Source organism: Macrotis lagotis, chromosome X (assembly GCF_037893015.1).
Source record: "Macrotis lagotis isolate mMagLag1 chromosome X, bilby.v1.9.chrom.fasta, whole genome shotgun sequence".
In the NCBI taxonomy this organism is placed as follows: Eukaryota; Metazoa; Chordata; class Mammalia; order Peramelemorphia; family Peramelidae; genus Macrotis; species Macrotis lagotis.
In genome coordinates this window covers 268,245,683-268,455,931 of record NC_133666.1, presented here as the reverse complement: position 1 = coordinate 268,455,931, position 210,249 = coordinate 268,245,683, and the positions used below count along the sequence as shown (strand labels likewise).

At 36.3% G+C, this 210,249-nt stretch overlaps 2 protein-coding genes and 1 pseudogene across 4 annotated transcripts; 1 reads left to right on the top strand and 2 right to left on the bottom strand.

The window, feature by feature from the left end:
• Positions 1 to 16,009: 16,009 nt before the first annotated feature.
• Positions 16,010 to 114,997, bottom strand: SLC38A9 (solute carrier family 38 member 9). Of its 2 annotated transcripts, none has more exons than XM_074205880.1 (15): positions 114,980 to 114,997; positions 108,662 to 108,815; positions 89,107 to 89,239; positions 85,333 to 85,454; positions 84,866 to 84,929; positions 83,584 to 83,677; positions 80,625 to 80,795; positions 76,525 to 76,584; positions 68,156 to 68,353; positions 61,997 to 62,104; positions 57,552 to 57,658; positions 36,233 to 36,346; positions 23,675 to 23,823; positions 21,495 to 21,584; positions 16,010 to 17,865 (listed from the first exon to the last, which is right to left on the bottom strand). In XM_074205880.1, exons 2-15 carry the CDS (start codon positions 108,763 to 108,765, stop codon positions 17,700 to 17,702), a joined length of 1,680 nt encoding a protein of 559 aa, XP_074061981.1. In that variant the 5' UTR covers positions 108,766 to 108,815; positions 114,980 to 114,997; the 3' UTR covers positions 16,010 to 17,699. The 2 variants fall into 2 exon arrangements, with proteins under 2 accessions (XP_074061981.1, XP_074061982.1); XM_074205881.1 differs by lacking the exon at positions 114,980 to 114,997 and adding an exon at positions 114,734 to 114,908.
• A 27,217-nt stretch (positions 114,998 to 142,214) lies between these two features.
• DDX4 (DEAD-box helicase 4) lies at positions 142,215 to 204,018 on the top strand. 2 transcript variants are annotated; one of them, XM_074200470.1, is made up of 22 exons: positions 142,215 to 142,392; positions 142,962 to 143,047; positions 144,063 to 144,120; positions 148,923 to 149,000; positions 149,731 to 149,811; positions 150,909 to 150,959; positions 153,496 to 153,552; positions 170,697 to 170,795; positions 173,308 to 173,391; positions 174,209 to 174,250; positions 175,358 to 175,405; positions 175,527 to 175,571; positions 175,968 to 176,110; positions 176,584 to 176,736; positions 181,004 to 181,158; positions 182,133 to 182,262; positions 183,050 to 183,216; positions 192,240 to 192,385; positions 197,084 to 197,183; positions 197,359 to 197,629; positions 197,808 to 197,921; positions 203,312 to 204,018. In XM_074200470.1, exons 2-22 carry the CDS (start codon positions 142,976 to 142,978, stop codon positions 203,396 to 203,398), a joined length of 2,181 nt encoding a protein of 726 aa, XP_074056571.1. In that variant the 5' UTR covers positions 142,215 to 142,392; positions 142,962 to 142,975; the 3' UTR covers positions 203,399 to 204,018. The 2 variants fall into 2 exon arrangements, with proteins under 2 accessions (XP_074056571.1, XP_074056572.1); XM_074200471.1 differs by lacking the exon at positions 150,909 to 150,959 and having other exon boundaries at positions 142,216 to 142,392.
• On the bottom strand, positions 202,579 to 203,106 carry LOC141500450 (large ribosomal subunit protein eL24-like; annotated as a pseudogene).
• Positions 204,019 to 210,249: the final 6,231 nt, after the last annotated feature.

Sequence of the window (210,249 nt, the reverse complement as noted above, 5' to 3'; positions counted from 1 at the left end):
AAAGACAGACCCTACAGAGCAAGGAGGCCAATTGATTTCTTCTGACTGGAATATGATCTTGCTGCTAGAAGCTACAATCTCACATTGCTTCTGGCACCAGCTCCTCACTGAGTTAGAAAATAAGGCTAAAGGCAATGTCTTCTCCAACTCCTCAGGGATAGGCTTATCCTCTCCTTCCTTTTTCTGGGCTTTCTTCAATCAGCCTTGGCTAATTTACCCAGTTGCTCTGGAGAGAAACAAGAAAGGAAAGACAGAAATATCCACTCTATTCCTCAATGGGAGATATTGATAGGGCCTAGGTTTGATGTCCTGTGAGCAGAGCAGGAACTACCATTAGACAATACTAGATATGGACATCACAGGATTTGAGTTGGGAAGCTGAGGATAGGGAGCAGAGATAGATGGAATGGACAGACCCTAACTTGGCTAGAACTGAGAAAAACAGACATAGATAAATAGAAAGCAACTCCCACAACATCTGAAGAGGCTTTTTGTCAGATAGTACTGAAAAACTGGCTATTAAAGAACAGATGGAATAAATAGCCTGGTGCCATTCTGGCTCTATAGGCATGCAAGATCTGTACCATTATCCTAACCCTAAGTAGAACTGGCACCATCTCCTGGAGAGGAGAAAATCTGAGGCAATATCTATAGGGAGGAAATGCAAATATAATGAAGGAAAGAACCTGATAGAAGAGAGGACAAGGGGGCAGCTAGGTGGTACAGCGGATAGAGCACTGACCTTGGAGTCAGGAGAACCCGAGTTCAAATCCAGCCTCAGACACTTAATAATTATCTAGCTATGTGACCTTGGGCAAGTCATTTAACCCCATTACCTTACAAAAAGAAAAGCAAAACAAAAAAAAAAAAGAAGAGAAGACAAGAGCCCTGACAGTGGGGGAGGACCTGGTGGAAGAAGAGTTGAGAATATATTGCCAGGAGGCACCATGTTGCTAACTAGAAACACCATGAAATGAAGGAGAGTTACCTAGATCAGTGACTTAGGAGGAACAATCCTAATTTTATGTCTTGATGGAAATATGCCCCAAGCAGTAATGTGAGTCACAAGGAGAAGAGGGCAGTCAAAGGGAGGGAAAGGAGGTCGTTTTGTTCTCTATGAGCTCATATTTGAATACTTTATCATGTGGGATTGAATTAAATAAAGTTTATTCTAGGCTTGATGTAAGGACAATTAGGTTGTATAGTAGAGTTTAAATGAGTTTAAATTTGGCCTCTGACACATCATAGCTAGGTGAACACTTAACTCTCTTTGCCTCAATTTTCTGGAGAAGGAAATGGCAAACCACTGCTAGTATTCTAGCCATGAAAATCTCAAATGGGATTATGAAGAATCAGACATGACTGAATAACAACATTAGAGGCATTAAAGCCTCTAACAAGAGCGGGGGCTCCCATTAGACAAAACCAGATATTGTCATACTTGGACTCTTTAAGGATGCCCCTAACCCATTTAAACAAGTTAATGCCTCTAAAAATTGAAAAAATATCACTAGTAAGTGATACAATACAGAAGGCTCTCATTCATGAACACTTGGTTTTAAATCTCATCTCAGACACTTATGAGAGGCATTATCCTTGGCAACACTGTGTTTCAGTTTCCTCATCTGTAAAATGACCTTTATAATCCCAGCTTCATACATGTGATCCTATTACCATTTCTTAGAGTTGGTTTATAAAATGAGGAGGCTTAAATGTTGTAGTCTGCAAAAATCTGACCTTCTTCCAAGAACAAAAATACAGCAAAAGTGGGGAATACTAGTTTGCAGTCAAAGTTCATTTGCAATTCATCATTGGGGATGATTGTAGAAGATTATGAGCAGTATCTTCTCACAAGGAGTGGCTAAGTTGTACAGTGGATAGTGTTGAGCTTGAGTCAGGAAGACCTGAGTCCAAATATAGCCTCAAATACTTAGACCTGTGTCAACCTGAACAAGTCACTTAACCCCAGTTTGCTTCAGTTTTCTCATCTGTCAAATGGGCTGGGGAAGGAACTGGCAAACCACTTCAGTGTCTTTTCCAAGAAAACCCCAATGGGGTCATTGAAAGTCAGACACAACTTAAAAACAACAATCATCTCACAAAACAGAGAAAAATAACCAAGGGGAAAGCAAGCCTGTAGACAGCTTTGATCACCCCCAAAACCTTTGTGGATGGAACTGCAAGGAGGACAATGCAATGACACAGAAAGAAACAGGTAGTCACGTTCTAGATTGCTCAATTCTTTTTTTTTTGCATTGCTCTACTCTCATCTTTAATAATGTTATGGTACGATTTCACTTTCCTACTTCATTACTGAATAGATTGTGAACAGGTAGTCATGGGATTTAGGAAAACAAATGTGGAGGAGGAAAGTCAGAGAAAGACCTGGAGAAATACATCTGAACCTTTGTGTTGTCGGTGACCATTTTAAAGGCACCCAGGGATGGAGTTTTCCTGATACCTAAAAGAGAGCAAGGTCATAAAAGAATGGAGAAGATCATAGATGTCATAAAAAAGACATTTGAGAAGATGGGGGCAACTTGTCTCATTTACTTTCATTCTTAACTCTATTAAAAAATTTTGAGAGAGGGGTGGCTAGGTGTCATAGTGTTTTTTTTGCAAGGCAAACAGGCTTAAGTGGCTTGCCCAAGGCCACACAGCTAGGTAATTATTAAGTGTCTGAGACCGGATTTGAACCCAGGTACTCCTGACTCCAGGGCCGGTGCTTTATCCACTATGCCACCTAGCTGCCCAAATTTTTTTTAAAAAATAAAAAATAAGATTAAAAAATGTAAATAAACAAAATCATTTTAAATAAGCAAAAAGGGAATAGGCAGATTTTTAGAGACAATTTTTTACATCTGTCTACACCTTTGGTCCTACCACTGAGGGAGAGTCTTCTGTGTTTATTGTTTACAGATAAAAAAAAATGTTATTTAACTAGAAGACTAAAATATAGCCTTAAAATTTCTCCATGGTATAGAGGACAGAGCACCAACCCTGGAGTCAGGAGTTAATTTTGGCCTCAGACACTCAATACGTACTAGCTGTGTGACCTTGGGCAAGTCATTTAACCCTGATTGCTTCAAATTCAGAATCAGCTCTGGTCTGACCCGTATCTTTCCACTGGACCCAGATGGCTCTGGGAGGAGAAAGTGAAGCTAGTTACTTAACACAGTATCCCCCTTACTCAAATCTAGTTCATGTGCTTGTCATAGTATCACCTCCCTGATGTCAAGCTCTTTTTCAAGAACAAAGGACAAACATCATCATCATCAACCTAGTTATCTCTCACACAAATATTAAAACCATTTGAGATTCCTTTAATCAATCATATAAATATTTATTCAGAGTTAACTGTCCAGCAGACACTCTGTTTGGAGTTTGTGTACCACAGAATGAACTTTTAACAATATACTGCTTATTATCATTGAAAGTGAGAAAATTTAAAAACAAATAAAAAACAACAACCAAACAACACAGGTTGGAAAAAGGTATTCACTAATGTAATTAATAATAATAATAATAATCATAATCATGATGATGATGATGACAGCTAGAATTTATATAGTGCTTTAAAGTTTGCAAAATACTTTTTTTGACTCTCATAATGACCCTATAAGGTAGCTGCTAATATTAGGAAAGGGGGTCAAAGAAGTTAGGTGATTTGCCCAGTCACAGGAGGTGTCTGAGACAGAATTTAATCTTTAGCCTTTTTTTGGAAGTCCAATGCATTATTTGCCTTAGAGGATGTCTTTCTCCTAACCTCTAGTATCCTATCTCCAGCTGCCTATTAGACATTTCAGGTTGTATCCTCATAGATATCTTTGAAATCAAATGTCCAAAACTGAATTTATAAGCATTTCCCATAACTCTTTAACTCTTCCTAACTTCCCTATTACTATCGAGCCTACCACCATCTTCCTACTTACCCAGGCTTACAATCCAGGTGTCCCCTTTGACTCCTCACTCTTACCCCACCCCATCCAATCAGCTGTCAAGTTTTATAATTTCTATGTTACTCACAAATTCATCTTCCTAAAGTACAGAACTCTCCCATCATTCAATAAACTCCTATGGCTCTCTATTATCTTTAGGATCAAATATAAAATGCTCTGTTTGGCTATTAAAGCCCTTCATAACCCAGCCCTTTCCCACCTTTTGTGGGGAAAATATTTTTAATATTTATTAATAGTTCGAGTCTAGAAATTGTTTAACCTAAAGGTAAGGCCAGGCTGACGTCAGAGATACTCCAAGGAAGCTGGGTACCGTCGTTGCTTGGGTACACCCAAGTTTGTGTCTTGGGTTCTCCAATAGCTTGTGGGTTTTTTTGTTTTGTTTTTTTGGATTTTTCAAGGCAATGGGGATAAGTGGCTTGCCCAAGGCCACACAGCTAGGTAATTATTAAGTGTCTGAAGTCAGATTTGAACCGGATTTTGAGGTACTCCTGACTCCAAGGCCAGTGCTCTATCCACTGTGCCACTTAGCAGCCCAATAGCTTGTGTTTTGGCTTAAAATTTTTATTAAATGTTTACACTTGCTTGCTGACATAGGTCTCAAGCGACTTAGCTGGGAGCTACCTCTTTCTGGAAACTGATAAAACTGCTTCAAGCCTGTCAACCAGCTGCTTGTCCTCACTTATATGAACTCTACATAATGTGAAACTTCTAAAGCCTCAAGAGGGAGTCAAACCTTTTTTTAACCAACAACCGTTTTTTCAGGTTTGGGACTGTGGGACATTTTCCAGGTTTTGGAATGTGGGACGTTTTCCAATCATCTTACATGTTATTCCCCTCCAGGTGTTGCTGATCACCCTTTGTTTTCAAAGAGGACCAAAGACATCTCACATTGAAGTGAGGCAGAGCTCAAAGTCATCAACCTCACTGTCTCTTCCAGAGTCACTGGATTTCAGTGGCAAGACACGAGTCAAGATAACAGACTGATAGTCTGGGAAATAGTGGATGACCTTGTATGTATATAAAGTTATCCCTTCCACATTGCAGGGGTTGAGGCAGGATACCTCTGAAATCTGGAACAGTCTTGTAAAATTTTTTGACTCTCTCATCTTACCAGAGAAGACATTTGAAATTTTTTCTTTTATGGGGTATTTACAGTATCACACATAAAGTTTGTGCATTTCTGAGTTTCTAAACTTTCTTTCTGGCTTTGATGTATTATCTGTGGTTTCCTCAAAACTCCCCCCCCCAATTCCCATTTAACTTATGCTGACCTACACAATATATCAAAACTTCTGAACTTTCCCCCAAAGGGAAAGTCATGACATGGAAGGGATAACTAGCTGTTTGTCTGGTTACCTCCCCCATTAAACTATAAACTGCTTGAGGGCAGGAACTATTTTTGCCTTTCTTTGTATCCCAATTGCTTTAGCATGGTGCTAGTTGACAGCCTTATTTTCCCAGTCCCACAGCTAGTAAATGTCTGAAGCAGAGTTTATCTCTGACTTTCCTGACTTCAAGCCCTCTGCTCACTATATAGGGTGCCACAGAGATGATGAAATTCTCTAAGTACTTCTATTTGTAGAATCATACTGATTGCATTGAACCTCAGATTTCTCAGGATATTCTCAATGAGACTGACAGTCACTTGAAAGAGATCCTACTTCTTTCTAATACTTTAAACAGCTAAAGAGATCCTAGGAAGAGGTAAAGATGCTCTGCACACAAAAATATTTTTTTCATACTGGCAAAGATCTGGAAACTAAGGAGTAGAGTGTCCATCAGTTGGGGAATGGCTAAAATAATCATGGTACATGAATGTATTGGAATACTATTGTGCTGTAAGAAATAAAAGAAAAAGAGAATTCAGTGATTTATGTGACTTGTATGAATTGATACAGAATAAAGTGAGCAGAACCAGAGAAATAATCCATACTACAAATTCAATATTTAATTGAAAGACTTAGCAACTCTGATCAATAAAATGATTAATTATGATTCCAGAGAACTGATAAAGAACACTGCCTACCTCATGATAAAGAAATGATGAAGTAATGCTAAGAATGCTTTTAGAGGCAGCTAACGTGGGAAATTGTTTTGCTTGAGTATTTTTACATACTATAAAGATTCTTTTTTTGTTTGTTTTATTTCTTTTCTGTGGGTAGTTGAGGTATGGGAGGGAGAAAAAAAATAAATGATTGATAATTGAAAAATATAGAAATTAGGGTGGCTAGGTGGCGTAGTAGATAAAGCACTGGCCCTGGAGTCAGGAGTACCTGGGTTCAAATCTGATCTCAGACACTTAATAATTACCTAGCTTGTGGCCTTGGGCAAGCCACTTAATCCCATTTGCCTTGTAAAAACCTAATATATATATATATATGAATTGACTTTAAAAAGAAACAAATGAGCTGAGCAAAAACCAAATCGACAAACCAATCATAATACAGATAACATTTTGACTCACAGCAAGAGAAAGGTCATTTCATTTACAAAGCCCCCATTTCCTGCTTCTCTCTTGAAGTATGCTATCTGCACATGGGATAAAAGTGGAGCAGTTAATGTAGGTAAGAACAAATGCTATGCTTAGCTAAAAGGGAGTAGGCACTAGAGACAGAGGACAGACTAAAGAAGCAGGGAGAGAGGCTTATTAGTCCCAAACTATCCAAAATATCATGATCGAGAGCTGAAGCTCTTAATTTATATGAACTAGATTGATCTTCTTGGAGAAAGAGAATTTACAAGCATTCCTGCTTTAGCTTGCACTTCCAACTAGTTTCCCCTGGAAACACTAGAATTTAGTTCATCCCCCCATCAGAGATTCCTGCTGGAACCATCAGTATTTATTTCATGTTTAGGTCTCTATAACAAAAAGAGATCTTAGCTCCCATTCACAAACTCCAGCTAATAAAACATCAACTATAGGACAGGTTCTATTTTCCTCACTCCCACAAATGGACTTGTTGTGGAGCCCAATAAGAGACAACTCTCCTTCCCTTTCCAGTGAGCCCCACTTTCCCAAGGATTTATATCTTCCAGATTTAGAGACTATTTTGGGCCAGCTAGATGGTACAGTGGACAGAGGAGTCAGGAAGATCTGAGTTCAAATCAGACCTCAGACACCTATAAGCTATGTGACCCTGGGCAAATTACTTGACTCCTATTTTCCTCAGCTTCCCATTTGTATTATGGGGATACTGTAGAAGGAAATGGCAAACCATTCCAGTATCTTTGTGAAGAAAACTCCATGAACAAGTCCACAAAGAGCAGGACTATAAACTGGACTATAAAGTGGGAGGAGACTCCTCAAGAAGGAAGAGTGTAGGGGGTCACTAGAAGTTTTACTTCCTTTTCCCTTTTTTTTGACCTTTAAAAAGAATTTATTTTTATTTTATTTTTAAAATTAAATGCAAAAGGGAAAAAATTGCCACACACACACACACACACACACACACACATACATGCACATGCGCAAACACAGCAGAACATACTTGACTTCTTTTTTTTTCTAAGGGCTTGTATAGCTCCAGAAACCTCAAGATCTAAGTCCATGTTTGCTCTTTCATATAGTGCTTGGGAAGCTAGATGACACAGGGATAGAGCTCTGGGTCTGGAGTCAGGAAGACTCTTCTTCCTGAGTACAAATTTGGCTCCATACACTTACTGATTGTGCAGGAGTCAAATCCCTTAACCCTGTTTGCCTTAGTTTCCTCATCTGTAAAATGAGCTGGAAAAGGAAATGGCAAACCACTTTAGTATCTTTGCCAAGAAAACTTCAAGTGGATTTTAAAGAGTTGAACATGACTGGAAAATGACTGAAAACATTAAATGTTTATTGACTAAGAGTTCAAATCTGTCCCTACTAGCTGTGTGATCCTTCTTTTTACTTCAATTTCCTCATCTATAAAATGAGGATCATAACTGCACTTCCTTCCCTGTGTGGTTGTGAGGATAAAATGAAATAATATTTGCAAGGTGCTTTGCAAATATTAAAATTCTCTATAAATGTTAGTTGTTATTATTATGCTATACAGTCTCTAGTCCCTTTTAAAAATCTCAATTTTGACACCCATCTGAATGATCTTGTACAATTCACTTAATTTTTCTGGGTCTGTTTCTTCATCTGTAAAATGAGGGGGACTGGCATCAAAATTCTCTTCCAACTCTTGAACCTTTGCCCATCATCTGAGTTCAAATCCTAGCATCCCTCTCTTATTACCTTTGTGATCTTAGACAAGTCATCACTCTGGACTTTAATTTCCTTATCTGCACAATGAAAGGTTGAACCAAATCACTTTGGAGGTCCATTCCAGATATAAGTTTAGAATCCCATGATCTTTTGGCATTAGTACCAAAGGCAAGTTTATATCTTATCACAAAGCTAACACCATCAAGAGAGCTCCCACCTTTGGAAAGGAGATATGAGCCAGAATCAAATCCTCACAAGGGGAAACCAGTCCAGGGAGACATCCTCAGTTCCAGAATAAAGTATTAGTCACTGAGCTAATGGGAAACCAGGACAATGTCCCGGGTGTGACCACTATGATTTGTCCTCAAAAGATCTCCTTGTGTTCACTTAACAAACCAGAATCATTTCTGTCCCATCTGGTCAGGGCAGCTGCCCTTAGGAGGGTTAAGAGTGTTTCTATTTTTTGATGGAATGACTGGGAGGGTCTCAGGCATGTAAAGAGCTTCTGACCCTTCCCAGCCTCAGCCTGGTCCTCCCCAAACAGCTGAAAGGCTCCTTTTATGGTGACCTTACTAAATCTGCCTAGGGCCTCCTCCAGCCCATTCCTCTGAAAGTCAGTTGAGAACAAGAAAGCTGACAGAAAAGCTGTTCAAAGGGGATAAATCCAACAAAAGGAGAAAACACATAGGGTAATTTCACACCCTGGCTTAACTACAGGATTTATTTAGATCAGGCCCTTGTGTAAACAACAACGGGAAGGAAGTTTCAAAATGTATTAGCCTTAGACCTTATATTTTTAGCAGACTAGGGGTGGGGAACTTCTGGCCCTCAGTTGACCTTGAGCTGATTTTAATTTGAACAGGCAAGTTTTCTACAATTAGATGTTTGTTGCTCTTTTCAGTCCTGCTACCTCCGGTCCATACCCAGAGCTCCTTTCATATGGTTCTTCTTTAAGGGCTTCTACTGTCCGGGTAAACAAGTCATCCTCCCAAGCATACAATTTCTCCTCACCATCACCTCTTTTAAAAAAAAAATTAATGAATTATTTTATGTAATACAACAAGCATTTCTATAACATAGTACAAGAAAAGATGATTATACATGATACTGCAAATCCACTATGGACAATTTGTTACAAAATTGTCATGCAAATTTCCTTTCTCCCACTTCTTTTTCTTCCTCCTCCCCCCAGATAGCTACCATTAGACATGAATAATCACACAGAGGTATATATTTGTATATGTAAAATTATTCTATATGGACTTCTATTTGCCAGTTCTGTCTCTGGATATAGATAGCATCTTTATGTCCTTTATAGTTGGGTATTTGTAAATAGTCAAAATGGCTTAGTCACTCAAAGCTCTTCTTAAAATAATATAGCTCTTTTTTGCACACTTTGTTCTCCTGGTTCTGCTCATTTGGCTCTTCATTAATTCATCCTTCCATGGTTTTCTAAGATCATTGAGCTCCTCATTTCTTGTAGTACTTGTAGTATTCCATCACAATCATATACAATTATTCAGCCATTCCCCAACTGATGACACCCCTACATTACCTTCACTTCTTCAGATCCCAGCCTCATTCTCTGTTCAGCTCATGTGTCATGCCCCCCACCCCAAGAAGCTTTCCTTAACCTCTCTTCATCTTCCTTTTGTTTTAAACTTTAAGACATTTTCATTGATATATTCTGTTTCTTGGGTCAGCAGGACATAGTGCATAGAGACTTGGTCTTAGAGTCAGATTTAAATTCTATCAATGACATTGGCAAATCCTTGTAGGTTCAATACAGTCCACATCTTGTATGGCTCTGGTAGCTTCCATCAGAATGTGAGCTCCTTGAGAGCAGGGAAAGTTTTAGTCTTCCTATGGGTCTTTGTTGGCATCCACTTAATAAATGCTTGTATATTGATCGTCAAACTCTCAGAGTCCCAGGCAATTTCCTAAGACTATAATACTGCCAGGTTTAAGAAGATTTTAAAAGGAAACTTCCATATTGAAGAGTTAATGAAATGAAATCATTTAAGTCCAGGCTCTAACCATGTTTGTTTTTATATCACTTTTAATTTCCATATACACAAACATTCAGTGGCTCAGCAGCTACACCACTGGACCTGGAGCCGGAAACTCATGAGTTCAAATCCAAACTCAGACCATTACCAGCTGTAACCTATGGTTAACCTTCTGTTTGCCTCAGCTTCCTCATCTATAAAATGGGGATAATAAAAATATCTCCCTTTCACGGTTGTTAATAGGAGATATTTGTACTTTACAAGCCTTCGAGCATGGGAGAGAGTACCAGGCCTGAACAACAACAGCTGCAAGCCTTTAGCATGATATAAATGTGAGTTATTATTTTATACATGCCTGCCCTTCTCCTGTGGTTCAGAGATAATGGGTAGAGCACCAAGCCTGGAGTCAAAACCACCTATGTTTGATTCTAGCCTTAGACACTTTCTAGCTGTGTGACCCTGGCAAGTCATTTTAAGCTCTGCTTGCCTCAGTTTCCCCACCTATAATTTATAATTAACAGAACCTATGTTCCAGGGATGTTTTGAGAATCAAATGAATAATATTTGAAAAATACTTAGCATTCCCTTAACTCAGGTTTAGTTGTATTTATGGACTCGAGATTTATATTCCTTGCTTTTAAGAGAGTATGTGGGAAATGTTCTCATTCTCTTTAAAAATTTTTAAATTTGCTTGTGGATTGAGATAAGTATTAATTTTTCCTTTATGACAGTGTCTGCTAGATTACTTCCCTAGCTCCTGGTCTGAGCTAGACTACCTGACAGACAATAGTGGTTAGAAAACTAAATCGGGTGCTGCAGCTCTTCTCTTATTTCATTGTTTAGGCCAAAAAAGAAATAGCTTCTAAGAACAGTAGCCCTCCCCAGGAAAAGGGTTAATTTGGTTAAATCCAGATTTGCTTCTGTCACAACCTAATTTTAGGAAGTGAACCACAAGTCCCTAAAAATAAGTGAAAAACCCAAAGCTCAAAGGGTGCTAGGATGGAGTAAGTTGCTTAGGAGAGGATGGTGTCCTTGCTTTGCCTGTTTACTATGGTAGGGCTATAATGACTGATGGAGGCCAAAGTCTAAAATTTCTAATACTTATCTTAGACTTGCAATGATGATGTCCTTCAATCTTTTTTTTTTTTTTAGGTTTTCCCCAGACAAATGGGGTTAAGTGGCTTGCCTAAGGCCACACAGCTAGGCAATTAAGTGTCTGAGGTAGGATTTGAACTCAGGTACTCCTGACTCCAGGGATGGTGCTCCATCCACTGCACCACCTAGCCAACCCAATGTCCTTCAGTCTTGAAGACCATGACATCAGGGAGGTGACACCATGACAAGCATGTGAATTTGATTTGAATGAGGGGGGTATTGGGCTAAGTCACCAACCTCACTTTCTCCTCCAGAGCAACCTGGGTCCAGTAACTGGATATGGATCAGGACAACCGGATATGGCCCTGGATGTGAGAAAGTCAGGGTTAAGCGACTTGCCAAGGGCCACACAGTTGGTGTTAAGTGTCTGAGGCTGGATTTGAACTCAGATCCTCTTGACTCCAGTCAGTGCTTCATCCACTGAGTTACCTATCTGCTCATGTGATCCTTCCAATAATCCTGGGAAGATGATATTATCTTCATTTTACAGCTGAGGAAACTGAGGTAAACACTGTTGAAGAGACCTAGGGTTACACAGCCAACAAGAGTCTGAGATAAGATATGAACTCAGGTATCCCCGATTCTAGGTCTGAAACACTATGTAAACAAAACTCAATTAAATAATCAAAAGGAAATTCCTTCTTGTTTTCCACCCAGTATGAAGGTCCCCAGCTGATGAGGATACAGTAATGATATTAGGAGGGGCTGGGCAGCAAAGTTTGCTTTCAAATAAAATAGAGTTGCCCCAGCTTCCCTTTGGAGGCACAGGTAAAGGAACCCTCCTACCTTATCTATAGTCCCCATCCTCACTTGCTGAAAACTTGGCCATGCCTGCAGTTCAAAATTAAAGTATTCACCACTCAAGTCTTCTCCAATGCTATTAACTTCTATACAGGTCTTCCCTTCCTAACCAAGCACTGTTGTAGAGTTGTTTTTCAATCATGTCTGACTCTTTATGTCCCCATTTGGGGTTTTCTTGGCAAAGATACTGAAGTAGTTTACCATTTCCATCTGTAGCTCATTTTACAGATGAAGCAAACAGGGTTAAGTGACTCACCCAGGGTCACACAGCTAAGTGTCCAAGACCAGTCTTGAACTCCAGGCCTGGTGTTCAAACTATTGGACCACCTGGGTGCCCACTAGGTACTGTACATAAATACAATCTGCAGCAGAAACCTACTAAATGACATTAATGGGTCAAGGAGTAAGCATGAATTTAGTGACTTTTTAGACAAAATTTCAAATTGTTTTCATGACTTTTCCTCCCTGTTTTAAGAAAGTTTTTCTAAAGAGGAATTTCAATAATATGTACTTACTTCTCTCTCTTTTAGACAGCAAACTTCCAACTTTTGAAGATTTGATTTAGAATTGGCCTCTATCAAGTTGAATTCACTTCCACCTTATAGCTCTCATCCTCATTTGGCCAGACTGAGCACTCTCTTCCTGTCTCTGTCATCTTTAGCTCCTACCCCATTTAAAAAAATAATTTTATTTATTTAAGGCAATGGGGTTAAGTGGCTTGCCCAATGTCACACAGCTAGGTAATTATTAAATATCTGAGGCCAGATCTAAACTCAGGTCCTCCTGACTCCAGGGCCAGTGTTCTATCCACTGTACCACCTAAGTTCCCCCTTCTACCACTATTTTTAGGGTTTAGAATACCCAATCTATCATTAACAAACTCCCCCTCACTCTCTCTCACATTCTTTCCATCTTCTAGCACTCACAAAAATCTACCTCTCTGTAGAACCATGATAATTCACCCCTCTCTCCAGTTCTGGTTTGCTTTTTCTCTCTTGGACACATCTCTCTCCAGATTTATATATACATGTTTATGCACATACACATTCATACACACACCTATATTTTTGCAGCCATATTGTTGAATGCACACAACAGAGCGAGCTACCTGACTTTGACTCCAACTGACCCATGATCATAATAGGTTCCCTGTTGCTGCCCCTGGAGTTCAAGTCCACCATACTATGTCATTCTCCCACCAACCTCTCCCAAACTTCTCTATGGACTTTGGTTGTTGTGCAAAACAACTCATGTATAAGAGTCCTGAAAATCCCTCCCTCTTATTATTTAAGCCCTGCTCCCTCTGTCCCTCTTGTGTACTCTGGGACTTCTATGCTGTGTGGCATCCCAAACAGTAATTCCCTTGCCTTGCTTAAAGATTCTCATTTTTGTTATTCTGATAGTCTTATTTCAGATTGATATATAATGTCAGAAGAGGGACTTGAAGACACCTGTCCAGTTGGTCACCAGTTTCAACCTTGAGCACTGGTACCAATAGAGACCCTTGGTGTCCACTCTCTCCTTTTGTCCCCTTTAGTAGCTCATTCCATCAATCGTGTAATCGTGTTTCTCTATCCATCCCATAGTCTATAAATATACCTGGGGGGCAGCTAGGTAGTGCAGTAGAGAGAGCCCTGGCCTTGGAATCAGGAGGATGGGAGTTCAAATCCAGCCTCTGACACTTACTAGCTGTGTGATCCTGGGCAAGTTACTTAACCCTGATTGTCTTGTGTCCAGGGCCTTCTCCAGTCATCTTGACTCATATTTGGCTATTGAATCCAAAAGGCTCTGGAGGAGCAAGTGAAGTTGGTGACTTAGCACAGCACTCCCTCACTCAAATCCAATTCACTTACTTGTCATAGCATCACTTCCCTGATGTCATGGTCTTCTTTGAGAATGAAGGACAAACATTATCATACAAAAATAATTGGGGAAAAAAATGGAAGAATAAAATTGAATGAATGTTATATTCCTTGGGAATATGAAGAAACTAAAACACTCTGGGGATCTAGATTGTGCTGGAAGATTCATGGACACATACATACCTTTCTCACAGATGATCAGATTTGGCCACACTCCTGGTAAGGGTTAAACTTGCTCTAAAAGGTTAACTAAGTAAAAAACAAGTGCATCTTTATGTTTCACTCTTACAGTTTAGTTCATCAGATGTCTCATATCATCACTGACATGACCCTGGTCTGAGTTAAGGGCATTCGCTAGAGCTGGGGAGTAATGAAGTCACTTGGGATGTTCATTTAGGGAGAAGTAAAGGAGAAGAAATGCTGCCTTGGGCAAGGATGATGAATCCCACAGCTTTGCCATTTCTGACAACAAGAATTCAATAAGTGGGCTAACAAATATGGTTGTTTTCCAGAATTTTTAATTTTTTAATATAAAAAGACAATAAATTACATTTGAGAACTCTTGGTTGTAATGTTCTTACAATGCTAGTCCACAATGTATGATTACATATTATACTATCTGCAATTGGCAGATAACCATTAAGTAGGTGACAACTGGGGCAGTGTGTGTGTGTGTGTGTGTGTGTGTGTGTGTGTGTGTATGTCTATGTGTTACTTTTTCTACAACACAAAAGTAGTGCAACAGGAAATAAATATAGGTATCACCCAGTTGGAAATTAATTTCAACATTAGAAATGAGGTAAAACTTATTAAACAAAAGAGCAATGACAAGATCCTAAAAAATAAGTTTGGATTTAAACATTTAAATGGGGACAGTGTTTTAACAAAAAAAATCCAACCTCTGTATTAATGCTCTTATAAATAAGCTCAGAGGTATGAAGTTAATGGGGTTTTAAAACTAAATAAAAGTTTTTGCAGAATGAAACTTAGCTGAGACTTTTAAAAAAATAAAGTAACATCCACTCTATTACTAATTATTATTTTCCCATAAGAAATTATTCCAAGAATTGTATTAGTGGGTAAAAGAAACAGATATTCAAATATAAAGTTTAAGAAAGTTGATAAAGATGCATATGGTTCTCAAAAAACTTGTCTCTCAGTAAGTGTTAAATAAAATAAAATTGATTCCATTTAAGTTTCATGTATATGTTCCATTTTGGGGTAAGGAGGGACCCAATTATCTAAGTTTTGGGATTGTTCTTAAACAGAGCTGTCCAACTTTACTTTTAAAAGTTTTTATTGAAACAACAGACAATATATTTTGATTTTCCATTTTAGTGAAAGCTCTGCGGTAAGCTTGGTTTCATTTACTAAAGCATTTAGCAAACCTACAGAAGGCCGCTTAAAATCGCACTGCAGGCCGCATTTTGGACAGCCCTGTTCTAAAAGATTAAAATTTTCAAATTCTGCCTGTCAGAGTCACTACTTTTTTATAAATTTGGAGGCTAAAATCCCTCCACCCTGAATCTCCTCCGTGAAACCTTCCCTGAGCATCCAAAGCAATAATTTGCTTCCTTCTTACAATTACTTCAGTACTGTTCTCCTAAATCACTGTTAAAACCTTCTATGCTAACATAGATATTATAGATATCTGCCCCTTACAAAGGAGCTCGAGGGCAGACAATGTTTTATTTATCTCTGGATCTCCTAGAGTACCCAGTATAGCACCATGCTCTCAATAAATACTTTTTAATCCATACATTATGGACAATTTGGTTTTTCAGTCATGGTCTAGACAAAAACAACACAAAGATTTGTCAATACCTTAGTTGCCATTGCATTTTTCAAAACTGTATTTGTAAAATAAACTTGATGCAAGTAAACTGTAAAATTCCCTTTACTGTGAATAGTACTTTTATATATATATATATATATATATATATATATATATATATATCTATATATCTATATCTCTCTCTCTCTCCATATATATATATATATATATATATATATATATATATATATATATATATATATATATCTTCTTTACTCCTTACTCCTAGGTAATTTCTTTGATAATCATGATGGCTATGATAGCTTCTTTTAGCCATCAAATTCAATTGACATCAACCTTAACCCACTTCTGTGAAGCACTTAGATCTTTTTTCCAAAGGCCTTCTAAAGAAGGGTAACAAGTGATGGTTTCATTGAACATCTTGATGCCACTCTAAAAGCTATAAGCAAATGGACTGAAATTAGTTCTCTTTTGTTAGGAAAAGAAATTAAAAAGTAGGCAATAAGTCATGAAAAGAGTAGGCTAAAAATGGAACTCTAAGCAAAGGAAGGGCTGACTACAAATTAATCAGAATGAGGTAACATGTAGAATGTTATTGAATTAAAACAAAAGAGCCAACTCCTTGTGGAAAAAACACCAGGGCAAAGGTGCAAAATTTGTAAAAAAAGGGGAAAAAACCCTCAGGAATGTGACTGACAAGCAAATTCTTCAACCCTGGCCTGGTATAAAGTTCTGACATTCTGAGCCTCCAAATTCTTCTTGTGAAGACATCAAGGAAGGACAAAGTGGTCCCTGATGGCCTTCACAGCAATCTCTGTTAGGACTACTGTACCATAGTAAAGTTCTTTAAATTACTTTCCCAAGGATTGCAAAACACTCAAAGATATTTCTAAAAGAGACTTAATGTCATCTCCTAAGGATTTTATGAACAATTATGGACAATTCTGTTAGAAGAACTTTTTTGGGTCTCCAGAGTTAAGTTATTACTCTTACAAGCTCAAAATACAATTCAAGGACACTCAAGTACTAGGTAGCCACTTGGTCCATTTAAAAAGGTGCTGCTCTGGGAAAGACTCATGGACAGGAATCCGGGGACCTGAGGATGTGGGAGTCTACAGAACAGCAAGGTTTCACAGAGTGAGAGCCTATGAGGTTACTTTTGATATGGGTCAATTTTCCCTTTTGCTTTTCTGTTTCCTTTCAGGTACTTTCCTCACCATCTATTCCCAAGTGGTATCATCAAAAAGTACTTTTTGTTTCTAAAAAAAAAATGGAACTGCATTTATGTGCAACCATGAGCTGGTAACCTAGAAAATTATTTGTGTATAAATATTTATATACATGGGACCACAAGAGAAATAAACTACAAAGACCTTATGTTTGTAATAAGTAGAAGGGTGGGAATGATCTTACTTTTTTTTGCCACCTGGCAAAAACTAGTTATTGGGGTGAAAGCAAGATTTGGGCATGTAGGAGGTACCTGAATGCAATCATCCTACAGGAAGTGTTGCCCACACAGGATGATGCTCCTATAGGCCTGCCTATGGCCTAGGCTTAGAGCATTCAGCTTACCAAAATGTCAAAAGTTAGCTGGGAACTTGAATGTCAGGTCAAATAGTATAAGGCTTAACAAAACTACTTCTTAACAAAAATGGGAAAGTAAAATCTTTTTAACCTGATTTTTGTTAATTTTAGAAGAGATAACCATAACTGAGTGAGTAAAAGGTACAGAGGAGGTAAGAAGACAAGCCTTATTGCCCTTTTGATACACACATACACAAACATCCCAGTCATCAAATCCCTTTTATCCTTGTTTTTCAAATATCCTAGAAGACATTCAAAATTCTATCAATCACAATTAACATTGTAACTCCATTTGAGCTGTTATACAAATTCAAAATACCATGAAATAGGAGCAAACAATTGGGGTTTTCACATAAAGAATTGAGCCACCAGGTTAGCCAGGCCCAAGAGGATGATAAAGGCATGGATTAACAGAGTGGGCCACGTTAGTCGTTCGTCATTGTACAGTGATATGATATGGATGAGAGATGGATATATGAACACAAAGGCCAAACCACACGCTGCTCCAGAATATCTGTAAAAAGAAAAAGCACACTGTGTTAATGTTTTTCTTGAGTATTTCCACTTTTCAAATAAAACTTACAACTTAAATCTTCCTCAATGTGAAAGGGCAAGGAAATCATGGCTGTTGAGAAAAGGAACTAGGGTTTAAAACTTTTAAAATTCCTCATCAAAGTTAATATAAAACATTATTTCCTGTTCATCTTTATCTGTTCAGGAACATCCGCTTGATAAAGAGTTTTTATTTTTTCCCAAACATTCAGCTGTCACTGACTGTAGCCACATCCCCTGATACATCTGGAGATAGACTTCCCAGCTTTGTTCTTATACAAATTAATTATGCATTCTGGCTTTTTAAGGATCTGTTGGCATCTGTTGAAAAATGAAGATGGACATGAAATACCTCAGTAGTGCTCATTGTAACTGTTAAAGATTGTAAAAAAAAAAAACCCCTCCACAATTACCCTTTTCTTCCCCAACAGCTTAAGTTCTCTTGAATAAAGTTTTAATGGGTCCTACAAGTCCTTTCCATGCAATAATAGGACTTTATTTGTGCAGACCCTCCCATTCTCAAATACTCTCATACTGTAAAGGATTAGAGAAATAACTTTCATGGACAAGGACCTTAAGGTCTCTGTCTTCATAGATCTGATTGGGGATACCCCCCTCACATACACAAATACACAAAGAAAGGGAGAGAGAGAGAGTGAAAAATGGTAAGAAACTTTTCCATTTCTTTGGTGTTATGTCCTTTAGAAAAGTATACATAGAAGCCAAGAATCAAATTTTTATTTCTTCAGTATAAACTCCAAAATATGAGTATTAAACTCCAATAATGTTCAACACACAGCATATACTTGGTTAAGTATTTTCCAACAAACCACAGATGGTGAAACCATAGATAAATATTGTAATGTCTTTAATCCCAGAACCCCTCTTCTTCTAAGAACAAGGGAAGCCTGGAAGGACAGAAAGGAAGTAAGCAGAATGAATGTCTTTCGTGGAAGAAAAGACTATATGAAGGGTATGAAATGTCAGTAAACAATGATCCATTTCTTTTATTCTGTCAAGTACCTGAGGCAGGTATATTGCCAACAGGGCCTGAAGAACAGGTCAGAAGGAAAAAAAGATGGGAATCAAAGATGGTGGCCCTGGTGGCATACCTGGTGACCCCAGATAGGCAGGAAGAACCTAAGCTGGGAGGCTCTCTTGAACTACAGAAGGCTAAGCTGGTTGGGACTGTGTTCTAAGTTCAGCATTAATATGTTAAGTTCCCAGGATGAGGGGAGCCATAAAGCTGTCTGAGGAAATGTAAAACTAGCTCAGGTCAAAGACAAAAAAGATAAAGTTGATCAGGGTGGGATGGGGCTAGTTCATAAGTAACTTGTATTTCTAGATTGTGTGAGACAGGAAGATCCAGTCTTTAAAAGACAACATTTGGGGCTGCTAGGTGGCAGCGGATAGAGCACTGATCCTGGAGTCAGGAGGACCTGAGTTCAAATCCGGGCTCAGACACTTAATAATTACCTAACTGTGTGGCCTTGGGTAAGCCACTTAACTCCATTTGCCTTGCAAAAACCTTTAAAAAAAGGACAACTTTGAATTTTGTGGACCTAATTTATGGGCAACTTTTTTTTTTTAGGTTTTTGCGAGGCAAACGGGGTTAAGTAGCTTGCCCAAGGCCACACAGCTAGGTAATCATTAAGTGTCTGAGGCCGTATTTGAACTCAGGTCCTCCTGACTCCAGTGACAGTGCTCCTTCCACTGAGCCACCTAGCTGCCCCTATAAGTAACTTAAAGTCTAGGTAGCAGTGGTGGCATAATGTGGTGAAAAGGCTTCTTGAACCACTCTATATGTTCCCTTCTGGCTCTACTTGATTGGCTAACAATGGGTTTCAGGCTAAGTCCACTTAGCGATTGTTTGAGCCAAGATTAGTTCAGAATGAATTCAAACAGCAATGGTTTATGTTCTGGCTAGAAACCCTGAGGGTCTAACCCACCCAACGATTTATTTTCCTTTCTCCTTTTTTTAAGAAAAGGTCATTTTTTGGTCTCTTTGCTTCCTTTCTCTCTTACCTAACCTTAATGAAAGAATGGGCATCGCTTTGGTCAAACTGTGACCTGGGAAAGAGCTAGCTTTAAAAAGTCAAGTTCTCCCACTGCATCTGGGGCCATTCCCAGTTGTCCCGATCCATATCAGTCCATTGGAACCTGATGCCTCTGGAGGAGAAAGCGAGGCTGGTGACTTTGCACCACCACCAACTCACTTATATCCAACTCACCTGCATGTCATGGCATTACCTCTCAGCTGTCAAGGACAAACAACATTTACTTCCCCTCTCTGTTCTGAGGAGCTGTAGGAAAGGATCTAAAATTCTCCCCAATTTTATCTCTGAATCCCCAGCTAGAGAACAATGCTCTGCACTCCACTGCAAAATTAATAAGTACAGCTAGACTAGCAAATGCCTGTGGTTAACTTCATAAACACAAAGGAAATGCCTAAAACAAGAAAAGGTAAATAGATTTTTCCCAGAGCCCAGAATTTTAAAAAATCCTTCAGAATCACAAGAGTAGTGGGAGAAAAGAGATACAGAATTACCACCTGGGGGCATAAGGTATGGAGAGTTCTGACATCCAGGGGAAGCAACCTTCAATTTTCTCTTTCTATTGTGAAAATATTCCTGAGCCTGGCACGTCTGTTTCCCATGAGTTCTCTACCATACAGATGGAGTGGACACAGAGGAAGCGTGTTTGCCAACAGGAGCCAATCAGGAGGCTACAGGAGCCAGAAGTCTTGCTCATTCCCAGATGCCTTTGCTGGTGTTCGCTGGCTGACCTTGCTGACCGTGTACCTCAAACCAGCTTAAACCAGACTTGTGGTCAACTGCTGCTACAAAACATCCTGCTTCTGGAAAAGACTGTCCTCTCTCTCATAACCCCTCCCCAACCTCCCCTTGTGGTTTTCAAGCATAAATTGCCCCTGCTAATCCCAGCTGGGGCTCCATTACCTGGCTGCCCCACCAAAAATGCCTACCATCTTTCCCTTCTAATAACTAATTTTTGTTCAGACTCAACCAGAAGTCCTCTATACTTGGGGGCTTTCACAGTTTGACAATTATGGATGTAATGCATAAATAGATATCTAAGATAAACATCTTTAAAAGAAGATTTCCACTTTGATTTTTAAAAAGAAAAGTAATAGAAATATGGCAACTGAGGGCAGCTAGGTGGCACAGTGGATAGAGCACTGGCCCAATCAGGAGGACCTGAGTTCAAATCCAGTCTTACACATTTACTAGTGGTATGATCCTGAGCAAGTCACTTAATCTCAATTGTTCCCCACCCATCCCCCCAAAAAAGGAAAAGGAGAAAAAAGAAAAGTAATAGCAATTGGATAAGATGGAAGGATTATTTGGATCTGAGGTAGAAAGAGACTCAGATCTCCCAAAAAGATAACTTGTCTCCAAGAGTACCACTAATCTGAAAGGAGTAGATGAATTCTCTGACTTTTGCCAAAAGTTGTCATTTAGCTATAATTTTAACATATCTGAAGAAACTTCCAAGACACAAGTAAAATTAGACAAGAGAAAGGCTATTTCTTATCAGGAAATGCTAACAAAATAAGGGGTATGTGGTCAATACCTTATGATTCCTCCTATGTTTGGGTAGAAACAGGCCATTGTCACTCCAGCTCCCACGATAAGAAGGTTAAGAACCAGCACATGGAAAATACTAGAAGTCAAGAGGTGGTCATGGAAGAAAGAATAAAACAAAAGCCAAATGAGCATTTAATTACTTTGAAAGAGAACAGCCTTCATTTGTCACTTCTCTAAAATGGCATGGCATAGCTAATGAGCATGCTCACTCTCCTGACTTCAGAATGATCCAGTGACTCAGAGGCAGTGCTTCTACTAGATTTCAAACCCTATAAAAGGTCTGGTGTAATATGACAAATCATTTAAATACAACATGTGATTATTAAGACCTAATGCTTGAGAAACACACCAAGAAAAATGATTCTTAGTAACCAAATTCCCAGATAAAAGCAATCCCTTTTAAAGTTAAAAAATGATCACAGGCTGATGAAGCCCAATGAGTTATACTAGAGAAAATGAAAAGCATGAGGGGAAGGATAATTTAAAACATGCTTAAATAAACAGGTGGTCGGTTACACAATCAGTAGATTTAAAAGCTGTCTAGTCTCCCACCCCCACCCCTCTTGTCTGCCCAAGAACACTCACTGGCTGAGGCTCTGCTCTTTATGCTGGACAAGGACACAACAAATGGGAAGGACTTCCAAATGCCCGTGAGGCTGACCATGTCCTAGGTCATATGGGGGCAGGTGGGAAGGATGGGAGAGGGACCCAAGGGGAGCCCCTTCTGGCACAGGCTGCTTTTCAGGCGGAGACCTTGGCACTCCAAGGGCTGTCCCTTGGCCCCTCCAGAGAGGGAAGAGCACAAAGAACAAAAGAGAACGAGCCAGGAATTTTTTTTGGCTCATCACTGAACTGTATTTATTTGATTTTAGCTGACCATAAATAATGCAAAGTTTGTAAGACACAACCAGAGCTTTGGATTTGATGAAATCCACCTCCCACATATGGAATGCTGAGGCTGCCACAGCTGCTAGCTCAAATCTCTAGAAGGAGAATCAATTGCTCTCAACTTGAAGGTTAGCAAATTTATGATAAAATTATCTTAAATATGAGCTGTTTATTTAATAGATAATAAAAATAGCTAGCATTTATATAGAATCTATTCTGTGTCAGGGAAAAGGTGTGAAGCACTTTACAATTATCTCATTTGAACCTCATACCTACTGCCCTGGGAAGTTCCACTGAGGAAACTGAGGCAGCCAGAAGTTAGGTGATTTGCCCAGTCTAAGGGTCTGGGGCTAAATTTGAATTCAGATCTTCCTACCTCCAGGCTCTGTACTGTGCCATGTGGCTGCCAAGAAATCTTTATTACACTTAATCAAAAATTGAGTCAAAGCAGTTGCAAAAATTTGGTTCCCATAAATGAGACTTAAAAACCAAATTTTTACTTAACATAATAAAAAACCACTTTTCTCCTCAAATATATTAAAGTTAAGTAAGACTTTTTTACAAACATAAACAATGGAATGAAACTTGATTCTTTCAAAATCTTCCCTTACTCACACTGCTCAAATAACTAGTATCAACTGAAATTAAGAGATCAGTGTGCTTCTTACAGCTCTATATTATAAGCATACATGCAATTTCTCGTTCTGTTTTAAAGGGAATAACAGTATTTTCATCAAGGAATGGCACACAAGGTTACAGGTTGTGTAGCTTCAAACTTGGAGGCTGCCTCTCTTAGTCCCAAGGACAGGGGTGAGTCATGTGACTTCAGTCCTTCAGGCAACTCTCCAGGACTCTAGGTCACAGATAAGAATTTTCTCCCTCAAGAGTTTCATATGTCTGACCTTCCTCCCCAATAAGATAATTCAATTAATATCAGAAGTTATTCAGCTCAGGACTGGAGTGTCCTAATACTGGAATGTCCTTAAACCATTCTAGATAACTGGAGTATTACCTTGGGCAAATTACCTTAAAATGTCTCTTGGCCTCAGCTATTTGAAGGTCCCTTCTAGCTTGAAATCTATGATCTTTGACTGCCTTCCCTATTTAAAGCTATCCAGATAAAAAGATTCTTAAAAACTTGTCCTGAGTAACCAATACAGAATTGAAGGAGATTATTATTGTTTAAAATACTCTCTATTTTGAGATGGCTAATCTAACTGTGCTCTTTACATAACCTGACACTCCAGAAATCCTATTGGTATAGAAAAGAGGCCTTACCTGGGGTAAACATTACCAAAGACATATCCCAGGAGTTGGACTCGAGCCAAGTAGCCTAGGAGTGGGTACACAGTCATCATTTGGATCAGCAGAAATATCCTTCCAATGAATGAAAAGATGTCATTGCTCGGGAAGTTGTCTAAAAAATTCTAATACAAGAAGATTAGTAAGAAAATGTCAAAACAATTTTTTAAATTTATATTTTATTCTTTTCCAATTACTTATAAGGCTTATTTTCAACATTCATTTTTGGTAAGATTTTTGAATTCTACATTTTTCTATCCTCTTCCCTTCCCTCCCCCCCTCCCCATGACAGTTTGTAATCTGATAAAGGTTATACCAAAACAATTCTTGACAAATCGATTCCACACACAATACATAGAAGGGCAAGACTTATTTTTCAGCCTAGTTCCTTAGAGTAAAGGTTTTTGTCTACTTGCAATGACTATTTTAATCCAATACTCTCTCATCTGTAGTGACTCTGTGAAGAAGAACAGTGATTTTACCATTCCCTCATGTGATCTATAGAGGCTTCCTGTCTCAGTCAAGTATCAGCACTATCACCAAATGGAAAGGTATGAATTTCCTACTTCCTGTTTCCATTCTTGCCTCCCTCAAATAGCTTGATATCTGGAAAGTCTAGAATTGTTTTTCATTCCTTTCTCTGAAATATAGATGCCATACACATTCCATTTGAGAGAACTAGCTTTAGATTGTATAAAGGGGCCAATTTGCTCCGCCAAAAATTTCCAGTAACTTTTCTTTAAGAACAAGAAGGAAACTACCAAAGCTGTTATCAGATGAGTAATTTTAATTTTTTTCCCAACTGAACCTATGATTTCGTTGGCACAGGAAACACCCAGTGAGAAAACTCCCTCTGCCACCTGTGACTACTGTCAGTGTATACAGCCTGGGTCAATGAGAGGTTAACTGACTTATCTCTAGTGGCACAGTAAGGCTGGGTTAGATGTAGGACTACAGTTCTTACATTTGACTCTTACCTATATTCCTCTCCAATAAATTAACAATGAGGTGATGGTCATCACTTGTTGATCCCTTAGAAGTGGGCTATCATCTCCATTACACTACTAATCCCCAAATCCTCCTTGCCACCAAACTTCTCAAGTCTCACTTTACTATTCTAAAGCATCTCACATCACTTATTGTCCCTTCAAATTCAATTACATAACTATTAAATAACTATTCCTAAGAGCAAAGTGTAGTGCTAGACCTTTGGGGCACAAAGATGGTCTTTGCTTCCAAGGAGATCCTATACTAGTACGAAACTAGGATAAGCCAGGTATAACCAAGCATAATTTCAAGGTAAACTGTAATGGGAGAAAAAGAAAAGGTCCCGAGGAAGTGCTATATGAAAATTTGTCAAAGAAAAAGAGAATGTTTAAGGAAGGGGGAAATTCTCTTATTAATACTCTTCTCCCTGGCCTTCCAGGAAGCTTCTCTCTCCTAGTTCTCTTCTTGTCTAACAGTTCCTTTTCAGTCTCTTTTCATGATTTGCTTTCTTTCTCCTGCTCTCTAAGCATGGAAGTCTGTCCTAAGCCTGCTCTGCTTTTTCCTTTCTCTTGGCAGGTGATCATAGATTTAAAATTGCAAAAGGAGTTGAAGAGATAAACAAATGAGATACTATGGAGTAGGGGGAGTCAGCAAACTTTTTCCTATATAGAACCAGAAAGTAAATATTTTAGGCTTTGTGAACCATGAGGTTAAAATAGAGGATTATGCAGGCATTATTATAATAAGAAAGAAAATAAATGTCTGCTAATCTTTGCTGCTAAAATTCAAAACGATGATGATGATGATGATGATGATGATGATGATGATGATGATATTTTTGCAATACAGGTCTACTAATGAGAAGAAAGGAATGTTTTGGGGGGAATATTTTGTTTCACTGGGATTCAAAGTATGTGTTCTTATCATCAAAACTGATTGTACATGTCTATCTGTTAATGCCAATTGTATTTGAAAATGTCTTTCATAGAGATGTAAAGGTTATTATTCTATTTTACAGATGAAGAAACAGGTAAACAGGTTGAGTGATTTGTGTAAGGTCACATAATCGGAAGCCAAATTTGAATCCTGCTTCCAGGTCTATGGCTCCAGTTCTCTATATTGTTCCAATGAGATGCTTCCGGCACAGCACTGGGATATGATAAACTACAAATTCTATTAGTCATTAAAGGTCTTTTACAAACTGGCTGCCAAGCTATCTTGTTAATTCCTCTTCACACTGTGTCCCTTAGGTAATATCAATTAGGTAACTACCAGCTGGGCTATTGGCCATTTTCCTTCCTGAAACCTGAATTCTCTCACCTTCCCGAAGGCACATTCTAATCTGAACTGCACACCTTCCTGTTGGCAGAAATTCTCTTTCTCCAAATCTCAACTTAGGTTTCATCTCTTCCCTGATGCCTTTCTATAGCACCTTCCCTTCTTCAGCCCCAAATTAAAAGGGAATTTACCCTCTCCAATTTTTCTTACAGAGCTTTGAACAGATCTTTTCACATTCTTCTTTGAATCAAATGACTGTAATTTGTGGTTTTTAATTTGTTTTACAGGTTCAAATCTTTATTGTTTTAAAATTCTACATATCTTTTACAATACAATAATTTGTTACTTAAATGACTTTTATATGGTTAATGTACAATGAGTGTTTTTTTCCTGAAACTCAACCATGAATTACAATTTCATCAATATGATTTTTCTAAATAGATTAATACAAGACTTCTGTTATTGGGAAAATTTATGTGCTTACATTTAAAACTGCAGTGACTATAATTAGTGAACACACTGTGTACCCCATCAAGTTCCTTCATGGCAGAGACTGGTGACCTAGTACCCTCATATACAGAAAAGTCTTAAAAGCATCAATAAGTACAGCTGGAGAAATCCAAACTTTTTGGAATTCTTTTATAATAAAACTCAGTGGATTTCACAATATACCAATGGAGGATTCCTTTCTGAAATTTAATAAGCTGTCATTTGTGAAATTCAATTTGCCCCCAAACAACTTCGAATTCATTTAAATGTGTGACAGAGGCAAAATAATTCCTAGGACATTTTGGACAACATCAGACATTTGGAAATCATTTTAAGATTTACTAAATGCTTTCCTTAAAGGTAAGTAATTCCTACTTCATAGTTGAAGAAACTAAGCTGAGAGGTATAATTACTTGTTCATTGCCAGATATCTAGTGCCAGAACTGGAATTTTAACCCAGATTTCCTGACTCAAAAATCTAGAACTCAAATCTACTATACTAAGCTTCCTCTCAAGAGAATTATGAAACATATTAAAACCTATTTTAGTTCAGCTGAAAATATTATGAAATAAATATTTCTGCAGTCTAACATCCTTTCCAGATTTAGCTAAAGGAAGGAGACTTTATCAGTACTTAGTCAAACTTCTCAGGAAACAATGTCCTCAGCCAAAATTATTTTCTACTAAAATCCCCTCATACTGACCCTTCCCACTTTTTTTTTTAAAAGGAAAGTGTATAAAAGATCAAGGAGGAAAGTTAAGGTCTCAGAAACTAGGTTAAAGATGCTAATTAGTTTTAGTAAAAAATATCTCAATACAGATTAAGATCTTTGACCTCTTTCCCTGAAGGAATTGATGGGAGGAAGAGGGTCTTTTGTGATCAGCTTTGTCCTACCTATTTTGAGGGGGGGAAGGGGAGGGGTCAGGAAGAAATCTCTAAAAAAGAAAGACTCTTAAAGGGATCACATGATTTTGGGAAATAATTTTTCCAAGGTTATTGTTTTGGACTGTTGAAGTAAATTAATACCTCATCCTGAGTGTATATGATCTTTTCCATATTGGGAAATTTTCCTACTTCAGGATTACTATCCTCGGTAACAAATGTATATTAAGCACTTACTATGTGCCAAAAGTAGCAGTTAGGTGTATATGGCGCCAGACCTGGAGGCAGCAAAACTTGTCTTCCTGGGTTCAAGTCTGGTGTCATACACTTCCTAGTTGTGTGACCTGGGCAATTTACTCAACCTTGTTTGCATCAGTTTTCTCAACTGTAAAAGGAGCTGAAACTACTCTGGTATCTTGGTCATGAAAACTCAAATAGGGTCAAAAAGCTGACTGAAAAGATTTTTACAATAATAGTAAGGCCTTTTATAATAACAGAATAAGCAGGTAGAGGGGAGGGTTTGGGAAGAAAGCTATTAATTACATTTGGATATATAATGAGTTTGAATCAGTTGTGGACATCGGAATGTATGTCAGGAGAGAGAGATTAGATTTGGATAATTATCTGCAGAGAGTTAACTGACACGCAATAATATAGAATATGGTGAACAAACTTTTTCCTACAAATTATCAGATAGTAATTATCTGTAGGTTTATGAAGATACTTTTATTACAAGATAAAAACAAATTTCCACTAATTTTTCTTCCAAAATTCAAACCCTAATAATGATAATGCACAATTTTTTCTAATACAATTCTGATGGGAAGAAAGGAATTTTTTTTTTGGGGGGGGAGAATAACATTTCATTTCATTGGGATGCAAAGTTAGTGTTCCCTAGCATTAAAATTAATTATACATGTTCATCTGTTAATGCTGATCATGTTTCATTATTTGAAAATGTCTTCTCAGTTACTATGAAATTATAAGAATATAATTTTTAAAATACATTTTTATTGATGTCTTTTTTTTTATATCACAGTTTCCCCCTGTAGCTTTCCCCCTTCTAGAGAGCTATCCCTCACAACAAAGAGTATTTTCTTTTTTAGTTTTTTTTTTTTGCAAGACAAATGGAGTTAAGTGGCTTGCCCAAGGCCACACGGCTAGGTAATCATTAAGTGTCTGAGGCCGGATTTGAACCCAGGTACTCCTGACTCCAGGGCCGGTGCTCTATCCACTGGGCTACCTAGCTGCCCCAAAGAGTATTTTTAAAAGAAAAAAAAAGTAGAGGAAAAAGATGAGCACAACCTATAAGTACAATGAAAAATTTAAAAAACATGGGCAATAGGGGCAGCTAGGTGGCGCAGTGGATAAAGTACTGGCCCTGGAGTCAGGAGTACCTGGGTTCAAATCCAGTCTCAGACACTTAATGATTACCTAGCCGTGTGGCCTTGGGCAAGCCACTTAACCCCACTTGCCTTGCAAAAAAAAAAAAAAAAAAAGGAAGAAAGAAAAAAGAAATCTTGCCCAGATGAGATATCCTATTTTTACATTTTGTAATTTTTTTCTGCTGCTATCCTGTGAGCTGGAAATACTGAGATAAATGTTGAGTCTCCTAATATATTCTGTATTCTTTTAGCACAACTATATTGTCACTGTATAATTAATCTCAAGGCTTATAATGTTATCTAATTCAAGAACAAAATAATTCACACTCCACTGTGTTTCAAAACCATGACAATCAAAGTTTACTTTTTTTTTATTTGACATGCTAAAAGATGCACTGGAGATTGTGAATTTCACATAATTTTTGCAAGCCACAAAACAGTATTCTTTTTTAACTTTTTTTTCAACCATTAAAAAAATGTAAAAGTCATTTTAAGATCATGGGCCATGAGAGAGAAGGCCAGGACAGAGACTTGGTGGATCCCCACAGTGAGTGAATATGACTTGGAGGAAGATTCAACAAAGAAAGGTGAGGAGAGATTAGATAGACAGACAGGAGGACAGAAAGGAAAAAGCCATGTTACAAAAACCTAGAAAAAGAGGGAGAGAGAAAGAGGGGTACTAGCAATGTCAAAGGTTGCAGACAAGACAAGGATGATACCTAAAAAAAGGCCATTAGGGTTGGTGATTAAGAGAACATTAAAAACTTTGATGGGAGCAATTTCAGTTGAATAATCAAGCCTGAAGTCTTACAAACTTTTTTAGAAGTTTTGGAAGAGAGTAAAAGGAAAGGACTTAGAGGTACCAAAAATATACCACTCTTTCAAATTTAGTCATGAAAGGCAAAAGATATAATGGGGATGAATGTATCAAAGCGTTTAAGTATGGGGGAGACTAGGGCATGTTTGTAAACAATTAGGAAGGAAAAAATTGAAGCTTAGTGAAAGAATATGGATGATAAAAGGGGCAATGTGCCGGACAAAAGGGGATGGAAAGGGATTAATCAGTGACCTAGTAGGGTTTGCCTTGGGTGGAAGAAGGTCCACTTTTCTGTGTAGGACAACAGGGAAGAAGGAGAAAGTGTGGGAGACATCTAAGTGACATGAAATGAGAAGGGGAAAAAGGGAGTGATTGGTGAATGGTCTCGATTATTTTGTTGAAACAAGAAGGTGGGGCTACAAGTTGCTATAGGAGGTTTGAATAGGAAAGACAAGGACTGGAGTAGTTACTATGGTGAGTAGGTTAGGAAGTCCATTAGGGAACAAGATAGGTAGAGAAGTAAAAGTAAGTAAAAAAAAGAAATAAAAGTAAAAGAAGTAAAAGAACTGCCCTGATGCAGTAAGGGACCTTTGAGATCATATAACACACATTTTTAGTGGACCCACCAGCTCTGTTCAATAATACATGAATAGGAATGAAAGATACAGATAGGAGGAATAATCTAATTAGGCTTGACAAAGCATAATTGACTGCAAGTTAAGGGGACAAGGGATTCAAGCAGAAAAGAAAGGATAATGATGAATTTATCTGGTCCACCAAGAAGCCAAGACAGGTATTAATGGAGAGTATAGTTAGTACAGGGGTAATGGTCAGGGAAGGAACTGATACAGGGAGGAAGGACTAAAGGTCATGGTGAAGAAAGAGAAAGATTTAGGGGCTATAAGGCAAAGGGAAGGAGGGAATGATTAATGATTATGATCAGATAAAGGAGCTTCAGAGTTCATGAAAATGGAAGTAGAACACTTTCTTCTGCAGCAAGATCACCACTGGATCATGTCCTGGAAACTGACAAATTAGGGTATTTCGGGGAGAGTCTTAAGATATATGTTGAAGGCTCCTATAAGCCTTGTTATTTCAAAAATATCATGAGCAAGAGAGGTGTCCAAGGGCCTGAGCAGACTCTTATTTTGGACATCCTTCCATAAAACAAAACAAATGCTTGAATTTAATGATAAATTAATGAAAACTTTCTGACAGACTTATGGTTGAGATGCAGAGCACCATATAATATTTTTCCTTTTGCAGTTAAATGGTGCCTTCTGACTCAGATTTCAATGCATAATAGGCTAAGTCATCAAAAGACTTCCACTGCCAAATAATAAAGATAAGAAGATGTTTTTAAACCCGTACAGGAAGTATTCTGGATCAGAGCTACCTGGTTTGGCAGACTCCCCTTTTAAGCTCATGTCATCTGATCACCTGAGAGGAAGGTCCAGTCTGCCAGACTCACTGAGGGATGTCTCTGAACACCATCCACCCCTGTGTTTACAGCCACCTTCGATGTCCCAAGTCTGGAGCTACACCAGTGTAGGCTCTTCTTTTTACAGCTCTAAATCACCTCTGGATCTGGGACTAAGCCAATTTCAGCCATGGATCGAAAAGCACCTTGGGTCCTCTCCTTGTGAGGTCAAATGCTCAAGAGAGTAATAAGCCCTAACTTGAGAAAGGCAAGGTCAAACTATTAACTTTGACTAAGCTCTAAGCTTCCCAGCACCTGCTGCAGCAGCTTTCATCGCTCCTGGAACAGTTTTCATCTACCCCTTCAGACATTTAATAAACGCTTACTGACTGATACTTAGAGGACCATCATCTTTGCATAGTATTAGTAGCTGTTGTCTCAGTAGACTTTCATTAACTTTCTTCTATGTGCCAGGCACTATGCCAAGAAATGAGGATGCAAAGAGAGACAAAAGACCCTATCTTTAAGGAACTTACAATTAAACAAAGATAAAAACAATATATATGCAGGATTACTAGGAAACACTTAACAGAGAGAAGGAACCCAACTATAGAGGGTGAGGAAAGGCTTCCAGTGGAAGGGAGGATTCAAACTGGGCTTAAGTGAAGCAGAGAGGTTGGCAGCATGACAGATGGACAAAAAGGATGTCTGGGGCAGAGAGATGGAGGGTCTTGTTGGTGGAGCAGTTTGGAGCCCACAATCATTGCATCAAAAAGTCTACATTGGGATTAACCTTGATGGACTCACTCATTCCATCAGTGTAACAATCGGGGACAATTTGGGGCTGTCTGCAATGGAGAATACCATCTGTATCCAGAGAAACAACTGGAGTTTGAACAAAGACCAAGGACTATTACCTTAAATTTAGAAGGAAAAAAACTGACATCTTATTATCTGATCTTGCTATCTCTTATACTTTATGTTTCTGCCTTAAGGATATGATATCTCTCTCATCTCTCAATTTGGATCAATGTATACCATGGAAACAATGTAAAGACTGGCAAATTGCCTTCTGTGGGGGGGTGGGGAAGGGAAGTAAGATTAGGGGGGAAATTTGTAAAACTCAAAATAGGTGGGAGGGGTCAGGTTAGAAAGGACTATCTTGGGGCAGGTAGGTGGTGCAGTGGATAGAGTACCAGCCCTGCAGTCAGGAGTACGTGAGTTCAAATCTGACCTCAGACATTTAATAATGGCCTAGCTGTGTGACCTTCGACAAGTCATTTAACCCCCATTGCCTTAAATAAATAAAATGAAGGAAAAAAAAGAAAGGACCATCTTATATTTGATGTTGGAGGGAAGAGGAAGCTACTGGAGTTTACTGAGTGGGAAGGGACAAGATCAGATCTGTGTTTTTGGGGACATCACTTTAGTAGCTGAACAGATTGGACTGGGGTAAGATTTGAGGCAGCAGACCCACCAATAGGCATGAGATGATAACAGTGTGCACTAGGGTGGTATGAGAGACAGAAGAAAGATGCTGTAAAGTAAAAGTTTTGAATGTTTTAATAATTAATATAAATTCTCAAATTGGCTTACAGTTTCACATGTAGAACTACTTTAATAGTTGAAAAGAAACTTTTATATCAGGGTTTCCCCTATTAGGGGAACTGTTAAACAATATCAAGTGAGAGAAGCACCCACTTTATAGATCAGGTCATCAAGGATACTAGTACATATCACCCATAATACTTAGGCAAGGTAAAAAGAGCAATGGTGTATGAAAATTGAAACTCTCAAAATTTTCAGATGAGTTATAAGCATCCCAGTCTAATGGTCTTCCTATAGCTCTGTTGATTAAAAAGTTCAATCCCATTAGGTTTCTATCATGTGAAATAATTATTTGAAGACTAATGTGATTAGATTTGCCAAACCCTATTAAATTATACTAACTTTTACCAGAAGCAGGTTTTAGCAATAGTCCCTAGGAAACTACTAGAGAGGGCATTACTTGACCTGGGATCTGGCAAGTGAATCTATGGCCCTAGAAGTGAGGTGGAAGGACCATTTCATGTACTCTTAATAACTGACACTGCAATGAACAACTCTGAGGTCATGTGCATGTGTCCCTCAGCATGAAGTGGGTTAAGCCAGACAATCTGTGGACTCTGTTCTAAGGACAGATCCCTTTGACTCAGAATCTTCAGGAAAAAATGTTTTCTAGAACAGATAACTTCATGTGATATACTGCTAAATTCAAGAAGATGGAAAGAGATCCTGGCTCTCTACATGGACATTTTGGTTTAGTCAGATTATTCAGTTACACTTAAATGCCCATTGACTTTTAGAATGTCCTGATACTTGAATGCAAGATTTAAGATAAAATTAGAAGTCTAAAATTATTGATCACAGTGTATTTGTTTGTGGTAAGGAGCAACCTGGGTTACTGTTATGCTATTATTATGTGAAATGATATTTAAAAAAGAAAGATTTGTGATTTGTACTCTCAAGCAGTCAGTTAACAGAAAAAAGAATAGGTACAAAAGACAGTAGGATTGTTTACAATGATATATTAGAGGCTTTATGTTCAGATAAAAGACAATGAGAAAAGGATAAACATATTCCTCAAAGTAAAAACTTTTAAAAACAATTTCTGGTTCATAGAATAGAAATTTCTTTAAGCAGGGACCAAAACAAGGTGTCCTTTTTTGGCTGGAATTTTGGCCAACTTAAAAAAAAGGCAGAAAAACAATAAGACCCGGTTGGTTCTAGGTGGAAATGAATATTTAAGGAAGTTTTTTTTTAGGCTTCATTGAAAAAAAAGAAGAGAATAGTTGGAATAGCTAAGGTTATTATGCCGTGGAGTTGAGAATTACCCTTGGAGAAATACAAGTTTCCTCCCTCAGAGGGTTGGCTAGTTTTGAGATTTCTCATGATTTCCAAACAATTTCATATATACTAGTATTCTGATGGATTTGGAAACGTATCTGTAATTATGTAGCAATATTCAGAATTGAGCAATTTTTTAAATTTTTAAAAATTTAAAAAAAAGATTTTTACCGAGTCTGATAAATTCGGGGTAATTGTGTTCTTGATAGTTATTGCTAATGTCACATCTTGAAGCTAAGATTAAAAGTGATAACTATTCTATAATGATAACTGAAATGCAATGAGCATAAAACACTGAATGTAGAACCCAGATATATGTAATGTTTTTTTCACACATGTGATTTGAAATACAATTAACTGGATTAATGTATTTATCAATTTGCTTTGTTTTTCTCTTTTATATATTAAGTTAATGAGGTTACTTTATATTATTGCTTATGTTTTTAAGTTTCTTGCATTTTAATTTTGGAAAATATATCTAAGTAATTTAAAATATGGGGATTATCTAGAGCTTGATGCATTTGTAATGATGAAAGATGAGATCTTTTTTTATCTGAGTTCTGATTGATTATGAATGAGAAGAATTACATATTAATGACATTTGTCTAGGAGACAGCATTCTTTTATGGACTGTCTTGGGTATTCAAATGGGCATGCTCTGGTTTATTTTGGGTTTGGCAAATATTTTGGCAGATTTCGGGAATAGGAAATGATATCAGCATAATTTGAAAGCATTTCATGAAGAAGAGCCTGAATATGTAGAACAGGGCTGTCCAAAATTCAATACAACTGGATTTTATGCAGTCCCCTGAGTGTTTACTAAATGCTTTAGTAAACAAAGCAGAGCTCTCACTAAAATGGCAAATCAAGATATATTGTCTATTGTTTCAATAAAAACTTAAAAAAAATAAGATTGGATAGTCCTGATGTAGAATATAAATCAAATAAGAAATACTGTCTATACTGTATTTAAATAATACATTTTTCAGTTTGTAGAAAACTATACTGTTATACCTTATTCAAATGACTTTCATCTTTTCTTTGGTATTGTTAAATTTTCATCAGCTGATGTTTTTAACAGGTTCTTTCAAAGTCCCAGTGAATTTTCTGAAGGACCCTCTCTTAGTGAATAGGAAGCTGGTTTTATAACAGAAAAAAAAAATCAATAAAAAAACTTGGGCACCTTTGTTTTTATAGACTATGAAGTTTGTGTAAAGGGATTTTTTTCAGAAGTGCAATCCAAGGACGTTCTGGAATATGCCAGGCAATTTAGTAAATGGAGGTTGAAGCTTTAACCCTTCAGAATAATTATTATTTTAATCTTTTTTTTCCCCCAGTTTCAATTAGTCATTCTGGAAGAGCATTTCCTTGCTCTTCCACAAGACTAGTCTATTTGAGCCTAAAGTATTTCTTCATTATTTTGCTCCTGTACCTGGCATAATATAGGTATACAAAAAGCAAAGGGGAGAATTGGTGCTATTTCTTTTGCTGCAGTTCAAAAAATAATAAAAGTATTTTTAGTTCAAGTGAGAATTTTACATATGTATTTATATATATGTACACACATATGGAATTTCATAAATCTATATATCAATGTAGATATACATAAAATTCTCATTTGAACTAAAAAAAAAGTTTTAATATGATCCCACAAGAACAAACATGAATGATGGTGGTGGTTGAAGGCCCAGTTTGGAGACAGGTAGGACATCTACAAATATTCATTTTTTTCAGCTTATTGATGTATATTAATAGTCAGACATTTCTAAGTCTGAGAGTGATTTCTTCTCCCACCCTCTCTTACCCTCCATGGTGGTGGTGGGGGGCAGGAGAGAGGGAGGAGACAGAAGATCCCCTCTGGTCATGCTTTAGACTCAAACTATTTTTTTTCCTTCTTGAATATCCCACCCCCTCATTTGCATTTAATAAAATCTTACCCTCATATTAAGGGAAAAGGCAAATGCCATCTTCATGAAGCCTGCTCTGAATTCCTTGGTTGGTAACATCTTTTTCTTTGCTGGGCTATCACAAAGTACTCAGTTTTATACCTCTCATGAAATATCCATGTATTATTCTGTATTATAATTATTTGTGCATGTGTTCTTATTTAGGAAGTTGTGACTTCCATGAGGGGAAGACTTACTATCATTTAATCTTTCTATCTCCCTTATTGTTTAGTCCAATCATCTGCACATAGTAAGAATTAAATAAATATTTTCAGTCTACACCACTCCCTACCTTCAATAGTCATACTGATGGCTACTAGGTTTATTCTTTAGGAAAGAGTAGACAAGGGGGTGAAATTTATTTTCTCTGTAAGTGTTGCAGAATTTGTGTAGATCTTTTGGAAAAGAAACATCCCACAACATATATTGGGCAAATTCCTTACCTGTTCAATGCATTCTTTGGATAATGGTGGAGAGGGAAATGAAGCAAAAACTAGGATACCGACGTAAAGATATGTTAACATCACCAGCAAATAAGCAATGGACAGATCTCTTACCTGCAAACACAAGATCATGTAAATTTATACTATTAAAATAAGGCTAAAGTTACTTTGAATAGATAAAAATAACATTATAAATAAATACAAAATGAGTCTCCCTCATTTTTCTTCTTTTAACAATCCACACTCAAGTTAACAAATGCACAATCAATTATAGGTACATAAAACAGATGACATTAAGAGTAAATTAAAGTGATCGTGCATATGTTGGTGCATTACTTTACCTTGAAAGAACATCAACAAAATTAAAATTCTCTACTATTGCCCTATATATACACATATGTTCATTTTTCAGTCCTAAAATTCTAAGATTTCTCTAATGAGAAAACTATGAGGAAATGTCTCTCTTCCTGACCACTATTCCCCTAATGTATGTATTCTCATCCACTACAATATAAACTCTTTGAGGTCAGAGGCTATCTTTGTTTTTGAGTATGTAATTCACATATTCAGTAAAATGCTTAACACTTAATGACATACTAAAGTAACTTTTTTTATTCACTTAGGAAATTAATGTTGAATTCTATAGAAGCTCTGAATTATTTTTTCAATAAATAAGAAAACCAATGGAGACTACATTAAGAATAAACTGAATCAATAATTACACAAGTAAATTAACTCATTCTATAAATCCTCAAAGCCGTCCCAAAGGACTGGGATATGTTATAGTTAATAAAGAAGGGAGATTAGCCAAAATATTAGACAGTAAGTATTAAAGACATGTTTATTAAACCTAAACAACAAACAAAATGAAATCAAGAGACAGCTGTTCAAACAGATGTGCAATGTTATTGTTGGATTCAGTAAATATATACAGAACATTAAATAAAGGGGATTGCTTCCATCTGTTGCTGCCTTCACCCTCTTGGCCCCATGCAAGTAAAAAGCTTCAAGATGTTTAATACAGCCATCTGTTAGAGCCAAACTGCAGAGTCTCTACTTTGGAAGAATCTGCAATCTATCAGCACTAAAAATTACAGCCAAACACTTCAGCACAACTAAATTATGGCAACGATCCCATTCTCTCTAAACATAAATAACTTTGAAAACTAAATCAGATTAAAGTACCAATATGTATATTATCACTTTAATTTCCTTTCCTTCAATCTACTTCATACAGCCCTAGTTGACAATGCAACAAGAAATCTGTCCTGAAATCTGTAGGGTTGGGAAGACTTTGAGGACATTGATGAGGGGGAGGGAGACATGGCAGAGAGAGATGGCAATACAAGGAACATTCTCATACCAAGATCAGATTATACAAAGCACCAATGGTGCTTTGATAGAGGAGGGAGTGGCTGCGCTCCCAGACCTGAGGGTGTCAGATCATATGGGCACCCAGACACTTTCAACCCCTGTAGGAAACATTCGGGTCATAGGGACACTTCCTCTCACAAAATGAGGACCAAGTCTTTGTAAAGCTGAGTCTTTCAATACATCTGGTAGTGACTACAGAAGTGTTAGGAAAATATGGGTTGTGGCAATGACTGGAGGAACTGGCAGACTTTGAGGGGCTCAATCATAACATTCTTCTGTGTGGAGAAAGGCAGGCTAGTCTACCCATACTTCTGCTTCTGGGAGGAGTGAGCCTCAAGCTACACTGGCTCTCCCAAGTCAACACTGTTACTAGTGGAATCACAGGGGAATGCTTTGGAAGGACCAACACAGCCAGTCTATCACAGCTGCACTGGATAAGCAGCTTACCCTAGGTAGATTCACTGTAGATATAGCCAAAACTTCCCAAAATCAACAAAATGCAAAGTCTAAAACAAAACTTGGCTCAGAGTCCTAAAGAAGGAGACCTAAATTTCTATGATACCCTTGCCTTGTCTGAGTTGGTGGATCCAGTAGCTTGAAATATAAAACCACTATAAGATATCAAGTGTTTCTGTGAGCTACTTGAAGAAAACCCTTCGACTTCCAAGAGGTGGTTACTTCCAGTGAAGCAGGAGTGGCCCTCCAGGCAGCCTGTTCCAGATGAAGGGCTTTTATAAAAGCCCCTTTGGCTGGGGCTATGAGGAGTTCTGGGGAGGACTCCCCAAGACTGTAGGACAGTGGATAGGTTCTATTGCATCAGAAACACCAGCAGGTCTTCAATCTATTCAGTGAACAAACTTCAAGGGCTCATTGTGTTATCAGGGGTCTTGAAGGCTCCTTGGCTTCATCTGGCTCCAAACTGACTAAATGCAAAGTTCAAAAGAACTGTAGCTTGATGGGATTTTTGCTTTTGCTTCATAGCAGAATGAGAGATGCAGCTGTTGATGACTGGGGACAATAAACAAGACCTAGAAGTAGGGGATTACTCTATTTTTTTTGAAGGATTTTTTTTAGGTTTTTTTTGCAAGACAAATGGGGTTAAGCGGCTTGCCCAAGGCCACACAGCTAGGTAATTATTAAGTCTCTGAGACCGGATTTGAACCCAGGTACTTCTGACTCCAGGGCAGGTGAGTAGGGGATTACTCTTAAGGGGAAATGGTATGATCCAAGCTGAACTCCTTTTAAAGAAAAAGGAATCTTTTGTTTCAATCAGTAAAAATGTTTTCTCACACTCCCTTCTCTCCAACTGAGAATGAAAGAAAAGCAAAACCCAGTACCAATACAGTAAAAAAAATTTTCATATTGACCATGTCTAAAAAATATTTTCTGCATTCTGAATCCTTTACTTTTCTATCAGGAGGTAGATAGCAGGTTTCCTCATTAGTCCTCTGGATTTATGCTTAGTCATTACAATGCTAAGAATTTCCAATTTCCCCCAAATTTGTTTGTCTTTATCAAACTGTTGTCATTGTATAAATTATTCTCTTGATTCTGTTCATCCGTATCAGTTCATTCAAGACTTCATAGTTTTCTCTGAAACCTTTTCCTTCTTCATGTAAGAGTAATCTATTACATATACATACTTATATTTATACTTGTTAATCATTTCTTCAATTTGTGGGTATTCCCTCAGATTCCCATTATTTGGCAGGTCAAAAATATTTTTGGACATCCTTAAAGTTTGTTTGGTTTAGGACTAACTTAAATTCTCCTTCAACCTAACCTTTCTCTAATTCTCCTTTCTCTTCCTCCCCTTTCCCCTCTTTCTTTCATTCTTTCCATTTACATTGTTGTATAATATGTATACACACACATACAGGCTTTGCTTTATTCATTCTACACCAATTTCTATGTCTACCCACATTTTCCTGAATTCTTCATATTCATAAATTTTTTTACAGTGAACATTCTTTTAAAAATTAATTAATTTTCAGTCAGCAAAAATCTAATTTCTCTCCCTCCTATCCCCTACTCTCCAGAAAGATATAACACCAGTTACAAATATATATAAAATCAAGCAAAGCATATTTCCATATTGCCTATATTAAAAACAAAAAATAAAGCCCAAACTCTCATTCTGCACCATGAGTCTTTCACTTCTCTGTCAAGTGGTATGTTTTATTATTAGTCCTTTGAAATCATGGTTGATTATTATGCTGATTTGTGTTTCTAATTCTTTCAGAGCTGTTTGTCTCTTCCATTTTGATGTCACTGTACAAACTATTTTCCTAGTTCTGTTCACTATACTCCATCATTCCAAAGAAATCTTGACAAATTTCTTTGGAACCATCCCCTTTATCATTTCTTACAGCAAAATATATTCTATCAAAACTATATAGCATAACTTTATTCTACCATTCCCTAATTCAACCTCCACAAATTCCCATTCTTTTTTCACCTCATAAGGGGTGTAAAAGTGAAAATCAATTTAAAATCTACTTTTAAGAGTTAATCAATTTGGTATGGGTTTAATACTCTCCCACTTCACCCCCATTCTGGACTCAATTCTATTATGAAATTAATCTCCACCCTTGTATTGTCTTTGTAACCTCCACCACCACTCATTTAACTCAAATTCAATTAAAGTACTGCAGACTTCACACAATCCTATCACCTGAGACATTTTCCTAATTCTCTCTGGGGAAGTAATAAGGTGGTGACTCTGACCTTACCTCCGCATTAAAATTTCTACCAATTGAGAATATTATGATGTAATGTCAGGCCAATCAGAAGATACCCTGATTGATTTTGCTCTTATTATTTATACAAGTTCTTGTCAACCCTCAGAATCTTTGGTCATTGACCTAATTTATTGCTTACCACCAATCTGACTGATCTGTTTGGAACCTTGTTCCTCAGTGTACTTTAATTTCAACTGTGACAGGGGCTATAAATATTTTTGAACATCCTTAACTTGTTTAACCTTCTCTCCCTGATTCTCCTTTCATTCCTTCCTTTTCCCCCCTCTTTCCCTATTGAGTGAAATGTTTCCACTCTCAACAAGGTGTATTCTTCTCTTCTTTGACCAGTTTAGAGAGTGAGGTTTGTGTCAACTACTCCTCCCTGTTTATATAGATGTCTACTTGTACACCCAGATGAAGTGAGGTAATGTTTCCAAACCTTTTTTTCCTTCTCCCCTTCCTCTATATTTCTTTTTCCCCCTATCTTTTTTTAAACTATCATCAAGACAACAAAATCAGACCATTATCTAATTTCTCAATGAGCCCAGATGCTATCAAAAGGGACAAGTGTCATCTCCCCATAGTTGAATGTAGTTTATCTTTTGTCATTTACATTTAAATTTTTATGTTTCTCTCCACTCCTGTTTGAACTTCAAGGTTTCTTTATTATTTTGTTTTTTTTAAATCAGGAATGCTTGCAGTCCTCTATTTCACCAAGGATTCAAACCCCACCCCCTATTCCACAGCATTATATTCAAATTTCGCTTAGTTATTCTTGGCCATGAGTAAATTTTTTAAATTTATTTTAAAAATAATGTTACTTCATTGAAATTTATAAATATGAAGAATTCAGAGAAACATTGGCAGACAAGGAACTAATGAAGTGCAAATAAAGCCAAGGATATGCTTACAGTGCACACTCTCTCCATACACACACACACACACACACACACAAACTTGCCCAATAAAACTCAAAAAATGTGAGTGTATGTGTGTGTGTGTGTGTATATATATATATATATATATATATCTGTATATGTATATGTATATGTATATGTATATGTATATGTATATGTATATGTATATGTATATGTATAGAGAGATACCTATCATCTATCCATCCACTATCTATCTATCTCCTTTGCTCTTTACTGTGTTTTTTGTTTGCTCATTCTTCCAACCTACTTTCCTGATTTTTGGATTTAATGTTTAGATTGGAGTATATTGCACTTCTGGAGGGAAAGCTGAACTTGTTCCTTTCTTGGGATATTGACTGTTATGATAGTTCAGGATCTCAGGAACAGGTTGGGGACCTGATCTGAGTTGGCGAGTTTTTTACCTGAATTTCAGTCAGAGTAACAGTAGATTGCTACTGGATTTAGTCCCTATAAGCTGGAAAATTCTGCTGCTTCTGAGTGAAAGAATTGTATGTTCTCTTTTGGTCTGACAATCCTGCCCTGATTATTCTCCCACTAGGCTAGAAGTTGGAACTGAGACCCAGTTCTGCTCTGGGAGTCTAAGCTACACAACTGCCTCTTGCTTCTGAAAGTTTTTCTTTCTTCATATATTCCTTGCCTCCAACCCTTCAACCTCCACCCCAAGGCAGAACACCAACCCTTGGGTCCAACATCCTTTCTCTGTCTGTTCTAGATCTGTGACCCAGAACTGGAGAGTAGGCCATAAAGCTACCAGCTGGACCAGGTTCCCATTGTGGTTTCTTAGTTTTAGTCTGGTGATACCCAAGTATAAGTACTTTTACCCTGGTGTTCAGTCCCTCCTTGGGCACTAAAGTGGTCCAGATGCAGCAGTGTGTTTCTAGTTGTACCTTCCCCAGTGTCTGCAGAATTTCCTGTCACCCTATGTCAAGCTGGGCTGGACAAATGACTCACTGTGATTTTTTTTAGATTTGTTTGGAGGAGTTATGTGGAGGGGAGCTCGGCTATATTGCTTCTATTACCCTATCTTGGTTCCACCACAAGCTAGACTTCTCTGAATTTCAAGAATCCTATTCTTCTGTCAAAACTAAGTAGAAGGTGAACTAACTCTACAAGAAAATTTAAAGTTGCATGGATCAAGATCAGGGAAATACTATGGTTAGAGAAGTATTTTTGATAACAGAGTTTGTTTCATACAAGATAGAAAATGCTCAATAAGTGTAACTTTCAACTTGTAGGAGAGGTGAGTGTGACTGGAACTGGATCATTATAAAGGGAGGTTGTATAGGGTGGATATTTGTGTGAGGTAAATCATCATTACCTTGACAAGGCAGTGAGTGCCACCTTGTTCTTGTTTCACTCTGTGTGCATCCCCTTAACTTCTGACTTTGGCATCATATGATTATGGCAGCAAAGACAGCCATTATAATATTTGACTGCCTTAAGAAACTGAGGCCATTTGTTGAGAATTCCTTTATCTCCTCTTCCATTACACATTCTCTCCTTTACCTATCTCATGTGGAGAAGTGGTCCCTCTTGCCATTCAAAAATGAGCCTATTCCATTCTGTCTCCTCCAATAGACTGCCTCCTCTATACTGCTCCTTTTTAGTCTCCTTTACTGGGCTGGAACTTTATCTGGCTAGTGTCCACTAACTCCAAGGCTCAATCAATGATCATTCTTTCCTTCCATCCCATCAAATTTGGTGATCTCATCAGTTCCCATGGATTTAATTACCTCTTTTCAACCCAAAATTTATTGCTAATTCTATGCTGTGGTTTGAATTTTGTTAAGGAATACAATTTACCAAAAGAGGTTTCGAGATTTGTTTCTTAGTGACAAAAGTACTGTCAACAATTAGTTCTGTGTGCAAACACTTGGATTTTATCACAGAATTTAATGCAATCACAAGTTTTTCAAAGTTTAGAGAGAAAGAAAAGATCAATTTGTTAAGAGTCAATCACTTCTACAACAGTCAAATGACAAAGGTGCTTCTTTAGACACTGTTAACTTGTGAACTAATTTTTCCAACCCTGTGGTTGGGATGACCCAAGATTTATTTATTTCACAGAATAAATCAAAGAGTCAATATATCTTTGGGCTAAACTTCACTTCTTTTCCCATAGCCCTCTTCCTCTCAGCTTCCAATATGACAACTGCAGTTCTAGCAATTCATTTTGCTTATGGATAATTCTACTCATTTAAGTTTTTCTCCCATGAAACCTAAATCTACCTTCTCATACCCACCTAAACCTGAGCTTTCTCTTCCAGGCAGAACACTGCCAGATCAGTTGTCATATGGCTTGAGCTTTGGGCCCTTCACCATCCTGGTTGCCCTTCTCTGGTTGCTCTCCAGTTAACTGATGTCATTCCTAAAGCATGTAGAGCCAATATGCCTCCGATTCCTTGAACTGAGTGTACCTTCCTGCCCCCACATGCTCTACCTCCTTGCTCTTTCCATAAATGGTCTTAAATCTCTTAGTATTTAATTTCTGAAAAATTTCCCCCAGTTACTTATTTCATCAAGTTAATGACTTTTTCTATCCCTGAACTGTATTAAAAGTCATAGAGAAGTCCACAGGCAACAGAAAAGGAAACCACCAGCAATGTCAGTTCCATTGTGGGAAGTTAAGCCGGCAGACTCCTGGGGGGATCAGAAACCATTAAGAGGAAAATGTAGCCTGAAAAAGTTCATATCTAGAAGGAGTTAAAGTAGAAGGTTTCCTTAATAAAGTCACAGGGGGAGCTGACACCAATAGCAGGGTTTTTGAAGGATTCAGAAGAGGTGAAAACTCATGTAGGCATATTAGCACAAAGACTGGGACACCCCAGGGCCTTAGTACAGTGTCCTAGAACACAACTGAGGGCCCCAAAAGCTAGTGGTCTGAGCCTCAAAGATCCAGATAGATTCAATCATGGGAAATAATGGGCAACATGGAAACCCAAGTTATCTAGGTCAAGAAAGAAAAGTTGCAGAAGGCACTTTGGATAGACCTGACATTGTCACAAAGTTCCAAATCAAAAACTAAGGCTCCAAAGATAATTCAGCCAAAGAAGACACCAACCAATATAAAGAACTTAGATCCAGGGACATGGAGAAATGAAGTCTCAAAAGAAAATGCAGGGGCAGCTAGGTGGCACAGTGAATAGAGCACTGGCCCTGGAGTCAGGAGTACCTGAGTTCAAATCCAGCCTCAGACACTTAATAATTACCTAGCTGTGTGGCCTGGGGCAAGCCACTTAACTCCATTTGCCTTACAAAAAAAAAAAGCAAACAAACCTAAAAAAAAAAAAGAGAACATAAATAAATCACTATAAGCAGTTAAAAATATTAACTTTCCTTGCAGAATACATGAATACATAGCAGAAATGAAGCGAGAGATATAATATGGAATAAGTTCTGGAAGAAAGCACTAGAAGGTGAGTAAATAAATTGGAAGACAAAAAAGATAAATCTTACCTAAATAAGCAACTCCTGGAAAACAAGATACATCAGATACAAATCAGTGATTCCATGAAAGAGCAAGTGATATTAGAACAAATGCCATAGGTATCTGAAATGAGAACAACTGATCTTTGGGAAAAAAGTCAAGGAGAGGAAATTTAAGAATTGGTGGTTTTTCTGAAGACCATGCTTCCAAAAAACCCTGGATACTATATTTCAGGACATCATTAAGGAAAACTCAATCTCAGGAATATTAAAGCTAAAACTAAGATTCCTTATTAAAAAAAAATACTGCAAGCATCCATAAAGAAGTATTTCAAGTGACAAGGAGCCAGAGGAAGGATCACACAATACTTGGCAACTTCTATTCTAAATGAGAAATATTAGAATACAACATTCCAATAAATGTTTACAAGTAAGAATGCCCTGCCCTGCAAAGAATATAATCCTACAAGGGAAAAAAATGGATTTTTAATAAAATAGAGGAATTTCAAGCATTTCTGATGATTTAAAAAAACTGAGTAAGAATTCTGAAATATAAACACAAAAGTTGATAGAACCTAGGAAGGTAAATTTATTTGAGCTAATGGAAGAACTATAGGATGATATAATATTAACATCCTAATGAGGTCGAGAAGAAAGATGTGACCTTAAGAATCTTAATGACTATAAAAGATATTTAGAGGGTAATAAGAGAAAAATCCTGAGGTAGAGTGATTTTATTTCAGTGATTTGAGAAGAAAAAAGAACAAAGAGGAGGGGGGGGCAGGAAGGTAGGGCTTGTTATAGCTCACAACTGGAATGTGTGAGAAAAGCATTTATAAAGGCAGGGGGGATAGACATCAAATAAACATTTTTTTTCTGAACTGGACAAAGGAGAGATGAACATAACAGTTTGGTAAAGAAATACATCAAACGGAGCAGGATTTGGAGGACAGGAAGGAAAATAACACTTCAGAGGGAAGCAATGCAAGCAAAATAAATTTCCTGATCCAAAAGGTGATGTTAAAAAGGAAAAGAATTGGAATATAAGGGGGTGTCTATCAATGGGAAAATGACTTAACAACTTTTGATACATTATTATGCCAGAAGCTATGACTTATATGATTTCAGTAATCCTGAGATGTATAAATTGATGGAGAGTGAAACAAAGAGAACCAGGAGGAACATACTCTGAAGGAAAGAAAAACAGTTCTAAAGAAATGAATGCTGAGCAAAACAATGCTCAACTATATCTCCAAAGGACCCAAAATACAAGACATATATTTTTGGATATGGCTTCTATGGGGATTCATTTTGGTTGACGGTGCTGATTTGTTCAAGGGCTTTTCTCTGTTTTAAATTGGAAGTTGGCAGGGGGTGGGACTGGGGTAGAGAAAGTATTGGAGAGGAACAGGTGTTTACAAATACACAGAAAAGAAGAAAGTTCAGAAGCAGCAGAGCAATTTTGCAAGTAATGTGGAATTTATTAGAGACCTAAAAATGAAAGCAGAATGAAAAACAGATTTATAGTTTAATTTACAACCCCCTTTTTGTGCTCTGAAATGTATATGGAAATAGCTGGGTTTTTTTTGTCATTTAACCTCAGATAAAAAAAAGTAAAAAAAATCCCTAGCTTTTTTCAAGCTTCTTAGCTTAAATATCACTTCCTCTATGGGGAATTTCTGGATCTTCCCATTGTTAGTATTTTCTGACTTGCTGACAAATTGTTTTAAAGTAACATATTTTGTATTTACTTATCTGTGTATTATGTATTTTGGTTGACTAAAGAATATAATCTTTTTGAGAGCAGGGACATTTTAGTCTCTGCACAAAGTGCTACATTGAAAAGAGCATTGGAGTTGAGGTCAGAATACCTGTTTATGACCCAGACTCTACCATGTAGGAACTTTAGAACCATGGGCAAGTTACTTATTAGCCTTTTTTTTCAAGTATGGGTTTTCTCATCTGTAAAATAGAGTTAATACAACTTGATGACAGTTGTGGAAAAAGTATTGTGTATAAATCTTAGAGTGTTTTCTAAGTTCTTTTTATTTTAATTTATGGAAAATTTCAAATTGATGAGGGGGACCATGACAGACATGAAATGATCATTTTCATACCCTAGGATACAATAAGCAGCTCTTAACAGTGAGTTGTACTGATCATAATAGAATCTTTTTTGGGAGGAGGGCTGATATGGAAGGGATTTAGTACTTAAAAGTGGTCATCATCATGAATAACACATCACTCTAAGGGACTGTAGACTTAAAACATTGTATAAAATATACATAGGCCATAGTGGAATATTTTAGAAGCTGAAATTTTATTATGTTTCTGATAAAATCTTGTTTCCACATCATTTTAACTCTCTCTTCAAAGCTGAATACAGAAAAAAAAGAGTTGTTTGGATTCCTGATAAGATTAGAGGTAACAATACTTTGCAATTTGACTTGGTTTTTACCACAATCACTTTGAGTAAATTTCTGCTTAAACTTTATTTTGGAAATATGTATTATTTTCTTTTTTCTTTTTACAACGTAACAGGGTTAAGTGGCTTGTCCAAGATCACACAGCTAGGCAATTATTAAGTGTCTGAGGTCAAATTTGAACTCAGGTCCTCCTGACTCCAGGGCTGGTGCTCTATCCACTGCACCACCTGGCTGCCCCAATATCTATTATTTTCAAGGACTTTGGAAGCTTCCTCTTTTTAAAAAAAAAATTGAGAAATATCTGATTTCTATGTTTGGTCTCATCCTACTTGGCTGTGAAGTTTAGTGGCATTAAATTAGGATAATACAATCATAAACTTAGAGCTGGAAGATAACTTACTATTGTTCATACCCTTGAAATTTTCAGATAAGACAAGTAGTGATTTACATAAGGTCATATAGAAAATAACTAGCAGAAGGGGCAGATAGGTGGCATGATGGATAGAGCCCTAGCCCTGGAGTCAGGAGTACCCGAATTCAGAACTAGCCTCAGATACTTGATACTTATTAGCTGTGTGATCTTGGACAAGTCACTTAATCCCATGGTCCCTAAGGGAAAAGAAAGACAATAAATGGCAGAGTTGAGATTCAAACTCAGGTCCACATGATTCCACAACTAGTACTCTTCTTTATATCACATTACAGGACTCAGTTTTGTTCATTCCATGTACTTTAAAGACATAAAATATGGCCAAAGTAACTATCTAAATGAGTTGGTATGAAGTCCCAAAGTACAAATGGCCCAAGTATTTACTTGGGAACTGTCCTAGAGCCTAGAAACTTGATGGATATTTCTTGTGTACTACTCTGAAGACAGACAGGTTAATGGAACTAATAAAGATCAGGGCCAGGCTCACCTCTTTTTTATTATTTGCATTGCTCTAACAAGCTTAATTTAAAAATTTTTTTTAATTTAAGGCAATGGGATTAAGTGACTTGCCCAAGATCACACAGCTAGGGAATTGTTAAGTATCTGAGGCCTGATTTGAACTCAGGTCCTCCTGATTCCAAGGCCAGTGCTCTATCCACTGCACCACCTAATTGTCCCTGACAAGTATAATTTTATTTATTTTTTTATTTAATATTTATTCTCATTTTGTAGAAATGTTTTTTTACATTAATACAATATTCTTGTTTAAGAGTAAATGAAATAACCCCTCCCCCCATAAAATATAGACTTGCTTGAGAGATAAAGTAAAGGGGAGAGAAAAAAATTAAAATAAAAAAATAATAGTAATAATTGTAGGTATGGCCAGGTGGCTCAATGGACGGAGCACCAACCCTGGAGCCAGGAGCACCCGAGCCCATATCCAGCCTCGTAAACCCAACAATCACCCAGCCACGTGACATGCAAGCCACCTGAGCCCCACTGCCCTGTAAAAACCAAAAAAAAAAAAAGAAGAAAAAAAAAGAAAAAGAAAAAAGAAAAAAAACAACCCAAAATAAAATAGTAATAATAGTAGGGGTGGCTGGGTGGCGGACAGAGCACTGGCCCTTGAGCCAGGAGCACCCAGGTCCAAATCTGGCCTCAGACACCCAACGATCACCCTGCTATGCGGCCCCAGGCAGGCTCCCCAGCCCCATCTACCCTGCACCCCCCCCCCAAAATAATAAAAAATGTGCTTGAGTCTTTGTTCCAACACCAACAACTCTGTCGCAGGTGGATCACATTCTTTATGATAAGTCCATGGCAAAAGTTACTTCCACATTTTTCCACTGTTGCCATTGCTGATCACAACTCCCTCTTTTGGTATTTCTCCACTACCATGTACTATATTTTCTCTCTCCTTTCACTCTGACTCTGCTGTAGGGTAGCTGAGTGGCACAGGAGACAGATCCCCGGCTCTGGGGCCAAGAGGTCCCGAGCCCCAGTACCACCCTTAGGCTCAGCTTCCACCTGGCCCTATGGTCCAGGACAGGCCATCCAATCCCAGCCCCTTGCAAAAAGTGAAAAAGAAAATGTGTTATATCTGACCACTCTCCCCCCATGGTCCATCCTCTCCTCCATCACTCACATCCCCCCCCTTCCCCCTCTTCTTACTCCAGATGTCTATACCCCATTGAGTATATATATGCTGTTTCCTCTCCTAGCCATCTCTGATGAGAGCAAAGATTCCCATATTCCCCCCTTGCCTTCCCCCCTTCCATATCACTGCAATAGCTCATTGTAAGAAAGAAAAATCTTATTTTATGAAATATCTTGGCCTATTCCCCCCTCTCCTTTTTCCTTCTCCCATTACATTTCCCTTTTTTTCTACTGACTCCATTTTTACACCATATTTTATCTTCAAATTCAGCTTTCTCCTGTGCTTCAACTATAAAAGCTCCCTCTACCTGCTCTATTAAGTATTATTATTATGAGTATTATCAGTGTCATTTTTCTATACAGGAATACATGCAGTTCATCATCATTAAGTCCTTCATATTTTCCCCTTCTCCAATCTCTATGCTTCACCTGAGTCCTGTATCTGAAGATCAAACCTTCTGTTCAGCTCTGGCCATTCCAACAGGAACATTTGAAAGTCCATCTTTTTCCCCTAGAAGAGGACATTCATTTTTGCTGGGTAGTTGATTCTTGGCTGCATTCCAAGCTCTTTTGCCTTCCAGTATATTATATTCCAAGCCCTACGAGCTTACAATGTAGCTGCTGCTAAATCCTGTGTGATCCTGACTGCAGCTCCACGATATCTGAACTGTGTCCTTCTGGCTGCTTGTAATATTTCTCTTTGACTTGGGAGTTCTGGAATTTGGCTATAATATTGCTAGAGGTTGGATTTTTGGGATCTCTTTCTCGGGGGGATTGGTGGATTCTCTCCATTTCTATTTTGCCCTCTGCTTCTAGAATATCAGGGCAATTTTCCTGTAGTAATTCTTTGAAAATGATGTCAAGGCTCTTTTCCTGATCATGACTTTCAGGTATTGCAATAACTTTTAAATTATCTTTCCTAAGTCTGTTTTCCACATCAGTTGTTTTTTTCAATGAGATATTTCACATTTTCTTCTAATTTTTCATTTTTTTTTTGGTTTTGAAGTATTGATTCTTGATTTCTGGTAAATTCATCAATCTCCCTGAAATCTATTCTTTGTGTGAAGGATTTGTTCTCCTCAGAGTTTTCTTATCTCTTTTTCCATCTGGCCAATTTTGCTTTTTAAAGCATTCTTCTCCTCAATAACTTTTTGAACTGTTTTATCCATTTGACCTAAGTTGGTTTTTAGCATGCTATTTTCTTCAACATTTTTTTTGGATTTCCTTGACTAGGCTGCTGACTTCATTTTCATGTTTTTCCTGCATCTCTCTCATTTCTTTTCCCAGTTTTTCTTCTAACTCCCTAATTTGATTTTCAAAGTCCTTTTTGAGCTCTGTCATAGCCTGAGCCCAATTTCTGTTTTTCTTGTAGTCTTTAGATGCAGGAGCTTGTGCTTCCTCATCTTCAGACTGAGTAGTTTGATCCTTCTTGGGCTCATATGTAAAATATTTCTCAATGGTGTTCCTCTTTTTTCTCTACTTGCTCATTTTCCCAGCCTGGTTTTGGGGTGTTTCCTGAGCTTTTTGGGACACTCCCACAAGGGTCTCAGTGTGTGAGACTCTGTCCTCTCTCCTGGTCTGGGAATGACCATATGCGCCCCTCTCTGCCACAGGGCTGAGGTGGGGGCAGCCCTGCTGTTCTATTGCGGGGAGGGGCTCGACTGAGATCAGGATCTGAATGTGGTCAGAACCCCAGAGTCCTGTTCCAGGGACTGAGCTAGGCAGTCTCTCTCTCTCCACTCCCCTCCCTAGGTTCAATGGGCTCATGCCCTGGGGGCTCCTGCTTACTGGCTCTGCCTGCTTCTGTTCCTGGATCTGAGCTGCTGCTGGCTGTGTGCCCTGAGGGCTAGACTTCATGTGCTGTGCTCACTCTGGCAGAGGTCTCCTGCTGTTCCCCCAATTTGTGCCTGGTGCTCCCCAGGGGCATAGCTCAGGAAACTCCCCTGCTGCTGTGAGCAGCAGCTCCCAGTGCCCTGGGGCTGCCTCTGGAGGGTGAAGTTCTTACACTCTGGCTGGCCACCGCTCTGGTGGGCCACCCCCCTGGTGGGCCACCCCCTCCTACCCTGGGGAGCAGAGCCTTTCTGCTCTTTTCTAGGTTACCTTGAGTAGAACTGCCTCATTGGGTCCCTCTGTGGGTTCTGTCTCTCGAAAATTTAGTTAGAGTCCTTAGCTTATGAGTTTTATGAGAGAGCGCCTAAGACACGATCCTTTCTTGTCACCATCCTGGCTCTGCCCCTCGACAAGCATAATTTTAAACAGAGTTCTTAAATACTTCTCAAAAATCTAAAAAAGGAAGCAACGTTAACTTCCCATAAATCTCTAAGGCACCCACACTTACATGATAAAAACCGATCCAGTCTAGTTCTAGAGAACAAAGCAAATCTAATTCAAAAATTTAAGTTTTATCATGGTTTTGTAGAATAATCAAATATAGGCATTATTTTACTTGTTGGACACTACTGCATGAAAGGTAGGCTGGAGAAATGCAAATTTAAGCACCTCACACTTCTCAGACTGGCCAATATGACCAGAAAGGTCAATGATGAATGTTGGAAGGGATGTGGGAAATCTAGGAAATTAATACATTGTTGGTGGAGCTGCGAGCTCATCCAACTTTTCTGGAGAACAATTTGGAATTGCGCCCAAAGGACAACAAAAATGTACATACCCTGAAGAGATTATGAAAAAGGGTAAAAATATCACTTGTACAAAAATATTCATAGCAGCCCTATTTGTGGTGGCAAAGAATTGGAAATTAAGTGAATGTCCTTCAATTGGGGACTGGCTTAACAAACTGTGGTATATGTATGTGATGGAACACTATTGTTCTATTAGAAACCAGGAGGGATGGGAATTCAGGGAAGCCTGAAAGGATTTGCATGAACTGATTTGAGTGAGATGAGCAGAACCAGAAGAACACTGTACACCCTAACAGCAACATGGGGGTGATGACCAACCTTGATGGACTTGCTCATTCCATCAGTGCAACAATCAGGCACAATTCTGGGCTACCTGTATCCAGAGAAAGAATTGTGAAGTTTAAACAAAGACCAAAGACTATTACCTTTAAATTAAAAAACAAACAAACCATTATATTATTATGTAATTTTGCTATCTCTTATACTTTATTTTTCTTCCTTAAGGATAAGATTTCTGAGGCAGAGCCAAGATGGCAACAGGGGAAGAGCCTCTCCTAGGTGCTCTCTCCAAAATATTTCAAAAATCTTAAAATTATCACTCTAACTAAATTTTTGAGAGATAGAACCCACAGAAAGATCCAGTGATGCAATTCTCCAGCCCAAGGTTACCTGGAAAATAATGGAAAAACTTGGTTTTACAGGGTTAGAGGGGCAGTCCTGCCAGAGTGAAGAAACTCCAGCCTCCCAGGAGCAGCCCCCATGGCACCTGAGAGTGCTAGTTCCCATCAGCAGAAGCAGTTTCTTGACCTGCATCCCAGGGAGAACCAAGCACAACTTGGAAGATTTAACAGGGAGACTTCTGCCAAAATGCACATGAAGCCCAGGCCCTGAGCATGGCCGCAGCACTCAGTGCGGCCACGGCATTCAGCTCAGCTGGCAAGCAGAAGCCTCTAGGCAGCTGCACCCTGAGTGCTCAGGGAGACTTCTGAGGTCAGCCCTCGGGGGTTCTGACCACATTCAGATGCTGATTGCAGTCTAGGCCCCCCCCCAATAGAACAGGGACTCACCCCCTCAGCCTCATGGCTGGGCTGTGTGTGTGTGTGTCTGTGTGTGTGCTTGTTGTCATTGACAGACCAGGAGAGCAGTCAGAGCCTCACACACTGAGGTCCTTGTGGGTGGTAACCCAATAAAACTCAAAAGCTCAGAAAGCACCCCATACATAACCAGGCACAGGCTGGGGAAATGAGTAATTAGGGGAAAAAAAAGGAATTTGACCATTAACAAATACTTTGTCTATGATCCCAAATAGGATCAAAATACCCAATCTGAAGATGAGGAAATACAAGCTCCTGCATCTAAAGACTCCAAGAAAAATAGAAGTTGGGCTCAGGCTATGACAGAGCTCAAAAAAGATTTTGAAAATCAAGTAAGGGAGATAGAAGAAAAATTGGGAAAAGAAATGAGAGAGATGCAGGAAAAACATGAAAAAGAAGTCAGTAGCTTAGTCAAGGAGATCCAAAAATATGCTGAAGAAAATAACATGCTAAAAAACAGCATAGGTCAAATGAATAAAACAATTCAAAAAGTTATTAAGCAGACAAATGCTTTAAAAAGCAGAGTTGGCCAGATGGAAAAAGAGTTAAGAAAGCTCTCTGAGGAAAGCAAATCCTTCAGATCTAGAATGGAGCTAAGGAAGCTGCTAACTTTACGAAAAGTCAAGACACAATACTTCAAAACCAAAAGAATGAAAAATTAGAAGAAAATGTGAAACATCTCACTGAAAAAATAACTGATCTGGAAAACAGATTCAGAAAAGATAATTTAAAAATTATTGGGATACCTGCAAGTCATGATCAGGAAAAGACTTTGACCTCATCTTGAAAGAATTCCTACAGGAAAATTGCCCAGATATCCTAGAAGCAGAGGGCAAAACAGAAATGGAGAGAATCCACTGAACTCCCCTGGAAAGAGATAAAAATCCCTAGGAATATTACAGCCAAATTCCAGAAGTCAAAGAGAAAATTTTGCAAGCAGCCAGAAAGGCACAATTCAAATATCGTGAAGCTGCAGTCAGGACCACACAGAACTTTGCAGCAATGACATTAAGGGTTTTTAGGGCTTGGAATATAATATTCTGGAAGGTAAAAGAGCTTGGAATGCAACCGAGAATCAACCACCCAACAAAACTGAACATTCTCTTCCAGGGGAAATGATGGAATTTCAATGAAATGGGAATTTCAAATGTTCTTGTTGAAACAACCAGAGCTGAACAGAAAGTTTAACCTTCAAGTAGAGGACTGAGGTAAAACATAGAGAGCGAGGGAGAAGGGTAAAATATGAAGGATTTAATGATGATGAACTGCATGTATTCCTATATAGAAAAATGTTACTGATAATACTCATATGAACCTTCTCATTTAATAGAGCAGGTAGAAGGAGTTTTAATAGATGAAGCATAGGAAAGAGTTGAATTTGAAGATAGACTATCATATAAAATGGAGTCAATGGCTAAAAGGGAAATGTACTGGGAGTAAGAGAAAGGAGAGGTGAAATAGGCTAAGATATTTCATATAAAAGATTTTTTTTTGCTATGAGCTTTTACAATGATATGAAAGGGGGGGAGGTGAGGGGGAATGAGGGAACCTTCACTCTCATCAGAAATAGCTCAGAGAGGAAACAGCATACACACTCAATAGGGTATAGACATCTACAGTAAAAAGGAGAGAAGGGGAAGGGGGGATGTGGGTAATAGAGGAGAGGGTAAATCACAGGAGAGAATAATCAGATATAACACATTTTCTTTTTTTAAATTTTGCAAGGTGCTGGGATTGGGTGGCCTGTCTGGGACCACAAAGCTGGGTGGTTACTGGGTCTCTGAGGGGATATGTGGGCTTGGGGCCTCTTAGCCCCAAGACTAGTGCTCTGTCCAGTGCACCACTCAGTTGCCCTATAGTACATTTTAAAAGAGGGACAGAGTGGAAAGAGAGAGAAAATATATGGTAGTGGGGAGAAATGGATGGAGGGAATTACAATCAGCAACAGCAACTGTGGAAAAATATGGAAGTAACTTCTGTGATGAACTTATGATAAAGAATGTGATTTACCCAAGACAGAACTGATGGTATCAGAACACAGACTGAAACACATTTTTTTTCTCTTTCTTTTACTTTATTTCTCATGAGGGTCTATTTTTTTTTTTTGCGTGGGTGAGGTGGTATTATGTTTACTCTTAAAAAAGAATATTTCAATAATGTATAAAGTCATATTAAACAAAAAAAATGAAAGAAAGAAAATAAATCAGGAGGGATGGGAATTCAGGGAAGCATGGAAGGATTTATATAAACTTGTGCTGAGTGAGATGAGCAGAATCAGAAAAACATTGTATACCCTAATAGCAACATGGGGGTGATCATCATCCTTGATGGACTTGCTCATTCCATCAGTGCAACAATCAGGGACAATTTTGGGGTATCTGTGATGGAGAATATCATCTGTATCCAGAGAAAGAATTATGGAGTTTGAACAAAGACTAAAGACTATTACCTTCAATTTAGGAAAAAAACCTGTTATCTTATTAGATAATTTTGCTATCTCTTATACTTTTTTTTTTTCTTCCTTAAGGATTCAACTTAGATTGATACATACCATGGAAACAGTGTAGGGACTAACAGACTGCCTTCTGTGGGGGATGGAGGGAAGGGAAGCAAGAATAAGAGTAAATTTGTAAAACTCAAAATAAATAAAACCTTTCATTGGAAAGAGAAAAAAATATGATTTCTCTCTCATCACATTCAACTTAGATAAATGTATACCATGGAAACAACATAAAAATCAACAGATTACCTTCTGTGGGGGCAGGGAAGCAAGATTGGGGGGAAATTATAAAATTCAAAATTAATAAAATCTCTCTTTTATTAAAAAAAAAGGTAGGCTGGAAAGACCTAGGTTCTAGTCTCATCTCTGCTAGTATAATTGTATGACCTTGAACATATCATTTAAAGTTTCCTGCCCTCAGTTTCCTCCTCCTCCTCTATAAAATGAAGAAGTTGGACCACCAAATGATCTAAGAAAAACCATGTGAATTAAAATTGTTTTCTAGGAGTATTTTAATAAGAATGTTTTAATTTAGTCATATATTTTAGTATCTTCTCAATAAGTAATGAAAATTTCACACATTATGTAGAAATAACTAATGGACACAATGTATTCTCCATTGGTATTCTGATAAGGTTAAGAGAACTAAAATAACACCCCAAATATATTGGTTGAAACCTCTGCAGCAAATTTATGGTGTAAATCATGTACATGGTTAGAACCATAAAGAATCAGTTGGTACAGGTGGATCCAAGTTGTATCATATTGGAAGGAATGTACAAATTTAAGAGATCACAGCTCTATATAATAAGTTGATTCCCTTCCTGGCCCTGTTCCCAACATTTTGAACTTCAACATCTTGCCTCTGCTGCTGTTCCATCCTGGAATGCATCAGGATGTTAGGTTTCCTAATCCTGGTTCATCCTACCACACTTGTGGCTTACTGAATATCTGCTAGCAAGACCCATCCCCCTTTCCCATTATTGAATACCTCCTGGAGGCTCCATTTTTGTGAAAGGGCCCATCCTCCCAATACTGCTCCTAACTTTCTGGGTTTCAAAATCATCTTCACTATCATTCCTCTACATCTACTCTTCAGTTCCTTTTTTTGTGAGTTGTCTTTCTGCATTAGAATATGAATTCTGTGCTTTTTAACCATTTTGGAAAACAATTTGGAATTATGCAAACAAACTAACATGTTCAATCAGACTCCCTTACTACACTTATATGGAACCAACAATAAGTTCTATGAAACACCAAAAATATTATAACAACATTTTTTGGTGATAGAAAAGAACTGGAAACAAATAGACTCTCATCAATTGGGGAATGGCTAAATAAACTGTGGTACATGAATGTAATGGATATTATTATGCTAGTAGTAAGAAATAAAAAATGTGATGACTACAGAGAAGTATGGAAAGATGTGAATTGATGCAGAATGAAATAAACAGAGCCCAGAAAATAATAAACACAGTAACTACAACAATATAAATGGAAAGAAAGTCACATACACAAACACAAACAGAGAAAATAAGAAGTGAACATAGTAAAATTATACAGATCAAGCACGACTTAAATGAATAGATGATAGGACACCCTCAACCCACCTCTTTGTTGAGCTGAGAGGCCGACAAATGTTGCACATTATACTTTTCAGACTTTTTCAATGTATTGATTGGCTGTGCTGATTTTTTCCTCTTCTTTTTCTTTTTTTTGTCATTAAAAATACTATTATATGGCAAAGCTCGAGGAGGAGATGGAATACTAAGGAAAACTGGGATAACGTAAGAAACAATTTACTCACAAAAAGAAAACTAACAAAAAAGGACTATCAGTTCCTTGAGAGCAGGGACTGTCATTCTTTTTGCTTTTTCAGCATTTACATAGCACCTATCACATAGTAAGTGATTAATAAATGCTTATTTTCTTCCCTCATCAGAGTTCCAGTTATTTAACAATATTAGTAACTTTTCAAATGAAAGTAAAGAGACAAAAATGCATCTTTCTATTCCAATTATAAAATGATTCACACAACAAATGAAAAGTCTAAATATAGGATAAAATGAAGTCACTCTCTCACATAAATACTTACATTGTTCTCTTGGTTCTTGTTGTTCTTTAGGAGTGTAATAACACAGTTATGAATAAAGAATGCAAGAGTGAGTACTCCAGTCAACTGTGGAAAATGAAGTCTGATCTCTAGGAGGAAAGGAGAGAAATCATCAAGATTTACATCTAGGAGACACACATTAGCTGTCAAAGATGTGATCAAGAACCATATGACAAAAATCAGTAGCTTCTGCTCTAGGTGTGCACATTTTAAAAAAGTTTCATGTTGTTGCTCTTGATCACTATTACAGGGAGAAGGCTTGAATTTGCTAAGAAAATATTCCACAAAAACTATCATGGAGGGAAGCAAAGTTTGCATGATTTTCCTCAACAACTAAAATGCATTGCTGATATTTGCATTAGGACCTCTCTCTCTAGTCAATTTCAAAAGTGGGAAAAACAGACTTTAAGGGACACACTGAACTTTCTGAGATTTCTGTGGGGGAGAAGGGGAGAATAATGTAAGTAAATATAAAAGATAATAGAAAGTGGGAAGACTTTTCTGAACATGGATGTGCTATATTTTGACTATTCTGCTTGCATGGAATCCTATTTTTTTGCTGTTGTTCAGTCATATCTGTGTCTGATTCTTCATGTTCAACTTGGGGGTTTCTTACAGGAGTGGTTTGCCATGTCCTGCTCCAGTAAATTTTATAGATGAGGAAATCAAGTCAAAAAGGCATAAGTGATTTGCCCAGGGTCAAACAGCTATCAAATGCCTGAGTTTATATTTGACCTCAGGATGATGAATCTACCTGACTCCAGGTCCAGTGCACCATCCTTTGTAACACCTAGATGCTCCTAGAATCTGTTAGTAGCATTCAATCCCCACCAATAATAATATAAACAGGAAGAAAAATATAGATATGATTATCACAAGTATTTTTATCTGACTAATTAATCACTGGAGAAAATTTTTTCTTGGCTTGACTCAGAATTTGTTAGCAAAGGTTAACTGGGTTACTGTCTTCTTTCAACAACAATGAAAAGTAGTTATATTTACACTAAATATATTGGGACTGAGAACCTTCCATTTTATATGCTACAAGGTGAACAGCATTTGTTGAACAACTACAATTACATTTACTTTCTAACTACAAAGGTGATGATCCACTAATTTGGATTAGTTAAGCTGCTCAAATAAAATGGATAATGTGCCAAACAAAGCAAAAACTTGCTTCATATCATCCTTTTACAAGCATTTCTCTTCTTAGAATAAGAATAATAGAGGAAGCACTGAGCAGAAGACAAACAAGACTATGAATATCTTTACTTCAAAACCTCATCTAAACTAGGCCCTCTGTTAAATTGCTTGTTAAGAGAGCTCTATGTTGGGTCTCTTATGGGCAATTCATCAATTATTTTTAGAGTTCTCAAAGGAGGATAAATGAAAATAAATCTAAATTGGCTCATCCTCCAAAACTGGACAGTTAGGTGTTCAGAATGTTAACAACAATGCTATAGAACACTGGTTCATCCTCATTACATTTAAAATGTTGACATAACATAATCTATATTTGGAAGTCCTAAAATAACATTCTTTGAGAAAAAAGAGGGATTTCTCAGTGACTAATAATCTATCATCCAAATAATGTCCACTTTTTTATTATTTCCATACTAAGATAGAAGTATATCATCTCTGGAAGGAAGAAAATTCTACTTCAAAGGACTACATTCCTAAAAGAAGATAATTTCTTCTCTGCAACCTGTATTGTACACAAATTATTCCTTTCCACTTGGATTCAGTATCTCAGAGGGATTTCCCCCCATATGTCTTAATGAGATGCCTGGGGGGGGGGGGGAATCTATAACCATACAATTACAGGGTTAAGTTGGATCTGATGGCATTTTCTGGGACTAATTTTTCAGGGGCATTTAAATTTATGATCATATATTATTCTGATTATGTGGGTATTTAGTCATTGATTCCTTGTTTTTTTTGCAAGGCAATGGAGTTAAGTGACTTGCCCAAGGACACACAGCTAGGTAATTATTAACTGTCTGAGGCTGGATTAGAACTCAGGTCCTCAGGGCAGCTAGGTGGCGTAGTGGATAAAGCACTGGCCCTGGAGTCAGGAGTACCCGGGTCCAAATCCAGTCTCAGACACTTCATAATTACCTAGCTGTGTGGCCTTGGGCAAGCCACTTAACCCCATTTGCCTTGCAAAAACCTAAAAAAAGAGAGAGAGAGAGAGAGAGAGAGAGAACGCGGGTCCTCCTGACTCCCCCATTGTTTTCTTATTAACTGTGAATTGATTAGCAATAAGACAGAATATGAGATATGAAAGTTTGATAAACTGCATTTTCTATATTTAATGGATATATTCAAAATCTCCAGATTTGTTTTTTATTCTAATTTTCATTATTCCTAATTCCCCTCTCCCTAATCCTCCCCAAAACAAAAATGAAAAACAATTATGTAATAATTATAATTGAAGATGGAGTAATGAAAGAAGTATAGAAGAACTCTCTCTCACCCCTATAGTTCCTCCCTACAGAAAAAGAAAATACACCAGATTGAATGAATCCTGATTGGGAAACCAAAGGAAAAAAATCACAGCGGGACATTTTCCTTATCTAGATCAGCACAGGAAGATAGATAGAGAGGTTTGCAAAGCCAGGGAGATGGGGTCTGGCTAGGAAGAGATGTACAGAGCAGTCCAGTACAGGAAGAGACTATGTACCAAGGCAAGAAAAGGTCCCAAATCTAGCATAAAATTTCTGCAAGGTGAAGGACAGGTGCAAACATGCCCATATTCTGTGTGGCCCTTTTCTCTTCCCTCTGCTTTCTCACTTAGGGATTCATCCATCAGATCCCATGGATTCAATGATCTTTTCCAGGCTAAAGACATCCAGATCTATCTATTCAGTCCTACTCTTTCTTCCAGGATATGATTTGTATCACCAACTGTCTAATGGGTATTTTGCACTGAAGATCCTGTAGATTTTTGCATTCACTGTTTACTCAACATCTACTTCCCCTTCAAACTTCCTAGTTTTGAGACCATCAGCATCTTTCCAATTAGGTTTCAAATGAGGTATCATTTTTGACTTCTCAATTTCACTAAGCCCTATAGTCAATCAATTGCCAAATCATTCTTTTCTTCCACAGTATCTCTCATGTATCCTCTTCTTTCTACTCAAATGGTAACTACCCAAGTTCAAGCCCTACTAATTTCTCACTTAGGCTACTGCACTAATTTTCTAACAGGGCTCTGCAACTGGGAATTTCTCCTCACTTAAAACTATCCTCCATTTAGCCATCAAAATGATTTTCCCAACGTTCTTAACTGGTCATACCATTTAATCAATAAACTCTACTTTTGGGATAAAATATAAACTCTCCTAGTATTTAAAGCACTTCATAATCTGATTTCACTACTTTTTCAGTTTTACTAAGCATTTCTTCCCATCCACACAGTATAATATAGTCACATGTTACTGTTCTTCACTTATGATCCTCCGTTTCTGGTCCCTATGACTTTTGTCTCAGTTGTCCTCAACATCTGTAATGCTTTTCCTACTCACCCATTCTTGGTTTCCTTCAAGACTTAGCTCAAGTATGATCTACTTCATGAGGTCTTTTCTGGTGATCCTAGATGCAAATGTCTTCAAGGATAATTTGTATGTATTTTGTAAAGTTCTACTATATGTGCATGCTGTTTCACCCTTTAAGTGTGTAAATTCCTAGAGGACCGACACAGCTTTACTTGTCTTTATAACCATTCTCTGGCCCAAAGAAGATGTTTAATAAGTACTTAGTGTTTCACTGAAAGTCCTCATTACGTATTTCTCTCCCCACTTAGAAAAGTCATGTTTCTTGTATGTGAGTCAAATTCAACCTACTACAAAAACCTTTTGGCCATTATTACAACCTAAGAGCATGGGAAGATAATCCAATCTTGAAATAATTTTTCTTTCCTGTCCTTTTAATAGTCACTGATACTTTTTCCCATCAATTCCTTTATCTTCAGACCTCCTTTCTAATCTTTCCTCAGCAGCATCTTGCTGTTTTGGGGGTCCACTTTTAGAAAACACTGAAGAATATCACAGTGCCTTATATGGAGAGGAAGTATTTTGAATCTGTCATCTTTATCAATGTATCCAAAAGAAAATAGAGCAGAGGATGTTACCTTGTCTACCTTTTAAAAAGTCAGTCTCAAGATAAACTCAGTTTGGGGTGTCCACTATTTTGTTGCACTTTAGAAAATCAAGGATGGTATACAATGGCTCTAAGGGTAATGGTAAAATTAATTATGAAACTACAAGTTACTACTGAGCCAATCTTCATAAAAACCAAAGAACATGGTAACTGAAGAAACAAAGGTAGGAAAAAACCCAGGTTATTTCTATAATACTAAAGATCAAGGTTGTAAATTTAGAGATAATACTGATTTTATAATTCTAAATTTGGCTCAAATAACTTACCTGGAACAAAAAAGTCTGTTGATGTAAACCAGTGAAATTCCAAATGAAAACCCAACTGAATAGTCTTCAAGGTAACAAAGAAAACCAGATAGAGAACCGATAAAGTGCCTATGAGGAAGAAAGCATCAGAAAATATTCATTATTTAAATGTATCTTACAAAAGGATTTAAAAAGTACTTTATTTTCTTAAATATTTATTCATTTATTCATTTTGAATTTTACAATTTTTCCCCTATTCTTGCTTCCTTCCCCCTACCTCCCACAGAAGGCAGTCTGCTAGTCTTTACAATGTTTCCTTTGGTATACATTGATCTAAGTTGAATGTGATGAGAGAGAAATCATATCCTTAAGGAAGAAAAATAAAGTATAAGAGATAGCAAAATTACATATTTTTTTAAATTAAAGACAATAGTCTTTGTTCAAATTCCACATTTCTTTCTTTGGGTATAGATGGTATTCTCTATCGCAGATACCCCAAAATTGTGCCTGATTGTTGCACTGACAGAATGAGCAAGTTCACTGAGGTTGATCATCACCCCCATGTTGTTGATAAGGTGTACAATGTTCTTCTGGTTATATTCATCTCACTTAGCATTAGTTCATGCAAATCTTTCTAGGCTTCCTTAAATTCCCATCCCTCCTGGTTTCTAATAGAACAATAGTGCTCCATCACATCCATATACTATGGTTTATTAAGCCATTCCCCAAATGATGGATATTCACTCATTTCCAATTCTTTGCCACCACAAACAAGGCTGCTATGGATATTTTTGTAAAAGTGATATTTTTACCCTTCTTCATAATCTCTTCAGGGTAAAGACCCAGTAGTAGTAGTATTGCTGGATCAAAGGGTATGCACATTTTTGTTGCCCTTTAGGTGTAATTCCAAATTGCTCTCCAGAAAGGGTAGATGAGTTCACAGCTTCACCAACAATGTATTAATGTCCCAAATTTCCCACATACCTTCCAACATTGATTATTGTCCTTTCTGGTCATACTAGCCAGTCTGAGAGGTGTGAGGTGGTACCTCAGAGTGATTTAGAGCAATTTTTCATATGACTATGGATCACTTTGATTTCCACATCTGTAAATTATCTATGCATATCCTTTAACCATTTGTCAACTGGGGAATGGCTTGTTTTTTTCTATTTGACTCAGTTCTTTGTATATTTTAGAAATGAGTCTTTTGTCAGAAACACTAGTTATAAAAATTGTTTCCCAATTTACTACATTTGTTTTGATATTGGTTACAGTGGTTTTGTCTGTGCAAAAACTTTTTAATTTAATGTAATTGAAATTATCTAGTTTGTTTTTAATAATGTTCTCTCCATCTCTTCCTTGGTCATAAGATGATTCCTTTTCCATAGGTAAACTATTCCTTAATCTCCTAGTTTGTTTATAATATTGTTTTTTATGTCTAAATCCTGTATCCATTTTGATCTTATCTCGGTATAAGGTATGAGGTGTCGGTCTAATCCAAGTTTCTTCCATACTAACTTCCAATTTTTCCAACAGTTAAAAGTACTTTAAACAGAATGGAGGAAACAATACTTCTATACCCAAGAGCAATTCTCATGAGATCCAATTTGGAGGTGAAATACAGAAAGATGGCTCAATCTATGTGAATGGAAGTAAGAACATCAGGGAAAAAAGTCATGGAGTCCTTGGAGAATGTCAATAATGAAAAGTAATTCTTTCTGATGTTTGTAATATTCAACTTATTCTAGGCCTCTGGTTCATATTTTCTAAATTTTTTTTTTTTTTAGTTTTTTAGCTCTGGTTTATATTTTCAATTAGTCTCTAGGCTCATGATTAAGGTTCATTCACATAAACTGAGACTCAGTAAGCTAAAAAAATTCTAGAATTATTTCAACATGGACTTTCAAGGTAGCAATAATTTAAGGAAGAAAAGGTTAGGATACAATTGAGAGAGTTACTTAGAAAGTAGAAACTGTTCATAGCTCTATTGAGACCCTTCCTAAATGAAATCCTGGTTGGGTATTATTACACGTTATCAGCAGAAATTGTAGGATTCTCTCTGCCTAGGAAGATGTGAAGCATGCAGAGAGCTAGAGCAGATAGGAGGAGGGAGGGATAAGAACACTCTGGAGGATTTTATATCTCATTCAAGAGGAAAATCACTGGAATTTGACAGCAAGATGCAACAGCTGCAGTTTAATGGCCAGGTTTGGGGTTTAGCCAATGCCCTTTTAGGACATGATGAAAAATAGCTTTGTAGCCTTTAAAAAACAGTTGTGTTATGTTTTTTAAATGGTCTTTATTTTTACCCAATCTTTATTCTGCTCTTAATAAATTTCAGAAGAAACAATTGTGTAATCTCTCTTGGCAATAGGTTCAAATTAAGTCTTACATAGTTAGGAAGACTGTCCTAACATTTAACTTTATATTCCATCTGCTTAGACTCATTCCCTCTTGTATAGTCTTAGAAGAATATGAAGAGTTATTTAATAGGAAGAAAAAAACATGCTTAAGCCCCCCAAAACACTATTTAAATCCAGGAACAGTGAAGGGCTGGAATGAAGCTTTCCATTTTTCCCTATGAGTACAGGGGAAGAGAAAAATAAATTAGAAGAATAGGATAGCAAATGAGAGAGCAATCAATCATAGTTGAGAGACGACCTTGATGTTGGGTTTTATTTCTTCAGTAGCCAACAACAAACACTTAATAAGCATTTAATAAGGGTATTTTCTTTGGCATTAAAAAAGTTAAAGTTTTTTAGATAAAACATAGCCCCAAGGAGTTTGCAGATTATTATGGAGGGGGAAAAAGTATCAATAACATATAACATTATTTGCAGGTATATTACAGACTTAGAAAAAAAGTGCTTTGTGAATTTTAGGAAGCAAGTTGTCAGAGGGGTCAAAGTTTAGAAAGGCTTTCAGGAGAAAGTGGTATCAGTTAGGCTTGAAAGTCTGAAAAGGAACTTTAGAGAAGAGAGTGAAAGGATAGGGAAAAGTGTAAGAAAACACAGAAGAACACAATATATGTGTTCAGTGGGGCAGAGCCCATGAATTACATAAGAAGAACTGGAAGAGATATAGTATAAAGGAAGAGACTACTACAATTGTCCAGGCTGGCAGTAATAAGGGCCTGAACCAAAACAGTATTGGCAGAAATAAAAATGAAGGGACAGATGCAAGAGATATGATGGTACTTGAGTTAATATTACATGGTCACTGAATGGCTATGAGAATAGAGAGGGAAGAGTCAGTCTAGTTATCACCAGGCTACAATCACAAGAGACTGTGTAACCAAGGATACCAGAGACAATTATAACAAGAGAGGGTTAAAAGATAATGAGCTCCTAAATCATTATTGATTAGAGAAATACAAATTAAAGCATCTCTGAGGTACCACCTCACACCTTTCAGATTGGCCAATATGGCTCAAAAGGATAATGATCAACATTGGAGGGGTTGTGGGAAAACTGGAACACTAATGCATTGTTTGTGGAGATCCAAAAAAGGTTGATCCAATCTTTCTGGAGAACAATTTGGAATTATATCCAAAGGGTAATAAAAATGTGCATACCCCTTGATCCAGAAATACTACTTACCACTTACTGGGTATGTATCTTGAAGAGATCATGAAAGAAAGGTAAAACTCCCACATGTACAAAAATATTCATATGGCTCTTTTTGTAGCGGCAAAGAATTGGAAATTTGGGGGATGCTCAACAATTGGGGAATGGCTGAACAAATAGTGGTATATGTATGTGATAAAACATTATTGTTCTATAAGAAATCATGAGGGACTTCAGAAAAGCCTAGAAAGGTTTGCATGAATTTATGCTGAGTGAGATGAATCGAGTGATGATCCACTATGACAGACTTGTCCATTTCAGCAGCACAATAATCAAAGATAATTTTAAGGGACTTGTGATGGAAAAATACCATCCACATCCAGAGAAGGAACAGTGGAGTTTAAATGAAGACCAAAGTTGATTATCTTCAATTTCTAAAAGTTGTCTTCTATATTATTTCATTTTGCTATTTCTAATATTTTCTTTTTTCCTTTTGGATCTGATTCTTCTCTCTGTAAAGCCTATATTAGATTGCTGCCTGGGGGCAGGGAGGAGGGGGAGGGAAGGGAGAGAAATAACAAAACTCAAAACCTTGCAAAAAAAAAGATTAGGAAAAACTACCATTGTATATAGTTGGAAAAACAAATAAAATACATACATACATACATACATATATATATATATATATATATATATATATATAGATAGATAATGAGCTCATTTTCAAACAGACTAAGTTCATGCTATAGTGGGAGATCCCTTAGAAGTGGTACAGACAATTGGAAATGTGGTTCTGGAGCTCATAAGAGAGATCAGGTTTAGACATAGATATTTGGGAATTACATATAATCCCAAGGTAGTTGATAGTATGGCACTGAATAAATTTTAAGTACAAACTAAGAATAGAAGAAAGTCAAGGACATACCCTTAAAGAATAACTAAATTAAAAAACAAGGAAGAAGATGAAGAGGAAATAAGATAAAAAGAAGTAGGAAAACCAAGAGTGTGAAGTTCCTGAAGCTGGGGAACAGAAACTATTTTGATAGAAATTAGAATCAACAACAGTATGAAAAGCTAGAAAGAAGTCAAAGGAGAAAGCCTGAGTAAAAGACATCAGATTAAAATTTATAAGGTCATTGCTGAAATCAGTTTCTAATCAAAGTAGTTCTACTGAAGTATTGTGAGCAGAAGGTTGATTGTAGGAGTTTGGAGAGAAAATGGCTACTGAGAAATGAAAGCATTCAATTTCTACACTTTTAAGAAAGTTGAGAAGAGAAGAGGAAGAAAGAAATGGTTAACAGTTGGAAGGGAAGAGCTGAAGTGAAGGATTTTCTTCAGATTGAAAATGCCTGAATATGTTTATGGAAAGATGAGAAAAAGCTACTGGTGAAAGAGACTGAAACTGTATGAGGAAAAAAAAGAGGTTGTGATAGAATAAGATTCTCTGAGGAGATAATAGTTCAATAATCCATGTAGAGGAATGAGAGGGATGAGATGAAATGAGAGAGAAGCAGCAGAAATGGAAGACTGGTAGGAAGTCATTTTTTATATTTCAACATTCTTAGTGAAACAGGCTATGTGCTACATTTGGAGGGATGGAGTAAGGAGTGAATATAGCTGGGAATGAGAATAATTTGAAAAGACTGGAAAAACTGACTTGAGGAAGGAGATAAGGAGTTAATAAGAGTAAAGTAAAAAGAACTGTTAACCAGGAAAGGCATAACCAAGATTCTATAGCATTATTTTGTTATAGGCATCAATTTTGAGACTTTCTAGTAAGACTCAGTAGCCTTTGTGCAAGAAAAAAGAAACAAATGGTAGGGGTTACCCAGGGATGAAAATGAGCAGACCATGAGGAAAAGCCTAAAGAAACATTGGCCTTTGGTCAACCTTTGGCATGGAGAGAACTGAAACCAAAAGATAGTTTAGGAGAATAAAGCTACTTAAGCATCTTTTAGGGGGTTCAATAATAAAACAATTTCAAGAGCCGAGGTCTAAACATGAACATGATATTATGTGACTGAAGTGGTTTACTGAAATGCAGTCAAGTTGAACAGGGTAAAGTTGTTAGAGGGCTTGTCAGCACAAGTATTGAACACCCTAAGAATGACAACGGGAGATGGGGCACATTCACAGAAAAAACAAAGTAACCAAAGGTTACTAAATTCACTGAAAAAAAATCTAAGACTTAATTATCATTAGAAGGTAGAAACAAAGAGGAAGAGGATGGAATAATGTATTACATATTCCTTGAAAAAAGGAAAGATAATCTGGGATATCTGGGATGGAAGAATGGCTCTTCAAGTGAAGTGGAGACAATCCCTACTCTTGGCATGGGGAATTGGGGAAAACTGATAGGTAAAGGTGACTGCAAGAGATATGTGTCCTCAATGGAAAAAACAGATTTCAATTCAAGTCAGTGGATGAAAGAAATGCTGACTAAAAAAGTAAAATGAACTATGTAAATGAATGGACTAAGTAAATGAATGGCCTGTGATAGAAACTGATGGGGAGAACAGGAGTTGTTAGACTAGGAATTTAGAAGACAATTAGTATGGGCATCTAAGGAAGTGAGACTGAGTAACAGGTACCACAAAGAAGTACTTGGGCTTACCTAGCATGTTAAATTTCGCAAAAAAAGATGGAGACTTGAAGTTGAGCAGTGGTAAGAGTAATGCTACCAGGTAAAAAGGCACTGTCCTGGATTTATTCCACCACTTTTCAAACTGCTGGAAGTTAGTGCTGTTGGCAGAGAACACTTCAATAGTGTAGTTGTCAGGTTGGCCTCCACCTCCAGCCTCTGGGCAAATCACTGCAATAGGAAAATCAACAGGTTAAGAATGAAAGGCTATGAAAATACTGTCAGGAGAAATTATAGTTTCTTTACTATAGGGCCCATAAAATTCCTTTCTTTAACCCCTGAGTGATCTCTTATGAGAGCTCTCTAGAGTCTAAGTATTCACACTCTTAAAATAATGCTCTGAGTCCTCCACACCCCACTTTCCTTCCTTTTTTTCTTTTATGAGACAATATGGAAATATAGAACAAAATTTTCCTAAAAGTACTAAGTATAATTCTCCAATTTGACAAGTAATTATAAAATGATCTTGGTTGAAGTACTTGATAATATATATATTTTGAAAAGAGATAAAAATGAAGATAAAATGTTTGGCCATTTTCTCGATAATGTAAGAAGTGTTTTTAAAAAGGGGTTGAAAGATAGTTCTGAAAAACTGTAAGAGTCAAGAATACAAATTTAAGTTTTGCTTTTTCTCCTAAAAAATAATTATGTGAATAGAAAAATTCAGAAACAAAAACTAAACAGGTCATAAACCTCAAAGTCCAAATAGAATTTTATGCTAATTCCATCAAACATTTAAACTATGTTTTAAGAACATTAACCCTTCCTAAATTTGTTTACAAAAAAGGAGAGAAAAAAATATCATATCAACTTCCCTCTATGAGACAAACATGGTCTTAACCCAACAAGAGAAAGAAAACTATACATCTAAATGACTAATGAATAATTATAGAATGTGAAAATTCTGGGACACTAACAAACTAATAATGTTGGTGGAGCTCTGAAGTAATTCAACCATACTGGAAGACAATTTGGAAAAAAAAAAGCCAATAAACACTATATACCTTCAACCCAGTGATTCCACTACTAGGTATAGACCCCAGGAGATCAAAGACAAAGAGAATGGGCTAACATATACAAAAAAAAAAAATTAGTAATGGTGACTATCTTTTTTTTCCCTAGCAATGAATTGAAAATATAATGGATTATTACTATACCATAAAAATATGAAGAATTCAGACACTTAGTAAGACTTGCATGAATTGACAGAGTGAAATAACATTCAGAGTTTTAACACTTCTGGTACTATTCCTCCATGTCCATGTCATTCTTTTGTGTCCATTCTGTTAACATTTGCTTACTTTAAGCATATATTTTAAGTAATCTAACCTGACTGATTAGTTTTCAATGCATATGTATTGGTCTTTAAATAGAGATCTTTTTCTTCCTCCTAATTTTTAATTGTTTTAGGTATGTATGGTTATCCCTCTTGCTCTAACTTAGCCTATAGAAACTTAATCTATGGGATCCTAGTCATTCTCTGAACTTCTAAGAACTGCTATAATCTTATACAGGACACTTTATTAAACTAAGCCTAGCTTTTCTTTCTTTATGTTAAAAATTCATGGTATGGTTACTCCACAATACCCCCTCTCACAATTTCCTTTTATTATCAATGAATGAATGAATGAATGAATGAATTAAACAAACATTTATTAAGCAATTCTGATTACAGTGGTAAGTAATGAGAATACAAAGACAAAACCAAAAGAGTTTGTTTATGTTTTAATGGGGAACACAGTACACAGACACAGACACAGACACACACACACACACAGACACAAAACATATGCAAGGTAGATATAAGGCAACTTTGGAGGAAAAGAGATGAGCAGCAGGGGGAGGTGAGAAAGGAGAACATTCCAGACACATGGGAAAGTTCAGCATAAAGGCAAGGACATGAGGAACAGCAAGAAAGTCATTGTCCTTGTAAGTGGAAAGACAGTTGGAAAGAAAGGATGGAGTCAAACAAAGAAGACTTTGAAAAGCCAAACAGAGAAGCTAATATTTCATCTTAGAGGTGAGAGAGTATCTGGGTGGAGGGAAACAAGAAAAAATGTGGAAGAGATGTCACGGAAATGAAGATTTGAAAACTTCTGTTTAGATGTTCTAGGAGAAGTTAACATCATTGAGGTGAAAAGTCTGGGTGACTGGAAGGATGGCAAGTCCCTGACAAATAGGAAAGTTTGAAAGAGACTAGGAAGACTTAAGAGGAAACAATAATTCTGTTTTAGACATTTTGAATTAGAGATACCTAGATACCTAAACAGGTCATATAGAAATGTCCAACTGACAATGAGAGATGTGGAATAGGAGCTCAGAAGAGAAACGGGGGCCGAATCTACAGAGCTGAGTCATTATTTTAGAAATTACACTTGATTCCATGGGAGCTAATGAGATCATCAAGACTGTGAAGACAGAGATAACAAGAAAACCAAGAACAGGCATGTCTCCAGCTAAAGGGCAAGACACTAATAAGGATTTAGAAAAGGGGGGCTAAAAGGAGGACCAAATGAAACAAGGGTCATGAAAAACCAGGGAGGAGAAGGTTCAGGAAGAGAGATCAATGTTTATATCCTATGGAGAGGTGGAGAAGAATGATAATTGAGGAAAAGTTGTTAGGTTTGACAAAAGATCAATAGTAATTTTGGAGAGCAGTTTCATTTGATCAGAATCAGGTCCAGTATAAAAGTTATTTCCTCTGCATTTAAAAGAATGAGATATCATTAAAGCAAGGCAATAGGGACAGCTAGGTAGCCCTGGAGTCAGGAGTACCTGAGTTCAAATCCGGCCTCAGATATTTAATAATTACCTAGCTGTGTGGCCTTAGGCAAGTCACTTAACTCCATTGCCTAGCAAAAACTAAAAAAAAAAAAAAAAAAAGCAAGGCAATAATTAGCTGCTTTATTTTTTTTGGCAAAGAGTTCTAGTACACTCCTAGGTCTCTAAAATCTTCCATTATTATTGTGACATGTTATATGTTTAAAAAAATTTTCTCATCTATATCCCCTCTGAAACTGCCAGAGTATGTTTTTTGCTGTTTTACCATCCATTGCATTTTTTTTTGCTCTGCTTCCTAGATTTCTTTGGTGAATATATTTATTAAATATCTTCCTAATATGCAATGCTACTTTGTAATCCTCCTTCCTCAAACATAATCATCCATTTTTATCATTTTTGAATAGGCTATGTATTTAAAGTCATGGATCCTGAGCACTAAGTGTCAGTGATATTTATTGCTTCTTCCACCAGAACTCTGGTTTACACTGTTTATTTAAAACATCATGTATAGGTACCACAGGAATAATTTCTATTTCTGAATCCGACCTTAAGAGTTTGCTTCCTAGGAAATACTGGGTATCTCTTGTTCTTCCTTGATTGAAGCATTAACTTCAGTATTATCTAGCTTGATAGATAAACAACTAGTGTTCTCTCTACTGCTCCCTTTTTACTTGAAGAAAATGAAAAGGGGTGAAAAGACAAGACCACATAGCTAGCAAGCAATATGGGTCAGAATCAAAACTTAGGTCTTTCTGAGTTCTTAGTAACTACTTAAATATAGCTAATAAGCAGTTAGTAACTGGAACTAGTGGTATTTACAAATAAAACATCCTGGGGGCCACTTCCCACACTCATTCACAATGCATCCCTAATCAAAGCAGCAGACTATAATACACTAGTATCTTATTTGAAACCACAATCATCATGAAAGCCAAGGACTCAGAAATCTGGAACCAACAACTTATGAGTTTCTTCTGTGTATGCCTCATTCCTCATCCATTATGTTGGAATTAATTTATAGAGCCAGAGTCCAGTGTGAGTTCAGTTCATTTCTGAGGGACCTAATCAATGTACCAACCCACATACCCTGCTAAAAACCCCTGTTTCCTTTTCCCCTAGCTTCATGGGTCTTTGCCATAACATGCTGTATAAATTGACAATCACCCCTGGGATGACTAAGCATTTGGTCGGCATAGGAATCTTGAGGTTAAATTGTCCTTGCATTCTATGTTTGACAAAACTTACCTCTAAGTTTTCAGTTTTACATGTTCACTCATTGTAAACTTTCTAACTCAAAAACCCTTGGTGGCTCCATATTGCTTCTAGGATAAACTACAAACTCCTCAGGATAGCATTTAAGGCCCTTCATAACTTGGCTCCAAAATACCTTATTTCTTTTCTTCCTTTAAAAAAAAACTTATTTTTAACATTCTTTTCAGTTTTTAAAAAAAATGTTTCTTATGTCTCATGGAATCATTATCTTCCACTTCTCCAATTCTAATTTTTAAGAAATGATTTTTTTAAAGTTAGCTTTTGTATCTTTTTTTTTTTCCATTTGGCCTGTTCTGCTTTTTTCAAGAGTTCTTTTCTTCAATAAATTTTGCACTTCTTTTACCAATAGGCCAATTCTGTTTTTTAAGGTGTTCTTTTCTTCACTATTTTCTGTGCCTCTTTTAACAAGCTTTTTTTTCATAATTTTCATAATTCATAATTTTCTTTTATCACTCATTTCTTTTCCCAATTTTTTCCTCTAGCACTCTTGTCACTCCCAAAAATTCTTTTGGGGCTTTTGTCCAATTACCATTTTTCTTTGAGAATTTGCTTGTAGCTGTTTTATACTGTTGTCCTCTACTGAGTTTGTATTTCATTCCCTGCCATCCTAGTAGCTTCTTCTAGTTGTTATTTTACTTTTTGCTCATTTTCTCCAGCCTAATTCTTGACTTTGAACTTTATGTTGATGTTGGGCTGTTTACCCAGGGTGGGGAGGCAATATTCCAAGTTTGCTCATGTTGCTGTTTCAGAGCTAGTTCTTGTGGTTTGCAAGTTTTTGAGGTTTCCAAGGTGGTATGTTCCTGGGAGAAATGTGGTCACTATACTCCTAGTTCTTTGATCTTCTACCAAGGGTCCCTGTTTCCTTGCAGCCAAAAGGGCTCACTCCTCTTCCCTTTGGAATTGCACCTAAGGCCCTTTGCTTCCTTGTGACTGACCCCTAGTGATCCTCTTTGCCCTGGAGCTGTGATCCAAAACTGTGTGTGGACAAGAGTTGCTAATTAGGGCCAACTATACCAAGTGCCAGCAATAGCATCTCCTTTGTCTCTTTTTGACCACTTGGTACAATCTCCTTACTCTCTCTGGGCTAAAAGTTTCTGAAGTTATTGCTGCCACAGCTATCTCTAAGGTCTACCAATGGTGCCACCACCATGCATGCCTTGGGTTGGTTCTCCTGATAACTTCCTGAAAAAAATGTCTGAGCCTTGACCCTGCTACTCCAGAATGTGAGTTGAGGCAATATTTTAAAGTTGTTTGGAGGGGAATGATGAGACAGTTCATTTGGGTTGCTGCCTGTACTCCACCATCCTGGTTCTGCCCCTGCTTTTCCAGTTATATACAATAGTGATATATGCCCATCATTTTTTGCAAGACTGAATTCTACAATTTCCCCCCCTTCCCCCCCACAGAAGGCTGATAGTCTCTACATTGTTTCCATGCCATACATTGATGTAAATAGAATGTGTTAAAAGAGTAAACATAACCCCCCGAGAGAGAGAGAGAGAGAGAGAGAGAGAGAGAGAGAACAATTGTATTTCACTCTGTGTTCAGATTTCAATGGCTCTGTCTCTGGGGTGAGTTGCTTTCTTTATCATAAGCTCACCAGAGAAGTAGTTTCAATATTTTCCCCCACAGTTGCTATTACTAGCTGTACCTCCACTCTATTTCTTCCCACTCTCATTTATTCTATTTTCTCTCTCCTTTCATCCTGTCTGCCCCTGCTTTTTAGACTTAAGACTATTCCTTTTCATTCCAAATTCTCACCAAATCATTCCCCAAAATATAATTTCTATCTCTTGCTTCTAAGTTTTTATATAGACTGTCTTTTGTGACTGGAATGTCCTCCTTCACCTATATCTCTGAGAATTCTTACCTTTTATCAAGGTTCAACTCAGTTTTATCTTCTTGTGAAGTCTCCCCTGGTTTTTCCTGAACTCAACTTCTTATCCTATCTTCTTCCTCAAGTTACACTGTACTTATTTACCTGGAAATATATAGTATCTCTACCCAATGTCTCCACTTAGTAGAATACAAGCTTCCTATGAGCAAACAAGATACTTTTTTTGTCTATGTTTCTCTAGTACTTAGGACATGTAAGAAATGCTTAATAAATGTTTAGTTGAATTGGAAAGGCAAGTCAAAAAAGGAGTAATGGACTGGAAGATTCATTGGTTTTTATATAAAGCATAAAAATGCCATATCCATGAATGCACAGATTTGAAGACAACCTAAAGTTTATTTATTCCATCAACAAGCCATATAATATAATTACTGACTATTACATTACACCATAGCTACACTATTCAGTTCATATATAAATACAGATGAATGTGTGTGCGCACATACACACAGACAGACATACATGCACCCCTACAGAAATATTTAGCTATATAGATATATCTTTAGTTATCTACTTGTATCTATTAAAAAACCTATGTGCTGATCTCTACATAGGAAATAATAACAATGAGGACATGCATAATTTTTTTTTTTGTTTTTGCAAGGCAAATGGAGTCACACAGTTAGGTAATTAGGAAGTGTCTGAGGTTGGATTTGAACTCAGGTCCTCCTGACTCCAGGGCTGATGCTCTATCCACTGTGCCACCTAGCCACCTCATACATAAGAATTTAAGGGAACTATCTAGTTAAGGTTCAATACATGAGATCCCATAATTGTCTATGAGCCTGGATGACAGCTAGAGAATGTGACAGTCAATGTAATGAAACTTTCCTGGAACTGATTAGCAAATGATAATTTTTCCCTATATTATGGGAAGAAATTCAAACAAGTTTCTTTATGAATAATATTTTCAGTATTTGCTATTAAGTTGTTCTATATAAAGAAACACCTGGGCAAAATGTAGATGTAACCCATCTAAAGAATTCATTTACCCAGGTCAAATGATTAAGTTTCACATTTTGTCAAATATAAAAATAGCTTGTCCATCTCTAATAATAGTTTCTAACTTTGCGTTTCTTCTCTCCAAGATATAAAATGCCACACATAAATGCAAGTAGTTAAGTAGATAAGAGATTACTACTTTCTTGCTTAGCATTGGTTGTTTTTTTAAAGCTCCTAAGCTACAGTATAAAGAGGGTTAAATTCGATTTTTTTTAATAATACCAATCACTCAGAAATATAATGCAATCTGGCTTTTAAATAATTTAGACTGGCTCTTGTCACAGGTGATTACATGATGGTACAAGTGAGGAATCAGATTACAATGACGTAAGCAAAAGATAAGATGGAAGGAATATGGACTTCACCTATAATCTGATTTCAATCTGACACTTAACTGTTGAAACATATGATGAAAAAATTTAATGAATAAAATCCTTCCTAGACAGCAATATACTAATAATATCATCAATTGTTATCAGGGTAATTCTGATGGTGGCATTTTCTTTTAAGTCAATCAAGGTTTGGTTTGCTTCCTACAAAGGTTTTTGTGGGGAAGGTGGGCATAAGGTAGAGATTTCAGGATAGTTAGCAAAATCGCTAGATTGGGAAGAAAGGAGAAATGATCACAAGTGGTAAAAGTTGTTAATTCTTTCATTTCCTAGGTATAACTAATAGACAAAACTGATTGTGAATGCTTATCTTATTAACATGTATCTCCATAAACTTTCAGAAGTTATTTAAGCCCTCTGAATCTTAATTTATTTGGACTTTAGGTTTTGTTATTGTGATACTCAGAAAATACCTCTGAACTTAGTCCAAAAAACTTAGGTTCAAGTTCTATTTCTTGGTAGCTTTGTGAGCGTGGCCTAGTCCCTGAACCTCTATGGGCTGCAAATATCTCTCCTATGAGAATACTTGTCTGAGGCTTTGAAAATGTGAAAATACTACTACACAAATGAGCAATTACAGCAATACCAGTCCTCTAATAATATAGAAAAGGAAGTCTTGATACTGAAGATGCTAATTTACTTACTCAAAATTTTACTAACTTTTATCAGTTCATACTTGCTATCCTCAAAATTTTTATTATTTTGATCTAATGATTCTTTTCTAAGAGTAGCCAAGATTTTTCTCAAAACTCCAACTTTCTTTTTAATGCTTACTGACCTCTATTTACTGTCAGCAAATTCCTTTTGATTTGTTGAATAACAATTCTGTACCCTATGAACTTTGGAGAGGGGAGAATAATAAAGCACAATGACTTCCAGATTAAACAGTGAAATATTTATTTTAAGTTCAAAGAATTCCTCCAACTATTAAAGTAAAAATTATAGGCTTTGGTTCTACAATTCTTACTTATTACTTAAAAAACTACTATAGAACAACTTACCTGGATTGGTATCATTAGTACTAAGGATATCGTCTGTGATGTTGACATGATGAACAAAATCTGAAATGTGAAAATAAAAACCATTTATATGATCAAAATACTGAAACCTTCACTAAAACAACTGTTAGGCAATAATGACTAGTGCACCAGTCTTAGAAATCCTGATTTCTTGTCTGTGAGTGACTTGGCTTCTTTTTGTCATAGATATCTGATAACTGTGTGTTACCTATTGCCCTAAAAGACACGAGAAGTTCAGTGAAATAATACATTCATGCAAATTAACCTGATCCCAGAGGAAGTATTTCAACTCAGATTTTAACTTAACTATAAGACTGAGGTATATGACATTTTTAGGCTCCGAAGGAATTGTAGTGTTCTGAATTAAAACAAATACATTTATCCCCCCCCCCCCCAAAGAGGAAGAAGAATGAAGTGGTTAAATTATTCTGATTTCATAATTTGTCCCTCTGAAACCTTCCTTGAGATAACTGTTTATAAAGTATTACATAATCCCCAAATGAAAAATATTATATTACTTTATTAATTGCTATTATTGAGACAGCAAGAACCAGATCAGCTTCACTGATTAAAGCCATTTGTCAATTCTCTTAGAGTGCCTTTCTCCACTTCTCCAAATTTCTCAACATTATCATTTACTCTTTCCTCTTTTTTGCCCCTTTCAGAAAAGATAGACTCATTCCATACTACATCTGCATACATTCCCCTGCCCTTTATTCTTTCCAGCTTTTATGACTTTGCTCCAAAAATTAGTCATTCTTCTCACACACATCCTTCAATCTCCCTCCCTCCCTACTGATTCCTTCCTACTCATTTAGAAAATCCTCAGGTCTCACTAGGTCTCACTAAAACAGTTTTCCACTTTTGACCCCACTGCCTGATGTAGCAACTATTTTAGATTCATCTGTAGTAGACCTCATGGTCTACACAACTATTCTTTCTAGGCAGTCTCTCCTCCCTAGGTTTTTATGCCATTGTTTTGTTATGGTTCTCTTCTTATCTGCTGTCTCTTCTATAGGACTATCATCCATTTCTTACCCCTAGATGTGGCTGAACCTCAGAGCTCCATCCTGAGCCTTTTCCCTTGGGAACCTGATTGGCTCACATGAATACACTGTGGGCAATGTGTACCTAACCCCACTTCTGACATTTACTACTTGTGTGACCTTTGGGGCAGGGACTCAACTTCTCTGGACCTCAGTTACCTCATCTGTAACATAGTAAGACTAGATGGCTTCTGAGGTTCCAACTATCTCTAAAGTTATGATCTATGAAGATGACTCTCAAAATCTACACAACTATCCCTCATTTCTCTTCTGAGTTCCATCCCCTTATTTCTAATTGCCAGATACTTCCATCTTTGGGTCTTATATACAACTCAAACTCAGTCTGTCCAAAGCAGAAAAGGTATCTTTTCTCCTAACTTTGCTCCTCCTTTCAAGTCCTTACTTCTATTTAAGGCACTGCTATTCTTCCATCTACTGAGATTAGTCACCTACAAGTCAACTTCAATCCTTCTAACCAGCTGTCAATGTCCCCCTTCTCTCCCCAAACTCAGTCACCACTCTGGTTCAGGCCCTCACCACCCTCTCATCTCTTCCTAATTCATTCCCCTGCCTCCAAAAATCTCACAATCCATCTTTCACATTCCTGCCAAATGATAAATTCTTAAACTATAGACCTGACAGTTTCCTTCCTCTTGTTTAAGAAGTATTGCTGGTGCTTCATTCCTAAAGGATAAAATATAAATTCTTTTGATCAGCATATAAAGCCTTGTGCAGTTTGGTTCTGACCTCTCTTTCTAGGTTGATTACATATGACTATCCCTTGCACATTCTATGTTTCAGCCAAATCATCCTACTTGGTAATTTCTGGATGTGACAGTCTGACTTCTGCCTCTGGATAAAATGCATAAGCTGTCTGTCCCCCATTTCCACCTTCTAGACTCCTTGACTCTCCTTGCTTCAAGGCTCAGATCAATTGCTGCCTCTTAAAGACCTTTCCTAATGAGTTGTTATGATCCTACACTCCCCAATCACCATGTACAAATTCTGCACATAGCCTGTGCTTATTTAGCTGTGAATATATTGCATCCTGTCAAAAAATATGAAAGTTTCTTGAAGGCAGGGATTATATCATGGTTATATTTATATCTCTAGAGCCTAGTTCATATAGCCACATAATAAAAGTTTAAATGACTCATCCACTAAAGATCTCAATTTTTATCTAGCAGAGTTGATTCATTAATCTTTGCTCCATAATCTAACATTTTCTTGACCTATTTATTTCTCATCTTTTTTTTTTAAGGGTTTTTTTTTTTTTGCAAGGCAATGGGGTTAAGTGGCTTTCCCAAGGCCACACAGCTAGGTAATTATTAAGTGTCTGAGGCCGGATTTGAACTCAGGTACTCCTGATTCCAGGGCCGGTGCTCTATCCACTGCGCCACCTAGCTGCCCCTATTTCTCATCTTAATACAAAAATAGTTCACTTAAAATATCCCACAGTCTTGGTGGTTTCCTGATTTCCATACTATGTTGCTTTGAAAGGGAAAGTATTAGGTAGGAGGAAAGGAGAGAATTTTGAACTCAAAAGTTTTGGAAGTGAATGTTGAAACTTGTTTTTGCATGTAACCAGAGGAAAAATAAAACAATATAAAATAAAGACCCCCAAAAAGGGAATACACTGAAAATCAACTCTTACAGTAGAGCTACAAATCCAAATTCTGTAGCAACCAACCCCCACCCAAAAAACCCACCCAAAGTGATTTCCAAATTATCTTATTATTTAAGATAATGTTACATTGCTTGAAATCAGCAAGGCATAAGTTAGAGTTCAGAAATACATTGTTTTAAGAGCTATTTATATAGGGAGTCATTAAAATCAATGTACAATTCAGTAAAATCAATTATTGTATCACACAAGCATTTAATTTCATATGCTTTCCCCAGAAAAAATTCCTTTGGTCAATGGTGTGTTCCCATGAAGCAAAGTTAAGTGCAACGTCCTAGAACCCAGCCTGCCAGTCAAAAGCTGCAGGGTTTTTTATGCCTTATTTCCCCTAACATTTCTTTTTTGTAATCTTTTCCCTCAGTATTGCATGCTGACACTCCTGCATTACTTTGTGGAAGTACAGCTTGTAGAAAAAAGAATATTGTGGGTGCCTCCTGTTACTGAAGCCTCAGCTTTTAGGATTTGGAAAAAAGTCGAGCCTGCTAAACCAGGTCCTCCTTACAGCTTAGGGAGCCAGTCCAGTCTTTTGCCTCCTTCCCTAGAGCAGACAGATCTGGGCTTTTGTTTATTCTACACAAAAGTATCAGAAGCAAAGTCTTTTCCCTAGTTTGACTTGTTCAGCTGTTATCTCCCTCACCGAATTAAAGGGGAGAAACTTTTCTCTAAATTCACATTTCATCCGAATAAGAAAGTAATGGCATTTTAGCTAAATAAAAGTAGGCTTTAGTGAAGCCAGAAGAAGCAATATACTATGGCTAGACCACATGAACTTTCACTATGCATCTATTTATGACAAGTGAGAAGCCCGAGCACCTCCACACTGCTCCAAGTTAACAACACAGAGGATCCACCAGGTCTGAAGAGGAATCTAAAACCAGACACTTCCAGGGAATCTCAAAGTTACGTGTGACTATCCGTTTTACTTGATGGCTTTAAGGATATGATTCAATGAAAAGTTAAAATGTTTTCAAAGATCACAGTCCCATGATAACAATGTGAAATAGGCTTTTTTTTTCAGTTTGGTAAAAAGCAGATATTATTCTACATTCCCTCTCTTCTTGAGGTGAGAACAGTAGCTGACATGTATACAGTGCTATAAGATTCACAAACCTGACAACAAACTTATGAGGTGCATTATCATTCCTGTAGATAGTATTGAGTTCATTTTACAAATGAGAACTCAGGGATTAGAAAGGCTCAGCAATTTGCCCAACAACACGCAGTTAGTAAAAGTCAGAGTGGAATTTGAACTCATCTCAGAATCCAAGCACAGCATTTTAACATTATACAGTACTATATGTAATACTATAGTACTAATAGGAGAAAAAATAAGAGTAAAAGATATTACTTACTGAAAATGAATTGTCCAGTGTTGAAAAGAAAATTGGACATAAGCACCCAATAAACTATCATAGCTCCAATGAGAGATACCAAGGAGAATAGTAGACCAGACCAATGTCCAAAGGAGCCAAAATAATGTTTCAAAACATCTGGAAATTCCCAGTTAGTGGTATCTAATGATGCTGGACAAAGGAAAAAAGTAAGATGGGACAGATTAAGGCAAATATTTCATTTCAATATAGTTTTTTTATTAGGTTTTTGCAAGGCAAATGGGGTTAAGTAGCTTACCCAAGGCCACATAGCCAGGTAATTATTAAGTTTCTGAGGCCAGATTTGAACTCATGTCCTCCTGACTCCAGGGCCAGTGCTCTATCCACTGCGCCACCTAGCTGCCCCCATTTCAACATAGTTCTAAAGAATCTTAAAATGCTTATCAAAAGGTTGAGTTACTTCACATTGCAAAGGTTTATTTCAGTGGACCTTCTTTAAAGGACAATTTCTTAAATATAAATAAAGTATATACATTCTGGCCACCCTTTCCCCTTTGAAAGGTATATAGAGTACTTAATAAACTGACATACATAACATGCCCTGGAATTAGTTCACTTATTAAAATTTTGCTATTTCTGTAGAGGAAATATAGCAGCTCTTCAACAGATGCTTAACAAAGCTATGCAGATCAATGTTGTGGGAACAGAAACTAGCAATGAAACCTATAAAGTTTAAAAATTGGAAAAGTTCGTTAAGAATACTCCTTGAAAAGGGACCTGAAACAGTTGTTCATAATCAAATCAACAATTTAATAAGAAGTTTCAGTTCTAAGTAAATATTACTCTTAAAACCAAGGGGCAAGGGGCAGCTAGGTGGCAAAGTGGATAGAGCACCGGCCCTGAAGGCAGGAGGACCCGAGTTCAAATCCGACCTCAGACATTTAATAATGACCTAGCTGTGTGACCTTGGGCAAGTCACTTAGCCCCACTGCTTTGCAAAAAGAAAAAAGAAAACAAAGGGCAGCATCTAGAGGGTTAAAATAATGGAAGAACTTGGGTATCTCTAAGTAGTTTCTTGTATGCCAGGTACTGATACCTGTACTTAACTCTTATAAATAAGTCTTTATTAGGTAGAGGAGAGAGGAAAGAAGGAAGGAGGAATTTGGAACTCAAAATTTTAAATAAAAATGTTAAGAAATTTAAAAAAAATTAGAAATAATTAGAAATAATTCTGTCCTTGAAATAACACCCAGAGGCAAAGAAATTAGCAAATGTATTCAATTATTTATATGCTATAAAAATGATCTATTTAAATCCACCTCACATTTTAAGCTGAAAGGAAAAAAGTAAATTCAACATGTTTATAAATATTTGTGATAATTCTATAATTGGAGAGGAAAATTAAAAATTAACTGGCATTCAGTCTTACCCACAAAATGTAGGCAAAATGTGAAACCAATAACCTTTTAGCATTTGTTTATAGCTTTCCTACAACTCTGATAGGAGTCCCTGATTAGCTAGGAAATCACTCGGTGATCAAGAGAGACAATGTCTATGAAGTGTTAACATAAACCTAAAAGTGTGCTAGGTGAGCTAGTATTATTATAATCCTCATTAGAATGGTTGCATTGAATTTTTCAGATGTTATTTGGCAAGGTCAGGTGTCCATCAGAGTCTGTTGGGAAGGCTGAACTCTAACTTCACAAAAAGGCACAGCCTTCGACCCCTCAATTTTCTGAATGTGTTTAAACTACCTCCAAGCCCAATCCAAATCTGATACAGAGACACCAAAATTAAAAATAACTCCTCTTCCTATTAAAGGGATTCTCAATATTTTATTTTAAAAATATCTCAAGACTGAGAATGGACCTCAAGAAGTCGGAGGAAAGCTTACTTACAGAAGGGCTAGAATTAAATAAACTAGTTCCAGACTTCTAGTTTATCCCGGTAGGATACAGGAAATAATATATTTTGAACTGAGATCCTCCTGATTCCAGGGTCAGTGTCCTATCCGCTGCCCCAGGAAATAATATATTTTGGCCTAAACATTTTGGGAGAAAGGGAAAAAAAGTCTGAAAAATCCAAAAAGAAGGAATATCAAACTTGGATGAAATTTAAAGAAATATTTTTATTGCATTTTCCCAATATTTTTCTAAAAATTTTCCAATGTTTTTCCAAAATTGTTATTTCTACTTTTAAGAGAAGTGCCTCCAAATTTATATGAAGCATTTATGGAAGTTAAAAAACTCACCCTCAACGGACAAAAATATAAGTCCTATAAAAATACTTCAAGTAAAGTTCTCATTTAAAATATATGGGGCGGCTAGGTAGCACAGTGGATAAAGCAACAGCCCTGGAGTCAGGAGTACCTGGGTTCAAATCTGGTCTCGGACACTTAATATATACCTAGCTGTGTGGCCTTGGGCAAGCCACTTAACCCCATTTGCCTTGCAAAAACCTAATAAATAAACAAACAAACAAACAAATAAATAAATAAATAGAATACATCGCATGTCTCCCCTAACTTTAAGATTCTCTTGAATGGCAAATTGCATCAAAAATGAGTGAATTTCTCAATCACAAACTTTCTTGGATTCAAAGGCAGATACCATCTTGAATATTTCCATCTAACAAAAGTCATATCTTCTTGGTGTGGTAGTGATATATTTTGGGTTCTTAATGTTGTCTATACTGTCAGATATGATCCCAGTGTCAGCTGGTTTTGATTGTTTTTTTGTAGCTGTTATACGGAAAGGTCTCTAGGGGCACAGTTATAGGGAAGAAATTGTGTTATAAAAAGCATCAATTAAATATTTAAAAAAGTAAAATGTGGGTGACCTAAAATTTTAAAAAAATAAAGATTAGTGATTGTAGAATGAGAGGTAAGAGAACTTTAAGGACATGGTAAGGACATCAATAAATGCTCAATGACTGATTAATACCCACATTAGTCATCTATTTCAATGGGTCAGATTCTTACATATCATTGTCCGTGATTTTACTACTCTGTAGCAGCAATAAAGAGTTAAAAGACCCATCAGAATGATGATAGAGATTCCAGTGGTAAATCCAGCCTGTGAAAAATAAAAATGTTTTTACTTGTAAAATACAGTGCTAAAAACATTGTCAGATGAACATAAAACTATTTATATAATTATAAAAGAAAATACAAAGCTATAAATCTCCAAGAAATAGCACATGGGCCATGATTATATAACCCCAAAGTCTTTAGAAATATCCAGGATCTGCAATTTGGCAAAGATTCAGAAAGAATTGGAGAGGCTATGGGAAAATGGGCATACTATTGTATTGTTGATGAAATGAAATAGAACAATAATTTTGGGAAGCTATTTGGAATTATGTAAATAAAATGATTAAAATGTCCATATCTTTTGATCCAGAGATTTCATTACTAGGTTTACACTCCAAGAGGTGACTGATAAGATAGTCTCCACATCCAAATATTAATAACACTTTTTTGTGACAGCAAAGATTAGGAAATAAAGTGGATGCCTATCAATTGGGAAATGGCTAAACTAACTGTGATATATGAATGCAATGGAATATTACTGTGACGTAAGAAATGAAGATATGAATAGAGAAACAAGGAAAGAGCAACATGAATTACTACAGAGCAAAGGAGGGCCATGAAAACAATACATACAATGAGGACAATATTAAAACTGATTAAAACCTCAAAATCAAAAGTAAAAGTTGTGTAGCTGTACATATAACACATTCTATTACTTGCTGTCAAGGGGAAGGGAGAGGAAAAAGAAGGAGGGAGAAATCTTTGTGGAACTCAAAATCTTACAAAGAAAGTATGTTGAAAGTTATCTTTATATGTGGTTAGAAAAAAAAATTTAAAAAGTGAATGTTGTAAAGTTACAAAGATTAAGCATGGTTCCAGGAGAAATAAGAACATAACCTATCCTATACTTGAAGAAGTGAGATCTCGTACCTTACACATATTTTCAGATTTTTTTTAATGTACATCATTTTTTTTTTGCCAATTTCTTCTCTTTTTTCCTTTAAAAATATAATTTGTTAGGGAATATCTGAAGATATTTTAAAAAACCACACCAAAAGATATCAATAAATTTTTTTTTTCTAAATGCTCAGGAATCTTAGAAGAATGGGATTCTGATTAATCAGCTATTTTGTTAAAATAATTTAGCAGCAAAGTTAATAAAATTTCTACTATAACATCTTAAGATAAAAGAAAAAATTATTTTTAGGGAAAAAAGTGACAGAAAAATTACCTGTTTTATTGCCCATGGAATACTTAGAATAGATGTTCCCATCATAGTATTCCAAATCATGAAACTGAAAAAAAAAAGCAAAGAAATGCTAGTGTGAAATTGAAACTTGTTAGTTAAAAGTAATTTAAATATGATATTAATGAACAGAAGCATGGTTTTGGTATCAGGAAGATCTAAGTTCAAATGCTCCTTTCTCTCTCTCTCTCTCTCTCTCTCTCTCTCTCTCTCTCTCTCCACAACTTCTAGTTGTGATAGTCACAGGTAGTGTCCTCTTATTAGTAGAACTTTCTGGGACCCTCAAATCAAAGCACAGCATAGCACATACATATACAGTCCTCCACTCCTGTCATCTCCTTACTGGGAGCTCCTGATAATATTGAAATAATAGATATCCACAAAACAAACACACCATGTCACTTTCATTCCCACACAACTTAAGTAATTTGTCAGAAAGCGGCTGTACATACATTGTGACCAAACTGGTGTTTTTACCATAACCATCAGCACAGCATTCCACTTTAAAGGCAGAACCCAGTGGACTATATACATAGAGATCTTCAGGAGCTGGAAGCACATGATCAGGTGCAATCTGGCAAAAAGACCAACAAAATAAAATAAACGTAAGCTGACTAGCCACGTTGTCATGAGATTTATTTATTTTGCAGTAGAATACCAAACACTGTCCAGGATAGTATTCACAAATAAATGACACATAGTCCTGACCAACTAAAAATATTATTTTTCAAGTTAAATGAGAGAACCTGGTTTAAAGAGAAACATAGTGCCACAGAAATCAAAGAATCACATGGAATTCAACTCCCTGGAACATTCAACTTGCTATGTATTTTTTCCTTCACTTTTATGAAGAAGAAACTAACCACAATAAGGGATTAATTTAAAAAAAATTATAAAGGCTTCTAAGGTCAGCAGTATTTTTATCTTTATCTACAGCAATATACAATGACAACCAAAAGTCATAATAATACTGTGGCAATGCAAGATTCTGAGCTGCCTTTAGAACCACTGAAAAGGAAAATTGCATTTAGTACAGTTTTGGTCTTTGGTCTATTTCAGTTTGCTTTCTAACACTCTGAAAAGTTGTTTAGCTACCTATGTATAATACTAACTAGATATTTCTCTCACTATAAAACCATTCTGTAGATATATAGGTGTGTTTAACATATGTATATATGTGCCTACTATTTATTTATACATACATGCATAAATATATAATAATAATGTTTGTCCATTATTCTTGAAGACCATGACATCAGGTGCTGTCACAACTTCACCTTCTCCTCAGGAGCCATCTGGGTCCAGTGGTCAGATATGAATCAGAACTACTGGAGATGGCCCTGGACGTGAAGCAATGAGGGCTGAGTGACTTGGCCAAGGTCACACAACTAGTAAGTGTCTGAGACTGATTGGAACTCTTGTCCTCCTGACTCCAAGGCCAGTGTTCTATCCACTGTGCCATCTAGCTGCCCCCACCCCAACACAATTTCCCAGTTAAAGAAACAAATTAGCCAGAATAACCTATTTAGAGCAGAGGTTTACTAGCTCACCCTATAATGATATAGTTATTTGAATGAGGTTATTTTTCTCATCAATCTCCTTGATGAAAAGGATATATATATTTTCCTTGCTATCCTCTATTCTATTTTGAAGTAATATATGTAAAATGCTACATGATTTTTTTTTAAAAACTGAACAGGTACACAACAGGGGAAGCAAAGGCTAGAAAATCATTCATGTGAAAAGAGACTGGAAGGGCAGGGGAGGTAAGTTAACATGTCCACAGAGACACAACACTTCAAGAAGCTGATGTGAACTTGGACTGGATTAACAGAACATATTACCTCTGGAGGGAAGAAATAGCACTAATATATATATATATATATTTATTCATTCTCCTCTTGTTAAAACCCATCCAGAACATGATGCCCAGTTCTGGATGCAGCATTCAGAGAAGGGAAAAAAAAAATCTGACAAACTGGACTACATACAGAGAATATTTATTAGGGTAGTGAAGAAAAGTGGGAAAATGTCATATATTGGTTGAAGGAACAGAAAAAATATTTAGCTTAGAGAAGAGAGGTTTAGGAGACTTGATAGCTGTCAGATACTTGGGAGGGTTGTCATAGAAAAAATATTTGATTTGTTTCTTCAACTTTAGGGGGGGCAAATTAGTAAAAATCAGTGAAGTTACTTTGGAGATTAATTTCCCCATAAATTAGTGCTCTACAAATATGTAATCTAACACTTCAGGAAGAAGTAAGCTCTTGGTCTGTGGAGAGCTTCAAACAGGTCACATGATTGCTTGTGAGGGAATGCTATAAAGATTCCTGTAGCTTTGAAGGAAAAATTGGAATGTCTTCTCAAGTTCCTTCTAATCTTAAGATTATATGATTCTTTTTAAAAATGTCATTCCTACACCCAAAGGGCAACAAAAATGGGCATACTCTTTGATCCAGCAATACCACTACTGGGTCTATACCCTGAAGTGATGATAAAAAAGGATAAAAACATCACTTGTACAAAAATATTCATAGCAGCCCTATTTGTGGTCGCAAAGAATTGGAAATCAAGTAAATGTCCTTTAATTGGGGAATGGCTTAGCAAACTGTGGTATATGTACGTCATGGAACACTATTGTTCTATTAGAAACCGGGAGGGACGGGAATTCAGGGAAGCCTGTAAGGATTTGCATGAACTGATGCTGAGAAAGATGAGCAGAACCAGTAAAAAACATTGTACACCCTAACAGCAACATGGGGGTGATGATCAACCTTAATGGACTTGCTCATTCCATCAGTGCAACAATCGGGGACAATGCTGAGCTATCTGCAATGAAGAATACCATCTGTATCCAGAGAAAGAATTGTGGAGTTTGAAACAAAGACTATTACCTTCAATTTAGAAAAAAAAAAAAACCATTATCTTATTGTGTAATTTTGCTATCTCTTATACTTTATTTTTCTTCCTTAAGGATATGATTTCTCTCTCATCATCCAGCTACTACTTTTTACAGGTACTAAAAGTTCTTCAAAGATCTCAGCAAGGTAGAAGGGTGGCTCTTCCTGTACACCTATAAACTTTCACTGCATTAAAAGTGGTCTGATGTAGATAGAAGTCCCCTTGAGAAATTTAGTCACATAAGTGGAGAAAGTTCATAAAAGCAGGCACACCACAATGTTCATTTCTTTGCTTCCTGGTAGAGCAGCCCGAGTAGACAATATGGTTAACACAGCTCGATGAATTTAAGTCAAATAGCTTACTCACCCTTCTTAATGTCTAAGGCTAATTTATTTGAAGCTAAATCTTAATGTTTAACATGTATGAAAAAATTAGAACCTGTTTCTAATAACAGTACCACCCAGAAGGGTCATATTGGTCCTTGACAGAAGAAATTAGTTCCATCCTGTCTCACAAGGTTCAGGGTCATTTTAGAGTCAGATCAAATTAACATAGGGTTCCCACCTCAACTAGCAACATGAAGGTCTAGAAAAATAAAGAAAAAAATGCAGGTTCTTTCTTCTCTAAATAATTATTTTGGGCTCCTCTCCATTCTAGCTTAATCTCCACTCCCCCCCAAAAAAATTTGTTGGCCAATTTTTTTCTTTTTAATTCTCAGCTTTTCATGTTACTTAGCATACTTAATGTGATTATTCTGTATGAAAGTCACATTATACCTTCAGGCTTCTAAACAAGAAAAATGACTTTAAATATGTGAAAACGAACTAAAAGAAAAAAATACAGTATATTTTGAAATTTTTCCTTGAGTTTTATCTCTTTCTATCCCTTGCCCTACCAAAACAATATCCCCTCAATAAAAACAAAAACGTCTGCCACAAAGTATGAATGACTCCCTCTAGCTTTACAATAAAAAAAAAGTTAAAATTTTAATCAAAATTGTAGTCCATCAAAGACCCAAAGTATTATTGGGGTTTAAAAATGGTCCTATTTTCCCAGATCTCTGGGTTTGGGAATGACTTGGATTTAGCTGGGTGTCTCCATTGTTGCTCCTTTTAGGAGCATAGGCCAGAGCAGTTTTTAGACAAAGTGACTAGCAAAGCTGCTAAGAGTTGCTAACATCAGCCTTCTCTACTGCTGTCCTTGGCATCAAGGCCAGCTCAAGGTTAGACCAAAATGGTAAGCATGTGGGAGCTGCGTGGTTGATACTGTGGCAGATTTACATTTACTTCAATATATTATCAGAAACTTGGGCTTTGCCCCCTCACCAGTGCCCTGTTGGAGGGAGATGTGAGTCGGTTGTAGTAATGAATTCGCTTGTTCATGGCAGAGGCATGGTCACTGATCCTCGGATGATCATTAGTTACATTGACAATGTTTGTGGGCTCCACATAAAAGGGTCTGAAAAAGAAAATACACACAAGGAAAAAATAATAGTTTGCCAGGGTTCCCACACAGGCCAGAAATTCTGGAAATCAAACATTTCAGAAAAGAACTTGTCTTCCCTTTATGAGGCACTGCCAGGCACCAGAAAACAGCATTCCCTTCTCACTACTGGTACAAAGGAAATTACTACAAAGATGCATTATCAAATTTACTGAATATAACTTTCCTATTATAATATTTTACTATGTTATTTGATTTAATGCTGGGGAATGGGGTGATTGAAGGGACATATAGAAATGTCCCTTGTAGCAGTTATTAGGAAGAAATATGACCACAGTCAGTCTCTATCATGAAGTTTGGACATAGTTTTGAATATTTTCTCAAGAAGATTTTGGCATGGAATCAGAGAAATGAAATGAAGGAAAGTCCCTTTATTGCAGATCATCTCCTTCTAAATGATAGGCCAAGACTACTTACTATGATAAATAGAAATCATATTTCTTGGCTTGGATATATGGCAGGGGACAGGCCTCTCAACTATTTCCCTTATAAGGCTCTCTCACAATAGCAAGAAATTCAACTTCAGAATACTACAGATATTTTGCTTCATTTTTCCATTTCTTAATTTTATCACCTTAATGAGTATCTTCCTTGTCACCATTACTATGGTAAATTTCCTTTCTAAGTATCCAGAAACATGGTGACCTCTTTCTAAGGTCCTGTTCAACACTAAAAATCCATGATTCAGTGACCCCTATCAGGTTCTTATTCTACAAAAGGACTGAGTTTTTCTGCTGAAGAATGATCAACTTCCAGGGAAATTCAAATCATATTGTCTACTTGGGCTGCTCTACCAGGAAACATGTCTAATTTTCCATTTATAATTATTCATAGAGCTGAGCAATAAAACCCCTGAAAATAAAAGCAAGGTTTCCTATTAACTTTATCCAACTCTGTTATTCTTAGGATTCTGAAGGAAATATATAATATTTCAAGTGTTTCAACCATTATTGAAGGCAGTGATGATGTGGCTGATGACCATATGTTGAAAGTTGCAGAAAAGATTTTTATTCAGGTGCAGAGCAGAGGAGATGATCGTTGAGGTTGCTTCCAATCCAGAGATCCTATGATTAAATCTGGTCTGCTCCTCAGAGCCAGGAGAACCTTGTTCACAGTAATAGCAACATTATGTGGTGATCAACTATGAATAACTAAGTTCTTCTCAGTAATACAATGATCTAAGACAATTCCAAAAGGTTCAAGCTATCCACATGCAGAGAAAGAACTGACAAGATCAAAGCATATTTTTTCACTTTCTTTTTGTTCTGTTTCTTCTTTCACAACATGATTAATATGGAAATATGTTTTACATGAATTTCATATGTATAACCTGTATCAAATTGTTTACTGTCTTAAGGAGAAGGGAGAAGGAAGAAAAATCTGGAACTCAAATACTATGAAAAATGAATGTTAAAAATTGTCTTTATACATAATTGGAAAAAAAGAAAATACAATTTTTAAAAGTACTTATGTTCCTCTTGCTGTGTATCCCTGTTAATCTCTATGATATTCTTATGCAGTTTAAAATATTCTTCCTGTATTTGTTCTCTAGATATCTTGATCTTAATCAGAGTCTGAACTTCTTCTATACATTCCTTTTTGTACCCTAATTAATTAATTTGTTAGGAGTTAAAAGCTCAGTATAAGTTAAATGAATGCAATGGACCTAACAACCTTAAAAAGACGCCTTGAGAATGAATGCCAGTAAGGTAAATCTAAAGTAATTATCCTGGGAAGTCTATTTTAAGGTTGTTATATCTCTAAATATCTTTTATCTCCATTATATATCTCCATATATCAATATAGATATGTATCTATATATAAAATTCTTTCTCCACTGTACTTGTGACACCTGTGGTCAGAAAGAACAAATGCAAACACATTTATGTTCAGTAGTTTCCTTGCTCCAAGCCATCTGATATCCAGTGACTTGTTGTTCTCAACCTCATTTTTCTAGACTTTTTTACAACATCAAACAGTGCTGATCATGCCCCCTCCTGAACATTCTGTCCTCTTAGGACTTGTGTCATAGTTGTCTACAGAGAAAAAAAAAAAAATCTGATTACACCACTATTCTGCTCAAGGAACTTCAGTGGTTCCTTCCTGTCTGTAGGTTATAATTAAGAACCTTTCAGTTTGTCATTTAAAGTTCTTCACACCCTGGATTCCAATCTACCTTTCCAAGTTTATTGTACTTTATTCCTCTTAATATACTCAATATTTCAACAAAATTGGCCTATTTGATGCTCCCCAGACTCGGCACATTTCTCCCCTCCATGCCTTTCACTGGCTGCCCCTCATGTCTGGAATGTGCTTCTTCTGCACCTCTGCATCTAAGAACCTTTAGCCTTAAGGATAAGGTCATGTACCATCACTTACAGGAAGTCTTTCCTAATCCCTCTCATTATTTAGGCTCTCTTCCTTCTCGTGTTACTATGAAAAAATCCAGTCTCCTTACAAACTTCCCTGTTTTCTAGCAAGGATATTCCTGTCCTTCCAGTCTCTCAAGTTTATCATTTCAGCATTGGCCTCCACTCACCTCACAAATTCAATCAGCTGCCTAATCTTACCGTGCCTACCTCTCTGACCTCTTCTCACTATTCATACAACCACTACCTGTGCTTGGGCCTTCATCATCTTTTTCCCAAATTACTGCAGTAGTCTCTTAGTTTAACATTATCAAGTCTTTCCTCACTCCAACCTAAAGTGATTTTCTTCAGCCTCATGCCACTCATCTACTCACACTCCAGTAACTGGAATACAATATAAACTGCTGCTTGGTTTTTAAAGCCCTCCCCAACCTGTATTTTCCACCTCTCCCTACATCATCCCCCTTCTCTCTGCTCCCTGCACCTGATGCTCTACCTTCCTTCTCTGTTCCTATGTGATAGCCATCCCAGGCCAAGGGTATGCTTCTTCCGTTCTTTTCCTGATCCCCTCAATTGTCAGTGACTCCTTTGCATCTAACAATCTTGCATTTATTTTGTATATATTTTTATATGTACATGTTCTCCACTCCCATCCTCACTCTCAATTATAAACTCCTTGGGAACACTGATTATTTAATGCTTTATCTTTTATGCCCAGATTCTAGCATGCTTTTTGGCATATTATAATTGATGTTTAATAAATACTTCATGATCATATGCTTGTATGTTGCACCTGTTTTTCCTTCACCTCAAGAATATAAGCTTAAGGGAAGGGATTATTTTTCACTTATTTCTGTCTTCTCATTACCAGCACAGTGCTTTGCTCACTGAAATAGCCTTCTGCAAATAAATCTCAACATGAACTATCCTACTAGATTGGTTTCTATCATAGCCTTAGTTATTATTCTGCCACTATAAAACATGTTATTAGTAGCTAACCATTTAAATGTGAGAGAAGCACAGATACCCAAATTCCTCTCTAATCTACTCATTTTGAAAAGTCTATGGCATAACTATCATCCATTCAGTTGGTTTCAAGCTGCTAAAAAAGCACCCCAGGAAGAGCTAAGTTTATTGGCTCATGACTTTTCACAGAGATGTTGTCACAAGTTCAGCTGGTTTGGAGATACTGAAAACAAAATGTAGCTCAGGAAGTTTTCCTTTTCAAAAGAGTTCTGATGGAGACACTACATGTCTGTATGAGATACATATTTTGAAATCCCTTCAAAATGAACTTTCTTTTAAAAATATATAATCCAACATACTATAAGTATATTATTAGAAACAAATATTTAGATCCACATTAGGAAGAAAAGTGATCTAAACCTAGTTCTAAACTAAGCTAATTTTGAATTGAAAAGAATAAATAATTATCATTTTACTAATTAATAAATTAGAATTATAAGACACTTAAAACAAGACCCTAAATTTTATTTGCTCATATTTTTATAAAAAATGTAAAAACAATTATTTCTTTTTAGTATGACAATATTCTCCAAACTGATGTATAAAAGGTATCAGACTGAGTCCTGATTAGGAAATATAAGGGAAAAAAATCACTGTAAGTCAGCCCAATTTGGCATAGGGACAGAGATGACTGAGGATCCTGGGGTTGGAGGATGGTCAGGAGTATATGTATGGATTGGCTTATATTCTTATAAATTTGACTCAGTTCTCTATATATTTGAGAAATGAGGCCTTTATCAGAGAAACTTACTGTAAAAATTATTTTCCAGGTTTCTGCTTTCCTTCTGATCTTGGTTGCATTGGTTGTTGTTTTTATTTGATTTAAAATTATTCATTTTACATCTCATAATGATCACTCTCCCTTGTATGGTCATAAATTCTTTCCTCCCCATAGATATGACAGGTAAACTATTCCTGCTCAAGGAGGGATTAGCCTTAAGCAAAAAAAGTTCTAAGGATGTACAAAATTAATATTCAGCAACTTTTTGTGGTGGTAAAGAACTGGAAACCGAGAGCATACCCATTAATTGGAAAATGACCAAACAAGTTATGGTATATAAATGTGATGGGTGTGCTGTAAGAAATGATCAAAAGTACATCTATGTATGATCTATATTAGACTGCCATATTAGATCTATATTAGATTGCTCACTGTCAAGGGGAGGAGGGAAAGAAAGAGGGAGGGAGAAAAATGTGGAACTCAAAGCCTTATAAAAAAATTAATGTTGAAAACTATCTTTGCATGTTGTTAGAAAAATAAATATTTTTTTCTAAAAGAAAGAAATAATGAAGAGGATGACTCCAGAGAAACCTGGGAAGATGTGTACAAACTGATGCATGGTGAAATGAGTGGAACCAAAAGAACACTTTATACAACAACAATATGGTAAAGATAAACAACCTTGAAAAGCTTAGGAACCCTAATCAATGTAATGACCAACCATGTTTCTACAAGACTCATGATGAAATATGCTACCCACTTCCTGATTGAATGCAGAATGAGACATTATTATTATTGTTATTATTATTGTTGGTGTTTTAGGTTTTTACAAGGCAATGGGGTTAAGTGGCTTGCCCAAGGCTACACAGCTAGGAAATTATTGTGTCTGAGGCCGGATTTGAACTCAGGTACTCCTGACTCCAGGGCTGGTGCTCTATTCACTGCGCCACCTAGCCACCTGAGATCTTTTTGTTTAAACTTGGCCATTGCAGCAATTTGTTTTGTTTTATAACATGTTTGTAACAGGGATTTTGTTTTTCTTCCTTTCTTTACTGTGAAGAAGAAAACAGAAGGGAGAGGAATATTTTTAAATAATTTTAAAAATTTGCCTAGGGCACTAAGAAGTAATTTGTTCATGACCACACAGCTAAAATGGGTCAGAAGATTCAAAGGCCTACCTTGTCTACTATATTATACTGCCTCTACTACTGTGCATAGTAGTATTTAATAAATGTTCATGGAATAAATTCATCAATTTATCTATGCTAAAAAAATTACAGTGTGGCTGGCTTAAAGACATTTTCAACATTAACTAGAAGAAACTGTGTTTTTACTAACTTACATAATTCATTATTGGCATGCCAAGGCTAAAAGGAACACAGGAAATATGTTTTCAGGAAGCAATAAAATTTCAAAAATGCTTTAAAAGCAGAATCTAAAATCTTACTTTTTCATTTAGTATACTTGTAAATATGAAAGTCTTTTTTTTAAATCACCATTTTCTCTCTATGCTCATTCTTTAAATAACTCCAAAATTTTAGCCTTTTCCCCCTTCTACCATAAAGTATTTTAAATTTCAAGTGTCATAATAATTTCACACCTATTAGGCACTTAAATACTTGTTAACTGATGACAACTTTAAAAAAAACACTTCCTTATATTCTTAAATGCTGAAAACTACCTGCCAGAGTGTAATCCTGGAAATGAACATTAAAAATGACAGATTGTCCCTGTGTACCTTTTTCTACCTGCATCTGACTACCAAACACCATTTTAATAAGGAAAGAAAACAAAATAGATGGTGCCTGGAAATTGTGATCCCTTGTGAAAATATCTTGCCGATCCTTTGCATGCTGACCTGCTTCTCACTTTCTACACAGCTTTTGGTAACTGTGCCCCATCCTCTTTCACACTCTCCGCTTCTTAGGGTTCCCAGTGATTGAATTTATCAAAAAACGACTAGTTCTTGTGGTCCTAGTTTAGCTCTCAACTTTCTAGAGGCAAAGTAAATTTCTTAGTAATCTGACATCAGATACTCTAAGCTTAGTAGTCACCTGATCCATGCTTAGGGCTTGTCCTTCCTTATAAAGGCCAGCTCTGTCCAAGACTCTTCATCCTCTGGGAGTCACTAGAGCTCCTGACAGCTGCTATGCTAAAGAGGTTATTGTAGTCACATCTTTATGGGGGTCAGAGGGGTTTCCCCTATTTGTCTTTAAACATACTCAGTAAGAGGGCAATCTAAATGCAAACTTATTGGCATTTTATTGTCACTCTCTAGAGAGAAGGTTCTTGCTGATGTTTCAACTTAGTGAGGGCAAGTACACAAATACACACACACAAACACACACACTCTTAACCTCTTAGTTACTAAGCTACTGAAACTTAAAACTGCACTAAGACTTTTAGTACATTTATTTTTCATTTTCAACTGAGATTTCCATGATTAAAATGTATCATTATCATTAAAATGTAGCTAAAAGATCCAGACTGAACATATTAATTGGAAGGAGTCATTCCATGGATACCCATTGTATACTGCTATCTTGGGACAATATTGGATCTTTTTTTTTTAATCTTAATCATTGTCATATGATACCTAAATTACTGAACTGTTTCCTTAAGTCATGGATTTCAGATACTTCTTTGGTTCTTCTCTTCCAAACCTTTCTTAGCTCAGTCATCCTGCTATATTAAAGAATTTCCTTTCTGGTAAGAGAAGATAAAGAAAAACAATTGCTAATAATGTCTGGTTAGATTTCAAGGGGCATATAAAGAGAGTTCCCATCATGAAATTCCATTAGACACTCCATTGCAAATAAACATTTTCAAACATGAACAAATGGATATAACTTTTTAAAAAAAATTTTCAGGCCAAGTCACCACATTTATTAGATGTAAATTTTACTTGAAAAATTTTACAAAATGTTTAAAAATGACTGTACTAAGGGATAAACATCTCTTAAGGCTATAAGGTAGTCTGTAATGTGAAGGCAAAAGTATCTAGGCATTAATTTTGGAACAATTCACAAATTATATCATGAGGAAATTGAAATTTTTCAAGTTAGGTGCTAAGAGTACTTATTATTAACTCTCTTAAAAATGTTTCATTCAAGGAATTAGAATTAGGAAGGAAGAAGACAAAACTCTCACTCTTTGCAGATGACATGATGGTTTACCTAGAGAATCCCAAGAAATCACCCAAAAAACTAATGGAAACAATTAGCAGTTTTAGCAAAGTTACAGGATATAAAATAAACCCTCATAAATCCTCAACCTTTCTATATATATCTAGCAAGATACAACAGGAAGAGCTAGAAAGAGAAATCCCATTCAAAGTAACCTCAGACAATATGAAATACCTGGGAGTCTATTTGCCAAGACAGACTCAGAAACTTTGAAAACAATTATAAAACACTTCTTACACAAATTAAATCAGATTTAAATAACTGGGAAAATATCAACTGCTCATGGATAGGTAGAGCTAATATAATAAAAATAACAATTCTACCAAAACTAAACTACTTGTTTAGTGCTCTACCAATCAAAATTCCAAAAAATTACTTTAGTGAGTTAGAAAAAGTTTTAAGTAAATTCATATAGAGAAATAAAGAGTCAAGAATTTCCAAGGATTTAATGAAAAAAAAAGTGCAAAAGAAGGGGGCTTAGCCCTACCTGATCTAAAAGCATCAGTCATCAAAACTAGGGGTGGCTAGGTGGCACAGTGAATAGTGCTGGCCTTAGAGTCAGGAGCACCTGGGTTCAAATCTGACCTCAGACACTTAATAATTACCTAGCCATGTGACCTTGGCCAAGCCACTTAACCCCATTGCCTTGAAAAATCTAAAAAAAAAACTGTCTGGTATTGGCTAAGAAATAGAGTGGTGGACCAGTGAAATAGACTAGGTGCAATAGCAGGAAACGATTATAGTAATCTGTTATTTGATAAACCCAAAGAGTCCAGGTATTGGGATAAAAACTCTCTCTTTGATAAAAACTGCTGGGAAAATTGGAAGTTAGTATGGAAGAAACTTAGATTAGACCAACACCTCACACCCTTTACCAAGATAAGATCCAAATGGATACAGGATTTAGACATAAAAAAAAACATACTATAAGCAAATTAGAAAATGAAGGACTAGTTTACCTGTCAGATCTATGGAAAGGGGAGCAGTTTATGACTAAGGAAGAGATGGAGAACATCACCAAAAACAAACTAGATGATTTCAATTACATTAAATTAAAAAGCTTTTGCACAGATAAAACCACTGTAACCAAGATCAAAAGAAATGTAATAAACTGGGAAACAATCTTTACAACTAATGATTCTGACAAAGGACTCATTTCTAAAATATACAGAGAACTGAGTCATAGTTAAAAAAAGCCATTCCCCAATTGACAAATGGTCAAAGGATATGCAAAGGCAATTTACAGATGAGGAGATCAAAGCAATCCATAGTCACATGAAAAATTGCTCTAAATCATTAATTATTAGAGAAATGCAAATTAAGGCTTCTCTGAGGTACCACCTCACACCTCTCAGATTGGCCAATATGACCAGAAAGGATAATGATCATTGTTGGAAGGGTTGTGGGAAATCTGGGACACTATTACACTGCTGGCGGAGCTGTGAACTCATCCAACCTTTCTGGAGAGAAATTTGGAATTACGCCCAAAGGGCAACAAAAATGTGCATACCCTTTGATCCAGAAATACCACTACTGGGTCTATACCCTAAAGAGATGATGAAAAAGGGTAAAAACATCATTTGTACAAAAATATTCATAGCAGCCGTGTTTGTGGTGGCAGAGTTGGAAATCAAGTAAATGTCCTTCAATTGGGGAATGGCTTAGCAACTGTGGTATATGTATGTCATGGAACACTATTATTCTATCAGAACCAGGAGGTACGGGAATTCAGGGAAGTCTGGAGGAATTTGCATGAACTGATGCTGAGTGACATGAACAGAACCAGAAGAACACTGTACACTGTAACAGCAACATGGGGGTGATGATCAACCTTGATGGACTTGCTCATTCCATCAGTGCTGTCTGCAATGGAGAGTACCATCTGTATCCAGAGAAAGAACCATGGAGTTTGAACAAAGTTCAAGGACTATTCCCTCTGATGTTGCTATCTCATACAATTTGTTTCTTCCTTAAGGATATGATTTCTCTCTCATCACACTCAGTTTGGATCAATGTACAATATGGAAACAAAGTAAAGACTGACAAATTGCTTTCTATTGGGGGGGGAGGGAAGTAAGACTGGGGGAAAAATTATAAAACTCAAAATAAATAAAATCTTTAAAAAAAATGTTTCATTCATAACTCATTTCATATATGCCATACACAGTAATGTATTTTAGAAGGCGATTTCAAAGGGGATTCCAATATCAAACAACCATTCAAGAGGCTTGGGAATATGGGCTAATTCCCAAGAGAATGGGGCATTCTAAAAGGACCCCATTTCAAGAACTGAATGAATATGCTGATGTTAACCACAATCAAAGTGTCTCAAATTATTTGTAGCAATAAATCAAGGAGAATATAGTTATTTTAATATTCTCATATTGTTTGATCAAAGTATAAATTAAGGAAAGGTTTTAGTCTATAGAATTGTTATCATCTTTTATTCTCTTTCACAATCCACCAAAAATGTTTCTGAAAAATAAACAAAATTTCTTGTTTAGTAACTTAACTGTCTTCCACTTTAAAAAAATTTAAGAGGAAAAATACCAGCCTAATGAATTTAGCTAGGTTTACTCCACTATTAAACTGGAAAGACAGTCAAAGAAAGGGCAATGAATTCAGTATAAAAGCCTGACACTTTTAATACATTTGATTTCCCAAAATAACACTAAAAATAGAATTCTATTACTTTATTCAATTATTTGGAAATAAACAAAAAACTCCACTACCTTAAAAAGTTTGGAAATATAAAAAAAAAGTTTGAAAATATATATATTTCCACATTGAAAAAGAAAGCATATCTGACCTTTTGAGAGTAATACAGCAAGTTCTTTCTTGGTTTATCACTGAGGAGACACTACCACCAAGTGATAGAAATAAACTACTTTAGTACATATTGTTTTAGAATAACCACATGCCGACAAATTGACTTCTGTGGGGGGTGGGGGGAGGGAAGTAAGATTAGGAGAAAAATTGTAAAACTCAAAATAAATAAAATATTTAATGAAAAAAAAATAAATATGTCATGGACCCCTTCAGCAACCTGATAAAGCCTATGGCCTGCTTTTTAGAATAATGTTTTTAATTGCAAAAAAATAAAACAAGACAATAATAGAAATTTCTTGAATTACATTGAAATTACATTAAATCGACTGAAATTACACTGAAATTCAGTTATCAAAATTTTAAAAAAAGCCCACAGAACCCATCTCCTGTTCTAGACATTCATCACAGAATGCATCTACAGTAGTAAATGACACAAGTACCAAACATTTAAGAATATGAGTGGACCCAAAGCATGACTTGGCAAATCAGAAAATGACCACATAGATTCCTAAAAGCCAGAATCCAGACTGAAAGCACCCTAGTAAACTGGCTTTTCTTTTTCCATATATAGGAGGGTTTTTAAAAAATATCTGTCCCTGAATGAACAGAATAAAAATTAATTCCCCTATCTTAAGCACAACTGATTTAAATACAAGAAAATTAATTATAATTACAAAAATTAAATACAATTCAAGATTTAGGCCCATTTCTACATGGTTTCTACTTCTTCCAATCTCTAGCATTACTAGGATACTTTTTAAATGAACTAATTTGAGAACAGTTTGGAAGATGAAACACTGATCTGCATATCACCTCCATTTCCTAATTTGAGTGACTCAAGTTAAATCAAGTATAATAGCAATTTCTTTTTTCAAGTTTTTTGTTTTACAACTATGCTAAACTTTATCTTATTTTTTAGAAGCTAAACCCAATCCTGTTCCCCTTGGCAAAAAAAATAGGAAGGAGAGGAAGACAGAAACATTGAAAAATTTTTAAGTTTGGTCCAACATCTCAAACCATATTATCACAATAAGCTTGAAATGGAAATGTCTAAATGGGTAAAAAGTCACATCATAAACAAATAAGAGGATGATGGAAGGCGATATCTTGAGGGTTAGTTTAAGGCCAGGAAGAATCAAAGGAGATAAAATAGGCAACGTTGATCACATAAAATTTAAAGGATTTTGAAAAACAAAATCAGAATAGTGGGGCAAGGAAAATGGCAAACTACTTCAGTACCTTTGGCAAGAAAGTCCTAAATGGGGGCAACAAGGTAGCTCAGTGGATAGAGCACCAGCCCTGGAGTCAGGAGGATGTGAGTTCAAATCCAGCCTCAGACACTTAATACTTAGCTGTATGATCTTGGGCAAGTCACTTAATCCCATTGCCTTGCCAAAAAAAAAAAAAAACTGAACAAGAACAATAGATACCACACAATCAAAATCCTGGTGACTGTTGTCTGCAGTCAGGTTATTTTTCTTTTTCAATGAGTTTAATAGCTAGTATACAATTTTTCTTCCCCCTCCAACTCCTGCCCTCATACCAAGAAACTTCAGAATATACTTGATTTTATCTCTCAAATATCCCAACCCCTGAATTCCTCAACTTCCTTCCATGAGCTATTCCTGTATCCCACATCAGTCACACTAAAAGATGGTCATATCCCTTGACTTTGCCATCACCCACAAATGTTCTACACCTTCATATATAAGAAATCTGAACTCTTTCTTTTTCATTTTACAGATAAGGTTAACTGACTTGACTAGGGTCCCACAGCTAGGCACTATCTGAGGCCAAATTTGAATGCAGAGAGCAGAATCTACCATTTTAGACCTGATACTCTCTATTCATTGAGCCACCTAGCTGCCCTAGGAAGAATTAATTAAGGCTGAGTAAAAAGGTTTGTCTGGATGAAGGAAAGACCCAAGTAAGACACATAAATTTGTGTGTGAATTCCTCCAGCTCTATTCTGTAACACATGTATAGGAGTGGAAGAAATAGATGGTGAGAATAATTCTGGGTTGTTTTTTTGCAAAGCACGAACAAGATAAGGGAGCAAGGGATTCTAGGGCAGAGAGTTTGAAGATGAACTGGCTCACTGAATGGTAAAGACTAGGAAGGGATAATAGTCATAGTCACAGCAGGAGTGACTGGGAAATTTCTGAGGCCCAGAATGACTGATTGGTTGGTTGGTTCTTGTCCGTTGTTATCTAAGAAAATGACATCACTATGTTTGAGACAAAGTACAGTGTGTCCAACTATGGTTGATCAGACCAATATGAGCTCAGAATGTTCTACCACAGATTGAGCACAAATAGTACATGTGACCACTGGGTGGTAGTCTAAACTTACATATGTTATGTTTCCTTTGAGCTGCTTCAATTCTACTTTTCTCAGAGAGTGCAGTACCTTCACTGAGGAGGGCATGCCATGCTGGGTGGTCCTGTGACAGTGTCTCCCATGCTACACAATCAATTCTAAAGTTATTCAATGAAACTTCAATCATTTCTTCTGACCCCATTGTGAGTGCTTGCCCTGTGTGAGTTCTCCATAAAATATTTTTTTTTGGCAAGTGTACATCCAGCATTCTAACAACATGTCCAGCCCATTGTAGTTGCACTCTCTGTAGTAATGTTGGAATGCTAGGCAGTTTAGATGAGAAAGGACCTCAGTGTCTGGTGTCTTCTGCCAGGTGATCTTCCGAATCTTCCTAAGACAATTTAAATGGAAACAATTCAGTTTCCTGACATGGCGCTGGTAGACTGTCAAGTTTCACAGGCATGTAGCAATAAGGTCAACACAAGGGCTCCAATTTGGTAGTCAGTCCCACACTTTCTTTTGGAGTCTCCCAAATACTGAGCTATCTCTGGCAATGCAAGTGTCAAGCTTGCTGTCAATGCGTACCTCCCTGGAAAGGACACTGCCAAGGTAAGTGAACTTGTCCACGGAACTCAAAATTTCTCCATTTGCAGTAATAGTTCCACATATGGATGGTGTGATGCTGGCTGATGGAGACCTGTGTTTTCTTGGTGTTAACTGTTAGACCAAAATCAGCACAAGCAGCAGAGAACTGATCCATACTCTGTTGCATCTCAGCTTCACTAAGTACACAGTCATCTGAAAAAAGAAGACCATGAACCACTGCTTCCTCCACTTATGTGGAGGGCAATTAGGTGGTGGTGCAGTGGCTAGAGCACCAGCCCTGGAATTAGGAGGACCTGAGTTCAAATCCAGCCTCAAACACTTAATAATTGCCTAGCTGTGTGACCTTGGGAAAGTCGCACTCTTAACCCCATCCAGAATGACTAAAGATCAAGGAGAGGCTAAGGACTAGGTTAGGAAGACTAAGGCATAGGAAAAGATGGAATAAACCTGGTAGGGCTGCCAGTTTATGTGTTCTCTTCTTGTCCCACTTCTGGTCAAAAAGGCTATATAAGCCCCTAAAATTGTCAACAATGTATGAACAAATAAGGAATATCTGAAGGAAGATTAAAATTGCAATATAGTAAGCAAAGTTGCTTTTAGGCATAGGTGAAATAAATGGGATTCTCTAGATAAGAGCGGTAAAAGAGAAATTTTCCTACCTGAAAACAGAACTAAAAGATCATAGAATTACAGTGATAAGGGACTTCTGAGACCATTTAGTCCCATCCCCTCATTTTATACATGAGGAAACTGAGGTCCAAAAAAGTTAAGTAACCTATTCAAAGGTAATGCAGTTCATAACAGTGGGATTCGAACCAGATACTCTGACTCCAAGTCAGTGCTCTTTCTACTACACTGTGTTGGCTCCTTAGGTTCCCCAATGGCCTCTCAGTATAATTAACTTTTCCATAATGAAGTCTCAAACTTTTAGAAGACATCTCATCACCATGATGACTGGGAACATAACTAATCTCACTCTTGGCAGCAAAGCAGTCCTTTCATTCCTCCCTGATTCTCAATTCCAATCACAAAAACTATTTGAAACTTTTTCTTCCTTCCTCCATCATCATATAGCACGCCCCCCCCCCCAAAGCCCATCTCAGCTGAGGACTTCACTTTATGTTTTGAGTTAAGAGGTTTACATTGGGGGTGGCTAGGTGATGCAGTGGATAGGGCACCGGCCCTGGAGTCAGAAGTACCTGAGTTCAAATCCGGCCTCAGACACTTAATTACCTAACTGTGTGGCCTTGGGCAAGTCACTTAACCCCACAGCCTTGCCAAAGAAAATCCCCCCAAAACCTAAGAGGTTTATATTAGTCTTGTTTTGCCTTTGTGTGGAAAAACAGCATATAAAATCACTAACACCTTATTGGTGAGAAGTTGACCAGAAAACTTTTTGGTTATGTCAGCTAAGAAAAAGAGACACAGTAGAGTTTAATTTTTAGGGAAAGGAGTCAGTCTCACAATCTAGGAAAGATGGGTCTGATAAAATGTCACAGAGGACATTCAATAGACAGCAAGAAGACCCTGAGCATCCATTCAGGGAGAGAAGAACAACTAAAACAAGAAATGAAAGACCAAAAAGTTAAACTTCACCTACAACTTTATCTACTTCCTGACAGCAGGCTGAGTAAAGGTAAGATCAGAATAGCAGAAAAACAAAATGCAAATTTCAGCTTTTTCTTGGGTTACTTGAATACCTCAATGCTCTTGCCACAGAAAACTGTCAGAATTAGCAAGGAATTTGGAGATCATCTAGTACAAATTCCTGATTTACAGATAGGAAGACAGGGCTAAAGAGGTAAACTGACATTCAACATCAGAGACCCAGTGACTGGCAGAGTCTACTAACAAAAGAACAAGACTCTAGGCCCAATATAATGTGATGGTCCCTGGGTCTAGACAGCATCCTAGGTTTCTCGAATGCTGAAGAAGTGCAACAGACCATTTTCTCAGTCTGATCAGTAAGCAGACACAGGAATGAATTCCAGTTAAAACAGATTAGATAAGTAAGACAAAGATTTACCAAAAAACTGCAAGGAAAATTGGGAAGAAACTTGGTAGAAATTAAATTTTAAACCAAAATCTTAAAACACAACTCAAGATAAACCCAAATTGGACAAGTATACTGAATCCAAAAGATCACATCATAAAAAGATTAAATGAAAATGTGAACAAATATGTTTCACAATTGTAGATATGGGGAAAATTCTGAAATAAGCAATGCAGAGAAAAGATTATCAAAGAAAAGAGATCATTTTGAGTCAATAAAATGAAAAATACTTTGAGGGAAAAAAGGGATCAAAGAAAAATAACAGACTAAGAAAATTATTTGCATAAAATATTACCAAGAAACATCTGATATATAAAATATATTAAAAATATAGAAAACAATATATAGAAAACTATATGCACAAATATTTAATATCAAGAACCATTTCTCAAGAAATTAATAAGGATATGAACAATGTTCAAAATATATAAAGTATTATAAATGGCCATATGAAAATATGCTCCAAATCACTAACAATAAAAAAGAAATTCACAGTGTGTTAACTGAATGAATTAAAGGCAAAGAAAAAAAAAGCAGGGTCACTAAGGCAACTTCTTTTAAAATAGAGAATAAAGGACATACAGAAGACCAGGGGAAATGGTTTAACATTATTAAATGGTTTAAAAGAGAGGCAGCTAGGCAGCACCATTGGATAGAGCATCAGCCCTGGAGTCAGAAGGAACTGAGTCAAATCCAGCCTTAGACAAGACTTAATACTTACTTAGCTATATGACCTTGGACAAGTCCCTTAATACCACTGCCTTACAAAAATAAAATAAAATAAAAATAAATGGTTTAAAAGACAAACATACTTGTATATAATAGAACCCTGAAGTTATCTATGATTTTTTTTCTATCTTACTATATGTGTTCATGCACTCATTCTATTCAATGCTTCATAATTTTAGAATTAAAAAAGGCATGCAGAATAATACAACCCTGGGATTTCATCTCATACCTTGCCAACTGGCAAAAATAACAGAAAAAAAAAGTGATGCTGGAGGAGCAATGGAAAAATCAGCACACTGACCACAACTGGTAGAATTGTGAGTGACCCCACCATTCTTGACGTCAATTTGGAGTTATGAAAGAAGAATGACTAAACTGTCTACATACTCTTTAACCTATTGAGTGATCCCGCTACTGGGAACAATAATACCCCAAAGAAGTTAAAGGCAGAAAACCAAAGGTCAAATATAATAAAATACCCACAGCAGTATTCTTTGTGATAGCAAACTGGCATTCATCAAAAACTGGCAAATGAATGTAGTGGAAAAGTATTATGAAGTGAAAATGACAACTATGAAGAATTAAGAGAAATATGAACTGAGAAGAGAGAAATAAGCAGACATTGAGTAGCAGAATATAAATGAAAAGACCACTAAATTAAGTTTAACTGAGTAATCAAAATACCAGTGAAGGACAAAGAGAACAGATAATGAAACCTACAGTATATCTAAATGATGGTGGTGGTGGTGACAGCTTAGTATCTAAGAGAGTTTTAAGGTTTACAAAGAACTTTATAAATATCAAATTTCATTCTCACAAAAATCTTGAGATGTATTATTATTATTCCCATTTTATAGATAAGGAAACCGAGTGAGTGAAGCTAATTGATTTGGCCATGGGCACACAGCCACTTAAGTATTTGAGACAGGATTTGCACTCAGGTCTTCCTGATTTCAGGATCAGTGTTCTATCTGTCCTACCATCTAGGTGTTCCTCTTAAAAACAGAGAAATGGGGGCTAATGGATATAATATCACACACATGGTCAGAACTGGTCATTGTAACAGATGTTTTTGCTTAGTTCAGAGTTTCTTGACCTTTCTGGCATCATGGATTCTTTTAGCAGTCTGGTAAAGGCTATGGAATATGTTTTTAAATGCATACACAACATAAAGATTACAAAGAAAATCAATTACAATGAAATAGTTATCAAAATATTTTGAAAAACAAGCTCACAGACCCCAGGTTATAATCCCGATTTACCTATTTTTCTTTGTCTCAAGGAAGATGCAATTTGTTTAAAATGGTTGTAACATAAAGACAAAAAAGATCAATAAAGCATATTTTAATAAATGAGGAAGTCATAGGTCATATGGCAGGGACTAAGAAGGAGCAGAAAATGGCTTGACCTGGGAGGATGGAGACAAGGATCCTTATGCTAGATCAGATAGTGATTTTCTACATGATCTTTAGACGAGCCTTTTTTCCTTTCTAGGACTCATTTTCTATATGTGAAAATGAAGACTAGTATTAGACTGATGATTTCTAATGTCCCTTTAATAGCCCATAAACCAAGAGTCTAACCCAATATGGCAGATCAGGATCATGGCCTCAGAGTTGGAGTTGACCATGGCAGCCTTCCCCTGAGCTCAATAAAGGTCTCTCTTCTCTACACCTTCCAGATTAGAGTAAGTCCTATTTATTCATATTTTGCATGTGTTTTTCTGTGTACATGTTATTTTCACCCAATAAAACAAGAGCTTCTTGAGCACAGGAACTATTTTATCAGAGCCTGGAAGACAGGAGGCTCTTAATATATGCCTGCTGAATGAATGGCTTTTTATAAATCCAATAAACTAAAGCCTTCATTATGTTGTCAGTGAATTGGAGAAACAGAAGAGGAGGAACTGAAAGAGAGCAAAAATAACCAGAGGCCTTGGTTTATATCAAACCTAATACCAAGGTTACAAGGCTCCCCTGTGTGGAAAAACTGGAAAACTTCATGCTAGGTTAAGTCTTAAAGAGTAAATGCCACTTCTTGGTTTTTCTGGCATTTAAACTTCTGGCTGCCTGGGTTTGTTTATTTTTTTTAAACTGTAAAAACCTGTAATATTTCTTTGTCCTTTCAATCAAGCCAATGCTAAGATTTGGGGCAGGAAGGCAAGCAAGCAAGCAAGGTTTCCATTCCTAGTCTCTCATTTTGACTTAAATCAGTTCTACAGGAGACCATACAACTTCTACCTGAGCTATAAATGCAAAGAGCACTAGATTTGGGGAGGGTCTGGGTTTACTATCTCTGAGAATTTGGGAAGTCCCTTCGTTTCCCTAGGCCTCAGTTTCCTCACCAATAAAATGAATAAATTGGTCTAGATTTCTTCCAAAGACCATGGCAGCTCAAATCTATGATTCCCATAGACTCCCATTCTTCATTTGTAAGTGCAAAACTAACAAATTCCCACTGGGTCAGTATCTATATAAGACCTATGTGATTTCAACAGTAGGAGAGCTTCACACTTCAATGCTGAACTCCCTTGATCAACTTGATCAACTTCTCTTCTTACAAGACTGCTCAGCCTGGAGCACTGAGAGCTTAAGGATTTGCCCAGAGTCAGTTTGGGGGCAGAAGCAGAACTGGAGCCCAGGCTGACCCGAACCTGAGGACCAGCTCTCTATCTCCTGGGTCATACAGACTCCTCTGCCATAATTACCATTCTTAAAAGATCCAGAGTGAAAAGTCAAGGTCACCACTCCGTCATAATGAAGCACTGGAGTAAAAGCTTTAGACCACAAATCAATTTCTAATAAAAAATAATGTTTTCAGCAAACAGTTTAATCACTCTAGCCACACGTTAAAGAGGGAGCAATTATCCTATCACATGACATGTATATTTTTGTTATGGAAGAATGAAAAAATTAGATCAAAGGGAAGGTATATGTAGTACATAACATAAATTTAACTGGGCAGTTTTACTTAAGTCAGTAGTTATTAAGATAAAATAATTCCTATAATAAACATTTTTTTTCTTGAAACATTGAAAATCATTTAACTCATGGCAAATTTCAAATAATTTATAGCCTCAGTGATAGTGAATGAATTAATTCCAGATATTACACCATTGAATGTATATGACATGTCATATAAAAGTGAACTTTTACAATGAGTAATGAAACTGTTCCCTGAAAATAAATCTCAAGAAATAAGATAAGAAACTGGCTTGATTATCAAATCAAAATTTGTTTGTAATTTAACCTTTTTTTTTTTTTTTTTTAAGGATTTTGCAAGGTAAATGGGGTTAAGTGGCTTGCCCAAGGCCACACTGCTAGGTAATCATTAAGTGTCTGAGGCCACATTTGAACTCAAGTCCTCCTGACTGCAGGGTCAGTGCTCTATCCACTGCACCACCTAGCTGCCCCTGTAATTTAACCTTTTAAAAACACTAAATATTGTATTCAAAATATTTACATAATTTTAAGTAAAATTCAGGTCAGTCACTATTAGTTCCTACTCAAAAAAAACCACTTACCAAAAAAAAACACTTACCTTTTGGTTCTCACATCTGCTGATTCAAATTGGATGTTCATAACGTGAGGATCTACTTCATTATTCACCTCAGAAATGAGGAGAGGTCTAGAATCATCATCCATTATTTGAAAGGTGAATTTTCTAAAATCTTTGAGCTCTGAGGAATTCTGACCTATGTAAAGATAAGTAATTTTAATTCTCTATATAAAAGACATGATTTTGCTATTTAATGTTATATATTTTTTTATTTTTTTCTAGGCTTTTTGTAAGGCAAATTTAAGTGGCTTGCCCAAGGCCACACAGCTAGATAATTATTAAGTGTCTGAGACCGGATTTGAACCCAGGTACTCCTGACTCCAGGGCCGGTGCTTTATCCACTGCGCCACCTAGAACTGTAAGAGAACACTTGCTAGGGACATATAATGAATGCCTGAAATTTTAATTTTATTTGCAATTTAGTGAGGGACTGAAGTTTTTTTTCAGTTTAATGAATAATTTAAAAGCAGAAAACAGCATAAATTAAAGGGAATTGGGTCTAACCATCAGAGAGAATTTCCAGTTTAGCAGGCTAACAATAAACATAACTCAGCTAAAAGAAAAAGAGGTAAAGCTAGCAGAATACAAGACACTTGGCTAGAACAGATGAAAATTCTGTGCTGGTAATGTTCTTCTACCTTGAACCAAGCTGGCCCAGAGAGAGATCCCTCATTATTGAAGAAGCAGATAGAACTGTTCAGGTGTGCATAATTACATCACCCATTAAATTTGTATCGATAGCAAACTGGAAGATATTTGAGAGGTCAAAAAACACAACTTCATCAATGTCCTAGCCAGTCATATTATAAAGTAAATTACAAAGAAGAGTTAAAACTATGTAGAACTTAAAAACCCTGGGCGTTATTTATGTGTAAAAACAAATGTATATTTACATATATAAACACACACACATAAAAAATATGGGGACACTGTCACATTCCATATCTTGGGCACAGTATCTAAAATAAGATGAGAAACTTTGGACCTCTAGTTTCACTTTATATATCCCTTAAGTCAAGTATAAGAAATGACATCATTTAAGTAAGCTAAGAAATGCAAAACCACAATAAGTCTTTAATATTCTTTTAAGCCTTTAGGGGCGCTACAAAACCACAAGATGGTGCTGTACCTCCATTTTTATATACGTTTGGTGCCTTTTTTTATTTTGAGTTTTTCTTTTCATGGCCAGATTTGAGAAAGGAAAAAGAAAATCGATCTCAAGTTTCTATTATCTAATAAAATTGTCATGACACAAAAATACTTCCATTAACTGATTTGTCTGATCTGATTTAATGAAGATTAAGATCTCTTATAAAGTTATATTTTTCAGACTGACTATTTTGATACATTAATTTTTGGAAATTGGCTTGCTATTTAAGTCAAACCAAGATTTTTAGTTTTGACTAGGAAACTGTCAATTGGTTAATTTTGGTTAAGAAAAAGCTCCTTGGATGAAATAAAAAAGACCATGGAGTTTGAAATACCAACTAAGTGATTTTAAGGAAGCTAAACCTAGAATGGGACTTGAAAAAGGATCTAAAATATTTAGTGGGAAGGATAAAATTTAAGTTGAGATTTTTTCTGAAAATCTAGAAAACATCCTGGGAAGTCACAAAATTAGTTATAACATAGAAATTCAAAAAGTCTGAGTAAGATAGTAAAAAAACCCTGGTGGCACCTCTCTGTCTTCCACATGAAAAACAAACTCCAACTTCTAGTGTTGCTGATAATGTTCAGCTTGGAGAAGAAAACCTGTTAGGGAAAGGGAGAGGGGTAAGAATGACCACTGTCTATGTCCTAGGGGGAAAAGAGTTGATAACATGGAAAAGGGATAAGACTTTCTCCATTTGGCCTCAGAAGGCAAACCTAGGGACAAAAGAAGGGAGAGAGGAAAAATGAAATTCTATATAAGAAAATATTTATTAACACTTAGAAAAAGACCTGATGTCTTATAAGGATAGAAATGAAGGAATTAATAGAACCAGAAGGATGTAAGAGGCCTTTGAAATGAATCTCCTTATTTTACAAACAAGGAAACTAAGATTGCGATGGGTTGAGTGTCTTAGTCAGTATTTGAACTCAGGCCTTCCTAGTGGCAAACTAAGTACTCTGAAAAACTCCAAATGCCAAACAAGATCATATATTGCTCTTAGGCATAATAGGGAGCAACTAGGATTTAATGAGTAGGGAAGTGACAAGGTTAGACCTATATATTTTAGAAGCTATGTGGGAAAAAATTGTAGAGGAAAGAGACTTGAGGCAGGGAGACCAATTGGAAGGTGATTGCAGTGATCCCGTTACAGATGATGAAGGTTTAAAACTAGGATTATACATTAATTTGTAACAAGAAGATTAAGAGGGAGGAATGTGGAGCACAAGTTAATCCTTCTTCTACATGTTGTTCAATCATTTTCAGTCATGTCTGACTCTTTGAGACCCTATTTGGGATTTTCTGGGCAAAGATACTGTAGTGGTTTGCTATTTCCTTTTCCAGGTCATTTTACTGATAAGGAAACTGAGGCAAATAGGGTCACATAGCTACATACAAAGACAGAAAGGAAATAGTTCCCTCCAGGACCTTACATTCTAAGGGGGGTGGGGGGTGGGGAGAGCTGCAGCACATATACAAATAGAATACACAGATATATACATATAGTATACAACCTCAGCTTCAAATCTCACTGCCTTTTCCACTTTATGAAAGTATTTGGAGAATTTAATCAAGATGTAGTTTATCTACCTCAAGAAATAAATTGGTTAGTTGAAAACAAAGTATCTTTAGGATTCAATCTCAGTGTTTTTAATACTATATATATCTTGAAAGCTTAGGAAAAGTTAGTGGTTCCAAAAGTTGCCTTGCCAAATCCAAGGTAAGATTTGAACTCAGGAATGAGTCTTCCTGACTTCTAGGTCTGGCACTCTATTCACTGCCCCATGACAGTCCTTCAATTATCTTATATCTGCTACCCTAACTTCCTTAATTCTCCTTTCCTCTACACTCAACACTACAATTAATACTGACTTCAGCCAATCTTAATATGGTGTGATCTCAAGCCCTTTACTATGCTGACTTCCCCATTCCAAAATGTGGGATTCATAACTGCACAGGATATCACAAAATGTGAAACCAGGGTAGTAGAACCAACACTTCCTTAGTCCTTGTCACCAAGCCTCCCTTAACAAAACCTGAGATATTAGTTTTTAGCTGCAGTATCACAAGTTGACTCTTACTGAATTTGTACGCACTATTCCTCTTCAGATGAACTATAGCCTAACCATGCTGTACTTGAAAATAACTTTTGAACCAGTGTATAAGACTTCATATTTATCTTCATTCAACTTCAGCTTCTTAGATTTGACTACTTCAAACAGTCAATATCTTTTGGGAAGGTGATTTTGTAATCCAACTTGTTAGCTATCACTCCTGGCTTTGTGTCATCTACAAATATGATACAAAAGATTATTCATATCTTTCTCTGCCCCCAACAAAATATAAGCTTCTTGAGAGCAGGAACTCCTTTCTATCGATGTATCCCTAGCATCTGGCACATAGTAGGTACTTAACACTTGACTGGTTCATCCAATTCCTTGATAACAATAGTACAGAGCACAGACCTACGTATTTATTCCTGGGATACTCTATTAGCCCTCTTCCTAAGCCAAGGGTTTTTAAGCTTGGGGAGTACAGACCTCCAGGGGATCCACAGACAGGTTTTGGGATCCTTTAACTTCAATGGGGGAAATTAGGCCTTTATTTTCATTCAACTTTAAAATGAAAATGAGCACTTTAATTATAAATGAAGGCAACTGATATCATTGTAAGAAAGATCAATTATCTTCACCATCTGCCAGATGTCCATGACAAAAAAAAAGGTTAAGAAATCCTTTTCTAGGCTAATTAATGAACTTTTAGTTAAGCCAATCAATTAGTTACAAATTCCCCTATCTTAGTCTAGCCTACATTTTCCTTTCTTATCCATATGAAGAGCATGAGAAACTCTGTAATATGCTTTGCTGGTATCTAAAAAAACTATATATGATTTAGCAGGTTAATTTAAGGACCTTGTCAAAAAAAAAGAAATGAGGATAGTCTAATAGCTTTTCTCGATGAAACTGTCCTGCCTTTTTGGGATTATACACTTCCTGAATAATACCTTCTGGAAATCTGTCACTAAGTCCAGTTTACAAGCTTTTGAGTTATATTTTCTATTCTCTTCCCTTTTGTGAAAACAGGGATAGTTACTGTGAATCTTTCCTCCAATCTTCCAGAGATTCCCAATAGTGATTTCAGACAGTAGTCTCATCTATAGTTCTTACAGTGCCCTGAAGAAGAAAGTTTATGAACTGAACTCAGGAAGGGCTGCTAAGTTTTTATATCTCTACTTATCTTGAATAGCAACTTATTACTCCAAATAGTCATTTTTTTTTCTTTTCTTTCTAGCTCTGTGTTCATTCTCCTTGGTGGATAAAATAAAAACGAAATAAAAGTTGAATAGTGTTGCCTTCTTTCTGTTGTACATTATCAAGCTCAATCTGCCCTCACCAGCAAGTCCTATCCATCATCTGATTGCTTTTTCCTCTATAAGTAAAAAACAAACAAAAAAACTTTTATTTTCTTTAGTTTTCTTCATCAACTTCAACTCATTCTTAACTTCAGTGTTTCTGTCACTTCTTAGAGGGACAATGAGATCACACTTTAGTATTTATCTTCCCTTGACTACTTTTCACATCTTTTGGATACGACTTTTTAAAATCAAAGTTTCTACCTATTTATCTTTTTTAGAATTTTTTTTTGCAAGGCAATGGGGTTAAGTGGCTTACCCAAGGCCACACAGCTAGGTAATTGTTAAGTGTCTGAGGCCGGATTTGAACTCAGGTACTCCTGACTCCCCAGCACCACCTAGCTGCCCCTCTACTTATTTATCTTTATGCTGTTATCTAAGCTACAATTCACATGTATATTTAACTTCCTATTATTATGAGCTAGTAATGTTTCCTGTAAAATATCATTCTGTAAAATAATACATAGCATATTTTTAAGGCAACAATGTTTAGGACCAACTTTCCTAAGCTTTCAAGAAATATAAACACTGAGACTAAATTTAAAGATACTTTGTTTTCAAGTAACCAATCTATTTCTAGAGATAGAAGAAATACATCTAGATTAAATTTTCCAAAGAGTATCATAAAGCTGAAAAAGCAGTGAAATTTGAAGCTAGGTTGGAAATTCAACTCTGCCACCAACTCTGGACTTAGCCTCCCTCTTTAAAAATGATGGGATAGGGCGATTAGGTGGCGCAGCGGAGAAAGCAAATAAAATTAAAATTTCAGGCATTCATTATATGTCCCTAGCAATTGTTCTCTTACAGTTCTAGGTGGCGCAGTGGATAAAGCACCGGCCCTGGAGTCAGGCGTACCTGGGTTCAAATCCGGTCTCAGACACTTAATAATTACCTAGCTGTGTGGCCTTGGGCAAAGCCACTTTAACCCCTTTTGCCTTGCAAAAACCTAAAGAAAAAAAAAGTAAAAAAAATGATGGGATAAAACTAAATCAGTTCAAAGCTTCCCTTCCAGCTCCAAAGCCTAGATTCTGGGAGTCAAGTGAAAAATGTTTTTCTCTCTAGTGTCAAGAAAGTCCCAGCGGCGTGTCATTTTGCCTAAATCAACCTGATGTACTTGGAGGTTTGCTAAATTGGAGAAAAGCAATGCCGGGCGGGATGGCCGCATCCTCAATCCAGGCTAGTGACCTGTTGGCCGGCTTATGAGGGATCCTTTTCGGACTGGGGGCGCTGCAACAAAAAGGAGGCGGGTGAGACCCGGCCACCCGGAGAGGGGCACCGAGCGAGGCCCACCTCAGGCCCCCCCCCATTTATCTCTCCCCCGCTTTTTTGTGTTCCGCTCCACGGCGGTGGGGTGGGGGTCTGACAGGCGGACCCCCCCCTCCGCACCAGTCCCTGCGACCATCGGCCTCCCCCGCCCCATCTCCGCGCGGGCTCCGCCGGCGCCCCTCCCGGCCGGCCCCTCTCCCCGGGGCTGGGTCCCAAAGCGCTTTACCCGCGTCCCCAGGAGCAGCCCTCCCGGGCTCCCCCCGGGGATGGAGCCTGGGTCCCGCGCTTGTCTGGGCGGAGGCTTCGGCGGCGCAGCGCGGGGCAGGGCGGGCGGGGAGCCGGGGCAGGCGGGCAGGACGGCGCTGCGGGGCAGCCCCGAGCCCCGCTCTAACAAGCGGCAGTCCCGGGCTCCCTAAACAGGAAGCGGCAGCCGGGGCGGGCCGCGGGGGCTGACGGGGAATGGAGTTCTCACCTGCGGCTCTCCTCCGACCTCTCCACGCACGCGAACTACAGCCCCCACAAGGCCCCGCGGCAAACCGGGGCTGGCTTTGGAGCCGCGGTCTCGGCTTGGCTCCAGAAAAGAAGCGTGGGTGGCTCCTCGCGGGCCCCTCCCTCCTGGGCAGCCCCTCCCTCCTGGGCAGCCCCTCCCTCCGCGGGCCCCTCCCTCCGCGGGCCCCTCCCTCCTGGGCCGGGGAGGGGGGTCACGAGCCGTGAGGCCGGCGCGGGCGTGCTGTCACGTGCCTCCCCTCTCTCCCCACTCACCCCCGCGGGGCGGGCACCGTCCCTGCCTTGCGCATCTCGGGCGCGGCGAGCCCCGGTAGACTGGTCCGACCAGCCGAAGCGTGCCCTTCCCTCCTCTGGAATCACACAGACACGGCGCTTATCTTTTATTTATTTATTTTTTTTTAATTTTATTTAAATTTTAATTTAATTTAATTTTTTTTCGTAGTTTATCTTTTACCAAAACACCTGATCCCCACAAATATGTGGAAAGAACCTTGAGTGTGTACTCAGAAAACTTGGGTATGTTAAGTGCCCTGGAAAAGTTTGTTAACTTCTCGTCTACTCATCCATGAAACATGGGGTAGAACCGGATCGAACACTCTCGACTTGAGGGATACTAAGAAAGCCTATAGACCTTGTCTCAGAATTTTTTTTAAGGATAAAATACTTAGGATTTCAAAGACTATCAATATATTGATTGTTTTTCCCCTTCCCCCTTTTTTTTTAATTTTCAATTCCAAATTCTCTCCCTGACCTCTTCTCTTCCCCAACCTTTGACATTACAAGAAAAGCAAAATCCATTACAACTCCAGTCATGCAAAGCTAATTTCTGCATTAGCCGGGTACCCAAGAAAGAAATAGAATAAAATGATTCTATCTGCACTGACTCCCATCCTACAGCTGGAGGTCAATAGCATGTTTCATTAGGAGACTTTTGGAATTGTGCTGTTCATTGTATAAATTGTTCTCTTGGCTCTGCTTACCCAGCTTGGCATAATTCACACAAGTCTTCTTTATAAAGGGAAACTAATTATACTGAAATGTTTTTAATTTATAAAATTAAAACCAAGTTCTCTCCTTAACACCTCCTAAAGATGGTTTCTAGGGTCTTTTCCAGCTGTAGTTGAAAAACTACTAGTCAATGAAATCTCCCTACCCACATTCCTTCCTTGAGATTTCACAAGTCCAAAGTTTTTCCAATAACTCCATCCTTAGGGTCCCCTTCACTCTCCATTCTTGGAATATGACCTTCCCTACTAAATTAACTGAGAAGATACCAAAGAGTGTAAGAGCTCTTTCAGCTTCCTTCACTTTCTTAAAGTCTTTGTTTCCTTTTATCCTGTCTGAGGCTTTCTGCTAAAGCTAAGTCCAACAAACTTTAATCTTGAGTCTCATTCTCTCTGATGTCTGTAAAATGAAACAATCCAACTATAATTTAGTTAAAAATTAGATCCTGCTAGTGGCATACAGTCCATTCCAAGTGCTGCCTGAACTCCATTAAAATGTAGCTAAGGAGCAGTAAACAAAAAACAGTGACACTGACCTTCTTGATGTTACTCTAACAAAACACATCTCCACGCACAGAGCATCTTCACTGTCTGTTCCCCATGCCTGAAATGCTTTTCCACTCATCTCGTTTCCTGGCTTCCCTAGATTCTTTCAAGTCCCAGCAAAAATCCTACCTGCTACAGAAAGCCATTCCAATCTAGTGCCTTGCATCTGTTTATCCTGGTTATAGTGTGGCTATATGAAACTATTTTCACAATGTGGTCCTCCACCTCATTATTAGATGGCAAACTGTCTTTTTCTGTTTTTGTGAGCCCAAGGAACGAGCACAATGCTTGACCTATACCAGGCACATAGCAAGCTAGAAATGTTTATTGATGGACATATATGGACAAGAATATATCTAACATAGCACTGTTTTCAGCAGTCATCTCTCTTAATTTGTTGATTAAGTCAAAAGTTTCCCAGTTAAAATGTCCTCATTTTTCACTTTACATTTACTTTTTACTTTATGAATCAATAACTCATTTAATTCAGGGTTTAATCTTCTTAATAGCATACCACATCATTTTCTTTCAAGTCCATGGTCCAATAGTGAGTGCCTGTCAGCTAACTCAAGGATAACTCCCATGTCCTTAATAAGTCTTTTTCTGTTTATTAAAACCTACTTTCCCAAATTATTTCTCATCATCCTCACCTTTCTCCACCTTTTCCTTGGTATAGCAAATATCAAAATGTCTATTGATTTGATTTGGAAGGTATTTCTTCACTGTCACTCAAATAAACAAACTCAATCAGTGACTCACTTAGCCTATTATGTGGCTTTTGCTTCCAGTACTCATATTTTACTTTCAAGGTTTTTGTTTTTGTTTTTGTTTTTGGGGGGTTTTTTGGGTTGGTGTCTTCTTTTCTTCAATAAAGGACTTTCAAGGCTCTTGAAAGGCAGCTGAAGTCTTTCCTTTTTCTGGACACCCATATCAGAAACTCAAACCAGTTACAACAACTGTTGTAGAGGGAGAAACAGACTAGCTCAGAGGGAAAGAAACTACCAGAAAGAAAAGGGCCTACTTGGCTGAATTCTAAGAAAGGAAAATAAATAAAATGACAAGCAGATTGCAAATATCCCAATAAGGCTTGTATGAGGGGCTGGAATCATCCTTTAATTCTTCATTGCTGTGTTTCTTTTCTATGTGGGATTAAAACTACCTTTCTATATTTGATTCATACTTACATTCTGAGTATTATTGTCCTGGACTTTCTGGGGGGATTTGGTCTTTTGGGGTGGGGTTTTGTTTTGTTTTTTTACTTTTTCCTCCCTGTTCCATGTTGGGAGATGCCTTTGACTAGAATCAAAAATAAAATTGTTTTACCAAAGACTAAGGAAGAGAGGTTTGGGGGGTGGAGTGAAAGTTGGAGTCCTAGGGAACCTAGTTCCCCTATTGAGGAGACAGGTGTGGAGGAAATAGGAAACACAATGTTGCCATCACATCTAGATCCACTAACAATGTAGAAATTCCCCCAACTTCTTGTTGTTAGTGGTTTTTTCAGTTGTATCTGACTCTTTGTAACCCCATTTGGGGTTTTCTTGGCAAAGATACTGGAGTATTTTGTCATTTCCTTTTCCATCTCATTTTACAGATGAGGAAACTGAGGCAAACAAGGTTAAGTGATTTGCCTGAGTCATGCAGCTAGTAAGTGCCTGAGGTCAGATTTGAATTCAGGAAGATGAGTCTTCCTGACCTGCTCTATTCTTTGAGCCACCTGGTTGCTGGTCCCAACAACTTAGTGGACTAATATTAGAAAATCCCTAACCCTTATGCATAGATATGGTAAGGATGATCTCTCCACTACTTTAACAACTATTTACTGTTCTTGATCCTGAAGTTCTGTCTAAAAGGACAATTTCTACAATTGTCAAAGTGTTTAGTTTCTTCCCCCTAATCTTTTGACCTTGAATAGGAAATGATTTCTGACTTACAACAAATCTTGCTAGACACATTCCAAATATTCTCCCTTTCCTCCTTTGGGTAATCTCTTTCTCTACCCATCCCTCTCTTTCGAAATGCTTTACTTATCTCTACTGAGTTACCTCAGAATGTTGCTGATTGGCTGTGTACTCTAAGTGGATTGAGAGTTATAAAACCCCAATCTGGACCCCAGGAATTTGAATTTGCTAATAACAAGAGTAAATTCCTTAGCAAACTCATGAAACTCTACTTTCAGTCTGGCCTCCTACCTTTGACCCATAGTAATCAGACAACCACTGAGGGCTTCTACCAAGGAGTTGAAAGTATTCTCGATACAGAACAATACTAGAGCAATGATCCCAGAGTAAATTGTAAGTGCAAATATAGGACAGGGATTGGAGAAAGTCTCTACCCCACCTGTGCCTGTAAGAAAAGTATGAAAGAACTCAAAAATAATCTTAGTGGCAGAAAGGAATAGATGAAAATAGAGAAGTAATGTAAGCCACTTCTCTCTTTCTACTAATCTAAGTCCTTAAATATGACAATGTCAGAATCACAGAATTGCAGATTTGAAAGAGAACAACACATTGGACCCACACTGTCCCTCCCCATTTAAGACAAGCTATTAACCAAACTGCTTGAAGACCTTCAATGAAAAGGAACCCTCCTCCTCCAGAAGCAGCATATTCCCCTTACACAAAACTTTGTTAGTTTTTTCCTCTTGAAAAGTCTAAGTTTGCTTCTGCAACTTCTAACCTACTGCTGGTTTTTCCCTCTTAAGAATGACTAATTGAAAAAGCATTCACTATGTGCTACTTTCTGAAGATAATAAAAATAGAAAAGCATGACAGAATTTGCAAAAGAATTACATTGAAACAGAGGATTAGACACGTTTATCAACTGGAAAGGTCCCATGAGTGTTATGGTCCATAGCAAAGCGGATGAAAAACATCTTCATTAATGCCATTTCTATGAATGATCATTTTTATTTCTGATGTTGAACTATTATTTGACAGTGCTAAGGACTTTGGTGGAGATAACTTCTCTTCCTCGAGTTCAGCAATTGTGATTACCGGGGAGAAAGGGGTTGTAATACCTAAAGAAACAGCTTCCAGGTCACACACTCACAAGGGTTGCCTCCCAAGATCTTGGTTGCAGTTGGTAGTGGTAGTGGTGGTAGTTGCATAGTAGAACCCCCTTTCTACAGGAATTGTTTCTCTCAATGAAGGTGGTGGAATGTAGGGTAGAATTCTAATAGGGCTGATGGTCTTAGGAGCACAGCTATTACCATAGTCCCTGGGTTCAGGATCTAGGACTATTCCAGGGTCCAAGGGGAGATGGTGGTCAAGATGGTGGAGGTGATTTGCCTTGCCTGGCACATGCTGCCTCTTGTCTCTCCCTTGGGGTTTTTGGCTGGTTCAGCTAGGTTGGCTTGCTTGATTCTAAGTGACAGTTAGTTGACAGTTGGTGGGGACAGCTGACCCCTTCTCCACGGGAATTGTTTCCCAGTATAACGACTGTGGAGGTTGGAATGGAAATAAGATCTGAAACAGTCTTTTGTGTACTACCGCTCCCAATCCTCATGGCTTACTTGTCTTACAGTGGCAATTAGTATTGATGGTGACAAGGAAAGTGTGCTTCTTCTCCAAAGTGATTACTTTCCTCAAAGGCCTCAAAGACCTGTATTCAACCCAACAGCATATCCTGGCTGTAGCACCCTGGGGAAAAAACAGAACTCATTTAATCCTTTCCCATAAGCTAACCCTTCACATGCTTGAAGGCAACTATCACATTCTTCTGAGTCTCCTCTTCAACAACCTCAGTTCCTTCAACTAGTCCTCATGTGGCATGGCTTCTTGGTTGCTTTCATTTATATGAACTCCACCTTAGGAATGACTAGATGAAAAATTGTTTATTAAAACATGGAACACGATTCTATTAGAAACCAGGAAGGATGGGAATTCAGGGAAACCTGGAAAGATTTGCATGAACTGATGCTGAGTGAGATGAGCAGAACCAGAAAAACACTGTACACCCTAACAGCAAAATGGGGGTGATGATCAACCTTGATAGACTTGCTCAACCCGTCAGTGAAACAATCAAGGACAATTTAGGGCTATCTGCAATGGAGAATACGATCTGTATCCAGAGAAAGAATTATGGACTTTGAACATAGACCAAAGACTATTACTATCAAATTGGGGGAAAAAGCATTATATTATTATGTAATTTTACTATCTCATACTTTATTTTTCTTTCTGAAGGATATGATTTCTGTCATCACATTCAACTGAGATCAATGTATAACATGGAACCAATGTAAAGACTAACAGAATGCCTTCTGTAGTGGGTGAGGGAGGGAAGCAAGAATGGGGGGAAAATTGTAAAACTCAAAATAAATAAAATCTTTCTTAAAAAGAAAGTTCTCAGGGTGGGTAGGTGGTACAGTGGATAGAGCACCAGCCCTGGAGTCAGTAGTACCTGAGTTCAAATGTGACCTCAGACACTTAATAATTACCTAGCTGTGTGGCCTTGGGCAAGCCACTTAACCCTGTTTGCCTTGCCAAAAAAAAAAATCCTAAAAAAAAGTTGGGGGGAGGAGCAGAGCCAAGATGGCGGCATGAAGGCAGCATTTCCTGAGAATTCTGACCCCCCCCAACCCCCCAAAACCAAAGGATGGCTCTAGCCAAAATTTAGTGGGGCCGAACCCACAGAAAGACTGAGTGATACATTTTCCCAGTCCAAGATAGCTTAGAACTTCCACAGGAAAGGTGTGCTTCACCAGGACTGGGGGTCAGAAAAAAAGCCAAGGCGCAGCCCAGCCCAGCCTAGCCCAGCCCAGCCCAGAAATCACCAACTACAGCTTGAAGGGGCAGTGAGAGAACTCTGTTGCACCTGGGTGAATGTGGAGTGAGGAGAACGGCTACAGAATCTGCAGTGAGAATCAGGAGAAAGCACCCTCAGAGACAGTAAGGGAATTCTGCAGAGATTTCTTTGCTCTCCTTGGGGTAGGACTTGGCTGTTTGCCTACACTCACATATTGTAGTTTGGGTTTCCATACCAAATAACCAAGCTGGATCTCTCCTTATAGCCCCAGGGCAGAAGGCAGTGCTATGGTCATCTACATATCAAAGCACAGATTAGAGAGCATAAAACCTTGGAGGAATAAAGGTCCTAGTGGAGTGTCCCAAAAAAAAACCCCAAAGCCTTGGAAGTGCTGTAAATTAGTCTTGGGCTGAGGAAATGAGTAAAGAACAGAAAAAGAAGAATCCGACCATAGAGAATTACTTTAGTCCCATGGAAGATCAAAATACATACTCATATGATGACAAAATTGAAGCTTCCATATCCAAAACTTCCAAGAGACATAGAAAATAGGCTCAGACTATGGATGAGCTCAAAAAAAGACTTTGTAAAAGCAATTAAGGGAGGTGGAGAAAAAATTGGGAGGAGAAATGAGAGCAATGAAGAAAAATTATGAAAACCAAATAAAAAACTTGGTGAAAGATATACAAAAAAATTGAAGAAAATAATATGTTAAAAACCAGTTTAGACCTAATGGAAAAAGCAAAACAAAAGGCAAATGAAGAGAAGAATGCCTGAAAAAACAGAATTGGCCAGCTGGAAAAGGAGATTAAAAAAACTCTCTGAAGAAAATAACTCCTTCAAATGCAAAATGGAACTAAAGGAAGCTGATGGCTTTGCAACAAATCAGGAAGAAATAAAACTCTTCCAAAAAAGCCAAAAAATTAGAAGAAAATGTGAAATATCTCATTGGAAAAACGACCAACCTTGAAAACAGATCCAGAAGCATGCCCCATGGGGACCTGGGCTTCTCAGAAATCGGCAAAACAGTGCTGCTGCCACAAATTCTGGTAGTTTTTCATTTTCTGGGAAGCCTTGGTTTCCCCTCTGTGTAAATGACCTGAAACGGAGAGACTCAGTAGGAAGAGAACAGCAAATCTGCAGCAGGAACCTGACATCAGTGAGTACAAAAAAACAGTCTTTAAACCTCTATGCATAGAGACCCAGGAGAAGGTAAGCCGAGACCTTGGAATCTGAGGGCACTAGATTCCTGAAGGGTCCATTTGGGTGACTGAGGGTTGGGGGTGACCCCTTTCGGTTTGGGTGTAAGAGGCTTGGATCTAAGGGCACTTGATCCTGAGAGGTCTCTGTCAATATTTAAAATGGGAAGGACCTGTCCTAAACCCTCCCCCATGGCAAATCAGGTAAATAAGACTAAAATATAAAGGAAAAATAAGAAGAAAATGATTGAGTATTGTAATGAATTTGGTCTGCCTTTGGAAGGGAGAGCCCTCTCTGCATTCCTGAGACATCAGGAATTTGCCATTGGCCTGGAAATTGAAATTCAGTTTGGAAAATTCTGTTGTATTTTGTGTGGTTTGTGTTTGTGCCTTGTCTGTCTTTATGTGTTTAGAATGTCTATTTACTTGTGTGATTTGTTAAACAGGGAAGGAGGGGTTGGCAAGTTCCCCTAAAGAGTTCCTTGGGTAGCCTCATTTTGTTTTGGATTTTTAGGCAGTATTTATCTAACTCTCTGGTTCTTCCCTTGAGCCTGCTTTCTGCCTGTGTTACAATAGATAATAAAAAGGAATGGATTATGGAGGCCAAACTACTCACCCTGTTATTCTACCATTATGAGAAGGCCCCCCCTTCCCTGTTTATGTTCCCTTCTCTTCCCAGTTCTCCATGATTCTGTGGTGCTAGAATGTTTTTCCCCCACTCTCTTTTAGAAAAAGGACTAAGAGAGAAATTACTTAAGGAAGAATTAGTAAAATAAATGTTCAAAGGGACCTTATTTTGAAATAAAAAGAAACAGGAAAGAGATAGTGAATATTATCATAGAAAGAAATGCTATTTTAATTTTTTTTAAAAAAGAGGTTGTTAGAGAGTCAGGTTAATCCTAAAGTATATAATGTGGTTACCAACATATGCCAGTATAGGGGGAACTAAATAATTAATCTTTTCCCAGAATGATACGGTAACAAAGCTTCAGGAGTTTATCAGTTTAGATTCTGATAATGTTTGTTATTACAGAAAATTCTGGGACCTGTAGGGATTTAAGAATAGAAGATCAACCAACCCCCCCCCCCCCAAGGATTGTACCTCTATAAAAGTTATTCAGGTTTACTCTATTTAAAGAAAGGGGGTGGGGAGGGACAGGGAATATTCTGATTAGGCTAAGGGGGTTTTTGGATGACTGCATGCCTTTTCCAGGGTTTTAGCAGTTATAATCAAGAAATGCTAATTATTAAAAGCTGGGGATGGAATCATATCTGTTGTTTCTAAAGCTGGATAAGCTATGTGACTCTAGTTCAGAATAGTATGAATTAAAGTCAAAAGGAGCTAATGAAAAGGAAGTATGGAAATAGGTTGAAGCATGGAGACAGAAGGTTTGAGCAGGTTTGACTTGGTATACCACAGATGGATTTTGGGAACTTTGTAAAGTGGCTTACAAATCATTTTAAGAGTAGAAAGAAGTGGTTGTGTGTGTGGGGGCATGTGGAAATCAGCCCCTCCCTCACCAAGCCGGTGGTAGCTGTGCAGAGTTAAGGGAAGGGAAGGGGTTTCTTAAAGAGAAAAGCTGTGGTTTGGGGAGAGTTTAGAAGAGTTTAAGAGAAGAAAGAACCTTTAAGGGGAAGATTGAGAAGTTTTAGGAGGAAAGATTTTTTTATCCTTACTGAGTGTCTGGGAAAGATTCCATGCTTTCCCCCTGGGTTGGGGAAAGGGTGGTGGGTTGGACACCGTGGTCTCAATCCCATCCACCATCTTGTTAAAACTTGAACTCTAGACTGAGTCCACCTGAGAGCCCACCCACCCATGGAGGGAGAGGGGATAGACAGGAGAGAAGCCTTAAAGGGAAAGAAATCCCTCCACAGGTGGGATATGTGATTGGGAAAGAAAAAAATATCTAAGATCCAGGGGTTGAGAGACTCCTTCATTGAAAGGAAATCACGTTTAATGAATATCTACTGGCCATGTGGCCTGAGTGATAACTCAAATTGTTTTTTACAGTCTCTGAACTTGAGTTTTGGAAAGCACTCTGAGGGTTTTAAAAGGATACTAGTGTTATAACATTCTGACAAAATTTGTACAGAATGGGAGGAATTAAATAACCTAGATTATTAAATTAGTTTGGGATTAAACTGTTTTAACACTATTGTAACTTTTGCAAGGAGTTTGGGATTTTAAAACTCTATTGTAACACCTTTGGGTTAATGAAAGTGGTACTGAGTTAACTAAGAAGAGAAATACTTAGTTTATAAGGGATGTTTACTGATTTCTTTTGGAAAAAAACTCTAATTGCTTTTAATGTTGAATAATGCTAACAATTGTATTTTTATTTTGGATAGAGCTTTTGGAATGTGAGTGCTGGATTTTCTGTATTAGGTACACTAAATTTTTTATCAAACTTAACTGTTGAGAAGTTAGTTGAATTGTAATTACATTGGGTTTTTAAATCTGTCATATGTATGAGACTGGATTCTGAGAATTTGGGTAAAGAGACAAAAGTGTAAAGAACATGGGATATTCATTTTACTCTTGTTCCAAGGGAAATGAGATGTCTAAATAAGAATCTTAATGTTTAATGTATATTAACAATGTATGTTTAATTTTAAAGAAGTCAAGAATGTGGACTTCTCTCTTACTGCAGACAGCTGATGGGGGCTCTGAACAAATTGCAATGGTGAGCCTTATTGTAAGGTAACTTATTGATGAATAAGATGTTTTTTATCAGTTATGTGATTCTTTTGTAACTGCAAGGAGATTATATTTGCAATATTTAGGTATCTATTGTGAATATGTTATTTAAATACTGTATTGTTAAAGCCTGGGATTAATGTGATTGCTTTGAAGGGCAATAAGGAAAATATGAAAAAGTATGACCCTTTCTGGGATAGATCTGTGGGTTCATGAATAATGTAATAATGGAAGGACTGCTTTGAAAAAAAAAATCTAGTAATTTGTGTTACTCTGTTACTCTTATTGCTCTTCTGTTATAATGAAATTAATAACACATATTGGAACTTTAAAGCTACCTAAGATGTTTTAATGGTTTTAAAGAATTCTGAAAAGTAATTTGTATGTTGGGGGGGGCAGCTGGGTGGTGCAGTGGTTAGAGCTCTGGCCCTGGAGTCAGGAGACCTGGGTTCAGGTTAGGCCTCAGATACTTAGTGATTGTCTAGCTGTGTGACCTTGGGCAAGTCACTTAACCCCAATTGCCTTGCCAAAACAAAAATAACCATTTGTATGCTGAGGATGTCTAGTAGGTAAACAAGTTTATGTATAGAAGTTTCTAAACACACACACACACATATATGAATTGGGAATATTTTAGATCTATATGTATATTCCAAAGTAGTGGTTGTTTGCTTTGAAGTAAAAGCACTATATAATATAGGAAAGATAAACACAAGATAATTTGATATTTCTCTATGCAATTTCCTGGACAAAGGAGGCATTTATTTGCTGTAAGATACAACAGACTAGAAGGAGGTTTCTCTAGCCAAGGGGAATCTGATATACCATCTTTATATACAGATAGAGTAGATATGATTTCAGACAAAGGGATGTCTCTAGTAAGAGGTGGGAGACAGGCCTGCAGGGCCAGTCATAGTTAGAATACCTGGTTTTAGGCAAAGCCCCTGGAAGGATACTCAGAGCTTTAAGTTGGGGTTTCAATAATTGGGACTCCAGTAAGATTATAATTGGAATTTAGTGAATTGTATTCACTGGAAGTTCTAACTAGGTAAAAGAACTATTTTAGATCACAGGACTTTTAATTGATTTTCTCTTATGTCAGATACCAGGATGGTCAACAAAAAGAAATGCTACTGGGTAAATGTTATGTTCTTGGAGCCAAGGAAGCCAAGGATGTCAGGTGACAGGGATGGGCAGCCGAAGGGGTGACTTCTCAATATGGCTGAGGTTGGACCCCTTTGACTTGATTTCCCCGAAATGACATTTGGATGATATTTCACCTGGAAGAATAAATCTGGCCTAAGACATTTGACTTACCCACGTGACCTGCCTAGACACTGACATTCAATACTTATATCTGTAAAAGAATTTTCCTTTAATGTCCTGGATCTTTATAGTTAGTTGCTAAGCAAACTAAAAAGGTTTTAGGTGAATTGGATTTAATAGCCAGAGATAGTTAGGTGTCTGACTCTGACACCTGCTATCAGCTACATGCTAAGGTAGGAATTAAGTTTCCTTAGTTTTTGTGTTAGAGGGTATATTTAGGTAAGGAGAAGAATGGGAAATTCTTAGGATAATTACGGTTTCAAATTCTAATTTAAGGAAAAGAATGTGAGTTAGATAAGTACACCAGGAAAAGGAAAATATGGGAATATTTGGGGAAAAAAATCATTTTGGTTAAGGATGTTAGAGTCATTGTAATGGGAACAAAGGTTAAAATTGTTCTATTTTAAACTAGATGTTGGGTACTCTTAGAACAAAGATGACTGTTGAATGTATATGTTACAAGTTTGTGAGTTTGCTCATGTAGTAAAATACTAATGGAAGTTAAAAGTGCTCAAAGTGAAGTATGTGTGTCAGTATGGCAGTAAGGCAAAATGTAAATTGTAATAAGCTCCAGAATCTCACTGTTTTGTGATGGAAGACATGCGTTTTGAACTGAATTAAGATGTTAAGCAGTTTTGTTACCAGAAGACAAGTAGTCACTAGAGCTGGAGAGGACTTTTTGGAACAGATTCAGAGGATGCTGAAGGACAATAGATACCTCCAAGAGAGAAAAGAAGCAGAAGAGAGGAGACACACTGAACCAGTTCCATCTCTACCATCTCTCACCTAGGTGTACATTGTTTATCTGTAATTTCTCCTTGTCTCTGTAAGGATGACACCCCTACTTATGCCCTTCTCCTTATGGAAAGGAAGAGGGGAGGCAGGGTGAAAATGTTCTCCATTGAGAGAGAAAGAGAGATTAGTGGGTGGCAGTACCCCCGGGTCTGACCTAGATTCTCAGTCCCTGGTCAGAGGTGCACTGTGGCACAGGATTCTGACCCAGAGGAGAGAAACACCAGTGACATATGACTGAGTCAGTTCAGGGTGACTATTGTTTATAACTGACTGGCCAGGATATTTACCTGGGGAGTAGAATATGTCTGAATATGTCCAGAAGAGGGGTGAATATATTCTGGATTCTACAATTTAGAGATAGGTGGCCTCAGACTCATGTGAGATTAATGATGGTACCTGGATCCTTTGTAAAGATGTGCAAACTGGGGCATTTACTAAGGGAAACTGATTGTGAGTAAGTATGGACTTGCAGAAATGGCCATTTGCAAGAAGAATAATTTAAGGAACATCACTAGGTAGATTAGCTATTCTTGGGGTCGATCCAATGACATAAAATCAGGAATTTAGTTTGATCAATTTTGGAGCCAGAAAGACCTTTCTAAAGACTTTTGTATAAAACTTAAAGTGGAAGGAGGTACAGCAACCTTGGAAATGTACCTATTATCATGGTGATTATAGGGCTTATCTAAAAGGGTCCCTGGGAAGTAAGGAGGTGATCAGGGAGTTGTTATTTAGACTTAAGGGCCAACTTAGAAATGTGAAGAAATCTCAACAAAATTAAAGAGGAGGGATTGTGTGGGATAAAGTTTTGAGATTTCTTCAGTAAAATATTATAGATTGGAATTGGTTAACTATGTACCCCTCCTCCCTTGACAAAGCAAACTTCTGGGATATTGTTGAAGAGTCAACTGACTTCATCTTATCTGTTGATGTCTGGAGAATCATTCAATTCCTGGGACTAAAGAGATAATCTGGTTCGGGTTTAAATTTTATGCTCTTTTCCCTAGATTAGTTTGCTTTCTTTGAATTTTATGCCCCTTTCCCTAGGGTAGTTTTCGTGTTTAGATTGTAAAACCACATTCCTCATTAAACGAGGGTGGGTCAGTGGGGGGATCGAGTTAAGATAAATGTGATTCTTGAACCTTTCATTTAGGCCTCAATCTCTCCAATTGATTATGGCCCGTTTCTCGAGAAACGAATAAAGCTTTCTCTTCATACCTTGAGAGATCTCCAAAATTTATTTAAGTGGCATTTGTCCCACACAGGAGGGAAGGAAGGGAGGAGGGGGGGTGGAAATTGTAGAATTCGGAAGAGATCCAACACAGGAAGTCACTATATCACTATGTAAATATAACCTATCTTGTTTTTTTTTTTTTGGCAGATTTTTCATTCTCCATTCTGTTTTGATTTTTTAAAATCATTATTATCAAAAAATAAAAAGTTCTCACACTGCTAAATTCTGGGACACAAGCCCTGATGACCCTGATTGCAGAGCACTAAGATCTCCAACTCTTTTTTTTCTTTTTACTTTGTTCTTTTTTTGAGAGAAAATTGTACATTTTATTCACGAACTTTGCGAGATACACCTTACAAGATACGGGTACCTCACCTAGGCAGGAGGTACGAACTAGTCTTGGAAAACCTCAGGTAATCTATGGTCTTCAGAAACTCTTTCCCCTCCCTCTTGGAATGTTCATAGGCTCTCAAGAGTTTGAGTTACAATCTAAGAGGTCTACCCATTCCATGACATGCTCCTAAATATGATCCCCCCCACATCATATGAGGCTATGATATGCTAATGAACCCCATTCGTCACAGGGGTATGTTCAATTACCTAATTGCACAAACTCAGTTGCATTAGGTCAAGAGCTCTAGGTCACTCTTGACCAGGTTTGGGGTTTGCTATCCCTGGGATGGGATTAGGAAAACTCTCCCAGTCTTGTGATTGGCTGAGTCATTCCCCCTTTGTAATGGATTCCCTAAGGGCTCCCCTCCACACCCTGTGAAGACCAACACCCTACATTCCTCACAACTCCCCCCTTTTCTTTTTAATAACAATTTGGTCTTCACACTTTACCAGCAGTGTCTTCCTCACATTAATTCACAATCCTCATCCTTGATAGGACTACTGACTTTCCCTATCAATATCTTTACCTCTTCCTTATTAGAGCCATACACCAGTCCTAATTTGCTGATAGAATCTTGCACTATTTAAGTTATTAACTGGATCATACATGGGAGACACACATAGCTAATAGGATTATCCCACTTAGGGCCAATAGTAAGATACCCAGTAACTGTCTCCACCATGAATCAGTAAACCAATTCATCCTAGAGGTACTAAATGGGCTTGTCCAGGTTTGGACTGGAACATGTACCAACTTTCTAATATCCCTAGTTATCTTCTTTATCACCTGCCCATCTTTAGGCAGCAGCTTGACAAGTTCAGTTTACCACAGACTACTCCTTCCTTGGTCAACAGGTAGTCTAGTACCAATCTATGTTGAATACTTGCTTCTCTTGTTTGGTCAGCCAGCAAGTCCAAGGCCCTAGCTGTGTGACTGATAATTTTTCCACTATAACTTGGAGTCTTATTAGTCTATTCAGGATATAAACTGGGGTTCCATAGCCCCAGCTCCCATCCTGTGCCCAGGTAATAGGCCCTTAAGTCTAGATAACTCCCTGACCAACTCTTTGGACAACTGTGTCTAAACAGTAGGCCTACAAATCCAATAATGTCCCTCTAGTTCTAGTTGGTCTTCCAGGAATAATTTCCAACAAATGGATAATACTGTTCCTCCTCTTTACTTCTAAGAGGTCCTCTTAAATAGGCCATATAATCATCATGATAATAGGTACATTTCCAAACCAACTCTTTTTTTTTCTAACAAACTGTGGTCTTAACCATGATCCTGTACTAGTAAAGTCAATTGTTCGAATCTAAGGAATATTGAATCCTTAATTTTACTTGTTGGGGACCATTTCCATACTATTTGCAGTTGAATAAGATATTTTAAAGCTCCTTTTCACATTTTAAAACAATTTTTAAACTGTTAGAAGGCATCGATAATTAATACTGATAATGACAATGATGACTGAGTTGAAGAAACCTCATTGAATGAATGAATGTAAGGGAAAAAAGCATTTCTTAAGCACTTCCTAAATTCTGAGAACTGGCCTAAATGCTGGGGATACAAGAAGCAAAAAGGTAAACACATGGAATACTAGGATAAACTCCAAATGGGTACATGATTAAGACATAAAAGACTCCATCATGAACAAATTAGAAGAAATGACCTGCCAGAACTATAGAAAGGGGAAAGAGTTCATGATCAAACAATAATGAATTTCACAGGAAGTAAAATGGACAATTTTGAATTACATGAAATTAAAATTTTTTTTGCACAACTAAAGAAACTAAAATGAAAAAAAAGTAGGAAATTGGAAAAAGTATTTGCAGCAAATTTCTCCAAAAAATTTCACTTTTTAGATATATAGGGAACTGAATCAAATTTATAAGAATAAAAACATTCCCCAATCCATAAATGGTCAAAGTATATGAAAAAGGCAATTTTCAGTTACCCATGGCTTTATGAAAAAAAAATTCTCTAAATCACTAACAATTAGAGAAATGCAAATTTAAACATCTCTGAGGTACATCATTTCACAATCATCAGATTGGTTAAGTAGATAAAGGAAAATAACATATGCTAGAGGGGTTGTAGGTAAAAGGTCCTTGAGTTCACTGCTGGTGGAACTGTGAACTGGTTCAACCACTGGAAAGTACTTTGGCCCACAAACCTATTAAACTATGACCAGAAATACTGTTACTAAGTTTTGAAGAAGACCATGATATCAGAGAAGTGAAGCCATGACATGCATATGAATAAGTCAATTTTCTTCCCTGGGGCCACCTGGGTCCAAAAGCCAGATATGAATCAGAGCTACTGGTGATGGCCCTGAGTGTGAGGCAATCTGTATTAAATGACTCCTAAAAAGAGCAAAGAAAGAGAAAAAGGACTTATATGTACAAATGTATTTTGTGATTTTTTTTTTGTGATAATCAAAGAATTAGTAACTTATGGGATACTCATTAATTCAGGAATGACTGAACAAATTATAGTACATGTATGCTATGAGATACTACTGTACTGTAAGAAAACATAAAGGAGTTGGTTCCAGTAAAGACCTGGAACGACTGGTATGAACTGATATAGAATGCAGTGAGTAGAAACAGGAGAACAATTTATATAATAGTGACATTATTGTATTAAAAAAGTGAAACAGTTCTAGTTCTTAAGGAACCTAAAATAGTAGCCCTCACCTTGTGAGTAAATTGAAACTATTAGGAAACAACAAATGAACCATGGAAAAGAAAGTCTAAACAAATTGATTAAAATAACAAAAACAGAAAGGCAAGGGGTTAGATGATCTTCCAACTTATTTTAAAACCTTGTCATGGTTTAATTTATGGTGAAATTCAAATTTATATGCTATATTATTATTTGGATTCATTTGAATGGATGGAATACATTCTTATAACCAGTAGACTCACTAAACTATATTTAAAAATATGGAGGGATTATGATCTAGAATATCTAAATGCATAATAGTGAATATTAATTATTTTATTGCACTATTATTGTTGTTGCTGTTTGTCCTTTGTTCTGGAAAAAGACCATGACATCAGGAAAGTGATGGTACAATATATGCCCATGAATTGGAATTAAATGAGGGGCTGCTGTGCTAAGTCACCAGTCTCACTGTCTTCTCCAGAGCCATATGGGTCCAGTGACCAGATATGAATCAGGACAACTGGAGGTGACCCTGGATGCGAGGCAATCAGGGTGACTTACCCAGAGTCACATAGGTAATGTGTCAAGTGTCTGAGGTGGGATTTGAACTCAGGTCCTCCTGAATCCAGGGTTGGTGTGAGCTCCACTGTGCTACCTAGCTTCTCTTTCTTTCTTTCTTTCTTTCTTTCTTTCTTTCTTTCTTTCTTTCTTTCTTTCCTTCCTTCCTTCCTTCCTTCCTTCCTTCCTTCCTTCCTTCCTTCCTTTCTTTCTTTCTTTCTTTCTTTCTTTCTTTCCTTCCTTCCTTCCTTCCTTTTCTTTCTTCTTCCTTCCTTCCTTCCTTCCTTCCTTCCTTCCTTCCTTCCTTCCTTCCTTCCTTCCTTTCTCTCTCTCTCTCTCTCTCTCTCTCTCAATTGCATAATTAAATCAGATCCTGATAGGAAACAAATAATAATCAATGAATCAAAGAAAATTAGAACTAATAAATTCTGATGAATATGAGAGAAAAAATAAGACCTAAGCTTGGGACACTGTTCTTGGGGAATTGCCTGGAGTGTGGTACTGCTGGGCATTTCCATGCAACAGAATAAGGATGCTGGCAAGGTAGGGTAGAGGAGGTGTAGGCACTGAAAGTGAGAAAAGGATCATAGAAGGCTGCTGAAGACAAATTTGACATTCTCTACTGCTTTGCTTAACCCCACTTTCCCTTCTTTTCTTCTCTCCTTTCTTCCCCTCTGCTTTCAAACTTTATTTATAAAGTGAAATTTACTGAAAAGGGCAAGAACCAAAGTCACAAAACATTTCCCCAACAACTGGAGACATGCTCTCCCTTATATCACTTCAGTTCTTGGAGAGAACATGATCAGCTTTCAAGAAGTTACTATAATTTCTTCTCCCTACCAAATTCACTTCCAAAAGCTTTATAGCCAAAGGATGAATTACTATCTTAAGTCCAATGCTACTTTTGATCATGCAGGCAGCTGTGGACTTTGCTTCTCAGAGCTGGCTTAGCCATTGTTTATTTGTTCAGTTGTGTTTGAACCTTTGTGACCCTATGGACATGGAGCTCCTTAGGCCCTTCTGTCCTCCACTATCTCTGTCCAAGCTTATGTTCATTGCTTTCATGATATTATCTATTCATTTTATCCTCTTTTTCCATTGCCTTCTCCTTTTGCCTCAATCCTTCCCAGTATCAGGATCTATTTCAATTTTTTTTATTATGTGGTCAAAGTATTTAGAGTTCAGCTACAGTATTTGTCCTTTCCATGAGTAGTCCAAATTACTTTCTTTAACTTTTGACTGATTTGATCTCCTTGTTGTCCAAGGGCCTCTCAAAAGTCTTCACACCACAATTTGGAAGTGCTGTTTCTGTGACACTCAGATTTCTTTATACTTCAATTATCATAGCCACACATACTAGAAAAGATATAGCTTTAACTAGGTGAACCTTTGTTGGCAAGGTGATGTCTCTGCTTTTTAGTATGTTGTCTAGACTTCCCATAGTTTTCTTTCCAAGGAGCAAGCATCTTTTAATTTTATGGGTACAGTTGTCATATGCAATCATCTTTGAGTCCAAGAATATAAAATCTGACACTACTTTCATCTCTTCTCCTCTATTTGCCAGGAAATTATGGAACCAGTTGCCAAGATCTTCTCTCTCTCTTTTTTTAACTCTAAGCTGCAAGGCAGTTTTTATACTCTCTTCTTGCATTCTCATCATGATGCTTCTCAATTCTTCACTTCTTGCCATCAAAGTGGTATTGTCACCATATCCAAGATTATTGATATTTTTTCCAGCAACCTCTCTGATTCATCCAGCCTGCCATTTCACGTGATGTTTTCTGCATATAAGTTAAATTAATAAGGTAATAATAATATAAAACCTTGTCATACTCCTATCCCAATCTTAAATCAATCACTTGTTCTATGTTCAATTCTTTTTTTTAGGTTTTTTTAAGTGGTTTGCCCAAGACCACACAGCTAGGTAATTAAGTGTCTGAGACTGGATTTGAACCCAGGTACTCCTGACTCCAGGGCCGGTGCTTTATCCACTGCGAAAGCTTTAGTGTAGTCAATGAAGTAGAAATAGCTGGGGTTTTTGTTGTTGTTTGACACTCCCTTGCTTTCATCTAAGTGAATGTTGGCAATTTGGTCTACTTCTGCCTCATCCAAAATCAGTCAGCATATCTTGGTTCACATATTGCTGAAGCCTAGTTTGCAGAATCTTCAGCATTACCAATCCAGTGTCCCAAATTTGCTGGCATATTGAGTTTAGTACTTTAACATCATCAACTTTTAAGACTTTAGATAGCTCAACTGGAATTCCAACACCCCACTAATATTATTAGCAATGCTTCCTAAGTCCCACATGACTTAATTCTCCAGGATGTAGATTCTAAGATAGTAACCACACCATCATGGTTACTGGTTTTTTAAAAAAAAATCTTTCTTATATACTTCTTTTATATATTCTTGCTACCTCTTCTTAATCTCTTCTGTTTCTATTAATTTCCTATAGTTTTTGTCTTATATCATGCCCATTTTGCATGAAATACCCCCTTGTTATCTTTAATTTTCTTGAAGAGCCTATCTTTCACATTTTATTGTTTTCTTTTATTTCTTTGCATTGTTCAACTCTTTGAGTAACTGCATTTGTTTGTTTTTTAGTTTTTTGCAAGGCAATGGGGTTAAGTGACTTGCCCAAGGTCACACAGATAATTATTAGGTATCTGAGTCCAAATTTGAACTCAGGCCCTCCTGACTCCAGGGCTGGTGCTCTATCCACTATGCCACCTAGCTGCCCCCAGTAACTGTACTCTTAATTGATCCCCCTGCCTCATCTTTTCTACTTCAGTACTTATTCTGCATTGCAACCAGGATGATTTACCTTAAGTGCAAATTTGATCATGGCACTTCTTTACTTGATAAGCTCCAATGACTCCTTAATGCCTTGATGATCAAATAAAGTTAAAGTCCTTTACAACTTGACCTCAACCTTTCTGTACATTCCAGCATCATTGTATATTATTCTTCCTCAAACATTCTATGATCCAACCAAACAGTACTTGCTGTTTCACAGTCAGGAATCTCATTCTCCCGGAACTCATTTTCTTCTCACCTTCATCTCAGAATTGACCTTACTTCACACTATCTTTAACATGAAGCCTTTCCTTTCCCCCAACTTATAGTGTCACCTCTCTCTAACTGCTATAGTTATTTCTTTTCTTAATATTTATTCTGTATTTATGTACTTGCTGCCTTCCCTTTCCTGCCTTAAAATGTAAATTCTTTAAGAGAAAGAATTATTTCATTCTTTGTATTTGTATCCCCAAGAAATAGCTTAGTGCCTGGCACCCAGTAGTCATTTAATGCGTACTTGACTGGTTGATTAAAAGTTATAGTGATTTGTCTAACCGGGTATCTTTTCCCTCCAATATTCAGTTTTATTGCTTTTAATTATTTTTTTGCTCCTTTGATGTTTTGAGATGGTACCACAAATTGATTTTGATTTGCATTTCTTTGATTTTTATAAAGACTGGGTATTTTTTTTCAAGTGATAATTAACCTAACTTCACTATTACTGTTGAGAGTACCACCATCCTTCCTACATCCCTAGCCTGCAACCTAGGTGTCATCCATGATTGCTCATTCTCTCACTCCTCTTTATCCAGTGCTTATGTCCTGTTTTTCCACCTTTAAAACATCTTTCCTATATGACCACTTCTTTTATTTGAAACTGCTACCATCCTTGCCACCCAGATTCCTGAAACAATCAGCAGGTGAGTCTCTTTGCCTAAAGTTTCTCCCTACTCCATTCACCTATCAAATTACTCTTCCTAAAGCACAGATCCAACTATGTTACCCCTATTCCATAAACTCCATTGTCTTCCTATGATCTACAAGATCAAATACAAAAATGGTGTTTGGCTCTTATAGTTCTTCATAATCTGACCTCTTTATCCCTTTCTAGTCTTCTTAAATCTTGCTTGCTTCCTATAACCTTCATTCAGTGACACTAGCCTCCTTGCTGCTCCTTGAACAAGATGCTTTATCCCTCTATTCTGGGAATTTTCACTGGCAGTCCTCCAGGCCTGGAAAGCTCTCCCCCTTTATCCCCATCTCCTGGTTTTCCTGGTTTCTTTTATGTCTCAGCTAAAATTCTTTCTTCTACAATAAGTATTTTCTGGTCCTCATCAATATTAATGCTTTTCCACTATGATTATCTCAAATTTATCTTGTGTATATGTTGTTTGTACACAGTTGTTTGCACATTGTCTTCCCCTTTAGATTGTGAATTCCTGCTATTGTTTTTGCTAGTTATCTCCAGGAATTAGGAGGGTGACTGGTGCCCAGAAGGTAATGAAGAACTGTATGCAGAAAATCTATTTTCAACAATCTCTAATGAAAGATTAGTTTTGGATGGTCATAGAAACTTTCCCTACTTTCCATAGGTGAATGTGGGATTCCCCATTGACGATTATTGATAGACTGATTTTTACAAGTGCCACCTGATGGTTTTTATTTTTTTTTTGTACAGCATGTTTTTCTTTTAGGGTATATGATTTCCTTCTGTTTATTTAAGAAAATCCTGAGATAGAATATTTTCACTCAGTTGGTATAGAGGCAGAGACCAGAATGGACATGTTCTATCAGATAAGATCATGGTTGTTAGGAGTTTTGCTTATTTTTTTTCTTAATCACAGGGGAGTATTAAATGGAGAGGAATACTGGACAATTAATATTGACCTTGATAACATTTTAAAAAAGAAATGTTGAGTAATAACAAAATAAATAAGAGGATATTATAGATAACCTCTAAAAGGTTCTATACTAAACATGTTTAACAGGTTTATCTATATATGACTTCTATCAGGTTACTCACTGTCCTGGGGAAGGGGGAGAGAAAGGAGGAAGGAAGAAAAATATGGAACTCAAAAATCTTATAAAAATGAATGTTGAAAAATATCTTTACATATAATTGGAATAAATATCAAATAACAAATACATGCTATCCTGCTTTCTCCCTCTAATATGGAGGTGAATTCTTAAAGGCTATGCCAGTAGTGAAAAAGCTGTGGTAGGTTCTACCTTGTTAAAAAGGTCTTGAGTATGATCGTAAAAACAAATTATGTCTTCCTTTGGAAATCCAGTCTAGTTAAGTACAGAAAGACACCTTGACCCTTGCACCCAAGGGTGAATGAATTCTTTGTGGTGACAAATCCTGGTTTTTAGACTGTCCAAGAAGATTAATGTAGCTGTGGGTAGGCTAAGTATGTCTAATGGCCAACAATTGGACAGGCTACCTGAGAAACTGAATTCACTCAATCTCAATATTCTTAATTCTGAATGAAACTTGAAGACAAAAGGAAGTTACAACTAATCAGAAAGGATTGCTTACAGGTCAGATTCTGAAGAACTATAAAAGCCAAACACCATTTTGTATTTGATCTTGTAGATCATAGGAAGTCAATGGAGTTTATGGAATGGGGATAATGTAGTTGGATCTGTGCTTTAGGAAGATAAATGTGATAAATTAAGTCAATGATGAATTTGGTCAAATGAACAAAGACAATAAAAAACAATTTCATGGGATGTTTGATCCACTTGTGTTGCTGTGCTTATGATAATTATTTGTAAGATGACCACCTTGAAGATAATTGTAGCTTATACACTAATATCTGTTGTAGAGGGTGAGAAGGTAGAAATTTATGAAGAACTCAATAAAACTTCCAAATGAAATCAACACATATTTAAAAATGATTTCAATGTCTGACATAGAAGAACTGATACTGGAAGTACAAGGGTTGCGTCATGTTTTACTCCCAGGGCTATACCTAGTCATGCAATTCTGTAGTAGATTTCATTGCTAGGGAAATGCTTCTAAATAGAAGGATTAAGTTTCACATTCTCACATCATTTGGCTTACTAATGAACCTTCAACCTTTAGTCCCTGGGACAAAGCTAATTATAGTAAAACATATGGTTCATGTCTGTGTGAGAAAGTAAATGAGAAACCCAATGGATAATACAAATTGGATATGGGACAATTAATTTATTTTGATACAGGAAACAATGAAAAATACACCTGAGATTAGGAGGAAGATAGTTAAGTGGGGAAAAATCTTTACATCATTTCTCTGATAAATACTTCATCTCTAAGATATATAAAGAGCTGTCACAAGTTTCTAAGAATTAAAACCATTTCCCAAATTGATAAATAATTAGAGGATATGAATAGGCAGGTTTTAAGTGAAGAAATCCAAGCTATCAACATAGTCATATAAAAAAAATGCTCCAAATAACTAATAATTAGAGAAATGTAAATTAAACCAACTCTGAAGTTCTACCTGAATCTAATCAGATTGGCAAAGTTGACATAAAAGAAAAGGACAAATATTGGAAGGGGTGAGAGAAAACAAGAATACTAATAAATCATCCTTGGAGTAGTTAATTATTCTAACACCCCGAAAGAGAATTTGGAACAATACCTCTCAAATCACTAAATTATGTATACCCTTTGACCCAGTGATACCTTTACTAGGCCCTCTCCCCAAACAAAACAAAATATGGGGGGAAATGGTTATATAAAATGTATATATAGTAGCTCTTCATGATGGCAAAGAATTAGAAATTGAGGGACATTAACTGGACAATGGCAGAACAAATCATGGGTATTCGAATATAATGGAACATTGTTGAGCTGTCAAAAATGATGAAATGAATGGTAATTGAGGAGACATATAAATTGAAGCTGAGTAAAATGAACAGATCCAGGAGAATAATTTGTACAATAACAACATTGTACAAATGAACAACTTTGAAAGATAAAAGAACTCTTATCAAGGCTGTAATCAACCATGATTACAAAAAAACAGTGATGGAAAATGCTACCTACCTCCTAGCAGAGAGATGATGAATATAAGGTGTAAAATGAGACAGTTTTTGGAAATGGACATTGTAGGGACATATTATGATTGATTATGTTTATTTGTTACAAGGAAAATTAATTTGGAAAGAGGAAAAAAGAAAGCAGTCTTGGAATAATTGCTGCACATAGCATTTGGTAATTTATTTTATACCTATGGTCACAATCAATTTAAAGGCTTATATTTTAAGGTTCATCAGAGTATAACACTATTGTGCAATGCTATTCAGCATTTCACATTTCAACTTGGCTCAGGGTACTCATCAAATAGCTAATCTGTCTTCTTCCTTAGTAAGAAACAGATTTTATTAGCCTAAGATGGTTATAGATCTCACCAAGAAGTGAAAAAGCAGTGAATTGGCACAATATTCAGCCAGCTAGAAAACCCCTTCCTCACATGATAATCAAGATTGCTTGGGGACTCATAGCATTTTATGAATTTTATCAATAATTTTATTTTGGCATAGTGGATAGGAGTCAAGAAAATCTGAGTTCAAAGCCAGCCTCAGACACTTAAAAGCTAAGTGCCCCTGGGCAAGTCACTTAAGCCTGTTTGCCTCAGTCCTCATTTTCTATAAAATGAGCTGGAAAAGGAAACCACAATGCCCTCCTGTATCTCTGCCAAGAAAACTCAGATGGGGTCACTAAGAATAAGAACAATGGAACAATGACAATTTTTTTTTAAATTTCTAACTGAAGAAAAAAGAAGCCAAGAGGAACTGAGGTCTTTGCCCTTGGCTATAAAAATCTTGAGTTAATCTCTTTTATCTCCCAACTCTTCAGGTCACTTTGAACAAAGAGGCCTTCCAGCTTTTTCCACTCCTAAGAGAAAATAAAGGTGGGGATTTTGAAAAAAGTTCATTCACTAAACTGGCCCCAGCAATTGGAAAGAGAGGTAGTCAGGGAAGTGGGGAGTTGGGAAATAAACTTTTCAACCCAGACTGCAAAAGTGAGCTTGGGGAGAATGGTGAACAATATATCTATTATGAAATTAGGAAGTCAAATGATTATTTGTTATATAGAAATAAGAACGCCAAAAATCATAAATAATTTTAAAGAGAGAATAGGGGGAGCTAGATATGGCAAACACTGTGCAATATTATAAAAAAAATGAAATTGAGTTTATTTTAACAGACTGAAAAACAACAAGTTTCTGATACAGGAAATGTTTCCAAACAGTTTGTCTGGGTCTAGTCAGACTCAACTTCTTAAAGATCAACTCAGTGTCTCAAAACTAGAAGAACAAAAATGAGATGGAGATATGACAATTAATTGAGTCATCTCTATTCTCATCTCTGTGAACAAACTGTCAAATGAGACAACTTTCAAACAACAGTCATTTAAATAGATTGTTACCTTTTTTCAAACAACAGCCATTTAAATAGATTGTTACCTTTTTTCCTCCAGGTATCCAGCCTAGCCAGCAAACATTTAATCTCTTTTTCAAACAAAAAGATATGATGACCAAGGGTAACACTGTTTATAGATTTTAAAGATAGTGGAAGATTATGATCAATGATGACTCACAAGACAAAGAAAAACAGTAAGAAAAAAATTAGTTTAAAGTTTGGTGACAGGATACATTTAAACTAAGCAACATAATCTGCAGTACCAATAAATATCAATCAAGAAAAAAAGAAAAGACTGAAAAAAAGGTGAAGAGGAAATGAAGACGGCTAAATAAGAAAAACTGAAGAATGGAATAATTTTTTTAATTAATGAATTTTTTCCCAAATACATGAAAAGATAGTTTTCAATATTTATTTTTTGTAAGATTTTGAGTTCCACATTTTTCTCCCTCTTTTCTTTCCCTTGCTCCTCCCTTTGACAGCAAGTAATCTGCTACATAGCCTATACAATGTGTAACTATATTAAACGTATTTCTATATTAGTTAACAATGTTGTAAAAGAAGAAGCAGAACAAAGGGGGAAAAACCTTGAGAGGGAAAACAAACATTACACATAAAACAAATTTTAAGAATTGAAAATAGTGTGCTTTGGTTTGCATTTAGACTCCATAGTTCTTTTCTCTGGATGTGGATCATATTAAGGATTAAATTATTAGGCATTTTGGGACACAGTGGGAAGCAGTATAGCAAGAAATGAATTTAGGTCCCTAAATATTAAAGTTTTAACTGCTGTTTTAAATAAATAACTGAAAGAAAAGAAAAAATATCCATCTCTGTGATTTAATGTAATTAAAATTTGATTTATTGCAGAGGACAAGGAAATGAATGAAACAATTTGAATTCAAAATGTGTAATAGGTTTATATCTGATACCTTCAATACCAAGAGGATATTGGAGAGGGCAGGGAGAAAATATGGCTCAGTGTGGAAAAGAAACCAAAAAGCAGCTTCGTACCTATAAAGATCAAGGTTGTAGCTAGGGAGACAGCTAGGTGGCACAGCGGGCAGAATACTGGGCTCTGACACTTGGTAGCTGCTTTGCCTGTTTACCTCATCTGTATAATGAGCTGACCAAGGGAATGGGACCGCTAAGAATCCGACAGGCCTAAAACGACTCCCCTACAAAATTCATCTACTTTAAGTTTGGGAACTCAGAATAAAAAGGTTGTACTGAGATAATTTAAATTCATCTATTTTCCCCTTTGATTTCCTCTTCAGAGCTATTTGCCTTACTCCTCGAACCCTAGTTTTACTGCTCTCCAATACTTGCTCATTTTTAACTTCCATCCGAGGCATGGGCACCTATTTCCTGATTTGTGCCTCAGTTTCCTTATCTGTAAAATGAGAGACTCTCTAATTTTTGTCACGTGAAAGCTTAAATTCAAATGAGCCACGTTCACATACCCAAGAAAATACTGACTTGCATTTGTCGCTGGCCAGTTTTCACACTAATTTCCCTAATCAACGCTTTGCCGGCTCTTTTGGCCCGGGCCAGCCTGTGTGGAAGTGCCGAAGGCCGGCTGTCTCCCCGCTGCCCGGGCACGTCTGCGTGCATGAGTGCCCGCTGCCCACGCGGCCGGCGGCATCCTGGGCCCGCACGATGCCCCCCGCGCGGCCGGGCCCCGAGGCCCTGGCGGGAAACCGCTCGCCACGCCCCCTCCCCCGAAGCGCTCTGAGGGAGGGAGGCCTGAGCGCGCCTGGCTTCGAGGCCGCGGTTCCAGTGCGCGTGCGGGGAGGGCGGGGCGGAAGCGGCGAGAGAGGCGCAGCCGGCCCGAGCGCCCATTGGCTCCCGGCGCCCGTCGCCCGGTGCGATTTGTTGTTTGGCCATGTCACGTGAGGCGGCCGGGGCGCCGGCACGTGCGGCGGTTTAAGCGCCGCGCCGGCCGCGTTTGGGCGGGACCGCTCGCTGAGGCGGGTGGCGGCCTGCGGTCGCGGGAGGTGAGCGGGCGGCCCGGGACGGGGGCCCCCAGGCCGCGGCCCTCGCCCCTGCGTGGCCGGACGGGCCGGGGAGGAGGGCAGGCCGGGGTGGGGGCCCCGCGGGGCCCGGCACGGAGGAGGGCCCGCGGCCGGCCAGTGGGGCCAGGCCTCGCCGCCCGGGGCAGCCGCTGAGCCCGCCTCGGGGACTGAGGGGGCGGGCGGGGAGGCGCCCCCATCCCGGCCCGGGCCCTCTGCCCGCGGGCCCTCCACCTTGCGCATCGCGGCCCTGGCCCCTTCCCCGCCTTGTCAGGGGGTCTCGGGTGGACGGCAGGCACTTTTCCGGAAAGGGTGTTTGGGGTTTGCCTGGGCCGGGGTGTATCTGAATCTTAGATAACCCCCTTAGAGAGGCGATTATTGCACCATTGATGCAAAATTCTGAGAAAAATGTTACACGTACACAGCCATTTAAAGCGGGGAAACACGAGCTAATTAGTTATTTTTAGAGTCCGTGGGTGAAATTGGGGTTTTGTAATTAATATGCTTTATGGTTCTGTGGTCAGATGTACAGAGTTGTATTTTTGTTTAACTAGAACTTGTGGCCAAAATGGGAGATGAAGATTGGGACACAGAAATCCTCAAACCTCACATACCGTCTTTTGTCCCCGTCTTTGACAAGGTGCAGTGCTTCAAGTTATTTGTATATGTTAAAATAGTGCATTAGGAAAAAAAATTAAATAGGCATAATTTGATCAAAGATCTATTTTGGAGGGATAACAGTTCAGCCTTATAGGGTTCGACCTATATAGCTTTCAAAACAAGGTTTCCTGAAGTGATAAAACCAGGGTATTCCCTTAAACATTTATTTATTGTTTATTAAATTGTTTATTTTTAAACAAGCAATTGAGTACGTTATATAGGTATGGAAGCCAGAAGTTAGATTTAGACTCACTTATGATGGCTTGGCAAAAGAATAACTGAAAATGGCTATTTCTTTTGTGGAAATCAATTGCCTCTATTCCATTCCACAAAGTCATTGACTTGAAGTTTTGAGCTGAAATAAAATTTGAGAAAGGTTAGTCATTAAAATAAGTCTGTAAACAGTCTTCATGAAATATGGGTCCTAGATATCCTTAAAGAGATTGTCACAAATTTTAATTCTATAAATCAGTTATGTGATATTTGATTTGTTTTGCATAAGAGAATTGTTTTATTTATAAGAAAATCTGGCTTGTTTTCCTGCTTGTGGCAAGGCAGCTTTCCCCTTGGTAAAATTGGTATATTTAACTATGGAGAAGGTTGACATGAAGATGTAATTTTACAGACTGCTTATTAGCTGTGACTTTGAACAAGAACTCAGGTGTTGTGATAATTATGTTTGAACCATATTATGAATCTGTTCAACATTTCTCCCCTTATTTTCTCCCCATATCTTGAAAATAATATTTTGCTACTAATTGGGGAGCAAAAACAAATCTTTAATCTTTTATCAGATTTCAGAATGGAAGAAGTCTGCAGGAATTTTCTTTTTTAAAACCATGGCCAACTGGTATAGTATTTTAGAATTCAATTAAGGGACGGTTTTTAAGAATTAGGGTAACCTTTTGGATGTCCTCTGTTTTTTGGTAGTTGCAGGTCCTGATTATGATATAAAGTGAATAAAACTATGTTTGATCTATTTTCTTTATTTGTAGGATACCTTTTCTTCAGGAGCAAATGGAGATGCTTTTAATAGGGCTTCAGATTCATCAGGTATGGCTTAAGGCACAAATATGAACCCCATCTAGAATACTTATATTTGATATTTTTTTAACTCAATCAGAATTTATACTGATTATGGAGAATGTCTGACTTCTGAGTCAAAGCCATAAGTTTCCTATTGAGAGTAGGGCAACAGAATATGGAACTTGGGGTGCTGGAAGTCTTGAAAGATAATGACCTCTGAGGAAGAATAATTATTGAACTTGTCAGGCAATTAAAGCACTTGACTCTCAAGGGTTTCTCATCAGGAGACAGGATTGTAGACTAGTTAAACCAAATCCTTCCTTCCACAACATTTGTTTGACCCTTTTCAAATCACTTTAACTTCTCAGGGCCTTGGGTAATTCTTTTGAGACTGTAAACAATAGTTGCTAATCTATCCTGGTATTGTAAGTTTGCTCATTGTGAGCTTTCTACTGTGATGAAATCACAGCTGTTAACCAAAAATAACTCAAACTAGAAAATGCTATTTCCTTTTATAAGGAAGATATATTTGCAAAATAATGTGATTTATTCTTTTTATGGTTATGATTCATTTAATGTGTCTTTTCAACTAGATTTTTAAGTCTGTCAGTGGGAATAATTAATTCTGGCCATCACATTCTAGGAAGGACAGTGATGAAATGTGTCTAGGATGGTGAAGGGACTGGTAAACTGCCATATAAAGATTTATTGAAGGGTTTGGGGATATTTACCTTGGTTAAGAAGATAAAGGGAAGTTGGAGTTAATGATTTCATGTAAATAATGTATTAAAAATTGCTTGACTGCATAAGACAAATAGGAACAATGGGTGAAAGTTTCAGAGTTTTCAGTTCTTTGTGAGGTGACCCTTACTAATATAAATATTCAAGAGTACACTGGAATGCTATGAGAGCGGAATTTACCATCACGGAGAAATATTCAAATAGAGCATAGGGTGACTACTTATAGAAGAAATTCATGGATAACACATTACTAATTGAGTGGATTTGAAATGAGAAGATTTGGATTTAGATCTGGCTCTACCACATAATTGCTTAACCTTCACAAGTTTGTTTTTTCATCTCTGAGGAAACTGAACTAGATGACTTCTGATGACTCTTCTAGTTTTATATTTATAATCTCTTGAATTTTCCCCTCCCCCCTTGATGATATTCTCATTCTACTCAAAATTTTTAAAAGCATTTTCTTGATATATATTTTCCTTATGATTTCTTAATTTATATTATATTTGTGTTCTTATTTTTCTTCCAGTTCTAGCAAAATGTAATGTTAAGTGCAAGGTTTATTATCATTTAAATTTTTTTGTTATCTCTATAATAAACCTGTGAATAAATAATTCTTGATAATTGTCTTTTTGTTTTACAAAAGTAGGTTCAACTCTGTTGTTAACTTAGATGTGTGATCCCTGCCTCTTTAGACATCAGTTTTTCTAAAAAAAAAAAAAGGGAGTTTTCAGGTTTTAGCAAAAAAAAGATGAACCCTAAAATACTAAGCACTTAATCTGTATTAACTTGATCATGAAAGTCTAATATTTTAATTCTAAATAGAGTAATGTTTAATATCAATATTTATACTAATATACCTGGGTATATTTTGTTGCTTTTTTAATTAAATTTGGACCATTAACAATAACTTAGCAGTCTAATCCAATGCTGAACCTGGGTCTGGGTCTAAGGTTGATGAAAAAGACAATTTATTCTGAACTGAAACTAGGGCTGTCCAACTTTATTTTTTATTGAAACAGTAGAAATATATTTTGATTTGCCATTTTAGTGAGAGGTCTGTGGTAGTTTGGTTTCATTTATTAAAGCATTTAGTAAATCCACGGGCAACTGCACAAAATCACCCTCTGGGCCACATGTGACCCACTGGTTGCATATTAGACAACCCTGATAAAAAAAACTTATGGTATTTCTAAAAGGTAGAAATACATTGAAGTTACACAGCTCTGATTATTTAAATTTACCAAATATTTAGTAGCTATTGTGTCCAAGGCATTTTGCTAGCTGTGGAAGATTTAAAGATAATCCAGAAAAGAGTTCCTTGTCATTCAGGAATTTATCTTATGCACAGGCAAATAAGGCATTAAAGATATAGGTAAATAATAAAGAAAATCCTCCTTTAAGATATAGGTAAATAATAAAGAAAATCCTCCTTTAAGGCATCTGAGTTGAACCTACAAATAGGCTAAACCTTCTAAGAAGCTGAGATTTGAAGGATTGACATTCTAGCCAGGCAGAACAGTCTGTCATAGAATTCTGACTTCTGGGTAACAGCAAATAGCCCACTTGGGCTGCAATGCAGAGTGTCTGAAAGGAGTAATGTAAGAAAAGTATGGAAAAATAGATAAGAGCCACATTATGAAGATTTGAAATTTTAGAAATTTTAGAAAACTGAAAACTATAATCTGTCTTAGAACCCCTAGGAAGCCACTGAAGATTTTTTAGCTAGGAAATGGTGTAAGACTTGTGCTTTAGGAAAATTATTTGGGCAACTATGTAGAAGATATATTAGAGAAAAGACTGGAAACTGGGTCTTTTTAAAGGTTTTTGTTATTAAAAGTCTGAGTTGGGGCAGCTAGGTGATGCAGTGGATAGAGCACCAGTCTTGGAGTCAGGAGTACCTAAGTTCAAATCTGGCCTCAGACACTTAATAATTATCTAGCTGTGTGGCCTTGGGCAAGCCACTTAAACTCCATTGCCTTGCAAAAAAGCCTAAGGAAAAAAAGTCTTTGTTGATGAGAGCCTTCAATGTATTTCTACCTTTTAGAAATAACATAAGTTTATATCAGGGTTGTCTAAAATGCAACCAGTGGGCCACATGTGGCCCAGAGGGTGATTTTGTGCAGTTGCCTGTGTGTGACATGGAGGATGATGGTATCCTTAACAAAAGTAAAACATATTCAGGAAAGATAGATATAAGGAAGAAGATAAATACTATTTTGCACATGATGAATTTGATGTGCTATTATAGAAACCAGAAGGAAATTGGTGATCCCCTGGAACTCAGAAAGAAGGAAATTGGTGATCCCTGGAACTCAGGAAAGAGATCAGACCTGGATATGTATTTCAGTATTATCTGCTTAGAAATGTTAATTGAACTTCTCAGAGCTGATAAAATCATTGAGAGTATTAATGGAGAGAAGAAGAATGGGGGATAAACCACTAATAATGATTTAGCAAATAGTATTGAGGTAGAATAAGGAAAACTAGGAGAGAACAATGTACTTGAAGATGGCAGAGAAAATAGTATTCAGAAGGGAAGGGATAGTAAAATCTCAAACTGCAAATTTAGCATTATAGAGCTCATTGATAACTTTGAAGTGCCTAGTTTCTGTTAAGTGGTTGGTTTGGAAATTAAATTTGCAAGGTTTTAAGAAGTGATTGGAAGTTTTAGAGGTACAAATAATTTTTTTTGGAATTAGTATGTGGAAGGGATGAGAAAAAGGACAGTAATTTGAAAAGATGATTGTTAATTGAAAGATAAGAGGGGGAAGGAGATTTGAGAAAATTTTTAGGGAGTAGAAAAGGAAATAGAGAAGATAAAGTGGGGTGTTCAGGGCAAAGGATAAGATTACATTCAGAAGTAGAAGAGTTTGTCCTTAGCAAGAAGAGTGACCTCTTCTTCAGAGTCTAGCAAATGAAGAGAAAAATGGAGGATTATATGTCAGGAGGTCTTGTCATAATGGATATCTTCTGATTTATCAATAAGGTAAGGAAAGAGATCTTCAGAAAATAAGGGTAGATAGGAAGGGAGGAAGGAAAGGTTTAGAATAATTGTGGGGATTGGGTCGGTTAATCAAACAAAATGAAAAGAATTGCTTTATAGTTTAAGGGTCTAGTTGAAAATAACAGATTTTGTAGTGGACCCAATATATGATTGTGTGATTTCCTTTAAATATATGTATTTAGCAGCAAAAGAAGACAGATGGTGAAGTAACTTAGCATTGCAGTTTGTTAAGACCTTAGTGGTATTTAGGACAAATGAACAAGGAAGTTGAAGAAGACAATGAAGGGTTAAACTTGTTAGTGATACAGTCACTTGTAAGTTGTTAAAACTGAGGTCAGAACAGGAATGGATAGACTGCTTTAGGAGAGAAGTGGGAGTTCCCTCTTAGCTCTAGGATCAAAAATAAACTCCTTTGTCATTTAAAATCTTCATAACTTGATCCCAGTCTATCTTCTGATCTTTGTTCTTAACTTCCCTTCATGCACTCTATGGTATAGTCAAATTGCATTCTTACTGTTATTTATATGTGACACTCTCATCTCTTGACCCTGTGCTTTTATACTGACTTTCCTCATATCTGGAATGTTTTCCCTTCTGATAAAATGTCAGCTCATCCAGGGAATATTCTGTATTATTTTAGTCTTTTCATAGTTGACACTAAATTTTTTTTTTATTGATTACTTTCCTACAGAATAATTATAGTTACAGAAAACCCATGCATAGATACTATATTATCTAGTAACATAAGGAAAGAAATATACTGATGTGGGACAATATGATGAAAGGACAATATCGAGGAAATTTTATTTTAAAAAACCCATAATTTTCTCAACTAACTTTTGAAATCCTTTCTTAGGACTTTTCTGTGATTATAAATGTATATATAACCTTATATAGCCAATTCAATTTTGGATAATCTTAAAATTTTTATTATTAAGCAATATCTTGTAAATATTAACTTATACATTAAAATATTTTAAAAATTGTTATTAGTACACACACACACACACACACACACACACACACACACACGAAGATCTTGATTACTTTCTAAATTTACTTCAAATGTGAATTTCTTTAGAAATCAATGATGTACCTACCCGAAGAGATCAATTCATGAGAAGTGGATTTGGTTCTGGACGGAGTTTGGGAAACAGAGGTATGTATTAATATTTGCTTGGCTGCTGAGTAGGTAGGTAGTAGAGGCAGTGAGAATGAATAGATTGCTTTTCTGTGTTTTTGGGGAAGGCGGGGTGGGGCTTAGTGTTAAATATTATAGCCTGTTTTTCCTTAATTCTTTCTAGTTGTTTTTTTAGAAGCATGTTCAAAGAAGTGACTAAGGTGATGAGGGAATTCAAAATTATGTAGTGTGAAAATCGGTTGAGAGAACTGAACATTTTTAACTTTTTAATTGATTCATCTATTTAATTTTCTAATTAATCAATCTTTTTAACATTCAAATGTATTAAATTGACAAGAACGTTATCAGTAGTTCTGAGTTTCAAATTTTCTCTCCTTCTTTTCCCCTTTCCCTTCCCCAAGACAGCAAGCAATCTCTTATATATTATATATGTCCAGTCATATTAAATATATTTCCATAGTAGTCATAATTTGAAAGATGAATCAGAACAAAAGCTATGAGAGAAAAAGCAAAAGTCATTAAAAATGATAATAATATGCTTCAGTCTTCATATTTTCCATCAAGTCTTTTGTAATTATACTTGATCATTTTATTTCTGAGAACAGCCAAGTCTGTCATAATTCATTATCACATAATGTTGCTGTTATTGTATACAATGTTCTCCTAGTTCCTCTAACTTCACTCAACACCAATTTATGCAAGTCTTTCCAAGTTTTATTTAGATTTACTTCTATCTGAATTTTTGCAGATGCCAGTGATCAGTCTTCTAAGAGAGAAAATCTAACCACAATGGGTGGATTTGGACCTGGAAAGGGTTTTGGAAACAGAGGTAATACTTTCATCATGTATAATTACTTAATAAACATATAATACCCCAAATTTTATTAATGCATGGATGATAGAGAATGCAGTATAATAGTAAGTTATTTTGAGTACAGTAAGTTCTATAATAAAATATATGTTCCTAAAAATGATCATGCTATATACAAAGGCCAATAAAACTCACAGAACTTATGGGGAAAATAGGGTTTCTGAGTACAACAATCAGTTTTACCAGTGTCACATAAAAAAAATAATAGGAATCCATTAAAAAGAGCATACTATTATATATTTTAAATTAAAAAATAAATATTTGGCCAGCTAGGTGCAGTGGATACAGCACTGGCCCTGGAGTTAGGAGGACCTGAGTTCAAATCTAGTCTCAGAATGAATAGTTATTTAGCTGTGTGACCTTGGACAAGATGAATAGTGATAGTATCAACTGTCTTGGGTACTGCTCAGCTTCTGGGGTTCCTACAGACTTGTACAGTTTGATATAGTTGAGTTATGAGTGAGGGCAGGGCCTCAATGAGTTGAAATGCTGATCCGAGTCTCAGTTGTGGTTGAAGGTAGAGTTAAGGGAGTAGATCAGACCTCTTCAGTGCACAACTTCTACTATCTTAGAAGATATACAATATCTTCATTTTGCAAAAGACTGATTTGCTTGGGGAATAGGTACTGAAAGGTTTGTAGTTTGTGTTATTGTGAAATAGTGCAGTTTTCTAAGTTTGTTTGATGAAAATTTACATTTTTAATGTGTTATAGCAGAACTGACCATACTGTGTTCTAATAGAGTGCTTTTGTGTGAGCTTATGTTTGTGTATGTATGTAGTGCTCAGTAAATACATTTAGAATAAGTTCAGATTGCACTAATGTTATAGTACTTCCTACAAAGTTTCCTTTTTTTAGGGAGACAGGACTTATTTGTCTAAAATGTGCAAATTACATAAAATATATAATTATTTCACTGCCACTTGAACCTATAGCTCGTGGTAGTTGCAAAGAAATATGCTAGTTCTTATTATTCCCAAAAGGACTTATTATTCCCAACAGAACAACAGACTAAATAACTATTCCAGTAATGTGTGTTTTTCTGCTTTTCTGTAGGTTTTTCAAGTAACAAATTTGAAGAAGGTGATAGCTCTAGCTTTTGGAGAGGTAAATTAAATTTTAATGATTGTGAGTAGTTCCTGTTGAGTGAAATTTAGGTTATATGTTGAAAAGAAATAAAGATTTGAATAAGATTATCTGTCTATCCCTTGTTGAGATATTTTAAAAAACTGAGATTGAATTAATTTTTTTCCTCTCAGTGGAAACTCAGGAATACTGTTCTAGAAAAGATTTATGGTTATGTTGTTACATCATGAAAAATCAGTTTACATAGGCAGGGCTGTGTGGTTTAGTGAATAATCAATCAGTGTGCTGGATTTGAAATGAGGAATACTGGATTTCATGTTTTGCCTCTGTGACTTAGTAGTGTGCTTATAAACAAGACAGTATCTGTTTTTTTAATCTTTTAAAGGTATTTCTTTTTCACCTCTAACAAAGGCTAGTTTTGAGATTAAAATGAAATTATATATATATATATTTATAATATGGACTTTGCAAACTTAAAGTGCTATTTAAAAGGCTAGTTAAAATGAGTTGACGTAGCTGATTCCCCACATCCCTTCTAAACCTTTTTAAACAACATTTTTTTATATGTTTGAGTGAATGGAATCAAGTGACTTGCCCAAGGTCACACAGCTAGGCATTATTAAGTGTATCAGTTCACATTTGAACTCAGATTCTCCTGACTCCAGGGCCGGTGCTCTATCCATTGCGCCACCTCTAAATCCTTTTAATATGTTGTGAGACTAGGAATTCAAAAATAAAAATTTAACTTTGATATTTAGAAATCTGTTGATTTCAGATTGGCATCATATTAATCACTGAAGAACACAAAGATCACAGAAAATTGTCACTGTTTGAAAGATTGCTAATTAATATTGAAAATTCCAAAGACTCACTTATTAACGCTTCTGCTATACCCAAGTTTTTGGAGTTCATGTGTAAAATGAGCTTGGAAAAGGGAGAAATTTATGGAAAGTTGATCCAAAAAGAATGACTTAGAGAATTGAGTAAGCACAGGGCAGTGTATATAAAAATAATTATTTGTTATAAAGAATTGGTGCAAGCTAGGTGTGGTGCATTGGATAGAGTTCCAGGCCTGGAGTGAGTAAGATTTATTTTTCTGAGTTCATGTACGACCTAATTGTGTGACCCTGGCAAGTCATATAATTGTTTATCTCAGTTTCTTTATATGTAAAAAGGGTTGGAAAAAGAAATGGCAAGCCACTGCAATGTCTTTGCCAAGAAAACCTGAAATGGAGTAAAGAATACAAGAAAATTGACATTTGGGTCTTGGGAGAGAATTTTAGTGAATTTTTTTCTTTTATTCTTTAAATTTTGTTTCTACTAATTTCTTGATTCCTTGTTACTCTGTTCCTTCTAAGTTACACAATGCCTCCCATTTATTTCCTTCTTATGTCTCCTGAGCCACTTTTTGTAGAAGTTTGAGTTTTTCCTATATCTTGCCTAAGGAATATTTATGAATATATGTATGTGTGTCTGTGTTTATGAATAGATTTGTGAGTTTGTACACACATTCAAGTGTTTTATAAATAAGCATGATTGGGGTGGCTAGGTCGCGTAGTGGATAAAGCACCGGCCCTGGAATCAGGAGTACCTGGGTTCAAATCCGGTCTCAGACATTTAATAATTACCTAGCTGTGTGGCCTTGGGCAAGCCACTTAACCCCGTTTGCCTTGCAAAAACCTAATAAATAGATAGATAAGCAAGCATGATTTCCCATGATCTATAATGTCCATATGGAACCAACCTGGGACCATTATCTGTTTCTCTGAGATACTCATTCTTCCTTTTGTTTCCCTTCCAAGTCTCAAATCAGAAACTAAATGTATGGTTAGACTTGTCTTAATCTCTAGTGGCATGCTATCGGAAGGTGGCTTATGGTCTCAAGCTAGAATATTTTTTCTGTGGACCTAATAGTTTGACTTAAAACATGCTTAAAGTGGACTGTTGCAAATGTTATTTTACCATCTTTCCTTTTTCAATCTGTTAAAAATTCTTTTTCTCTTGCTCTCCAGTCTAACCACTTTTCTTTAATTTTATTTAGTTTTCACTCTCTGATAGAAATGAATTTTCACATCGTTGGTTTACATCTTCTGGATACTTTTTTTTGGGGGGGGGGCAGGGGAAGATATGCTTTTTTTACTTAAGAAAAAACCCCAGCAGAAGTCAGCTGCAAGACCTTATGATATCCTTGTTATCCCCAATAGCTAAGAATTCCTTTCTCTAAAGAAACAAAATTAAATAAATTATATTTTACTTTATATTGCCAAAAAGATATTGTGAAAAAATATTTGAGCTTTAAACTGCCAATGGGAGGACATGAAAAGCTTCAAGTTGAACAAAACACCCAAAGGATCACTGCCATCTGTTTCTGTGACCTAATCTTCCTCTACTCTAAAGAAATAAAATTCATATTATTGAAGTGTAGACATGATCATATTGAACACATCAGATCTGCAGTGAGACTAGGACACAAGCAGTGGAATAATAATTCCATTCTAGAGTTGCAACTTCTTTCAGGTATATTGCTTAATTATTTTGAATTCATTTGTCATTTAAGAATCTAATGACTATGAAGATAATCAGACAAGGAGCAGAGGATTCTCCAGGAGAGGTGGTAAGTATATTTTATATTTAGCTATATTTTTATGAGCTGTGGTGGTATACCTCTGACTTTATTCTTGGTGATAAAAGCTTTACTTTTCATACACACAGACTCACCCCCTCCCAAACTATTAGGGTAAACATTTACCTTTATTTAAAGACTAGAGAGAAATTGTATCAGAACTTTGGTTCTAGAAGAACAGACTGGGAATAAGTTTTAGTGGTGAAGACAGCCTTTACAAGCAAACAGTATTGCCTTCGACCATATTTAGCAGGTGCCCTTCTGCTTCTGAATTTACAGGAACTTTACTTCTTAGGTGTTTGCAGTATTTTTACCATCTATAGGCTTCAGATCCATCTGAGTCTTCGTCAGGTGAGCCCAAATTGACTTTGCCTCTGAGGATATGTAATAACAAGTTATTTTCTACTGATCATCAGTCTTACATCACATTCAACCAATCAGATTTTTTAGTATTGAGGAGGAAAGGCTATATGTAGAATTACTATGTCTTTATGCTGTTGTAGGAATAGAGAGTGTTTATTAATAACTTTTAATATTTTTATAGGGTTTTAGAGTTACTTTTGTAAGCTTACACAACTAGTAAAAATCTGAACTTGGATTTGAACCTTTGACTTCTCTAATAACACTCATTTTTCACATTTCTTGCCTTATTTGCCTTGCTGGGCAAATAGCAGCTATTCCTTTTTTTAAATTTAGTATTTTATTTTTTCCTGTTACATATAAAAGTAATTTTTAATATTAGGTTTTTTAAAATTCTGGGTTCCAGATTCTTTTTTTTTTAAAACATTGTATTTATTTTCCAATTTATACAATAGTAAATTGTACCCATCATTTTTTTCAAGGCTCTGAATTCTACAATTTTTTCCCCCTCCCCCCTCCCCCCAAGGCTGTCTGACAGTGTCTGCATTGTTTCCACACCATACATTGATGTAAATTGAATGTTATAAGTGTAAACATAAGAATAAACATAACCCCCCCCCCCCCTCCAATAAGATGGGGAAACCTCAAGAATAGAGAGAGAAAAAAAATTGTACTTCAGTCTGTGTTCAGATTCCAATAGCTCTGTCTCTGGGGTGAGTTCTTTCTTTATCATAAATCCACCAGAGAAGTTGCTTCAGTATTTTTCCCTCAGTTGCTATTACCAGCTGTACCTCCACTCTATCCTCCCCACTCTCATTTATTCTATTCTCTCTCTCTCTCCTTTCATCCTGGCCCTGTCCAAAAGCGTGTTGCCTCTGAATACCCTCTCCCTTGATCTTTCCTCTCTTCTGTCACCTATTTCCGCCCTTCCTTCCCCCTATCCCCCCTCATCCCGTCCCTTTCCTCTCATCTTTCTCCAGGGCAAAACAGATTTCCTCACTCTATTAAGTGTTTATGCCATTTCCTCCCTGAGCCATTTCCGATGAGAATGAAGGCTCACTCATTCCCCCTTTCCTTCCCTCCTCCCCTCCATTGAAAAAGTTTTTTTTTTGACTCTTATGTGAAATCTCTCAGCTTCTTCATCTCCTTTTCCTTCCTTCCAGTACTTTCCCCCATTGCCCTTTGACTCTATCCCTTTACCACATCATACCATTATATTCCACTCCTTCCTATGTCCTGTCTATATATGCTCCTTCTAACAGCTCTTATAAATGAGAAAGTTCATATGAGTTATTAATATCTTCTTCCCATGCAAGAATACAAATAGTTCAACATCATCGAGTTCCTCATAGTTAGTCCCTCTCTTCCACTCCCTCTATGGTTCACCAGAGTCCTGTACTTGGAGACCAAACTTTCTGTTCAGCTCGTTAGGAAAGTTTGAAAGTCCCCTGTTTCATTGAAAATCCATCTTTTCCCCTGAAAGAGGATGTTCAGTTTTGCTGGGTAATTGATTCTTGGTTGTAAACCAAGATCTTTTGCCTTCTGGAATATCATATTCCAATCCCTATGAGCCCTTAATATAGATGCTGCCAGATCCTGTGTAATCCTGACTATGGAGCCTCGGTAGTTGAATTGTCTGTTTCTGGAAGCTTTTAGAGTTTTCTCTTTGGGAGTTTTGGAATTTGGCTATAATATTCCTGGAAGTTTTTCTTTTGGGATCCCTTTCAGGGGGTGACCAGTGAATTCTCTCTCAATTTCTATTTTACCCTCAGCTTCTAGGATCTCAGGGCAATTTTGCTGTATTATTTCTTGAAAAATGAAGTTTAGGCTCTTTTCCTGGTCATGGCTTTCAGATAGTCCAATAATTTTCAAATTATTTCTTCTGGATCTGTTTTCAAGGTCAGTTGTTTTTCCAATGAGATATTTCACATTTTCTTCTGATTTTTGGCTTTTTTGGAAGAGTTTTATTTCTTCCTGATTTCTTACAAAGTCATCAGCTTACTTTAGTTTCATTTTGCATTTGAAGGAGTTATTTTCTTCAGAGAGCTTTTCTTATCTCCTTTTCCAGCTGGCCAATTCTGCTTTTTAAGGCATTCTTCTCATTTGCCTTTTGTTTTGCTTTTTGCATTAGGCCTAAACTGGTTTTTAACATATTTATTTCTTCAGTAATTTTTTTTTGTATTTCTTTCACCAAGCTTTTGATTTGGTTTTTGTGATTTTTCCACATTGCTCTCATTTCTCCTCCCAATTTTTCCTCCACCTCCCTGAATTGCTTTTCAAAGTCTTTTTTGAGCTCATCCACAGTCTGAGCCCATATTTCTCTTGGAGGTTTTGGATACAGAAGCTTTGATTTTATCATCATCAGAGTATGTGTTTTGCTCTATGGTCAGATCCTTCTTTCCAAGGTCTTAAGCTCCCTAGCCTGTGCTTTGATATGTAGATGACCACAGCACTGCCCTCTGCCCTGAGGCTATAGGGCGGGATCCAGCTATCTTAATAAGGAAGCCTAAACTGCACCCTGAGTCTGAGTGTAGGCAAACAACAGAGTCCTACCCCAGGGAGAGCAGGGAAATCTCTGCAGACTTCCTTTACCTTCTCTGGGGGTGTAGGATGCTTTCTCCCGAATCTCGCTTGCAGGTTCTGTGGTTGGTGCTCCTCACTCCACACTCAACCAAGTGCAGCAGAGTTATCTCCTCTTCCCCTCAAACTGTTGCTGGTGATCTCGGGGCTGGGCTGGACTGTGCTTTGCTGTGCTGGGCTGGGCTGTGCAGTGGCTTTTTTTCCCCACCCCAGGTCTTGGTGAAGCACACCTTTCCTGTGGAGGTTCTAAGTTATCTTGGACTGGGAAAATGTATCAGTCTTTCTGTGGGTTCTGCCCCTCTAAATTTTGGCTAGAGCCCTCATTTGTTTTTTTGGGGGTTGGGAGTTGGTGGGAATGCTGCCTTCAGGGCTCCACCCCTGGGTTCCAGATTCTTCCCCTTTCTCCTGATCCCCCCCCATTTCGATAAGAGACAAAATAGAAGTGAAAAAAATAGCCCCCCCCCAAAACAAAAGAAATTTCAAGAAAAATAAAAAATATATTTCAATTTGTATTCAAACACCATTAGTTCTGGGAATAGAAAACATTCTTGATTATAAGTCTTTATTGTTGTCTTGGGGCACAGTATGGCTTAGAAAAGCCAAGTTATTCAAGTTGATTACCTACAATTTGCTGTTACTTTTGCACAGAGTACATTTCACTTTGCATTGGTTTATATAAGTCTTAACAGGTTTTTCTGCAACCATCCTGTTCATCATTTCTTATACCAGAATAGTATTGCATCATAGTCACATACCAGTTTGTTCAACCGTTTCCCAACTGATGGACATACCCTCAATTTCCAATTCTTTGCTACCAGAAAAGAATAGCAGCTATTCTTGAGTATTGCTAGCACTTGGATCTGAAGTATCCTGAAGATAACTTGGATGCACAGAACTTTGCTTTGTGAAACATGATATATGGCCTGTGAATAAAAATGCTTTTCACTTTTAGCAGAGCTCTTGATTTTTGAAATTATAAAGGACACTGATACATTTTTTTTATTTCAATTTTATTTTTTCCTATTACATGTAAAATTGATTTCAACATTCATATTCTTTTTCTACTTTTTCCTACCTCCCTTTTTTCCTACTCTCCCCCTTATGACAGCAAGTAATCTTATATACACTGCTATACTGTTTCTGGAAACAACTTAGAATCAGTAATCTATGTGTTTTGAACATGGCTATCATAGAAACTGAGTCCTCTAATGTTGGAAGACTCAAATTCAAATGCAGCCTCAAACACTAATCTTTTTGACCTTGGGTAAGTCTTAGCATGTTTGCCTCAGTTTCCTCATCTATAATTGGGGATAAGGGCACCTAGGTGGCTCACTGGCCCTGGAGTCAGAAGGACCTGAGTTCAAATGAGTCTAAAGACACTTGACACTTAGGCAAGTCACTTAACCCCAATTGCCTCTCATCCAGGTCCATCTCCAGTTGTCCTGATCATATCTGGTCACTGGACCCAGATGGTTCTGTAAGAGAAAATGAGATCAGTGACTTAGCACAATACCCCTCCTCACTCAAATTCAGTTCATGTACATGTTGTGGCATTACCTCCCTGATGTCATGACCTTCTTCAAGAACAAAGAACAGGGCAGCTAGATGGTGCAGTGGAGAGTACCACTGGCCCTGGAGTCAGGAAGACCTGAGTTCAAATTTGACCTCCAGTGCTTAATTATTTAACTGTATGACCTTGGGCAAGTCACTTAACCCCATTGCCTTGCAACCCCCCCCCCCAAAAGAACAGAGGACAAACAATAACAAATGGTGATATTGGGGGCACATACCTCCCAGGGTTATTTTGAGGATCAAATAAGATAATTGTAAAGCCTGCTTCTCTATATGTGCTATATAAAATATATATTATATATGTATGTATATATAGTTATATATAGAGAAAATATATAGTACTATAGAAATCATAGCTGCTAAATTTTAATTATTATTGGAATTATTTTTTGTTTTGCAATATTTTTAATTACATATAAAAATAGTTTTCAACATTCATTTTGAAAAATTTTGGGTTCCAAATTTTTCTTCTTCCTTTTTTCCCTTTTCAAAACAGCAAGCAATCTGCTATGAGTTATACATGTACAATCATGGCAAATATATCTCTATATTAGTCATGTTGTCAAAGAAGAATTAGAGCAAAAGGGAAAAACCACAAGAAAGAAAAAAATTTTAAAGTGAAGTTATACTTTAATCTGTACTCAGACTCTAAAGTTCTTTCTTTGTATGTGGATGATATTATTTTCCATCACAGGTCTTTAAGAATTGTCTTAGATTATTGTACTTTATTGTTGAGAAGAGCCAAGTGTGTTCTAGTTGATCATCACACAATTTATTTTTATTATTTATATCATAAAACATAATTTACAAATGGCCCTGCAGTATCATTTGCAGGAAATATAAACCATAATTCATAACTTTACTGATGAAGAAAACTAGAAATGGGATCATAGAAGTAAAGTTAAAGTTAAACAAAGAAGTATAGGATATGAGGGAAAGAATATTTCTATAATATAGACTTTGGCTTATGATACCTGATGATTGACAGTTGGTACTGGTTCCAAGAGTGTTTGCTTCCTTTCTCTTTCTTTGTTCTTTCCTTTCTTAGCAGAATTTAAACAGAATGTTAATCCATATAATCACACTACTAACAACAAGAATAACTGGGAATTTTTTTTTCCAAAACAATTTCAAATAATCTCAATGTCCAGCATAATTAGGAACTCTGAATTAGGAGAAAAGTAAGAGCTACTTTTGTGATCACCAAGACTGTTTAACAAATCTCTTTATTTACCTTCCAGTCTGCTTTTTGTAGCACATTTAGAAATGAGGGGGAAAAAGGTAAAAATTTTAATACTTGTCACTAATTCTTAATATTGTCACTAACCACTATATTCAGAACATAGTGAAGTTTATAGATTAGGATTTATGGACTTTGAAATATATTTTTTTTTAAAAGGGGAGGGGAAGGGGTGTCTAGGTGACACAGTGGATAGAGCACCTGCCCTGGAGTCAAGAATACCTGAGTTCAAATCCAGCCTCAGACACTTAATAATTGCCTAGCTGTGTGGCCTTGGGCAAGCTACTTAACTCAATTTGCCTTGCAAAAATTTAAAAAAAAATAGGGAGGGGAGGGGCACTTCTGAATTAGCTGAATTGAATTAGTATCAGAATGTATTACTGGGATTAGAATAGAGGTCATAAATACTTTGGCATTGCTATGTTTAGGAAGAGGGAAAAGAAGTTGGACAATTGTGAAATAATCCAGGATCAGATGTTCAAACAATTTTCAGGAAACATTTTTTAAAAAATACTGTTCAGGGGCAGCTAGGTGGCACAGTGGATAAGCACTGGCCTTGGAGTCAGGAGTACCTGGGTTCAAATCTGGTCTCAGACACTTAATAATTACCTAGCTGTGTGGCCTTGGGCAAGCCATGGAACCCCATTTGCCTTGCAAAAAAACCAAAAAAACAAATAACCTAAAAACCTAAACAATACTGTCCAAAAGCATGAGAAATAGAGGTCAGAATTCAAATCAACAGATTTGACAGGACAGAGAAAGGAATTTGAAATTTAATTCACCTAGAAATGTAACTTAATTCTAAAACTTCAGATCAAAGAATCATGCCAATAGCCAATAGGAGGCAATTTACAAAAAAAATGCCAATTAAAATTGGGTGAGAATACTCAACAAACAAGAACAAGGAATATATGAGAGACTGGAATGTGACACAAGGGAAATTGAGTAAAATCACCAAAATTGCTTATCTTCTGTATCCAACATAGTGATCCATCATGAAAATCCATGGCTCTTCAGTGAATAGAAAATTTAGTTTATCTCTATTGTGAATTCTAGAACTGGAAAGAATCTTTGATGTGCACATTGACTAAGTAACTAAAGCTTTGTTAGTCTGGAATTGAATGCAAGTAAAAAGTAATGGATGACTCAATGTGTTATAAAGAGATGATAAGTATTATAGATTTTCTCAAATCTTTGTGGAAGGGTCAGTGCAAAAGCAAACATTTTTAAGAATTTTGGGAAATGATTTCTTGAAAAGGGAACAGATGGAAGAGCTTTATTAGAAAGATAGGATAGAGAAAAGGTGAATTCTAGAAATGGGATCATAGAAGTAAAGGTTAAACAAAGAAGTGTGAGATATGAAGGAAAGGATATTTCTAAGTAGGAAAGTTAACAACATTTTAAAATTATTTTAACAGAATAAAATTCAGTTGGGAGGTGAGGTGAATAGATAATATTGAATTATTAAAAAGGGAAAGTTATTTCTTTGTTTGGTGAAGTCACATGTGTGTACATGTATTAATGAAGGAAATGATATTTGTTTCATCAAGCAAAATAGCTGATACAAAAAAAGGGAAAGTGTAACTTAAGATCTAATGGAGGGAAGCCAAGTCTCAATCATTTATAAGCTTTAGTGTGAATGGACTGGATTTCCCAATAAAAAGGAAATAAATTGTAAAATGGATTAGGAATCAAAACTCATGCTTAGAGTACATTCTTTTAAAGCATAGGAATTAATGCAGATTTCAAGTGAATGACTAGAATAATAGCTAATATTTGAAATAGTGAATATATATATATGCATATAATGAAGACTGTTATGCTTTATCTAAATCCCCCCAAATCGGCTTTTTTTTCCACAATAAAACATTAATAGACAATAATGAAAGACAAGTGAGAAAACTACATTATAGCTAGTTAACTATACTTAAAGACTTATTAATAAAGGTACATCCACCAAATGGCAAGCATTTTATTAAAGAAAAAGTTAACTGATTTGTTAAAAAAAAAAGGTCCTCATCATAAAACTAATTCCAGTTAGTTATTCTGGCAAATTTAATGAAGCTAAAAGGAAAGGGCAAATCTACCCAAAATGTGGGGGAAAAACTACCCAAAATGTGGGAAAAAAACTATCTAGTTAGTGGTTGGAGATCATCTTCAGATCTTATTTTTCAGCTCCCATGGGCAGTTAGCAAGAATTGACTGTTTGGCAGAGGCAAAAAGAATTGAAATGCAGAAAGACAGGAATGTTAAAAATCTCCTTTTCAAAAAATAAAATAAAATTTTATTCAGCAAAGGGTATATTAAAAGAACAAAAACTATAAACTTAATGGAGACTAAAAATTGATATTGGAGACCAGATATAAACAAAAAAAACTATTAAGAGATTATACCAAGACACAAGAGATACTGATAAAAGAGTATAGGAAAATTTGAATCTCAGAATACTTGACAAAATGATAATAAGTTGAGCACTCATTTTTAAAAAACCCAAGTTGCTTAGCAAACCAAAAAAGTTCACATAAGAAAATTGGAAAAAGTTAAAAGATGTGAGAAACAGAATTGAAAATAAACAGACTATAATAAAGAAGCTGGTATTGTCAACAGTAACAAAATAATCATTAAGTTGACCTTAAAAAGTAAATCTAAATTTTAAAATGAACTAAGAAAAATCTCAAGAAGTGGTTATTAGAAATTAGTATGCCAAGTTATGTGATAAAACTAAAAACCTAAACAAAATGAAGAGCTAATTTTTTTAAATTGTCGTAACTGGGAATATATAAACAGCCTCAAATCAGAAAAATTTAACCAAACCACAAATTCCCACAGGGAAAAAAACCCCAATATCTAAATGGTTTTTAAGTGAATTTTGAGAAAATTTTAAGGATCAAATATTTCTTAGGTGACTCAAAAAAAGTCACCATTGTATTAAATTTTTTGTGAGACTTAAAGGAATGGATAAGGTAGAGGATAACAACTAATGACAATACCATTTGTAGATCAAAAACTGATGTAAAGATATTTAGATAATTTAGAGTTTATAGAAATAAATTTTTCATGATGGGAATTTTATTGATGCCAGAAATGTAAGGATAGTTCAATATTAGTAAAACAATTAGCATGATCACTAGTAACTAAAATAACTCCATTAATAGAATCAAGAAAAATTTGAAATTAAATACTCTGTCATATTAAATAATATATGGCACTGGAATAAAAAGATTTGAATATATTGAAAATCTTTTAAAATGAAGAGTTAATATTCTTTGCAATGAAGGAACACTGACAGCTTTAGCAATAATTTAATTCAATGGGTAAATGTTTACTAAGTGCTTGTGTTCTCAATACTGGACTTAAAAAAATAATGAAAATCTTCTTAGAGTTACATTTTACCGAAGGGCTAAATATGTATGTAAGATAAGTAAATATAGAGGACACTAATTACAGAAATTCAAGAAAGCCTCTTATATGAGGTGATATCTTAGTTTTTGTTTTTTGAGAAAGCTGGTGGTCTAAAGATATAGAATTGAAAAAAATTCATTTATGTGCACATTCTAGATAGGAATGAAGGTAGCCTTTACAAAGGAATGGAAGGGCAGATGGCATGCTATCCTGAATAGGTATACTATCAAGTAATTTGAATGAAATGAGTAGTGTATGAAAGGAAGTAAGGTTGAAATAATGCAAACGTAGATGAAAAGCCATATTGGAGAAATCATAGGCTTGTAGTTGAAAGACTTTAGAGGCTATTGAGTTTGGTCAGGAAACTTACCCAAGGTCACATGGCTAATGTTTGAGGTAGGATTTGAAGATCAGGTCTTCCTGACTCTAAGCCCAGCACTGTTAATTATGTTACTTGTAACAGTATTTGGATTTTGTATTTTATCTGAGAGGCAATAGGGTGCTACTAAATATTTGACTAGAATAACAAGATAAGATTTGTGGTTTTAGTTTGGTTATATACTAACTATGTGAGGGATGAATTGAAAAGTGAAAAGATCGGTATTAAAACAACATTCACTGTCATTATTTGGCATGTTACTAGAAATCCTAACCCACAATACAATAAAAAAAAGAAATTGAGGAGCACACTTCAGTGTGTAAAGGAGCAAGATTTCACCATTTGAGTGTAAAGATTACTTTAAATACCAAAAATTGTGGGGGGATAGACCATCAACCATGGAGTCAGGAGGGCCTGAGTTCCAGTCCGACCTCAGATTCTTATTAATCACCTTGCTTTATGACCTTGGGCAAATCACTTAACCCTATTGCCTTACAAAAATAAAAAAAAATAGGGATGAGAAAAATTTTAAATGAGTTGTTTCATCAAATTAGTATAATATAAAATAGAAAAGCACAAAATTGTCAGCATTTATATGTTTTTAATAAAAAAAGTGGCAAAAACTTTTAAAAATAAAATATGGGTATTCTTGAAAAATTTATATATTGACTGTTGATTGAGCGAGCTATGAATTGGTTTACCCCTTTAGGGAAGAGAGTTTGAATTAGATATTATTTGTAAAAGGAAAAATTAGTAATGTGCCCCATTATGTGGGCTATGTGCTATATGTACCACAATTGGGGAATAGCAGAATTATAGTAAATAAAATGGAATATTACTTCCCCATAAGAAACATGAAGCTTTTAAAGAAATTTGGGAATATTCAGTTAAGTGATATAATAGAAGCAAAGTGATTATATATAATTTTTATAATTACTGTAAACGAATACAACTTAAAATGGTACGAAAACTCAGAAGGAACAATATTGTCAGTAACTTTGTTAGTATATGGCAAATAGCTCATGCATTTGAACCTGGTGTCAAATATGACTTGAGTTCATATCTTACCTTAGACATTTCTAGCTGTATATAACCTGGATAAATCAGTTACCCTCTGACTCACTTTCCTCAGTTCTGTAATGGGGATAATAATAGCACCTTTCTTCCAGGGAGTCTGTGAGGATAAAATTAAATATTTGTGTAAATGTTAGCATAGATGTTATAATGCATTTATTTTAACAAATAGAAAACTATCTATTATTAGCATTCATTTTTATACTGTACTTAACTTTTAATGGACTGCATACAAAATTGCATATTCAGTTGGGAATGCCCCAAATTTTTGGTGTGAATATATCAATAAACATTTTTAAAAAATGAAACAAATTTTTTTCAATGAAATGCCAACTTTAGTAGCATTTTCAGCAACTGTAGAAAGGATCAATCCTCGTGTTGCTTTCCATTGTAAGATTTAAATGGTCTTACTGATAAGAATCAGAAAATACATTTTTTATCTTTTTAAACCTTATTTTTGCTTCCTATTTCTTCTAAGTCCTCTCTCCTCAAATAAAAGAATCCTTGTAACATTTTGTCAGACAAAACAAATTCTCTTATTGATCATGTTTGAAAAGCTTTATCTCATTCAGTACTTATAGTCTATGCCACCTATCTGCCAAGGGTGAAAAGCATGTCTCATCAATAATCTTCTGCACCCCCATGCCTGTTTACTACTACATTAATCAAACTTTAAAGTTTTTCACAGTTTATCTTAAAAAGGTTGTAGTTATTCTCCTTGGTTTTGCATACTGTACTCTGTATCAGTTTATAAAAGTTTTTCTAAGTCTGTCCCCTCTGTAATTTCTTTGTCATAGTAGTTTTCTATTACGTTCCTATGATTTTTTCAGTTTTCCTAAATTTTTAGGAACATCTTTTGTTTACAGTTTTTTTGCTATAACAAAAAATACTGTTGTCTTTGATTCTTGTGGAGTCCTGCGTTGTAGTGGTATTGCTCTGCACAATTTAGATTTTGAGGGTATAGTTATAAATTCCTTTCCAGAAAGGTAGAACCATTTTTTTGCTACACCAAAGTTACAAATCCCTTCATGAATTGTCCTCTTTTTTGTTTTTACTAATTTGGTGTGTGATAATGTGAGATAATATCTCAACTTTGGTTTAATTACTCTTTTTTTTACTGATGATAAGTAGTATTTTTTTTCATATGATTATATTTCTTATGAGAACTGTTACTCCTTTGCCCATTATCTGTTGAGGAATAGAACTTACACATTTATATGTATTTATTGGCTAACAGACCTTTATTATAGAAGCTTGATGAACATTTTTCTTTCTCAATTGACTATTTCTCTTCTATTTTTAGCTGCAATGGTGGCGCTGTACAAAATCTTTTCAATTTTTTTGTAATTGAAATTGTGTCTTTTATTATTTGTTTTCTTTAAATCTTTTTGCTTAAGAACTTTTCCCGTATCCATGGGGTAAAAGGTTATTTTCCTCTAACTTTGTAATTTATAGATCATATATGTGTTTGAAACTTATAGTATGACTTTTAGGATCATCCTAGTTTTCCCATACTATTTCTCACTCTTCCCCATCAATTTTTGACATAATATTGAGTTCTTAACAGTAGTTGGTATCATTGGGTTTATTGAGTGTTATTGCTTTTCTCTTTTGCCTAGAGGTCTTGGGAATCTGATTTGTTTAACTGATCAACTTTTTTTTTCCTATTAACCTAAACTGCTAGAACTCCTTTCTTGCCCCCCCCCCCCATAAATTTTCTTGAGAGTCTTAATATTTTATTCTTCCAGATGAATTGTCCTTATTTCCCTTTTATTCTATAAAGAAAGAGCTTGGTAGTTTGGTATGGCACTGAGTTTATAAATTAGTATTGTCATTTTATAATTTTATTTAGTTTATTAAGAAGGTTCAGTCATGAGCAATTAATATCTTTGTTTTAAGGTTCTTTTTCTTGTAAAGAGTCCTTGTTGTTATATTCATATGGTTTCCATTTATGTTTTGATGATTTAACTATATTTTCTATGATTTGTAATTATTTTAAATAGAATTGCTTTTTCTATTTGTTTCTTCTGGATTTTCTTGGTCATATAAAAAGGGTTTTTTTTTTTTGGTGTGTGTGGTTTTCTTATATGTCTATTTTACTGAGATGAAGTTTTTAAGAGTTATATAATAGGGGCAGAGCCAAGATGGTGAGGGGGCAGAGCCAAGATGGTGACAAGAAAGGATCTAGTCTTAGGCTCCCTCTGATAGAACTTATAAACTAAGGACTCTAACTAAACTTTCGAGGGACAGAACCCACAAAGGGACCCAGAGAGGCAGTTCTCCTAACCCCCTGGAAAAGAGCAGAAAGGCTCTGCTCCCCGGGGTCGGAGGGGCAGCCGCCAGAGGGGTGGCCCACCAGAGGGAAAGAACTTCAGCCTCCGGGAGGCAGCCCCAGGGTGCGGCTCACAGCAGCGGGGGAGTCTCCTGAGCAACACCCTGGGGAGCACCAGGCACAAAGTGGGGGAACAGCGGGGGACCTCTGCCAGAGCAAGCACATGGAGCCCAGCCCTCAGGGCACACAGCTAGTAGCATGGTCTTTCAGCAGCCCAGATCCCGAAACAGAAGCAGGCGGAGCAGGTAAGCAGGAGCCTCCAGGGCATGAGCCCATAGAGCTGAGGGAGGGGAGTGAAGAGAGACTGCAGAGGTCTGTCCTCTGCCCCTGGAACAGGACTCTGGGGCTCTGAACACATTCATATCCTGATCGCAGTCTAGGCCCCCCCAAAGAACAGCAGGGCCCTCTCCACCTCAGCCCTGTGGCAGAGGGGGGCGCATATGGTCATTCACAGACCAGGAGGGAAGACAGAGCCTCACACACTGAGACCCTTGTGGGAGTGCCCCAAAAGCTCAGGAAGCACCCCCAAAACAGGCTTAGGTTGGGAAAATGAGCAAGCAGAGAAAAAAGTGGAACACTATTGAGAAATATTTTGCACCTGAGCCCAAGAAGGATCAAAATACTCAGTCTGAAGATGAGGAAGCACAAGCTCCTACATCTAAAAACTCCAAGAAAAACAGAAATTGGGCTCAGGCTATGACAGAGCTCAAAAAAGACTTTGAAAATCAAATGAGGGAATTAGAAGAAAAACTGGGAAAAGAAATGAGAGAGATGCAGGAAAAACATGAAAATGAAGTCAGCAGCCTAGTCAAGGAAGTCCAAAAAAAAATGCTGAAGAAAATAGCATGCTAAAAACCACCTTAGGGTAAATGGATAAAACAGGTCAAAAAATTATTGAGGAGAAGAATGCTTTAAAAAAGCAAAATTGGCCAGATGGAAAAAGAGATAAGAAAACTCTCTGAGGAGAACAAATCCTTCAGACAAAGAATAGAATTCAGGGAGATTGATGAATTTACCAGAAATCAGGAATCAATACTTCAAAACCAAAAAAATGAAAAATTAGAAGAAAATGTGAAATATCTCATTGAAAAAACAACTGATATGGAAAACAGACTTAGGAAAGATAATTTAAAAGTTATTGTAATACCTGAAAGTCATGATCAGGAAAAGATTGCCTTGACATCATTTTCAAAGAATTGCTACAGGCAAATTGCCCTGATATTCTAGAAGCAGAGGGCAAAATAGAAATAAAGAGAATCCACCAATCCCCCTGAGAAAGAGATCCCAAAAAACCACCCCCTAGGAATATTATAGCCAAGTTCCAGAACTGCCAAGTCAAAGAGAAAATATTACAAGCAGCCAGAAGGACATAGTTCAGATATCATGGAGCTGCAATCAGGATCACACAGGACTTAGCAGCAACTACATTGGAAGCTCGTAGGGCTTGGAATATAATATACTGGAAGGCAAAAGAGCTTGGAATGCAGCCAAGAATGAACTACCCAGCAAGGCTGAATGTCCTCTTCCAGGGAAAAAGACAGACTTTCAATGAACCAGGGGGAATTTCAAATGTTCCTGTTGGAATGGCCAGAGCTGAACAGAAGGTTTGATCTTCAGATACAGGACTCAGGTGAAGCATGGAGATTGGAGGAGAGGGGGGAAATATGAGGGACTTAATGAGGATGAACTGTATGTATTCCTGCATAGAAAAATGACACTGATAATACTCATATGAACCTTCTCAGTTAATAGAGCAGGTAGAGGGAGCTTTTATAGTTGAAGCACAGGAGAAAGCTGAATTCGAAGATAAAATATGGTGTAAAAATGGAGTTAATGGAAAAAAGGGAAATGTAATGGGAGAAAGAAAAAGGAGAGGGGGAATAGGCCAAGATATTTCATATAATAAGATTTTTCTTTATTGCAATGAGCTATTGCAATGATATGGAAGGGGGGAGGCAAGGGGGGAATGAGGGAACCTTTGCTCTCATCAGAGGTGGCTAGGAGAGGAAACAGCATATATACTTAATGGGGTATAGACATCTGGAGTAAGGAGGAGGGGCGGAGCAGGGGGAAGGGGTGGGGATGTGAATAAAGGAGGAGAGGATGGACCATGGGGGGAGAGTGGTCAGATATAACACATTCTCTTTTTTACTTCTTGCAAGGGGCTGGGATTGGAAGGCCTGTCCAGGACCATAGGGCCAGGTGGATGCTGGACCTAAGGGGTGGTATGGGGGCCCAGGGCCTCTTGGCCCTAGAGCTGGGGATCTGTCTGCTGTGCCACTCACCTACCCTACAGCAGAGTCAGAGTGAAAGGAGAGAGAAAATACAGTACATGGAAGTGGAGAAATACAAAAGGAGGGAGTTGCGAGCAGCAATGGCAGCACTGGAAAAATATGGAAGTAACTTTTGCAATGGACTTACCATAAAGAATGTGATCCACCTGTGACAGAGTTGTTGGTGTTGGAACAAAGACTGAAGCACATTTATTATTATTATTATTATTATTATTATTATTATTATTATTATTATTATTATTATTATTTGGGGGAGCGTGCAGGGCAAATGGGGCTGGGGGGCCTGCCTGGAGAAGCATAGCAGGGTGATCGTTGGTTGTCTGAGGCCGAATTTGGACCCAGGTGCTCCTGGCTCAAGGGCCAATGCTCTGTCTGCCACCCAGCCACCCTTACTATTATTACTATTTTAGTTTATTTTGGGTCTTTTTTTTTTTTTCTTTTTGGTTTTTGCAGGACAGTGGGGATCGAGTGGCTTGCATGTCACACGGCTTGGTGATTGTTGGGTCTATGGGGCTGTATTGTAGGCTCTGGTGCTCATGGCTACAGGGCTGGTGTTTCATCCATTGTGCCACCTGGTCACACCTACAATTATTACTATTATTTTATTTTAATTTTTTTCTCTCCCCTTTATCGCTCAAGCAAGTCTATATGGGGGAGGGGGTATTTCGTTTACTCTTAAGAATATTTTATTAATGTAAAAAAACCCATTTGTACAAAATGAAAATAAAAAATAAAAAGAGTTATATAATAAAACTTCCTAGGAATTTACTGTAATCCCATGAGTTTTGGACACAGTTCCAGAACTCTCAATGTTGTCTAATTCATGTTTTATAGGATTTGAAGAATGTGACAAACTGTTTACAGCAACTAAGCTGAAGCTAAGCAAGTAGAACTAATGCTATTTTTGTTTTTGAGGGGGGAAAAAAAGGTGAAAAATTTTCTATCTTAAATTAGTTTTACCATTGGTGTAATCTTAGAAAATATCTATTTTTCTCTCACATGCTTAAGCTCACCTCTTTAATTTGTGGTACTTGTGAATGTTGTTCCCTTAACTTACCAACCATCTAGGTGAATTATGTCCATTCATATGTATATCTGTTTATAGGAAAAATGCAAACCTGTTTTGTATCATATTAATCTGTTATTTCTACTCCCTAGTTAGACACTTTGAAGATATTTGTGGTGAATTGGTGAATGTTTTATAATGGGTTTTAATTAAGGCCCAAGGTTTATTGGTCCATTTTGGTTGATTTGCCTATTTTCAAGGTAGATTTTTTTCAAAATCTGCCATTAAAAAGGTCTATATGCATTGTCAGTACCAAACTAACCCTATTTGTATTCATTTGGTTTCTGTGTGATATTTTTGGTTTTTGTCCCAAAGAGAATCTGATTTCATTGGTACAGTTTATTCTCTAATACATTTAAAATGAATTCCTTATTTACACTGGTAAATGGTAAACTGATGCTATATGGCATATGACCATCTCAGTTTCCAAAGAATTAAAGTTGCATTTCATTCAAAGGACAGTGTTGATTAAAAACAGCGTGCATGAGTGGACCCTAGCATTTTGCTAATGAAATTTTTTTACTACTAATTTTCATTTTACTTAATGAAGAATGAAAAAAAATAATGTAAATGGAGTGAGTACACTTGGGATAAAATTGGACACTTCAGTAAAAGTTTATAATTTCTTATTATATGGACTATTTGTGCCCAGCCTGTGTGGTGGAGCATTCTGAGCTGGTCAATAGCTGAACACGCTATAACTTGTTTTGAACAAAAGTCATGTTGTTTTGGTCTTCTTTGATAATAAAGGACAAGAATCATAATTTCTTAAGTACATGCTAATTAAAGTCCATGAAACAAAGAATTAAGTTTTTGTTTTGTTTGTAACTATGTAGGTTATCAAGATGGAAATGATTCAGAAGCTTCAGGATCATCACGAAGAGGTGGACGTGGCAGTTTCCGAGGTTGCCGTGGAGGATTTGGTCTCACTCACAGTTAGTAGATTGGTGAATTATGTGCCACCTTTGATTGAATCTTGATATTACTAAGATACTTTCTAGAATTGGTGTTAAGAGGTACTTTAGAATTCAATTCAGCCTCTTTCTGGTCTCAACAAGGGGCAATTCATCCCTGTTGTAATGCCTTTATTGATGGGAAACTTACGTAATTGTTTGAAAAATTTCTAATTGACTTGAAATTTTACTTCTTTTTGTTGACTGGTTCTTCCCTTAAAGTAAAGCTGAATAATTGTAATCATTTTTTATCACAATCCTTTAAATTTATGAGAATAACTATTATATCCTTCTTGCCCAGATAGTTTTTTATTAATTTTTTTTTAATGTGTATGCCTAGAAAGGCGCAGTTAGGTGGTGCAGTGGATAGACCACTGACTTTGGAGTCAGGAGGATGGGAATTTGAATCCAGGCCTCACTTATTAGCTGTGTGCCCTTGACCAAATCACTTAACCCTGATTACCTCACATCCAGGGCAATCTCCAGTTGTCCTGGTTCATATCTGGCAACTGAATCCAGATGGCTCTAGAGGAGAAAGGGAGGCTGGTGACCAAGTACAGTGCCCCTTCATTCATATCCAATTCATGTGTTTGTCATGGCCTCACCTCCCTGATGTCAAGTCATGGTCTTCTTCAATACTGAAGGACAAAGGGTGGCTAGGTGGTGCAGTGGATAGAGCACCAGCCCTGTAGTCAGGAGTACTTGAGTTCAAATCTGGCCTCAGACACTTAATAATTATCTAGCTGTGTGGCCTTGGGCAAGCCACTTAACCCCATTTGCCTTGCAAAAACCTAAAAAAAAATATTGAAGGACAAACATTGTAAACAGAAATGATTGAAAATTATAATGGGTTTGGGCACAGAACCAGGTCTTCAGGATCTTCAAAAATAGGCTAACCTAAAACAGAATACTTTTTTATAAGGTGTGATTTGAAGTCTTCTAAGGTTTTGTAGATATGTGATCTTGATTTATTCAGTGATATTGCATGTGACCCTTCCTAATATTCAGGAATTTCTTTTCATAAAAGAGAAAAGTTATTTCCCAGGAAAATTAATTTAACTGCAGGGGACAACTCTATCCAGCCTATATGGAATTGATAGAAAAATCTTCTTTGAGATTTGTTGGGGAGAAAACTTTATTCCCAGTCTGCTTGAACTTACAGGGTTATTCATATAAAAAACCTTTTTTTTTTCTTTCTGACTCTTCAATTTTTTTTTCTTAGAAAGGTTTTATTTGAGTTTTACAATTTTTCCCCAATCTTGCTTCCTTCCCCGCACCCCCCACTGAAGGCAGTCTGTTTTTATATTGTTTCCATGGTATACATTGATCTAAGTTGAATGTGATGAGAGAGAGAAATCGTATCCTTAAGGAAAAAAAAGTAAAGTATAAGAGAGAAAAATTATATACTAAGATAATGGGTTTTTTTTTTAATTAAAGGTAATAGTCTTTAGTCTTTTGTTCAAACTCCACAATTATTTCTTATGATACCCCAAAATTGTACCTGCTTGTTGCACTGATGGAATGAGCAAGTCCGTCAAGATTGAACATCACTCCCATGTTGCTGTTAGGGTGCACAGTGTTTTTCTGGTACTGCTTCCTTCCAACATTGATCATTGTCCTTTCTGGTCATATTGGCCAGTCTGAGAGGTGTGAGGTGTTACCTCAGAGATGTTTTAATTTGCATTTCTCTAATAAGTAATGATTTAGAGCAATTTTTCATATGACTATGGATTGCTTTAATTTCCTCATCTGTAAATTGCCTTTTCATATCCTTTGACCATTTGTCAATTGGGGAATGAGAAAGCCTTTATTAGATGCTTAACAGGATGATGATGCTATACAATATGCTAAGGCTATAAAGGCAAAAGGAAAAACAAGTTCCTGACCTATAGTAGCATCCCTCCAGTTTTGAGGCTTTATGGAGTGGTGTTTACCACATTTATAAAGATATATTAATGTAAGAAGATTTGTGCAAGGAGTGCATACAATTTAGGAGTTCAGGAATGACTTCCTTCAGGTGTTGTACCTCGAAAGAATACGATGATTGAAAGAAGCAAAGGGGAGCAGAGATTGTCTTCCAGACCTGCCTAGTAAGAAAAGTCAGTAAGCCAGTTATGCTGGAATGTACAGAACACAAAGCTCATGTAATATGACTTTAAATATTGAGCTCAGAAGTTTCAGTTTTATTCTGAAAGTACTAGGGATTTACTGGGGAATGACATCAGACCTCTTCATTGTTATTTTGGTGGTTGTCTAGAAAGTGAATTGGTTAAAGACTAGACCTCTCCCATAGTCCATAGAAGAAATAAGTGATTAGAGAATTGGGAACAGAGGTAAGATAGAGTAGATGTAGCAGTTAATTGGATGTGTCTTTGATAATCTTCAATCGAATTTTAAATATAAATTAAAAATACTTCAGTTATTTTAAAACATGTGATAAACAACAAACAATATAATGTATTTGAAGCATATATTTTATGTCTGTAAAATTTAGATAGTGAATCTGAACGAGAAGATGGGCCTCAACGCCCTGGTGGATTTTTTAATTCAAGAAGAACAGGATTAGTTGATCCAGCAGGTAAGAATCCAGAATTCATTGATATAAAAGTTGTGAGTTTGTGTCTGTGTGTTTGTATTGATTTAGTTTTAATAAACAGTATATATCCTATAGTAAAGCACATTCACATTCTCTCTATTCTTCATTCTGTTTTTATGCTCTGTTGAAATATTGATGTCAAGCATAAAGAAGAATAGCTAATTAAATGTTCTTTTGCATCTGTGTGTTTGGTTTAAGAAAAATTTTGTTAGCTTTTTAAAATATATGTACTATGCATTTTTTGTTATACTTCCAAGTTAACTTCTGTATATAAATTAAAACTGATTTAAATCATTGGGTGGGGGAAGAAATGAAAGCATTTGCAAATTCATGGACTACTGTCAAGGGAATGAGATGAAAAGAAAATTAAAGGAATTAATAGTATTTGAGAGTAAATGAATAACAAGAGCATACTAGGTGTGGAGAAATTTAAATATAAGGAAAAGTTTGAATTAAATAAATAGAAGAAAGGGCAGCTAGGTGGCATAGTGGATAGAGCACCGGCCCTGGAGTCAGGAGTACCTGGGTTCAAATCTGGTCTCAGACACTTAATAATTACCTAGCTGTGTGGCCTTGGGCAAGCCACTTAACCCTGTTTGCCTTGCAAAAACCTAATAAATATATATATATAGATAGATAGAGAGAGAGAGAGAGAGAGAGAGACTGACTTAGACTTAAGTAGAAGAATTAGAGTAATTTCTTGTAGCAGCCTAGCAGTGATGAAATAGAAATCTCCATTTTGGCCTGTGTAGTTGAGGAGAATTAAAAAATGCTAAGCTTGTTGTCAAATACTTTTCAGGTAATGGTGACAATTTCCGAGGCAGAAGTGTTGGTGGAAGAGGTGAGGTTTGGGATGAGGGGATGATTACTTTAAAATTTGGATTGAAATAAAAGCTATCCATTTAGCATATTTTCTTTTTTTGCTTTTATTTTTATGGGGATGCTAGTAGTGCTTAGAAACAAATGTTTTTATGTTAAGTTGAAGGTAGGGCAGTTTGGCTTGGATGTAACTGAAAAAGTAAATAGTTCTGTATGACAAAATACTAAGTATTGTTGCAAGCCATAAAGGAAGTTTTTAAAATGCTGAAGCCTTTCAGACTGGGAGGAGTTTGTTTTGATTTGTTGGGAAAAATGGTTCTCTAATATTTTGTTTCTTGAACTTTCTTATATGGTTTCTTCTCTTCATAAATGATGCGTTTTCCATTGTAGAATAATAAATGAAGGGATGGCTGGGTGGCGCAGTGGATAGAGCACCGGCCCTGGAGTCGGGAGTACCTGGGAGTTCAAATCCGGTTTCAGACACTTTAATAATTACCTAGCTGTGTGTCCTTGGGCAAGCCATTTAACCCCATTGCCTTGCAAAAACAAAAAACAAACAACAAACAAAAAAAAAAACCAAAAAAATAATAAGTGAAGGACTAATTAAAACCACATATCCCTGTTTATGAGTTATCAGAACTTCCCAGGCATTATGTGATACCATTTGCAAAGCCTTTTTGCCTTATTGGTCGTTTGTGATTACTTGGGTAATTACATTGCACCCTTTGGGGAATGTTAGCTGAGAGGAGTTGTTAGGTATAACCCAATCTGTATTTTCTTTTGTGACTTTACTGTTGTACTATGGAGTGGTTTAGTATCCGAAAGGAAAACTTCCTTTGGTTTTTCTGGGACTCCCTCCAGTTGAAAAACTAATTTTGAAGTACAGAATAGAGAAGAATATGGGCCTGATTTAAGCAAAAGGGGCACAAAATTCAATTATCTGAATACTAAGCAGATTAATATGTAGATTCTTACTCTTTAAACTGAATTCAAACAATTGTCGAGTGATAATGTGCTTAAAAGATACTTGTCTATTTTTTTTGAGCACAAGGGATTATTGAAAGAATGAGCAAACTCACATTGTGTAATCTTGTTTGCTTACTGCTGTACTGTTAATTTCTTTTAATAGGTGGCTACAAAGGATTCAATGAAGAAGTAGTGGCAGGTTCTGGAAGAAGTAAGCTTTAATTTTATACAAATGATTTTATTTGTTTGGTTTTATTGTGATGATTTTTTTATTCCTAAATTTGTGAAATATTTTTTTCCCCTTTTTCCTTTCTTTTTGATCCCTTTCCAAGACACTTGGAAATCAGAGACTGAAGGAGAAAGTGGCGACTTTCAAGGTATGTTAGTTCATTGTATTTATAGTTAAATTATATTATAGATATTGAAAGTATATTTAGGACATTGATATGTTTTTAAGAGCATAATGATGAAATCAATAAATTTCTAAAAAACATTTTTTAGATAAAGTTGTATAACTCTTTAAGAAGTCTTACTATGAAGGAAATGTAAAATCTAAAATGCAGTGACTTATTTTTCTAAATCGGTTAATATTCTCTACCTAAACAAGAAAGACCTTATAAAAGGGTGAGAATTAAAAAAAAACATTTAATGATCATCTGTTTAACTTTTAATATTCACCTAGCTTTAACAAAACTCTGATTCTTTACAGTTTTTAGTCAATAACTCATTTCTTTTTGTCAATTTTATTACTGTTGGAATGTTTTATGTTCAAGGACCAAAAGTGACTTACATACCACCTCCCCCACCTGAAAATGAAGAAGCTATCTTTGCACACTACCAGACTGGCATAAACTTTGACAAATATGATAATATTCTTGTGGAAGTATCTGGGCATGATGCTCCACCAGCAATACTGGTTAGTATTTGTATAATTTGTATACTTTCCATCTTTCTAATTTCTTAATTTTATGACTTGTATTTGAAAATACATTTCTCAAAATAAATACCAGAGAGTGTGAAATTCCTATCTAACCTGACAATCATGTGTGCTGGGAAAGAAATTTAGGAAAAAATGAGCTGTCCAAAATGAAATTTTGTACCATTGATATTACATGAACAAAATATTCTTTCTTATATGAAAAATTAAAAAAGTTTCCTGAATATAAAAAGCATAAGTTCTCCAAGCATTCCAAAATTTTAACTGCTTTCAGGAGCAAGAGAAAATGTAGTTTTAGTTGATATTTCAGAAATCAGTAAAATTCTCAAAAATTGCTTTTAGAGTGAGAAAAATTGGTAGCATAACTTAAGAAGTTAAAATGGATTTAAATTTTTAAGAGCTAATGTATGGAATATAATCTATAAATTCATTCTTTGTAACTTTTTCCTTAGACTTTTGAAGAAGCTGATCTTTGTCAGACACTCAATAATAACATTACTAAAGCTGGTTATACCAAGCTTACACCTGTTCAAAAATATAGTATTCCAATTATCCTGGCAGGGCGAGATCTGATGGCTTGTGCTCAGACAGGGTCGGGGAAAACTGTGAGTTACCTTCATGTATCTTGTACTATATTTGAATGTTGTAAATTTAAGAATTTTGTTTCTTACAGGTACTTTGATTTTATTTCGTTTGTAAGAGTGAATATTGGCTTATTGTAGAATATCTTAAAGGCATGTTGTACATAATTTTGTTTTTTAATTTGTAATTTTGTTGGTTTCTGAGTACTTATGTTAAGCTATTGCTAAGATTATTTCAGTCTGCTGAGATTATTTTTATTTAAGTAATGTTCAGTCTGCAGAAGATGGCAATATCTAAAACATAGTATTGTAGTTTAAACCCAAGAGTTTGAAAGATAGAAGCTATTATCTATTATAGAATGGCAAACAAAAAGTTTGGAAGTTGGGAGCATCTGTTTTGAATTGTTCGCATTTGTTTAGGTTCAGGTGCAGCTGGTTAACCTTAGTTTAAAGGGGCTTAAAAATGCCAGGTTAGTTCTGAAAACACTTGAAACTAAGTAGAAAGGTGGGGTGCCTAGGAAGTTCAGATCTGCTCCTTTGAGTCCTGGAGAAATTATTTGGATTATAGAGTTCATTCTTTGTACTTCCATTAGATTTATAGGGTAGAACTGGGAGAAAAGAGATGACGTGAGGAAGGGGACTCACTAAAAATAATCTGGGTATGGATTCTTCCTCCTGTGCTCTTTGTTTAGAATATTTGTCTTTCAGTTAATCAGTCTCTCTCTCTCTCTCTCTCTCTCTCTCTCTCTCTCTCTCTCTCTCTCTCTCTCTCTCTCTCTCAAATACTAACAGTTGAGGGGTGGGGGGGATCAGGAAAATTTTATTTATTAGATGTCACTTTGATTAGACATTTGAAGATAAAGAAGGATTCTAAGGGATGGAAGTAAGTAGAGAATATATTCCAGGAATGAAAAATGATCAGTGTAAAGGTGTCAGGACAAACAATGGAAAGTCATGTTTGAGACATAACAAGAATACCAGTTGACTGTACAATAGAGTTTATAAATGGAGTCAGGAATAATATACGAAAGGTAGTATGTGGCTAGGCTATGAAAGATTTTTCGGCGCTAAACAGATGAGCTTATTGATCTTCAGAGGGTATAGGATGCCAATTGAAGGGAGACAGAAGGGAATAAGCATTTTTAGAGCTCCTATATGTCAGATACTATGCTAAATGATTTTTATAAATACCTTATCTGCTTTAAGACCAACCCTGTCTGAAAGGTGCTATTATTATCCCCACTTTTATAGTTGAAGAAAGTTAGCAAATAGGTTGTGACTGAACATGATTGGATTTGTCAGATTTTCCTGACTCTAGATCAAGTCAGGCAGTACAATAATTAGATTTTTGATTAAGAAATATCATTTTGGCATTTGTGTAGAGGATGTATTGGAGGAGGGAGGAAGAGACTTGAGATATGGAGACCAGTTAGATCATTACAATAGTTTTTTTATTTTTATTTTTTAAGTTTTTGCAAGGCAAATGGGGTTAAGTGGCTTGCCCAAGGCCTCACAGCTAGGTAATTATTAAGTGTCTGAGACCGGATTTGAACCCAGGTACTCCTGACTCCAGGGTGGTGCTTTATCCACTGTGCCGCCTAGCCGCCCCCATTACAATAGTTTTGATGGATGATAATGAGACATCAGGTTATATTTGTGGGTGTGTGGGTAGGGAGAAATCTTGTCATTTGATGATATCTGTGGGGACAGTAAGAAGGCAAAGACAAATATACAAGGTTGTGCATTTAAGTGTCTAAAAGAATGATGATATTTTTGACAGAAATAGGGATTTTAAAAACTGATGTTTGAGCAAAAATGAGTTCTGCTTTGGATGTGTTGGAGTTTTAGATGCCTGTTGGAACATCCAATTTGAGTTAACTAGTGAACAATTGAGGATGTGTGACTAGAACTCAGGTTGAGAGATTGAAGGTGGAATATAATTCTTGGAATCATTTGCATAGAGTTGATAATTAATCTATGGAAATTGATATCCCCAAATGAGAGAAAAATAGAATAAGACCTAAAATATACCTTTAAGGTACAACCAGAGTTAGGTAGTGTGATATGTAAGAGGAGCCCACAAAGGAATTGGAGAAGTGGTTGGTGTGTAAGAAGAAAAGAGAAATCATTATCACAGAAACCCAGAGACATTATTCAGGAGGATACTGAGTGATAGTTCTATAATTACCTTAGGAGATATATTTTAGGGGCGGCTAGGCGGCACAGTGGATAAAGCCACCACCCTTGGAGTCAGGAGTACCTGGGTTCAAATCCGGTCTCAGACACTTAATAATTACCTCCTGTGGCCTTGGGCAAGCCACTTAACCCCATCTGCCTTGCAAAAACCTAATGCATATATATATATTATATATATATATATATATACATACATACACACACACATATATAATTTTAGAAGAATGTGCTGAAGGCATCCTATGGTGATGATTAACCTCAGATTATATTTGTATCTTTCTGAAGAATAAAGCTGTCTTTTAACTTTTCTTCCTGACTGAGTAGCTAATATATAATCAACAAATATTTATTAGGTATCTATTATATATTTAACAGGTACAATGTTGTCCTTAGGAATAAAATTTTTAAAGGAAAGAAAAATCCCCATTCTCAAGATGTTAATTTTCTATTGGGGTTCAATATGCACATGTATAAATATGTGCAGGTTAAATATGAAGAGAAAATAGATGATGCTTGAATTGAGTCCTTTTCAATGTTTGCAAAGTTTTTTAATTTATACTTCATTTTCAGATCTACATTTTCCCCCTTCCTGTTGCTGCTGCTTCTGCTCTCCCTCCCTCACCAAATGAGAAAGCAAGAAATACAAAAACCCTGTACAGATGTGCATATTTGAGCAAAACAAATGTGCATATTGGTCATGTCCAAAAATAATAATATGTCTCAAACTGGGTAATATATTTCGTCTTGAATCCTCTGAAATTATGCACTGGGCTAATCATAATTCTAAATCTTTCAAAGTAGTTGTCTTTTGATATTGATGCTGATGGATAAATTGTTAGCCTTGTCCTGCTCACTTTACTCTGCATACAGAGCTTCCCAGTCTTCTCTGAAACCATCCCTTTTGTGATTTATTTAAAGCACAGTACTATTCTGTCCAGTTTTTATATATCATAATTTGTTCATTCTTTTCCCAAGTAATGGATATCCTTTCAATTTCTAATTCTTTGCCACTATAAAAGAATGGCTATAATTATTTCTGTACATATGGCTCTTTATTCTTTGATTTTTTTGGAGGGTATGGAGCTAGCAGTAATATTACTGGGTCCAAAAGATATTCAGATTAGTAGGTTTTTTCGTAATAGTTCCAAATTGCATTTCAAAATGGTTGGATATAGCTCAATAGCAGTGCATTAATGTACTTAATTTTTCATAACCTTTCAGCATTTTTAAATTTTTCTTTTTTATCAACTTCACCAATATAATTGGTGTAAGGTGGAACCTCAGAATAGTTTTTATTTGTTTTTTTAGAATATTTTTATATTGATTGCTTGCTTTTTTTTCCCCACTGAAACCTGCCTATTCATAACCTTAATTGGGAAGCGATTCCTATTCTTATAAATTTGAATCCATTCCTTAAATAGTTTAGAGATTAGACCTTTACCAGAAAATATTTTCCACACCTGTGATTTACTTGTTTCTTTCCCAACTTCAGCTTCATTGTTTTAATTTGTGCAAGATTTTTTTACATTTTATGTAATTAATATTGTGTTTTTTGTTTTCTGTGATCCTTTAAATTTTATGGTCATGAACTCTACTGCATATAGTTCTGACATGTAATTTCTTCTTTGCTCCTTTGTTTTTATGATGTTTCCTTTTATGTCTTAAGACATGTACTCATTTGGAGATTAACTTGGTATAAATGTCAAAGGATGATGTATAACTAATTTATATTAGGCTGCTTTCCAGTTTTCCCTAATAATTTCTTTGAATAATTAGTTCTTGCCCCAAAGTTTGGGAGGAATTTTAGACTATTTGGTGAAGTGGGGAGAGTAAGGGTGAAATCCAGGTTGTGACCATCTTTGTGTGTAGAGGAATAGATCATAGGATAAGAATTGAAGATACTGAGTTTATTAATGACTGAAGTAAATTTTCGGTTGAGATTAAAAAGGCTTACAGTTCATGTCTCCTATATAAGATACTTGTTTACAAATTTGAGGGGATTTTCTGTTTCCTGTTTGAAAATACTTTTAAGTTTTTTTTTTTCCATAGAGAAATCTCTTAGAAAATATTGCAAATTTTACAATTTAACCTCCAGGCAGCTTTTCTTTTGCCAATTTTGGCTCATATGATGCGGGATGGAGTAACTGCCAGTCGTTTTAAAGATCAACAGGAACCAGAGTGTATTATTGTTGCTCCAACTAGAGAGTTGATCAACCAGATCTTCTTGGAAGCAAGGAAATTTTCTTTTGGGTAGGTGTGTCCAATGTAATATTTTTTCTTTCATAGTTCATGAAAAAGAAAAATTTCCTCATCATGGGATGGCTGGATCTAAGAATAGATATTGTGTTGTCTTACGTTATATTAGCATAGTATGATATATTACAGGACTATCGGACCTTAGGTTATCTTTAGTGCTGCATTAAAATAAAATACTTAATTCAAGGGCCACACCAAGAATAAGAAATACAACCCATGTTTAGACATAGTGCTACGTGAGGGCTCTGGGACCAAGGTTCTTAGAAATAAAAAGTTGCCTCATAACTTCTTAGAAAGTGGGAGAATGCTCTTCATTAGTAGGAGAGGTGAAGGCACAAAAGTTTGAAAGTAAACAAAACAACAAAGTGAATGCACAACAGTATAAAGGTAGGTACATACTGACTTGTCTGCATCATACAGATGGAATGCATCTCACAGGCCAATTGAAAATTACATATCAATGTATTCCATCCATGATGGTCCTTAAAAACACCAAAGGAAATTAACATCAATGAGATTATTAGTTATGGAATTAAAAAATCTAATATGCATTCCATGCAAATTATCATTTTGGTTTTTTTGCTCATGGAAATTCAAACCCACAGGCAGGCTGCCTAAAATTGCACCGCGGGCTGAATTTTGGACTGCCCTGATATAATATACACAATCCACTAAAGTGTTCCAAGACTAATTAGTTTTCAAGAACTTTATTGTTTTGTGTAACTATCACATCTCTTTGGTAATTTGTTATTTCTCAATTGGTTTTAAATTAGAAAAGAACAGAGGAAAAATAGTTTTAACCTTTTCAGTTCTAATTAAATTTGTCAAAAAGTGGGTGTGGTTGGTTATACCATCATTAATACCATATGCATATAACTATTACTTATCATTGTGACTCATATAATGAATAATTAATTTTAATTTTTTTAAGAAATAAAAACTGGAAGCATTTTTTTTTTTGTTAAAAGGACGTGTATAAGACCTGTTGTAATCTATGGGGGAACACAGTTGGGACATTCAATTCGCCAAATAATGCAAGGCTGTAACATTTTATGTGCTACACCAGGAAGGCTAATGGACATCATAGGTAAAGAAAAGGTAGGATCTACAAGGTGATAATGAGAATGTGAAAATAATCAAAAAATTCTTTTACTAGAAAAATTTTGTTTCTAATTGTTCCATTAATGTTCTAATAATGTTCTAATATTGTTTTTGTTAATGTTCTAATATTGGTTTTATGCTGGAAGAATGTTTTCATAATGTATCTTAATTTCTTCTTACCTGCTTCCTTCTGAGTATGATTCTCAGTGATGTGGGCTTAGAAATTTATTCGGTCTTTATACGTTAGTTCTGGGGGTAGTGGTGGGGGGAGGGTTATACTAAAACCCCTAGTTAGGGACTACTTTGAATCTCTAAATCAAGTGTCATTGCATTTTTTGCCACACATGTAACTTACAAGTAATTCAGCACCTTTTTATCAACCATTTGAGAATCACCAAATCAAAAAAATATCTTACTTGAAACATGAATGTGTCATGCATCTCTTAACTTTAATTTTCTCTTTGCATGTTACTTCTTGAGTATTCAGTTTAGTGAAGAAAACTCATCAAATTAAACCTGAAAGAAATGAAAACTCTTAATTTTTTATTTTCCTTTCCCTGTTATTATAATATATGCTTTTTTATTTTTAACATTTTGCCCTGACTTCTGTGAGAGAGGTTCCTGGTATTTATTAGTTATTTTAAGATATGGAAAATGTTTATTCAGAAATCAAGTTTTAATATATAACCTAATTTTAACATATAACAGAAATAGACTAATATTTTTGGGTTAAGTTTTAGTTTTAATCTTTCTTAAACATTTTTCTTTCTGTCTTTTGGAAAAGATTGGCCTCAGGCAGATCAGATATTTGGTTTTGGATGAAGCTGACCGAATGCTGGATATGGGTTTTGGTCCTGAAATGAAGAAGCTAATTTCCTTTCCAGGAATGCCATCAAAAGACCAGCGCCAAACCCTGATGTTTAGTGCCACTTTTCCAGAGGAAATTCAAAGGTAAATTTTTTTTTGTTTTAAAAATAGCTTTGATGTATGTATCAACATTTTTATGGGCAGTCTTAATTAATTGGAAAAATTAAATTTTTTGAATTTTGATTTTAATGCATCTTTAGTTTTAGTTTTAATTTATAGTACATTTCTGAAAAGGTGATACCTAAGTGGATCTTCTTATAGTTAACATCTTTTATAATTTGGGAGGGCTAATCTTTATCTCCTAAATTTGTGTGTGTGTGTGTGTTTGTGTGTGTGTAGTATTTTATAAGATGCAGAATGCTTTAGACCTATGATTTCATACCTCAGGATAGTCTGTGAATTATAAATAGTGTGCATAATTTCCTCCATTTTAGAGATGAGGAAATAGATAACCAGTGATCTAAGTATTAGATCTATGGTTGTAAGTGTTAGACCTTTGGATTTCAGATCCTTGGCTCTTTCTCCTTTTATCACAACTGCATCGGTTCTAAACCTCTTTTCTGTGCAGATACTGAATCTATTTGAGACTTTCTGGTGTATAATCATCTCTTTATGCTTGCATTAAATGTAATATATGGAGAACTAATTATAAATATTTTAAAAATAAGTGTTTAAAAGCATATGTGAAATGAATGGCCTGGTTCTGCATTTTCTTATTCTGCATTTTTATAAATTAGGTTAATACTTTTAGTTCATTTCTTCTCTCTGTCTCTCCATCAGACTTTTTTGATTTCTGATTTCACAATTATGGGATCAGAATGATCACAGATGAAATCAGATACTCACAGTTTATAGATAGTTTGTACATACTGATTAACATTTGGCAAGCCACTTAACCCCATTGCCTTGCAAAAAAACGTAAAAAAAAAATTTGACAAAATGAAAATAAAACTTTCATCCAGTGACTGATTTGATATACTATTAAAAAAAATCATGTTAATATTGAAAGAGAAAAGGAAGTTTTGTTGAAATGGAAGGAGGCCATTTGCAGATTTTTTTTTGGAGAAGTCAATAAAGAAATTGTAAATTTCATATTGTGCTTGGAGGCAACAAGAAATGTTTCTCTTTATAATTTCACTTGGCAGAGGATGATGAATTTGACAAGAATCTTCCCAAATGAGTTATTATATATATTTATAGCTTTTGTGGTTTCATCATGAAGGTGGGACCAGGAAACCTGACAATAAAAAAGTATTGGAAAATGATTCAGAAAAAGAAAGGAAGGAAATCTATCTGTGATCTATATATCACAAATACTTTTAGTTTTTTTTTTTTTGCAAGGCAAATGGGGTTAGGTGGCTTGCCCAAGGCCACACAGCTAGGCAATTATTAAGTGTCTGAGACCGGATTTGAACCCAGGTACTCCTGACTGCAGGGCCGGTGCTTTATCCGCTACACTACCCAGTTGTCCCTACAATTTTTTTCAAAAGTATTTGTGATAAGGGGAGGCTAGGTGGTGTAGTGGATAAAGCACCGGCCTTGGAGTCAGGAGTACCTGGGTTCAAATCCGGTGTCAGACACTTAATAATTGCCTAGCTGTGTGGCCTTGGGCAAGCCACCTAACCCCATTTGCCTTGCAAAAACCTTTAAAAAAATTGTATTTTTTTTATTCTGAACTTGAATGTAAAATGAGGATTTTATATGAAACTGTAAATATTGATCACTTCTCTTGTTTTTATTTTTTTCTAAAGTTATAATAAATTCTATATGTTACTTTAAAAACTGTCTTGATGGTGATTCCTTATAAACTGTCTTGATGGTGATTCCTTATAAACTTCTTCCTGGGCATTTAAAAAAAATTTCAATACCCCCTTCCCCCTTTTTAGATTCTTTATACATCCTTTGGATGTACTTTATACATCTATTGCTTTTCCCTGAGGAGGTGGGGACCAGGCCTCATCATATGTTCTCCAAATAAATATATGGTTGATTTTTGCTTCTTTGAAGAGTTTTTTTTATAAACAGATTTTTAATGATTTTGGTTTTACATCATGAAAATTTTTCTCAGTATCCATCCTTCTCTTGCAGATAGTCATCTTAATAATTTTGAAGACAAAAAATATTGAAAATTATCACCAAAACTTTGGTCAGTTAAGCCTTTCACAGTTTTTGTTTACACTGTTGTTGTCCTTGTGTAAATTTTTCTGCTTCTGCTTACTTTTACTCTTTATCAGTTGATTCTACCAATATTCTCTGAAATCATCTTTATAATTATATTTAGTAAAATAATATTCCCAATGTATATAAATTACAGTTAGCTGAGTGATTCTTCAATTGTCTGAGTAGCTTTCTAAGGTCCTTCTTAAGATTCTTAAGATTCTTAAGATTCTAGTTCTCTTCCATCTCTATTTTAGTTTTCCATCTCTAGGAAGAATGTTTTGTTTTTCACTGTTCTCTTCCTAGTATCATCCTTTTTCTTTCCCACCCCTTTCCTATCTCTACCTATTTATCTTTTGATTTTTATCTAGTTCTATACCAAACTCCTTTTTCATCTGAGTGAGTGAGATTCCTTTGATGCCCAGTCTACCCACCCCTTCCTCTATGTGTGTATATTTTCACCCACCCCAATTATGAGAAATAACAAATTATACCCCCTTCTTTTTCTCACATTAGATTTTTCAGAACAAAACCAATTTATTCCCAAACTCTTTATCTTTTTTATTTAATTCACTAAATGTACTTTGAAGACATTAAGGTTCTGAAGAAATATTTTTTCTTTTCCTTTTAGCAGGTTAGTATGACATTATTTGATATTATCCAATTTTAATTGTTATATAACTTTACCTTTCTTGGTTTCTCTGAGTTCTTGTGTTTGTATTTCAAAGTTCTGACCCAGCTCTGATCTTTTAATCAGAAATGCTTTGAATAGTTTTCTATTCATTAAAGATCAACTTTTTTCCCTGTAGGATTGCACTCAAGTTTGCAGGGTATGTTAGTATTGGTTGTAAACATCTGTCTATTGCCTTTTAGAATATTATATTTTAATATCTCTTATATTCAATGGAAGTTACCAGGTCTTACATGGTTCTCATTCTTGTTCCTGGGCACATCAGTATTTTTTCTTATACTTGGGAGCTCTGGATTTTGGCTTGGACCTTCCTGGGACTTTTCCTTTTGGAGTTGCTCTCAAGAGGTGATTGATAACTTTTCTTCTTACTTTGCTTTCTGACTACTTGATCTTGACAATTTTCTCTTATAATTTTTTGAAGTGCCATAGTGTATAATTCTTTTTTTATCTAAGGAATCTATTGCTTCTTTAATTGACTCTTTTTTTTTTACTAGTTTTCCAGATCAGTTCTTTTTGCTGCCAGACAACTTACATTTTCCTTTTAAAAAATTTTTCAATCTCTAATAGTTCTTGCTCTCTCATGGAGTTATTAATTTCTGCTTTCCCTTTTAAATGCTTGCATTTCTTGGATTAAGTTCTAAGCTACTTAACTATTTTTTTTCTCTAGACCATTTATTAAAGTTTAAGATTTTTTTTTTTAGTGATTTATGGCAATGTTGTAGAAAATGCATTTTTTCTTTTGAGTCTCTGCTTGCAATTATTATAGTAATAGATTTGCAATAATTTGTGATAACTGGATGTTTTTTCTTTGATTTAGTCATCTCTTCAGCTTTAGTTACAGAACTGGGTCTTTGTGCCAATACCAGGCTCTTCTACCTGCTTTGCTTTTGGGTGAGAGGAGAAGATTGTGCTTGTGTGAAGTCTTCTTGACTTGCTATACTTACTGAGGTTAGAAATTAGCTGAATCTTTGAAGATAAGAGTGCTGGTTTATAGAGCCTTCTCTGGTATCTTATGACAAGAGTTATAGGGGATATCAGAGTCCTTAGCTTTGAGCTACTCAAATTTGAATGCTTGGGTGTTGGCCTGAGTGCTGCTCATTGTTTCTCTAAGCCTTTCAAAGTCCTTAGACTTGGACTTTTGCTCTTGTTACCTGTAGATACTGTCTAGGAAACTGTCATTTCCTTGGCCATTTCAGGTAGCTCTGGAAGTAGCTGAAGTGGGGGCAGTTTTGTTGGCTAGTTTGACAGTCTTTGTGTGTATTTTGGGGGAGAAAGAGTCCTTATAGCAGTTTCTTCTTAGTAGATTGCTTGATCATTACTCCATATGATTTGGATTTTAGAATTTTGTTGGAGTAGGTATATGAGAGCTAGTTTGTCTGCTCTTTGGAGAACCCTCTTAACAGTAAAACTCTTATGAATATTTTCTTTAAGATGACCTTTGAAAGACAATAGCCAGTTTTTATGTAGTGCTACTACATTCCAGTAACTATACTAATAAGCTTTTTATTCTCACAGCAGCCCTGGGAGATCTCCATTTTGCAGTTGAGGAAGAAAAGTTGAAAGATGTTCCAGTTCATATAGCTAGTGAGTTTGAAGCCACAGATTTGAGCTCAGGACTCACTGATTCTAGGTCCTGTGCTCTTTCTGTTGCCCAACCTAGCTGACCATTAGATGAGAACTAAGCATCACTGAAAATGAAATTGACTGTCTTAAGAAAGTAAATATCTATATGCTGATGACAGGAACAACTTTTAAGTAAGTTGTATGTAGCCAAATTTTATCTTTAAGAGTTAAAGGTATTTTCACCACTTTAGACAAAAGTTTGATGTGAATCATCTGTTTCAGTGACAACTCCAGAAAATACTTCAACTACAAATATTAAATCTCCTTTCCAAGCAGAGAAACATAGAAAGTAAGGGCAATGGGCAGCTAGGTGGTACAATGGATAGAGCACTGGCTCTGGAGTGAGGAGGACCTGAGTTCAAATTTGGCCTCAGACACGGAATAATTAATTACCTAACTGTGTGACCTTGGGCAAGTCACTTAACCCCATTGATTGGCAAAAAAAGAAAAAGGACAAGCTCTACTGTAAACATAAATTTCCAAATAGAGGAGAAAATGGCAGAATATTACAAACTTTCAGGAAGTTTCAAGTTCCAGAGTGATACAGTGCTTTATTAACTATGATCTATGACCAACAAAAGCAATCAGCCTGACTATAATATAAAATGACCTGCCAAGATTATGAACATGCAATTGAATGACTTCATTGGTACTTACATGTTAGGCAGTTGCTATAAAAAAAAATTGGGTTTTAACTGATTAGAAAGAGAAAAGATTAGATTTCATTTTGGGAGTTATGCAGTTCTTTCAGTGATACAAAATTATTAATACCAGAATTATTCTGGGGATCTTAATAAGATTGTAAATCATAGAATACAATAATTTATGAAAATCATAATTTTAGTTGATATAAATGGAGAATTTTGAAATTATTTAAAGGACATTGATAATGCCCAGAGGAAGGTGAGCAGAGTAATAACAGCCCCCAGATCATGCCATAAGAGTATGAGTTTAGATAACTGGAAAATATTTAGCCTGAAAAAAAGAAGAGAATGGAGGTGGGGAAACCTGCTGTCTCCAAGTGTTGAAGAGTTATGTGGAGAGAGGAACTAGATTGTTTGCTTGTTTCCTAGTGCAAAACTAGGAGTAGTAGATGGAAGTTGCAAAGTGATGTATTTTAACTTTGACAAAACTATTCCAAAATGGAACAGACCACTTCTGGAGATAGTGTTAAGAATTATTTTTCTAATATATATGCGGGATTAAAAAAGTCTTCTGAGTTTTATGATTGTAGAAAAGGAAGTGGAGCTGTATTGTGTAATAATGAATATGAAAGATGATAAACCTGTAGTATTGCATTGGTAGTAGCCAACTTGTTAATGGCACTTTGACTGGATTGTCTAGGGAATATTTATTGAGAATGTATGTATAAGAGTCACTGCTTTTTGCATTGTTGGAAGGAGTTGCTTGCATTGATAAAAAGATGACAAAATTGTTGATATATCAGTATACAGAGTGCTCCTCAACATATGAGAAAAGTTGATACTTGAAAAAAGCCACTTAAAATGAATCCATCTAAAAAGGGGAACAGTAAATAAATTAAAAAATTTGTTTGGACTTTATCTTCTTCATAAATGAAATGGAAAATATTGAAGATTATTTTATTTTTAAGTTTGGTTTTTATTACCTGGATTATCATAGTAAAGTGATTTCTCAGTTTTCCAAAGGATATGTCTTCATCTTTTGATAATTAGACTGTTGTCTTTTTTTTTTTAGGTTTTTTTGCAAGGCAAACTGGGTTAAGTGGCTTGCCCAAGGCCACACAGCTAGGTAATTATTAAGTACCTGAGACAGGTACTCCTGACTCCAGGGCCAGTGCTTTATCCACTGTGCCACCTAGCCACCTCAGACTGTTGTCTTTTGAAGGGAGTAACTTAAAAGAACCAGTTAACAGAGACTGGTGTTAATTAGTTCACTAGCAAATGTTTTGATAGTCTTAAAATTTTTGATTTCCTAGTCCATGGTATAGTCTTGGATAGAGAGCTATCCTAGGTATCAGGAAGGTTTGAATTTCAGAGTTACCTTTGACATATACTGTGTGTTATGATCCTGGAGAAATTAATCAGTGGCAGGGCAATAATATTATCCTATAATAAAGATGTTGTGTCCTTGGTTGTTTACCCTCATTGTTATTTAGTCTTTTTTCAGTCTTATCTGACTCTTTAGTACCCTAAATCATTAATTCCTTAGTCTGCTTCTCTACTTTCAGGATCAAAAACTCTGAAATTTCTTTACTTATTTAAAATCTCCTCTCATTTTATCTCTCTCTGTTCCTTAGAGTGCCTGGCCTGGAGTCTGTAAAACTATCTGCTATGCTATTTAGCGCCCATCTTAATAGTTAGCGGGGGGTGGGGGGGGGTGTTAAATTGCCAAATTTAAGGACCTTTTTCTTTCTGTACCATTTGATACTGTTGACTGATCCACCCTTACTTCTTGGATAGTTTCTCCTTTCTGAGTTTGATTTTTTTGGTCATTTTTGGGTGTGCTTTGCTAGATCATCATCTTTTTCATATGTCCTAATTGTAGATGGAACCCAACTCTCTATCCTGGGTCCTGTTTTCTTTCTTTCTATACTCTTAATTAATCTCATCATTTCTTATGGGTTCAAGTATCCTCTCTTTGTTGATGACTCCTAGATTTGTATATCCAGCCCTTCTATTACAAATTGCTTATAAGACATTTCTAACCCAATATTCCATAATGATTCAAAATCATTATATCTAAAACTAAAATACAAAACAAAACAACCAACCTTTTAAATTTCCCTTTTTTTCTGTCAAGAGCACACCCAGGCACACCATCCTTTTAGTACTTAGCTTCACAGCTTGTTGCTATCCTCAGTTCCATATTTTTCATGCCATGTACTCAATCAGTGGTGAGATTTTGTTCCTACCATCGTATCAGGTCTCTGTCCCTCTTTCTTTCTTCATTCACACTATCAATTTAGTTATAACCCTTATCACCACCTCTGGTCTGGAGGGCTATAGTTGTCTCTAATTTGGCAGTCTGCATTAGTTGCCTCCCTCTGTACTTTACACAGGGACAGGTAGTCCTTTACAGTTTTTAAAGTGATTTTCTTAAAGTGCACTTGATAAAAACCTATTCTTTGTGGGGGTTGAACAAGACCCCCTCAGTTAAGTGTCAACTCTCTTGACATTTAAAGCTCATCATAACCTATACGCATCTTGCTCATCTGGTAGTTTAGCCAAATAGCTTGTTATTCCTCACATCTCCTGTCTCTGGGACTTTGCCTTTGTCTCTGATAATGTTTTTTTCTTCTTATCATAGATACTCTTTTCCTTCAAATTTCAGTTCATGTACTTTCTCCTATAGGAGGACTTTCCTGGACCCTCTCACAAAGGGTACTTGTATACATGTATAAATGATTGTCATTTTTGTTAGAATCTAAGCCTTTGAGATTTGGGGTCATCTGACTTTTTTGTTTTCATCCCTAGTATCTAAATGCAATGCATGCTTCATAGCATACCCTTTATTATCATCTTCATGGGTACATTTACCTCTGTACAGGTAGCACCTAGATTGATGTAACTCCAACTTTAATGTCTACTGATGTACAGGCAGATCAAGGGATCTACCATTTAGGCTACTCTGCCAGATGTTTGACTGCATACTTAGTGTCCATCTCTCCTTCACATGGAAAGTCTGTTCATGTTCATACAGAGTCCAAACCATATTTTTTATAGTTTTTTGCTATTAGTGTTGAGGGTACACTGACAATTTCAGTGTCATCTTGTTTTCATTCTTCTCATCTATCCAATTTGTGGCTACATTTTGTTTCTGCCTTCATAGCTCTCATTTATTGCCCCCCCCACCCTGTTTTTTTAGGTAATGTGTGGCCTGGAAATGTTAGAAAACCTGGATTGTGTATCACTTTTTAGGATTGATTGTTGCTTTTTTTTTAATCAGACATGATTTCATCACCATGTATATGATAAAACCTAGATTTTTTTTTCTACTAGATGGCAGAAAACCATATTCATCTATAAAGCTTTTAGTGACTCTTTTCACAATAGGTCTGACACCAAGGAACTAAACAGAATAAGAGCTAGCTTCAAAGACTGTAGTTTCAATTTAATAGTTTCTTTTTTTTGTAACTTGATTTAGGTTCATCTTAATTTTTATGATGTCTGTAAACTAATTTTAGGTGACTGTAAGTGACATCTTATTGAGCTAGTAAATGTTTATTATTAATTATTATTACCATTATTTGATAACTTTTTCATTGCTAATTTTGTTTTTACAAAATTTTACTCATTTGCTACTTAATTTTCAAATAGTATTTGGTAGATATTGTTAATCACCATATTTATCTGGGATTGAAATAATTAGGAACATCTATCTAGTATATTTTTAACTAATTCATTTTTTGTTTTTTTGTTTTTAATTTTTTTCAAGGCAGTGGGGTTAAGTGGTTTGCTCAAGGCCACACAGCTAGGTAATTATTAAGTGTCTGAAGCCAGATTTGAACTCAGGTACTTTTGACTCCAGGGCCGGTGCTCTATTCACTGTGCCACCTAGCCACCCCCTATTTTTAACTAATTCTAAAAGAATATCAGAGTAACAATGATTATGGGATGAGGAGGAAACATTAAATAATTACTGTTTTCCTTTCTAGATTGGCTGGAGAATTTTTAAAAACTGATTATTTGTTTGTTGCTGTTGGACAAGTGGGCGGAGCTTGTAGTGATGTTCAACAGTCTGTTCTGCAAGTTGGCCAGTACTCAAAAAGAGAAAAGCTTGTTGAAATTCTACGAAACATAGGTAACATTGATATGCTTACTTTTTGTATTGAATATAGTTTTTAAAAATTTACTGTCTTTAAGAAATGTTTACAGAACATGTATAATTTTAAGAATAATATGTTTGGGTTTTGATTCTCAAATTATCAGTGTTTCTCTAAGGATTTTTTAAAGATAAATGCAAGTAGTTTCTACCTTTAGAATTAAATATGATAACTCAGACTTAGGATATAGAATATGTTTATGCCATTATGACCAGTTGTATATTCCTTTAATACCATTTCTTCCAGTTGGACTTTTGACCTGTGAACCATTCTCCCCTGAAAAATAATTATTCCTGAAAATAGAAATTCTATGCATTGTCTTGATATTGAACTATATTCCACAAAAGCTACTATCTTGTTTATGCTTTTGAACCTAATCCCTTTTTTTCCAGATGGGAATCCTTGCTGTTTATCTTTTTTCTAGTCTTTTTATTTTCTCTCTCTCACATGCCTTTTTTCTCTTTAAAATATATATAGTTTTTCTTTGTGTTTGCTGTATGGTTATTCACCTCTGTCACTCAGGTTACTCTGTCTGATGGTTTACTGCATTCTTGGTGTTCTTCCCACCTTGTACCATTAGTATCTGTGAGTTCTGTGACAGATTTTCTGATACATTGTCTTTATATATTACACAAATCTAAAATTGGAAGAGACCTTCGAGGTTATATATATTCCAAGACTCATAAGGTTACTAATCTGTCAGAAAGCATTTATTAAGTATCCACTGTTTGCAAGGTACTGGTGAGGAATCTGAGGTTCAGAGAGGTCAAGTGACTTGCTCTGGCTGCCTCTTATTCTGAGGTGCATGCCTTTCTCATTTCTTCTACTTAAAATCTCCAGTTCTCTTCAAAACTCAAATGAAGTAAAATATTCTATAAATCTATTCCTGATCTTCTCTTCTCCCATCCCCCAGACTATGTATTTTGAATCTGTTTTACATGTATATTACATACATATATACATGTATATATGTATTTATTTTGTGCCTGCTGTATTTCAGGTACTGTGCTAGATACTTGATTAAAGGTATAAAGCAAAAGAGCCCCTTTCTTCAAGGGCTTACATTATTTTTTTTTGGTGGGGGGGATAATATGTACATGTATAGATGTTTTTGAAATACAAGAATTATGAGAAATGAAGGTGAAGGTGGCAACTTTTACAGATGTAGGCTGTACACCTTTTAGTGTAAAGGTGGGAGATATAGGAGTAAAGAATAAATAGTCTAGATAATATGAATGTGCAGATCTGGAAGAATAGATATGGGATAGTATGGAGAGAAAAACAAAGAGGACCTTTTACAGAACTTTAGAATACATCTATATTTAGGAGTTGATGATCTGGTAAAGGAGAATGAGAAGACATGGTCATCCAACCAGCAGCCACAAGAGAGTACTCTGATGAAAACTCCTAGAGAAGAAGTAATCCAGGAGGAGAGGGTGGCCAACAGCATAAAATGTTACAGAAAGGTCAAGAAAGATAAGATCAGGTCATGTAGGTGGTACAGTGCATGTGCCTATGAAGATCATAGGCTTTGGGGTCAGGAGAACCTGAGTCCAAACCAGACCTCAGACACTTAAATAATTACCTAGCTGTGTGATCTTGGGCAAGTCACTTAATCCATTGCCTTAAAAAAACAAAACAAAAAAAAGGAAAGATAAGTATTGAGAAAGGGCCATTAGATCTTATCATTTAAGGAATCTTCCCTCTCTTCTATCACCTATACCCTTTTCCCCTCCCTGTAGACTTTCTCCCATCCATTTCCTCTCCTGTTATCCTCTAGGGTAAGTATTAAGTGTGCCTCAATTGAGTGTATATGTTATTTCATTGCTGAACCATTTTTGATGAGAGTGAAGGCTTACTCACCCCCCCCACCTTCCCCCTCTTTGATGCCATTGCAAAAACTTTTCCCCTTTAAGTGAAATAACTTACCCCTTTCTACCTCGTCTTTTCCTTTTTCCCAGTACATTCCTTTCTTGCCCATTAACTCCATCTTTGTAATATATTTTACCAGGGCTGCCTGTGGGCCGATTTTATGTGGTTGCCTTTGGGTTTACTAGATGTTTTAGTAAATGAAGCCAAGCTACCACAGAGCTCTAGCCAAAATGTCATATCAAAATATATTGTCTTTTTTTAAATAAAAACTTTTAAAAGTAAGGTCAGACAGCCCTCTGCTGTGTCTTGTCTATATATATATATTCTAACTTCCCTAATAAATAAGAAGGTTCAGTGTCTTCTTCCCATGTAGGAATACAAGCAGTTCAACATCATGAAGTCCCTCATGATTTACTCTTCCCATCCACCCTGAATATCAAACTTTTCTGTTCAGCTTTGATCACTTCTTAGGAAAGTTTGAAAGTTCCATATTTCATTGAATGTTTATGTTTCCCCTAAAAGAGGATGTTCACTTTTGCTCAGTAGTTGATTCTTGGTTGTGTAATTCAAGCTCTTTTGTGTTCTGGAATATCATATTATTAGCCCTAAGAACCCTTAAGATAGAAGCTGCTAAATCTTGTATTATCCTAACTATAGCTCCACAGTATTTGAATTGTTTCTTTCTAGCCACTCTTAATATTTTCTCCTTGACTTCGAAGTTTTGAAATTTGGTTATAATATTCCTGGCCATTTTCATTTTAGGATCTCTGAGGAGGTGAACTATGGGGTTCTTTTTATTTTACCCTCTGCCTCTAAGATATCAGGGCAATTTTCCTGGAGAATTTCTTGAAAAATGAAGTTTAGGTTATTTTTTTGATCATGACGTTTAAGGTAGTTCAATAATTTTAAAATTCTCACTCCTGTATCTGTTTTCCAGGTCAGTTGTTTTTCCAATGAGGTATTTCACATTTTCTTCTAGTTTTTCATTCTTTTGGTTTTGTTTTATTTTCCCGATTTCTCACAAAGTCATCTGCTTCCCCTAACTACAGAAGGAATTATTTTCTTCAAACAGCTTTTGTATCTCCTTTTCCATATGACCAATTTTGCTTTTTAGGCATTCTTCTCCTCATTGGTCTTTTTGGACTGCTTTTTTTCCATTTGACCCAAACTAGTTTTTAGGATATTATTTTCTTCATTTTTTTTTGGAATCCCTTCACCAAGCTGCTGACTTGGATTTTATGATTTTTCCTGTATTACTCTCATTTCTCTTCTCAAATTTGGAACCCAAAGTTTTATAAAAAAGAAATATTAAAAAATTCCTTTATATGTAATTAGAAAAATAAAATACAACTAAAAAAGGAAATATATATAAATATATAAATTATATAAGCATATATATAATATATAAATTATATAAAATATATATAATATAATATATAATATATATAATATATATAATATATAATATATAATATAATTATATAAAATATATAAATTATATAAGCATATATATAATATGCTTATATAATATATATAAAATATATAAAAAAGGAAATATATACAGAAATATATGGTTTGGGGTAGAACAGAAGGAGAGGAGATATTCTGGTCAAATAATCAAGTAATACAAAAAGAGTTATCCAAATGAATGATCTAGGACTACATTGAAATTAGAAATGTAAAAATTTTAAAATCAGGACAATACAATTAACTTAATTTAGACATAGTTTAATTTTCATCTTATTTCTGTTTGTTCACGAAATAGAAAGTATTTTCCTAAATGATTTTTACATTTCTAGATTGACTCACAAGGTGAGTCAATCCATTAAAATCCATTAAAAGCTATTATTAATGCATGAAATAAAGTGATTTAAACATGTTCACCATCAAAATCTTCATCAATAAAACTTTCTTGAAAATTTATCCTTATCTTCTTTAGCTAATGACAGAATATATTTAGTCTACTTCCTTTCAAAAAAGTTGTATGAATATAATTTAAAATAGCATCTGCTATTGGAATATTGTGGCAATTAGATGGCACAGTAGTTAGAGTACGAGCTTTGGAGTCAGGAGAAGATGATCAGCCTCAGACATTTGGATACTTACTAGTAGAGTAACCTTAAACAAGTCACTGAACCCTGATTGACTTGTACCTAGGGATATGTCCAGTTGTCCTAATTGATTCATATTTGGCCACTTGAGCCAGATGACTCCCAGGGACAAAATGAGGCTAATGACTTAGCACAATATCCCCTCATTCAAATCCAACTCATGTGCATATCAATGCCTCACCTCCCGGATGTCATGGTCTTCTTGGAGAACAAAGGACAAACATCATCCAAGGACAAACTCATTCCATGATATCTTTGATATTTTGTACAGCTTAAAATAATTTAATGGTGTATATTTTAAAGTTTTAGGGCATTAAAACTTATTTTTGATATTATGGTATTTAATTGGATGGTATTTAAATTTATTAAAAGTCTTGAACTTTTTTTAGCTTAAAAAACAACTTGAAGCATTTTAGGGATCTTTTAAATTGTAGATTAGGAAAAACAAAAGAATGACTTTAGGCAAGTGTTCTGATGTAATTCTATATATTTTAAATATTTAAAAACATTCTGTGTCTGTAACATGGTAGGTAAAAATGCTTGTAAACATGAAAAAAAGAATCCATAGGTTTCGCAAGGGGGGGGAGTCTGATACACAAAAGGTTAAGAGCCTCTTCTTTAAGGACCACATATTAAACTTGTGCCTTTTACTAATTTTGTATTTGACTATTGATATGTTTTGGTGCTTTGTAGGTGAGGAAAGAACAATGGTGTTTGTTGAAACTAAGAAGAAAGCAGATTTTATTGCAACTTTCCTTTGTCAAGAAAAAATATCAACAACAAGTATTCATGGGTGAGTGAAGACATTAATTGTAATTGTAACATTAATTACAATAATTGTAATGGTAATCGTAAATGAACAGTGTGATGGCCTTTAATTATTATGAAATATGCCATTGTTTAGAACTTCTTTTTGAAAAAGCTGTCCTAATACAAGTTTTATCCTTTTCTTTTTTTCTTTTTTAAAGAGATCGGGAACAGAGGGAAAGAGAGCAAGCTCTTGGGGATTTTCGATGTGGAAAATGTCCAGTCCTTGTTGCTACTTCAGTAGCTGCCAGAGGGCTAGATATTGAAAATGTTCAACATGTTATTAATTTCGACCTACCTTCCACGATTGATGAATATGTTCACCGAATTGGACGTACTGGTCGCTGTGGCAACATTGGCAAAGCTATTTCTTTCTTTGATCCAGAACCAGATAGCCATTTAGCACAACCTTTAGTAAAAGTATTGTCAGATGTAAGTTTTGTTCTAAAAACTTAAGGAATTTTTCACATCTTATGATGTAAAATTTAAAAATTTTGAGTACATGTAAACCAAAACTCAGGAGATTTAATTTTTTTCTGATTTCTTCAGTTTTATAGTTTGGACATTAAGGGTTGTAATTTCTGGTTTTAAGTTGTATGTTTTTATTTAGGCTCAACAGGATGTTCCTTCATGGTTAGAAGAAATTGCCTTCAGTACATATGTTCCTGGTTTCAGTGGTGGTTCTTCAAGGGGAAATGTGTTTGCCTCAGTTGATACTCGAAAGGTTAGTTGGAGAAAAAAATTGTGTTTCAGAAATATTTTCAGTTAATTTAGTTAAAATTGTGAGTTTCAAGTGTTGATAAATTGTGGTTAAAATAAAGACATGAATGTTTTCTTATAAAACTTTTAATCAGTGATACATACATACATACATTAGACTTCCTATTTATGAAATCACAGGATTTGAATTTCAAAGAGATCTCTGAGTCCATTTGAGTCCATCTTGAAAAAATAATCCTCAATAAGTCACCTAACCACTCCTTCAAGACTTAACTAATAATTAGTAACCCACTGCATTCCAAGTTAGCCCATTTCATTTTTGGATAGATAGCATCATTAGGAAGTTTTTCCTCATGGCAAGCCAAAATTTGTCTCTCTAAATTTTACTCATTGTTCTTCAAATTTAATCTCTTTTCTAAATGATAGTTTTTCAGATACTTAAAGATAACTGTCTTGTCCATTCTTCTTTTGTTCTCCAGATTAAGTATTTACATTCCCTTCAACTAATAGTCATATGGCATGGAATCAAGGAATATTATCATTCAGATTTCCTTTCTGATCGATATCTATCTTAAGTAATAATGTTCTCCTTAAACCAATGGTATCCTGAACAGAACACAATATTTCAGTCATTTCTGACTAGGGAGAGAATAGTGAGACTTGTTACCTCCTTATTCTACAAAACTGTACAACTTTTAATACAGTTCATGATCATATTAGCTTTTTTGATTGCCATTAAAATACTCTTGATTAATGTTGAATTTGCAGTCTATTAAAACCCCTAGGTTTTTTTTTTTAGGAAAACTACTCTTCGACTATGAAAATTTAATAGAATTTGTATATTTTAAAGGACTTCAGTAGCCATCTAGTCTAGTTAGGTGGATATATGTCCATTAAAACCATACCTGCAAAGTGATCTTGCAACCTCAAGATCTATAAAGAAGGGGAATCTGCCAGCTATTCTTATTTTTTATTTTCTATTTTTAGGGAACTCTAATTATGAGTAAGAATTTATCAAAACCTAAATTTTTTTCTTTAATTTCTACCCATTGCCTTTTGGACCAAAAAACCCCCAACCCCCCCCCCCCCAAAAAAAAACAAACCAAAGCTAAATTACTTGACAGTCCTTCAGGTTCCCCTTCATCAAGATAATTGTCATGTTTGCCTTGTGTCTTATGATCTACAGGTTTTTTACTATTCTATTTACCCATCATTGAATACTGTCTAGTTTTTCTTTAGCTATGGTGTCCAAAATTGGATACAATATTTCAATTTAGCTCCAAGAAGGGCACAAAGTACTGTAGGATTATGACCTTTATTCCTGGAAGCTGTTCCCCTGTATCTCCTGACACATATAGTGTTCACTAAATCTCCCTCCTAGGTTACTTTCAAAAACATTTGTCTTATCTTGCCTCCCTAATTATTTTGTTGTGGCCAAGTGTAAGAATATATACATTTATCCTATTGCATTTCATCCTTTTGGACCCTGAATTTGTCATGCATTGCATTAGCAATGTCCCTCTCAGTTTTGAGTCATTTAGCTTACACCATTCCATGCCCTCAGGTCAACAAAATGTTAAATAGTATAGAGCCAAGTACATATCCCTGGGATACTCCACTACTACTCTACTACTACCCTGTCAGGTTGATCTTGACTTATTAACAACTACTTGAGTTTCAGTTATCCAGTGAATCCTGGATTCATCTGATTGTTTTTATCATTAAATTCACATTTCTTTCTTTTCTACAATAGTAATATGAGAAATTTTATCAAAAGCCTATAAAAATCTAGGAATAGACTATTCATGGCATTCCCTCTTCTGTTAGTTTAGTAATCTTGTTATAACTAAGGAAATGAACTTAATTTGGCATAACATGTTCTTTATATCATCATGCTTCCCTTTTTAGATATTCACCAACAATCTCTTTTATGATACTTTCTAGAATTTTCCCAGGAATTCAAATTAAGTCTAATGGCATACTGTTCTCTTTCCTTTATCTCAGATTCTGAGATACCTTGTCATCTTCTATGATCTTTTAGGTTTCACTGACAGTGTCTTAGCATTCACATCTATCAGGTATTTTTTTTTTTTAAAGGATTTGGTGTACTTCATCTATGTCAGATAATTTGATTTCATCCCAGGAAGCTAGTTCTTCCCTTACTTATTGTGGGTATCAACTCCCTGTTAGTCATTTTTGTTCTTTTTTCCACTGTAAGGTGTTCCTCCTTTAAAGACCAAACAAATAAGAATTGGACAACTGTATCTTTTCTTCCTTGTCACTTACCTTTGTTCACTAGATTTCAAGCAAAGATCTTTTCTATTCTTTAGTCCTCCTTTTTCTCCAATATAACAATATAAAGTTTTTTAATGTTGTTATTGTTGTTGTCCTTAACTTCCTTTGGGAACCTCAACTAATTCCAACCTTCAGCATCCTTAATACTATACTATTTTCATAAGTCTGTGAACATGCCTAAGTTCGTCTTCTGTTACCTGTACCTATTTCTATCTTGTATACATTTCTTTTAAAAATCTAAATTGACAAGGCGGCTAAGTGGCGCAGTGGATAAAGCACTGGCCCTGGAGTCAGGAGTACCTGGGTTCAAATCCAGTCTCAGACACTTAATAATTACCTAGCTGTGTGGCCTTGGGCAAGCCACTTAACCCCATTTGCTTTGCAAAAACCTAAAAAAAGAAAATCTAAATTGACTGTGAGTCTCCTCATCCACATGGATCTCTTTGAGCAAACATCATTTTTTACTTTGTCATTGGAAATTTTCATCTTTTTTCTCTTCAGAATTTTATTCTTGAGTATCTCCCACCCCACCCCAGTTTGACTTTTGAATTCAAATCAACATTTAAGAACTTACTATGTACCCGACATAAGCACTGGAAATACAAGTAAAAAATGAAAAGCTAGTCCCTGCTCTCAAGGAAGTCTCAATCTACTTAGTTGTATTTTCTTTTTTTCCACTTGCATGTAAAGAATTTTTAGTATTCACTTTTATAAGATTTTGAGTTCCAAATTTTTTTCCTCTCCATTCCCCAAAATGGCAAGCAATCTGATATAGGTACAATGTACTTGTACAATCATATTAAACATTTCCACATTGGTTATGTTGTGAAAGGAGAATAAGAACAAAAGGGAAAAAACCAAGAGAAAGGAAAAAAAAAGTGAAAATAGTATGCTTCTGACTACATTCAGACTCCATAGTTCTCTGGATGGATTAGATAGCATTTTCCATCATGAGTCTTTTAAAATTGTTTTGGATCATTGTAGTCCTATTTTTAGTATCTATATGCTGCCAAAGTGAGCACAATCATTGTATTCCTGAGAAAAGTTAGGTCTATCATAGTTGATCATCTCCTAATGTACAGTGTTCTCCTGGTTCTGTTCATTTCACTCACTAATCATGTCATGTAAATCTTTCCCAGATTTCTGAAATCTGCCTGCTCATTATTTCTTATAGCACAGACATATTCCATTACATTCATATACCACACAACAATTTCCATTCCCCAGTTTTTGGACATCTCTTCATTTTTCCAATTCTTTGTCACCACAAAAGGAGCTGCTATAAATATTTTTGTACATGTGGGTCCTTTTCCATTCTTATAATATCTTTGGGATATAGACATAGTAGTGGTATTGAAGATCAAAATTTTAAAGCCCCATTGGACATAAAACCAAATTGTACTCCAGAATAGTTAGAAGAAGCCACAACTCCTCTATCAATGCAGTAATGTTCCAGTTTTCCCATATTTCAATGTATTTTTAGTCGAATGAAGGAAGATAGTACACAAAAGGAAGCTGGAAAGCAAGAGTTGTTATACTTTGGGGTATCCAGTTTGATAGCATTCTTGTTCTGTAGAATTCAAATCAAGTTGCAGAAGGAAGGTGGAGAGTGAGTTGAAAAGTTCAAGTCCTGCCCTCTATAAAGGAAAGCTTTGAGAAGAGTTTAGTGTTCCACCCTCCCTCCAGTCAGACTTCCTATGAGATTTTTACTTCATTTATTTCCATTATATACTATATTTGTGTGTGTGTGTGTGTGTACACACACACACACACACACTCATATTTCCTGGGATTCCATTGAAATCTACTTTCCCCAAAGTCTAGGGGTATGTCAGATCAGGCTTATAATTCTTAGAATCTTCCCCCCCCCCCCCCACCTTACCCCCTTCCTATCATCTCTACTTAATCAACCACTTTCTTCTTCATAGAATCAGATAGAGAAATCCAGTTTCCCTTATATGATTTCTCTGTCTTTTGGAAGATAAATTTATCATTTAGGCAAATGAAGAAATTGTTAGCTGCAAATGTTTTTGATAGATAAGGAATTTCCATTTTTAGGAGTTTGGTCTTGTTAGTTTTGGAAATATTAATTTACCACCCTGCTAGGTGGCAGAAAAAAAGGAATATGTAGCTTAGTAACATTGACCATTGTTAAAACGTGTTTCAACTCTGAAATCTTGTAACAGGATAGGTTATTTGTTTTATATTTTACTATAATTTTACAATATTTACTTTGTACTGAGAAGCCCTTGTATGCTTATTATAAATATTGTTACTTGTTCATTTAAAAAGGTACTCAAGGGCCAAACTGGTTAGAATTTTTAAAAATTAAACTTTATTTAACTGTTAATTCATTTTTTTTGCAGTCAACACAATTCCTTTAAACTTTATTTTACTTAATACAGTTTAGTAGATAATTAATGTTTTCCACCAACTCGGGGTACAGAAACTTTCACAGACTTCACAATTTTTTGTTTAGGTGCTGCCTTTGTAGGAGCCTTAGCTGCAGATGCAGCTGTCTTCTTGGTTGCTTGCTTAGCCTTTTTTGCTTCCTTGGCAGCTCTGATGGCTTGTTCTCGTTGAACCTTTGCGAACTTCAGGTTTCTGATTCCTCTTGGTCATTATATCAGCAAGAGAAGCCTCAGTGATGGCCCTCTGGAATTTAACAGCCCAGCGGGTTCTTTTCTTTTGAATCTCTTCCAACTGTCCTTTCTTGTGCTTTCTTCTATTACAAGACAGTCCAATTGATCTGCCGAGGATTCCTCTTTGAAAGGAATGCAGACTCACATCTTGCATTCAAAAATTGGAAAATGTTCCCGTCCGTGCGGGCATATTACCTCCTGTGACCTGGGGTAGATCTTGTACCTGCTGAAGCTGCACAGCTCAACCTTCATGGCTGCAAGTGGCAGGAAGATGGTGAAGAGAAAACTGTTAATTCATTTTCTAATTTAGATCAGAACCCTGAATTCAGTTAGAATTAGTGAGGATTAAATTCTATTATAAATTGAAAAGAAGAAGGCTCATCCTGAGTTTAGGGTATTTTGTGAAGTTGAACTAATGCAACAGTTATATAATTGTTTTTTGCAATTTCTTTTGTAGAGTTACCAAGGCAAGAGCAGCATGAACGTTGTAGGATTTTCTTCTGCACAAGCTCCAAATCCAGTAGATGATGAGTCATGGGATTAAAGCCAAAATTATTCGAGTTTCAGATAGTTTTGATACTGAGAAGGTGGTTTTGAGTTTTGAGTTTTAAAGGAAGTATAACACTCTGTTGGTAACTCCCTGTCCATCCTGTAATCTTTCTCCCCCTCTCTTTTTAAAAAATAAAATTCTTTACTGGCTAGTTATGTGATGCTAAATGTTGAAATGTTGCAGTTACGAATACAAATGGTGTTTACTGGAAAGATTTAAGCATTATAAATGTCATGTTTACCTCTATTTTATTATTTAGGAGTTGGACATGTTTCATATCTGTATTAAGTCTTTAAAAATATTAATAGTGCTTTTTGAGCCTATAAAATAAACAAGAAGATGTGAGACATTTTTGATTTTAAAATTATTGGGTCTTTTTTATTTTTCATTAAAACTTTAAAGCAATAGTGTCACCATGTGATTATAAAATAATTTACATAAAACAAATAGTGTAAGATTCAGTGATTTTGATTTAGATGATTAAATATATGGTGAAGTTCGTTAAATATTTGAAATGTGATCTCTGTACCCAATGACATGACAAATGTTATTACTTTTTTGTAGTCTCTAAACTTTCCTTGTAAACATAATAAAAGCCCAAACACAGGTTCTAAGATTGATGTTTTACTGCTTAATTTTGAGATGTTATATATTTGAAATATGCTATAAACATGTTGAAAGAGGAAGGAACTTGGATCATACTGAGTTTGATTACTAACTCCATCCTTATATTAATAATTGATTCCAAAAGAAGAGGTCTAAGGGAGGTGAGGTAGGGAAAGGGGAGTCATTAATGTCCACTTGGGAATTCTCTCTTTTTTGATCTGATTTTTGTCTCTTAAGCTCCAGATTATTATTTATCTCTGCCAAAAAAGTAGAGAGAGATATATGGTAGAAATCAGATTATCTAATAACAAATAGTCAGAAGTTCATGGTGCCAATTATATTAGAAAATACTCAGTGTTCTAATGAATGTAATTATCATTAAAAAAATTTTTTTTGTTGCAAGGCAGTGGGGAGAGGTAAGTGACTTGCCCAAGGTCACACAGCTGAATAAGTATTAAGTTTCTGAGGCTAGAGTTGAATTCATGTCACCCTGACTCTAGGGCTGATGCTCTATCCAATATGCCACCTAGTTGCCCCATTATTATCATTTTTACCAAAAAGATAGGTGTAATTTTATAGTGGTGGGATATTAAATATGACATTTCATGATATTTTATTAATTCCCATTACATAGATTTTATTTGAAAAATCTCAATGAATGTGAGATTATTAAATAGTGTCTTTTTGGATTTTACACAAATGTTCTGCTTTGATGCCTCTTAGTGAATAGAGTTCTCAAAGATTGTTCAGTAGAGTAAAAACTCAGCTCCTGAAGCTGAAAAGCATTTAAAAAATGAACTAGTTGATAATTCTTTCTGATCTCTGAGGATTGGTTTAGCTAAACAGAGAAAAAGATTATCACGATTTTGTGAGATTCATAATGAATTCCATAGGAGTGTTGTGCACATGCACGGCGGTGCGTGCGCGCGCATACACACACACAATTTAGAACAAAAACTACTTAATGACTCCTCCTGACTTGGCATTTCCACCAAAAACTGGTTACACAAAAGATCATCTGAGCAAACAGAAGTTTATATAAGTTAGAATATACCAGAACAATATGTGAAGGAATGAGATCTCAACTCAGTCAAAAAAGAAACTCCATTTTTGCCCTGTGAGAAATTTGTTCTTTAAATGTCTCAGAAAACAAGTTGGAAATTGGGGACATGTTGAGAAGCTGGTTTCCTCTATATGTCTGCAGTTTTCTAAATACTTTTGAAAATATCTCTCAAAGAATGGAGGCTCTAGTGTCAGCTCTACCTGTCATGCCATCCATGTCATCATTCTCAACACTAATCCAGAGTTGTTTCCTTGTACATTCATTGCATTTAAAATATTCCACTATTCCTTTGAAAGTACACTACATTATTATGATATTGACAAAAATTAGCAAATGTAAGCATTTTTCTGTGCAAGGAAGAATAGAGAAAACTAGATTGAAATTATGAATTACTGTTCCATGTCCATTTTTATGTCCATTTTCTATCATGTGAAGCACTATGATCCTTATTTATATATTTTTTTTGCAAGGCAAATGGGATTAAGTGGCTTGCCCAAGGCCACACAGCTAGGTAATTATTAGGTGTCTGAGGCCGGATTTGAACTCAGATAATCCTGACTCCAGGGTCAGTACTCTATCCACTATGCCACCTAGTCACCCCATGATACTTATTTTTAATCAGAAAATAGATGTCTTTTCTTTGATCTTTTGATACCTATTAGTCCTTTATGATGTATCACAAATTTAGTTTACAAATCTCCCTTGAAGCAGTTTCCAGAAGCTGTACTTTAGTCAATTATAATAAGATTTCAAAATATAGATATGAAATTAATTCAATTTATCTCCAAGACCATTTTTTAAAAAAAGGATCTATATCTTGTAGCCATAGACAAATTTGTTTTAAGTGTCAGGTAGAAAAGTGTGCTGACTGGTAAAATAATAGTTAAATCATATATGTCAAGTATGCAGATATGCTGCTGAAATCTTGAAGAATTTAGAGGCATAAGAATTATAAGTCTTTTGAAAGATAGTATGGAGATAAAGACAAAATAAGGGGAGGATTGGTGTTTGGAAATAATGTTTAGTAAATATCTAGTAATTCTTTCAGAAGCTATTTAGGATACTTGGGAGAGGAGAGACAACAGATGTAGATGTCATACATAGGGTCAGGAACATTAGCGTGCTGGCTAATTTTACTGAGCTTTCATTTTTTTTAATCTTTGTTACAAGGGATGGTTCAGTGTGAAAGGAAATGGGAAAGGATTTATTTAGGGAAGTAATGATGGGGGGGTAGGGAGAAGTGGCCAAGAAGGATCCAGTTGTTAGAACAAGTAAAATAGGCTGTGATTGCTGTGATCCCCATGAAGGGTGGGTGCGTCTGGTTCTAGGTATGTTTAACGGAGGGACCTGTCACCTTCTTTAGAACATGCACAGGTAACCTCTGTCAGTAGTACTGTCTGCTACTGAAAAGTCTTAACTGACAGCTAAGCCAGCATAGAATGTGAATCAATGCAAAAGGCTAAGTAAGGGGTAGCTTTCCAATGACTAGGAAGAAATGCTACAGACCTCTGCATAGGGAAAGAAGTAATGTAGGCCACACACAGTGGTAGATCTTCCTGCATCTCCTCACCTGCATCATTATATGGCCTTGAACAAATGGTGTGCCTATGTTCCTTCTCCCCATTTCTCTATTTTTCGTTTTGGTGAATGAGTATCAGAGATAGAATGGACCAGATTATTTAACCTTATGAATGTCAAAAGATTGATCAGTGGTCCAGCAACTGGGATCCGTGGCAGAGTCTGCTAATAACTGAAACAGTTGAAGACCCGAGGAATGACCTGGCAAGTTGTGAACTGATCTGGCAGCTGAGATACTGTTTCTTAAGGAAGGAGACTTGTTCATTGATTTTCACACTCAAAAGTGAACTTGGTGGGACAAATGTGGGTAGCTGAAACTTAATTTTCATTCTATACTCTGTAGGGTAGAGGCAGGGAGTGTCCAGGCTTTGGGTTGTATAGGACCCTCAAAATCATTTAACACTGCTAAGGCAACTGTAGGTGGGCCTTGGAATTCAATAAATCTAGGGATATTTTAGGGGTGAATGACCTTGGCAGAAAAACATTCCCCCATCCCTGCCCTAGGGGCTGAGATGTAGAGGAAGGAGTGCTTCCAATTTGAGAGTTCTGTACTTCAGTTTTTACTATATCTTCTTAGTACTCATAAAAACTATTCTTAGTTGATTAATTGATATTGAGGACAGGTCAGCTGATAACATTGGGGAGATGTTAACTGGTAATATTGGGGATAATATACTGAATAGAGGTTCGTGAGAAATAGAGAAACCTTCCCCATATTCCTCAGCATTACCCCCAGAAGTCTGAGAGAAGAAACAGGAAAAAACAATCTGAGAGATCTGAGAAAAGAGAATGTTGTTGTGGATAGACAACATGGTAGTCAATTAGGGAAGAAAGCAAGGAATTTTGCACAGCTGTGATGGCCCAGATGACATTATATAATGTAATTGTGTGATTCCTCCAAGACCAGTGGACATGGGAATAGACATAGGAAAGGATGATTATGAGGAGTAACTCAGAGATAGTTTGGTAAAGCTTGAGTAGTGATAAGACAAAGGAACAAGGGATCAAGACCTGAGGATAGTGGGCAGTTGTACTGGTAAAATATTGCGGTAAATTAAAAAGTGAGACAATGAAGCCTGGGGGAGTAGGGAGGAACAGAATGGTTGGAAGATTTGGTAAGGTTGAAGATTAATTTTAGGAGGGATGAGGCATAAGTAGCTATGGAAGACAAAATCTGATAGAGGAATTATGGGGTTTTGAGATCATATTGTTCAACAGTTCAGGACTCTTCTAGACCCCGTGGACCATATTTTCCTTGGTTTCTCAGCAAAGATGCTGAAACGTTTGGCATTTCCTTCTCTAAGAAGAATAAGGTAAAAAGAGGTTAAGTAACTTGCCCAGGATTATGCAACTAGTAATTGCCCGAGATCAAATTTGAACTCAGGTCTTCCTCACTTGAGTCAGTATTTACCCAGTGGGGCATCTAGCTATATTATAAAGGTGGGTCTGTGACCCAAATTGAAAAGGTATGAAGGTATGGCTCATGTATATTAAAATATTAGGGCATGCAAAGAGCAATAAAACTGATCATATCCTTTGTCTAAGCAATACCAATACTAGGCCTATATCCAAAATATTCAAATATATATATATATCAGCACTTTTTGCAGTGGCAAATAATTGGGAATTGAGTGGATGCCCATCAAATGAAGTTATAGGAATGTCATGGAGTATTATTGTTTTATATGAAGCAATGAGTGGTAGGACTTTAGTGAAACATGGAAAGAATTTCATGAACTGATACTGAGCAAAGGGAGCAGAATCAAGAGAACATTTGTATGCATTATCAACAACATTGTGAGTTGATCAGCTATGACAGATGCAGCACTTCTCAGCAGTTCAGAGATCTAGGACAACTGTGGGAGACCTGTTAAGGACTATGCCATCCACATCCAGAGAAAAAACAAACAACCCCCCCCATCTGAATGTGTGTGATGTTTACTTTTTAAAAATTTCTCTTATGTTTTTCTTTCCTATCTTATGGTTTTTTTCTTTTTCTTTAGTCCTAATTCCTTTTTTTAAAATTTTATTTATTTAAGGCAATGGGGTTAAATGACTTGCTCAAGATCACACAGCCAGGCAATTATTAAGTGCTGAGTCTGGATTTGGACTCAGGTACTCCTGATGCAAGGGCCAGTGCTCTATCCACTGCATCACCTAGTGGCCCCGTCCAAATTCCTTTTACATAAGATGACTACTATATAAATATGTTAAATACAAATGTACATGTACAACTTCTACTAGACTTGTTTGCCACCAAGGGGAGGTGAAAGGGAAAGGAGAGGTGGTTAAAAAATGTGTGACATTAGGTGATTACACAAAATGGTTGTGAATATACAGAAAAGAATCAATTCCAAAATGGAATCAGAATAAATTTGATTTTCTCAGAGGTTAGGTCTGAATTGAAGCCTTGGAAACTTAGGAAATTTCCTAGTGGGATAATATAGAGGGAAATGAAAAGAGATCATAGGAAGACTTTTAGTGGACATCATGGTGAGTGGACATGACCCAGTTGAAGATCCAGCCAAGGAGACTGAGAATGAGAAATTAGATAGGCATGAGGATAATTTTTTAAGTTGTGAAGTTATTAATTTATTAGTATCATAAAGAATTTGGATTTTCAGCATTCTTCCCCAAATTATATGAAAACAAATACAAACCTGAAATAATCTGAAAGTCAAATTCTATAACAAAATGGTACTCTGTCACAAAAATATATACAGTATAGGATGATATTTTAAAACACTGGCACTTGAGATATAATTTCAAAAAACCATAAAAATTGCCAAGTTGTCCCCTGAAATGATAAAGCAGATAAGCAAAGAAATGCTTAACTTTAATGAACACACAACTTTGGTCTTAGGAAAAAAAAATATTTGATAAAATTAATCAGTTAGTTTACAAACACTACTTTTAATGCCAAAATTTTGTGTGTTTTCAATTATCATACAATTAATTTAACTAGTCAATTGTATTTTCCAACAAGATCTATTTTATTTGTAGAGGGGCAAATATCACAAGTATTATATAAATATTGATAGAAAAATACATATCATTTAAATAAGCCTGATTATAATTTCATTTAGAACCATCTTAAATAATTTTAATTTATTTTTGCAAGGCAATGAGGTTAAGTGGACTTGCCTAAGGTCATACAGCTCTAAGTTTTAAATGTCTGAGGTCACATTTGAACTCAGGTCCTCCTGACTCCAGGACAGTGCTTTATCCACTGCACCACCTAGCTGCTCTGAAATAAAATCTTTTATAATAATTTACATAGTTATAAATAGTGCCTTCTGGAATCTTAAGTTTCCCAAAGATTATGTTTCTACTTCATACTAGAGAGCTAATTGCCTCCACTAAATAACTACCAAAAATTGACATGGTAGTTTTTAGTATTTTCAGCTTATGCTTTTGGGGATACATTCTTTGTACTTCTGAAATATAGGAATCACAAACATGACTTTCATTGTGAAGTTGAGCATATATTCTCCCTACATAGGTATTATAATATACTCTTGTATTGGACCTTCAAGGACAGAATTTTAAAATATTTGCTCAATAATGATACAAATTTCTTGCTATATTCTTCACACTG

Bases quoted from the DNA above. Each gene is read 5' to 3' on its own strand.
- DDX4 (XM_074200470.1), top strand. From the start codon at position 142,976: ATGGGAGATGAAGATTGGGACACAGAAATCCTCAAACCTCACATACCG. The intron at 144,121-148,922 runs GTATGGCTTAAG...GAATTTCTTTAG, and splicing joins TAGGGCTTCAGATTCATCAG to AAATCAATGATGTACCTACC. The intron at 175,406-175,526 runs GTAAGCTTTAAT...TCCCTTTCCAAG, and splicing joins AGTGGCAGGTTCTGGAAGAA to ACACTTGGAAATCAGAGACT.
- SLC38A9 (XM_074205880.1), bottom strand. From the start codon at position 108,765: ATGGATGATGATTCTAGACCTCTCCTCATTTCTGAGGTGAATAATGAA. The intron at 76,585-80,624 runs GTAAGTAATATC...TTCACATTTCAG, and splicing joins CACTGGACAATTCATTTTCA to ATTTTGTTCATCATGTCAAC. The intron at 62,105-68,155 runs GTAAGCCCAAGT...TCTTCCTCATAG, and splicing joins TGCGAAATTTAACATGCTAG to GCACTTTATCGGTTCTCTAT.